Raw genomic sequence first — 230947 nt, 5'->3', positions numbered from 1 at the left:
GCTTTGTTTGTCCAACACAGGTCCTACTTTCAACAAAGCGTAGTAGAAAATGACACAGAGGGTTGAAATTCCCAAGTATTGCAGAAGGAGATTTGTGGAAGATCACAAATCAATTTGTAATTCAATAGAGTATTTAATGAAGCTAAAGCTTCAGTACAGAATTTGCTGAATGAGACAGTCAATGAGAAAATAGACTACAACAAAGAGTTGAAGATAAGACTACCAGGAGTGTCCAATCTTTTGGCTTCCCTGGGCCACATTGGAAGAAGAAGAATTGTCTTGGGCCACACATAAAATACACTAACACTAACGATAGCTGACAAGCTAAAAAAATAATAATAAGAGTAAGAAAGTCTCATAATGTTTAAGAAAGTTTACAAATTTGTACCGGGCCACTTTCAAAGCTGTCCTGGGCTGCATGTGGGCAGGTTCGACAAGCTTAGACTACAGCATCATTGATCCAAATTGGAATTTCTTCTCTCTGCCTTCCACCTATCTCAATCTATCCAATCTTCAGTACACAGTGTGAGTTTCATGGTTCCCATAGAAACTCCTTTTATTCTTCCAAATATATTGTTCTAATTGTTTTATATATGACTCTAGCCTCTCCCATTCAACTTAAAAGACACTTAAAAGCAGGAGACAAATACTATATCTTTCTTATCTTCTATTGCCCAGTCCATGGACCTATCAGGCACATAATAAATACTTTCAGATTTACTAATCAATCTAAAAAGATATAAGAAGAGAAAAAAAATTTTTTCCTACCGTTTGCTTATCTTTAAGAGAAGATTAGATGATTTCTATTAGTAAAAATGCTTAAGGATGTCAAAAACTCAAAAAGAGATGTGGGTTAAAATTTACTAACATACATGCATCACACTCCTTGTATCAAGGCATTTTTTATGGTAAATTATCACGCAGAAAATACAACAATGTAAGACCTGTGTTTTAGGCAAATGAACCTAGTGGCATTGTGAAAGGTAGATCAGAAGGGGGAGACAGTGACATCTAATATTAGTTACTGTTTGTCAAATGCCAAGTCTGTGCAAGCCACTTTATAGTCTTTAAGCTTCAGAAAACTTGCTTGGAGAGAGGTAAGCAACCCACTCAAAGGCCTGAAGGGAATGAATGACAGAGCTGAGAGTCAAGCCCTGATGTAGGTGAATCCAGAGATGTGGTCCTTGCACTACAGTGAGTTCTGTCTTCCGGGATAATGGCTGCGGGTCTGTTAAGCTGCAGACCAAGGAAGCACTCAGCCAGAGGTGGGATGCAATAGCAACCTGACAGGGCTCGGGTCCTCTTCCAGGTTAGCATTCGCGGGTGGTGTGAGCACCAGCCCCTTCTGTGGTGTGATCAGGGAAATGGGGGCCATGCTTTGAGGTGGCTGCTTGGTGACCAGCTTGGTGCTTGCCTCTCTCCCTATGGTCTCATCTCATTATTAGCTAACTGCCTTGGGGACTGGGGTTGTATTTGACTCCTTGCACTTCCAGCAGTGCCTTGCATATAACAGCTACTCAGGACTTGTGGAACTGAGTCTTGAGGAGCAAGTTAAGGGAAGTCTAACTACAGTTATGGCAGTAGAATTAGAAAGGAATTAGAAAAGATTAGATTCAAATGGCGATGAGGAAATAATCTTTAGAATGTATCAACTATTCTATATGGAGAGTAAGGAAGACTCATAGGATTCTAAAGAGCTATGTCCAGAAAAAAACAAGAAGAGAGTTGGTTAGGGTGGAAGTAGTGTTAGAGGGTGCTAGTTTGGGGCATGATAAAGTTGGAGCTCTGCAAAGCCATTCAGGCGGAGTGGTCCAGTAGTGGTTTAACACCATCAGGCTGGCCCTTGGGAGAGTGATCAACCGGAAATATTGATTTGGGAAGTTGTCCTACCCATCCTGTTTGCTGTGCCTTAAAAATAATCCAGAATCTGACTATTAACCCTGCTACCCTGGTCCAAGCCACCACTGTGTATTGTCCTGATTATGGTAGATGCCTCCTAACTGGTTTGGCTGTTTCTGTTTTTGCGACACCACCCTCTCCTCCAAATCTATTCTCAACACAGCAGGTAACATGATCTTTTTAAACATAATTCAGATCTCTATTCAGCTAAAACCCTGCCATCCACCGTCCCCACCCAAACCCCCCACCAAACACACACTCAGAGAAAAAGTCCTGATGAAGACTTGGACAGCCCATCCAGTGGGCACTGGCCCAACCTCTGCAACACACTCCTGTCAGAACTCTTCTTCCACCACTGTCTCTTCCCGGGCTCTCTGGGCTCCAGCAGCATCAGCCTCCTGGCTGCACTGAAACCTTCCAGCCTCACCCCGCCCAGTGTGAGGTGTAACCTACAAGCCCTCACTGTAACCTCTGCCTGGAAAGCTTCCTTCCCCTAATCTTCATGGTTCATCCTCTTCCCTACTCCAGGGTTTTGCTCAAATGTCATTTTCTCCTTGAAGGCTTCTCTAATCCTCTCTTTAAAATGACAGTGACCTCACCCCTCACTGGCTCTCCTTCCCCTGCTTTCCTTTCCTCCCCAGCTCTCCTCCCTTCTGACATTCTATGTATTTTGTTTACTTGTGTATAGTCCACCTCCTGCAACTAGAAGTTCCATGAGGACAGGAATGTATATGTTTTTTCAGCAAGCACTAAGAACAGCATCTGGCACACAGTGGGCAGTTAGTAAATATTTGTTGACTGAGTGTTGAATTATTGAGCCCGTGCAGACTAATAGCTGTAACTATAGCACTGCCAGTGGCAAGAACATAATGAGAGAAAGGGATAGGGCACCAACCTTGGGCACAGAGAGGCTGGGTGGGTGGTTCACCCAGGGTCACACAGCCAAGCTAGGGGATAAACCCATCCTCTGACTCCTGGGCCAGTCTTTGGCCAAGACACTAAGCAGCCTCATCTCCTAGCGACTGGCAGCCCCAGTGAGGGTGGCAGAGTTAGAAGGAGAAAGCAGCATGAACCATTAGTGAGCAAATGTCAGATCCTAGATGTCTTTGGAAAAAGGAGAGGATTATTTTTCAGTCTGTGGCAATGGGCACTGCTAAGGACCTCGTGATTTTGCTTGTGGATGCTGAATCACAGATTAGCATTTTATTATCATTGTAGCCCTGTTGTACCTCTTAGGGAAACAAAGGTTGCTTTAAAATAAGAATTCAACTAAGCCCTATATGTGAATTGTCAATAGAATACTAGGTAATTTCTTGGAACACGTTAACAACTTACTAAATTGTACCCTGGCGGCATCCAAAGCTCAATATATTTTCTCCAGGAACTTCAGCTGCAACCAGAGATGTCGAACAGGCCTTGGGTTAGTACTGCTTGATGATGCAGTGACTATCCTGTTTCACCTGACTTTCGCCTAAGACACTTCTGGTTATTTGCCTGGAATTATGACTGTACATTCAAGGTGGCCATGTGTCTTGAATCATGAGATGTGGCCCATTACCCTCTGTCCAAACCCACAAGATTATTTCACAAGATATCAGCCCACCATTGAGTCCCTGGAAAACTGGTTCATTGAAAGAGAGATGTGTGGTTAATTGCCTGTCGCACTCCAAATACAGCTTCAGACTCAGTGTTCAGCCAACTCGCGAGATTCCACTGCAAATATCTGCTGATTGGCTCTGTAGTCAGGCAGCAAATTGGAAAGCCAAAGAGTAGAGCCAGATGGGTGGAAAATAATTGTCCACTCCTCAGTGAATCTAGACATGAGAAGACCTCCCAAGAGCATCATCAGGAAAATGGCTGAATCCTTGCATTCCTCAACAGCCCTTTCATGCACTGACCTTCAAATGTGAGATGACCTTTGATGATGATCATCCTCTTCACTGCCATCGTCTGCATCCACAAAAGCAGAAAGTCTTCATGAAGTTTCCACTGTCTGTAGTGCTGTTCTGACCACCAACCAAGTACCTTGTCCAGCGGCCCCAGCCTTTGTGTGTTTACCTCCTAAGTTAAAATCATTGGCTACAGCTGAAGCTGCTTTTCACAGATATCAGCCTCCATCTGGCTGGTGTATTTTGTTGCAGTTGTTGTTTTAACCTTTTCAATATCATGATTCATGCTTGTATGAGACACAGGCTACTTTGGATTCTCTGACCAGAAAGAAAAATAAGATAAGTATTTGAATAGTATTTTCATGAATATAAATCACTTTATTCTTACAACAACTCTTTAAAAGGACAGGCGTATTTTTTCAGTTTATATATGATGAAACTGTATCTCAGATAAGGCATATGACTTACAGATTTGTAATCTTAGCTAAGTGGTAGGGTCCATGTTTGATAAGTTAAAAATATCTCAGAGAGCTTGAACATTTCTAGAAGCAGTCTCTAGTGGCTGGAAAAGAAAAAGAGAGTACAGGGCATGGTGTTCTTTGTTCCTCCATGAGCTTTCTACTTAAAAGATATTGTTGACACGTGTGTGTGTGTGTGTGTGTGTGTGTGTGTGTGTGTGTGTGTGTGTAAGAGAATCAGAGAGAGATGGAGAATGGGTCCCCCGTGTGCACTGATTCAAAAAGGAGACTGAACTCAGGGGAAATAAAAAAGCCACATACCCAGAAAAGAAAAGGCTGGTCACAGGACCCCTGGTTACAAAGCCCACAGGACCCTGACTGAATGGGAACATCAAGTACCCTGAGGAGCCCCGAGAATCAGAGCAGAATCTAGACTTGGAAGGGAAAGACTATTGGATTAGAAAGAAAGGAAACAACCACACAGCCATTTCAAACTCCTGAATAGGCCCTGATTCTGGAAGGAGAGAGAGAACAAGGAGTGCCTGGGAAGAGCTGCACAGCGCACCTGGCCTCTGGGAGACTGTGTGAGGCCATCTTACCTCAGCTCTGCAGAGCTGGGCCCCACTGCCTCAGGCCTGAGTGGAGATCTCTGCAGCTCTTCCCACTGCCTCTGTCTGACCCCCACCCCCCTCCACAGACCCTCTCACCTGGCTAAGCTCTAGTCCTCATCCAGCCTTAATCTAAAGTCTACTACCTCAGAGAAACCTTCCCATTTTTTGCTCCCTGTACCTCCCTTTTTATGACACTCACCATATCTGTAATTTCTTCTCTGGCTTCCCCCTAGAGTCTCAGATCCATTTGAGCAGGTCCTGTCTCTCAGCTCCTAGGAAAGTACCTGGCACAAAGAAGGGGCTCCATGACTATTTTTTAATTGCATTGAAATGACGATTTGGGATTTGCTTGAATGGAGTCAGCAAATGCCATCATCAGAGGATGTTATTTCAGAAGAGAAAAATGAAAAGGAGGTGTGCTCCTAACGGCTCCCTCCTTGGAGGTATTACTAGTACTGCAGCCCTTCTGAAATTTCTATTTGCTTTGGTTAGCTTTGCACTGTTGTCATTATTCTGGGGATTAATATCAAGAATATGGACCAGATTGTCTTCCCTTCAGAGGCTACTGGGGCATAACCCATGTTGTAGAAAGCTCTCTTGCTCTGTAACAGACCACCCAAAAACTCACTAGTTAAAACAATAATGATATATTCTTTCCCACAAGTCTGCAGGTCCGGTTTTGAGTTAAGACTTGGTTGAGCAATTCTGTTCTGCAAGGCATTGGCTGGAGTCACTGACTCAGCTGCCCTCTACTGCAGATGGGCTGGGCTAGAGGGTCTAAGAAGACTTCACTCCCATGTCTGGTCCCTCCATATGGACTCTTGCTTTCCATATAGTCACTCCTCCTACAGTAGTCTAACCTGTGCTTCTTTAAGAGCAGGGAGTCTGGCTTCCCAGAGGAAAGTAAAAGCTGCGCAACTTCTTAAAGCTAGGTTTCGAACTGGATAAGTGTCATTTCTGCCAATTCTGTTGGTCAGAGTAACTCACAAGTCCAGCCCAGATTCAAGAGGAAAGGAAATGGATTCCATCTCTTGATCGAGGGAGCAGCACACAGATACAGAGAGAGAAGAAAGTGATGGCCACCATATTTGGAGATTCCACCACACCTACCATATTCTACATTGTCACACAGTTCTAAGAAATTGCAAGTAAATGTTCCCCTTTCCTCATCTCTAAATTTAAGGCCCAATCTCAGTAACTTCTTTTTGTTGGTCTATTTGCCTTTATGTGTCCTGTAGGAAAATCAGTGTGATGCTCAAAAGGCCAAAGTCAAAACAAAAACAAAAAGAGAAACTTGTGTCAGATACTAAAGTCCAAATTCTTGCCTCTAGCTTCAAGTTACTCTGGCATAGTATAAAGACTCCCTGGACTAAATGTAAATTGATTGGCATTAATAAGCTGCCTTTAGCTTCTTTAACAACAACAGCAACAGCAAACGGCCCAAATCATGTTTGAATTAGGGATTGTATTCTATATGCAGTTCATTTCATTTTTCTAACCTGTTTGTGCTACTCAGTTAATGAAACTCTTCAGATAGACTTTGAGAACCAGGTGATATCCCCAGAGATGAAACACCATGGCCGCCCCCAAATAATGAGTGCCTAAACAGACAGAAGCAAAGCATGGTCCTGTGTGTCCCAAGATGCCACATCCCTGAGGTGCAGAGAATGATGCTTCATAGCACCTAGTAAGTCATTTCCTGAGAACTACTTCAAATCATAGACTGGAAAGGGCTGCATTATCCAGCAGCTCAAGCCACCTCTCTGACAATTCTACACAACTCAGGGAATCCTGGAAAGTTCTAAAATCCTGAGTTCAAGTTTTTTGTCACTGCTCTTCACTAGTTGTGTGATCTAGGGGTAGTTTTGCCTCTGTTTCCCCATCTGTAAATGGAGAAAATAATGTGACCTCCTGTAGGACTGGGGCAAGAAGCAAATGGGAAAATAGATGTAAAAAGTAGTTTGTGAACAGCAAAACACTTCTACTCCTGTTATTTCTTTCTATTACATCTCTCAGCATATACACATTCAGCCACAGGAGTAGACAGATGTCCCAGCTGGAGCAATGTTATACAAGTTCTTGCTCTCCTGTGAACCAGTCACTGTGCTAAACTCTGTACATATTAATGCATTTGTTAATATGTTAACTCTGGGCATATTAACTCATCTGCTCCTCATAATAATACCAGAATATCCTATTATTATTCCTATTTAACAGATGGAGAAACTGAAGCATAGAGAATTTAAGTAGCCAGTCCATTGTATTCCAGGTAGAATATAATAGCACCTGGATTCTAATCTAAGTAGTCTCGCTTCAGACTTTCTGCTCATAACCACTAAGTTATACCATTTCATCATTGTAAACACCATAATTGGTCCAAGAATAGGGCCATAGGACAATAATAATTAGAGCTGTTTTGACATTGACATGTGGACAGAGAGAAGGCAGTTCTCTCCCTGTTGGAAACAGGTCAGCCTGGAGCTTGTGGCAACCATTTTCAATAACCACATCCAAAAAATCTGTCTACAGAATGAAGACGCCAAACAGGGTGTATTGTTAGAGGACGTTCCTTATTATAACAAATAATGCAAATAAATTTCCTTTTGGCTCTCTCAGCAGTTCACCACTAGGAATCCTGATTGAGCAGCTTCCCTCCATGCAGCAACTTTATGACTTATTTTGCATCTTTTTGAATATTGAAAAGGTTGGATGGCTTTCTGTTGGGGCATACCACCTGACACCCCGAGACTTCATTCAGATGTGTAGTTGAATCAAAGACAAAGGCAGTGAATGGAGAATCTAAAATGAGGACTCAGAGTTCTCCATTGTCCTATTATTGCACAAAGGATGTCTAAAGAAATGCCTAACGTCAAGGGGCAGGGAGTGAACAGCTGGGCACTCCGTTTCTTTATAGCTCTTCTCCAGCTCTCCCCTTGCTGCCACGTGCAGGCCACCATCTTCTAGCCATGGATTGATTGCTAAGGGAGTCGGGTGGTGGGATAGGTATTTCTAAATTAAAAGCCTAGGGAGACTATTCTAGCTCTCTGGAAATAAAGGCACAAAAATTATTTTACTACTTCCATTTCATTTTAACAAACTGTGCTCATTCACCTCCTGCTCTGTAAGGTGATAAGATAGATACTATAAATAGACAACTAAATGTGATCAATCTACAGTAAAAGTCTAGGTAAACCGCTTGAGAAACCAAGAGGCAAATGAGATTGATGAGAGCCTCAGAAAGATGTTGCCACCAATAAGCCCTTTCATGGGTTTATAAAGGAAATCCATGGATAAAAAAGCCTCTGGGATAAGCTCCTCAATGTCTCACCATTCCACTGCTGAACAGCAAAAGTTTGTTCCTCCTTCAGATGCAACAGTAGCAGAGCTTAACTCAGATAATACAAAGAATCTAATATTATCTCAGACACATCATTAATATCAAAGTGTTTCCTGAGGAAAAGCACAAATCAGAGTCGGCATCCACTGGCTTTTGGGCTTTACCAAATGTCAAACACTTCTGGGACCATTTCCTTCTTTTTTCTCCTGTTTTACATCCCTGAAATGGACCAAGGGCACTTTTTTTTTCGCCTGTGATTCAGTGCTGGTTCGTTTTTTTCTCTATTTCATGCTATTACCTTTGCTATTCTCTTTGGCTAAAGTTGTCTACCTTGTCCTATAATTTTCTGAAGTTTAGACTTTCCCTACCAGATGACTTATTCAATACAAAATGGCAATTATAAGCAGTTCATTTTATTAATCGTAATCAAAGTATGGGATCAAGTTTGAAATATTGGCTGTATAAATGAAACTTCAGGGTCTATGAAAATGTGACTCACTCTAGCTGACGATTGTTTAGCCAGGGCACAGGGTCCATTACCTTCCCTCCTTCGTTCCTTTAACCTTATGCATATAAATAGATGCCATTAGAATGTTGTGTTGGTTGATGGAATAATTACTCACCACACTGGGATACTTTGAGAGAGAAAGGAAGCACTAAAATAATTAATAAGCATTAATTGAGCTCCAGCAGGTGTAAACTGGTACTGTCCTGGACAAATCAAGGTGTAAAGCTATTTAATTATTGTATATCCTGAAGCGTTCTTGTAATGGCCGTCATCTGGCCCAGTGAGCCAAGGCTGTGTCTGACCTGCTAAACCAGGTCAGACAAACTGTAGCACTGTACAGAGTATATTTTCATCTTTATGCACAGATAAGGCTTTCCAAGCAAAGGAAACTAAAACCTGGTTTAGAGGACAAACCTTAGAAGTTAAAGGGTGTTAGATCTGAAGCCATCTGTTCCCATTAACAGGACAAATAAAATTTATATCTCCAGGAGCCAAATATTTACATTCCAGGGTAGGAACTTTCCCCTTTCTCTTCCTGTAAGAATTTATTTACATTCAAAAGACTGTAAATGACTAGGGAGCACAGATTTTTCACTTTCTCTCAGAAAGAGGGAGGGAAAGACAGCCATCATGCTCCTACAGAAACTGACAGATTCATAATTTGGGGGTTCCTCTTCTGTGGTGCAAAAAGCCTCTTTTGTACATGCATGGGGATTTTGATGGGGATTATATTGAATCTGTAAGTCAATTTGGGAAGTATTTTCATCTTAACTATATTAAGTATTGCAATCCATGAACATGAGATGTCTTTCTATTTATTTAGGTCTTTAATTTATTTCAGCAATGTTTTCCAGTTTTCAGTGGAAAATGGCAGGGGTTGCAATCCTAGTCTCAGATAAAATAGACTTTAAATCAACAAAGATCAAAAGAGACAAAGAAGGCCATTACATAATGGTAAAGGGATCAATTCAACAAGAAGAGCTAACTATCCTAAATATATATGCACCCAACACAGGAGCACCCGGATTCATAAAGCAAGTCCTGAGTGAACTACAAAGGGACTTAAACTCCCACACAATAATAATGGGAGATTTTAACACCCCACTGTCAACATTAGACAGATCAATGAGACAGAAAGTTAACAAGGATATCCAGGAATTGAACTCAGCTCTGCACGAAGTGGACCTAATAGACATCTACAGAACTCTCCACCCCAAATCAACAGAATATACATTTTTTTCAGCACCACACCACACCTATTCCAAAATTGACCACATAGTTGGAAGTAAAGCTCTCCTCAGCAAACGTAAAAGAACAGAAATTATAACAAACTGTCTCTCAGACCACAATGCAATCAAACTAGAATTCAGGATTAAGAAACTCACTCAAAACCGCTCAACTACATGGAAACCGAACAACCTGCTCCTGAATGACTACTGGGTACATAATGAAATGAAGGCAGAAATAAAGATGTTCTTTGAAACCAACGGGAACAAAGACACAACATACCAGAATCTCTGGGACACATTCAAAGCAGTGTGTAGAGGGAAATTTATCGCACTAAATGCCCACAGGAGAAAACAGGAAAGATCCAAAATTGACACCCTAACATCACAATTAAAAGAACTAGAAAAGCAAGAGCAAACACATTCAAAAGCTAGCAGAAGGCAAGAAATAACTAAAATCAGAGCAGAAACTGAAGGAAATAGAGACAAAAAACCCTTCAAAAAATTAATGAATCAGGAGCTGGTTTTTTGAAAAGATCAACAAAATTGATAGAACGCTAGCAAGACTAATAAAGAAGAAAAGAGAGAAGAATCAAATAGATGCAATAAAAAATGAAAAAGGAGATATCACCACCCATCCCACAGAAATACAATCTACCATCAGAGAACACTACAAACACCTCTACACAAATAAACTAGAAAATCTAGAAGAAATGGATAAATTCCTCAACAAATACACCCTCCCAAGACTAAACCAGGAAGAAGTTGAATCTCTGAATAGACCAATAACAGGCTCTGAAATTGTGGCAATAATCAATAGCTTACCAACCAAAAAGAGTCCAGGACCTGATGGATTCACAGCCGAATTCTACCAGAGGTACAAGGAGAAACAGGTACCATTCCTTCTGAAACTATTCCAATCGATAGAAAAAGAGGGAATCCTCCCTAACACATTTTATGAGGTCAGCATCGTCCTGATACCAAAGCCTGGCAGAGACACAACCAAAAAAGAGAATTTCAGACCAATATCCTTGATGAACATTGATGCAAAAATCCTCAATAAAATACTGGCAAACCGAATCCAGGGGCACATCAAAAAGCTTATACACCATGATCAAGTGGGCTTCATCCCTGGGATGCAAGGCTGGTTCAACATACGCAAATCAATAAATGTAATCCAGCATATAAACAGAACCAAAGACAAAAACCACATAATTATCTCAATAGATGCAGAAAAGGCCTTTGACAAAATTCAACAACCCTTCATGCTAAAAACTCTCAATAAATTAGGTATTGATGGGACGTATCTCAAAATAATAAGAGCTATCTATGACAAACCCACAGCCAATATCATACTGAATGGGCAAAAACTGAAAGCATTCCCTTTGAAAACTGGCACAAGACAGGAATGCCCTCTCTCACCACTCCTATTCAACATAGTGTTGGAAGTTCTGGCCAGGGCAATCAGGCAGGAGAAGGAAATAAAGGGTATTCAATTAAGAAAAGAGGAAGTCAAATTGTCCCTGTTTGCAGATGACATGATTGTATATCTAGAAAACCCCATTGTCTCAGCCTAAAATCTCCTTAAGCTGATTAGCAACTTCAGCAAAGTCTCAGGATACAAAATCAATGTACAAAAATCACAAGCATTCTTGTACACCAATCACAGACAGAGAGCCAAATCATGAGTGAACTCCCATTCACAATTGCTTCAAAGAGAATAAAATACCTAAGAATCCAACTTACAAGGAACATGAAGGACCTCTTCAAGGAGAACTACAAACCACTGCTCAATGAAATAAAAGAGGATACAAACTAATAGAAGAACATTCCATGCTCATGGGTTGAAAGAATCAATATCGTGAAAATGGCCATACTGCCCAAGGTAATTTATAGATTCAATGCCATCCCCATCAAGCTACCAATGACTTTCTTCACAGAATTGGAAAAAACTACGTTAAAATTCATATGGAACCAAAAATGAGCCCTCATCGCCAAGTCAATCCTAAGCCAAAGGAACAAAGCTGGAGGCATCACGCTACCTGACTTCAAACTATACTACAAGGCTACAGTAACCAAAACAGCATGGTACTGGTACCACAACAGTGACGTAGATCAATGGAACAGAACAGAGCCCTCAGAAATAATGCTGCATATCTACAACTATCTGATCTTTGACAAACCTGACAAAAACAAGCAATGGGGAAAGGATTCCCTATTTAATAAATGGTGCTGGGAAAACTGGCTAGCCATATGTAGAAAGCTGAAACTGGATCCCTTCCTTACACCTTATACAAAAATTAATTCAAGATGGATTCAAGACTTACATGTTAGACCTAAAACCATAAAAACCCTATTAGAAAACCTAGGCAATACCATTCAGGAGAGAGGCATGGGCAAGGACTTCATGTCTAAAACACCAAAAGCAAGGCAACAAAAGCCAAAATTGACAAATGGGATCTAATTAAACTAAAGAGCTTCTGCACAGCAAAAGAAACTACCATCAGAGTAAACAGGCAACCTACAAAATGGGAGAAAATTTTCGCAACCTACTCATCTGACAAAGGGCTAATATCCAGAATCTACAATGAACTCAAACAAATTTACAAGAAAAAACAAACAACCCCAACAAAAAGTGGGTGAAAGACATGAACAGACACTTCTCAAAAGAAGACATTTATTCAGCCAAAAAACACATGAAGAAATGCTCATCATCACTGGCCATCAGAGAAATGCAAATCAAAACCACAATGAGATACCATCTCACACCAGTTAGAATGGCCATCATTAAAAAGTCAGGAAACAACAGGTGCTGGAGAGGATGTGGAGAAATAGGAACACTTTTACACTGTTGGTGGGACTGTAAACTAGTTCAACCATTGTGGCTATTCCTCAGGCATCTAGAACTAGAAATACCACTTGACCCAGCCATCCCATTACTGGGTATATACCCAAAGGACTATAAATCATGCTGCTATAAAGACACATGCACACGTACGTTTGTTGCGGCACTATTCACAATAGCAAAGACTTGGAACCAACCCAGATGTCCAACAACGATAGACTGGATTAAGAAAATGTGGCACACATACACCATGGAATACTATGCAGCCATAAAAAATGATGAGTTCATGTCATTTGTAGGGACATGGATGAAACTGGAAAACATCATTCTCAGTAAACTATCGCAAGGACAAAAAACCAAACAACACACGTTCTCACTCATAGGTGGGAATTGAACAATGAGAATTCATGGACACAGGAAGGGGAACATCACACTCCGGGGACTGTTGTGGGGTGGGGGGAGGGGCAAGGGACAGCATTAGGAGATATACCTAATGCTAAATGACGCGTTAATGGGTGCAGCAAACCAACATGGCACATGGATACACATGTAACAAACCTGCACATTGTGCACATGTAACAAACCTGCACATTGTGCACATGTACCCTAAAACCTAAAGTATAATAAAAAATAAAATAAAATAAAATAAAATAAAATAAAATAAAGTTTGTTGACCTTTTTGGGTGTATAGATGAATGTTTTTCATCAAATTTGGAAATTTTTCAGCCATTATTTCTTCAAATAGTTTTCTGCTCCTTTTTCTCTCTTCTCTTGTTCTAGGACCCCATTGAGCAAATATTGGTATGCAGAGTCTCACTAGTCTCTTAGGTCTGTTCATTTTTTTAAATTATTTTTTCTTTCTTATTTCTCAGACTGCATATTCTCAAAAGACCTATCTTCAAGTTCACTGATTCTTTCTTCTGCCTCCTGAATTCTGCTATTAAGTTCGTGTAAGTGAATTTTTTATTTTGGTTATTGTGCTTTTCAACTCTAGAGTTTCTATTTAATTTCTTCTTATAATTTCTATCTCTTTATTAATATTCTGTATTTGCTGAGACATTCTTCTCATGTTTTCCTTTAGTTCCTTGATATGGTTTCCTTTAGCTCTTTGAACATATTTTAAATACCTAATTTAAAGTCTTTGTCTACTAAGTCCAATGTCTAGAATTCTTAAGAATAGCTTCAATTGATTGATTTTTTGGTGTATGGATCATACATTCTTGTTTCTTTGTATGTCTCATAACTTTTGTTGCATTCTTAACATTTAAATAATATAATGTGGCAACTCTAGAAATCAGATTCTCCCTTCTCCTCAGGGTTTAAAATATAAACTTATTGTATATTGTCACAACTTATTGTAGTTGTTGTTTGTGACAACAAAATTATTTTAGAAAAATCAGTGACTTTTCTTAAATAAATTTGTAAAATCTGTATTGTCATGTGTTGCCACTGAAGTTTTTATTCAATTAGCTTTTTGATCAGCTAATGATTGAACAGAGATTTTATTAAATGGCTGGACTAATAAATCTCTCAATATTTGCTGAGGGGCTCTGTGTACATGTTAGGGCACACCTTCAACATTCAATCAAGCAGTTTATAATTCTGCCTTAGTTTTTATATCCTACTTATGCAGAGCCTCAAAGTGAGACAGAAGTGAGAACTGTGGGCCTTTTCAGGCCTCTTATGAGCATATACACAGCGCTATATATGCACATGGCCTTCTAAAGTCCCAGGAATATGTTGGGGCTTTTTAAAGCCCATATGGACAATTCATTCTTCAACATTTACTTTTAAGCTTTTGGTTTGTCTATTGCTTACCCTCATTGTTACCCATCACCTCAGGCAGACGTGAGTGCCTGCCTATATTTGCCTGTAAATGTTTTTGACAAATCACCCCAGAAAAAGCCTCTTAGCACTATGAAAACTTGAGTCAGGTCAAATAAAGGCAAACCTTTTGAGTGGGGCCTTCCAAGAAACAGCAGATGAGTCAAATAATAACTGTTCTTTGGAAATGAGGCTTTGAAATAACTCAAGCTTCATTCTACTTTCTCCAGTACCAGGCACGCAGGCTGTTATTTTTCAAGGCTACCACTGAGCTGGGAGCAGGGAATGAGAACAGAACATGTTAAAATGATACAAAACTCACTTGCCTTACTGGGAATCAGGCATTTTTCTCTACGAAATGCTCCCCAAGTTTCTGCAAGCCTTTGATTAATTCCCAAAGTTCTAAAAAAGTTGATTCAGATCTTTTTGCCAGTTTTTTCAAAGCCTTTATGGAGAGGCAAATTTTCCGAGGTCCTTACTCTGCCATTTTTGCAGACATTCCACCATTATATGGTTCTTACTGTAATAATAATCTGTTTCTGCTCCAGAAACTTCATATTTACTTTCAAGATAATATGAATAAATATAGCTACTAAAAATTTATCAATCATGCGTTATTCTGTGACAATATACCCCATATTGGCCTTATTAAGCTGGGGGTATCACTTTTGGTGTTCAAGTCACAGTGGGGTTTACACTCGCCCATTCCAATCAATGATGCATTTTACTACATTTGAATTTTATTGAGATCATGAGGTCTAAACCAAAGAATATAAACATACTCAATTGTTTTCAGAGATTAGAATAAGATACTCAAATTCTGTTATTTTTATACACTCTGTAGTGCTACTTCTTGCACTTTTACGGTAGATTAATCACCACATTCCCTCTGGGTAAATTACAATGACTCTATACAGAACTCCAAAAGAGAGCATAGTTCCTGGGAAAATTGGAAAAGAAAATATGGTCATAAGAAGAAAGTTAATATAATAATGGAGAACAAGTGTCTGGGAATCTAACAATTCTTTACTTTCTTTCTCTGTTTAGTGACAATCCGCCCCTTCCCCAATTCCCTTCTTCTCTTTCTCCAATCCCAAAATAGTTCTTAACATGGAACAAACACATGATAAGTGGGTTATTGGTTGAGATTATTGGATTATCTGTCCATGAGACCAAGATTATGGCTTTCATATCCTCCCAGGCATAAGAACACCAGCTCATTGTATGCAGTATCACCAGTGCTCCAGCAAATGAATACTTTTTTCTCCATAGGTTTTTGGGGAATAGGCGGTGTTTGGTTACGTGAGCAAGTTCTTTAGTGGTAATCTGTGAGCAATATACACTGAACCCAATTTGTAGTCTTTTATCCCTTACCCCCTTCCCACCCTGTCCCCTTGAGTCCCCAAAGTCCATTGTGTCTTTCTTATGCCTTTGCATCCTCATAGCTTAGCTCCTACTTATGAGTGAGAACATCCGATGTCTGGTTTTCCATTCCTGAGTTACTTCACTTAGTATATTAGTCTCCAATCCCATCCAGGTTGCTGTGAATGCCATTAATTCATTCCTTTTTATGGCTGAGTAGTATTCCATCATATATACATATACACACACACATATATCTACACACACATATACACGTATCTACACACACACACACACACATATATATATATCTCACGGTTTCTTTATCCACTTGCTGATTGATGTGCAGCAAATGAATACTTTTTAATTGGAGAATTCCACTAATATTATTAAATATTAAGACACAGTAGTAGGCACAATGTTAGATGCAAAAAATTAATTGCGTATAATTGTGTCACTCAAAGAACCATTTTTGTCAATTATATAATAGATGTCTTAGCCTGGGGGTTCGGAAATCAGACTTTAAAGCAAAGCCTTGTGTATTACTACATATTAAGGAGCACAATCCCAGAGAGCAGCAGCAAGGGGCATGGGTTGCTACGCAGGGAAGGAAGAGCCGACACATAATATAGGTTACCAAATTCGCTGCTACTGAATGTGACTGATGAGCAATCTCACAGAATTATCCTATGCAAACCCTAATAACCTCTCAAAACAGTTCATCCTGGAGGGGAAACGTAGCTGAAAAGTAGTTAATGGTCCACTGGCTCTCATGTCCCATTTGATAATGGTCCACTTTCCTCACTCCTGGGTTGTGCATGTGTCATTATTAGGCAGGGCTCATCAGCATTCCATGCTTAAGCAAATCCATATGTGAGAGTGATCAGGAGAACTTTCATGACTGAGGACATATTTGTGTTCTATTCTGAGGGACAGAAGGGACTGTGGACAGAAGGTTGCAGGGTAAGAGAAAGGAGGAGGACATTGTATCAGGGAAGAGGCTGATTGCTGGTTTTGCTCCAGTGTGGTAGCAGCATTCCTCCAGAAGCCAAACTTGAGACAAGGATTTGAGTACGATAGTTAATTTGAGAGGTGAGCCCAAGAAGCTCAGTAGAGGAGTGGGGAAGTGAGAGAGGAGAAGGAAAGAAGTCAGTTTAATATATGTCACATGAGGCTGGGCACAGTGGCTCGAGCCTGTAATCCCAGCACTTGGGAGTCCAAGGCAGGTGGATTGCTTGATGTCAGGAGTTTGAGACCAGCCTGGCCAACATGGCAAAACTCTGTCTCTACTAAAAATACAAAAATTAGTCAGACATGGTGGCACACACCTGTAATTCCAGCAACTTGGGAGACTGAGGCATGAGAATTGCTTCAACCCAGGAGGCAGAGTTTGCAGTGAGCCAAGATAGTGCCACTGCACTCCAGCTTGGGCGACAGAGTGAGACTCTGTCTCAAAATAAATTCATTAATTAATTAATAATTAATATACAAAATAATGTATGTTACACTAGCAGGTTACTGCTGTAGGCAGATGATGCTTGATCCCAGGGAAGACCTCTGGGAGGCTGCTTGTTCACTTGGGGGTGAACGAGTTGGAGTATTTGTCTATTTGCTTCCATTGTCATTGATTGTGGGCTGCCTTTAGGGTCATCAACTCTCTTGTATTCTGGTGTACCTGTTGTGTAAGACAGTCATGCTCCTGGGTAAAGAATTCCTCAGCAAAGTCACAGATGATTTTAATGGAAAGCCACTCATAGTTAAGGAAATGGTGAGTGCCCTGGGTATATAAGCTGGGCACTGACTGCATCTGCTAAAAAAATTAGGGCATATTTTCAGGACAATGAGCTATACAGTCGGGCATAAATTGGGGCATTTATATAAGTGGGCTGCAAGTGTCTTAAGGGTATTAGAAGGTTATGTAAATAACTGATGTGAGTGGGCAAGGGACCAGCATGCAGGTTCTCATGACAGTCTAGCCACTACTCATATTCAGTTGAGTGTGAATATGTGGACCCAGTGTCACCAGATCTCTCAATGTTTCAAAAGAAGCTGGAAATCCAAATTTGTGTGTGTGTGTGTGTGTGTAATGCCTCAGTGTTTAAATATGAGCAACTAATTAATAATTTAAGAAAAGAAGTCTGCTAACCAAAAAAAGTCTACAGATTGGGGATAAACAGCCCACAGGATAGTTGCAATAACTGATGTAATGTAACAGTGGGACATGGTGGGAAACATTTAAGAAGGTTGAGCTGGAGCCATAATATGAAGAAACTTGATTTCCAGGCTTGGGGATTTGTGTTTAAATTGGCTTGCACTGGAAAACCAATGAGTAATTTTGAGCAAGAAAATGGAGTGATATGAGCTCTGCTAGAAAAAAAATTAATCTGATGATGGCATAAAGAATAGATAGAAGAGGGAGGAATGAAGAAAGATGAAAGGCAGAGAGACTTAAGAAGCTACAGCTATATTTTAGGTAAGGATTCATGAAGGCTGGGTGGAATTTGTGTCAAACCTTAAAACAGGCATTCAGGAGAAAGGAGGGGCAAGGCACACTGAAAAGTAGATGTATCAGTATAAAGAAAACACTACACTTTTGTTGGAAAAAAAACATTCAACGGGCCCAAGTCATCCTGAAAGTTCAAGAGCTGGGTGAGAAAACATAAGTGGGGTATGAAGTGTTAACCAGCTTCGGTGCTGTGCCCCCCACCCAGTCATGGTATGGAAAGGTAGGTCTCATCCCCTTGACTCCACACCCACACAGACGTGCCAAAACAGCCCACCGGAGAGAGAGCTAAGGAACCAAGCAAGCTCAGGATGAGGGATGAATCAAGGGACTGGCCAAGGTGACCAATCAAAGAGAGAAATCCACCATGATAAGGTTGGGAGGGAGACTTCACAAAGCTCTGCATTACACACAATCCACTCTCCCATTATGTTCAAGGAATCTCCGAAGTTCAGGAAGACCAAAAGGGTCAGAGCAGGTACCAGACCACCTATGAAGTGTGTCCGCCACAGTTTCTTTCTATCTTCCAGGGGTCTCAGACTCAGAGCTTCCAACACTGACAGCTCACCTCGACTCTCTCTCTTCAAGGAAACTTATTCCAACCTTTGTTCACTTTTCTCTTCCTCATCCTGTCCCCTCTCCCTAAATCAACTCATAGTTGATCTCTGCTCTGGTCTTTCACACTTTTGCTCTAGATCGCAAGATAAACCAACTGATGCAGACACTGCTGATGCCCAAACTCCTATCCTTTCAACCCTCCTCAAGTTCACCCACAGCTGCACTGGTGAACAGTCCCACTCATTATGTCCATGTTGAGTACCCCCATCCTTTGTCCTCTGCCTGGGACTTTCTCCTTTGCCATAAGATCTTGCTCAGCCCATGCACATAGCATCTTGCCCCAAGGGCAACCCTTAACCAGTGAGAAGTGAATATCAGGTGATAAGTACCCAGCTTTCAATGGAATAGTCCTGAAGTGCATTTTTTACATTTTCTGAAGGATCTTCAGCTGGAGGAAGGCCCCGTTGCCAACAGCAGCAATTCTCCCTTTAGTACAACATTTATTGGCTTTTCTCCCTTCACTGTCTGACTTCCTCCTCTCCCCCCACCTCTTCCGTGGAATCTCTTCTTAAATAAAATGTCAGCATTAGAGCCCCCAAAGGGCCTGACTTTGGGGGAACCCGAAAGAGACATTGCCCAGTCTACCTGTTAACAGGTCATCGTATTATTTGTTTGCCCTTTTTGGATTATACTTGAGTGCTTACAGATACCCTTTCTAGAGGAAAAACAGCCTTTTAGTATAAAGGAATGACAGTAGAGTTGGTGATTTTGATTTGGGACACAACTGTAGACCAATAGAGGAGATACTTAGAGACACACAGCACCTATTTTAAAAAAATGAAATAAATAGAACTACTAACCAAACCCATACCTATGAGTTTTTTGCCCTGTGTAAAGGTGAGAACATGCCCTATCATACTTACATTCACAACCACAATGGAACAAATTGAAATTGAGGTTTCTTGCCTGGACAAGCTGCTTTGTTTGTTAGGGGAAAATATAAACTACTTTTTCTCTATGGGAATCAATTTCAACTGCAAACGATGAATGTGGTAAAGGCTGTGGAAAGCCAAAATTAGTACAACTAGATACAACCATTGACTGATGACCTGCTATGAACCAAAATAGTTAAGCAGCAAACAAATTATGTCCATGAGGCTTACAATTAAATTTAAATGGAAGAACTTTTAAAAGCCAAAACCATCTTCTAGTTTTCATTGCTCTCATATACATCAATGTCAAATTTAATGTGCGGATAAACCACATTTTTATTTAAAATACATTATAGGTAGGAAGAATGGTACAGAAATGGTCAGTGTATTGGCAAGTGTGTCATTTGTCTTTGCATAAATTTATTTTCCTACATTTCCCATCAGTTTTTTACCTTCTGAGTTTTTATACCCCATCAATCCTTTAGCCTACTGTGTTGTATTTATTTATTGAGCAGCTTCCATATTAAAGACACAGTGCCAGCCTCACATAACATAGAGATGAGTTGTGTAGAGTTCTGGCTCTCCAAGGGTTTAAGTTCTAGTAAGAGAGTGAGTTAACACAAAGGATTGAATCTTCAAACCAAATTTACACGAATCAGAGATCTTACCCAACATCAAGCTTTATTAATAATTCAAGGATATAAGGATTCAGAAAGCAAAGCCAAAAGAGATCTGAGGCATCCCTCATGGCTCCCTGGGTTCTCTTTCCACATTAGACACGTGCATTTTTGCCTAGCATAGACGACACCTGTGAGACGATGCCTGTGAGAGCCACAGGTTGCCTGACACAACAGAAAAAAGAGACGTGATATAGCTCCATTTTATAACCAAGAGAATTGTATAGCTTACAAGACAATCTCCAAGCAATGATGCTTCATAAAGCTATAGATCCTAGGTGTGTTTTCCTAAGCAAACCAAAGACATCCTGTTAAGAACAATCCAAAGAAAAAGACTCTCCTCCTAGGAAACAGCATTAGTCTATCATGTTGACAAGGAGATTCAGTGAGCTTCCTGCGTTCTTCTCTTTCCCTTGGGAGAATCCCCCAGCAATGGGGACAGAAAATGGATCACAGGCCAGCTGCTTCAACACTTTCCTCCCCAAGGAGATAGGACATACACCCAAACAAGTACAACACCAGACAGGTATCAATAACTATTTTAAAATGTCAGTTAGTAACTAGTGTGCAACTCAGGGGATGGTACAGCATAGAAAATTCCACTGTCTGTGCAAATTCATCATGAAGATTTTAAGTTATCTAAAATTATGGCTTCTATCTATGACCAGCACACTGAGAGAAGCCCTAGAGGATCAGTTGTGTCCATCATCTGAAGATCTGACCCAACCAAAGTCCAGATGAATATGAAAGCCCAAAGTGTTCAAGGACAGGGGATGAGGGAGAATAGTTATAAGGGTGGCAGATATGGTTTGAAAGGCAGATGCTATTAGATTGGACATTCCTTGAGTAATATCTTTAAGGGGTTGTTCTTCTTCTCTCTTCTACTCTTTCCTTCTCCCTGCTTTCTTCCTCCCCTTCTCCCCTCTCCCCTTCTCCTTCTCCCTCCTCATTCAGGGGAGGTTTTGGAATAGACATTTTATAAGTATATTTTATAACATGTATTACAAACATCTCTTTATAATCTGTATGCATTACAATATATTATAATTTATATACATACATATATGTGTGTTTTTCTATAACCCTTGATATTGATTTTGACAAATACTGATTGAGCACTCACTATGTGGTATCAGGCACTATTCTAGGTGCTTGTGATACATCCATGAACAAAATAAACAAAAATCCCTTCCATTGTGGAGATTACATTCTATCAGGAGGATAAAGACAATAATCAATAAATATAATTAATAAGTAAACTATATACTTTGTGAGAAAGTGATAAATGCTCATAGAAAAAGAAAGGGGAACAGGAGTGCTGAGAGCAGTCAGGCTGAAATTAACAGGACATTAACCCTGTGGTCAGGGGAGTAATGGGGTTGCAGCAGGGGGAAGGTAAATGATAGAACCTTATAGACCATGTTAAAGACTTCGGCTTTTATTCAGAGAGAAAAGAGGACCCATTGAAAGATTTGGGACAGAGTAGAGTCATAGTCTGATTTATGCTTGCCGTGGTAAGAAGGCTGTAGGAGTCAAGAAAAGCCAGGAGACCAGTTAAAAGGCTATTGCAACAATCCGGACAAAAGAAGAGGTTGGCTCAGCCAGGGTAGCAGCAGTGGAGGTGATGGGAAATGATCAGATTGGATCCATCAGAAGGGATATATTTCAAAGGTGTAACCATTAGGATTTCCTAATGGATTGGATATTGTGTGTTGGATAAAAAGAAGTCAAGAATATCACCAAAATCTTGGATGTGGGTAACTGGAAGGTTGGAATTACCCTCAACTGAGACAGGGAAGAATGAGAAGAAAGCAGGTTAGGAGAGTGAACTTGGTTATTAACCGTTGTCTCTCAGCCCCGCACTTGCCCTTCTATACTCTTGTCAGTACTTCTGGGGATAGGAGTCTGCAAACTGCATTTCCCAGGCTCCCTTGCAATTTGGCTTCATGTTAGGAGTCACTACTGGGAGATCAGAAGGTGAGAGGAAAAGAAAGTCTTCCTACTTCTGGCGTAATGTGGTAGTTGCTGGTAGTTGCTAACATGAAGGTGTGTAGGGGTAATTCCATAAGCCAACAGCCCAGGCAGGGGCGGCAGATTTCTGGCAGCTTCAGCACTGATCCTGAAGATCCAGACCTGACACAACAGCATCTCCAGCATGGCAAGCTTGTGAGCTCCAGTGTGGGGTTTCACGCAGCTTCTGACCTCTGGGTATTGTTCCTTCTTCCTGTATTGTTTCCAGACCTCCTCCATTTTCCCTTTTGCACTTCCAGCCCTTCCAACACCGATGAAACTTCCCGGTATTGAAATTCATAGTGTTGTCGTTGTTGTTGTTGTTGTTGTTGTTGTTGTTGTTGTTGTTGTTGTTGTTGCTGCTGTTGTTTCTGACCAGGCCTGACTGGCATGGGGGTGGAAAATCAGGACTTCAGTTTTGGACATGGTAATTTTGAGAAGTCTGTTAGAAATCCAGAAGTTAATATCAGGTGAGCAGTTGGATGCATGAGTCTGGAGGATGTGAGGTTATCCTCTTTCCTTGGGAAAGAAGTCTGGGCTGGAAATACACTTTGGTTGCATATAGATGGTATTTAAAGTCATGAGGTTAGGTGGAGTGACCAAGGGAGTTAGTGTGGGTCAAGGAGACATGCAAGGACAGAGCCAGGGATGCTCCAAGATTAAGAGAGGAGGAGAATCTGGCAAAAGAGCCTGAGAAGGAGAAAAAGTGAGGTAGGAGGAAACCATGGGAGTATAGTGCTCTGGAAGCCTGTGCTTCCTTACAAAATCTGGGTTTGGTTTTTTGCTTTTGCTTATGAACACTGAAAGAAGGTACAAAGACTCCCATACTACACCAAAGGATTCCATACTCTTCGAGGACTAGGAAACCCAGACTAGAAGTCATCATGATGATATCTATATTCCCATCTCTATCACACATTTCTTAGGCGATTATAGCAAATTCACTTGGCTTCTCTCTGCCTTACTTTTTCTCAGCTATAGAATGAAGATCACTTTGCTACTTATCTACCTGCCATGGATGTTTTGGAAATTTACAAAGTGATTATTTTTAATGCAAGTGTTACCTAAAAGAATTTCACGAACCAAGTTTTGCCACTTATCAACTGAGGTGGCCACTCACAGACAAAAGCACTGGAGCTAAACAGTTTCTGTCCAAAACCCAGTGTTATCATTACTATATAATGCCCTAATTCAAGTTGCTAACCTTCCTGAGTCTCATTCTCCCTACCTGTAACATCCAAACAATGACAGTAACAGCAGGATGGCCAGCCATGAGAAAAGAAAACAAAACAAAACAAACAAAAAAATATATGCATGCAAGGTCTCCAATACATAGTAAATAAGAAAAAAAAAAAGTTGATCCTGTCCTCCCACTCCAAATTTTAGAAATCTAGTAGGCAAATGATTATATTTTGACATCAGATAATTTCTAAATATAGAGATGATGGAAAGCCTGAATTGTTTTAACTAGATAAGGCAGTGAGCCATGAAATTGTCAACAATGTTCTCAGGAAGTGAACGCTAAAACAACCAGAACCTCAATTTGTCTGTTAAACTCAACCCAGCTCATGCCTAACAAGCAGGATCAAATGTTAGACAAAGCAGTGGAATGGGTTACTCCGCTCTTGTTTGTCTGATTGTTTGTGATTGTTTGCATATACTTATGTATACACCAAGAGATGTACGGTGCAGGACGACTGCATTCTTTTGCTAGGGCTGCCATAACAAAGCACCACAGACTGGGTGGCTTCAACAACAGAAATTTATTTCTCACAGTTTGGGAGGCTAAAAATCCAAGGTCAAGGTGTAGGCATGTTTGGTTCCTTCTGAGGACAATCTCCTTGACTTGCAGATGGTCACCTTTTGCTGTTCTTCACACAATCTTTCTTCTGTGCGTGCACATTCCTGATGTTTCTCTATGGTTCTAAATCTCCTTTTTTTATAAGGGCACTAGTTAGATAGAATTAGGCCCACCCAACTGACCTCTTTTAATGTCATCACCTCTTTAAAGGCCCTTTCTTCAAATACAGTCATATTCTGAGTTAGTGGGTGTTAGAGCTTCAATATATGAATGGAGGAGGGAAGACACAATTCAATTCCTAACAAGGGCTAAATTAGCGACTTAGGAGATAAGACTCCATCCAGATCCTTAAAATATTGGGTGGCTTGTAGGCACAGGCAAAAGAGGACTGCTCAAAAGGTAAGGCTCTAGGAGTCCAGGAGTGTGCTGCCATGTGAATCACAGAGAGTCTGTCCTAGAACAAGGTATTCTTGTGAAGGTAATATGAACTGATCCACACATAATCCTGTTCCTTCCTCCTGGGCTTATTGATAGCTATGCACTTTCAAGGCGAGGGCTTCTCCCTCGGGTGAAACCCACATCTCCCCATCCATGATCCTTTCACCTGGTCCATGAGCTATAGATTAATGGCAGGAGCTAACCTAAGGAAGCTGGGCATTCCCTTCTCATGTGATTGTCAGCAGCAACTAGATAGTGATTGCCACACTTTCAGTAGTGCATTCAGCAATTTCTATCAAATTAATGGACTAAAATATGCTGCACCCTTGAACTGATCTTGCAGTTGTCAGATGGAGGGCTGGAGAGAAAGAACAAGAGCAAGTGAGAGCAAGCCAGGGTCTTCGAAGCCATAACCAGAGTACTGAGGATAACTAAGAAAATGGCCTTTGTGTCTCTTGACCATCACACACTCCTCTCCCTGAGTTTTCTGTTTTAACCTGACTTGAACTGGGGAGAGAGGTGGTATTGTCATCAATACATGAAACGTCAACAGAGAAAACTTATGTATCACTTCAGCTTTGTTGTCTTCTCAGTCTCTTCCATTCTCAACTCCTTGGAAGAGGTTTCTCAACTTTTCCCCAAAAAAGGTGCCTCGTTCACTCAGGATGGAACTCTTTACAATAAGTAATGCTAGCTGCTGGACCAAATAAACTCCAAATATCAGGGGCTTAGCAGACCAGAAGTTCCTGGTCAGCAGGTGGCCTTCCACACAGTCCTTCAAAGATCCAGATGTCTCCCATCTTGTGGCGCTGTCCTCAAAGGTCTCATAGACATTTGCATTCACATGAGGAAAGAGAAAGAAGGTTTACAGGTAGCAGCAGGCTTTTCTGGGCCAGGCCTAGAAGTGGCACCCATCACTTCCAATCACATTAAATTGGCTAGAGCTCAGTCACATGGCCATACCTAAAAGTGAGGGAGGCTGGGAATGTAGTCAGCCATGTGCCAGGAAGAGAAGGAGAGCACGATATTCATGAACCGCTGTAGTCTCTGCCGCAAGGGTCCACCAGGAAATACCACTTGTTTTCTATTTTACACCGAAGAAGAATTGGGGCACATTCTGTATATGAAACAAATATCCACAAAAACTAAGAATCTCTCACTCTTAATGTAACTTTTTGGAAGTGATCAGACATCATCTCAGAACAAGATCTTTTGGAATGTATTTTAAAGATTCTTGTCACTGTGGATCAGGATTTTCCAAAAGACACGAGCCATGCCTTTCTCATTATGGATCCTTGGTTATTATTACTACTATTGTTATTAATACCTATAAGAATTCTTTTGATTCTTGGTAAAGTCCAGATGGGGATTTCACCAAGAATACAAATCAAATTCAAAGGTTAAAAAAAAAAAATCCTCTTGTGTATTGTTCTACTTGGTAATTTTTTAAAAATCGCAATGTCTTCTTCTCCAGTGGCTTTTGAACAATGATAAAGACCCCAAAATAGTGTCCTAGCACCCAGAAAGAGGCTCAGTTCTATGTGATTGCAACCTACAAAGGCCTCCATGTCCAGCCCTGGCTGTCTGAGTAGCCACTCCACAAACTGTTGGCCATCCCAGTTGTGTTACCACAACATGTGGTTGAGTTATCCAGCCCTTTAGTTCAACCCACTTGGAGGCTTTGGAGCAAAGAGCCTTTCAGCATGATAGGGGACACCGTGAAGTCAGTCTTGCCATGGGAAGGAAGAGTGCCTGCCATAATGCCCCTAGAAGAGCTTCCTGGGGAGGAGAAAAAAATTTCTGCCTGTCTCTGAGTATGGCCCTAAAGAAGTGGCCCTAATCCACAGATTTCCAGAATGGCCAAGCTGGAGAGGCCTTAGGGCACTATGCTGAGTATTTCACAAGCCTCTCATGTTATCAGAAAGGAAAGTGGGGCTCTGAAAGGAAAAATGGTTTGTCCAGGATCACTCCAGCACTACAACCTACTGCCTCCTCCAATTTTATGAGACTATGACCTTTGGATTACACAAGCTTAGATTCAACCTCTAGCTTCACCACTTTCTTTTTTTTTTTTCTTCGAGACAGTGTCTCGCTCTGTCGCCCAGGCTGGAGTGCAGTGGCGCGATCTCGGCTCACGGCAAGCTCCGCCTCCCGGGTTCACGCCTTTCTCCTGCCTCAGCCTCCGGAGTAGCTGGGACTACAGGCGCCCGCCACCACACACGGCTGATTTTTTTGTATTTTTAGTAGAAACGGGGTTTCACCGTGTTAGCCAGGATGGCCTCGATCTCCTGACCTCGTGATCCGCCCGTCTCGGCCTCCCAAAGCGCTGGGATTACAGGCCTGAGGCACTGCACCCGGCCAGCTTCACCACTTTCTAGTTGTGGGGCCTTGAGCTAAGTTCCTTTACTTCTCTAGACTTCAGTTTTTGCACCTGCAAAATCTCAAATGTATCAATGTAAAATTGACAATATTGGTACCCTTTTTCCAAGGTTATTGAAATGACTAAATGAGATTATCACTACGTGAAACACTCAGCCTAGTACCCGTAGGCAGTGTTAGGGAGCTATTACTATTAAAATAGGAAGCAGAGCCAGGGTTAGAACAGTTTGCCTGGTGCTTGGTGCAAGTCTCTTTCCGCTGTGATACTAGAAACAGAGCCAGCAGGGACTATAAGCAACAATTCTATCTTGCTCTCAAGGACTACACAGGCTCAGGCGATGGTGGGATCTTTTCTGTGCATCACTCCCTGACCCTTGACACCACTCCTGCTACTAAGTGTCTGTAACTCAACACTTCTTTTACATAAGTGTCATACTCCTGTTGCAAGGGATGCTGGCTGGGGGAGTCATTTTCAGCTGCATGTGAGTAGAAACTGAGACTCAAAGAATATGGAGGAAAGGAAGACGGAGGAGGCTTTGCCTCCCAGGTATCTACTCCAAGGAAATGTATTGTACTGTATTCAGATAGAGACAAAAATCAAACGTAATGTTAAAAATCAAAGAAAATAGACTACAGTTTTTACTGCCCTGGCAAAGGTGAAATGATCAATTTCATTTACATTGATCAAAGTCACATTCCCTGAACGTGAACACCCAAGAGAATATACAAAGGAGGTAGTCCCTTAACAAGGGGCCTCTCAATCTTAGCTGAACATTAGAATCATCTGGCAGCTTTTTAAATTTTTATTTATCTTGTCTCATTTTATTTGATTGATTGATTGATTGATTTTGAGACAGAGTCTCACTCTGTCACCCAGACTGGAGTGCAGTGGGGCAATCTCAGCTCACTGCCACCTCTAACTGCCGGGCTCAAGCAATCCTCCCACCTCAGCCTCCCAAGTAGCTGGGACTATAGGCGCACGCCACCACACCTGGCTAATTTTTGTATTTTTTGTGCAGACAGGATTTCACCATGTTGTCCAGGATGCTCTGGGCTCAAGCAATCCACCCATCTTGGCCTCCCAAAGTGTTTGGATTATAAGCATGAGCCACTGCACCAGGCAGCAGCTTTTTAGATACCAGTTCACTGTCTCTACCCCAGACCTACTATATCTAAATCACTGGGGTTGGAGCTCTGGCGTTGGTATTTTGTAAGCGCCCCAGATGACTCTAATGTGTAGCCTAATATTCTAATATTAGGACTATAAAATTGAGAAATAATTTGACAGATCTAACACTGCCATTTAACATAAAGGAGCATTTTGGATCGGTGTTAGTTTCCTACCACTGCTATAACAATTATCATGAACTTAGAGGTTTAAAACAACACAAGTTTATTATCTTATAGTTCTGATGTCAGAAGCCCAAAATGGGTCTTACTAGGCTAAAATCAGGGTGTGGTAATGCTCTCTTCCTTCTGGAGGCTCTAGGGAAGCACGGTTTACCTTTTCCAGCTTCTAGAGGCCACCTGACTTGGGCTCGTGATCCGTTTCTCCATCTTCAAAGCTGGCAGCATAACATCTTCACATCTCTTTCTCTGCTTCCATTTTCCTATTTCTTCTGTGATTATTATAAATATCCTTATGATTACACTGGGCCCATCCAGGTAATCTAGGACAATCTCAAGGTCCTTAATTTAATCACATCTGCAAAGTCCCCTTTGTCATGTAAGGTAACATATTCACAGCTTCCGGGATTAGGATGTGGACATTTTGGGGAGCCTATTATTCTTCCTACCACAGGATCTTTTAAGAACTGGAGAAATAACAGTAAGGACAAACAAACTGAGATCACTTTTGGCTGCATAAATGGGTAGATTTTTAAAAACTGCCTAGAACTCAAAAATGAGGCTTCCAGAGTTTTATCCCACCACCTTGAAAAAAAGCAGATTTCAGGTAAGAATTCTGGTTAACTTTCCCTGCTACCCTCTGTTTCCCTTCTCCAAACCCCCCACCCCAACCCCATTCCCAATAAAATGCAGCTGCCTAACAAAGTCCATAATGCTTTTTATAGTAAGTAAATTCTGGGGAAAATTAGAAATATGGTTTTCCAATTTTTGTCAAGAAAAACATCATTTATAATTTTTTAAAGAGGGGAAAAGGCCTTAAATATGTTGAAGCACTGCCACTCATTTCTTTTCTTAGTTGAGACATGCATATACCCATAGGCACACATTCACAAGGCTGACATTGCCCTCTAATTGGAAATCCTCTTAAAGAAGGAAAGAGAAACTTGTTCATCTCCCTTTCATTATCTTTGGGAATAAAATCCTGCAAACAGACAGGTGTCATGATGCAGAAACCTTTTCAGAAATTCCCCAGGACGAATATCCCATTTTCTCTACCATTTCTTTTTTTTTTTTTTTTTTTTTTTTTTTTGAGATGGAGTTTTACTCTTGTTGCCCAGGCTGGAGTGTGCAGTGGCGTGATCTCGGCTCACTGCAACCTTTGCCTCCTGGGTTCAAGCGATTCTCCTGCCTCAGCCTCCTGAGTAGCTGAGATTACAGGCATGTGCCACCACACCCGGCTAATTTTTGTATTTTTTTAGTGGAGACAGGTTTCACTATGTTGGCCAGGCTGGTCTTGAACTCCTGACCTCAGATGATCCGCCCGCCTCAGCCTCCCAAAGTGCTGGGATTAGAGGCGTGAGCCACAGCACCCGGTCCTTTCTCTACCATTTCTAATCACCCAATGGATGGGGGATTCTCTTCCTCCTAAGGTCCCACCTCCTGCTGCTTGCAATTGCAAAGGAGATACTTTGATAGATTACAAATTGTTTTCAGTAGCTGACCTAGACATAACATCACCACTTCCTGATTATATTGATATGTGTTTCTATTATTTGCTTATTTGCGCCTCCAGAAACAATTCTTTTTTGTTGTTTTACTATAAACAGCATTGCAAGGTCTCTGTATTAAATCATAATTATTTACCCATGCAGTTCACGCACCTTTGTCCCTAGGGAATCTGGTGACGTGAATTTACAGGAACGTCAGGGTATTTCTCACCAACAGTTTCCTGTTATTGATATGCTTTTGTTTAGTTGTGATCTTTTTTTTAAGCATTCAGTTTCTCAAGGGAAAAATAAACAGGCATGTGACAATTATCACAGTCATGGGATCTCATCTGGGGACCTCACGTATGTGTTTTCATCAGGGACTGGCCCCTCTGGCAAGGCCAAACACTGTGAAATTGTATAAGCAGACAATTGGTTATCATTCATTCGTTCTCTCAGTTTTCCCATATGCTTCAGATAGCTATCTTAGTGAATAAATACACATTACACTATGTAGAAGAAATTCCACAGTCTCAAAAGAGACTGTAGCAAAATAGGAAAAAAATTATAAGAGATGGATCGATAAGAAATCATTGATTTTTCTAAGCTCTGAAGTACAGAAATCCAAGGTTGGACTTTTCAATTATGAAGTAATTATGTTAGTTAACGCTGTCATGAGCCTAAGTGTTCTTGCCAACTAACGTAGAAAATTGTAGTACTTAATTACTGAATTGAGACTTTACAACACCTGGAAAGATATTAAATGTACCTAAGTTTTCAGTCTCTCTTTATTATTACTCAAATATACATTCATCATGATTTTCAATGTCTACTTTTAATTGAGAAATGAGAATCCTTATCCTCAAAAACATTCCAGAAAATGTAGTGGTTTTTCTAAATCCTGTCTTCTATATCAATGTGCTATAAAACGTGAGCTGAAAACTGACATTAGCAAACAACTTTCTAAAACTGTCCTGTCCTGGGTGGTAGCCACCAGCCACATGTGGCAATTTAAATTCAAATTAATTTAATTAATTTGCTAGAGGCCATCATATGGGACAGCACAGATTACTGAACATCTTCATCATTACACAAAGTTCTATTGGGCAGCCCTGTTCTAAGAAGCAGACTCAACATGCAATCAGTAGAAAGCTAATACCTTTTGAAGTACATTTACTGGCGGAAATTGCAGCTAAACTTTTCTTATGTTTGAAAATTTTTTACTTTCAATAAAGTGGCCCCCTGAAACCTAACACCTCCTCTCCTCAGGTTTTATTCCCTTCAGAAGTTTATAAAGTATATAGAGCTGGTAAGCCTGGAAAATGAATCAAGAATATAAAAAGGTATTGTGAAGCAACAGTGTATCCTGCAGGAATAGTGCTCATCGTGGCTGGCTGACAATTTGCCTGATGCAAATTGTCAAATGTATTTGTCATAATGTCGTTCTTCCTCCCTCCGTTAAAATGTCAAACAAGCACAGGCTTAGGTGAATACTATAGCATGTAAATATAGAAGTCAGTTGTCTGAAAATTCCCTTTATGATATGTTTACCCTTGGCATCAAACCCCGTCCTTCTATAGTCTCTGAGATTTTATTACCTTCATTCCCACTCCCAGACTTACCTCTAGCCTGGTGACTCCTTAAATACACTAAAGAGAAAACTGAGAAAAATTCTCCAGTTCAAATTTTCAGTCTTGGATCTGCCACTTACCTTGAGTCATATGACCTTGGGGAAGCTACTTCACCTTTCATAGCAACAGCTTCTCACTCCTACAACGTGTAGGGTGCTGCTAAGAATACCTACTCCACAAGGCCTTGCTTGTGAAGGCCTGATGGGGTGATAGGTGTGACAGAACCATGTGAGTCACAGAGCACAACACAAATGCAAGTGGCTATTATCGCCAGTTCAGTTACTTTTCTTTGTTGACCATGAGGTTCTGAGAGCCACAGCACCTGGGAGTCCCATAGAAGGACAAACTGAATCACTGATTTTCTCAATGTATGGAAAGCCCGAGGAAAACTGGACTCGTCAACTCATCAACTGTAGGATGCAATTTTCAGCTTAGAGATGAATAAAGTAACACTGAACATCAACAAATGCTTGATCGAGACCACACAAACCTTGGCCAGTAAGGGCCTCTGAACATTGCACACTGAAGCTCTTTATTAAAACTAATGTAATCTAATTACTTAAATCATCTAATCTGGGTACTTTTTTCAAAAGTCTGTGCACCTGAGTTGAAATGTTCTGTTTCGGCTGGGCGCAGGGGCTTACGCCTGTAATCCTGACAGTCTGAGAGGCTGAGGCGGGCGAATTGACTGAGTTCAACATGGTGAGCGTGGTGGGTGTGGTGGCATGCACCTGTGATCCCAGCTACTCAGGAGGCTGAGGCAGGAGGATCGCTTGAACCAGGAGGCAAAATGTTCTGTTTCAGTCCTTCATAGCATCATGACTTTTTGCCGTCCTTTAAATTAATTAATTTTTTTTCATCTTTTCTTCTCTACTAGCTCTGTAGTTAAATATTTTGAAATGCTTTAGTAGTTATCCTAGAGATTTGAATATGATTCTTACTTATTTCAGTCTACCCTAAATTGCTGCTTTATAGCTTAAGAATTTTATAAAAATTTATAGCTTTTTCTTCCTTTTTGCTACTGTTTTATATTTTGTACCTCTTTTATGTTATAAATGCTATAAGATATTATTATTGCTGCTATTTCAAACAGCCATTATTTCATTGTTCTGGCTTTATTGAGGCATAATTGCCATAAAGTGCCTATTTTTTTAAAAAACTCTGTTAAATAACTAGTAATATAAATAAATGTAAACATAACAGGATGAACAAAATCACGGTGTAGCAAGAAAGAACAGAGAGAACATTTATCCAACTAGAGCATTTCTCATTTATAGACATTGGTTCTGTTTTTCCACTCAAGCTTCACTAAAATATTCTTTTTCCAAGCAAAAAGAAAAATAACTTTCTTCTGTTCCTTTTGTGCTAGTCACCTCAGATTTGGTTCTAGGAAAAGGATTTCCCTGTTGATGAAAGAATGATTTATTTTCCAGTTCGTGAAATGAAACTCTTGCCAGGACTCTACCGGTATGGCAGTTCACACAGCAAAATCTCTGACCAGGCTTCCAGCAAGCCCCTGTTGCTCCCTCCCACTGTTGGGAGATTTACATGGTCAGGCTGAAATTCACAGAGCCAAGTTCTTAGTTAGACACCTGAACAGGGCACTGCTCTGCAGTTCCTTTTTTCCAGTGTGACATTTATCTCTTGGAGGTAATTACCTTGACTATTCCTCAATTTCTTCATCTGCACATTGTCTGTCTCAAAAGGGATATAGTGAAGACTGCACGCATTGTCTCATTTAGAGTGCCAGCATGGTGCTTGGCATGTGGTAGAGGTACAATAAATATCAATGACTTTCTTCTCCTTCTTGCATTTGCATAGTCAATTCAACTTAATAAGCATTGATTGAATGTGCAAGATCCAGCTAGCACAAGGAGGGGAGCAATGATAAATACACTGGTCTCTACTCTTGAGCCATTTACACTCTAACAAGGAGATAAAACAACCACACAACTATCACTTGAAGCGGAATGTGACAAGTGCCTAAGAGTGTAACAAGCAAACCTGTATGGAAGCACAGAGGAAAGAGAAAGTGTTTCAGGCTGGGGAGTTTCTGATGGTTTCATGCAGCGGGGGGCATCAGCCGTATCTTTTAGAGTCCTTAGATATCCGTGGTGCAGATGGGGAAGAAGGGCTTGAAACAGTGGATGAACAGAAGGAGTAAAACCATGGGAGGCAAAGTAAAGGGTTTTAGGAAATGGAGGTGGGGGTAGACCTGGAAGTTTGAAAAGGGCTGTGTATGAGGAGAGCTGCCAGAGCTCGGGCTGGAAGAGAAGAGCATGGATAAGCTTGAAAAGGCATTGAATGCTGTGCACACTTTAGACCTTATATCCAGAGCCAGGGCTTCTCGGCCTTTTCCTTGTCATGGCACACATAGAGAATAACCATGTCTGTATAGCACACTGGGGTGAATGGATGGGCTTGCCTTTGGCTGCACACATAGCTTGGAGCTGCCCCAAATGCCAAGGGGATCAACATCTCAGCACATCTGTAACCAATTTGTGGCACGCCTGGATCCCATGGCACACAGGGCAGAGGAGTAGAATCTCTGCTCGAAGCAATGGGGCCAAGGGAGGCTTTTTGAACACAGAAGTTACAATACCAGAACTTCCTACTAAATTGTCAACATTCCAAACCATGGGTATATATGTCATGGCTGAAGTCCAGAAAGTAATGGATATCTACAGGGAAAAAGATATCAGTGTGCAATGGACTTCTGTTTGGCCTTCTATTTGCAAAGCTAATTGTTTAAATAAGGGTGCCTGACTTAATAATATCTTAATACACAGAAATACCATTTATATCTAGCTTCCTGGTAGGAAACACACAACTTGTAAAATCAAAACATGTTTATATCTGAATGGCCTAAATCAAATTATCACTCTTCCAGAATAAGAAAGTTACAGAAATAAACTTGATAATAATTTTTCCTAACTGCAAAATCTTTACTTAAGTTTGATGTTTTGGCAGTAACATATATTCTCAATTTTTCTGACACTTCTCTTTAGAGAAATTTTAAATATATACACAAAACTGAAATTTATGAAGGAAAAAGCCTTGTATCAAGCCTGAAAGAAACATCCAAGTTTTGCTTTTCAAACCACTTAGGGGTTGAGGGACTCTGTGCTTAGCCAGGCTGTTCTAACCTTTTCCAAAATCCCTATCACTTTTCAGTCATTTTGCCTTTCTTTTTGTTAACTTCCATTGGTGCTTTACAGAAAGTCCTGTCATGCGTGAATCTAATAAGTAGGAGATAGAAAACAGAGGTGGACTCTAAACTAAAGCAGACAGTCATATTTTTTGTCTCTATGCCATCTTTAATGAAGATGATGAAAACTAAGTTAAAATATTTAATACAGAAAAAATCAAAAATAGACATGATAATTTCTCTTTTGGATTCTCTCTTATTCTCTCTCCTCTCTCTCATTCTCTCTCTCTATCTTTCTCTCTCTCCCCTGCCCTCTTATTTTGGTGGATGGAGTTTCAATTCCTATTTAGATAATGCCATCTTTCATTGTTTTATCTCAGAGGTTGAAGATATTTTTAAATAGGCCTGAACTGCTAGAAAAAAGAATTAAATATGAGTTGTCAAGTTTTTACAACAAAACTACTAGACGTACTTGATATAAATACAAAGACATGCTCGAGGAACGGGCAAAGATTTCATGACAAAGATGCCCAAAGCAATTGCAATAGGAGCACAAATTGACAAATGGGATCTGATTAAACTTCAGAGCTTCTGCACAGCAAAGTAAACTATCAACAGAGTAAACAGACAACCTACAGAATGGGAGAAAAATTTTGCAAACTATGCATCTGACAAAGCTCTAATATCTGGCATCTATAAGGAATTTAAACAAATTTACAAGAAAAAAACAACCCCCTTATAAGTAGGCAAAGGACATGAACAGACACCTTTCTAAAGAAGATATACAAATGGCAAAAAAGCATATGAAAAAAAGCTTAATATCAATCATTAGAGAAATGCAAATCAAAACCACAGTGAGATGCCTTCTCACACCAGTTAGAATGGCTATTACTAAAAAGTCCAAAAATAACAGATGCTGGCAAGGTTGAGGAGAAAAGGGAACACTTATACACTGTTGGTGGGAGTGTAAATTAGTTCAATCATTGTGGAAAGCAATATAGCAATTCCTCAAAGAGCTAAATACAGAAATACCATTTGACCCAGCAATCCCATTACTGGGTATATATCCAGAGGAATATAAATCATTCTATCATAATGACACAGGTGTATGTTCACTGCAGCACTATTCACAATAGCGAATACATGGAATCAAACTAAATGCCCATCAATGGTAGACTGGATAATGAAAATGTGGTACATATACACCATGGAATAGTATGCAGCCATAAAAAAGAAAGAGAGCATGTCTTTTGCAGGAACATGGATGGAGGTGGAGGCTACCATCCTTAGCAAACTAACGCAGAAACAGAAAACCAATTCACTTATACGTGGAAACTAAATGATAAGAACTTATGAACACAAAGAAGGATACAACAGACGCTAGGGTCTACTTGAGGGTGGAGGGTGAGAGGAAGGAAAGGAACAGAAAAGATAAGTATTCAATACTAGCTTTAGTACCTGTGTGATGAAATAATCCATCAACAAACCACTATTATATGAGTTTACCTACATAACAAACCTGCACATGTACCCCGGAAACTAAAATACACGTTAAAAAAAATAAAAATAACAAGAATTTAAAAGTTGAACTCAAAAGAAAGATGTGCTTGGATGTATATATGTACATATATGTCTATATAAATGTACGTAATAATGGTGTGCTGGATGCAGCTTCTACTGGCTCAAGAAGGCCAAGGTATGTGTCTCTTCCCAGCCCTAAGTCCAGTGGCATCAGGTTGGTAGCTGTAATCATCCATGGTAGAATATTTATACCACAGAAATCATCAAACAAAACTAGTTGGGGATTTTTTCCCCTGAGAACTTGTTGTTAGACATTTACCAGCACACACTGAGTGTATATGCATATGGGTATACCAGAGAATCTAGGTATGTGTGTGTGTATATATATATATATATATATTCATATTCATATATGTATATATGCAGATATATGTTTTGATGGCTAAGTAGAGTGAGAACAGATGAAGACTATGAGACTTCATCATCAAGGAAACAATGTGAGCAGTGACAAGGAGAGTGGTGATGTCCAGTGTGTACTTTAGGAACACAGAATCAGGTGTTGCAGCCAGGGTGAAAAGTGTGTGAGGAAGAGAGTAGGAGGTAGGTCTGGAAAGGCTTCTAGGGGACTGAACGTAAAAGATTTTTAGCTTCACTAATAATACTGGAAGTACTGGTGGTTCATTAGAGACTTTAGCAGCAGAAATGGCATAATCTGATGTGCGTTTTGTAAAAATGAAGAAGAAATGGAAAGGCTAGAGATGGGAAGCAGTAAAGCCAGTTAGGAAGTGACTTCCATTGTCTGTATCAGAAATGAGAGAATGGAACCATGGCAGCAGCAGCAGGGAAGAAGAAAGGTTGAAAGTTGAGAGTGATTTTAGACTTAGACTCAACAAGATTTGATAATTATTTGATGTGTTGAGGGAGAAAAAGAAGTAAGAAAAAAAGGGATGGAGAATGTAAGAGAGGCCTGGCTTAGGAAGTGAGATCAAAAAATTAGATCAGAGCCTGGCACGGTGGCTCACGCCTGCAATCTCAGCACTTCGGGAGGCCAAGGTGGGCGGATCATTTGAGATCAGGAGTTAGAGACCAGCCTGGCCAACATGGTGAAACTCTGCCTCTACTAAAAATTAGCCAGGGGTGGTGGCAGGTGCCTGTAGTCCCAGCTACTTGGGAGGCTGAGGCAAGAGAATCACTTGAACCCAGGAGGGGGAGGTTGCAGAGAGCCAAGATCATGCCACTGGACTCCAGCCGGGGTGACCGAGCAAGACTCCATCTCAAAACAACAACAAAAAAAATTCAGCTTGGATATAAATAATGACTGATATGTGTTGCGGTATTTAAACATCCACCCTGGATCACACAATTGTGTGACTCTATTTTCAACACTATATCAGTTAAAAGCAACACTTAAGTCCATGTACAAAAAGATCTCAAGTAGGAGTTATTCCTAAATTGACAGCCTGAAGGGCAGGACAATTGAGTGTTTCCTGTGTGAGGGTTTTGTCAGACGAATGAAGCAAAAAGCCAGAGGTCCAAACAAATTTGAGAAATTCGCAAGAGTTGTTTTGTTTTGCTTTGATGTGATTTTCAAAACTGATGTACCATGAAATCCCAGATGAATTAGGAAGGAAGTGGAGATGTGAAGAGGCCGGTGGATTGGAAACTGAAGGTCCCAATACGGCTTAAGAATATTCATGATATGATTAATAGGGCAGATTGAAGGGAGGACAGACTAGTCAGAGGGCAAATTATCTGAATTTGTGATTTGGAAGGTAACACAGTTATGAGCGATTTTGGTCCAAAGTAGACTGTGGATTTACTGGGTAAAAAGAAGAGAAGGCATTGTAGATAAGACGGTGGTGGCTCTGAGAGGTCCTAGTGTTGGATGGCTTGTCCACAAGGTTATAAAGTGACCCAGGGTGAAAATTTAACAGGATACCTATGAGCCAAGAGTCCAAGTCATCAGCAAGGGAGGGGAAGAGAGCTGGAGGCCGGTAGGTGACCAGTAAGGAGGAAGAAATGGTGGCATAGTTGAATGACAGGAACCTTGAAGGCCCAGGTTTTTTGCTCCCATTTTGCAAGCAGAAGAGGAATGTTTTCTGGCATCAGATTGCCAAGATTGGAGGTGCCTAGAACCCTTAAATTTCCCAACCTGTAGAATTTTAAATCAATCTCCGAGATGTCTGCCCTTTCAAAATCACATCTTTGCTTTTTAGGACACTGCTTCTGGTTGTACTGGGTTCACCCAGACATAATATTAGCTCCTTTTCTGAATTCCACCTAGTAAAACCTCACTCATCCTAGGGGCTTGAGAGCAAGGTAGACTTTGCTGAAGCTTTTGGGTTTGTTTGAAGGTGACGGAAAACACATTTGCAATGGAACAACACAAACAACTGCAAATTAAATCACAACCATCACTGTCTGAAATGTTCCCAGCTAACCCACCAGTGAGTGGTTTGAGCTTCATGACTGGTCACCTTACCTGAACCCAGCCTCGCTACATCTTGCTGGTTCCTCTCTTCCTCTGCTGTCTCATCTTTCCCACCTTATTCAGTCTAGGAAATGGAACATTATTTTAATTGCCTAGATAAACTTGCTAACATTTCCATTTCCAAAATGCTTAGATCTTGATGTATAACTGACCTAGGAAGTTCTAGCCTAGAGGTCATTATGTAAGTAGGAACTGTTCACATGAAGAACAGAACACCGGAAGTAACAGGCTGTATAGACAGCTGGAGAAGCAGCACTGTATCACTAGGCTGAGATCAAATGACCTTCTTTCTTCCCAAGAGAGAGACAAATTCCCTTCCTTCTTCATGCAGAATTCTTCTTCTCTCTTTCGTAAAGCCTTAGTTTCAGTACCTCTAGGCTGTGGGGATCCACTCTTTTTTGCTTCTTCCCTAAGGGAAATTCTGCTGTCAGCTGTTAAAATAGTAATAATGTGTTTTACACCAGTCCTCCTCTTTACTGTCTCTTACCACTTTTTCATCCAAGTCAGGTTTGCAGCAGATGTAGTGGGGGAAATCCTCCAGCGCAGGCAATCAGCATGCTCAGGCCATGCCATGGACTAGAGAGAAGCCAAGGTATACTAGAATGGTCACAAGGCCTTTGAAAGCCTGTCAGTCATTCTGCCTCTTTAAGGGAAAAAGGCTACAAATGGCATTTATCTGCCCAAGTTGCTATAACGTTTATGACTGCCACTGAGTGCAACCAAGCTAGCTGCTTTTGCCACAGCTGATTTGACCAGAGGCTTATGCTCAATGAAAGGCAAGAGTGAATGGGCTACAGGTAAGAGGCAAGCCAGTCTCCCAAGAAGGGATGTACATGAACTCTGCAGTGAGGGCCCTCCATAATGAGTGGTGGCACACTATCCCAATTGTCTTAGTCTGTTTGTGCTGCTTTAACAAAATACCTGAGACTGGGTCATTTGTAAACAACAGAAATGTATTATCTTACAGTACTGGAGGAAGTCCAAGATCAAGGCACCTGCAGATTTGGTGTCTGATGGGGGCTTCTCTCTGCTTCTAAGAGGGTGCCTTATTGCTGCATCTTTTCATGCAGAAAGGGCAAACACAGTGTCCTCAGTTGGCAAGAAAGATGGAAAGGCAAAAGGGCCTTGCTAGTTCCCTCAAGCCCTTTATAAAGATACTGATATTCATGAGGACAGAGCCCATATGACTTGCTCATCTCCTGAAAGTCCCACCTTTTAATACTATAACTTTCAGCCTTAGGTTCTAACATATGAATTTTGGGGAGACACATATATTCAAACTGTAGCACCAATCAAATCTTTTCTCAATCAAATGCTAAAATCAACCAAAAGACAGTGAATGTTCTGAAATGGTTTTAATTTAATTTTGGCAATATCGACCCACATTTATTGACTTCCTTTCCTACTCGCAACTTGAATCTCTTGTCCTCTTTCTAAAATGTTTCACTGTTTGCTTAAAAGGCATACATTACTGTAGGCTCTCACAATTCAAATAGGGGACAAGAAGGTGTAGGTTTATGAAGTAGGTGGATAATCCAATGATCAAAACCATCAAAGGGGTCCTCGGTTTCAACTTGGTTAATCTGCATCTGCTGTATGGTAAGTTGAAAATAACTTCTCTGAAAATGCAATGTCAAGATCTGTATCTAACACATCATGTGCACCATCTCAAATCGTCTCTGCTCTCTGTATTTCAGCCACTGCAGAGGCAACGGGGGCTTTTATAGACTTTGTGAGTCCACTTAACATTTCTCATAATTACTGATATATTTTAATTTATGTCTCCCACTATCTTTTAAAATTTTTTCTACTTACAAATTCAGTAGAAGGTAGAAACAATTAAAAAGGATGACAAAGCTTCTTTTATCCATTCTCTTTTTTATTTAGTAAGTTTTTTATTTCTTGTGGTTTAGTGTTTTTAAAACTAGCTGAATTATTCTAAGTGTAAAGTTACTCCATCCTCCTAAGTAAATGAAAGAACATAGTTTAACTACTCTTTGAACATTACCTCCTATTGTATATTGTCAAAATTTAGTTTTAGTTTTACCTTTTCTAAAACATATGTATACACACAAACATACAATTCATGATTATTTTATTTCAGTTTTTAATCAAATTTATAAACTTTAAAAGTTGATTTCTGTGTTTACAATTGTGTCTTTAATTCCATGAGTTTTCTTTTCCTTTGGTTGAAGTAAAGTAGCAGTTCTTTCATTGAGGATCTATGGATGGTAAACTCCTTTAGTCTTGTATGTCTGAAAAATGCCATGATTTTGCCCTCATTCTTGAATGATAGTTTGTCTGGGTATAAAAAGTCTTGTTGATAGTCATTTTCCCCATACATTGAAGATATTATTCCAGTTTTCCGCAGAATATATTGTTGTCAATAAGAAATCTGCTGCCAGACCAATAACTATTTCATATCAATGGCTATTTTTTTCAGTGTAATCTGTCTTTTCACTCTAGAAACTTAAAAATTCTTTTCTCCAATGTTCTGCAGTTTTATTACACTATATCTAAGTGTGGATATACATTTTTATTTTTACCCTTTAGAATACATTTTCCATCTGAGAACTCCTTTCCCTTTTGGTTCAGCCTTTAACTCTTTATTTACTTCTTCTCTACAATCCTCCTTTATCTCTTCTTCTTTTTTTTTTCTTTAGACGTAGTCTTACTCTGCTGCCAGACTGAAGTGCAGTGATGCAATCTCAGCTCACTGAAACCTCCACCTCCCAGGTTCAAGCAATTCTCCTGCCTCAGCCTCCCGAGTAGCTGGGACTACAAGCATGCGCCAGCACGCCCAGCTAATTTTCATATTTTCAGTAGAGATGGGGTGTCACCATGTTGGCCAGGATGATCTTGATCTCTTGACCTCATGACCTGCCCACCTTGGCCTCCCAAAGTGCTGGGATTACAGGCGTGAGCCACCACGCCCAGTATTTTTTTTTTTTTTCGAGACAGGGTCTTGCTCTGTCACCCAGGCTGGAGTGCAGTGGTGCAGTCTCAGCTCACTGCAATCTCTGCCTCCCAGATTCAAACAAGTCTCCTGCCTCAGCATCCTGGAGTAGCTGGAATTACAGGCACATGCCACCGTGCCTAGCTAATTTTTGTATTTTTAGTACAGATGGGGTTTCTCCATGTTGGCAGGTTGGTCTTGAACTCCTGACCTCAAGGGATCCACTTGTTTTGGCCTCCCAAAGTGCTGGCATTTCAGGCTTGAGACACAGCAGCCAGCCTGATCTCTTCTTCAGGAATATCAATGAAGAAGAGGCTGAGAACCTCCAATATGGCTCCTCACTGCTCATTAAGGTTTTTATCTGTCTGCGTATGCTTCATTACGGCTGAATTTCTCAGAACTATATACTATTTCATAATTCTATCTCTGTATCCAGTTGAGAGTTTAGCTCATCTACTGAATATTTTAATAGCTATATCTCTTATTTTCAAGATTTCTAACTGGTTTTCTCTCATAACCATCCATTCTTAACACATTTTTTCTTTTTTTTTCTGTTCTACTCACATGCATATACACATATTCCTGTGTAAAAATTTAAGTAAGTCTAATTAGGGTTCTCAGCTTCTATAAAATAAATTCCATATTTAGCAAATTTATATTTCAATTGTTGATTGTATTGGATGTCTTTCTTAGCATGTATTTTGAAAGTCTGGTGCACAGGCAATTTTTTTTTTTGAGATAGAGTCTTGCTTTGTTGCCCAGGCTGGAATGCAGTGGCACGACCTTGGCTCACTGCAGCCTCCACCTCCCAGGTTCAAGCGATTCCCCAGCCTCAGCCTCCCTAGTAGCTGGGACTACAAGCTTGTGCCACCATGCTCGGCTGATTTTTGCATTTTTAGTAGAGATGGGGTTTCACCATGTTGGCCAGGCTGTTCTCAAACTTCTGACCTCGAGTGATACACCCATCTCGGCCTCCCAAAGTGCTGGGATTACAGGCATGAGCCACCGTGCTTAGCCATAGACATATTTTTTAGTGGAAAGTTTTGGGATTTTGTTTGTGTGTTTTGTTTCCTCTTTCTCTCTCTTCCTTCTCTGTGCAATCTTCTCTATTAGTGGTTTTGTAATTGATTCCTTTAGGTGCCACTGGCCCTGCACAGAGCCTGGCAGGTCAGAAATCTAGCACAGGAACAATTTTTGGAGGAACTGAAAATCCAGCCAGCCAGCCAAAGGGCAGCTTGGCTCATAGGATTCCAAAGCTTTCTTGGACAATAGTCCCTGGCAGAGGTTTCAACCTTTTTTCACATGTGCAAAAGTCTTCCCTATTCTTTTATTTCAAATGAGTCTGACTTCTGTTCCCTGTCTTGCACCAATTCTTTTTGTCCCCCTTATCCTTGCAGAAGTCAAACCTCAAGCTCCACCCAGAACTCAGCAGACTTTAGCCCTGCTCATGACATTTAAGTGTTTTCCATTTCATGAGGATTGTTCATGGGGATATTTATCTTGTTTTTCAATCTGACAATATCTTTTTATTTTCTCAAAATATGTTGTTAACAGCTGGAATTACTTGAACGTGGATTTATTAAGCCATTTTGACAGGGGTCATTTACTACTTTTGTATTCAACAACATAAAGAAAAATCTACTTACATTTTTAAAAGTAACGTATTCCTTTTAAACGTAGCTCAATTGGAAAAAAACTAACATGAAATGAGAATTCATTTAAATTGTAAAAGATATCTTTGTAATTGAAATGTTTAATGTATTTTTCTTTGATTAAAGTTTTTGATATCTCTGGAGACATTTTTAAAATGTTGGTGGCAATGTTATTACACAGCAATTTTGGTTCTTGCCTATTAAGTTATAAATATATTCTATTTTCAGAAAAACAAACACTCAAACACAAAATTAAAAACTTCTTGCAATACACTGTTTATGGACTAAATACTAGACTGCACATAGTAAATATAAATTTAATGACTAGTTTAGAGAACCACAAAAATATATGCCAAGATTCTTCATTTAAACCATAGGATAGGAAATTCAAAATATGTCTATCTATGGATCTTTTCGTCAAGCTTTTTTCTAATGCAATCAGTCCTTTGGCAAAACTCATTTGAAAAAAGTAAAAAGCACTCAAAGTAATGTGCAAAGTTTTAATTTACCCTAATATTTGATCCCAAACACATGAAAAATATTTACTTCCATTTTTTGCAAAGTGCTAAAAAATAATAAAGTCTCTGAATCTAATAGTAGAATTAGGAGTCAATGGCACTGATTTCCTTTCTGATGAAGAATTTGATTCTTAACCAAGATAACTGCTTTCCTTGCTGTGGCTGGCTACACACACTCTCCTTCCTAATCTGAAATCTTGCTAAAGACGACTTTATGCTTCTTTGTCAAGATCTGATCAAATCTAATGTGGCCTGCAGAGGATGAACATGAGTATCAGTAACAGGCACAGCTGCAGTCATGAAGCACCCCCAGCTCACACTTCCTTGGTACTCCTAAATGGCAGGCCACCTAACCCCAGCACACCTCCTGTCTGGCCACTTCCTCAATGGCTAGCCCAGGGCCACATCTCCACAGATATTATTAACTAAGGCCCACCAGTAGATCTCTGCCTTCCCAGTAAATGGGTCACTTCTGGCAACTCTAAGTTTCTCCAGAGGGACAGAATAGGCCACAAATTGCCACATAGCTTCAGACATGCCGTTTAACTCCCCACTGGAGAGTCCAGATAAAGATCTGTGTCCCAGCCTATCTCACAGCCTTGTGTAAGGATACAAAAGGTATTATATTTAGAAGAGCTTTGAGGACTGTACTATTTTGTTATCTGTGGTTATCCATCTCTGGATATGAGGCCATCTCACCACATAATAAATAGCCTGACAGCTCAAATTTCCAGCCCTACTACTCATCATGCTCATTGTTTTAGTCCTGAATTATACGTACCTTGGCAAAGTGAAGAGAATTATTTTTCACCTGTCATTCTGAGTCTGTTACACTACTATACGCATATACAATTGAACTCATCATTATGCAATTATGTACAGAACTGGATTTTCCTTGTGTCTGCTGAAACAGAGCTACTGTGTAATGAAAGCCAAATGCAGTTTGAAGAAGGTCCACAGTAATTCAGAAAAGAGAATTCATGCTCTCTGGGTAAGGCAGCTCATCACCCAGACATATATCAACAGGATGACAACCTGTGGAGCAATCTCTGCTCCACGGGACTTAGTTCTTAGTTTTGAAGCCTTGGACATTTGATTTTGTTGTCACTCAGATGTGATCAGGTTTTAGGAGACTGAGATTACCCACTACCTAATGCAGAGCAAACCAATAATTCAGTTAGGATGATTTTCACTGCAATTAATACTAAAAACTATCCTTCTGATTGGGGCAAATGGAAAAAATAAAAATATAAAAAGAAATTTAAAAAAAGAAAATCCCAACTAAACTGGTTTAATCTATGATCTAGAATTACAATATAACCTTGTATGCTATACTGAGGATTAAAAGCCCAAAGGCAGAGCAGGCGCTGGCTCCCTTCTTCTACCTCCTCTGTGGCCCTACTCACCTCTGTGTGTTGCTTATCTTCAAGCTGGGAGCAAGATGGCTGCCAAGCCACCCAAGCACGACTATATCCAATAGAGAAGAAGGGCTTTTCTTTCTTCGTGAACATTTGCAGGATTCCACACCACCACACTTCTAGTAGGTCTCATTTGGTAGACTTGGGCAAGTTACACACCACCAACTAATCCTCAGCAAGTAGAACAACACAATCATCATGAGTGATGTGGGAGATGCATCAGGCTTTATCTCTGAACTGAGGGTAGGGCTGTCTTCCTTGAGGGTAGTTACTTGAACAATGCTGCACTTTTACTAGCAAATGATAAGAAGAAAATGGCTGCTGGGTAGACAGCTAAGGGTGTCTATTAAGTTGCCAACGTTTTCATCCATAAAACCAAGGAGAAATAAAACTATCAAGCATCGATCCCTAATTTCACTGATCAGTAGCAAATCCAGGTTTCTAGCCCCAATCTCTACTGAGTTACAGAGCTGTGTTTCTAAACATCTCTATTTGCACGGTCTGTAGGTTCTTATAATGTCTAAAATAGAATTTATATGATTCCATTCTCAGTCTCCAACTTACATCCTCCCCAAACATCCAAACATTTTCCTCCCACATCCTCCCAGACATCCAAAATCAAAGATAAAAACCCATCCTCAGCTTTTCCCCCCTCCTTTGACCCACATCCAATTGCTCACCAAATCCTGTTGATTCTATCTCCTAAATATCTTATAATCTTTTTTTTTTTTGAGACGGAGTCTCGCTCTGTCGCCCAGGCTGGAGTGCAGTGGCGCAATCTCGGCTCACTGCAAGCTCCGCCTCCCAGGTTCACGCCATTCTCCGGCCTCAGCCTCTCCGAGTAGCTGGGACCACAGGCGCCCGCCACCACGCCCGGCTAATTTTTTTGTATTTTTAGTAGAGACGGGGTTTCACCGTGGTCTCGATTTCCTGACCTCGTGACCCGCCCGCCTCGGCCTCCCAAAGTGCTGGGATTACAAGCGTGAGCCACGGCGCCCAGCCATAATCTTTTTTTTAAGGACCAAAGTCAGATCGGTGGTCTTCAAAACTGCTCATCTTGCTTCCTTTCTACCTCTTCTTCCTGTACATAGGCCATTATCACCACTGTTTCATTCTCAGCTTCTTCCTGCTTGCTATGGAAGAAAATTCACCTCCTTAATATAGCACCATAGACTTCCCACAGTCTGTCTTGAATCTGCCTCTGCAGCTTCATCTTAAATTTCCCTGCCCCCTAGACCCATGCATCATACAGATGACTTGAAATTCCCCACACGTGCCATAATCTCACAAATCTCCATGACTTTGCCTTTGCTGTTCCCTCTGCCTCATACTTCTTTGACCTACACAATTCCTTGTCAAACCCCTACAAATATCAGTTCACTTTCTCTAAGATGCTTCCCTGAGTCCCTGTTAGACCTGCACGCACCTCACTTCAGAGCTTATCCTACTCTATTATCCTCTCTCTATGACTGTCTGTCCTTATCCTGAACTGTGAGCTCCCCTTTTTTTCATTTTTGTAGATCCACTATTTGGTTCACAGAAGGCAATTAGTAAATTTGTTGAATGAATAAATCAGTGAAAAGCCATCTTGTAAAAAAAGTAGGGTTGATCAGGAGGGGCAGGACTCATTTGTTCATTCATTCATAACTAAACACTTACTTCTCTTCTAACATGGATGAAATGCTAGATCACGTTTATAAAAGATATAAAACAACCTCTCCTGCCTTCAAGAAGGTCATATTCTTTTCAGGGTGGTAACACATACGAGTAACCATTCAAGGTAAATTTTCAAACCTATCTCACCATCTTAAGTCCTCTTTACAAAGCAACTTTTCTATTTTTACTCTTTGGACACTTTGGATATTCCATCTAGAGTTTCTTTTACTCGGCCTAAAATTAAATTTAACTAGTCCCAATGGAATTGTGGTGCCTTTCTTGTTGCTGTCTATTGTTTGCCAAGAGCCCATGGGTATAGTGGTGAGCTATTACAATATCCAGGAGATGCTACACAACACTGAAAAATATTTTTTGATTGTGCCTAAATAGCAAACAGCAATGGATTCCTCAGCCATTTCCCTGCCATCTCAGGAACTGCCTTCAAATATGAAGAGTGATTTCCGTTTTGCCTTTTTTCTCTTCCAGATTAATAAAAACCCAAGGACCTGAGCTCTGATGAACTACCTATGGAATTTCCTTTGAGTTTATTTTTTTCTCTTAAATTCAAGACACTATTTTTTACTTCCTCCTTGATTTTTTTCCCAGAAATATTTTTATCTTTTTTTAAATAATTTATCCAAACTTAAGTAATAGGCCTGCTCCCTGGAGATAGGGAGCTTGAGATGGCAAGAGACACTTTCTAGTAGCTTAATGCAAATTGCAAGAGAATATCTGCTAAGCAGATAAATTACAAAGATGGTTCCTCCCAGCTGATGAATTACACAAAGGCGCCCCCTCCAGGCAGAGGAGCTGTAAAAAAGGTACCCACTCCAGGCAAATGATTACAAAAAGGGCAGCTGTTCATCCCCACTGGCATACACGTTTTCAAGCAAACCGGGGTTGTATCCAAACCCCCACCAGCCCCCCAGGCCAGTTCCCTGGTTCCTATTCTGAGATGGAGATTAGCATGCAGGTGGTTTATTAGGATGTGCTCCTGGAGTAACACCTGTGGAAGGAAAGGGACTGGAAAGGAAAGAAGCAGGATTGGGCGGGGGAAGAAGCTGAGCTGTGATACAGTTTCCACGGAGACCTCAGGGGACTCTACTGAGAGTTCTGAGATGAGAAAATCATTCAGAACTGTCCCAAGTTGGAACAAAGGGACTGGCCCTTTAGATCCCCATATTGGTTGGTCTTTGGACACAGTCAGCCCCAGCAGAAAGGCTCTCTTTAGCAGTGGCAATCCCACAAGGGACAACCGAGGGCATCTGCCTGCTGGAAGCTCTCCCAGCAAATAGGAAAGTAAGTCCTTCATTCCTAAAGGGGCCTCTGCGCAATGTGCCGGAGCTTTGGCTGCACACACCTGCACAACCGTATTCATCCTTTTTAGCTCTGGACAGCCCTCCAGTGCTGCCTTGGTGCTGTCCACATTAGCATGTTCTTCCCCTCCCAGAGCCATGACTTTAGATTTGTCAGCTCCACACCAAGCACAGAACAGCCTCAACACAAACCTGCTCGATGCTGTGAGAATACCAAGACCCACAACAGAAGCACCACTCAGAGAAACCATAGCTGGAATTTGGGGATCCTGACCTACGAACTCAAAACAAAGAAATCGCAACATAAGTGTCCAGGAAATTTTAAGGAGAAATGAAACACAAATCTCAAGTCCATTGGACAGCAGGAATTCTGAGGAAAAGTGGGACTTCTCAGTTTTCTGGGAAAGAGAAGGGAAGAGCCATTCCAAGGAAGAGGCAGGGCTGACTCAAGCAGCCAGAGGAAGGGGAGGGGCTTCGTCTGTTGCTGGCTGAATTGGGTGAGGCAAAGGACTAAACTGGTGCCAAGAAGGATGGCAGCTCAGGGACCAAAAGAAAGGGGCCCACATTAAGGCAGGCTCTGGGTAGTGTCAGTGCCAGGTTAATCCTGGAATCAAGAGGATTCCTAGACTAAGCAGGTAAAAAGAAGAAAAAAAGATGAAAGTCTACCTGGCCATTGAAAGGGGGATATCCTGGGTTCAATCCTTGTGCCTGACACAGAGAAATACCTCAGAGATAGTGTCTGGAATCGAGGGAGAGAGGCTCTGTCCATGTATGTGAACTGCAGCCCTGTGGCCAGAATAAGGCTTTGTGGCTCAGAAACTGAGTCTGTAGGCTGTGACACTGGACATGTGGGGCCACATTTGGAGCCCTGAGAAGCAGCTCAGGTGCTAAGAGGCACATGAGGGCCTGGAAGAAATAGTATTTTATGAATCATGGGCACCCCCTGAAAGTCACATTTAGTATAATTTACTATCCAAGCACATGGCCAGGCCTGGGGAAATATTTGTTCTTACCTCTCAGTTATAAAAACCTCAAATACAGAGCTGAGAACTCCAAGGGATAAAACCAGGATATGTAGACATGCTTTCACTGAAAGCATTCATGTGTGATTTCAGCAGGAGAAGCACAAAGCTTACACTGAGTACTGCATTCCAAAATAAAGGATGCATTCCGTGTAAGAAGAGAATTCCCTGGACTAACATTCCCACTTAACCTTCACCATTGGAGATCTGCAATCTCCCTGATATCCTCCTAGATCTGAGGATGGAAGGAAATGAGACAAACCCAAATGACATATATTCTCTGGTGTCTGTTCTTTAAGTGGCATGTCACAGGTTTCAAGAATCCACGGAGGATGCGATTCATCTTTGTGTAGTGCAAAGATGTGTGGATGAAAAGATGGCTCTGCTCTGCCTCCCATTGCCACTATTAGCAACAGCCAGTCTCTAGCTTTGATCATTGAGCACTAGCTAATTCGGAAGCATGCCCTGGTACTGTGAAAGTTAGCCTTCTCCAGAAGAGGCAGGTTGGTTTTCAGATCTTGCCGAAGGAAGGTTGGATATGGGGTCTCTTAATAAAGTCTTTGGGTCTTGCAATATGCTTACAGTTAGAGGTTTCTACTGAAGGGTGTATGGGGAAAAACTCTCTTTCTAACTGCATTTTCCCTGTACTCTCACATCATCACAATAACAATCATCAACACAGAAGACTTCCCAACACAGAATGTGTGGAGTTTTTCCCCACACACCAAGCAGCAGACTCCAGCTGGGTGTCCTCCAATTCAGTTCTGATGCTACCTACCCAGAGATAGTGTCATATCTGGCCGGTTGGGGGCTCAGTCCCCAAGATTGCTCCCCACACCCTCCAGACACCAGTCACAAGTCTGGGCCTCTGAAACTTCTGACAAACTGGCTTCAAGTTGAGGTTCCCAAAACTCCTTCTTGGAGTTCGATTAATTGGCTGAAAGGACTCACAGAACTCAAGGAAATAATTACTTACACTTACCACTTTATTATAAAGGGGATTACAAGGGATATAGATGAAGAGACATGTAGGGCAAGGTATGGGGAAAGGGGTGTGGAGCCTACCTGGTGCCCTGTGTCCAAGAACCTCCACACGTTCAGCTATCTGGAAGCTCATTGAACCCTGGTCTTCTTGGGTTTTTAAGAAGGCTTAATGACATCAGCATTCCTTCCCCTGAGGTATAAGGAAGGACCGTCTCTTGGGAGGGGCTTAAGGCCCACAATCAGAAAGGCAGGGAACATTAGAGTCCTGCCTTAGGGGAGGTGAAAGGAGGGCAAGAGAAGGTCCAGGGCTGCCCCTGACGCCTCACACACCCAACAGTGTAACAAAAGACTGGAACAAGGGCTATGGGAGTAATGAGCCAGGAACTGTGGATGTAAACCAATACGTGTGTGTGTGTGTGTGTGTGTGTGTAAGGAAGGGAGTGAAACTCAAGGAAGAAAAGCCTGATTACATCTGCTGGCTCTTGATTAAGTGGGAGTGAGTTCTGGGAACTTCTTCAATCACCTATCATTGCTCTTAGCCAGTCATAGAAAACACTTGTGAAATCTAAGTTGAGGAAAAACCCACAGAATGGAAACATTCCTATACAAAATTTTTTCCCTGATGTTTGAACTACCTTAAAACTAAATTCCATAGTGTTTAAGCCACCTTAAAACGAAAAATTAAACGAATATTTATTGAGTCTCTACTATATGCCAAGTACTGTGCCACTTCCTAGAGACAAGCAGTCAACAAAAACAGATGCAGTTTCTGTCTTCCTGGAGCTAATGCTGTCATGAGAAGACCTAGTGTGTGAGCAATTGATAAATAACAGCACCTCTCACAGATGCCTGCAGAGAAGCAACGTGGTGCTTGGAGCGCATAACAGGGGTTTAGCTGAGTCCATGAGACCAGGGAACAGTTTCTTTAAAAAGGAAGAATTGAACTGAAATGTAAAGAATGGCTAAGAGTGAACTCAGCAATGGATCACGGTCAGGATGATATAAGCAAAAGAACAAGCTTCACTAAAGCCAGTGAGATCAGAGAGAGCTAGACAAGTGTAGTGGGAAATAACTTGGATCAGTGACTCAAAACCTAAAAATGTATCAATGCTGGGGCTTCAGGCACTGTGATAGAGGGAGAAATTTTAAAGACAGGTGACAACTGTGCTACGTGTGAAGCCAACTACACAATATGCTCATGAGTCCACCCCACCCTACACGTCCTCCCTGGACTCAGCCTTTCAATCAGAATAATGAGATGATCACTGTAGCTCAGAGGAACTAAGTATAATTCAAGACCTACATGATAGAATAATAGAGTTTTGTAACTGAAGGGGTCCTCTGAGGTCAATTAACCATGCCCCTCATTTTACAGATAACCAAACTGAGGCCCAAAAAGATTGAGTTACTTGCCCAATGTCACACCCCTAGTTAGTTGTGCAACACAGACCAGATTTGTGCCTCTTGGTAACTGTATTTCTTCCTCCTAAGGTCAGGTGCCACAATGTACTTCCCAGCACTTGCCTATTTGGATACATCCATGCCAGCTGTGATAGGCATGTTTTCACACCTTTGCCCCACCCATACCCCCTTATCGTCGACTTTTCCTCCTGGCTATAGCCCTTCGTGTCCTAAATTTATTTGGTACCATGTGAACTGTGCCCTACCTCATACCTGGGTACAGCTGATTGTGTCACAGTGGGAGCTCTGGAATTAACAGGTATTGTCTCTGCCATGCTTCATTCTATCACTCTTTCCATGTTTCTTTGGAAGCTAAACTCCTCTTTCCCATGGACAATTCTTCATCCCCATTCCCAGTCCTGGCCTAGTCACTCAGACTATCCCACCAGAGCACTTTCTAGGACTTTTCTGCTGTAGCTATTGAGAAAGTTCTACAGTCACCAGAGTAGACCCACTTTCTCCTGAGAGATGGGGAATCAGACAAGGTAAATGAGGCCTGTGGATTCAGCCAAAGCTGAAGCCAGCTGTACCTATTTTAGTAATGTGAGCCAATACATTCCTTTTTTAAAGCTCAAGTGGTGTATTAATTCATTCTCACACCCCTATAAAGAACTGCCCAAGACTGGGTAATTTATAAAGAAAGGAGGTTCAATTGACTCACAGTTCCACATGGCTGGGAAGGTCTCAGGAAACTTACAATCACACCGGAAGGCACCTCTTCACGGGGTGGCAGGAAATAGAAGAAGCAATCAAGACAAGAACTACCAAACACTTATAAAACCATCAGCTCTCATGGGAACTCACTCACTATCGTGAGAAGAGCATGGGGGGAACTACCCCATGATCCAATCGCCTCCCACAAGGTCTCTCCCTCAACACCTGGGAACTGCAATTCAAGATGAGATTTGGGTGGGGACAGAGAACCTAACCATATCAAATGGTTTTTGTACTGGGTTCTGTCAGCATAGCACCAAAAAATAATTGGAATACACAGTGAAAGAGCTGCAATAGATGAATTATTTTTGAAAGATGAATTAGTTGACCTGCTACCAAGTATAATTTTTCTCTCAAAAATTTATAGTGATATACTCAGAGGTCATCCTTTAGTAAACAATGTGCAGGAAGTCTAGAAATATAAAGGTTATATGGAGTTGAGAAAGAAATTACTGCTGAAACAAGGCGACACCTGTCCAAGCTAAGGTAATGGGAAACCAAAACAGAGCCAACTTGCCTGGGTCTGAGACCCAACTCTGCTACACACTAACTACATGATCCTGGGTAAGCTTCTCTACCTCTACACGCTTCATTGTACTCATCTGAGAAATGGGTATAAAAATAGTACCTGCCTCATGGGGTGGTTGTGAGGACTAAACACATGAATACATGTGAAGCATTAGAACAGAGCTTGTGCAGATTAAATAGTAAGTGTTAGCTATTATTATAGGTATTATGTGATTATTGTTATTAATATTATGCTTAAGCAGAAAAGGCCAATGGACAGAAAGGAGAGTGGGCCTGGCATAAGGAAGCTAACAGTCATATGGTCATTGGGCCACAGAGGGAGAGACAGGAGTTGTAACATCTCCAGTTTCCATAGGACCAGCCATACTTCGTTAGCTTTCTATATCCTCAAAAATACCCATTGACCCACTTTTCTTTTTTTAACTTTGGCCCCTCTGAGTGGCTTTCTATTTCTTGCCATCACACAAGCCTAGACAAAAGCATGGCATTTGCAGAGCGCGATGACGGACCAACCAGATGGCACTGCCTTGCTCCGCACCATCAACTGTGCCCCAGCTTCTCTCTAATCTGTATTCTCTCCATCAAAATCCATCTTAGTTCTGCAAAAACAGCTCAAAAGCAAAGGCCTCTCAGCAAAGCCAACATCATCTCGGCCATGTGGAAGGCGTGTTATGCCAGCCATAACACAGTGGTTGCCATGGCTTGTAAGAGGACGAGAGGGGATCCTCTAAGTTTCCACCTTCGAAGGGCAGGTAGATCATTTCCTCTCTAGGGATCAGGCATCCAGGATTGCCATGTGAATCCAAAGTCTTTCTAACACTCTCTTTGCTAAGTTCTATTCATAGAAAACCTTGGCCTGCCTCCAGGTCCATGTCACATTGTTTGTGACAATGAGGAATGAGGATGTACTCAGCTTTTTCAGAAAAACAAGCTCATGTTTTCAAGACATTAAGGGCAAAACTTTTCCCACAGCACAGAGTGAAGTCCTCTTCATCATACCCAAGGTGCATCATTCCAAAACTCACAAACAAAACGCCCCCTACAAAGAAATCCCAAAGCCACACACATTCCAACTTCCTGGTCAGTAAACAATGTGTCTGAGAAGATTTACCCCGATGCCGGGCCCAATTCCTCCCCAGGAAATGGACTCCTTCTCGTACCTTTTCTCTCCTTACTTCAAAATACATAAAAGACTAAATAAGGGCAGCTGAGTCCACACTCAAGGACAAGAAAACAGCCTCTGGGAGAAGCGAAAACTCTGACCCAGTTTTTCCATCTGAATTTTCACCATCAAGCTGTCAAACTTCATTAAGTCAGGTCTAAACATTCTCACTCATCCTGAGATTCCAGAATTTCAGAATTACAATCTTGACATACCAGGACAGTCTCTGTAACTGCTACCAACCCACAAAGATGGAAACACAAATTCTCCTCTACATATGGTGGGGTTACACCTCAACAAACCCATTGTAAGTTGAAAATATCATAAGTTGAAAATGCATTTGGTGCATCTAACCTGCTGAACATCACAGCTTAGCCTGGCCTACCTTGAATGTGCTCACAACACTTACATTAGAGCAAAATCATCTATACAAAGCCCATTCCATAATAAAGTGTTGAATGTCTTATGCAATTTATTGGATACTATACTGAAGGCGAGAAACAGAATGGCTGTGTGGGTCTTCAAAGTATGGTTTCTACTGCATGGGTGTTGCTTTCACAAGTTTGTAAAGTCAAAAAATCATAAGTCGAACCATTGTCAAAGAACCATCTGTATAGAAATATAACAGTCTCCCTATCAACTACAGTATTCCTCTGAAAATGGATTACTAATCTTGCTTGAATAGGAACAAAATAGATAAACATAGCTAATTCCTTCTTTTTACTGCCTGGAAAGTAATTGCACATAAAAGAAGACAACTGTTGACTAGATGTGGTACTTTACAAGTGACAATGATCACAGGGTTTAAAAAGAGCTTTGCATCTACCCTGGGAACTCCTCCCCAGCATCCCTGACGTATTATCTCACTTGGGTGTGGACACCTGTAATCCTTGCCTTTACTTGCTGCAGGAGTCCGAGCCGGTCTTTTTTTTCTTTTTTTTTTAACACTGTAAGTTTTAGGGTACATGTGCACAACGTGCAGGTTTGTTACATATATATGCACCTGCCATGTTGGTGTGCTGCACCCATTAACTCGTCATTTAACATTAGGTATATCTCCTAATGCTATCCCTCCCCCCTCCCCCCACCCCACAACAGGCCCCGGTGTGTGATGTTCCCCTTCCTGTGTCCATGTGTTCTCATTATTCAATTCCCACCTATGAGTGAGAATATGCAGTGTTTGGTTTTTTGTCCTTGTGATAGTTTGCTGAGAATGATGGTTTCCAGTCTTGACATGGTCCTCCTAGGTGCTGCTTCACTTCCACCTGCAAAAGCAGGTGTTCTGGCACCTTAATGAGGCAGACCTCGGCCTTTCCTGCTGCTTCTGGGTGTCACTGCTCCCATGCAGACTCAGGGATGGGGCACAGCTTATGTAGGGCCTCCTTCAAACTACAGGGCATGGAGCAAAGGGGCAGCACCATTCCAAGCATATTTCCTAAGAGTAGCAGCTTTTCAAAGTTTTCACAGGTGTTATATTGACATACTTGTTGTAAAGACAAGGAGGAAAAGGAAGCAACACGGAATGGGTGAACAAAATATCAGCGATCATTTTCTAACATTTAGTTTGACTTAATTTCAGAAAGAGAGAAAAGCTTCAAAAATAGAAAGGAAAAAAAGACCCATATACCCTTTGTACGGATTCTTTAAATCTTAATGTTTTATCACCTTTATTTTATCAATCTCTTTCTCAATATGTATATATTTATATTACATGTTTTCTGTCCTGTTTGAGCATAAGTGGCAGCCATTTAGGTGGGTTTGACAGGAGGAGAGTTTTTAAAAATATACTTCAAGAGAAAGAAGAGAAAATCATAGATATTAAATAAGTCTTTTAAAAGACAATTTTGCCTTAAGGCAATTGTGAATAATAATGTTTTTGTCTTTGACACCAAATAAATCATTTCAGTTTAAAAAAATCACTGGTCAGATGCTGAGACAAGTAAAGGGGCAGCCGAAGGGTGACTGCTTCCCCCAACCATCCCCTGATGGCCCAGCCCTTCCTCCGACACTGGTTCCATCTATGCCCCTGCTCCATCCATTGAGGAGCTTCATCCAACTCCAAAGACACTTGAGGAACACACTGGTGCTTCTTCCAAAAGTGCCATTAACACAGGTGACTTCAGGTGGGCCCCTATTTCCTAACTCCGCAAAACCACAGGACAAGTTTCTTGGTCCCCCAAGGCACTCCTTCCTGCCTAAATTCTACTCCTAATTATCATCTTATATATACATGATGGGGTTCAGGGCATGCCACCCCAAAAGATTACTGTAGAAGACCAGAATATGTCACCCTCAATATGCCTCTTTGGCACAAGGATTATTTTGAGCTGGTTATTTTGGAAAACAGCCGACGCAGGAGTAGCTCTGAAAAGTTGCCCTATTTTTATAAGAGAAATTTACATCTATAAGGAAAGTCTGCATTTGTTAGGGTGTCTTTCTGTCTCTGTGCCAGGAAGAGAAATACAGCTAAATCACTAGAGATGCATAATCAACGGAGAAGGCGTCAACTTACATCTGCAAAATAGGCCCTCGTTTTACAGTGCTTTTCCTGGCATCTCATCTTCACCGGGTCTTTCCCCACACTCTTCTTTCCTTGTTTCAGCAAATGATGGTATTTCAGCCTGAAGTCTAAGACACCTCTTTGAGATCTACTCCAAAACTGTACTCATTTTTCTGGGTTATGTCCCATGTATACATGTTCTTAAACTGCTGTTTGTTTTTCTGTTATTGATCTGTCTTTTGTCACAGAGAGTCCCAGCCGAGAACTATACAGGGTAGACAAAAAATTATTTCTCCTCCCCTACATACATCTTGGTTTTCACCAAAACAGTACTGCCCAAGTTAATGAACATCTCATTGGCCAGACAGGACTCTAAGTGGTTTTGACTACATCCAAAAATGAAATCCATCTACAAGGAGGAATATTTGTCACAGTTGAGCTATTCACTAAAATGGGCCACCAGGCCTGAGGTTAACCCAAAGAGGAGCTTCAAAGAGCCTTGGAGCAATGGAGCAGCACTGGAACACAAATAAAGCAACTGTAGTTCTTTATCTCAGCGGCAACAACCTGGCAAAAATATCTATTAGCTCTGCCACCTGCACCTCCCATGCTGCCCTGTACTCACCAAAGCAGTTGATTCAACAGGTGGTTTTTTTGTTTGTTTTTGTTTTTGTTTTTGTTACCATTTTGGGAGACATTCTATACCTACCAATAAATTACATTGTAGTTGAAGTTAGTCAGAGTCTTTTCACTTTTTTGTTTTGTTTTACTTGCATCCAAAGAACCATAAACTACCACACATGATTAAACTATGCACCTTTGCCTTTCAGTATTCTTTGTTCCATCTCTACAGCTATTCCGGTTTTCTATGTTCCATCTCCACAGCTTCTCCACAGGGCTTCTTAAAGACGGAACCATAACCTTTCATATTCTCACTCTGCTTCTTTGACATAGTGCAGGATAAATGTTCCTCCACCAAGACCGTCTGACTAAGTGCTAATTGGTAAAAGATTAAATAGCCCTGAACTAGACTTACTCGATTTTCTCCTAATTTTTAAAACTGGATATTGCTTTTATATCAATCTATTGAAAAGAGTCCATTTTCAAATTCCTCTAGTTTCTATAAGCCATAAAACAATTTCATGAAATGGTATTCAAAATCTATGTCTCTCTGGTCTCAGATGTGTCAGCAGCTCTGATGCATTAAATCACTGGAAAGTCAACCACGATCCTGGATTTCCTAGGTTGTTTTCAAACCAAGAACTTTACTGGTGCCAAGACTAGCAGGAGTTCCTGAACTGGCCAACATTCCTTGAATTTCCTTTGAGAGGTGAAAAAAATAAAAATAAAAGGGTAGCTTAAAATGCATTATATAAGAAAGAAAGGTATGAGCAAGTTAAGGGGAAACTACAAAGGAAGCGGGCCAAGTCCCAAAATAAAAGGCAGGAATAGAAGACTAAAAATAACACACAGGGAAGTGTGCCACATCTGTAGGGGTCCCTTGCATTCTCCTGAGGCATTGTGCCTTTTTTTTTCTCAAGAGCATGCTAATAATTGTGTGGAGATTTAAATAGAACTCTATTATTTGTTCTTTAAAAATAGTCACTTCTTTTGTAGGATTGTGAGAGTTTCAGATGATACTAATTGAATTTCACTTCACTCATTGCAATTTTCTTTTTATGGATATCTTCAAGTTTGCTAAGAAGTTAGTAGGTTTTCTTCAATCTTTTTATCTAGTCTTCTTGAATAGAAAATGTAAAATATTTTAAATATTTCAGTCTTGTGGCAAATTATTGGACACTTAAAATACAAAAAAAATGAGGTTGGCTTTTATAATAACACAAATTATCTGCCATCTATTGGAAAGCTTAGGATATGGCAGACAGTGTTAGAAATCACTGGCATACCTAGAACATGTGCAAAGATTCTTACAACTTTGCACATGAGCCATTACCCACACTTCACACACAGCACACTGAGGGGCATCGTGGTTGAATAACCCATCTGAGGCCAATAGCTACTGAGTACTGTAGTGGGTGAATCCTGCCTCCCTCTGACTCAGAAACGCTAGAGCCCTTGTCCTTCCACAGTACTTTAAGATGTTCAAAAATATTTTTTAAATAGGCTAATTATGTATAGTTAGCTCAGAGCCATCAGTAGGATATCTGTTGCACGCTTAGTCAGTTTTGCTTACTTTGGAAAACTTACAACTGGATTTATATTTAAATTCCACACATCTCACAGCTAACATAGGTACCATTCCTCCTGGGTATAAGGTTCATCTTCCACCACTCAATCAACTATTCGATTATTATGACAATTATTTTTCTCCCTTAGGAGAAATATGTTATGATAGATTTTAAGAAAATGGGAACCTCATATAGTGGGAACTGTCTAGGAGAGGTCATTCATGATGTGTGTTTAATAATTGCTTCCAAGTTGTTAATTCCTGTTTTCTCTAGACACAACAGAAACAGGAAATATTTACCAACTTCACAGGTGTCAGGAAATACTTTTAAAACCCTGGTAGCCTGGGTCACCCGCTGAAGCAGATAGCTTTTCTGCGCATAGGTGCAGAAGGTACATTGTAATTTAAAAGGTGTACTTTGGTCCAGAGAATCTAAGGATTCACAGGCATTGCTTCTGTTGAACCAAGGATATTTTCCAGAAGAGAGTATATCATCATCTATATCATGATATATATCATTATATATACTATATATACACATTATATATCACATTTTATTTATCCATGCATTCATTGATGGACACTTAGGTTAATTCCATATCTTTGCTATTGTGAACAGTGCTGTAACAAACATTGGGATGCAGGTATCCCTTTGATATATTTTCCTTTGATTTCCTTTCATTTGGATAAATAAATACCCAGTAGTGGGATTGCTGGATCATATGGTAGTTCTATTTTCAGTTTTTTGAGAAATCTCCATGCTGTTTTCTGTAATGGCCATACAAATTTATATTCCTACCAACAGCTTATAAATTATATTAAGTGAAATAAACCAGGCACATAAAGAAAATATTGCATGTTCTGACTCAGAAGTGGGAGCAAAAAAAAAAAAGTTGATCTCATGGAAGTAGAGAGTAGAATGAGAGGCTGGGAATGGTTGGGAGCAAGTGGTAGGGACAAAGAGTGAGGTCAGTTAATGGGTACAAACATAGAGTTAGACAGAAGAAATAAGCCCTAATGTTGGATAGCAGAGTAGGGTGACTGCAGTTAACAATAATGTACTGTGTATTTCAAAATAGCTAGAAGAGAGGATTTGAAATGTTCCCAACATATAAATATGATAAACACTCGGGATGATGAATACCCTAAATACTCTGACTCGATCATTACACTTTCTATGCATGTAGCAAAGTATCACATGCACCCAACACTCAGGATGATGAATACCCTAAATTCCCTGACTTGATTATTGCACTTCCTACTCATGTAGCAAAATATCACATGCACCCCATAAAAATGTACAAATACTATGTATCCATTAAAAAAATTGTAAAAGCATACTGAATCTGCTGCATTTGTTCTCAAACCTGTTTGTGCAGTTATCACTGTTATATAACTTAATTAAATATTACATACATCAGTAAGCTAGCAATGCAAGAGAATTGTTATTTCCATGAATATTAAGGTGAATGTTTTAGGAAAATCTGATAAAAGTGTTACTTTAAAAAACAGCTGCTCTCAAATAAGGGAGAAGGGAGTCATGAAAATCCAGGCGTCCATACTCTGATTGTGGTGTAGTCAAGAAAGATGATGTGCACTCCTTCTGGCAGCCACACTACCTGACCAATGACCACAACTCAGTATATGGTCTCTCTCTGCTTTGGAATTAATACATTGTACATCATCAATCATGATATACGTACCTCATCATTTTCATTATCTAAATTATATTCAATTATGGGCTATACTGTCTTTTTTTAACCAATGCTGTATCAATGATCTTTTCAGATTATTTGCCATAGCAATTTTTCAATAGTATAAAAATGTTGTAACTTTTATTGTATATACATTTATGCACACTTTAACAAAGTATTTCCTTAGAATAAAATCATGGAAGTGGAATTTCTACACAAAAGAATGTATACTTTTTGGGCTGAGTGTAGTGGCTCATGCCTGTAATCCCAGCCCTCTGAAAAACCGAGACGGGCAGATCACTGGCGGTCAGGAGTTCAAGATCAGCCTGACCAACATGGCAAAACCCCATCTCTACAAAAATACAAAAATTAGCCAGACACGGTGGCACGTTCCTGTATTCCAGCTACTCGGGAGGCTGAGGCACGAGAATCGCTTGAACCCAGGAGACGGAGGTTGCAGTGAGCCAAGATCGTGCCACTACACTCCAGCCTGGGTGATGGAGAGTGACTCTGTCTTAAAAAAAATTATAGAATGTATACTTTTTAAAGCCTACATATATATGTATATTTTAAGATACAGAATACGTAAACTAAAAATTTTTAATATTTTCATTTTAAAAAAATTAAATGGCGAAATGTGGGATGATGTTAATTAGTAGAGTTTTCACCACCATGCACAAGATTTTATCACTGAATTTGTTTGGATCTAGGTATTTCACTGTAAAATAAAAGGTTTAGACAAGATTTCCCTGGGGCCTCCTTCTGGAGTCCAATAAGTCATTGCCGTGCATGCCTATGTTCCCTCAGGGGCTGGGAAGTGTATAAATGCATCTATTTTGTGAGTGTTATGTCTCAAAAGTCGATATGAGTGGAATTTTATAAACCAATTCAAGTAAGCAAATCAAACTATATCACCACTTACAGAAAGTCTCTATCTTCATTTCTGACTGATGGTCCTGACCTTAGAATGGTGTCTGTCTAACCATGTGGGTGGAGCTTTGGGGTGAACAGAAAGAAACTCCCTTTGTAACTCCGTTTTCTCTCTGATTGCAAACTAAACCTTTGTCCTTCCCAGACAACCTTCTGAAAAAGTGCTCACCTCCCATGCAGCATTCACACCCTTGTCTGGCTTTCACCCAATCTCCCCATGGACACTGCTCCACTGTGGTCACAAGGGACTACCTGAGGACTCTGGTTCTGCCTTTTCTCTCCATGGCACATGACACCATTCACTCTTCTTGAATGTCTTGTTTTCTATGAGACTATATTACTTCATTACTTCCCAAGTCTCTGGTTCTTCTACTTCCATTCTCCTTCGTGTTCTTCCTCTATTTGTCCCACAAAGTTCCCACAGTTTAGCTTAAAGTTTCTCTGACTTCTCAGCAGCTTAAACAGTTAAGAATCTTCAAACAGGCCAGACATAGTGGTTCATGCCTGCAATCCCAGTGATTTGGGAGATCGAGGCAAGAGGATCATTTGAAGCCAAGCATTCAAGACTAGCCTGGGCAACATAATAAGACCCCGTCTCTACAAAAAAAATTTTTTTTAATCAGCTGGGTGTGGTGGTGTGTGCCTGTAGTCCTAGCTACTCAGGAGGCTGACGGGGAAGGATCACTTGAACTCAGGAGTTTGAAGTTAGCATGAGCTATTATTGTGCCACTGCACTCCAGCCTGGGCAACAGAGCAAGACGCTGCCTCCTCCTCTAAAATAAGACTTGTCAAAAAAATTAAGTATACCAGCTAGTTATGATATATTGCAATGCATTCTTTCATAAGGCCAACAATGATTAGTTTTGATCACCCCTTAGTTTATCTCCTTTCTAGACAAATCTAGATTTTCTTATATCTCAAAATATAAATCCCTAGACCAGCAGCATCTGCACCACCTGAGAACTTGTTAAAATGGGAAATGCTTGGACCCCACCTCAAACCTACTGAATCAGCAATATGTGTTTCAACAGGGCTTTCAGGTGACTCTGATGCATGCTAAAGTTTGAGAACCACTACCCTATGTCAGGCACCCTTTTAATGCTAGCTCTTAGTTTAATGACTAGGATAACTGATGGGCAATCAGAAATAATCACTTCTCCCTCTAAATTTCTCTATGGTGTTGAATGACATCTATAGATTCATTACGCCTAAGGAGACCAGGATGAAAGAGGGAATAAAATGCAGGATGCAAAGGCAGTCCTCCCAAATTGCCTTTCACAGGAAATGACAACCTGGTCTGACTATGAGAATTACCTTGTCTTTTTGCTACCACTGGTGATATCCCCAATGCCTGAGGGAGAAGCACTTCCTGTCTTTGTTGCTTTGAACAGCCCTATTTGTCAGATTCACTAACTGTGTAGGCCCCCAACATTTTCAATCGCCTCACAACCCAACAGGTTGGATAAGTAGTTGGGCAGACGGGGATCTGACAGGTGAAAGGGAAGGAAAGGCTGTCTTCTTCTTGAGCAGCTGCTGCTCTGGTGAAGACACAGGGCCTGTTACATGCTTTATTTATTAATTCCTTCACCCATCTATCCTTTTATTCATTCACTCATCCATCCATCCATTCATTCATCCATCCTTCCACCAACCATCCCTTCAGTCATCCATTCATCCAATAGCCATCCATCCCTCTTCCCATCCATCTTTCCTACCTTCATCTATCTACCTATTCACCCATTCATTCATCCAATCATCCATTCATTCCAGAAATATTTATTATGCCTCTGCTTAGTTTCTCTCCAATATCAAATGAGATTAGGCCCATTGATCTATGGAATTTTCTTGTTTCCCAAGTGTTTTCTGGAATGGTACATTGAAGTGTGGGAAGAAAATTTCAAAACTTCTACTTATATCTCTTATCTCTTCATTTTAAAAATGTCTAGTTTGAGTGTATGTTTTATAATGAACACAATATATTAATATGATAGTGTGTATATAGTTTGAAATTACATTCTCAAAAAAATTTTGCACTAGCAAAGTATGCAGTCAGGGGTGTACAGATCCACAGATCCAAAGATTTTGGAGACCACTGCTATGAAGATTAGATGTAAGACTACAGAGCAATTTGGGATAGATAGGTACTAGCTTTTGGGGTGAAAACCATGAAGAGCCCCCAGTACCATAAAGCTGGGCAGCTAGAAAACATGCCTGCCACTCAGAGCAAATGGGCCCACTTTCATCTGATTTTATTGCCCGTGGTTGCACAGGTGGTTACTGCAGAGCCAGAAACAGAGGCCCGTCCTGCTCCAGTCTAGCTCTTTTTCCACACTTCCTCAAAGAAGCATTAGGACTGTGGCCCAGGCTTCAAACCAAGAGGGCAGATCTTTAAATAACCTCGCTCCCTGCCACAGTAGCCTCAAACTTTCTTGCCCACAGGTGAAAATAGAGATTTTCAGTTAATAAAAATGTAAATATCTGACATTCATGTAACTTTGTATCTCATTCACACCCAATTTCTACCATCTTACAAAATATATTAATTTGAGCAAACAGGATTTTTTCTTGTATAGACTTTTTTTTAGCATTTTTATCAATTCGCCTAAAATGTTTCCATAATTTGCCCACAAGGCTGAATGAACATAGACTGTTGTCGAATACAATACTCAAGCTTCAAAGCTGTAAAATACTCTCTTCTTTCATAGGTACTGAAAGGTTTGTCTTTGGCTATGTTTTCTAAAAGCAACCCCCTTCAAAAATATTAGAAAATATATGAAAATAAAAGGCAAGTATTAATTATGAATGAGAAACATAAACTGATAAAAGTAAAAATTGTTCGACACTTTTAGAGCTGTAATCTTCAGTAAAACAGCTAACAACTGATTGAGATTTAATTATAAGGGGTTTCCTCACAGAACACGGAAGAGTGCAAAGGAGCACTCAGTAGCTGTTTAACGGCAAAGTTTCTACCATTGAAAATGTCAAAATCCAGGAAGAGAACACAAAACAAAGAAGAAAAAATGCTCTAAGTCTAGGACCTCAAGAGCCATCCAGGTAGCAAAATAGAAATGGTTATTTCAGGCCTTAGCTCTGCATCTAACTAATGATGCCAACAGAAGAGTTTACCTTTTGTTGTTGTTTTGCAGAATGAGTTAATATATTGGGACCTACTTTTAGGAAGCCCTAAAAAATGAGTAGACCAAACATGTGAGGCAGAGAAGCAAATATCTTGACCCCCTGTTTTGATAGAAGAGGCTTATCCAGAGCAGAAAATTCTGTTGAAGAGCTTGTCCTTTAATATGAAGGAGGGTTCTTATTTATTGAATGAATTGTTAAAATAACATTTAGCAAGTTAACAAAATCACAAATCAACACAGAGAAGCTGTATCTTGTTCTTTTTTATTGAACAATAATAAACTTGTCCTTTTAAAACAAAACCTAACAGCTTATGCAGCTTTACATTCAAAGGCCTTCCCACACACATTCACAACTCTGTTGGCCAACTTCAAGAATAAAATACAGGTAAATACTGAAATAATTCTTAAATAAGTTCTTCACTTCAAATAAAATACTTCTGAGATATTTCCTAACAACATCTAGTACAACAGTCCTGTTTGTGCTAAGATTCTTTCAAATATACTCCTAATTCCACTTATCAACCAAGTTTAAAAGAAAAAAATATGAAAATAAACTATTTTAAAGTTGACATGTTTTCTGCTGAAAATTGATTCTTCTTTTCCAAACCTCCTAAAAACTTATTTTCTACTTTAAATTGAAAATTCACCTAAGTCACAGCACTTATGTTTAAATAAGGACCCTCTGTTGCTCATTTTTTGACATTTTTGAAATCCAGAGTGACTCTGTTTTTCTTATGCTTATTAAGGTTATTATTACTATAATTACTGATAATAAATTTATCATGCCTCAGATGTTTTGAAAACCTTATAGAGTCATAGCTTTATTCTAACCATTTTAAACAAATAACACTAGATTTCTTTCCTCAAGAGGATGATAAATATGGGTAGGGAGGATGACTTGCACTAACACATTTATTTATAAAAATATATAAATATTTACCTTCATACACACACAAACCACCAGTGGGTAAAATACTTCTTAGATTTATCTCTGAGGTGGCATACGTTAAAGTCATTTATGGAAGTGTATGTGTTTCCTCTGCCCCAGAACCGTCCTTCAGATACAGATAACCTGGGAACTACATCAGCAGCCTTTTGAAATTGCCCTCAGTTCAAAGCTGTTTGTTACTCAAATTTCCATAAGCTTCAAACATCTTACTTCCTTCAGGGGTTTTCTGGTTGTTCTATTTTGACTTTTCCCAAAGCCAAAAAAAAAAAAAAAAAAAAAAAAGCACAATTAAACTCTAGAGAAGCTACCTACCAAGGAAGGGCTAAATATTTTATTTCCCACTCCCACCCCCTCCCCATCTTCTCCTGCTCTTAACTCTTCATTCTGTATCCCAACATTAATGTACATCAAAGTCAAAGAACTAATTTGACTCACTGTGGTCTTCAGCTTTGCCTAGCTCCCTCTTTGGTTGACCTGTCTCCATGTAAGATTACCTAAATTGCATTTTTAGTTCTTCAGTGTTACTATACACACACATTTAACAAATCTATATGCATTCAAATATTTAACAAATACATACAAGTGTTCAGTCATATGGATGTTATGGATTGTAAGTAGCCTACTTTTTGTTTTCTGGGTCCACCATGCATCACATTTGGTCTTCAAAAATTACATGTCCTTATGCTATAATCTAGAAAGTTCCTAAAATGTTGGCTGTGTGTTGAACAATCACGAAAATAGAACCTTCTCTCAGAAATCGCAGCCGGGATCAGCGTGGATTTAACCATTTCCTCATTACAGGAGACCCGGCAGCATTGTCTTTCACAACTTCTTCTCTCACAACATTGCCATCTCCAGATGCCATGTCACGCTCTGAAAGCAGACGGAATACAAATCATGTCCAAACATCTATAGCTCAAAGACAACATAGTTTTGCTTTATTTTTGTTTTACATGGAATTTACAATGAAATCTTTAATCAATTTAAGATTCCATGCTAACTGTATTCACTGCTCTATATCAGTGAGCACCTCTATATACAATTGCACCCCTTGAATTACTTATCTTTGTATACCTATTATCACCTGACGTTATCTTCTACATGCATTTGTCTTTTTTTCCTCTTTATTATTTCACTCCACCACTAGAATTCCAGTTTCACAAAGGTAGGGACTTTATTTTGCTCACTGCTATATCTCCAGCACTAAGGACAGTGCTTGCCACATAGTAGGCACTTAATAAATACTTACGGAATAGGCAAATGTTGTACAAACAGGTCTCAAGTTAGATTCTTACACTAACTGGTATGAAAGACAGATTAACTTTTGCTGCGTCCAGAAGGCAAAAGGCAGACCAATGGGTAGAACGTTCATAAAGACACTTCTCACTCTACATATGAGAAAAGTTTGTAATATTTGAAATTTGCTAAAATGAAATTTTCTACTTCAAGGAGTAGTGAGGTGTGCTTGCCTTGGCAGTGCACATTCTGATATGGAATGCTTTAAGAAAATTAGCATGGCCCAGAAGATGAATGTGTGTAAGTCCATGAAACATTCCAGATCTTACTCCTCCAACACCCCTCCTCCACAAAAAGTTACTTGTGAATTCCCAACTTGGGAAGCTCACTGCCAAAAAAAGAACACCAAGCGGAACACTGGGGACAGGAAGCACATTTGACAAGAGTGCTGTAGCCAGCAGGTGGAAAGGTGGAAAGGTGGAGAAGACAAGCTCGTGCTCTGGGGGTCCTAGTGCTGGTGAAGCTTGCAGCCATTTAGCCTGCTCTCAAAGGCTGGGTCCAAACAGGTTTGTGCAGAGGTGATGTGAAGCCTGTGTCAGGAGTGAAACCCGAGCCTTCTCCTGTAAACTCCAGTGCATGAACCTGGAAGTCTCATGTAGTCTCAAAGATGCATGTATACTACAAAGGCCCCAGGCAGCCTCTCCAAGAGGTCCTTGGGGGTATTCTGCTCTCCATCCTGAATCTGACTAAGGTTTACCAAGATCACACTAAAAATCATCTTTTGCTGGTTGCACCTTTAGCTAATGAAAGGAAATACCCTAGGTCAGAAAAGAGAGAAACTGACTGCTTTTTTCAAATATTTCTGATAAGAATCTCAATGCCTAAATTTGATGTGGAAATATTTTTGTGTAACCTGTAATGTAAGTATTGTATGGGCATCACCATACTTAAAACTAATAATTCACTTAAAAGCATAATATTTCCACTTCATTTTAACATGTTTAGTTGACCCATACATAAGAAGGAGGTAAAATTAGAAAACAAGCACCTTTGCCAAATAGTTTATATTTTATTAACTTGAAATGCAAAAGACCAAAAACAAAAACTAAGTAAAATGGACTTGAATTGTTATTTATAGTTGTGGCAGGAAAAAAGTATATAGTTTGTTGATACCAGCCATCTCGTGACTATATGTTGGGCTTATTATATATTTATTTTTTATAATTTTAAATATAGTTTTTAATGGACAAATAATAACTGTATATATTTGGGGTACAATATGATACTTTGATGTATATCTCCACTGTGGAATGATGAAATCAAACTAAGTAGCATATCCATCACCTCACATACTTATTTTTTGTGATGGGAACATTTAAAATTTATTCTTTTACCAATTTTGAAATATATAAAAATTATTAATTACAGTCGCCACTCTGTGCAATGGAGGCCTAAGCTTTAGTGATGCATGTTGCTTTAAATGAGCTACTTTCAGTTTAATGGAACTCTCCTGTACTGGCCATCTATTCAACAAAATAAACAAATACGTACATAGCAACATCTCATAGGTTGTGTATTCCTCACATTCTAACAACTGTATAAGAAATACACACGGACTAACAAGCAGCACGTATTACCACAGTTTCATTCATTTCCAAAATTTCAATCACAGGTACTATTTCTTATCCTCTCCAAAATCCATAAAAACACACACTTGGAATTATTCCATTTAAATGCTTTCATTTGGTTAAAAATAAGAAATGTTCTATATTTTCTATCTTGACTCTTAAAACTTATCCAATAAATTCCTCACAGTACTTTTTCTAAGTGAAGTTGGGAGATAAATGGTTTTGTCCAGTAAATATATAAAACAGATCACTGAAGAATTTAAAGAACTTTATATATCTCAGTTGGTTATTTTTTATTACAGATTTTTGGTAATCAGTCATATTTATCCTCCTATAAATCATATTTAAACAAGGTAAACTTTATGAGAAATTATATATAAACCTCAAAATTATTGATGGGCTCTTGGTAGGAAACAGCAACAGCAACCAAACTCAGCTACCACCCACTGTTCCCCTGAGTAAAGCAAAGGAAATAAAATCATTCCAATCCACATCTTATTCTACTCACAGATATTTTCTAAGTTATTCACACTGAAATGAGACTATTCTTCCAATGTTATACCAGAATCAGTGCTTACCTGTGAGAGAAACAAATCTGTTGGAAGACTTGGTTACTGAATATTGGAAGAAGGGGAATTTCAGGCATTTTCCCGTCCCCCTGTCACAGATGCCCGACTGGCAGTTGCAGGTCTCTCTGCAATCCATCCCGAAGGTGCCGTAGGGACAGTCTGGGGACAAAGGAAAGGTTAGAGAGGACGCTGCTTGTTGTAAATACGTCTCCATCCTAACAGCCCTGTGTGCATAGCCTTGTGATTTGAACCAACCTCGTGAATCTTGACTGTAAAATAAAATCCAATTCTCCAAACCCAGGATTTGAAAGTTGAAACTTTGAGTCATAAATATGAAATCACACATTAAGACCAGTTAATGGATGCCTCGGGCTTAGTGTCGTGATGTAAAGTTAAGTTGAAGACAGCTACACACAGCCAGTCTCCTTGGACCAGTCTTCATTCTGGTGATGTTCTGCTTATATACCAATAAATTCTCACAGATGACCTCTGTAACAGCTCAGCAAAGGTGGGAAATTGAACAGACATATATGCATCAGCTCCTCAAAGAGTTTTTAAAATGTGATGCTATCTTTGAATCTACTGTATTCACAGATAATTTACTATTTTAAGTGTATAGGAAAGGGCTTCAAACTAACCAGGGAGAGAGCTAGCATCCTAGCTCACCATGAAGCAATCAATCTTCCATCTGCTCCAACCCTTATCAAGTTCCTTATTTGTCGAAATGGCATGTCATACAACTTGCCCGACTCCCTCAGTAGTTAAGAGGTCTCACTAGTAAAATCCTCTGCAAGGCTAACATGCAAGATGCTAAATGAGCAAGAAAGCTCAGGGCTTATACACCCTGAGGGTTTGTACACCAACCAAGAACTAGAAGCTTTTGGAGCTCCAGTGCTTACACTTATGCCAAAACATCCTACATTGAAATAAAGAGGACAAAGTCATTTATTTAAAATGCATAAAATTATTTAAAATGCTGTTTTTAGGATAAACAGCATTTCAGTAGACTAACCAACCTTTAAAAGCCAGCAGAATAGATATAGAATATTCTCTTGTTGTGAAAATACCTTGTAAATGTACAATCACAGGTGGGGAAAGAACAAATTGTGAGCCATCTGAGTCTCTAGCAGTCTAATACTCCACTGACTGACCAAGTAGATCATCAATGAGATATCTTTTTTTAAAGAGATCTATGAGTGCTCTTTTCAATATGGTTCAGATCACAGAGGAACCTGGTTTTGAACACGGTTCTCTTTGCTGGGAAGAAGAGATCTTAAAAAGGAATCCTGAAAAGGCCTCTTCCAGAAAAGCACACAGGATTAGGATTTGACTGTGCCTGCAGTGATATTGAAAACTAAAACTTTAGCCAAATTCCCAGAGATACTTCTAGTGTATCCCCTGATGCACTGAACAGTGCTGGGCAGATAGTAAGTGTTCATTAAATATGTGTTGGCTGCTGATTGTTAATCCGGGCAAGATGTTCACAGACATCTGAATATTTAGAAGACATTTGGATACGCAGCTGAAGTTTACAGTTTTCTTGTGGATGTTCTTTTAAAAAGCTGAAGAAGGGAGATGATTGCAAAATGCATTATTTCTATCTCGAGTTGCTAAGGCTCACAAAGCCCCCTATTTCCAGCAGAGAGAAAAATGCTTAAAACTAGATTCATCAGCAACCTGAAGAAAGCCAAAAAGAGCAATCTCAAATATCTTTTTAGTATCTTGATCATTCAGTAGAATACTACAGTGCTAAAGACTCCAGATGCCACACAGCTTGTTTCTCTGCCCATATGTAATGTACATTTACAATCACATGTACAAAGGCATATTATGCCAAGAGAAAAAGCCATTCACTGCATATACATGGTATCTCGTAAGTATGATTGTGTTAACCACTTCCTCCCTAATTTCCTTATGTGAAGTACTGTTTTCTTAGTCAATAAGCCCCATAATTTACAAAATATACAGATCCTATTCAGTTGAAAGAAACATGCCTATGTGTTCACCAAACAAAATATTTTCTCAATATTCTATTTCTTATTGTATATAAACAAAAATAAACTAAGCAAAAAAAAAAAAACTCTCCTAATACTTTAAGAATTTGTTTTTTTAATTTTGTATGTCTTGCCAATTAAAAGATGATTAATTTATACATTATATGTCTAAGAAGTAGGAGAATTAATGAGATTAGCACAATACTGGATAAATATCATTCATAAAAAATGCATTAAATACATAAAACATAAGAATTATTTAGAAATTTCTCAGTCCTTTTTACAATTTTGAAAGCTTCCTTGTATTATACAACTGATGGATGGGGTTATAGCATGTGTTGCTTCTTAATAATAGCTCTTCATAATAAGATCATGAGATATCTATATGTAGAGTATTTTTAAATCATCATTCTTTTTATTGTAAATATTTTTAAAATGTTAAATATTTTAAACTAGTTACTATGTTTAAAATAAATTCTACAAATACACTATTTTATTTAACTTATTTATTTAACTATTTTATTTAACTTATACACTATTTTATTTAATACTTAACTACATTATTTAGCTAAAATTTCAACCTGACAAAGTTTTTCTTTAAGTGTACAAGTGGTCAACCTCATTCTTTACAGACTTCCAGTTTTTATTTTTCTCTATTGTTATTTTTCCTTGTCTTAACACCATCTGCTATTTTTCCAGATGACCAAAACCTTTATAAAGTCAGATGAGGTTTGTTTTATGCTTCAGGGGACCCTCTTTGAAGAATGAGTTATTTTGTTAGATGACTTAAGCTCACTCTATTCCATAAAGTGCATTTGTGTTTATCAGAAATAGTTGATCTTGAGAGTGGCCCTCCATCCTGTGGACCCTTTCAAGATCAAAGAATCACTAAATCTGGGGGCTAGAAACCATTCCAAGAGGTTATCTAGTGCAGACCTTTGTAACTGCTGCCTCGCAGAGGAGAGAGCACCTAAGCCATCCTTAACAGATTACCTGTCAAGTTTCTAAAGTTTTCCAGAAAAGGAGCCAACACAATCTTCCATTGCAACTTTCTTTTTGCGATCTCCTAAGGCAACGAGTAAAATGCCACACTTCTTTCTGTGCCTTCCTGCACACTGGTTTCAGTTGCTACTTGCAGCTATCCTTCTGTCTCTACCCATGACAATACCTGTGTGGTGCCTTGTCAAGAATCCACCTGCCTTTTTCCCTCTTACTCTTGAGGAGCAAAGCCACCTCACCTCCCAAGCTGGCTAAAAGCTCTCAGCATGCCCCGGGAGGGGAGAGGTAAGGGGGTCACTCTTTACCTTTGCAGATACCAAACTCTTCACCAAAAGGATCCTCCCCATTAGAGGGCTGACACCTCAGCCCCGGGCCACACTTCATGCCATCCATGCCTGAGACTGTGCGGTAGCAAGTTTCTCCCCGCCCTGCAGCACACACCCGGCAGCAGCCACAGTCGTCGAGCACTGTCCTCTTGCAGCGCGGGCTGCTTTTGCACTCACTGCTGTCACAGTGTTGAGGGCAATCCACCGCATAATTGTTGCTCCAGGCGGCCACCAGGTGTGCAGGCACAAGGAGCGTGGTCAGCAGGAAGACGCTCTTCATGTTTCCCAGCTGCCTCCGGCTGGGCTCCCCAGTCTTGGTCTTTGCTGGTGGGAAGCAGCCGTCCAAACTGGTAGCTGAGCCTCTGCCTACACGTTTATGAGTTTTATACACTGGGTTGCCCGCATGCTTTCCCGTCATCAATTTCCTCAACCCAGCAGCAGCGCTGTCCTCCTGCCAGGCTCTCTTGTTTTGGTTTATGAAATCCAGGATGAAGGCTGGATTAACACGCTGCTGCCATCCAGGAATTGAAAAGCCCAAGCTGATGTCATCTGTTATGTTTAGATGGATGTTTTGCCTGAGGACTGAAAAACTCACTCACATCCGTCTCAAGGGCTCAAGGACGTCTGTGAAGGAGGGATAAAGAAGGTCGCACACCCTCCTTCAGGACGGGAATTGTTCTGACCCTGGCATATCACTTGAGGTGTAGCTTTGTCTCAGAGCCTCTGTAGTCAAGAGGAAAATGATATCAACATGAATCATCAGGACTGAAGAAGCTTCTTCAAAAAAAAATAATAAACATTTGGTATTTCCCCTAAACAAATAGCTATGAGATCATTTGAAAGAAGAAAGGGTTATACTGTGTCTTTTCAATACTTAGAAGAAAGAAAATATTTTGATAGGGATGTTTTTTAAGACCCTCTCTTCCTTCCTCTCACCCCTCTCCTCAAATGTTATTTCTAAAGCAATTCATGTCACATATCTCTAAGTCTATTGTGGATGTAGCTGTGCTTCCAGTACAATGCGGAACTGCCTCTGAGAATTTCTTTTAAAATCAATACAAAATGCCACAAGAGAGGTAAGATCCTTTCGGCACTGCTTCTGGGTTACTCAATTCTGGAAAAACTTATCAGTTGGACTTCTGATCCAAAACTTCCCCAGGGGAAGGCTCATCCATCACTAAGTCTGCTTGTCCAATGATGGAGTCCACCCAGAGCCCTTCCCCTCACCTCCTGGCATCTATCAGAGCCCTCACTAAAAACTGCCAAGTACGGCAGCCAGCCCAAGGCAACAAGTGGCTCAGCAGGAAAATCAGAACACAGCCCCCAAGAGGCAAGTCACAGGGAAGGGAAACATTACCCCTCAGGAAACATGGTCTGCATGCTACAGAGGGTCACCGTGCCTAGGTCCCTCTGGGAAAACAGAGTAGCCCTCTTAAAATATCAACCGTGCCAGGGTCTTATTAAGTAAGGTTAAAGAGGAGAGAGGGGCATTCTTACACCAACCATATGCCGAATTCCATGCCCCCACCTCACTTGTCAAAAGAGATATAGACTCACCGTCACTTAGTAAATAACAACCCAGTAAAGTGGGTAATTCTTGGTCTGTCACAAATGAGCTGTGAGAAATTCACAGGACTTCTCTTGGCCTCAGCTTCCTCTTTTGAGAATTGATGGTGTTAGGCTACCTGACCTCTAAAATTCTTGTTTCCCATAGAAGATGAGGCAGAGCGGGCATTGGATGTAACTTGAAGATCGGCTTTTGCAAATGCAATTTTAGGGGGATACAGGGAGCAAATTCAGAATACAGAGAATTGAGGCAGTAGGAAATGAAAGCAAGAGTTTTAGCTTTCAAATTTTCCAAATTTTTCATGACAATCCAATTTGAAATACTCTAATTTTATCTCCCCAAAAACACTTACTTAGCAGGTGGCACACTCTGATGTTTTCAGTAATGGGTAATATTTGTTGAGTTAATAGCTTAAACACTTTACATGCATTAACTCATTTGCTCCTCATCACAATATTATGAAGTGGCTGCTATTATCATGCTTATTTTTTAAAAGAAGAAACTGAGTCAGAAAGAGGTTAATTTGCCAAGGTCCCTATATTGAAGGGATGTTAGTCTAATGTCAGAGCCACATATTCTATTGCTTATTACAATACATAATTGTGCTTTCATGGCCAATAGTTCCAACGGCCTAGGTCGCAACTTAGGCTGACCCTAGAAAATGTTCCTTGTTACTGAACACCACTTTCTGAGGAGTAGTTAACTGGAATAGTGGTGAAGAATAATATCTAAACTTTACAGAGATCTGACTGTGTGCCAGATGCCATGCTAAGCAGTTTATGTAGATTACCACGTTTAACTTTCAAAACAACCTCAAGAGCTAGGTGCTATTCTTATCCCCATCTTAGATATGAGAAAACTGAGGCCTAGAGAGGGTAAGTAACTTGTCCATCATCACACAGTTAGCAAATGGTGAAGCCAGGACTCCAGCCCTGAGACCAACAAGCTCTGGAGACTGGATTAAGGATTGTAAAATCAAATACATACAGGTGCCAAACAGGTGCCCAAGGTGAGTGACATGGTAAGCTATACTAGATGTAATACAGAAGGAATGGAGTGGACTTTGTCCTCCTGAATAGCACATAAAGACATGAAACTCTTCCACTATGGAAGATAAAGAGAAACCAAATTGATAATACCTTCGGTAAATGACAACTAAACGAATGTCAGTTGAGAGTACCAAATCCAAATAGTAAACCAAACTACAATGCACAGGAAAGTGCAGAAAATATGCCCAATAGAGTTCACCAGTGGTGGAACTATCTCAATACACAGTGCCTAACAACTCATTTTAGGGGAACCTTCAATCCCTCCAAGACCCAACAAAAACCATTTGTCCCAGCACAATCCCTGTAAGATTTTTATCTAGTGATTTCTGTCTTCCCCAGCCTTGAGCCCAGATCAACGAATTCCATTAGGAAAGTTAGCCATGACCACAAAGGGTTAGGAAATGGGAGCATGAGCAACCAAGGAGCCAACTCTAAGCTGCATTAAAAAGCAATAAGAAGATAGTGAGTACACGAGGTCCACCCATTTCACTTGCTTTGTGCTGGGGACTGGAACATCTCTCATCTTGCTCTGCCTGTATATCAGTTGTCAAGTCAAAGAGTGAGAAAGGGCAAGAGGAATTGCACAAGATTTTCACAACTCCTAAAATGTAAGTTCAAACTAAGGTGGGTCAAACCATACCATCTGTGGATCCAAATGTTACAGCATATGGTGCTTTGCAATGGGGGCAGCGAAATGATAAAACCAAATATCTATTTAACCCAGTATACCCTGTATACTTAAAATGCCACTTTGATTTTTTTCTTAAAGCTGGTATTGTGTTAGGAAAATAAGCTTTGCTAATGTGCATTAATATTTTGTGTTTATTTTGTACATTATGATTGCTTCTAACCAAATAACAAGGATTTTTTTCTGGATAGGTAAAAGTAGTCCAATGGAAAGGCCTGTGAAGGTCCCAGACTCTCAGAAGGTGGTTTATGGTAAAGCGAATTATACCGTACTTACTGTGCCTTCCTAACAAACCAGCTCTACCAGAGAAGTCTGGTTTAAATTGAACTACAAAGGCAGACTTGAGGGCATAAGTTTTGGAGGAGCAAGTCGAGACATTTACACGTAGATTTTAGGTGACTTGGTTTTTAGGTTAGTTTTGGTTGTGGTTTTTGATACTATCTGAAAGTCTTCCTGCTTTGACACTAGCTGATAGCAATTTTGCATGTGCCTACTGCAAGGTCTAGCCCACAGTAGGAGATTGATACTTAATAAACACATAAAAGGAACCAACTGTTTCCCAGAATCATCTTCAGATGGTAGTTAAGTTAAATGGGCATCAATGTGTTCCCTTTCTTTCTCTTTCCACCAGGAGAAGCAGTGAGGCCCAGATTCTAGGGCAGGCTGGGTTAAGCTGCAGAATGTGTTTACTTGTGGGAATGAGGTAGAGGTGTCCAGAAACAGCAGAAGACATTGAGGATTGGATGGAGCCTGAGCAAAGACTGTAGTCCCATTGCGGCCGTTCCTTCACAGCTAACCAAATTTGTCCTGTTGACCTTGGGCTTGGCAATATCACATCCACCCTGGGAAGTTCATGGGAGCCCCTCATAGCCAATAGAACTTGATGAAATACTTCTGCCAAACTGGCTGGGATTCATGGCAGTCACAGGTCAGCTGTCAAAGCCCAGGGCCTGAGGAATCTTCCCAGAGCCTCCTACCCTGAGTACAGTTTGCCTAGAATCAGCTTTACCACTGCCAAGGTATGTGATCTTAGGCAAGTCACATGCCACATACCTTAGACCTCTCCTTTCTCCTCAGTACCTCAATAATAAGAGGACCAAGCAGGGCAACAGATACGAAACCATCTTGACTATTATTATCAAGAGTCTGATTTCTGAAGATTGGCTTCATTCTTTAAATGTGATCTTATGTCTTGGAGCAAATATTTTCCCAAAAGAAATCTCTCTAATTCTTTAAGTTTCTATTTTTAATAAAGACAATTTTAATAGCAAAGTGGAATTCAATGTACCAATATATGATTTACAGGCAATTTTCAAAAACTACACCTGCTTAGAAGAGCAAAGTGAAATGCATCTGCTTTAATTAGGCTTCTTGCCCATATGGGGGCTCTCTGATTTGTCTTGATGAGCAGGTCAACCTCATAGGCAGCTGGGGTACCATCACACACAGCCCTGCAGGAGCCCTGAGTGTGAGGGTGTGTGAGTGACTGCAAGAAGATAAGGACAAGACACCCGCAGTGTCTGCTACAAACCCAGAATGTCTGGGCACCCCTCAGAGAACTTGGCAACTACATCCAGCTTTTTCACTCCAATGGAGCCTCTGAGGAAGCAGCCACGGAGTCGGGTTGTTTTTTAACCCTGTTCAAATCTAGAAACTTCAACTCTGGGTTCACGCTGCTAGGAACTTTTTTAGAGCCAGGAAGTCTGGCTTGGAAACATGAGGAATTCTTACTCACTGAGGTGCCTTCTTCTCCTCTTTGCCCCCAGTTCTGGCAGGTTCTAATGTGGGGCATCGAGACAGGCTTTCCTTTCTAACAGCTAGCTCCTTCTCAAATCAGGTTCTGAATCTCAGACTCCATCAGCAAGAGATTCCTGTTTCACACACAGTGTCCCTCTAGCCACAAATATGAACCCACATCCAGAAGCACCATGTGCCACCCTGACATGAGAAGCAATGTGAGTAGCAAAAGTAGCTCTGAACTCGGGACCAGAAGACGTAGGTTGGCATCCCAGTTTCATAATCAGCCATGGGTAAGGCACCAACCAGCCTCCTCATTAAGTCATTTTCTTTTAATAAAATATAAGGGAGAGAAATGCCTTCCCTTTCTCAAAGAGATGTTGAGATCAAAGGAGAATGTGGATTAAAAACATGGTGCCAACTAAATTACTGTACAGGTGTAAAACATTATTACTTACTCTATAAGACAAATTAAACCATGAGAGAAAATAAACCAGTGGCTCTCTCAGGTCTCACCCATTCCTCCATTCCTCTCACATTCTGCAAGACGGTCTAGTTTTTCATTCACTTAATTCACAGCAAAGCATGACGACTGAGTTTCAACATTCTTCCTTAGGAAAACTCCAGCACCCCTCCTAGCAGCCTGCCTCGCCCCATCCAAGCATGGGATGACTAAACAGCTCACTAAACTTCTCTGCTAAAAGAGTTTTTTAAAGTGTCACCAGTTTCCTACATGACTAAAGAATTTCTGTACGCATTGAAAGTCATTTAGACACTAGAACTAGAGAACATAGATTTTTAAAGTCATGTTAGAAGTGATTGCTAAGATATTTGGAATTTCCACTAGGAATTTTAGAAAGATAGAATTTCTGATTAACACAAGAATCATAGGAAATGATTCTGCTACTTTGCTTCTCTAATGACATGAAATTTCCTTTGCCTAACCTTAAACTGACCCCTTTTATAATGTAATAAAATGTTAATCAGGACCACCCTCACCAAACTCATCAGTTTGTCCAGTGTTAAATGGCCTTAGCCTTTTATATGACATGTGAGTTGAATAAATGATTGAATGTTCAAAAAAAAAGTTAACCACTAGATGAAGAGAAAAAAGAAACATAACTTCCAAGCCCCTTATTTAGGACATTTTGAGGATTTGGCAGTTTCAGACTCACTCTAATTTGGCGTCAAAATATTTTGGTTTCTTTCTTCCTAGGCAGTTTCTGATGAAGCCTTTTTTTTTTTTTTTGGCTGCCATGGACTTCATGAAGTCTCCAAGCCTATGATCTGAGAGCTTAGTGCAGCACAGCTGAGGGTGCCTGTGATGGGTCTCAGCAAGTGTGTCTCAAAACAATTCTCCACACCACCTGCATGACAGTGTCCTGGGAAGTTTGTCAGAAATGCCACAGCCAGGGATTCCAATCTGATGGGTTGGGGTAGACCTGGGAGTTAACATTCTTAACAAATAAGCCAGTTGATTCTGATAAACCCAAAAATTTGAGGAACCTCTAAACTAACGGTTTTTCCCAGTCACATCTCTTCAGGTTAGTGAATTAGTACTTAACATTACTCTGAAGACTTCTGACAGAAAAATCTGTCTCTGAGGGATTGACCTAGGATTTTTATTTATATTACGCTCATGAATTTTTAGCTTATTTCACTAATACACATCTTCACATGTTAACATCAATGACGATGAGATATAATCATCGTGATGTAATTGTCACTGACTACATGTGCACATTAAAATTTGCAGGATGGGTGCCAGTCTCTGGGAAGAGAATCTTAAAGACAATCGTGGAGTTCTCTTTTTAAAAATGTTGTATTATCAATGATTTTGATGACCCAGAGGACAATACTATGTGAAAGAAAACATGGATGGCATTTACACGTGATTTAGGAGGATCAGCTACGAATGTGGAGACACTTTAGGAATATTTTAACCAATTTGTTGAGTTTATATTTTTCTTTCTTTTGAAGGTACAAAAGTTCTAAATGATAAAAATCTATGTCCAGATAAGCCCTAAAGGGTACTTTCAATAAGTATGAGTAAAAATTCTACTGCTACACACATGTTTACAGCTGCACATTTTGCAATTGCACAAATAAGGAATCAGCCCAAATGCCCATCAATCAATGAGTGGATAAAGAAACTATGGTAGATACATAGAGATAGATAGATAGATAGATAGACAGACAGACAGACAGACAGACAATGGAATACTACTCAGCCAGAAAAAGGAATGAATTAACAGTATTCGCAGCAACCTGGATGGGATTGAAGACTATTATTCTAAGTGAAGTAATTCAGGAATGGAAAACCAAATATCATAGGTTCTCACTCATAAGTGAGAGCTAAGCTATGAGGATGCAAAGGCATAAGAACGATACAATGGACTTTGGGGACTCAGGGGAAAGGGTGGGAAGGGGGTGAGGGATAAAAAGCTACAAATTGGGTACAATGTATACTGCTCGGGTGATGGGTGCACCAAAATCTCACATATCACCGCTAAAGAACTTACTCATGTAACCAAACACCGCCTGTTCCCCAAAAATCCATGGAAATAAAAAATTAAAATAAAAAAATTCTAGTGCTACGAAAGTATTATATCCGAGATTAATTGGAAGAACTTTTTTCCTTAATGATACACTCAAAATAATGATACATATCACACTGATGGAATCTTAGATGCAATGAAATGTGATAGTTGCCTAAATAAATAGATCTGTTTTTATTTTTGTTGACCCATCATCAATTTACCTAGTAGTAGAATGTATTCTGTTTTATCAATCTTTAATCTCCTACTAGGACTTTACATGATGAAATCTAAGACCTTACTCTTACAAGCTGCCTAACAAACATCACATCCTAACTTGATCTGACTAGAGGTATTTTGGGGTAAGATATATGTGCTGTAGAAACCCAAGTTTAATATTCTACTCTCATTTTCAAATTGCACAAACACATACCCCCTTCAGCTAACATTTCTAACAGCATATCATGAGTCTGAGCGTACACCACCGCTTACAGATAACATGCTGAGCCTGTCTTCCTCTGTAAACATATTTAGGAAGTACTCATTGAATAAAACACCAAACAATGACCCAAAGAATGAAAGGAATCCAAGGTGCTTTGAGCTTTCTCTATTCAAAGTGTTCTCCAGACAGCAAATCAAAATTTCAACCTTCATGTGGCCTAGTCTAGAAAGCTGGTCTATGAGAGATCGATAGTTATTATAAATGGATAATTTGATGACCCAGGCTATTTTTTAAAGTATTAATGTCTTCATTTTACTAATTTAAAATAACAAAACTTTAAATGAGGCCATAAACTTTCAAGTATCCCATATTTGGACAAGAACCTATGCTAAAAACAAGAAAATGCAGGGCATCTGATCCTACCAGGGAATATTGAAGGACATTTTGAAGGGGCCTGAGAAAAAAAATCACTGAGTAATGCTACTTGGAAGAGGGGGTAACATGTGTGGCATGCTTCCCATGGTAACCTCTTCCTAATTGCTTCAAATACATACATATACATACACACACACACACACACAAACACACACCCATAGAAACAACAGCAGCAACAACAACAACAATAACAGAACTTTGAGGGATTCACTTGATCAAATAATCCTACATGGAGAGCCTTCAAAACCGTTCACTTGCAATTTGAAAGCCACACAAGCCTGCTGAAGGAGAGCGCCTTTCCCCTTTGAGGGACAGGATATATGCCAGAGCATTTCACATTCAATTAGGAGAGTTCAAGACTTCAAAACACAAAATAATGCTTCCTTCCACATACAGTCCCACTGCTAGGACAATTATAACATGCAGCTGATCAGAAACCTTCAATACCTGAAAAGAAGAGGTAGAAAGGAGAAGCAGGCCCAATAAATGTGGCCCCAGAAAACTCCCCAAGCCCTAAATACACCAGAACTCTGAGCTTAGAGCTAGAAAACATCTAATTTAAGAAGTGGTTCAGGGAGAATTGTTTATTCAACTGCCAAAAAAAAAAAAAAAAAAAAAAAAACAGAGTTTTTAAATATTTGATTACTTAGAATTTTATAATTTATTTTCAAGTAAATATTTTTTAAACTTTTTTGTTCTTTTAAAATCTCTCTACAGTAGTATACTGTATTATATTAACATTAGTATTTACAGTCTAATAACTTGCTAAGGATTTCTTTTCATAGGAAAGAAAATGGACCAGAATGTAGGCAAATGTATCCATTCCTTGGTCAGTTTGGACTGCTATACTAAAGTACCACAAACTGGGTGGCTTATAAACAACAGAAACTTATGTTTCAGTTTCAGAGGCTCAAAGTGTGAGATAAAGGTGTCAACATGGTCAGGGTCTAGTAAGAAACCTCTTCTGGGCTACAGATTGCCAACTTATCCTTGTATCCTCACATGGTAGAAAGGGAGCAAGAGAGGTCTCTGGGGCCCCTTTTATAAGGGCACTAATTCCATTCATAAGGGTTCCAACTTCATGCCCTAATTACCTCCCAAAGACCCCATCTTGTAATACGATCATTTTGGGAATTACGACTTCAACATGTAGATTTGGGAGAGACACAAACATTCCATTCACTGTCATCCATAATTATGATAAATGTGGCCTGGGCCTGGGCCTGCTCCCCTTCATCCACCTGCTTAATCTTCTATACCCATCAGAACACCTCACCCTTCAAGGGGCAAGGCTGGCATGCCAGTGTCTCTTTGATGCCCTCACCAACTTCCTCCAGGCCCAAACTAATCCCTTGTCCAACCCAAATTTTGCATTTCTGGACTCCTTGCACAGTCTTCTACATGCAGGGGCCCTCTAGTTCGCAATGAGCAGAACCGTTTTATGATCATTGTGTGGTTTTCACAATGCCTGGCTTAGGTCTTACACGTACTAGATGCTCAATAAATGACATAGTCTCTAGAAAAAATATAAGCAAACTTCAAAGACCAGCCTCATAGAGCCCAGCCCTCCATGGGAAAGCGAATGGGATAGTCCTCACCCCCTTCCTTCAGCTTCCTCCCACCTGCCCAAGGTCTCAAGAAGTGGTGTTTAAGGAGGGCTCTCTCTCTTCAACAATTTTTTTTTTTTTTTTTGAGACAGACTCTCACTATGTCACCTAGGCTGGAAGCCAGTGGCACAATCTCGGCTCACTGCAACCTCCACCTTCCGGGTTCAAGCGATTCTCCTGCCTCAGCCTCCCGAGTTGCTGGAATTACAGGCGCCCACCACCATGACTGGCTAATTTTTTTGTATTTCTAGTAGAGGCAGGATTTCACCATGTTGGCCAGGCTGGTCTTGAACTCCTGGCCTCAGGCAATCCGCCCGCCTTGGCCTCCCAAAATGCTGGGATTACAGGCATGAGCCACCATGCCTGGCCTCTTCAACCTCTTTTAAAATTAAAATGCCAGAGGTCACTGTAACATTGCATCACTAACACATTAGTGGGTGGGAGTTTATCAAGTCACCTTCCTGTCTACCCTTGTCCTCCCTCTCTACCCCCCTCTCTTGTACCAAGTGCACCACTCCCTGTGACCCCTGCCTCCTCCATCAGGAATTAAAGGGAGGTAGAAGCAGCAAATCGATTTCACAATATAGAGCATACACTCTGAAGGCAGACCATCCGAGTGTGAATCCTGAGTACACAACTTACTAACAGTACAAACTGAGCACAATGTTTAAATCTCTAGGCTTCTATTTCCCAAGATGCAAAAAGAGACATACGAGAATACTTACTTCAATGCCTGGTAAGTAGTGAGCACTCAAAATATGTTGATGACAACATGGCCTTTGGCAGGGCCTCCAAGAGACATCCCTGCTGCCCCAGCTCCCCATGACCCCATGATTCCTGGTCTCCTTAGAGCACCCAAGCGGATACACAATGGTCCCTGGGAAGTGACAGAAGTTCAAGCTGTCTTTCCACCCACCAAACCCTTTGATTCAATTTACTTGGGAGCAAGGGAGGGAATGAAGCTTGATTCTTCCCATTAAAAAATCAATTTAATACCAAACAAAGTGGTTTGTTTTTACAGACACGGCCTTACATATTTGGAAAGAGACCTCAGCATTCGTCCAGCGTTCTAGGGGCTTTGAGGTCTGCAGAATCCAGTTGAGAGGCTGAAGTTCAAGGCAGCTAGGAGTGGGCTTTATTTATAACAGTCCAACAGTTTCCAAGGGAGTGAAACAACAAAACTTTGTATGAGATGAGTCACACGGACTTGCAGGATCAGAGAAGTCATGGAGGATCAAAGAATGGATGAGCCTTCCAGCTCACTGCCCCTCTGAAACCAAAAGACGCATTTCACAGAGCCCTCTCTAATCTGTTCCAACTAATTTTCAGGGATTGACTCTAGAGGAAGATTCAACAGGAGACTTAGTTGCTATAGCCACTTGGATCCCTGACAAAGTGGGCTTCAGTGCAATAGAAAAGCCACATTTTCCCCACAATACCTTCCCCCCAAACAAAATGAATGGAAGTCAAAGCCTTATTTCCAATGGAGGGATGAAAGACAAAATTGAGCCACTTGCAAAGCAGTCAGAAATAAATACAGACATCATTGAGCAACTTACAGTGCACCACAAATAAATATTACTAATTTATTCAAGGACAATTATGTAACTGTTTTTCATGGGCACGTCTGTTTTGCTTTTCCTTTTTAATTTGTCAACCTATTGTGAAGTCTGCCCACAGAGCCACAGGTGAGGGATTAATGCCAAACATGCTGGGTCACAACATTCAGTATTCATCCCACTGATCATCTCACTTTGCAAAACATCATAGCTGAGTGGTGTGCAGTCGTCTTGGCCCCATGAGCTGGCATGCAGTTGATTAAAGGAGGTGCTACCTAGAGGTCTGAGGAACAGGAGAACTGTCTATGTCAGCTGTGGGAGCCCTGCTGCCACCCATGCTATCCTGAGCTTCAGCCCTAGCATCTTGCAAACAAGAGCAAATGGCAAAGTAGTCCACACACACAAGATCTGACAAAGCAGTTCCCAGGGGAGACAGGATCAGTTTCCCTGTGACCCTTATAGAGCAGTGCACAGGGTGTCAAACAAAACTAGACTTTGGTCTGTACAGCTTTCCAGCTCCTTCCCTGGTGTGTTCAGAAATGGGACACAAGACTAACATGACTTGTCAGTACCTAACTCCAGCCCTGTACCATCACTCAGCATGCATGCTTAGGAGAGGCTGCTCTTTCCCAGCACAGTGGGGGCTGAAACTGAGGCTTGCGGCTCCAGGACGTGTAAGCTAGCTGAAGAATACCCCAAGGCAGCATTCGTGGTGGGAGAAGCACCAGCCCCTCTCCTGGCTTGATCATAGGCTGACCAGGATTGTTTGTCATAAGCACTGGTGCATCTAGCCTTAAATGGAGAGGCCCATCTTTTCCGGGGAGAACAGCCAATCACATTTAACAAGCTAACCATTACCTCTACCAGGTGAGGGCCGCTCCATACGGTCACATACCTACCACCCACATTGCCCACTTAGGCCCTGCCTTATGCCCTCCATGGACAATATCACCCAGGTACCCCTACCCTCGGCATCTGGCTGGGTTTGGCCTTTAGGAGACACCCACAGAGGATCAGAGGAAGAGACCAAGGCCATGGTATCTCTTCCCTATGCTCTGGCCTTCATTTCTGGCAGGGCCTGTATCCCTCACTGCTTACAGATCCTGCTGAGCAGCCCCTCCTCCACAGCTCAGCTCTTGCTGGGCTATCCGGAGCAGCTTCCTGCCTTTGCATATCGCTGGGTGCCTCAAGTCCCTCAGCCCTGCCCGACCCTCTGTGAATTGTCCCCTTATTAAATCTCTTATCTGAACCACCTGAGTGAGATTCAGTTTCCTGACAGGGGCCGGGCATGGTGGCACATGCCTATAATCCCAGCACTTTGGGAGACTGAGGCAGAAGGATCACTTGAGCCCAGCAGTTTGAGACCAGACTGGGCAATATGGCAAAACTCCATCTCTACCAGAAATACAAAAATTAATGGGGCATGGTGGTACATCCCTGTAATCTCAGCTGCTCAGAAGGCTGATGTGGGAGGACTGCTTGAGCCCTGAAGGTGGAGGTTGCAGTGAGCTGAGATCTCACCACTGTACTCCAGGCAACACAACGAGACCTTGTCTCAAAAAAAATAATAATAATTCTGACAGGATCTGATTGAAAGAAGAATCACAGTGGTTCTAACACTTGTGATCCATCCAGACATATTTATGTGCTTTGTTAAAACAACATCCTGAAAGAAGTGCTGTAATGGATTTCCACGCTTAGGAAAAGAAGTGCTGTAATTTGCTTCCGTACTCAGGTGGCCTTTGATCTGCCTGCAGAGTCATCCTACATGAGCTATTTCTTTAAATCAAGATGTGAAACAGTAAAAGGACCTGTTAATAATAATTTAATCCATTTATATCAAGTTTACTAAACAATTACCTTGAAAAACACATATATAAACCTACCCATATGTGTATATATATACATACTCCAAAATAGTATAATGGTGCAGGTTCAGATATATACTTTGTATTCACTAACGAATTCGAGAAAACAGAATTGATATGGGTTGGCTGTGTCCCCACCCAAATCTCATCTTGAATTGTAGCTCCCATAATTCCCACGTGTTGTGGGAGGGATTCAGTGGAAGACAATTGAATCATGGGGGCAGTTTCCCCCATACTGTTCTCATGGTAGTGAATAAGTCTCACAATGTCTGATGTTTGTATAAGGGATTTCGTCCTTCCCTTGGCTCTCATTCTCTCTTGCCTGCCACCATGTAAGACATGCCTTTCACCTTCTGCCATGATTGCGAGGCCTCCCCAGCCACGTGGATCTGTGAGTCCATTAAACCTCTTTTTCTTAATAAATTACCCAGTCTTGTGTATGTCTTTATCAGCAGTGTGAAAAAGAACTAACACCAGAATAATCCCGGTTGACTTGAACTCAGCTCTGCACCAAGCAGACCTAACAGACATCTACAGAACTCTCCACCCCAAATCAACAGAACATACATTCTTCTCAACACATCACACTTATTCCAAAATTGACCACATAGTTGGAAGTAAAGAACTCCTCAGCAAATGTTAAAAAACAGAAATCACAACAAACTGTCTCTCAGACCACAGTGCAATCAAACTAGAATTCAGGATTAAGAAACTCACTCAAAACCAAACAACTACATGGAAACTGAACAACCTGCTCTTGAATGACTACTGGGTAAATAACGAAATGAAGGCAGAAATAAAGATGTTCTTTGAAACCAACAAGAACAAAGATACAACATATCAGAATCTCTGGGACACATTTAAATCAGTGTGTAGAGGGAAATTTATAGCATTAAATGCCCACAAGAGAAATCAGAAAGATCTAAAATTGACACCCTAACATCACAATTAAAAGAACTAGAGAAGCAAGAGCAAACACATTCAGAAGCTAGCAGAAGGCAAGAAATAACTAATGTCAGAGCAGAACTGAAGGAGATAGAGACACAAAAAACCCTTCAAAACATCAATGAATCCAGGAGGTGGTTTTTTGAAAAAATCAGCAAAATAGATAGACCACTAGCAAGACTAACAAAGAAGAAAAGAGAGAAGAAGCAAATAGATGCAATAAAAAGTGATAAAGGGGATATCACCACCGATCCCACAGAAATACAAACTACCATCAGAGAATACTATAAACACCTCTATGCAGATAAACTAGAAAATCTAGAATAAATGGATAAATTCCTGGACACATACACCCTCCCAAGACTAAACCAGGAAGAAGTTGAATCCTGAATAGACCAATAACAGGCTCTGAAATTGAGGCAATAATTAATAGCCTACCAACCAAAAAGATTCCAGGACCAGACGGATTCACAGTCTAATTCTGCCAGAGATACAAGGAGGAACTGATGCCATTCCTTCTGAAACTATTGCAATCAATAGAAAAAGAGGGAATCCTCCCTAACCCATTTTATGAGGCCAGCATCATACTGATACCAAAGCCTGGCAGAGACACAACAAAAAAAAGAGAATTTTAGACCAATATCCCTGACGAACATCAAAGCAAAAATCCTCAATAAAATACTGGCAAACCGACTCCAGCAGCACATCAAAAAGCTTATCCACCATGATCAAGTAGGCTTCATCCCTGGGATGCAAGGCTGGTTCAACATATGAAAATCAATAAAGTAATTCATCACATAAACAGAACCAAAGACAAAAACCACATGATTATCTCAATAGACACAGAAAAGGCATTCGACAGCCCATCGTGCTAAAAACTCTCAATAAACTAGGTATTGATGGGACATATCTCAAAATAATAAGAGCTATTTATGACAAACCCACAGCCAATATCATACTGAATGGACAAAAACTGGAAGCATTCCCCTTGAAAACTGGCACAAGACAGGGATGCCCTCTCTCACCACTCCTATTCAACATAGTGTTGGAAGTTCTGGCCAGGGCAATCAGGCAGGAGAAAGAAATAAAGGGTATTCAATTAGGAAAAGAGGAAGTCAAATTGTCTCTGTTTGCAGATGACATGATTGTATATTTAGAAAACCCCATTGTCTCAGCCCAAAATCTCCTTCAGCTGATGAGCAACGTCAGCAAAGTGTCAGGATACAAAATCAATGTGCAAAAATCACAAGCATTCTTATACACAAATAACAGACAAACAGAGAGCCAAATCATGAGTGAACTCCCATTCACAATTGCTTCAAAGAGAATAAAATACCTAGGAATCAAACTTACAAGGGATGTGAAGGATCTCTTCAATGAGAACTACAAACCACTGCTCAATGAAATAAAAGAGGACACAAACAAATGGAAGAACATTCTATGCTCATGGGTAGGAAGAATCAATATCGTGAAAATGGCCATACTGCCCAAGGTAATTTATAGATTCAATGCCATTCCTATCAAGCTACCAATGACTTTCTTCACAGAATTGGAAAAAACTACTTTAAAGTTCATATGGAACCAAAAAAGAGCCTGCATTGCCAAGACAGTCCTAAGCCAAAAAAACAAAGCTGGAGGCATCATGCTACCTGACTTCAAACTATACTACAAGGCTACAGTAACCAAAACAGCATGGTACTGGTACCAAAACAGAGATATAGACTAATGGAACAGAACAGAGCCCTCAGAAATAATACCACACATCTACAACCATCTCATCTTTGACGAAAGTGACAAAAACAAGAAATGGGGAAAGGATTCCCTATTTAATAAATGGTGCTGGGAAAACTGGCTAGCCATATGTAGAAAGCTGAAACTGCATCCCTTCCTTACACCTTATACAAAAATTAATTCAAGATGGAGTAAAGACTTAAATGTTAGACCTAAAACCATGAAAACTCTAGAAGAAAACCTAGGCAATACCATTCAGGACATAGGCGTGGGCAAGGACTTCATGTCTAAAACACCAAAAGCAATGGCAACAAAAGCAAAAATTGACAAATGGGATCTAATTAAACTAAAGAGCTTCTGCACAGCAAAGGAAACTAACATCAGAGTGAACAGGTAACCTACAGAATGGGAGAAAATTCTTGCAACCTACTCATCTGACAAAGGGCTAATATCCAGAATCTACAATGAACTCAAACAAATTTACAAGAAAAAAACAACCCCATCAAAAAGTGGGCAAAGGATATGAACAGACACTTCTCAAAAGAAGACATTTATGCAGCCAACAGACACATGAAAAAATGCTCATCATCATTGGCCATCAGAGAAATGCAAATCAAAACCACAATGAGATACCATCTCACACCAGTTAGAATGGCCATCATTACAAAGTCAGGAAACAACAGATGCTGGAGAGGATGTGGAGAAATAGGAACACTTTTACACTGTTGGTGGGACTGTAAACTAGTTCAACCATTGTGGAAGACAGTGTGGCGATTCCCCAAGGATCTAGAATTAGAAATACCATTTGACCCAGCCATCCCATTACTATGTGTATACCCAAAGGATTATAAATCATGCTGCTATAAAGGCACATGCACACGTATGTTTATTGCGGCACTATTCACAATAGCAAAGACCTGGAACCAACCCAAATGTCCATCAATGATAGACTGTATTAAGAAAATGTGGCACATATACACCATGGAATACTATGCAGCCATAAAAAAGGATGAGTTCAGGTCATTTGTAGGGACATGGATGAAGCTGGAAACCATCATTCTCAGCAAACTATCGCAAGAACAAAAAACCAAACACCACATGTTCTCACTCATAGGTGGGAATTGAACAATGAGAACACTTGGACACAGGAAGGGGAACATCACATACTGGGGCCTGTTGTGGGGTAGGGGGAGGGGGGAGGGAAAGCATTAGGAGATATACCTAATATAAATGACAAGTTAATGGGTGCAGCACACCAACATGGCACATGTATACATATGTAACAAACCTGAACGTTGTACACATGTACCCTAGAACTTAAAGTATAACAAAAAAAAATTTTTAAAAAAAAGAAAATAGTTTGGGATTATCTAGTGTAACTAGCAATTCAAATGTATGATTGTATTTTCTATAATATTTACATCAAAACCTTAATTTTAAACTTATTTGCACATATTTCTGTAACATAACTAATGCACTGAACATGCCCATTCATATTGTCCTTATGTTAGTATTATGGTTAACAACTTAAGTCCTTCATATTTCCTACTGGAGTATATGTAGTCTGTGAAGGATCTATGCATCTGGAATTTTTGTAATTCTCAATGTGACTTGCTTATACTTGGTAGAATAAGTTGAATGTGGTATAAATTTATAAACTAATTAATTAATTAATTAAAAATAATAAAGAAGATACTTGGTAACTTCTCAAAAACAAAATTTAGAAGATTATGCTTTTGTTGATAATCTCTTCTCAGCCTGCAGCCTTTTTATCAAATACTTGCTGTAGCAGTTGTGTCCTTAGCATATCAAACCTTATATTTATTAAGCCTTGCAAAAATGTAAAATGTGCTTCATTACTTATCCTGTAATAGTCATCAAAATTATTTCTAAATATTATTTATATACCAGGTCCCTAGTGAGGTAGTTTAACTAAAATACTGTTTTATTTTATTTATATTGATTTGCTCACATTGAGCCTACTTATTGTTACTCTTATTTATAAGGACCCTTCGCATATTAAAGATATTGTCTTTGGGGGGAAATGTTTTCAACGTAAGTGACAAGCATTTTGTCATGTGTCTTTGGATATTGCCTATGGTATTTTCTACCTTACAAAAGTCTTCTACGCTCTAACTTATTGACAGTTTCCTTTATGCCTTCCCCTCTTAAATATTATTTATAATTTACCATCTCATTTAGTGTTTATAATGATTTCATTTCCTCATAGAAAAAAGGGTGGGAGGGGAAGGTTGTGTGTGTGTGTGTGTGTGCGTGTTGTTTGGTCACTTTTTGGAAAAAGTATTTATATCATATCTAGATTTCTACTTGAATTGATTCTCAATGGAAAATTGGTGAATACTAAATCAATCGATAATACTTGCTGTGTTCCAGCTTGACCATAGCAATTACTGTGTTTCCCTCATTAATGAATGTGGTCGTTCATTTTGAAATTCCTACTACTTTGCCTGATGTGACTTCATTTATTTTGTAAAATCATCCTGACTAGTTTAAACAATGTAATTGCTTTCAGCATGATGAGATTATTTCTTGTAATGTATCTGTTTCTATTGTAAAACAATGATAACATATTTGGCTTTGGGGCACAGTACTGCATCACAGTACTGTATCTGAGATGTTCAAATATAAATGGAAGTGTTCCATTATAAGGCCTCCCATCCTCAATTGATCATTTTTCCTTCTTTATTCAACAGTATTTCTTTATTTCCTTCCCTCCCTTTCTGCCTCCACCTTTCCTCTGGTCTTTATTACCTGGTTCTTCTCTGATATTTTTCCCTTAACTTGGCCTACATATTTACCCCAGTTTTCTCCCTAAAATACTGGTAGGCTCATATAGTTCTCACCTTCCTCTGTGCAAGGCCAGGGTACCCACGAGCCTGGAGCTGAAAACCTTCCTTTGGCAGTCATTACTGTTGAAAGGATTTCCACATGTGCAAATCTTTCAGGACAAGTATTGCAGACAATGCGAGTGATCTGTCTTGAGTCCAGCGACATCACAGGAACCACTCCATGTGGCACTTTCCTCATCCCACCCACAACATTTGAACCTAGTTAAAATGAACATCAAAGGCTGCTCTAAGGAAGAAAAGAAAAAGAAGAGGAGTCATAAAAGGGCAGTGTAAGGCCTGGAGACAAAGTTGAGATAGGGACAGTGTATGACCAGGCAGCCAGCACCAGCAGTGCTGGGACATCCCTATTTGCCAAGTCCTCAAGGTGTTTTCCTATGATTACTCCGTACGTGAGGATCCTGCACTGAAGGCAATTCTCATCCATTCCAGTCATTTCATAGCTGACTTGGAGAGGAGTAAAGGAAAAGGAAGTTGAAGTACTATTGTGTGACTTAACTCAATAATGATGGTTTAGAAAACGTATCTTCATATTTATGAAAGGAAGATTTAACATGCAAAATATATTCTGATTCAAAGTTGAGGTAGAGGAAGACAAAACAAATTTCCCTCAGTCTCACCTTTGCCACCACCATCATTCCACCAAGAAGAGGCCCTAGAGCAGCCCTCTAAAGTATTTACATTTAAGTTGCTTAGGAAAAGGCAGTGTTCCATGTGCCCCAACCCATGTTACAGCCCCAGCTCTGAGCTGAGAGGTACTTTGCTTTCCTTGCCAACTGCCCTTAAGCTCATTCATTTTAAGGACCTAGTAGGAGGGATGGCTGTAATCTGAGGTGAGATTTATATTTTCTTGAGAACTTTGGACTTAATATCATTACATAGCACCCCAATATCCTTCCCAAGCCCAATTTTCAAAGCTGCCATAGTTTCACTATGAGTGTTAGCAGATTCATTTACCAAATTAGCTAAGCCATTACTGGACAGAAGTCAAGGCCTGGAGGATGGTGGGCTACAAGGGAGGGATCCAGCGAAATTCTGCCAAATCCTGATGTCAAGTACCAAGGGCTGGGGATGGTTGGATAGCCTGGGAAAACTTGAGATTGAGAACATTTTTCAAAGGAATGTAAAAGGGAATAAATGGGAAGGGCTTGAAACAAATCTGCTTTGCACTTATGTCTACAGAGCAGTGTTTCTCAGACTACCTGTGGGAAAGACCAGCGTGTTTGGAGTTTTAGTTTGTTAATTTGTTTGTTTTTAGTTTCAGCCCATTGTGAACTGATCCGTTTATACAACACAAATAAATAGAAAAAAGTAATTAAATAAAAAACAGACGCATACAAAATACACACCCAATTTTTATTAAATTGGACAAATTATATTTCATGAATAAAATAAATTAATACAGTGCCATGTTAAGTAGCTGTTAGAGTTTCTAAACTCTGGCTCTCAATTTCTGTCCCCATCTTGCTCCAAATCAGTAACAAACAGGTTCGGAGGCTGGCACAGGTCTGCGGGCCATGCTTTGATTGGCATGGCTCTAGGGGTTGTGGCTTATAAATCTGACGGAGCAGGTGTCTGGGCTGTTGAAGAAAGGCAGTCCAAGGGATAGAACCACACGAGGCCTTTGGAGCAGTGGAACAGCTGTTCTATAAGGGTCTCCTGAAACACAGGAGAGGCAGAAACAACATCTCTAAGAGCAGCAAGAAAGACAGCTAAACACAGCAAAGAAGAGCCACAAGGCTATGACGTGTGAAGCCAGCCCTGCTCTGAGCACAGTCTTGCACTTGCTCAGTCTGGTACAGCTGCTGTAAAGCCATCCAAAGCAAACACGGCCCTCCCTGCAGCAGACTCAACAGAACAAAAACCAACACCCAGAAATAAATTAGATCGCCGAGCTCATCATGTTACACAGCCCACTGTTCTCAAATCCAGAATCCTGAATATAATAACAAATGATACTATTAACTGGCAAATCGGTCTAAAGCCAAAACCAAATAACTCATTACTATTAACCAACATGATTCTCAGAATTTTCTAGGTCAGCTACAAGAAAGAGTTATGAGACTCTTCCCAACTGAACTAAATCTCACCCATGTCTAATTGCACACAGTGTGTATGGCTAAATCCTTTTTCTCTTCTGCACAGCCAGCTTGTCTCTCAGAGCACCTAAGCCCCCAGGGACTTCTCAAAGGAGGCAGGCATGTAGTCAGGTTGAAAGGAACATAGAGCCGGGAGCCAGCACACAGGAGCTTAAGGGCCACCTGCTAGTTTGGTAATCTCAAGCAAGTCCCTGAATTTCAGTTTATTTATCCATAAAACAAGACTAATGACAACCACTTCCCTGGAAATACAGCTAAAAACGTTCAGCAATTTGTACAACGCTATGTGGACATTAATCCTTACTACTCAGAAATAAGCAGCTGAGAGATGTTTGTAACTATTCCCATTTCCCCCGCCACACACACACACACACACACACACACACAGCTTTGTCCTTTACAATTTATTTCTTCCTTAGAGTTTGGATCACTTCTACCTGTCACACACCATCTTCCTTATGATCCCAGCATCACTGGGATGTAGCAGGGAACTGACGCCATCCTGTCTGCCTTCCAATGTGGAACAATGCCACACAGTAGAGCATCCAAGGCACATCAACAGTGACAAAGATGACTTGAAAATTCACAGGGACATTTGAGTGGGAGTAGTAAGTTTGGTTTATTAAGCTTGTGGCTTTTCTTAACTTGGCTCCTCCTTATCTCACCTTCTGCTCTCTCTGGCAGGAAGTCACTGCTCTGCGTTGGTTTTGTTCATTCTGTTTAACATGTAGAAAGCTTTACTGTTGCCACACCCCTGTACAAGGAAAGCAGGCTTTTTATAAAATTCTGTGTTCTGGGAGGGTACTCATTCACATACAACTTAACATACAGGGAGGTCAGGCAGGTGATTTGGTCTAGGTCGTAAGCTGTGTTGCCTTGGGTAAATTACGTAGCCTCTTGGAACTTATTTCTCCCATTGTAACATAAATATAATAGTTGTCCTGCTTTCCTCAAAGACATAGACATGAAACCATAAATGATCATATAAAAAGAATTTTGGAAATAACTTAAGGTATTTTACTTATATATTATTAAGTTATAAAGTATAATATATAATTATAGTATTATTTATTATTATTCCTACTCTTTGTGCTAGAAAACAATTTGATAGGAGTCTCTTGAAATCTGCCGAGCATGATAGCTCTGGATTTTAATTCTCTTTTCTAAAATGAATGGAAGATAAAATGCATACATCTTAAAAGAAAGATCTGTTGATTTAATGCAAATTTTGATCAGTGTTTCTAGGAAGTGATTGGCATTCTGATGCGTGATCTATTTGTATTCATTTTATATTTGCACTGCTGATCAGTGTCTGGCACAAACAGAATCTTGTAGAATCTTGAGTCTAATACCTTTTGTATTGAAGGCCTGGCAATGCATTGTCATCTGTTCCTGGGGAGAATTACAAAATGCAGTCCTTTATTTTTAAAAGACATTATTATTAAGTCCCTGGAAAAACGCATGGCCATTTTCAATTAAAAATGAGTATAAGAGAGACTCTGAATCAAAAATAGTTGCCAATGTTCACTTTTAATAACATTATGAAATCTCACAAAAATGTAACTAAAATTTAACCAAATTTGGGCAAACTTAGAGAAACGACATGAGTAGGGATGTTTGCTGCAAAACATATGGCTTTCTCTGGATGGTGCTCAGGCTTTAGCTAAGCCACATTGTGAAGTAACCATAATCTGTGCAAGGTCCATGTCTCTCTTCATCATAAATCTATGTCCAAATGAAAAAGAGAGAAGAATGAAATATGATAGGCACCATTTTGTGCCAGGAAAAATGGTAAGTATTGCTTGAGAGCAATGGACATCTTTGAACTCTGTCTGCAACTTCATTACATCATGGGTATTTTTCATTTATAAATATTATATACACATATAGTATAAATTTTATTTATAGCATAAGTACTCTGATATAGGTATTAGAGATGGTATCTCCAGACATGGGTTCTTTATGGCACACATACCTCTCCCAAAAAAGTGTTAAAGCAATTAGCCAGACGTGGTGGCAGGCGCCTGTAGTCCCAGCTACTCAGGAGGCTGAGGCAGGAGAATGGCGTGGACCCGGGAGGCAGAGCTTGCAGTGAGCTGCGATCTCGCCACTGCACTCCAGCCTGGGTGACAGAGGGAGACTCCATCTCAAAACAAAACAAAACAAAAAAGTGCTAAAAGCACAGAACTGAAAGTCCCCAAACTGATACATAATGTTTACACCCAGGTGTGAAAAAAATCTTACCCCTAGAGCACCTGTGGTGAGAAGGTCAAAACTTACAAGAACAAAACTCAGTCTTCAGAACCTTCTTCCTTCATCACAGGATAAAAGCATTTTATCCGGGCTTCTTAAATCTAAGTCTTTAAAATGACTAAGTTTTCTTCCTTTTCTCTGTTTTTCCTAATAGTTGCGGCTTATATGACTCCTGTGTGTAAGTATCTCCTATATCTACATGTAAACATTAAATGAATTTCTACTGACTATATTGTTATACTGTAGATGAAAATTATTTTCACAATCATTCCTATCTTTCTGAACTGTAATGTATTATACAAATTTTTCATCAGTAAAATTATTGTAGCTTTTAGGTAGGGTTATTGCTGTTTTTTAAGCTTTGAAAATAATATAGTGACTGTCATTGGAAGAATTACATGAAACAGTATGTTTAGGTCTTTTGTGTGAAATCTTTTGGTCTACTTTTGTAGGTTTCAATATGGAAATTATTGGAGGGAAAGAAGTGTCACCTCATTCCAGGCCATTTATGGCCTCCATCCAGTATGGCGGACATCACGTTTGTGGAGGTGTTCTGATTGATCCACAGTGGGTGCTGACAGCAGCCCACTGCCAGTATCGGTGAGTCCTCCACACTTTTCCAGGCATGTGTTTTTTCTGCAAGTTATTATAGCTACAAGAGAAGCTTACCTCTCCTGAATGAGAATTTGATCTACTGTTAGCTTCTGCGGTTACTGACCAACTGGTGGCGTTTGCTTACCTTCTTCCACGCTTTCTGTTCTGGATTTTCCTTTTCAGAGAGAACTGAGCTGCAAGACATTAGACAAATTCAAGTCCTCTGTATAATGCAGGGAACACAGCAACAGTAATACTTGAAGCAGCAGTACTGTAGACCTTGTTAGACCACACTGCTCAAGAGGAAATCAGACAACCTGAGCTTGCTCTGTGCTCTGAGCTTCCCCATTTTACAAAGGGGTAATAATCATATCATACCTGCTTTGTGGGGTTTCAGAATTAAATAGTATCTGTTTAAGTATTTTAGCATGCTTGGCACATTTAGCAAACACAAAAAAATTGCAGCTATTATCATTAGTATTATACGCATAAGAAGCCTACTTTGCCACTCCTAACAGTAGCTACTCACCACTTACAACTTTCCTAGGTGGAAAAAAACAAGTTATTGATGACTTCTAGAAAGAGGAAGATAATGAGAGAGTTATTTTCTAGGATACTTAGAATGAAAGCTTTTCTGAAGACAGAGTAAAACCTTCCAAAGTCCATTTCAGCCTAGGATTCTCTTACTTCAGCTAATAAAGCACAAAACCCCTCTTGGGATGCTGCAACCATCACAAAAGAAATGCCAGTAGAAAACTAATTTGGTATTTGTTGTTTTGTTTGTTTGCTTGGGTTTTTTGGTTTTGTTTTTTGTTTGTATATATGTTTCCTTATGTCTCTTGCCTAATAAGCTGAGATGGAGCCTTCTCCTTTTCTTTCACTTAAAGATCTCTCTTAGCTGTAACGGTTTGCTCTCTCCAGGCATTGTCTATATCTAAACAGAACAACTGAATTGACTTGCTTTTCTATGCTTTGGGGGTTTTGTCTGATTGTCCCATTTAAATGAAACTGTTTGATCACAAATTGGAAGTTTTGAAGCCTGCAGACTGGGAGATCTTCTGCTATCTCTAAATAGCAAGCCACTGATTTCCAATTTAATATGGTTACTTCATTTACACGGGGTTCTTGCCCTCATAGAAATCACACTCTCATCCCCATCACTTCTCTCTTCCCCAGGGTATTTGCCCCCTAGAGATCAGAGAGACAGAGTGGGGAACTGTCAGTAAATGTTCATTTGATGCAAAATATGCACATCTTCAAATATGCTCATAATACACATTCAAATGGTCTATAACCTCCCCAGACACAGAGCTTGACTTCTAAATGTTCAACAAACGTTGGATGGAAAGAAAGAAATACACTGAAAGATCTTCCTTTCTTTCTTTCTTTCTTTCTTTCTTTCTTTCTTTCTTTCTTTCTTTCTTTCTTTCTTCTTTCTTTCTTTCTTTCTCTGGCTAGGCCTGAAACATGGTGTATGAAAAAGTGATTCACTAGCCATAAAGTGTTATAGGAAGTTAAATAATATCACTAAGTTGAATTTTAAATTTTGTCAAGTGGATTTAACTCACGAGAAGTGGATTCCCAAATTGGGGAAAGAGATTATAAAAAAAGAGAGAGGTCTTGGAGTTTTTTTTTTTTTTTTTTCTTAAAACAAACTATTGCTAAATATCATTTTAAATGGCTGGGGTATAAAGAACTCCAAATATGTAGATCAAATTTCCTCTACAGGACACTTGGGTGTAAAAAGTAGGCAGATTGGTGGTTGGAAAAATATTAAGCTTTATGAAATTCAAAATATTTACAAAATAGCTCAATGGTGGCTTCCCAAAAATGTACTCCCCAGTATCCTGTGGGAATAGTTTGCCCCAAGCCTCTCTCTCAGCAAAATTGTGAAGAGGGCCAAACCTGGGAGTGCTTCCTTCTCACCAGCCATCCACACGGCTCCTCCCTCAATATTCTGGCCCCTTTATTAGTTGCCATGTCAAATATAAAAGCAAATTAATAAAAAATGTCCTGTACAAACTTATCTTCAGCATTTTAACTTACCAGAAGCAAAACTCTCACCAGCTGTTGTACCCTGTTCTCCTGATTCTCTCCCAGGCCCCCCTCACAGAGCACTTCCCCCTGCCCCAACCTGCCTAGCAAGTTGTTAGATGGAACCTTCCACAGCCCCTTCCACACGGCCTCACTCCATCTCAAATGCTCAAGGCTCCTGGAACAAAATGGTTCAATGTTCAGGCTCTAGATTCAAGCCAACTGAGCTTTTAATCCTGCCCGAATTTGCCTCCTGGAGGCAAAGGTCCTCAAGTTTGTTCGTTTACCTGAACCTCAATTTCTTCGTCTATAAAATGGGGATTGTCATAATACCTATCTCACCACGCTGTTGTGAGGTTTAAATGAGGGAAGCTTTGTAAAATGCTTAGCACAGAACACAAAGAACTTAATAGATGTTATCGAGTATTGTTATACAATTATCTGTGCCTTCCAATGGTAATAACCAAGGAACTAATCTGATGTTGACGAGGTAAGACTGGGAAGACCTCCCTCTCTGACAGCCAAGTTCTTCTCCCTCTCTCTTAGGCAAGAGAAATCTCCAAGACATAGGGACCCTGCCTTTGCTGCCAGACCTCAAGGGGTGGGTCTAAGCAGAAGCACTGCTGAGCATCCGGGCAGGCTGGCAGAGAAAAGAAGAGGCTTGAAGGGGGTTGGCAAGGGGTTCAAAGAGGGATTGAGGAAAGAGCACTGGACTGGGAGTCACCAAAAGCCAAATTTGGGTCTTGATTCCCCTATTTATGAGGTATGTCACCTTGGACGAGTCAGAGAACAATCTTTTACTGGTAAGGAATACACAGCCCGTCAGCTTTACCAACCTTGAGAAATGTTGTTGTTAGGCTCAACTGAGACAACGTTTACAGATGTCTTCAGCAGACCTACTGTAAGCCGCACTGTAGTTCTACTCCATATATGATTCTCTTCCAGGAAAGCTCAGGGTGGGACTCAGGAAACCACATTTTAAACCAACACCTCCAGGTGATTCTGAAGCAAGTCTGAAGACTGCACTTGGGGAAATCCTGTGCTGTGCAACCGAAAAACACTGGCATTATTACTTCCTCTTTGTGTGAATTCAGACTTCAGTTTAGCTAAGGGGGTGGGATCCCAGAACTCAAGTAATTCCAGATATCCCGTAGGCAGAAAATTTGACCTCAGTAGCACAGATTACAGTTGAAGGATATCTAGAAATTGAAAGTTCAGAAGGAATAATGGTCTGCTTGGGTTGTTTTTGGTCTTAACGTGTCCCAGTGGAGACAAAAATAACCAAAACATTTCAAAGGCAATAACTAGCCGAGGAAATTAGTAAAAGATGAAAGAAACCCAGACATTTTTTCAGTATCCCTCCTTTAGTGAGAATCCACCCTCCACACCTCTCATTTGTACCTCACAGCCTTCTTTGTGTGAGTCATTTAGGCACGTGCCCACCTTTCTGTTACAGCATTCATCCTGAAGATTTTTATGTCATCCTTCTCCTACAAAGTTTTGGGTTTAGTGGGTATGTTGAATTTGAATTCAAATCAATCCTAGGAAATCCAGTCCACATTCTATGAGACATTTCCACCCCATCCTGATTTTGCAATAGGCAAACTTTTCAACAAATAGAGCTGGAATTCCCAAAATAAATAAAAATAAACTCTTTTGGCAGAAACCAAAAAGTGGTCATTCCAGGCAGTCACAGCTCTGCCATAAGCAAACCCACTCTACCACAGGCATTTGCTCATTTTCAAATCTAAAACAATCATGTCTTCCCCTTTCTGTAGGTTTCTGTGCTCTTTGTAACTTTTATTAATCTTTATTAATCTATATGCGTGAGTATGTGTGTTTTTACTGCAATCTACTTTGGTAGCTTTTTCAAGTAGCAAAGAAATAGTTACACGTAAACAAACGAATACAATTAAAAGATCTGAGGTGGACTTCATAAAGATAGACACTGTAATGGAATATATCTGTAGTATACAAATGGCTCTACGGTACTGCCAAAATCTCCAAAAAATTATTTCTACTTTATCACTGCTGTAAATGTAATTTTATCCAACAAAGAGTAAATCAGATCAATTGTGGCACTGTTGAAACACTGGTACTAGAACTGTGTATGACCAGAGATTTAAAAAACAAACCTGGCCGGGCACGGAGACTCACGCCTGTAATCCCAGCACTTTGGGAGGCTGAGGCCAGTAGATCACCTGAGGTCAGGAGATCGAGACCACCCTGGCCAACATGGTGAAATTCTGTCTTTACTAAAAATACAAAAATTAGCTGGGTGTGGTGGCACAAGCCTGTAGTCCCAGCCTCTCGGGAGGCTGAGGCAGGAGAATCACTTGATCCTGGGAGGCAGAGGTTGCTGTGAGCCAAGATGGTGCCACTGAACTCCAGCCTGGGCAACAGAGCAAGACTCCGTCTCAAAAAAAAGGTTAAAAAAAAAAAGCCAAAAAACAAACCTATTTCTTCACCTGACTCACCAGTTCGTATTCTCTAAATCTCCCCGATGGAATGGCTACTAAACTTAAAGTATCTTCATTTCAAATTAGCATTGTTTTCTTACCTTGAGGAAAGTTTTCCTTTCTTATCCAAATCTTTGTTCTAATCGAGGGGACAGGACATGTGGACATATCTGACTGTCATGTAATGGGCCTTACTTCCCCATATTGACCTGAGATGAGGTCTAGGCATGTAGGTGAGCAAGTGTAGGGTGGGGATCTTTGTGGTGTTTGTTTGTTTGTTTGTTTGTTTGTTTGTTTGTTTTTAAGAGATGGGGCCTTGTTCTGTCACCCAGGCTGTGACACTTCAGCCTCCAGCTCTGGGGCTCAAGCAATCCCTCCTGCTTCAGCCTCTCAAACAGCTGGGACTATAGGCATGCACCACCATGCCTAGCATGCACCACTGTACCCCTTAATTTTTTTTTAGAGATGGGGGTCTCACTATATTGCCCAGACTTCTCTCAAACTCCTGGCCTCAAATGATCCTCCCACCTCAGTCTCCCAAGTGGCTGGGATTACAGGCATGAGCCACTGCACCTGGCTACCTTAATTATTAAAACACTTAACGTTGGGAAGATTAAAAAGTTCTCGGGTTCTGGAGATGATAGTGGTGGATGAACAACAATATAAATGTCCTTCATACCACCAAACTATACATTTAAGAATGGTTAAAATGGCAAATTTTGTTATGTATACTTTACCACAGTAAAAACATTTTAATGGTAGTTGGTGTAAATCTCAAACTACAAACTCAAGAAATACAATTTGCTTTATTTTTACATAAATGAACACAATTTTGTTTTAAGCTTGATCTAAGTCAATTAGGATTTCACTTCTTTTTCTTCCCCCAGTTGGATACAAGTTCTGATATTCTTTTGCAATGCCAGGGAATTGGTTTAGGGTGGGATTAAGGGCAAGTCATTTGGCCCTTAATATCAATTCATGCTGGGGTCCACTAAGACCTTTGTCACTCCACCTAATCTTAAGCAGGTTACCTTGGAGATAGCCCTTGTTTCTCTATGTATACAACCCTCTCCACCATCACCACTCCCCACTGGGGGATTTGGAAATCATTCTGCTGCTTTCATTCTCTTTGCTTTTTTTAGGTTTACCAAAGGCCAGTCTCCCACTGTGGTTTTAGGCGCACACTCTCTCTCAAAGAATGAGGCCTCCAAACAAAGATTGGAGATCAAAAAATTTATACCATTCTCAAGAGTTACATCAGATCCTCAATCAAATGATATCATGCTGGTTAAGGTAGGTAGTAGCATTGTCTTCCTTCTATTTTGCCAACATTTTTATACAGGATGGCTCAATTAGTTAAATCACCTACAAAAAGCATTTTGCTAGCACCCTCCCCATGTTTGAGGTGATCATGATATATTTTATAAGGACCCATGTTATTCCATATACTGCCTTGAAAGAAACAAGAATTTATCACAAATGCACCAGGGCTGTGTTTATACAAGGAAAAGCAACTCTGATACTCACATATGTAGGAGGGGAACATCTTAACAGGCCCAAGGATCCACACTGAAAGCTTTTCTCCCAAATGCTTTTCTCATTAGCAAGTAAAAAATACAACAGTTGTTTATACAACAGAGCCAACCAAGTGACTTCAGGGGCTCAGCAGTGAGTTACAACTTAGTCTAGACCACATTTAGTTTAGTCCAAACTTGGTCTAGACCATACTCAAGGATCCTATCCAGCAGGAAGCAGCCCAGCCCTCAAAGTCATGACCTATGGATGTTATTCCACACAAAACCATCCAATGGAGGGCAAAGGCCAGTTTGCTCGAGACTGGACAAAATTCCTGCTCTCCATAAGCTCCCTCCCCAAGCCTCAGTGAGCTCCTCGGGGAACAGAGAGCATGGTCAGAAAAGCAATAACCACAAATGCAGTTGCAGGCCACCACCAAAGTAGATCCCAGAACAGGGACGCCCGCCTAAGACAGAGGGACCACACATACAATGCACAGGCTAACATCAGAATACTACTGGGAAAGAAATAACTCAATCTTTTTTCAATCTGTCAGCTTCAAACAGCCGCAAAACTCAATAAACATGTCAAGGTGCTCCACATAAGATCCAAAGCCTATCTTAGATCTGGAACCAAATGCGAGGTTACTGGCTGGGGAGCCACCGACCCAAATTTATTAAGACCTTCTGATACCCTGCGAGAAGTCACCGTTACTGTCCTAAGTCGAAAACTTTGCAACAGCCAAAGTTACTACAACCACGACCCTTTAATCACCAAAGACATGGTCTGTGCAGGAGATGCCAAAGGCCAGAAGGATTCCTGTAAGGTAAGAATCTCTCTTTCAAACAGGCATCTCGGAGCGCTGTACAGTAGCCAAGCCTCTATTGCTCACTGACACTGAAGAGGAGGGAGGGGCATGGAGAATACAAAACCACAATTCTAAACATTTTCTCTTCATTCCTGCACAGCATTCTCTATTCGTTTTCATCTACCAATGTGGATGGATTGTAAAAACTTCCCCAATGCTTCATAAGCACCCACTAAATGTTTGTTAATCAGGATAATGGACCATATCTGACAACTTTTACAGGCTTCCTATGAGAGGTGTTATCCTCCTTACAAAGTCTACCAACCCTGAAGTCACTAGTGGTGATTAGAAGATAACTTATTTAAAGAACCACCTTGCAGATTAATCAATAAGGAGGTCTTATAAGACTCAAATGCAAAAAGCTCAAATATATAGTATGTGTTTCATAAGTAATGTTGACTGACTGTCTTCATCTGTTTGGGCTGCTACCACAAAACACCATAAACTCGGTGGCTTATAAATAACAGAACTTTATTCTGTTCAAGATCAAGATCAAGGCACCAGCACATTTGGTGTCTGGGGAGGGCCTATTTTCTGGCTCATAAACAGCTTCTTTTCACTCTAACCTCACATGGTAGATGGGGCGAGGGGGTCTCTCTTAGGCCTCTTTAATAAGGGAACTAATCTCATTCATGAAGGCTTCACCTCCACCTCCTAATACCCTCACCTTGGGAGTGAGGATTGCAACATATGAATTCGGAGGAATCAAACATTCAGACCATACCACTGACTAACAAAAAGGAACAAAAGGCCGGGCATGGTGGCTCACACCTGTAATCCCAGAACTTTGGGTGGCCAAGGTGGGTGGATCTGTTGAACTCAGGAGTTCGAGACCAGCCTGGGCAATATGGTGAAAACCTGTCTCTACAAAAAATACAAAAATTAGCCGGGTGTGGTGGCACACACCTGTAGTCCCACCTACTCAGGAGGCTGAGGGGGGAGGATCACCTGAGCCCAGGAGGTTGAGGCTGAAGTGAGCCAAGATCTTGCCACTGCATTCCAGTCTGGGTGACAAAATGAGATCCTGTCTTAAAAGAGAAAAAGGAACAAGAGTCATTATATTTTTCAAAATCTTTTGTTTATTGAGATGGTAAGGAAAAAAATAGACGTTCATATGAACTATATTAATATATAGCACAAGTGAATTATTAATTTTTTAAAAATTAGAATACAGTATTCATCTCATACTATGTTAAGTATAACTGGGGGAGAGGATATGATGACTTCAAATGTCTTGTGCATCTGCAGTACCCAAGACCATCACCCTCCTAAACATCTGTTATCATGGTTGACCAAAGTATAAGGCGCTGCAGTTTGCAATGTGAACATTAGCAAAGAGAAAGACTGGTCTTCAAATGTAGAAGCCAGCTCTTCATCAAAAGGCCATGCCATCCCCTCTATAGCTCTTTCCCTTCACTTGATAGAATTTAGTTACATGTTTTGCTGTTAGAGTGAGTCTTCAAAAATCATTTCATTCACTAAGTATTTACTAAGTATGGCACATATACATAGCACTATGTCCAACCATGTGAGGATGCAAAAAATAAATAAATAACAGAGAACATATAGTTCCTGCCATGAAGACATTTTCTACAATACATTGCTCTTTTCTGCTAGTCTCAATAACAACTTGATTTTAGGTCTGTGAGCATGAAAATGAAATATACAATTTTAAAAGATTATTTTATTTCAGTGGATTATTTAAAACTTTATCCATTCTTTAATAAATAATCTATAGTCATTGATTCCCAGAGGAATGTAGACATAGATAGGGACAAAAGAGAGACATAGACATGGACACTGAGACAGAGGCAGAGGCATGGTCATAGTCATAGATAGAGACATAAACAGAGAAGCAAGTAGGCAGAAACATAGTCCCTGACAGAGACAGGCACATAGAGAACCTATAACGAGTAAGAGGCAGTGTCAGACACTCTTCGGGACATAAAGAAAGCAAGGACCCAGATAATAATCCCTTGAGCAATCAACAGTTGGTGGTTAAAAAACAAAAAGAATCCCAACAGCTTCTTACCACGTATTTGCCCTTTTTCTTCCTTCCAGGGTGACTCAGGGGGCCCCTTGATCTGTAAAGGTGTCTTCCATGCCATAGTCTCTGGAGGTCATGAATGTGGTGTTGCCAAAAAGCCTGGAATCTACACGCTGTTAACCAAGAAATACCAGACTTGGATCAAAAGCAACCTTGTCCCGTCTCATACAAATTAAGTTACAAATAATTTTATTGGATGCACTTGCTTCTTTTTTCCTAATATACTCGCAGGTTAGAGTTGGGTGTAAGTAAAGCAGAGCACATATGGGGTCCATTTTTGTATTTGTAAGTCATTTTATTAAGGAATCAAGTTCTTTTTCACTTGTATCACTGATGCATTTCTACCATGCTGGTTTTATTCTAAATAAAATTTAGAAGGCTCTCTGTTTCTCTTGTATCACATGAAGTAATATCTGCCCCCATTCCACCCACACTCCCCAAAGGGCAATAAGGTCACTGAATAAAACAGTAATGGTACCACCTTCAACCAGGTGTAACTTCTGCTGGATCATCCTAAGTTGTTGGGTTGTTTTCTTTTCATTGTTGTGATAACATTAAACATGAGATAGGCCCTTTCAACAAATGTTTAAGGGTACGATACATTATTGTTAACTATGGGCATGATCTTGCAGTGCAGATCTCTAGAACTGCTTCATCTCGTATAAATGAAACTTTATGCCAGTTGAATAGCAGCTCTCTATTTCCCCACCACCCCCATGCTCTCGCAACCCCATTCTACTCTAAGCTTCTAAGAGTTTGTATTTTTTAAATATAAATCATAAATATAAATATCCTAATTCAAGCAAGCAGCTTATACAAATATTTGGACAGTATTTCTTATTTATATATGTCATATTTTGTTCCAGAAAGGATTTAAAGCAATGTACAACAACGCCTGCAATAAAACAAAATGCAGAATTAAAAATAAATTGATGAAGGTATTGGGACAATGGGGAAATGAGAGTAAGAAAGAGAAGAGGAAGGCCGGAGTGGTCACATGGTACTGATAGTGCCACAAGTTTCTTTCTATACATTTGCTAGAAGGATTCACATTTGGCTCTATGCTTTGGCCAATGCAAGAAAGAGCAACACAATCAATTATATCAATTACAGTGTCCAGGAAATAAAAATAAATTGTTTACCCAGAAGTAGGAGCCCTGATGCTGGAACTAAAACTAGAGAGAACTTTTTTCCATGGTCCTCATAAGAAAGACGCTGTGACGGCCGGGCGCAGTGGCTCACTCCTGTAATCCTAGTGCGGTGGAAGGCCAAGGTGGGCAGATCACGAGGTCAGGAGATCGAGACCATCCTGGCTAACACAGTGAAACCCTGTCTCTACTAAAAAATACAAAAACTTATCCAGGTGTGGTGGCGAGCCCCTGTAGTCCCAGCTACTCGGGAGGCTGAGGGAGGAGAATGGCATGAATCTGGGAGGCGGAGCTTGCAGTGAGCCGAGATCGCGCCACTGCACTCCAGCCCAGGCGACAGAGCGAGGCTCCGTCTCAAAAAAAAAAAAAAAGAAGAAGAAGAAGAAGAAGGACACTGTGCCATATGTCCCATATCCCCACCAACTGCATCAGAACCACCTAAGATTATTTGTAATACAGGTTCCCTTGACCTCTTGCCTAGAAATTCAGATTGAATAGGCTTGGAGTGGGCCTGAAAATCTGCGTTATTTTCAAAGCAACTCAGTTGATGCTGATAGATGGGCAAATCTGAAAGCCACTGATAATGAACATCCTTAGTGACTTCTTATAATAAAGACAACAATTGATGTGAAGGGATTATTACAAATCTTTCATTGTGAACTGATGGCTTCAGACCAAAGTGCAATTCAGTAAGATCACTGGAGGATCTCAGCTGTCTTGGACTGTGGTCGTCCAGTGATTAGAGAAGTAACGGTTTCTAATTCGGGCGGAGGAGCATGGTGGGAGATTGGTGGGGGATGGCGTCAACAGTCAGAAGCCAAAAGATTAATCTCAGCCTCTATATTTAATTTGAGTTTGGGGGGATAAATAGTTCTCGTTTCCAGGCAACATCAAGTTCTCTTACATGCATATAGAAATAGATGGTTTTGGTAGTTTGTTTATTTGCTTAGCTTTTGTCATGTTTCTTAGAAACCATTAAGCAGCACTACCCCGCACTATGAATACTTAGAGAAATGGAAGCACTGGGTTAAAAAGGCAACCTAACTAAAATTATTGAGAATAATAATTTTTAAATTATTGAGAAAATAGTAAAAGAAGGTTCTTCAAATATCTCATCTTGTGTCATTTTGATTTATTAAAAATATACTGATTGTGAGACTATATTTTACAACAAAAGGAAAAAAATTGTAGATTCTCTGGACTTACCATTAAAAAATAATCCTGTGTCTATTTTCTCTAAATTTCAAATCCATGAAACATATCATTATAAATCTTTTTAACCAAAAGGACTATTGCCATTGTCCCTAATTCCAGCTAATGAGTTATCCTGAAAAGTTGTCACTAAAACTTGAGAGCTGTGTTTTGATTTTAGACTCCCTGCTGTTAATATCCAATAGTCGAACCTGATCAGATTGCCAGAGAACGTTCTTTCAACAGCTGTGGCAGACCTGGCAACTCTGAAATTGGAAGATAAACAGTTTATTTTGACAAGCAGCTAATGACAGAAACTGCAAATGAAATGCATTCCTTATCCTTCAGGGAAGTAGTATTTTGTTAAATGTACCAGTATCTCCCAAACATACCCTAAAATAATATAGTATTTTATTTGGAAACTTCTGTCTTTGAGAGCCTATTTGATTCTATCTATGGCCTCAAAATGAAGTTGAGAGTCAAACTGAAGCAAATATCCAAATTTTAAAACTGCTCAAAGGTTTTAGAGCAAAGTGGTTTGCTGTTGTCATTCCAATCATTCCATTTCCTCCCTTCTTTGTGGTTGTGGACAGAGTATATTTGCCTTCAACACAGATACAAAAGAAGGCTTTATGCTTTATTTTATGTCCACCCTGTTATAATAGAAAGTGACAGCACTGAGTCCAGATATAATGCATGAAATACATCAATATTGATTCAAATAAGCAATTAAACCAGTCTAGAACCAGGTAGCAGAACTAGTCCTACCTTCTGACTCTCTTAGTTCTTGCACATATTAAATCTCAACTCACTCTAAAATGGTATGAAGAGCAGTGCTTCAAGCTTGGTTGTTTTTAGAAAACTATCTGATTAAAGGAAGGTGCTGTTGGTCAATGAAAGAAGTGCTTCTTTTTTTACTAAGCTCTTAGTTTGGGGAAGAACACTGCTGTAGACTGAATCACGTCTGCTCCAAATTCATATGATGAAGGCCTAACCCTCAGTGTGACTGTTTGGAGGTGGGGCCTATAAAGAGGTAAATAAGGTAAAATAAGATCATAAGGGCAGGGCCCTGCTTCAATGAGATCCCAGTGTCCTTACAAGAAAAGAACTAGAGAGCTCAATTGCTCCCTCTCTCTGCTATGTGAGGACACGGTGAGACAGTAGCCATCTATAAGCCAGGAAATGGGCCCTCCCCAAAAAATGAATTGGCCAGCACCATGAACTCGGGCTTCCAAGCCTCCGGAATCATGAGAAATAAATTGCCATTGTTTAAGCCACTTAATCTGCAGTATTTTGTTATAGCATCCCAAGCTGACTAAGCCAGACACACCTGTGGTGAGGGAGAAAGGACACTGTGTGCAACCTGCTCGAGGGCAGTGCAGCTGATGTCTCAAAAGCCCTACAATTTCAAAAGATTACTGAGACGTGCCTGAAAAGCTATCTGTATGTTGTCTGATGAGTTATTTGAGGACCAAGCGCATTCTGGCTGAACGGCTGGGCTCCTGTGTCAACTGATTCAGCCCCGCTTTCACGCTTTCACACACTGACTTCCTGTTGACTTCTCCAGTCTTTTTGCTGAATCTTATCGGTCAACTCCAGATTAACAAAATCTCCTCATCACTTCTTATGTTCTACCATGAAAGGATCGCATTCTTTTTCTGGTTTTAGCCATAAATGTCTGGGTGACAGCCTGTTAGAGTCAGCATATGGGTTTATACTGAGGCTTTCCCTGAGAACTTACAAATAAGTTGAATAAAATTGCTCTCTGAAAGTTAAAATTTAAACTCTATACATATTAGGTCAGAGCAGAGATACATAAAATCACTCTGAAGAGACATGGGACGTTCCCAGAACTGCAAGACTACCTGTAATCTGCTTGAAGGTTAGAGAGGACCAATTTGCTACTCAGTCATCTCTTCTTTTTTTCTGGCATCAAAACTCAAATATTATTTGGTACTACACATGTGCACAGCCAAAACATGGCATTTTCCAACCTCTCTCCTTGCCAGTAGTGGTCAATGAGAAATAAGTGAAAGTAATTGGCTGAGGGCTTCTAGGAAGTGCCTATAAAAGGAGCTGATTCAGCTGGAAGGAGTGCCCTTTTCCCCTTCTTCCTTCCTACTGCCTGGATTGCAGATGTGATGGCTAGAGCTCCAGCAATAATGCTGAACCACGAGGCAAACTTAAATAGAAGCCAAGTGCTAGTGACAGTGAAGTGGAAAGAAGCAGCTGATGACCAAGGAGCCTCCATGCCAATCCTGTACTTTTTCTTTTACACAAACTAAAAATAAAAAATATTTAACCCACTATTATTTGGAGCTTTCTATTGTATACATCCCACCTAATCCTAGTAATAAAATTGGGAACCTAAAACTTCTGTGCCTGATATATGCTCCAAATAATGACAAGCATGTGCCTTTATCCCCTCATACCCAGACCCTCTCAAATCCTAAATGGCTTTAGCTTTCCACCTTCCCTTATTCATACAAGAATCGATTAAGAAAAACTAACATTTAAATGTTATAATCAATAAACTATTTCCCCCTCACTGTTCCACCTATAGCTTACTATGGAGAAACTTCCCCTGGCCTACCTGACAAGCTATTTTTATCTTAACCACATATTGCTATACGGCAAACATTCTTGTTTCTATTATAAAAATGATACATAGCACTCAGTAGTATGTAATACATTTTACTCCGTTGGTGGTTTTTTTTTGGGGGGGGGGCACAGAGTCTAGCTCTGTCACCCAGGCTGGAGTGCAGTGGTGCGATCTCGGCTCACTGCAAGCACCGTCTCCCAGGTTCACGCCATTCTCCTGCCTCAGCCTCCGGAGTAGCTGGGACTGCAGGTGCCCACCACCATGCCTGGCTAATTTTTTGTATTTTTAGTACAGATAGGGTTTCACCATGTCAGCCAGGATGTTCTCGATCTCCTGACCTTGTGATCCACCCGCCTCGGCCTCACAAAGTGCTGGGATTATAGGCGTGAGCCACCGCACCCAGCCCCGTCCATATATATTTTGTAAATGGACCTTGTAGAACTGTTTTTTGAAAAGTCGCCATGAAAATAATGTTTTCTGGCATTTCAGGTTATTGTTTGTTTTATTATTTCACAATCATTTGAAGTAATACAGCACTGTTTCCAAATCAAACTACAAAAGCAACTCTATTGGAAGACAGTTGGATACAGTAATATCCTGAATATTAGCAGTGTTGTAGGAAATCAAAGCAGTCTCATATGTGGTCAGTCAACAGCACATGGGATGGCCATGTTAACAACCAATCCAATAGACTCCAGAATCCCCACCATTTAGCATCTAGAGAGAGAGATATTTATTCATTTATTCATTCACTCACTCACTCACTCAACAAACACATCAAGCACTTCTATTTGCCAGACACTGACCTGGTCACTGGAGCAAGAGGAAAAGATACAATTCCTGCCCTGCAAGAACTCATAGTCTAGACATGTCCATGTTTACATGCAAATAAACATACATATGAAAATAAACAAATATACTATGCTCCAAAATTGGTTACAATGCAGACATGCACAAAAATTATTATAATGCCGATATGCACGAGACAGAAAACCGACTTACCTCAGGCGTAAGTCAGTCATTCAGAATTCCTGGAGGACAAATAATTGGCCCCACCTGGCTAGACCTATGCAGATGAGACCTGATTCAAAAATTTCCTGAGGGAAAGATCTAGATCACCAGATTTGTACAACCCACTCCAACCAGATAAAAGGAAACACAAGCTACAGCAATTCCTATCTTAAAACCATGTCAATAAAGGTGAGCACATTTATTCCTTTTAAGAACTCAGCTCTCTCCCACACCTCTGTGGTCTTCCATAGAGACATCCAAGGCAAAACACATGACCAGCAGAGATGTCTCAGGAGGAACTGTTCTACTTCCCTCAGCAACAGATGATTCAGCTTTTTCCATGAATTCAAGAACGATTATTGCCGTGCACTGTGGCTCACACTTGTAATCCCAGCACTTTGGGAGGCTGAGACAGGAGGATTACCTGAGGTCAGGAGTTTAAGACCAGCCTGACCAACATGGAGAAACCCTATCTTTACTAAAAATGCAAAAATTAGCCAGGTGTGGTGGCACATGCCTGTAGTCCCAGTTACTCGGGAGGCTGAGACATGAGAATTGCTTGAACCCGGGAGGTGGAGGTTGCAGTGAGCCAAACTCGCATCACTGCACTCCAGCCTGGGCCACAGAGCAAGACTCTCTCTCTCAAAAAAAAAAAATTCATCTGACCTTTGAGAAGCTTTGGAGATTTGGGGAATGAGAAGAATTTGTGAACTCCATAAAGCATGGAAACTCTAAAACATACCTATCCCAAACTTTGCCTACCTGTCACCTCTGTTCTCTTAATTTTTGTTTTTTTCAAATAAAGGCAACTCAGCAATATTAAAACAGAAGTGGGCTGATGTACTGGTTTCCATGGGCTGCTGTCCTGCCTTACCATACTGGAGGACTGGTGCTGGAGAGTTTCCCACCTTATAGAGTGATCAAACCACAGTAATCTGCACAGACTACAGATTAGGGTTTGTCAGATTCAGCCATATTTACACAAGACCTGTGTTCTCTATCCAAGTGCTCTCACTTTCGAATCTGTGTCCTTAAAAATATTATATCTCAAATTAACTGTTTGAGTTTTAAATAGGAAAAGCATATTTCACAAAACATTTTAGGCTGGTCTGAGTGCAATGGTGTTTAAACTAATTGATCACAGTGTTATGGATTTCTTTGTTCCTCCTCCACCCCTATTGCTTCACTTGACTAGCCTAAAAAAATTTTTAGATAGAAATAGTATAATCACAGAAATGTTACTAGAATTTGTGCTGTAGAATTCACTATGCTATTAGCTCCATGAGAGCCGGGGCCCACATCTGTTTTGATCAACACTGTACAGGCAGAACTTAGCAGAGGACCTCATATGCAGTGACTACTTAATAAATATTTGTAAACTGATAGACGGGGGGGAAGGGATGAATGGATGGATGAATGAATTTATTGTATCAATTAATGATTGATTTATGATTGAATGAGTGAATGATCAATTAATAACTCTCTGCTTCTGGAACCATTTAAGGACATATATAATAATTAAAACATCATAACTACTTCATAAAGGGAAGGATTGTGTTGGGCACAAAATAGAAATAATCTCATAATTATTTGATAATGCTTTGAGCTCCATGGTAGGAAAAAAGCACTATATAAACATTGAATATTATTATTATTTATTTGAAGTTTTCAATGAGCCATCTTTTATATAAGACTTAGTAAGTACTGTCATTGCTTTCCAAGGAGGAAAAAAAAGGTTAAGAAAATGATTAGTATGTTTGCTCTGAAAGAGATTACTTTCAAAGTTACTTGTTTTGGCCTTGTCATCGTTGTCTAGATACTACAGTAGTTTAGTCAGCTTTTAGCAATATTGAACTTTAAGCTGTAAATTACCTTATTGATTTTCCTAAAATGTTCGTCCTTTTCAGTTCATTGCATACTTAAAGGATTTAGAAATGTTAACATTTTCCAATTCTGTATAAAATTATACTTTCAAAGGAGTTTGGTGAATTTGCAGTGATTATAATAATACCATCAGATTCAGTAAATCTGAAGACAAGTATAAACCGCAAATCTTATAGACGGTAGTATTGATACAAGAGATGTCAGATAACTTACCTCTAGCCCAAATGGAACTCCCTGATGTTGTTTAGGAATTGGTTGTCAAGGGGATTGAAGTCTTGAACTCTGCAGAGAAATGGTGTTTTGACAGTTTTTCCCCTTCCTAAATGTCATTCTATATGGCACTGATAATCATTAGTTCTCAATACCCACTTCCTTGCTACCCCAAGTAGAATGCAATAGAAATATTTGAGGACAACAAGGTGTCTGTTTCACACTGAAGTAGTAGCCAAATAATCCCTAAAATAGAAAAATAATATTAAAAAAATAATCTCTAAATTTGAGGATTGGAATTGTGGTTGGAGATGTGGGAAATTCAGAGACGCCGAAGAAACAAGAGTCTGGGAGACCCCAGCCAAACACTTGGATGAGGCTATCTTGGTTTGGGCTCCCCCAAAAGCAGGTCCTGAGGTACAGATTTGGTGCAAAGAGTCTCATTGGAAGGCAACACCAGGAAACTGATAGGAAAGTAGGGAAGTGAGAAGGGAGAGAACAAAAAGCCAATAGAGAGTACATTTTCATGCATTTATCACTAGGGGCAACAGGAGCACAATCCCACTGGGAACTCCAGGAGACAGTGTGGAACGCTCCTCAGAGCTATTCCAAATGAGGGACTAGGAAGCTGGGATCCATACCCACCAAGACCCCACCATCACTGCTTGAGAACCACTCCAGGGTCATTAACTTTCCAGCCCTTCCAGCTTGTCCTGCTCATGGGCTGTCATATGGTTTGTCTGTGTCACCACCCAAATCTCATCTAGAATTTTAGCTTCCATAATTCCCACAGGTTGTGGTACGGACCCAGTGGGAGATGATTGAATCATACTGTTCTTGTGGTAGTGAACAAGTCTCACGAGATCTGATGGTTTTATAAGGGGAAATCGCTTTTGCATGGTTCTCTTTTCTCTCTTGTCTGCCACCAGGTAAGACGTGCCTTTCACCTTCCACCATTATTGTGAGGCCTCCCCAGCCATGTGGAACTGTGAGTCCATTAAACCTCTTTTCCTTTATAAATTACCCAGTCTCAGGTATGTCTTCATTAGCAGCATGAAAATGGACTAATACAGGCTGAATGTACTCCCACAGCTAGGAAAAAAAAACAAAACATTCTCAGACAGCGCTGCAGGTTTGTTTTTGGTTTTTTGTAGCAAGGAGTTTTTGTTGTGTAGGCAAGTGCTGGAGCCACCAATGGTATCTGCTACAGCTGCATTGGAGGCACTCACTACTCCTTGACCATGTTTTCTGCCAGAAAGGCTTGACTGCATGACTAGCTCCCTCAGATGATAAGCAAGTTGGCTATGAGACGTGAGTGACTTACATGATTACATTTGCTACTTTCAGATAACACACTGGATTGTAACACAGTCAATCCAGGGCTGAGACTTTCAGGCACCGAACTGGCTCTGGAAAGGAGATTTTTAACACCCTGAAATCCTACCCTACACGTAGGTTCAGCAAGTAGGCCCTATTTGAAATTCCAAGATACCTACCAGTCTCATGTGTGTGTTCTATTGGTCATGCCTGTTGACAGCTGTTTGCATACAGTTTCCCCTCTGAGATCACACACATTTCCTGCATGGTGCCAGATATTGGTTTAAGAATTTTACCTATATTAACCCATTAAATCTACACAATGAGACCATGATGTAGGTGCTATTATTATCTTCGCTTCATAGATGAGGTACAGAGAGATTGCTAACTTGTCCAAGGTCACACCGTGAGTAAATAGCAGAAGAGCATGGGTTCACACTCAGGTAATCTGACTCTACAGCCTGCTTGTCCCATAACTTCCTTCATGGGGTCTGGCAGGCACAAACTCATGCAGCTTTCCTCCTATGAAGCATGAGCCACAATTTACCCTAAGGAGATTCTTTCAGCCAATTATACCAACTATTTTAAAACCACTCCACTCCCCCACACCCCAACACATGCCTCAATAGCCCCTGTCTCCCCTTGTACTGAAAGAACAGAAAATTCTACGTCGCAGTAGCACATTGCTCCAGAGAATTCATGGAATAAATTCTAGAGACTTCATACTAAAAACAAAGAAACAAATCAAGGTGCGCCACCCCAGATGTAATGTGCAGAAAAGAGCACTGAACTCTGGAAATCAGTAAAATATGGGTTCTGGCCCCAACAATGCTCTTAGCTTTGCAACCTTGACCAAGCCACTTCATTTCTCTGAGCTTCCATTTCTTCACCTGCCACTTAAGTGATTTGGACTAGACAAAATATAAAGTTCCTAAGAGCCCTAAAAATCCATGATCCTGGATTCAAAAATGTTTCTCATTAATTACGCTGCTGGATGGAGACAACATCTTCCATTCCCCTTTTTTGAGCAATTGACATAGCCCTGCCTTTGGAGTTCCCTCCTTTTCTGACGCCACATCATTTCCAAGCCACGGCCACAGATGGCTGTTGGATATAAGTACCAGAGACCAAATGCAAGAAGCAGAGCTCTAAAGAGCTACTCAGCAACCACAGGAGGCTCCTTGTCCCGGTCTCAGTTTCACAGGTTTGGCATCCCCCAATTTTTCTTATATGAGGGGAGCACATGGTAAAAGTATCTCAGCAAAGTCATTTTTCTTTTTATAATAATATTTGTCGGTATCTAAGCAAACAGGAACCACTTGACAGGTCCTAAACAGACTCAGACCAAGCCTAAGTGAAATCAGAGTATAAACCTTATATTAAACAGGCTGCCTCTTTTTGTAATTAACCTTTTATTATGAAAAATTTTTAACATATGCTAAAGAGCTTACTCTCATGAGTCCCATGAACCTATCACCTAGCTTCAACAACTTTCAATTCATGGCCAATCTTGTTTCATCTCTACCCCATCCAGTCCCCTCAACTCTAGATTATTTTGAAGCAAATCCCCACCGTTATGTCTTGTCACCTGTAAATATTTACTATGTAGCTCTAAAAGACAAGGACTCTTTTTGAAAGCATAACCGTGATATCATTACTGTGATTTTTCAATCTTATTTAGCATCTTTTCTAACATTAACATTAGTTATTTGATATCAAACAACATTCAATGTCCAAGTTTCTCCAGTTGTCTCATTTTCTAAACAAGTAATGTATTCAACTCAGTATCCAAATGTGGCCCATATATTGAAATTTATTAATGTGTCCCTTAAATCTCTTTGAATGTATAGGATTTTTCTGACATCATTTTGTTTCCTTGTAATTTAGTTGTTGAAGAAACTGGCCATTTTTCCTGAAGGGTTTGCCAGAGTGGATTCTGAGTATTACATCTCCATGGTGTCATTTAAAATGTTACTCTCTCCATTCAATTTTCTGATAATTGGTAGTAAGTTCTACAGGCTTGAACAGATTAAGGTTCAATTTGGGGACAAGGTAAGGTTTGTATTTCTGTTAGGAGTACATAACATCAGTGTCCTTTGGTGTGATGTTAGCAGCATTGATCACTGCCTAGATCCCTTAATTAATTCATTAGAATGGTCCTACTTATTGGGTCAGTCATTGTTTCTAGGCCTCTTTGGGGGGTATAGCTAGGAAAGAAATTTTGGTTTTTTGTTTGTTTTTGTTTTGGGGAGAAGGTTGTTTGTTTTTTAAGAAAACATGTAAGTTCATACTGATTCTTCTTGTTTGAAATCGGGTCCACAGAATATTTGTCTAATTTCATTCTCACATTTGTATCTCCTTTCTCTCATGTTGAAATCCCAGCTTTTAAGGACAAAAAGCAGAATTACTCATTTGTTTTTTCAGAAATAATACATAATGGTCTCACAATGATGATATCAATACTATCGTATCAAAATACGATTACCGAAAATAGTTTAAGGGCATTTTATTATTTGGGGAAGTTTGGTTTGTCTTTCAAGAAATTTTTTTTCCTTTAGGGTATGTCCCATTAAGGATTTACAGACAAATTCCTGTGTCACTTAAGTTTCAAATCAAAAATCAAATCTACAAAACAAGAGCTATTCAGAGAACTATAGCTTTGATTAGTCTTTTTCCTTTCCACTAGATAATTATGTTTTTACTTTATTAAAATTTAATTTTATCCTTCTTTTTAAAAATGTTTTTAACATTTGTTTTTAATTTAGCTTTCTTATATGATAGCATATTTAACATACTTTACCATCTTACTTTTTGTTCTTTTTCCTTTTTTTTTCTTTTTGTTAATAGTGTATTCTGAAGATATAATTGCATAGCAGCACAGTTGGCCTTTGAACAACACGGGTTTGAACTGAGCAGGTCCACTTATATGAAGATTTGTTTAAGCAGATGTGGATCAAAAATACAGTATTCATGGGATGTACACCCTGACTTTTGGTATAGGTGGATTCCACAAGGGTGACTACAGAGGTAGGAAGAGGCAGGGTCCTGGAACCAATCCCCCATGTATATGGAGAGATGACTGTTCCTCATCCCTTTTTATGGCTACATGGTATGCAATGTATGGATGTATCAATAATTTATTCAACCAGTCCTCTAGTTGGATGGACAATTGGATTCATTCCAGTGTTTTTCAATCCCAGATAATGCTACAACAAATATGATGTCTCATTTTTCTTCTTTTTTTAAGTTTCACACATAAAGAATTGGAAAAATTCTCCTTGCTTCAATTTTCATCACTGTGTGTCTTCCATATCTTTGTGTCTCTAAGTCTTGTTACAGATTCCGACAAAGAATAGATGCTCAATACATGTTTGCTGAATAAAGAACTCAACCATTTATGTGTGCAATCTACAAGTAGACCAGTTAATTACATGAATGAAAATTGGAAAATGTTGGTGAGGTTAATGCAAATCTTATAAGTTAGTGAATATTTTCTACACTCAAAGACTCATTTATCTATAAGGAAGGTAGCCTAATGTACTGTGAGTCCAAAAACTTCTCTGAGATAATGCATTATGAAAATGCATTTTTAAAAGAAGCTCTCAGTGAAGCACAGGGTCTTGGGCTCCCTTTCTTGGCCAATTTTTTTACCAAGAGGTTGGAAGTGGTGGTAACCAGTATAAAAGAGAATAGAGTCTAGGTCTTAAGGGTTTGTTTCTCCATAAGAACGTGGTAGGCACCACTGAAGGGTTAGTGATGATGTGGTTCTCTTACGGAAGTCTGTACTACTTAGTGGCACTGTGATTGTTTCATTGTGCTATAATTCATTCGTTTCTGTGAAGTCTATCTCCCCTGCTAGGATGTAAGCTTCATGGGCAGAGACCATGTCTATCTGTGTCTGATGTCCAAATGTCCCACACTGAACCTGGCACATGGTAGATACTCAATAAACATTTGCTGAATAAATTGATGAATCCAGGGTTTTCACAGGCAACACTTCTTTCCAGTGCAAACGAAAAAGTTACTGTGCAGCAAATCTGACTTTAAACCTGTTTTAACTGGAATCCCCTGACACCACTCCAGCAAGGGAAAAGGGGACACCACCTACCTCATTACTGCCCGGTGGAAGCCAAAGTCCAGGTTTCCCACTCAGCCTCCATCAGCACCCACAGGGAGAAAGTCCTTCATTACTTCTGGGAAGGTGGGACAGTTCTGGCTCCCACTAGGCCCCCATGGGTACCTCCCAGAGTGGGAGGTTAGAAGTGCCTCATGACTGCTCCCCCACGCCCTCCACCAGCACCAACTGGGGACAGGCAGCTCACTACCACTCAGTGGGAATGAAGGTCCTAGCCCCCAGAAGAGAGATTGAGAAAGACTTATTACAGGCTGGATAGAAGTCTGGGATCCCCCACATGGTTTGTGCTGGTATGGTGAGGAGGAGGGTACACAGCTTTACGGTATTTGGCTGGAGTAGAGTTGTTATTGTCTAAAAGTTTTCTGCCTTGCGAGGCTTCTCCTTTCCTGGCCCTTTGAGTACAAAGATCAGGCTTTCATTGAGGTGTATTTTCTTTGTCCATGAACATTCCTTTTTCCAGGTTGCCAGCTTCTGCAGCAATAAGTCTGGGATCCATGCAGAAAGAAGAAAACCTGCAGAACTCACCACTGAGTTCCTTAGGCCTCAAGGTCCTATCTAGTCTGCCTTCTTCTCTCCAACTTTCAGAGTCTTTTTATGTTTGTTTTTTATATAATGTCCAGGGAAGGAATAGAGAAAAGTATATCCTACTCCAGAAGAAATGAGGAAAAGTATATTTTCTCCAAAAGGAATAGGGAAAGCATCACTCCATCTTCCCGGAAATTAAAGCTTGACATTTCATTTTTTAATCCCTCTTTTCTAACAGTGATGTGTTAGGCAATGTTTTGTCATTATGACATTGGGTATATCCTCATTCAGTTGTTTGTTAATTCAGTGAGAATTTATGGAGTTCTTCCCACATCCCCAACTCTGAGCCAGTCCCCAAAGGTACAAGGATGCACAAGATCCCACTTTCACAGTCACGTATAGGAGACAGTACAAAGTGATACAGACTATAGTAGAGATCCATACAAAGAGCTGTAGGGGACAGAGGAGAAGGCAATTCGCAGGGATGGGGTGGAGGTGAAGGTGGAGTAAATATAGAAAAGTCTCCCCAGAGGAAGAGGTATTTAAGCCAGGTTTAAAAATAAGGAGTTTTCCAAGCATAAAGCAGAATGTCATTGTAAGCAAAATGAACAGCATGAACAAAGGCACAGAGGCATTGAAGAGAAGGGAACAGTAAGTAACTGTGGCTGGAGCATGGGATGGGAGAAAACATGATGAGAGATGAGAATGTAAAGTGATTATGAGACAGATCACATAAGGTCCCTATCACAAAAGGCCACAGTCACAGTTTTCCCTAAGCAAAACTCATGCAGGCTATACTGAATCAATGACAAGCACTGCACACTTCCCCTTGGGTTGTGCCAGAAATGAATCTCCTCCCATACCTGGTTGTTAAGAATTACTCTCTTTATCTGGGTAGCTAAAATAGTCAAATGCATAGAATTAAAGAGTAGAATGGTGGTTGCCAGGGGCCAGAGGAAGGAGTAAATGGGGATTTACTAATCAACAAGCACAAAATTTCAGTCAAGCAAAATGAATAAGCTCCAAAGATCTGCTATACAACATGTACCTGTAGTCAACAATAACGTATTATATGCTTAATTTGTTAAGATGGTACATCTCATCTTAAGTGTTTTTACCACAATAGGATTTTTACAATAAAAAAATTACCCTCTTTATCCAGCCAAAGCACATTTCACTCAACAGTTTGTCAATTCCAGGCTCCCCCAGGCATTGTCACAGTCATACCCCCCCAAAAAAGGGACTGCTGCACTTCTCTTAACCAATTAGTGGTCCATTTGGGTCTGTCAGCAATTTAAAGTTCCAGAAACAGTTTGCCATTATGTTTATTTACATTTCTGCTGCCGTGAAAATGAAAATGATAGAAAAAAAGAGTGAGAAAGTAAGAAAATAAAGTTAATAAGGCTGGCAGAAATGCCTTAAACTAAAGCTCCATACTAAATCTTATCACAGATGGGAGGCCCACATATGAAAGATGCAGGCCTGAAATTGACGGGCCTTGGCCAGAACAGCGTGTTCCTCTGACAGGCCACAGAAGCAACACCTATAATCGCAGGGAGAATCTGGCCCTCCAAAGTCAAACAACATTGCTTTTGGGAATTCTCTTGGACTGGCTGTCCCCCTATTGTGGACAGTTTGAAGACCCTTTGACCCTAAGCAGGACCACAAACTCAGCTCCTATTCGATCTACTTTATCGCCCATGCTTTGAGGGAGGGGGAAGGGGAAATAACAACAGGGCCTAGAGAATGTTTTCCCAGAGCTATAGGCTATACCTCTAACTTATAATGATAGTCATGTAATATCTGTTGAGTGTCCAAATCATTTAGAAGACTCAAGAGAAGGAAAATCTATTGTACTTAGGCATATTTTGTGTTGCTATGTTCTTTCTTCCTGCCTGATGTTCCAAGATACCTTCTTTCATCATTTTCTTTCTGTTTAGAGAACTGCATTTAGCCATTGTTTTAGGGTTGGTCTGCTGAAAACAAACTCTCTTAGTTCTCCTTCATCTGAAAATGTCTTGATTTCCTCTTTATCCTTAAAGATTTACTGGATATAGGATTCTGAGCTGACAGTTTTTTCTTTCAGCACTTGAAAAATATTGCACACTTCCAGCTGGCCTCCATGATTTCTGGTGAAAATCAGCTGTAATTTGAATTATTTCTCCCCTAAAAGTAAGGTGTTATTTCTCTCATATGGCTTGCAAGCTATTCCTTTGTCTTGAGTTTTAGAGGTTTGACTACGATGTATCTTAGTATGGGTTTCTCTGAGTGGGAATTTCTCAACTTCTTGAATTTGACCAAATTTGGGGAGTTTTCAGCTATTATTTCTTTGAGTACTTCTTCAGGCCCAACCTCTTCCTTCACTCCTTTTGAAATTCTGATGATACAAATATTTGATCTTTTGCTATAGTTTAACAGGTTCCTGAGGCTCTGTTCAAATTTTCTCATCTATTTCTCTCTGTTGTTCAGGTCATAAAATTTCCAGTTCACAGATTGTTCCTCTGTTCCCTCCCTTCTTCTAGTAAGCCCATCTGTTGAGGTATTTATTTGTTTATTGTATTTTCCAGTTCAAACATTTTCATTTGGTTCTTCTTTATATCTTCTATTTATTTGCTGAGGCTTTCTATTTATTAATTTGTTTCAAGCATTTTGTAATTGCTCGAAGAATTTTATGATGGCTGCTTTAAAATTTTTGTCAGATAATTCTAATATCCATCATCTCAGTGTTGACATTTTTGTAATTTTTTCATTCAGTTTGAGCTCTTCCCACTTTTTAGTATAACGAGTTATTTTGGATTGAAACCTGGATATTTTGGGTACAGATGGTGTTTTAGTACATTCTCATACTGCTATGGAGAAATACCCAAGACTGGGTAATTTATAAAGAAAAAGAGGTTTAACGGACTCACAGTTCCACCTGGCTGGCGAGGCCTCACAATCATGGCGGAAGGCAAAGGAGGAGCAAAGACATGTCTTGCATGGTGGCAGGCAAGAGAGCATGTGCAGGGAAACTGCCCTTTATAAAACCATCAGATTTTGTGAGACTTATTCACTATCATAAGAACAGCACAGGAAACACCTGTCCCTATGATTCAATTACTTCCCACTGGTTCCCTCCTATGACACATGGGGATTATGAGAGCTACAATTCAAGATGAGATTCAGGTGGGGACACAGCCAAATCATATCAGGTGAATTTCTCAAGATTGCATTTGGTTCCCACTCATAATTGAGACATGAGTACAGGACACATTTCATAATCCATTAATTCAACTATAAGGAAAACAACAGTATAAGCACAATAATAAATGGTAAGTAGAGATCTCATTATGGAGGGACAACAGAGAGTGGTGGGGACTGTGGCAAACTGGAGGGTAATTGCTCGGTATAAGGTGGTAGCTGCTACTTACTTCTTCCTGGTTGTTGATGAAGGAGATTATAAGTCTAATGTTATTAGATATTCTTACCTTTTAGGAGAAGGCAGCCATCCAGATTTTTATATGTAATTTCTGTATTTTAAAATGATGAAAATGAATTTAAATTATTTAAAACAATGTATTGGTACACATCATGAAGACCAAACTAAACACAACAGTGATCAGAATATACTCTAGGTGTAGCCAGTCGACAATCTCTGCTTTAGAAAAATGTATTTTCCTAAGCAAAGATATAGTGCCTGAAATTCATTTTCTGTTTTAGAGAAAGATATATGGCCTCATGTGAATTGCTCACAGAAAACAGCAAGTCAAGATATGAATCCTCACTATAGCTGGAACTGGAACTGAACCAATCTAGAGAAAGCTTAGTACTTTTGTCTTATTTGTGGAATTACTTAAGAATAAATTATCTAACTTTGGCAAAATGAACTGATTAAGGACTCATAAACCGATAAGAGTGTCCTTTGGGGGCCTAAAGGTAAGACCACCCAGTATGGGTAGGGGATGGGGTTTTCCCTGAAAGGGGTGTACATTCCCACTGTCAACCATCCTAGGAATGAAAGAGCCCATAAAAAACAAATAAGAAGTTGGAGAATGCACCCTAGACTGAGAATGGGAAAATGTTGCAAACTGACCTAAGCCAATGTGTGCTTTTCACATACATCAGGTTTTAATTGCTAAAAATCTAGTTTTGGAGCCTCTAGTTTTGAGGTGAATGGGAGCTGCATGTCTTCTTTCCTAGAACTTCCTACCAGACAGAATTCTGCCACATCTTTTTCAGCAAGCAGGAACAAAAATATTCAATGTGACTTGGGGGCTCAGAAAATCTCTAGCTGTCCTTTAGAAATTTGGACAAGCCCATTGCATGAAATATTACCTCATAGGATGATACAACAAAATTTCTGAGAGCAGTATTAGGACAAACTCCTGCCATTAAGTGGTACCACATAAGACCACCCAGTTTTAGCCCTGCAGTTCTTTCCTGAAGGTATTAGACTCTCTTGATTCTTACATGCCATTCATTCAAGGGTTAAGGTGTCTACATAATCTTTCTAAACAGTCCTATTACAATCGTGTGCCACATAGACAATGTTGTAGTTAATGCCAGAATGCATATACAACAATGGTGCGATAAGATTACACAGTAGTACCATAATTTTACTGTACTTTTCTATGTTTAGATGCGCAAATACTTACTGTGTTACAACTGCCTACAGTAACATGCTCTACAGGTTTGTCACCTAAGGTCAATAGGATATACAATGTAGCCTACGTTTGTAGTAGACTACACCATCTTAGTTTGTGTAAATACACCTGTGACATTCACACAACAACACAATTGCCTAATAACGCATTTCTCAGAATATATCTTCATGATTAAGCAATGCATGACTGTATTTTGACATGACTCATTTCATCAATGAAAATGCATTCCCATTATCCTTTCTGCTACCTAACCAGTACATTGATACAGATTTACATAATGAACTTTGAAGCACGTCTGAGTGGTGACAACTCCTCATTAGAGACCTTCAAAATCTAACTCTCCCTTGAGTGTGAATCATCCCCAACCAGGATGTGGATGAATGTTAATGCAAACATGCATACCCACATACATATGCACATGTACACACACACACATACATATTCACACACATATACAATATTGCACACACATACATATATGCATGCATGCACTCACACACACAAAAAAATACACATGCACATACACTCTCGTGCATCACATGGCTTCTAGAGCCTACTTTTGAATCTAGATGCACCCTTTAGTCAATGTTTGGCCTTAAATCAGTTACCTACCTTTTCTGTATTTCAGTTTCATCCTCTGTAAAATTGGTATGATAATAGTACCAATCTTACAGGATTGTTGTAAGGCTTAAATGAGTTAATATATGGAATGCTTTATATAGTAAACTCTATAGAAGTATAAACTGTGGTTGTCATTATTATTAATGTTAATATTGTTAGTGATCGATTTTAAAGTAAATGAATGATAATGTAGCAATAGAGAACGTCTTCGTCTCTGTTGAGGTTGAATGGGCGACACAGGTCACAGAGAACCTGATACTGAGGAGTAGAAATAAGTTTGTGGGGAGGGAGACGTTGGCTCTTCTCCAGAACAGCAGGCTGGGTCTGACAAGGGACCAAGATAGAGGCTCCTGGGCTTGTGGGCCCCAAGGGCAGCCACATCCGGTAGTCAGTTGATAGTCACTCTTCATAATATAATTCCATTTGTTTACCCCTGAGTTATTAAAAAATACAACACAGGTGAACAGTTCTATAGGTAATTTAGGAGAAAGGATATGTATACACTCGCACTAGAGAAATGAAAGAGGCAGCATTAGCTGAGGAGTTGGCAGGGGGAGGAAGGAGAGGCATCCAGAGCTATAGACACAGTGGCCTGTGGCTGAGCAGGGAGAGGCAGTCCACATCTAAGTGACTGCAAAGGCTCAGATGCAGTGGGAACTGATGAGGCAACATCTGCCCGACCATCCCCCAGAACAGCTGGATAGGGGAGAAACTTGCAAAGAGGGAGTGGGGTCCTGCTCTCACTGAGTGGGAACATTTGCACAGCAGCAGATTTTCAGTTTACCTGCTAATGTAATCCCCTTTATATACTCAAATAAGTGAGAATGTAATTCCCTTTATATACTCAAATAAGTGAGACTTAAGGGCTATTTGCTTCACATCCATTACATAGACAAGTAATATTAGCCCACAGGTGATAACAGTAATAGCAGCCAGTAAATAACAGAGCTGGCATTTGCACCAAGTTGGACTGACCTCAGATTCTATATTGTGTTTACTAAGGGAGAGGGAAAGTGCTGAAAAAAAATACATGGAGGACTAGGCAGATTTAATTAAACTCTATGAACAGTATGAGAGGAAACTTTAGAAAGTGGACACTCTAATGATGCTACCTAGGAAGAAGACACTAGAAGCCTGCAATTGGAGACCGAGAAGATTAGAAGAGACAGAAATGTTTCTAGCCAGGGAGTGAATGGCCAACCAATCCAGACAGAGCTAAGTCCTATGATTACATAATGAAGCCACGTATGTTGCTTCAAAAACAATGATAGTCTATTAGGCAGCATCCATTGAATGCAGGCAGAGTTCATGAAGTTAGAGGAAAAACAGAAAATTAAAAGCACACTGTACAGATGTTACCAGTGGAGGGTGTCCAGATTCTTGGCATTTTAAACAAAGAATTGAGGGAAATTGTATTTTCCCAACAGAAGTTACGTCTTCAGGGTCTAACATTTCTCCCTCAGTAAGACCTCTTTCCCTAAGCTCCTGGCTATACATTTCATCCGACGTAAATATTTGTATTGAATCTTCTGTGAAATTTTTAGACTGCCAACAACACTAAAAACTCTATAACAACTCCTTGCCCACATACTTTTCATATTCCACATAAATATTCGCTTAAGAGATACAGAGTATACAACATATGGTGAGTCCTGGTCTCAAATAACCAGACATAACTTGAATAGGATCATTAAACTATCTTCCTTTCAGACACTAGTGAAAGTAACATTTGGGAATAGGAAATTCAAAAGAATGGTCTATCACAAGAAAACTAAAAATATTTCCTGTTACAATGGCATAGATTTGATTGGGTGAGATTTCCTGAAGTTTTGCAAATGAGATCTATTGGCACAAAAGGAAAAGGAAATAAATATTTGTCTACATTTGTAAAGCTAAGAGAGTAGGACTTAAAACCCTATTTACCTTTTAAAATTAAGCATAGCTGGAAATAATAATAAACCCAGGAGTGAGCAGGAAGCCGTCTTTCCAAAGTAAGGCACTGTATGAACCAGAAACATGCCATGTAACTTGAACCATCTGGGAAGGACATGGATTGTACTCTAAGGATAACAGAGACGTGACATTTTCAAATGTATATACAACGATGATCAGAGCCTTGAAATCCTCGAGGAAACTCATTTCTGTTATAATACGTAAATAACTTCACCAGGAAAACACACATAAAATGCCTCCACTGAAAATTAAACCAGTTTACATAAATGTATAGTCAGTTCTGAAGCTTATTTTCAAATAAACATAATTTTAATCTAGATGTAGTCTTTTTTAAATTTAGCATTCTTTTATAAACTCTTTACCATGTAACAAAAAAGTTCACATAGTCACCATCATAACAACTGTCTTGGGTTGGGTCCCTCCAAAAACCAGGTGCTGAGACATGGATGTGAGTACAAATAGCTCTTTTAGGAGGTAATCCCAAGAAATACTTGCAGAAAACTAGGAAAATGAGGAAACCAGTGAAGGATATGTTATTGGGCAAGTTACCACTGTGAGTCACCAGGGCTCAATCCCCACTGGGGACCCCTGGGAGACAGTGTGGAACACACCTTAGAGTTAACCCAACCAAGGGGTGAAGCAGCTGGGGTATTTATTCACTAACTCTCATTGGCAAATGGCTGAGAGATGCTTCCAGGAGGTGTTAATCCTCAGCACTTTAAGGCTGCTCTGCTAAGGGGCTCAGAGGGCTTTGGCACTCAGAGAAAGCTCATTGGCAAAGATTTGCAGGTGCTTACAGTTGGAAGTGACTGGATAGCAAGCATATGAATGGGAAGTCCTGAGATTGTGTGGTCATGGCACAAGAGAATCAGGTGAAAAAACTGTATAATATTTCATCATATTACTATACTACCGTTTTTCTATTTGCTTTGAGAACAGACTTTAATCGTCCAAGTTTTAGAAAGAAGTCAGTTAGTATAACACTCATATGAAACTTAGAATAGGTACCTAAGAGATGTATTAAATTGTTTTATAATTAACATTGTAGAAAGATGAATGCATTGTTTTTGTTCAAAAGTTGTTCATTCACTCTACATCATTAAGACAGCTATAATTAAAAGAAAGAAAGTGACGAGTATTGGGGAAGATGTAGACAGATCAGAACCCTTGCCCACTGTTGAGTGGGAATGTAAATTGTGCAGCCACTGTGGAAAACAGTATGGTAGTTCAGCAAAAAAATTTAAATTGAATTAGCATATGACCCAGCAATTCCCCTCCCGGGTGTATACTCAAGAGAATTAAAAGCAGGGACTTAAACAGATAAATATTCGTATTCCCCTGCTAAGAGTAGCTTTATGCACAGTAAACAAAAGATGGAAGCAACCCAAATGTCTATCAATGTGTGAATGGATAAAGTGTGGTATGTACCTATAATGGAATATTATTCAGCCATAAAAAGGAAACATGGCATATTCTACTACATAGGTGAGCCTTGAGGATATTATGCTAAGTGAAATAAGCTAGTCTCAAAAGAACAAATACTGTCTGTATAATTCTACTTATATGAGGTACCTAGAGTAGTCAAATTTATAGAGACAGAAAGAAGAAGGGTAGTTTCCAGGGGCTGAGAAGGTGGGGAATGGAGAGTTATTGTTTAATGAGTATAGAGTTTCAATTTTGGAAGATGAAGAAAGCTCTGGAGATGGCTGGTAGCAATGGTTGCCCAACAATGTAAATGGACTTAATGCCATTAAACTGTACACTTAAAAATGGTTAAAAGGGTAAATTCCATTTGTATAAGTCTTACTTTAATAAAAAGAATCCTGCAAAAAATTTAAAAATAAAAATAAGCAGATGAACTATTACAGGCCACAACATGAAGTTTTTTAAGCAAAAAAGAAGATGTACATTAATTTCCTCAATATCTGCCATGCTATACATACTTAGCTTTTTGAAATAGCATCTAGAGCCTGTGAAAATAGCAATAGCCATTTTGGGGCTCTCTGATGTTCTTGCCATCCTTACTCTAAATTCATTCACACCCAAAGTCTTCCTCGTGCTAGAATAAAGCCAGCATTTGAACCAAAAATACAACAGTTTGACCTGAGCTCTTCTGCCAAGATACAGTTCACTTGCCATTGTGTGTTTCTAGTGTTGGTGAAGAAAAGCCAGGAGCCTTCAATGTCCATAAAGAGTTGGCAACACGGGTTGGCCAGTGGTGTCTTATGTTGAGAGCTGGTTCACCTGCCCTCTTCAGAATGGCTGTCAAAATCTGTTCAGGAAGCCCTCAAGGAAGGCAGTTTTCAGGCTAGCCTATTGGTGGCCTCCCCCAGAGTATGTTAGTTCAGCATCTTTCTAGAACAAGAACTCAGTAAATATCTCACAAATTAATGAATAAATAATTAAACCAATGAATAAATAAATGAAATTCTACAAGAAAAGTCCAGCAAGCCCGGAAAAAAGCTGTGCCACCATTAGTTATTCTAATACCCCTGCTCCCGCATCACTGAAGGAAATAGATGCTGCACTGGGAGGACATGTCATCTTCATCAAACCCCTGTCCGGTGGAAACACCAGGCAGGCAATAAGCCCCACAGAGCCCTCTCTCTGCACACTCCCATCCCTGTGCCTCACAGTCCCTTCCAACATGGGAGCCTGAGGATAGATCACGAACTTCCCACCTGTTCCCTGGAGCCCTATCACCCAAGAAGGAGAAGGAGCTATGAGGAGGAGGCTGGGGTGGCAAGACTTGGGACCCCCACACGTATACACACATACTCAGTCAGAGCAGCTCTGACTTTCGTCTATTTTATATTTTAGTTTTCCACAGAAGATTCAATGAGGGGGGCAAGTTTCCCCTCTAAAAAAAAAAAAAAAAAAAAAAAGATATTTGAAAACACTGGTCTAGCCACATGTTACATGACTATAATCTCCCAGAGGGCAAGAGACTGGAATTTTACCACCATCCCCTAATACCTGGTACAATGCCATGAACTTGATCAGGAAGTGTCTTGGGGCATCAGGCAAGAAGTGCCAGTTACCTGGGTCCTAGTCCCAGCTCCAACATAAACCAGCTGGGCAAGCTACATGATAAATACTGTTCCATCTTTACTCTTTAAAATAGTGCCACTCTGGAGATTTTTCTACACTAACATCTCCTCATGCATACCTCATTCATGATTTTATCAGCTTAGTTGAAATGTTTTATTTTAGCTGAAGACATCTGAATCGAGCCTTCACTTTCACATTGGGTCAGCATCCTGCACACATGCATATGCACATGCTCTCACCCACTCCATTCCCCAACACCGCACTCCACATCCCACCGCACCCCGCATTCCCATCCTGGCGCCCAGGGCACCCTGGGACTCCACTGCATCCCTCTCTAGATGCCAATTAAGAAAATAAATAGTTCTCATTATCCACTTACCCTTAAATACCTTCCTTGAGAAGTACTTACATCTTTTTTAATAAAGTGATCTGGTGGACAAAGCGAAAACTATAACCCAAATTGCCAAGTGCCCCCAGAAGTCCCAATAATTAGTTCTATTCTATTCTCCCATAATGTAAGATATGGTTTTTAGCCTCTAAATATTTGCTATTTATTACAGTAAGATGTGGTGTATCTAACTCAAACAGCTAGGGAGCTGCCACTCTGCCCAACAGCTGTGCTTTCAAGTGGTTCAGTACATAACCACAAACACTGTGGCTGTATTGCTCTCTGTAAACACAACTAAAGAGCTTCTGCACAGCAAAAGAAACTATCATCAGAGTGAACAGACAACCTACAGAATGGGAGAAAATTTTTGCAACCTACTCATCTGACAAAGGGCTAATATCCAGAATCTACAATGAACTCAAACAAGTTTACAAGAAAAAAACAAACAACCCCATCAAAAAGTGGGCAGAGGACATGAACAGACACTTCTCAAAAGAAGACATTTATGCAGCCAAAAAACACATGAAGAAATGCTCATCATCACTGGCCATCAGAGAAATGCAAATCAAAACCACAGTGAGATACCACCTCACACCAGTTAGAATGGCCATCATTAAAAAATCAGGAAACAACAGGTGCTGGAGAGGATGTGGAGAAATAGGAACACTTTTACACTGTTGGTGGGACTGTAAACTAGTTCAACCATTGTGGAAGTCAGTGTGGCGATTCCTCAGGGATCTAGAACTAGAAATACCATTTGACCCAGCCATCCCATTACTGGGTATATACCCAAAGGACTATAAATCATGCTGCTATAAAGACACATGCACACGTATGTTTATTGCGGCACTATTCACAATAGCAAAGAGTTGGAACCAACCCAAATGTCCAACAACGATAGACTGGATTAAGAAAATGTGGCACATATACACTATGGAATACTATGCAGCCATAAAAAATGATGAGTTCGTGTCCTTTGTAGGGACATGGATGAAACTGGAAAACATCATTCTCAGTAAACTATCGCAAGGACAAAAAACCAAACACCGCATGTTCTCACTCATAGGTGGGAATTGAACAATGAGAACTCATGGACACAGAAAGGGGAACATCACACTCCAGGGACTGTTGTGGGGTGGGGGGAGGGGGGAGGGACAGCATTAGGAGATACACCTAATGCTAAATGACGAGTTAATGGGTGCAGGAAATCAACATGGCACATGGATACATATGTAACAAACCTGCACATTGTGCACATGTACCCTAAAACCCTAAAGTATAATTAAAAAAAAAAAAAAAAAAGTCAGATGTGCCTATATGTTTCTCAAGTTCACTCGGACCAAAAAAAAACTCACCTGTCCCGTAGACTATCAATAAAATAACCCCAGAAAGTCCAAATAAACACAGAATAAACATTTAAAATACTCTAGGCTGGATATTTTTTTACATTGTAATTCACTGTAATTAGTCAAATCCTGTCAGAACATTGATACAGGATATTTGGTGAACTGGTCAAGTTTAATCATCTCTCTAAATATGAATGGCAAGAATATATTAATATATTATAAGGTCACTCTCCCGTCAAAGGTACAATTAATATAGACAGCACAGGTAAGCCACCAAGGACTCAGTTTTTTAACATCCAAAAGTACAGAGAATAATGTAGAAACCTTTCCATATCTATCAGCCCCTATCACCAGTTAACTATCAAATTTTGCCAATTCAACTACTTTTGAAAGGTCAATTTATAAATGTCTTATAGTATAATCTTTTGTATGTGTGTTTACAAAAATCAAACAGGCATGTGGCTGTTTGGGGGCAGAGAAATCAGAAGAGAGCACTGTCCCCTCTGACGGGGCAGGTGCTGCCTCATATGTTGCCTTGGGCTAAAACCCTGGGTCTCTAGGAGCTGAGAGAAGCTAGAAGGAAGGATGACAAAGTCTTAACCCCCTGTAATTCCTGGGAAATGAGACAGGGAGCATAGCCCATCCAGGCTCTGACTCACTTGGAGACCTTCTCTCTTCTGACTCCATCCATCCCCCACGTCAATCATAACAAAGAGGAAATTAGCTTTGCCCTCGGGGATGGATCTGGCAACGATTATGATTTGGGGGTGAGTCCAGGTTTAGTTAGGGTATAGGAGATGCACTGACATTTGCTGAGTGCCAACTATGTGCCATGCAACACTTTACCTTAGTACTTCTCTACGCTGACAACCAGTTCATCATCACCTGGAAAACAGGAAGGAAACGTGGGAAGGCCTGGGACCACTCCAAACCAAGTATTTCACAGTCAGAACAATTACTTTACTGTAATCCTCTCAACAGCCTCATAAACTAGGTACTGCTGTGCTCAGATATGACATAGACATTAAACAGCAGGGCCAGAATTTAGAGCCATGGCTATCTTCTTTCTAAAGTCCTACTCTTTTCCCTGACCACAGCACTAGAGACTAGCTACTCTGGTCTTCATTTAGACCGTAAAATCAATTCAGAAAGTAACTCCCAGTTCCGGCCCACAGTAGATACTTCATAGGTATTTTAAATGGAATAAATGAATATATCATGTTCTAAAACTTGAATTAGAAAGGTAAGTTTGTCCAAGTAGATCAGATTAATGAAACAAAGAATCAGACTGCAAATGTAGGCCCAGGTTAACAAAGAAGAGTGCAAAGCCTTTCATTCCTTCACTATGGATAAAATGTTCACTCTATTCATCATGTCTTCAAATATTCTTCAGTCTCCTTGCCTGTTTTCTGACTGGGATTCCAATTACATGACTATTAGTTTGATATTGTCCCACAGCTCTTGGGTAGTCTGCTCTGAGTTTTTTTTTTTTTTTTTTTTGTCTTGGTTTTCACTTTTTTTCCTTTGTGCTTCAGTTGGGGCAATTTCTACTGACTTGTCTTCAAGTACCCTACTTCCTCAGCACAGTCACGTCTACTACTGAGAATAACAAAGTTATTAGTCTTTCATTATGTTTTTCATCTCCAGCATTTCCATTTGGTCCCTTTTTATGGTCTCCATCTCTCTGCCAATACCCTTATATGTTCATCCATGCTATCCCCCTTTTCCACTGGACACTTTAATATATTAATCATTATTACTTAAATTTTCTTTCTGATAATTCTAACATCAGAGTCATATCTGAGTCTGATTCTGTTGGTGCAGGACAGGGGCAGCCCTACCCCCTGCATCTGGTGAAGGATGTGTAGGAACAGGATTTCCCTGAAGTGGGGTGGGTGGGAGAAAGGTAATTGCAACTTGCTTGATTTTCTGACCTGTGGACTTAGAATGAACTTTGTCATGAGAACAGACTTTTATGGGGTTCCCACCGCATCTTTCTGGTTGCAATTTGGTCAGTTAGATGTGGTCTAGGACTGGAGGTTTCTATGTGGTGGGTTTTCTACGTAACGAAGCTGCTAGACCATTCTGCCCACCCCTGCTCCCCAGCCCAATGGAAGGTCTGCATCTCATGTCACCCCACGAGGCCACTCACTACCTCTCACTATTCTGCGCCTCTCGTGATCACTTGCACAGTCCCCTCATTTCTTTTTTATTAGCCACTTTATTGAGATATAATTTCCATACCATTGAATTTACCATTTAAAATGTACAGTTCAATGATTTGGGGTATATTACATTATTAATTTGAAAAATTGTTGTAAATGTAGATAGCAAACTTTGCCATTTTAACCATTTTTAATTGTATAATTCAGTGGCATTAATCATATTCACAATGTTGTGCAACCATCACTACTATGTATTTCTAAAACTTTTTCATCACCCTAAACAGAAACTCTGTAATCATTAGGCAACAACTCCTCATTCCCCTCTCTAGCCCCTGATAATTTCTAATCTACCTTCTGTCTCCATAGATTTGCCTATTCTAGATATATTAAGTAACTAGAATCATACAATATTTGTCCTTTGATTTGGCTTATTTCACTTAGCACAATGTCTTCAAGGTTTATCACATTGTAGCATGGATCAAATCTTCATCCTTTCCTATGACTGGGTAATATTCCATTGTTTATCCACTCATCTGTTGAAGGACATTTGGGTTATATCCACCTTTTGGTTATTGAGGATAATGCTTTACAAGAGTCTGTTCTAGTCCTGGCTTTCAGTCTCTTTAGGTATGTTCCTAGGAGTGAAATTGCTGGGTCATATGGTAATTCTATGCTTAGCTTTTTGAGGAACCCTCTCCTTTCTTGATAATTTAAACCTTAGCTTATTGTTACTTTTTCTATCACTATTTTTGCCTTAATAATTGGTGATTTCAATATCCTTGCAGCATCCTGGCCTTTCAATTCCTTAAACTCTTCTCCTTCACCTCAATAGCTTGTCCTTCACACTGTTTCACTTATCTCCTATTCCCTTCCACCCACTTTGGTCATTCCCTAGACCTGTCATCAGCATTAAGGGCATCTCCGTAATCTTCATTTCAATCGTCTCTCCAGTACCATGTAGTGCAAATCCTTCAACTCTGCAGGAACTCCAATTCTTTGACCCTACCACCTTTTCACACTTCCTTGGTCTTTTCATGTCTTAACTTCCCCCCACTCACCAAGCTTGAATTCCATAATCACTTATTTTCTTCTTTATTTATTTATTTATTTAGAGATGGAGCCTTGTTCTGTCACCCAGGCTGGAGTGCAGTGGCGCAATGTTGGCTCACGGCAACCTCCACCTTCCAGGTTCAAGTGATTCTCCTGCCTCAGCCTCCCAAGTAGCTGGGATTACAGGCGCCTGCCACCACGCCCAGCTAATTTTTGTACATAATCACTTATTTTCAATCACTGCTGTGCCTACACTTTCAACTCCAGTGTCCCTTTATCACTTGGTTGTGTTTGCTTAGCAAAACTACCACCCTAGTTAAAATAAACTCTTCACCTGTAACTCATCATAGGCATCTAAGAAAAATCACACAACTCCTTGGCCTTATCTTAATTAATGACCATGAACCTCAAATGGGTCTTGAATGCCCCCTGGCAATCAGTATTACATTTCCTTAGTTCTTTCATTTTCTCTGTTCTTCTAAATGACTGTTTCATACTTTCTCCTCTCTGCACAAACCTGCAATATCCACTCCGCATTCTTACTTTGAGCTGATGACCTGGCTCCCTATGCACTGCGGAAATTGAAGTTGTCAGAATGGGACTTTTGCAGACTCCCTCCACCACATCCACCCGCCTACCACGTCTGCACTTGCACACTCCACTTCCCATCTATAACTGTAGACAGACTCAGCGCTCCCATCCAGGACCCGCTCCTCCACTTTGCACAGGACCCATCCCCCTCACTTACTTAAGAACATTACACCACCAATTCTTCCTTTTTGTAAACCTACCTCAGTCAAATTTCCCATTCTACAGAATCAGTCCCTCTAGCATCAAATACACTGTTGTTCATCTCACCTTAAAAATAGCCTCCCCTTGCACTCCAGCCTGGGCGACAGAGCAAGACTCCATCTCAGAAAAAAAAAAAAAAAAAAAGCCTCCCTTGGCCTCACTTTTGTTTCCAATTACTTCCTGCACCATGAGGCAAGACAAGTAGAGAAGCCCATTGCCAGCCCCACACTCCAATCCAGCCCACTCTTTCCTGGCCCTGCCCCCATATTCCTCTTATCTCTTTGTGGAAACTCATTATCACTGAACAAACTAATTTTAACCCTTCTTATCTGTTCCTTCCCTTCCACCCCCACAGCCTCTGTTAATTCAGATCTGTTCTATAATTTCCTAACTAATCACCCTACTCTAGCCTCACTTCCTCCTCCTTCACTGGAAACTTTCAGCCTCCCCCTGCTAATGTGAGTGTCTGTCATTCCCTCCCATTAAACACTTCCATCCTTAGTAAGCATTCACTCTAGGTTAAAATTGGGTATTGCTATGAAAACACTGCTTCAAGATAATTTCCAAATTCCCCCTTCCAACAGACTGCTGCTCCTTAAACCTCCTAGATACAGACATTCCAGAGCTGCCACTGCCTCCACATTGGTGTCAGAGTGGTCTCCCTAACGAAGACAGAATCCTGTGCCTGCTTCAAACTCTTCACTGGCTCCCCATTGTCCTGTGAGAGTCTATCTACCTTACTTACCATGGTGCTGAAAGTTCTCCATAATGTTCCTCTCTCTCTAACCTCATCTCTTACTTCTTCCACACGTAGGCTCCTGAAACACTGAGCTAGGTATAGTTCCCAGGTCCTGTATATAATCCAGGTCCTTAGGCCCAGATTTATCTATTCATCCAGCACCATACCAGCACATAAGAAGCACCTGAGCAAACACATGCTGAGTGAATACACTTACTGAAATCATACTCTATACCAATTCCATATGTTAGGAAAATTATTCCACATCAGCTTCAAGTGCCCAAGATTCATTGTGATAAGGCAACATCTACTTTTCATGCCTTTTGCAGTTTGGAACAAAATAGACCCTCATTAAAGACTGAGTGAGTGAGTAGATGGATGGATGGATGGATGGATGGATGGATGGATGGATGGATGGATGGAGAACTGTGAGAGAAGATAAATAACATTAGGAGAACTTCCCCTCTCAATGGTGAGTTCTTGAGTACAGAGAACATGTCTTAATTCTTTGCATTTTCAATGCTCAAAACACAGTCTAACACAAAAAGTTATTAACAAATATGAGAATAAATGAATGTGAAATTACATGAATTATATATATATTATTTCAATTGTAAACCTTGATTTAACAGATATAGTGTTCGATTAACTATCTTACGTGAAATCATGTTTCAGATATAAAAAGTCAAAATATAGAAATTTCTACTAACTAGAAAAAAGTTTCAATCATTAAAAGAAATCTTCACATCTGAAACAACATGTAAATATTATAACTGCTACTGTCACCTATCTTTAGGGGTATCAATACTCTAAAAAAATGGCAAAGTAAAGCATATAGTAGATCATATGTAGGAAAAAATTTCATCATTAATATTTCTTAAAAATAAAGTTCTATTATTTTATTAACAATTTTTGTCCTTTAACACATTCATTGTACAATGTTAATGCTATAGAACTATAATTAAATAAAAGGAAGAAAACAAACAATCACCCATAATCACCAGGGATAACTCTTGTTAACATTTGGTATTAAAATATGTTCTGGCGTGGACACAGGGAAGGGAAAAAAACACACTGGGGCCTGTCAGCGGGGGCGAGGGGAGGGAAAGCATCAGGATAAGTAGCTAATGCATGCTGGGCTTAGTACCTAGGTGATGGGTTGATAGGTGCAGCAAACCACCATAGCACACTTTTACCTATGTAACAAACCCGCACGTCCTGCACGTTGCACACATATCCCAGAATTTAAAATAAAATAGATTTTTTTAAAAAGAAAATAAATATGTTCCAGTATTCTTCCTCCTGTGTGTTTAAATGTGTATGTGCATGTACATAATATAAACAAAATGAGAATATTATATAACCTGCTTTTTTTAGCAATTGTTTCTGAAAAGCAAAGCCTGAAGAACAAGCTGAGATGCTACTATTTTATTATGCACTATGATAGCAGAGAAGCAGGACAAAGAAGGAGAGAGGCAGGGAAGAAGTCTCTAGAGGGTGCACTGCCATGATGGCTGCCTCTGGTATGAGGTGCAGCGGATGCCTGAACTCATGGAACCACCCTCTGAACCGAACTGCCCTGTCTCAGTCTAGTCCACCTAGGCAGGCAAAGGGGAAGGTTTACACTAGCTTCTGTCTCTCATTGGTCAGCTTTTACCCTGAAGGGCATTTACTGTCCCATCTCCACTTCTGAATTATGTGTGGGCGCTAGGAAGACCTTTGGCATCTGACACTCCAGTGGCCATGAGGAAAAGAGGTGGAATATGAGACATACGTTGTTAGGGCATAAGCTAAGGTGACATTGGGTGGTGTCTATGTGAAGTTGGTTGTAGCCTATGCAGCCCAAGGATTAAGTGGCCTAAGAACAGATGAGGCAGAGATCATCTGGTGTATACTTAAAGATGTGGGATATAGATTCATTAGTGCTGTCCCATTACGACTGGCCTGCATAGTAAAATATGACATCTCCATTTTCATAATAGCCCTGTCCTCACTTCTTCCCCACAGAGGTTAGGTTGAGGGTGGAGTCAGCGTCCCCTCCAAGTTGGTGGCCAGCCACAATTTCTAAAAAAGCTTAAGGCAAGAGAGTTAATGAAAAAAAGCTACGGTCTCTTCTACCACAGTTATTCCCACATTGAAATATGTCATCTCCTTTCTCTGCCTCTCATTGCAGAATTTTCTCAACTTTGGCCAGGAATTTGACTGCTCTTGGTTTCTCTCCCGGTATAATCGCCCACACTTTCATCCCCAGGGAGCCCAAGCACTTCATTGCCTTGCCTTTATCAGGTCATGATAGCTGCAACTGCTCATTTACCATTGTCCTTGGGCACAGAAAGTCCAGGCGATACCCAGTGAAGCCTCTGGGTTCCATATATACTCCTCCCTGTTCACAGTGTGTGACAACACCCCTAGCTATCCTCTGCTTTCCTTTTGTTAAACAGGGTCAATTATAATCACCCCATCCCAGTATAATAAGTCTGTTCTTTGCTTTCTGGTCCACTGACATGAGGGGCCCAAATTGGCCATATTAGTCCCATCTTCCAGTTGGATGGAGCTCTTACTGTCTTACTTTGTCCTGGGAAGAAGCGGTTCCCCACCCTCCCTGATCCTGAACCGAGGCCTCTGTACCCATCAGAACCTAACACTACAGAGATGAAAAGGACAAATTGTACAAAAGAGGCACAGGGAATCTTTGTAAGAGGGACCATTCCAGCTCCTTTGCCCCTGTAGATTTGCATAATCTGGTTTCAGGAGACACAGCCCCATAGTATTGGCCATTGCTTCAACATCTCAAACCACCAGTTTTTTCTCAACTGCCACCTTTCCTAAGCCTCTGTTAGGCTACTCTGCCCTTCCATTAGGTTGGCTATTTTTTCGGATAATGGATTACATGAGACCCAATGGTCATTATCCCTGGTTTCACTTCCTCTGGGATAAAATATGTCCCTTGGTCTGAAGCTATGTTGTGTAAACATCATGTCAATGGGTCAATCAATGTGTTCCTAGATGCACTGCTAGCAAGGAAGGTAAACCCACATCTGGAGTAGAAATCAATTACAAGAAATGAGGCCTGGTGTGGTGGCTCACGCCTGTAATCTTTGCCCTTTGGGAGGCCGAGGCAGGAGGATCACTTGTGGCCAGGAGTTAGAGACCAGACAGGGCAACATAGCAAGACTCCATCTCTACAAAAAATAAATTTTTAAAAAATTAGCTGGGCACAGTGACAGGTGCCTGTAGTACCAGCTACTCGGGAGGCTGAGGTGGGAGGATCGCTGGAGCCCAGGAGTTGGAGGCTGCAGTGAGCTATCATCATACCACTGGAACTCAGCCTGAGCTACAGAGCAAGACCCCATCTCTAATATATATACATACAATTTTTAATTTTAGAAAAAAAATAATTGTTGCCCCTGTCAGGGTGTAATTGAAATGGTGCCATACTAAGAGCTGAGCATGAGTCTCTGCTGCTGGCAAGGGGGCACTCAGCAGTGGTGGTAGCTGGATTGCCTTGGTGATGAGGAGCCCCTACCACCAGGCACCTTGGTCTGAGGACAGGCTGTGTAAATATCATTTCAATAGATCAATCCCTCTCTCGAAGCCTCCAGCCCTACTACATGGCCACTTTGGCCATAGCTCACTGTGTCAGCACCAGAATGGCAAGGAAAGCCTGAATGATACCCACTTTATGAGTTTCTCTATTCATACATTGGACAGTGGAGTTTTAAGTTGTGTAAATAAAGAAGAGAGGAGAGAGTGGGAAAGAGTGAAAGGGAGGTATGAGCAATGGTTTGGGTGTCCCGGTGGGATCAAAGGATCAGTAGTTGAGGCTACGAAAGAGAGTGAGCTGGAAATAGGGACAGTAATATAGAAGGATCCATGAAAGCGAGATGAAGGAGGGGGTGCAAATGCTGGAGATATCAAGGTCTGGGGTATGACCACAGGAATGAGTGGCTGAGGGAGGTTGGAGCACCTTGGTCTCAAGGCTAGCACCTTCACGACGCAATTGCACATGTGTTCTCTCAGTTTGGGCTGGTACAAACCCATCAGGTCCTGTGATTCCTTTGGCATATAAGCTAGTTTCTCCCAGAGCAAAAACCATAGTTCTCTACTCAGGTTATGCTGAGATTTGACTCTAGTTGTCAGTCTGGAGTCAATATGGGTGGCAAGGGCAGAGCCTTTCAAAAAGAAAACTCCTTCTGCAGATGCATGCACTGCATTGTCTCCAAGCCAAGGAATGCGTATAGCCTCTGGGATCTGGAAAGGGCAAGGAAATGGACTCTCCCCAGAGCCCCTAGGAAGGAACACAGCCTTGCCAAGTCCTTCATTTTAGCCCAGTGACACCCATGTCAGATTCCTGACCTACTGAACTGTAAAATAATAAATTTGTGTTTTTTAAGCCACTAAGTTTGTGGTGATTAACAACGGCAGCCATAGGAAACTAATACTCTTAACTAAGTCCTTGTTTGGGGGCATTTTGATTATTTTCAACTTTTTTCTCATTATGAACAATAATACAATGAAACTTCTTATAGCTTAATTCTTTCGCATGTCCACAATTTTTCTTAGTTCATAGGTATAACTTGTTGGGTCAAAGACTCTATAAAATTTAATAGCCCTTTATATGTATCGCCTTCCAGAAAGACAATAGCAGTCTGAAATACCATCAGCACATGAGAGTTTCCAACAACAGAAAGTGTCCTTCTTTTTGGTTTTTTTTCTTAGCAATTCGAAAGGCAAAAATAGTACCTAAGTGTTTTAAATTGCATTTTCATTACTGATAAGCTTGTGCTACATGTTTAAGCATTCTTTTATAGAACAGGCACATAGCAGCCATTTTAATTTCTTCTTTTGTAAATTATTTCAAATCCTCCATTCATTTTCTTTTCAGGTGTTCATCTTTTCTTACTGCTTTGTAAAAATATCCATTTATGTCACACATATTGAAAATAGCTTCAATTTGATTTTAATGTTTGATATTTTAAGATACAGAAGTTTTAACTTTTTATAATCAAATCTATCAATCTTTTCCTTTATAATTTCTGCTTTTAATATCACATTTAGAAGTACTTTTCTCATTTCTACATTTGTATAAATATTCATCCATATCTTCATTTAGTGCTTTTATGGTTGAATGTTGTGAGTTAAGAATCTAACTTCAGTTTTTCCTCAATGATTACCAGTCTCAATAAAGAATGCATCAAATGTCTATCCTTTCTCTACTATAATAAATTTGAAGATGATATTTCAAAACCAATTGATACAGACTTGAATTCTCGGCTTTTAAATAAACTCCTACTTGAAAGTGAAAAAGTTGTCAAAGTAGAGCAATTTAATTTTTTAGATTCTCAGTCTCACAACTTCACATTTACATTTATGTAGCAGACCTCTAACCCCTAAGGAAATGATCTCACTTGTGAAACAAGTAACCACACCACAGACAAAATAGGGTTATATTTTCCAGTAATAAAACACCCAAATCTTCAGCAGCACAGCAGAGAAAGAAAAATCCCACATCCTTTGTGTTTCATTGTATATTACTAATGTCATACCTGAAACTGAAAGGTCTCCATATGTGGATCACAGAAGCCAGGAAAATTTTTTTTCCCTTCTCTTTCCCTACTACCATGCTTCTCCTTCTAATTCCTGGAGATCAGACATGTTTTCATAGCTCTTCAGTATTGCTCATGAGAAAGTAGAATTCTATATTGGCTTAAATAATGTTTCACATCATGTAAAAAGGAAAAAGTAATCATAACTTAATTTCCAATCATTTTTAATGTTACCATTTGTCTTTCTAAAAGGAACATTGGCTTTTTAAGAAGAAAATATGTCCTATGTGTCTACAGCAAAAATATGAAAGCATCGACTCTATCTGGTGGCTCTCATAAATTCATGTCAGATCTACAGAGCAAAACCTTTAAGTGAAAAACTGACAAAGCCATTAAATCAGGGATGTATAAATTACTCACTAACTGGATCTTCCAGTCATACAAATCCAACTGAATGGTCATAGTCCTCTATAAATCTTTCAACTTTTGGTTTCATGGCTGGGAGCGGTGGCTCACACCTGTAATCCCAGTACTTTGGGAGCCTGAGGAGGGTGGGTCACTTGAGATCAGGAGTTCAAGATCAGCATGGCCAAAATGGTGAAACCCCATCTCTACTACAAATACAAAAGTTAGCCAGGCATGGTAGCACACATCTGTAATCCTAGCTACTCAGGAGGCTGAGGCAGGAGAGTCGCTTGAACCCAGGAGGCAGAGGTTGCAGTGAGCAAAGACCACACCACTGTACTCCAGCCTGGGCGACAGAGATTCTGTCTAAAAAAAAAAAAAAAAAACTTTTGGTTTCAGAATTTGTTTTTGACTATTTCCAATGGTGAAGATGATAAAGAAAATAATATCAATGTGCACATGTACCCTAAAACTTAAAGTATAATAATAATAATAATAATCTAATGAACCATATGTACTGTATACCTATATATATTTGCCAACACTTAATAAAACTTTAAAATAGAAGTATTCTAAGTACTTCATATATATTAATTCATTTAATCTTCTTAAGTATCATTGTTATCAGCCCCATTTCACATGTGAGGAAACTAAGACACAGAGAGGTCAAGTCAATGTAATAAGGTTTATCATCCAGTAAGTAGCAGGATTGGTATCTGAGCCCAGAGCTCATATTCTTAACCACACACTGTGATATAATTCAGTGATACCTTCAGAGCCAGGGTCGTTCACATGAGATCCATGAGCTAATTCACAGCCATGGGTGGGCATCAGGAAGTCTGTGAATCTCACAAAACTGTATGTAAATATTTACATGCACATGTATATCTATACTTCATCAGATTCTCAAAAGGCTCTGTAATTAAAAAAAAAAAATGTAAAGAGCTACTACTTTAGGAGTCAGTGCTTCATAATGGAAACAGTAAGGGTTTTGCCTGATATGAAACTGGTTAGAACACCACTTTGCCATTTATTAGCTGTGTGAACTAGGACAAGTTAATTGCCCTGTCTAAACTTCATCTTCCTTATCTCTACATGGAAATAATAACACCTACCTTGCATTGTAATAATTAGAGCCAGTGTCTGACACTAACAGGTGCCTGGTAAGTCATAGATGCTTTCATTAGTGTTGTTCCTGTAGTTGTTGATTTTTTCCTTTGATTTTAATATAGCTTACTAAACTATCATCCCACATAGTACTCTTGCCATGAAATATTATGAGATTTTTTTTTTTTTTAGACGGAGCTCAGTCTGTCGCCCATGGTGGAGTGTAGTGGCACACTCGCAGCTCACTGCAACCTCCACCTCCCAGGTTTGAGCAATTCTCCTGCCTCAGCTTCCCAACTAGCTGGGATTACAGGTATGCATCACCATGCCCGTCTCTACTAAAAATACAAATATTATAAGATTTTTAAGGCCCATAACATAGTGTCCAACTGAGACTGAGACAATCCAGTCTAAAGTAGGAAGTGAATGGCAAGGAGTTAGGAGGAGGGGTCCCTTCCCACTCTACCCTGTGATGGTGGGTCTCTAATCTTTTTCTTTCTTGAGCTTTAAGAAATTTCCTGACATTCCCTAATTCCAAAGGATAAGAAGGAGATATATATTAGAGAGATACATTACGTTAAAAGTGCTTTGAACTCTTAGGGAAGAGAAGTACTATTTAAATTCAAAATACTATTATCCAGACAGATTATGGAAAATTGTAGAAGCTCGAATAAACTTAACCTGAACAATTAAAGAATGACAGCAAATCAAGTTGGAGCTTAAAAAAATCACTTTGCTAACAGTTAAATTTTATAGACTGGCTGTGGGATACATGTCAAGTCTGCAATTCGAAAGCTTTAAACATAATGAATCATTAAGCTCAATTTAATATTCCTCTGTGGATGATCCGTTTCATTCCCATAACCCTTGACCATATTGCCTTTTTTTATTATACTTTAAGTTTTAGGGTACATGTGCACAGCTTGCAGGTTTGTTACATATGTATACATGTGCCATGTTGGTGTGCTGCACCCATTAACTCGTCATTTAGCATTAGGTATATCTCCTAATGCTATCCCTCCCCCCTCCCCCCATCCCACAACAGTCCCCGGTGTGTGATGTTCCCCTTCCTGTGTCCATGTGTTCTCATTGTTCAATTCCCACCTATGAGTGAGAACATGCGGTGTTTGGTTTTTTGTCCTCGCGATAGTTTGCTGAGAATGATGGTTTCCAGCTTCATCCATGTCCCTACGAAGGACATGAACTCATCATTTTTATGGCTGCATAGTATTCCATGGTGTATATGTGCCACATTTTCTTCATCCAGACTATCATTGTTGGACATTTAGGTTGGTTCCAAGTCTTTGCTATTGTGAATAGTGCCACAATAAACATACGTGTGCATGTGTCTTTATAGCAGCATGATTTATAATCCTTTGGGTATATACCCAGTAATGGGATGGCTGGGTCAAATGGTATTTCTAGTTCTAGATCCCTGAGGAATCGCCACACTGACTTCCACAATGGTTGAACTAGTTTACAGTCCCACCAACAGTGTAAAAGTGTTCCTATTTCTCCACATCCTCTCCAGCACCTGTTGTTTCCTGACTTTTTAATGATGGCCATTCTAACTGGTGTGAGATGGTATCTCACTGTGGTTTTGATTTGCATTTCTCTGATGGCCAGTGATGATGAGCATTTTTTCACGTGTTTTTTGGCTGCATAAATGTCTTCTTTTGAGAAGTGTCTGTTCATATCCTTCACCCACTTTTTCATGGGGTTGTTTGTTTTTTGCTTGTAAATTTGTTTGAGTTCATTGTAGATTCTGGATATTAGCCCTTTGTCAGATGACTAGGTTGCAAAAATTTTCTCCCATTCTGTAGGTTGCTTGTTCATGCTGATGGTGGTTTCTTTTGCTGTGCAGAAGCTCTTTAGTTTAATTAGATCCCATTTGTCAATTTTGGCTTTTGTTGTCATTGCTTTCGGTGTTTTAGACATGAAGTCCTTGCCCATGCCTATGTCCTGAATGGTATTGCCTAGGTTTTCTTCTAGGGATTTTATGGTTTTAGGTCTAACATGTAAGTCTTTAATCCATCTTGAATTAATTTTTGTATAAGGTGTAAGGAAGGGATCCAGTTTCAGCTTTCTGCATATGGCTGGCCAGTTTTCCCAGCACCATTTATTAAACAGGGAATCCTTTCCCCATTGCTTGTTTTTGTCAGGTTTGTCAAAGATCAGATAGTTGTAGATATGCGGCATTATTTCTGAGGGCTCTGTTCTGTTCCATTGGTCTGTATCTCTGTTTTGGTAGCAGTACCATGCTTCTGAAGCAAGTATATATTTCAATCAGGGCTATATTGCTTTTTGTTACTGTCATACCTGCCTAAAACTCCATTTCCTGTCTGTTTTCCAGCTGGAAGTTAAAGCAACCATGAGCAAAGCTGTAGGAAACTTCATCTACCACAAACAGGACAGGATGTAAAACTTCACACCAAGTGTCATGTGGCAGGATGGGGAAGCACAAAAAGAGACTCATGCAAAGTTTTGAACACACCTTCAGAGAAGTGAACAAACATCACTATGATGGACCAAAAAACACGCAATGATGCAGAGCACTATAATTTCAAGCTGGTTATTGAAAACTGCATGATCTGTGCTAGTGGTAGAAAAGGTGAAGATGCCGGGAGGCTTCCAAGATGGCCAAATAGGAACAGCTCCAGACTGCAGCTCCCAGCGAGATCAATGCAGAAGACAAGTGATTTCTTCATTTCCAACTGAGGTACCTTGTTCATCTCATTGGGACTGGTTGGACAGTGTGTGCAGCCCAGGGAGGGCGAACCAAAGCAGGACAGGGTGTCGCCTCACTGGGGAAGTGCAAGGGGTCAGGGGATTTCCCTTTCCTAGCCAAGGGAAGCTGTGACAGTCTGTACCTGGAGGAACGGTACACTCCTGCCCAAATACTGCACTTTTCCCATTGCCTTTGCAACCAGTAGACCAGCAAATTCCCTCCCATACCTGGCTCGGTGGGTCCCATGCCCATGGAGCCTTGCTCACTGCTAGAGCAGCAGTCTGAGATCAACCTGCAACGCTACAGCTTAGCAGGGTGAGGGACGTCTGCCATTGCAGAGGCTGGAGTAGGTGGTTTTGTGCTCACAGTGTAAACAAAGAGGCCAGGAAACTTGAACTGGGTGGAGCCCACTGCAAATCAGCAAGGCCTACTGCCTCTCCAGATTCCACTTCTGTGGGCAGGGCATATCAGAACAAAAGGCAGCAGACAGCTTCAGCAGACCTAAATGTCCCTGTCTGACAGCTCTAAAGAGAGCAGTAGTTCTCTCAGCATGGAGTTCAAGCTCTGAGAATGGGCAGACTGCTTCCTCAAGTGGGTCCCTGACACCCATGTAGCCTGACTGGGAGACACCTCCCAGTAGGGCCTGACAGACACCTCATACAGGCAGGGGGCCCCTCTAGGATGAAGCTTCCAGAGGAAGGATCAGGCAGCAATATTTGCTGTTCTGCAGCCTCCACTAGTGATACCCAGGCAAACAGGGTCTGGAGTGGACCTCCAGCAAACTCCAACAGACCTGCAGCTGAGGGCCCAACAGTTAGAACGAAAACTAACAAACAGAAGAAATAGCATCAACATCAACAAAAAGCACGTCCACACCAAATCCCCATCTGTCGGTCACCAACATCAAAGACCAAAGGTAAATAAAACCACAAAGATGGGGAGAAACCAGAGAACCTCTTCTCCTCCAAAGGATCGCAGCTCCTCACCAGCAACAGAGCAAAACTGGACAGAGAACGAGTCTCACAAGTTGACAGAAGTAGGCATGAGAAGGTCAGTAATAAACTTCTCTGAGCTAAAGAAGCATGTTCTAACCCATTGCAAGGAAGCTAAAAACCTTGAAAAAAGATTAGATGAATGGCTAACTAGAATAAATAGTGTAGAGAAGATCTTAAATGACCTGATGGAGCTGAAAACCATACCATGAGAACTTCATGACACATGCACAAGCTTCAATAGCCAATTCGATCAAGTGGAAGAAAGGATATCAGTGATTGAAGATCAAATTAATGAAATCAAGCAAGAAGACAAGATTAGAGAAAAAAGAGTGAAAAGAAATGAACAAAGCCTCCAAGAAATATGGGACTATGTGAAAAGACCACTTTGATTTGTGTTCCTGAAAGTGATAGGTGAATGGATCCAAGTTAGGAAACCTTCAGGATATTATCCAGGAGAATTTCTCCAACCTAGCAAGGCAGGCCAATATTCAAATTCAGGAAATACAGAAAACACCACAAAGATACTCCTTGAGAAGAGCAACCCCAAGACACATAATTGTCAGATTCACCAAGGTTGAAATGAAGGAAAAAATGTTAAGGGCAGCCAGATAGAAAGGTCGGGTTACCCACAAAGGGAAGCCCATCAGACTAACAGCAGATCTCTCAGCAGAAAGCCTACAAGCCAGAAGAGAGTGGGGGCCAATATTCAACATTCTTAAAGCAAAGAATTTTCAACCCAGAATTTCATATCCAGCCAAACTAAGCTTCACAAGTGAAGGAGAAATAAAATCCTTTACAGAAAAGCAAATGCTGAGAAATTTTGTCATCACCAGGCCTGTCTTACAAGAGCTCCTGAAGGAAGTACTAAACATGGAAAGGAACAACCAGTACCAGCCACTGCAAAAATATGCCAAATTGTAAAGACCATCAATGCTAGGAAGAAACTGCATCAAATAACAAGCAAAATAACCAGCTAGCATCATAATGACAGGACCAAATTCACACATAACAATATTAATCTTAAGTGTAAATGGGCTAAATGCCCCAATTAAAAGACACAGACTGGAAAATGGGATAAAGAGTCAAGACCGATCAGTGTGCTGTATTCAGGAGACCAATCTCACGTGCAAAGACACACATAGGCTCAAAACAAAGGGATGGAGGAAGATCTACCAAGCAAATGGAAAGCAAAAAAAGCAAGGGTTGCAATCCTAGTCTCTGATAAAACAGAGACTTTAAGCCTACTACTTTAAGCCAACAAAGACCAAAAAAGACAAAGAAGGCCATTACATAATGGTAAAGGGATCAATGCAACAAGGAGAGCTAACTATCCTAAATATATATGCACACAATTCAGGAGGACCTAGCTTCATAAAACAAGTCCTTAAAGACGTACAAAGAGACTTAGACTCCCACACAATAATAATGGAAGACTTTAACACCCCACTGTCAATATTAGACAGATCAACGAGACAGAAGGTTAACAAGGATATCCAGGACTTGAACTCAGTTCTGCACCAAGCAGATCTAATAGACACCTACAAAACTCTCCACCACAAATCAACAGAATATACATTCTTCTCAGCAACACATCACACTTAATCTAAAATTGACCACATAATTGGAAGTAAAGCATTCCTCAGCAAATATAAAAGAACAGAAATCACAACAAACTGTCTCTCAGACCACAGTACAATCAAATTAGAACTCAGGATTAAGAAACTCACTGAAAACCGCACAACTACATGCAAATTGAACAACCTGCTCCTGAATGACTACTGGATAAATAACGAAATGAAGGCAAAAATAAAGATGTTCTTTGAAACCAATGAGAACAAAGACACAATGTACCAGAATCTCTGGGACACATTTAAAGGAGTGTGTAGAGAGAAATTTATAGCACTAAATGCCCACAAGAGAAAGCAGGAAAGATCTAAAATCAACAACCTAACATCACAATGCAAAAAACTAGAGAAGCAAGAGCAAACAAATTCAAAAGCTAGCAGAAGGCAAGAAATAACTAAGATCAGAGCAGAACTGAAGGAGATAGAGACACAAAAAACCCTTCAAAACATCAATGAATCCAGGAGGTAGTTTTTTGAAAAGGTCAACAAAAATGATAGACTACTAGCAAGACTAATAAAGAAAAAAAGAGAGAAGAATCAAATAGATGCAATAAAAAATGATAAAGGGGATATCACCACTGACCCCACAGAAATACAAACTACCATCAGAGAATACTATAAACACCGTTATGCAAATAAACTAGAAAATCTAGAAGAAATGGATAAACTACTGGACACATCCACCCTCCCAAGACTAAACCAGGAAGAAGTTGAATCTCTGAATAGACCAGTAACTGGTTCTGAAATTGAGGCAATAATTAATAGCCTACCAACCAAAAAAAGTCCAGAACCAGATGGATTCACAGCCAAATTCTACCATATGTATAAAAAGGAGCTGGTACCATTCCTTCTGAAACTATTGCAATCACTAGAAAAAGAGGGAATCCTTCCTAACTCATTTTATGAGGCCAGTATCATCCTGATACAAAAACCTGGCAGAGACACAACAAAAAAACGAGAATTTTAGACTAATATCCCTGATGAACATCGATGCGAAAATCCTCAATAAAATATTGGCAAACCGAATTGAGCAGCACATCAAAAAGCTTATTCGCCATGATCAAGTTGGCTTCATCCCTGGAATGCAAGGCTGGTGCAACATATGCAAATCAATAAACATAATCCATCACATAAACAGAACCAACAACAAAAACCACATGATTATCTCAATACATGCAGAAAGGGCCTTCAACAAAATTCAACAACCCTTCATGCTAAAAACTCTCAATAAACTAGGTATTGATGGGACATATCTCAAAATAATAAGAGCTATTTATGACAAACCCACAGCTAATATCATACTGAATGGACAAAAACTGGAAGCATTCCCTTTGAAAACTGGCACAAGACAAGGATGCCCTCTCTCACCACTCTTATTCAACATAGTGTTGGAAGTTCTGGCTAGAGCAATCAGGCAAGAAACAGAAATAAAGCATATTCAGTTAGGAAAAGAGGAAGTAAAATTGTCTCTGTTTGCAGATGACATGATTGTATATTTAGAAAACCCCATCGTCGCAGCCCAAAATCTCCTTAAGCTGATGAGCAACTTCAGCAAAGTCTCAGGATACAAAATCCATGTGCAAAAATCACAAGCATTCCTATACACCAATAACAGACAGAGATCCAAATCATGAGTGAACTCTCATTCACAATTGCTTCAAAGAGAGTAAAATACCTAGGAATCCAACTTACAAGGGATGTGAAGGACCTCTTCAATGAGAGCTACAAACCACTGCTCAATGAAATAAAAGAAGACACAAACAAATGGAAAAACATTCCATGCTCATGGATAGGAAGAATCAATATCGTGAAAATGGCCATACTGCCCAAAGTTATTTATGGATTCAATGCCATCCCCATCAAGCTTCCAATGACTTTCTTCACAGAATTGGAAAAAACTACTTTAAAGTTCATATGGAACCAAAAAAGAGCCCACATTGCCAAGACAATCCTAAACCAAAAGAACAAAGCTGGAAGCATCATGCTACCTGACTTCAAACTATACTACAAGGCTACAGTAACCAAAACAGCATGGTACTGGTGATGGCTGCACAACTGTGCAAATATACTAAAATCCATTGATTCGTACACTCTAAATGGGTGACCTTTATGGTGTGTGAATTATGTCTCATAAAGTTGTTAGAAGTCAACATAATGGAAGAGCAACCATTCACATAAAAATAAACAAATTGTCAATGTTTTCTTTAAGAATTTTTCAGTAGGTGTAGTTAATTACAATTTGACTTTTTTAAGTCTGCACTAAAATTATTCACCAAAACTAATAGCAGGGTCCTCATTGCTATTACTGAAAATGATTAACCTTTGATACACTTGTAATATCTGAGAAAAAGAAACACAGGGGTCTCAGCAGGGCTCCCTTCTAAGGTCACTTGATTTCTAAAGAAGTAACCACTAGGTTTGAAGTCATCAGGGTGTTAACTATGGGGATGGTTGGTTCAGCACCCAACATCCTGACAGCACATCTGACCATGTGTATTGTATTGGAGACCACATCCTCAGGTCAGAAAAAGAGCTGAACTCATTTCAAATAGAAAGCACACTGCATACTGTTCCTCCGGGGACTGAGGTTGATTCTTCTTAGAGTGAGACATTCCCCAACATTGGAACAAAAATGACTCCCACTTCTTTTCTCAGCTAAACCTGTTCAGAAGAAAGTAAGGAAGAAAGGCAGGAAGCAGGGGTGGGGGGGCAGAGGGAGGGAAACCCAGATATAATTTCAGTATCTAAAGCTGTGAAACTAGATAAACAGGAACGCACAATCAGAGGGCTGGAAAGGGCCAAGAACCCCTACCCTCCTCCAGCCCATGTCCCCACACCTGCCACAGACCAGGCAGGAGCACAATAAACACTCACCACAAAGTGGGGAAAGAAAATCCAGGCACGAGCCTCTATGTAAATAAATCTCCCTCCTGTCCCCAGCTTGCACTTGGCCTACTAATTCTTATATAACCCAAGGAGACAGCTAGAAAGAAGTTTGATTGGTGACCAATTTTGAGGACTTTTATTAAAATTCTAATTTAAGTCTTCGAGAGTTTCCAGTCATGGATACTGCAGATAATATTGCAGATGATGAAAGCGTCTTCAAAATCGTAGCTGAGACATTTTACAGTCTTCCCTGGTGTACTCTGATGGCAACAAGGTCCCTTGCCCCTCTCCCACCCTGTAGAATTCCAGCGCCCCTCTCAGCAGTCCTAGCAAAGGAAAGCATGCCTGCTGGCAGTGAGCCATCATCCACCATTCTCACTTATTTGGATTTGGTTTCCTAATGCTAAACTTTGAAACTTGAAAAAAAAAATGAAAGGAAACCACATCCTTTTTACTCTCAGTATATAGATAGGGGCAGTTAAGAACTGAAAACAGATTTTCAGGTTGATTGATGTGGGACAGCAGCCACAATGGGGAACTCCTATAGATTTCTGGCATCCTCTCTCTCAGTTGTCGTTTTTCTCCTGCTAATTCCTGAAGGTAAGACTGATTCTTCTCATTTCCATTATGACCATGAAGCAAAATGGAGCAGACTTTCAATGAACTTTTGGTAATATTACCTTCCTATACAGAAAGAAGATGTTTTCCCCCAAGCCTTATAATGTTTAGCCAGGCACAATGGCACATGCCTGTAGTCCCAGCTACTAGGAAGGCTGAGGTGGAAGGATCACTTGAAAGCAGGAATTTGAGTCCAGGCTGGGTGACATAGTGAGACTCTGTCTCTATTTTTTTTTTAAATAGCATTCTTTATTGGATTTTAAATATTTCTGTATTTTAGAAGAAAAAAATATCTTTTCTTCTCATAATTATTTTGCAAAAGATAGCAGAACCACCAGTGCTTATTGCTGCCAATTTGTAGCTTGAAAATTGCCAAAAAGGACAATGTAAAAATAAGCGAACAAAACTCTCTTGTTAGTAAAACAAATGCTACATTCCAGGAAAGGAATAGTGGCAACTTAGTCAGCTCAGCCTTTCCTGCTGCAGAAAATGCATAAAGACAATTAAGACAAATCTGACCTAAACACCAAAAGTGAATCAGGAATTATTCGAATTTTTATACTTATTTCTCTGGTCTAGAGACTCTTTGGCAATAAATTAAGATATGAGGCCAGTTCCCTCATTAACCCTTTGGGAGTGCTATAGTATTTTTTATTAAGCTAAATTTTTGTCTACCAAATGGTAACCAATATTTCTGCTTTTGTGTGAGTTGCACATACATGGGTTAAAATGCTGTATAATTCATGGTATTACCACTGAAAGGGTGACAGCTCTTGGGGAGCTCTAGATTTCCCTTGAAGAACCTGCTAGGAAGTGAGGACTACTCTCAAGCTGTGGCAATATGGAGCCAGTCACGGTTTTTCCCAGGATTCATCAGCTTTTGGAGGCAGGGACTTATGTAATAACCTGCCTTGCCAGGAATTCCCAAAGAACTCTGGTTTATCATGCACCTAAATATGAGAAGACTTTGGGAGGCTGAGGCGGGTGGTTTACAAGGTCAAGAGATCGAGACCATCTTGGCCAACATGGTGAAACCTTGCCTCCACTAAAAATACAAAAATTAGCTGGGTGTGGTGGCACGTGCCTGTAATCCCAGCTACTCAGGAGGCTGAGGCAGGAGAATCGCTTGAACCAGAGAGTTGGAGGCTGCAGTGAGCTGAGATCATGCCACTGCACTCCAGCCTGGTGACAGAGCGAGATTCTGTCTCAAAAAAAAAAAAAAAAAGAGAGAGAGAGAGAAGAAATATAAAAATAAGAAGGCTGCAGGACATTTGGGACAAAGGTTGGCTATGTTATAAGCAGAGCATTGTATGACTATATTCAGGCATGTTAAATCCTCCATAACAGAAAAATACAGGGCAGATAAATCCAGCCATATCTTTTCTTCAAAGGAAAACAACAAAAGCAACCTGCTGTGCTCCTCTTTGTTTCCTGTGTTCAGAGAGGGAAGTGTGGGCCCATATAAGGAACAGACACAGCAAAGCAAGGCACAGTTGAAATCTATCTGTACATGAACCACCCTAGGAAAACTGGGATTGGGTGAAGGTCTTTTGTTTCTATAAGCTCTTTACCCTTTTGTTTCTAGAGCCTAGAATTTCTTCCTCCTAGTTCCCTTTTTAAAAGCAGAGACCTCTGCTTTTTCAAATCACACTAGCCACATTTCATGTGGTCACTCTCCTCCTTGCTCTTACCCTCATCAAATCTTCAAAAGGCTTCTAGAGCTGTCATTAATACTTGCCTGTGAATTTGGCAATGACTTAGTCCTAATTATGGAACAAAAGGCACTGTGCCCTATTCAAGAAACCATGAGTCCCAGCAGAAGTATTTTGGGAGAATCCAAGAACATCTGGTGCAGGAGGTGGAGAGCTCAGGGTGTATCACTAAGACATAAGGTTCTCTCTATCAGCATGTATGGTTTGCCTCGTGTTTAGTTCTCACTGTTCCTTAACAATGGGTCTCCACGTCTAGACTATCATCAAGGGAATGTCACTTAGGCAGAATTCTCCGCATACAGTATCTTCTCTCCTCTCTTCCCTATCTCATTGGAAAAGACCTTAGATTAAACCACATGGTTTGGTCTAGAGATTGAAGGGGAGGTGCAATTGATGTTATTTTCTTAACTTATGAGTGAGAACAGTGCAGTTTAATAACCAAAAGTCTCATAATGACCAAAGGACTGAGGGGTAGGGTAACAGCTAAACGATGCTAATATTGGTTCATAAGCTGTATTTTTGCAATGGCTTGGGGATAAAATGGAAGTTATGAGGCTTCTAAAAGTCTTATCTATTTCCCCCAAATTAATACTTAGCCAAAAAGGGTGGGAACACTTGAGGTTGTCACTACCACTGGCATCTCCTGCAGCAACTGTTGATGGTAAAGACCAAGGCAGAGCTTTCTGCCCTGGGGCCTGAGGTTGCTGGTTTGTGACATCCAGCCTAATGATCCTGGAACAGTCAATGGCCTCGCTTCTGTGGGTGGAAGAGCAGGACCCTAGAGTCCAACAGGAATAGGATTTGCATCAGATGTCTGCAGGTCTACATAGAGTAAAAGCAGAGGTAATGCTCTCATCCAGACTTTCTCTCTGAGTGCAAAAAGCATGACTGGTCTTAGAAACATGACTTTGTGTAGAGCTCTTTGGGGGTGAGCACCAATCTGATTTGTCTTTTTCCATTGAACAGATGTCTGTGAAAAAATTATTGGAGGAAATGAAGTAACTCCTCATTCAAGACCCTACATGGTCCTACTTAGTCTTGACAAAAAAACCATCTGTGCTGGGGCTTTGATTGCAAAAGACTGGGTGTTGACTGCAGCTCACTGTAACTTGTAAGTGCCTGAGTTTTTAAAAAAAAATTTATAAAGATACTCCAATTTGGGGAAACATTAATAAAAAGAGTAGGCCGGGCACAGTGGCTCACGCCTGTAATCCCAGCACTTTGGGAGGCCAAGGCAGGTGGATCACATGAGGTCAGGAGTTTGAGACTAGCCTGGCCAACTTGGTGAAACCCCATCTCTACTAAAAATACAAAATTAGCCAGGCATGGTGGTGCATGCCTGTAATCCCAGCTACTTTGGAGGCTGAGGCAGGAGAATTGCTTGAACCTAGGAGGCGGAGGTTGCAGTGAGCCGAGATCGCACCATTGCACTCCAGCCTGGGCAACAAGAGTGAGACTCCATCTCAAAATAAATAAAATAAAATAAAATAATAGAGTAGATCCCACTAAAGCCATGGGAGGTTCACATGTATCTTCACATCGCTTAAGTCTTTGGGCACTTGCTTGAGCCTAAAAGGAAGTTAAGCCCAGACTTCCCACAAAGAATCAGGCAATGGGGAAGCAGCATCCACAAGCTCTTTCTGTACATCTCCACTGAGCCATTGGGTACAGGTGCTGCAGAGCTTTGCTTCTGTCATGACGGTGTGACCAGGTAGAATTAGCCTCAGCATGGAAGGGTGAAACTTTCAGTGCCCCCTCAGAGCCCTGGGTGCAACCATCAAGTACAGAAAGCTTGTGTCCAATGCCTTCCTGTATGCCTCCATGAATTCCTCTCACATCTTTGGCTATCTCTTCACTCCTGTCGACCACTACATTCAAACCTCTTCCCAGGCCTGGTCTTTTCCTGCTCTCTAAATCAAGCCTCTAAACCTAGGCCATTCAATATGATAGCCACTAGCTACATGTAGCTATGTAAATTTCAATCAATTAAAGTTAAATAAAATCTCAAATTAGTTCCTCAATTGCACTAGCCACATTTCAAGTCCTCAGTAGCTACATGTGGCTAGTGCAGATTCATAGAACATTTCATCATAAAAATATGCTCTACTGGAAAGCACTGTTCTAAGGTCTTTTTCTTTTATTTTTTAATTATTTACTTTTTATTGACATATAATAGTTGCACATATGTTGGGGATACATGTGATCGTTTAAGTGAGACTAATCTCAGCTGATGTAATGGAAAAGAGGCAGTGTACATAATCTGGTTGGTGTAGTTTATACTGGGTTGTGAATGATGATAGCCTTAATCATCAGTACATCAGAAAGCATTTTGATTTTGATAACCAAAATGAACCTTTAAGAGAAAAAAAGACTCCTGGACCCCTCCTTCAGACCACCATCCCTTCAACACACTCAATGCCAAGCAAATAGGGTCCTCCACGGGGCAATCTGTTTCTGAAAGTTTTCCCATTTGAGTTTGTTGTTTTCTTGAAAAGATCCCTTCAGTGCATTACTTTACAACTATTGGCTGCTTTTTGCTTCTGTCTGTGGACTACTGAGATCTTTGCTTCTCATCACAGCTAATAAGTAATTCTCCATCACAGCTAAATAAGGCAGGGGTAGAGGGGCAGACAAGCACAAGACTTGGCTTTGCTGCCATGGAATTCTCTTGTTTTTCAATGAACCTAGTTTAGCTTTTTATAAATAAGCTGGTGATGATGATGATGATGATGAATTCATAAACATTCTTTTATTCATAAACATTATTTTATTCTCTAAAGCACACATTTTCTTTCTGAGCCACAAAGAAATCTCCCCACCTCCATATTTACAAATGGGACAATGAAACTGATCAGCATATATGCTCAATTGCTAATACAAAGAATAAATCCAGTAAACAATGTTGTGTCTGTTCTCAGGAACAAAAGGTCCCAGGTCATTCTTGGGGCTCACTCAATAACCAGGGAAGAGCCACAAAAACAGATAATGCTTGTTAAGAAAGAGTTTCCCTATCCATGCTATGACCCAGCCACACACGAAGGTGATCTTAAACTTTTACAGGTACGTATCTTTGATTGTCTTCTCAAAAGTCATAGAACCTTCTACAATCTGGCCACCAATGTGAGAATCTTTCCTTGGTGCCCCTGTTGTAAAAACTCACATAAAGAGGATCCTGAAAATTTGGACTATAATTTAAAATGTAAATATCTTATCCCATTAACACTTTATGTTTTTCTTCCAACAGCTGACGGAAAAAGCAAAAATTAACAAATATGTGACTATCCTTCATCTACCTAAAAAGGGGGATGATGTGAAACCAGGAACCATGTGCCAAGTTGCAGGGTGGGGGAGGAGTCACAATAGTGCATCTTGGTCCGATACTCTGAGAGAAGTCAATATCACCATCATAGACAGAAAAGTCTGCAATGATCGAAATCACTATAATTTTAACCCTGTAATTGGAATGAATATGGTTTGTGCCGGAAGCCTCCAAGGTGGAAAAGACTCGTGCAACGTAAGTAAAATAAGATCCCACATTTCAGCTATTGAATTAAGTCATGCAGACAGAGAAAATGTAATGTCATGCTTTGTTTTGTCATGGCACTGGCTCCTACAGGATCCTAGAACTTTTTGAAATAAGTTTAATAAAACCCCAGTTAAATAAATGAATGTTCTCAGCTCAAGTGAGTCATTAATCAAAAATAAGAAGTTCACTGCTAGTGCATGGGGTGACCTACTACATATTTTTGATTTTTTACAAAAATTACTAAGAAGCAATGTTTGGTCTCATTTTTCATATTAACATATGTAGATCTAAACTTGAAGATATACAACACTTATGAGAGCTGAAGTCAGGGTTCCTCAAGGCCATTCAGTACTCTTTCCCCATTTCAGTACATTCCCTCTCCTTCCCCACTACGTTCCTCTGCCATTTAACGTCGGCATGTCTGAAACGTCTGTCAAGCCTGGCTGAATATTTCCAGCCAGACCCCATAGCTTCCTAGAGCTTAGTTTAATCCGCAGCAAACTTCAAAGCATGACTCATACCAGAAAATGTGTAAGCTTCCATCCTAGAACCCCCTGAGAAGGGGTGGGATAGGGCCATGCTTAAAGATGAGAATAGAAGAAACATTTTACAGATTTTTAAACTGAGTACTACCTTGCATTTCTCATTTGTCCCAAAGACCCTACAGAGTCTTACCCGAAGAAGGGTGTGCAGTATGCATGGTTTGGGAGTTACCAGAGATTGAGAAATCCAAAGGTCTCTGTCCTTCCCTAGATCTATGTCTTGCCTTCAGAACCAAAGCCAGCCAAATCCCAGGAAAAGAAAACATTTGTCTTTAGTACCTGTCCACTTTCTTTTCTCTGCCCTAGTTCCTCCATTCCCTCCCTTGTCCACTACCCTGGGCTCCCAGGAACCCAGAACCTTCATGCTTTTGGAACCCACATGCAGCATCCTAGGGCCACGGCAGCACCCCAAGACACTAGTCCCCATCCCACCAGCCACCTGCCACCACCGAAGCTTGGCAATTCTTGCCTGTTCTCTCAATACCCTGGAATTGGTTATTGATGAATTAAACCTAAAGGACTAATTCTGCAACTGCCAATTACTGTAACAGGCAGGGGAAATAAACCTGTCCAGGAGGATCCCGGGTTCCAACATGGTTCTTTATTTCATATCTTTATAAGGCCAACTTTTGCCTGAAAGGGACTGATTTGGTTTTGTTTCTTTTGGAAGGCAATTATCTGCTAGAAGAACCAGAAAACATAGTTTTTATTCTTTGCTTCAGTGTACCATCTGCATTTGACTATTTTGCCCCTTGAGTTATTAAGCATTTTGAGAAGATGACAAACGGGAGACTTTCCTTTCCAAAAGCAGAGCAACAGTCTCAAAATTAGCTGATAACATGTACAAGTTTCACTTCGATTTTCACTGGCTCATAAATAAACCAAGTGAACCAATTCAAAAATATTAAAATATTTCCAAACATTTTAATTTTTAAGCACTAGCTTCAATTAAGTCAAGATTGGTCTTAACTCCATATTAAGTGCTGCAGAATTTCTTCCATTTCACTGGTGGTAATGCTGAACACTGACCCCACACCCCACCCCTCTTGTTTTCCTCCAGGGAGATTCTGGAAGCCCTTTGTTGTGCAAGGGTGTTTTCCGAGGGGTCACTTCCTTTGGCCTTGAAAATAAATGCGGAGACCCTCATTGGCCTGGTGTCTATATTCTTCTCTCAAAGAAACACCTCAACTGGATAATTATGACTATCAAGGGAGCAGTTTAAATAACTGTTTCATTTCATTTACTGTAGCTTCTTAATCTTTTCACAAATAAAATCAATTTGCATGACTGTACCTGTTTCTCTCTGGTAACCTTAGTGGGCAGATCTGCACCAGCAAAGTGAAGCAGAGTTACATGGCAGCCTTGTAGATAATGCAAGGATTATGTGATCAATGTCACCAGAGTCATTTGTGTGTCAAGTGACATGGGAACGCTTCCTGAATTATTCATCTCTCTGTCTCAGTGAAATCCAGCAAGAACGACCCTAAGATCAGGTCTAATAACAAATGCAGTAAAGGGCTCCACAATTCCACAGGAAACAGAAACAGCCAGTCTGGAACATTTGTGTTAAAAGGAAATATAGGGCATTGTTCCACATTAACACCTGCTTTTCATGTTATACACAAGAACCTGAGTCTATGGGAGAAAAAGAAACAAGCAATGCCTTACAGTATTTTCCAAATTCTAGGGCATACAAATAAAGTGCTTGGGCAGCCAAGAAAATGATACAATAGAGAGTCAGCCTTCTTTCTCAGTGGCTTGCATTTAAGCCTTGGATTACCTAGGTGATTTCTCAGTTCTCTTTGTTCTTGAGACAGCGTAGATCCAATCAACATGGTGGTTACGGTGGCTGCCAACCCATAGTAGGGAGTGAGTGTTGACTTGTATCCAGAAAGTTTTCTTTGGAAAAAGCCCTCATAATATTTTTTCAACATAGTGAATTTAGTAGGTAGTCATCAGCCTGCAGTCATTTCAGGATGTGATTATGTGAACAGATTCTTTCAATTCCTATAGTCCCTTTAGTAATATAAATTTTATATATGTATATTATATATATTATGTAATACAAATTTCAATATATACATATATTATATATGTATGTATATACACATACACACATATATACACATATACACACACATATATACATGCATAATACATATTCAAACCAATAACATACAGCAACACTAAGAGACAGGCTCTTAAAATAAAAGAAAGTGCAAAAAAAAAAAACCAACAACAAAGGAAGGAGCATAGCTCAAAGACTGGCTAAAATAATAGTACTTTGGTTTTCAACCATGGTAGTTCATTGGACTCACCAAGCTCTTTAAAATGACCAGTGCCCAGGTCCCACCTCTAGAGATTCTGATTTAATTGGTATTTGGTGGGACCCAGGATGTAGTATTCTTTGTATGAGCTCTCCAGTGATTCTAATATGCAGCCAGGGATAAGAACCCTTCTACTAGAAAAGGAGACCTGGTGCTACTATATAAAAGAGAGGCTCTGAGAGAGTAACTATGATGATATTTTAAATACTTGCTACAATCCCTCATTGCTAGTTAGTATTTTAACTGCAAAAAGAGGATGGAATATTCCCTACTGTCAATATGTATTACAGATTTTGAACTCTGTTTAAAAAGTGGTTGTATGGAACCCTTGTTAATTGCTGGTAGAAGTGTAAATTAGTACAACTTCATATGAAAATTAGCAGTGTCTACTAAAACTCAACATATATATAAACCTATGATCTAGCAATTCCACTCCTGGGTAGATCCCAAACAGACATGAGTGCTTTTATCCACCAAAGATGTGTTCTGGAATATACATAGCAGCTTTATTCTTGGAAGTCAAAACTAGAAATAACTCAAATATCCACACACAATAAAATGGATAAACAACGTTACACAGGAATACAATAAAATATTACACAGCAATAAAAAAGAACAAACTTGTTTTATGCAACACAAATTTAATGTTGAGGAAAAGTGAGATAAAAAAGAATATGCATGATGAGATTCCATTTATCTGAAAGTCGGCATAAGGAAAAACTAATCCATGGTGACAGCAGTCAGAAAAATGTAGAGCTGCTAACTAGGAGTGGGTATGAGGGATCCCTTTAGGGTACTAGGGATGTTCATATCTTGATCTAGATGTTGGTTACACAGTTATTTATTCATAAATTTAAAACTCATCAAGCTATAAACTTAAGATGTATGTGCTTTACTATATGTGAATTATTATTCCATGAAAAATTTTTAATTACGAAATTTAAAAATAAGTGGTAGCCCAGGTTTTTGTGTGCCATCTGAAAGCTTACCTTTTTCTTTATGAAAACCATATTCCAAACTTCCCAACAAAACTAATCGTAGTAACAGATATATCAATATTTTTCTTAAATGAGAGCCTCTTGTTCACATGCCAGTATTAATTGAGAGAAGTGCCCTTTGGTCATGACATAGTGTCATGAGAGTATTAAAACAGAAGTATCCAGAACAGAATGGCAGGAGACACTGGAAATGGTCTAATCATTTTGCTCATTTTCTTCTAAATATTTTCTTACAGTTTATACCTGGCATATTAGGAAGATCAAATTAAAACCATTAAAGAAGAGTGTGCATTTCAGAAAACTATCATATCTGTGGCTTTCAGTGGCCTAAAATTTTCTAAGGCAAGAATTACTAACATTACCAAACAGATCTAAATTTAAAAAACAGGGAAAATAAAAATATATATTGACAAATTAACACTAATTTAACAGAAGAGTCCTAAACTCCCCTGGTATACACTATTCTACTTTTGAATTCTTAAAGTTTTTGTTTTGTTGTGTCGATTTTGGGGACATAGGGAATAGGTATGTATTAGTAAAAAAAATCCATGTCAAAGCAAAAAAAAATAATCAACCAATATTTGTTATCTGGCACATGTAGAACATATGAAGGAGCACCAAAAAATATAACGCATGCTCCCTCAAGCCCTCAATTTAAACTCCTCAGGATGTTAAAACCAAAACAACCAATGATTCAAACAGTAATAAAAGATTTTTTTGAACAGCTATAATAGTATAATAATACCAAATAGATGATACAGGCTAATGCCAAGAACTCAAACCCAGGTAACATCATTTCAAAACACTTCCTGGAGAGGTTAGGACTTGTGTGGGCGTGTAAAGGAAAAGGAGAGAGAAGCAAGAATTCAGATTAGAAGAAAAGCTCCAACAAGGCAAGAAATCACAAGACTTAGCCAAAGTCTTAATATAGGAGATGAATGGGAATTAACATTCAAAAGACAGAACCGCGAACTGATAAAGTTTGAAGGAACCTTAGCAGTGATCAAATCCAAATTCCTATCCTGGCAGATGTTGCAACACGTCCAAGGTTACAGGGTGTATTTATGGCAGAGCCAAGGCAAGAACAGATCTCCTAACTTCAAGTCCTGGGCTCAGGACTCCTGAGGTTGAGGTCAAAGGTGTTTGGTAAGAGGGTGTCCTTGAGAGTTGATGAGCAGGGGACCGAGAGGATTAGCACAGGACTTTTAGATGTTCAACCTAGCAGTGGTGTGGAGTCAAGAGGATCAGTTCTAACACGATTACAGCAGACCGGCTGTCAGGCACACAGGATGTGACTAGGTGAAGCAAAAGAAAAGAGAGCAAAGGGTGAACCGAGGAAGCACAGAGCAGAATAATCAGGAGGTTCCCTGAGTAGGAGTCCAGGATAAGGATGAGACCATTAGGAGGGGAAAGGGATTCCTACAGAACTGATTTTTAGAGAGAGTAATATGCATGCTTAACATACTGCCTAGCATATAGTGAGATTTTAATAAGTGTTTTTCAAGTGAATGAGTTGTGTTTTCAATGTGTTGAGATTGAGCTAAAGACAGGAAAGTATCTCAAAAGGGAACTATCCTGAGGCAATCAGAAATATGAGGTTTGGAGCTGGGGAGAAAAGTCATACGGGAAAGAAGCAGAAACCTTTGCTGTAGATGTTATTCTGAATAAAGTAGTGAAAATGAGTCTCTGGAAAGGGGTAAGAATGGGAGGAAGAAGAGGAGGGGGAGGAAGGGGACAGAAAGAAGAAAGCAGAGAAGAAAAGAAGTCGATCTCTGGGAAGCAGAGCAAGTAAAGCAATCTGCGAAAGAAGAACAGGAGAACAGGCATTCACACCAAGAAGAGTATTTCAACTTGTTTGATACTCATAAAAACCCCATGGAGAAGACACAGCCAACATCATCATCTTCACTTAGAAATAAGGAAACTGAAACCTAGAGGGGCTGGGTACTAGTAGCAATTCCATACAGAGGCTGTCCCATCAGCTGCAGCAGAAAACACCCGGGTCTGGTCTGGACTCAAAGCCAGGTGCAGCACTCTGCCCCTGTGGCCTGGGGGAAGAAGGAAAGACAGCTCATACTCCTCCATGTTACATGGGCTGCTGCTCAGGATTGTAGGCAATGTAAGTTGGGGCCATAAGTCCCATCCCAGGATAAAGGACTTTCCCACACCCACCAGGTTCAGAGCTGCCACCAACTGAGCCATGCTGGGAGACAGCAGTCAGGGCCGACTGGGACAGTTTTCTCCCTCAGTGCTCTTGCCCCTGTATCAGTGTCCTGTGGCTGCCATAACAAATTACCACCCATTGGGTGGCTTAAAACAACAGAAATTGATTCTCACAGTTCTGGAGATGGGAAGTCTGAAATCATGGGGTCACAGGGGCTGTGCTCCCTAGGGAGGCTCTCGAGGGGATTCCGTGCCTTGCAGCTATTGGCAGTCATTGATTTCTGGCCACATCACTCCAGGCTCTGCCTCTGAGACCACGTCTCCTCCTCTTCTGTGTGTCTGTTCTCCTCTGTGTGTCTCTCACAAGGATTCTTGTCATTGGATTTAGGGCCACCTGGATAATCCAGGATGATTTTATTTCAAGATCCTTAATGATATCTCCAAATGCAATATTTCTAAATAGGTCCCATTCTGAGGTTCCAGAGATTTAGCATGGGTATCCTTTAGGAGACCACTTATCAGCCTACCACACCCTTCATGCCCTATACTGTTGTTAGTTCTGTCTTCTCTGATCCACCCATTCCTGCGAATGACAGTGCCATGCTCCTGCCACATACCCCAGCCCTCGCCCAGAAGTATCCCACTGGGCCCCAGGTTTCAATAAACTAATCAGATAAATTGAAGCAGCTTAATGAAAAAGCACCCAAAAAGCTCTCCCACAGAGCATGAATGAGCCGCACTTAGGAAATTCTGGAGACAATACTTCTCCTTCTGTTAAATGATTATTTGCCAAAGAACATTCTATGGCACATAACCCATGGGAGGTTAATAGGTATTAAAAATGAAAAGACTGTTTAATATTCATACTAATTTGGAAGCTTTGAGTTAAGAAAATTCAACATTTCCTTATTTCAGGATTTCTTTATTTTAGGACTACTAGAAGCATTACAAATGTTTTGGAGATGAGGCTATAATAGGCAGTACTTCTCAGACTTGTCTGACCACAGAGTTCTTTTAATTTGAGCATCTCAAGGGACTAGTGCTCCTTGGAAAATGCTTTGCAGTGATGATGAGCATTTTTTCATGTGTTTTTTGGCTGCATAAATGTCTTCTTTTGAGAAGTGTCTGTTCATGTCCTTTGCCCACTTTTTGATGGGGTTGTTTGCTTTTTTCTTGTAAATTTGTTTGAGTTCATTGTAGATTCTGGATATTAGCCCTTTGTCAGATGAGTAGGTTGCAAAAATTTTCTCCCAATCTGTAGGTTGCCTGTTCACTCTGATGGTAGTTTCTTTTGCTGTGCAGAAGCTCTTTAGTTTAATTAGATCTCATTTGTCAATTTTGGCTTTTGTTGCCATTACTTTTGGTGTTTTAGACATGAAGTCCTTGCCCATGCCTATGTCCTGAATGGTATTGCCTAGGTTTTCTTGTAGGGTTTTAATGGTTTTAGGTCTAACACATAAGTCTTGAATCCATCTTGAATTAATTTTTGTATAAGGTATAAGGAAGGGATCTCACACCAGTTAGAATGGCCATCATTAAAAAGTCAGGAAACAACAGGTGCTGGAGAGGATGTGGAGAAATAGGAACACTTTTACACTGTTGGTGGGACTGTAAACTAGTTCAACCACTGTGGAAGTCAGTGTGGCAATTCCTCAGGGATCTAGAACTAGAAATACCATTTGACCCAGCCATCCCATTACTGGGTATATACCCAAAGGACTATAAATCATGCTGCTATAAAGACACATGCACACGTATGTTTATTGCGGCACTATTCACAATAGCAAAGAGTTGGAACCAACCCAAATGTCCAACAACGATAGACTGGATTAAGCAAATGTGGCACATATACACCATGGAATACTATGCAGCCATAAAAAGTGATGAGTTCATGTCCTTTGTAGGGACATGGATGAAACTGGAAAACATCATTCTCAGTAAACTATCACAAGGACAAAAAACCAAACACCACATGTTCTCACTCATAGGTGGGAATTGAACAATGAGAACTCATGGACACAGGAAGGGGAACATCACACTCCGGGGACTGTTGTGGGGTGGGATGAGGGGGGAGGGACAGCATTAGGAGATATACCTAATGCTAAATGACGCGTTAATGGGTGCAGCAAAACAACATGGCACATGGATACATATGTGACAAACCTGCACATTGTGCACATGTACCCTAAAACCTAAAGTATAATAATAAAAAAAAAAAAAAAAAAAGAAAATGCTTTGCAAAATCTGGCCCAATCCAACAGTGACTTTAATGATCAAAACTTTAGGCCAAAATAGGTGATGCTGACTCTATGAAAGGAGCCTGAGGCTAGGCGAATGAGGGAGGAAAGGAGGTCAGATATGATTTTGAGTGCGTAGGTATTTGTGGGCACAGCTGAAATCAAACTAGATGGGTGGTCACTGCTCAAAGGACCAGTACTGCCTACGACTCAATGGAGAGCTGGAATTTCGGAAATGATCACATACTCTGATACAAGGTTCTCAGCAGAAAGGAGTGTGAAAACACTATTCCGCTCCCAAGAGAGACATATTTAAGACACTTATTTTTCTACACACATCACTCCCAACACTCTCCTTTGTGCCTGTGCACATGCGTGCGCATGCACACACACACACGCATACACACATACCACACACACACGCACCAGTAAAGGGTGCCTCCAAGGGGACATGGGATTGGCCCTGGGTGTGTTGTGACATAAAGAAGTTTACATTTATAAAGACAATGCAGGCCCCTTACTTTATAGGTGAGGGAAAAGATTTGGGGATACCAAATGTGTTGCCCAAGGTCACACAGCTAATTAATGACAGAGCCAGAACTAGGATCCAATTCAATGCTGTGACTATTCAGACCACACTCCAAACCCTGACGAAAGAATCTCTTTTTTTATGGAAGACCACTGTCTATTATCTAAAAAATAATAAAACCATATAAACGAAAAGCAACTTGATTTAGTTGTTTTAAAAGGATAAATATAGGAGGCAGACACAGTGGCACACACCTGCAGTCCCAGATACTCAGGAGGGTCACTTGAAGCAAGGTGTTTGAGGCTACAATGCACTGTGATCAAGCTTGTGAATAGCCACTGCACTCCAGCCTGGGCAACATAGCAAGATCCAGCCTCTTAAAAAGAAGAGGATAAATATATAATAGAACATTACTCTAATATTTTTATTTATTTATTTATTTATTTTGAGACAGGGTCTCACTCTGTCACCCAGACTGGAGTGCAGTGTTGCAAACACAGCTCACTGCAGCCTCAACCTCCTGGACTCAAGTGATCCTTCTACCTCAGCCTCTCAAATAGCTGGGACTATAGGAGTGTGCCACCACGTCTGGCTAATTTTTGTAATTTTTCTAGAAATGGAGTCTCACCATGTTGCCCAGGCTGCACTAATGCTTTTAAATTATTAAGAAAGAAAAGTCTATTCAATAAATGTAATAGGTAATAAATATGCCTTCACTCTTTTGTGTTATGATGAAGAGAAAAAGGGAAAAGGAATAACGTTGGGGGGAAATCCCAATCTTTTCTAAAGCATGTACTGAAAACTATCTTGACTTAAAAATTGGAAAGCTACTTCTAGAATTGGTTAGGAAAATGGCATTTGGATTGGATGCAAAGGCATTCTTGAAGTTTTTCTCTCACATCAGTGACAATCTTAATTTACCAGACAGTGGGAAATGTCGTCTTATCTCGGACAAAGGTCCTTTTTAGGGTTTATTTTATCAAGTTCTAAGAATACAGACACTGAAAGCATGAAAATGTTGTCTTCTTTCTGCAACTATAGTCATAAATGAGACCACATATTGATACATGGAATGATGAAACCAGCCAAAAGCCAGATCTCACTCTATAAGCTAAAAAGCTACCTACTCCAACATCATTCTCAGTAAACTATCGCAAGGACAAAAAACCAAACGCCGCATGTTCTCACTCATAGGTGGGAATTGAACAATGAGAACTCATGGACACAGGAAGGGGAACATCACACTCCAGGAACTGTTGTGGGGGGGGAGGGGGGAGGGACAGCATTAAGAGATATACCTAATGCTAAATGACGAGTTAATGGGTGCAGCAAACCAACATGGCACATGGATACATATGTAACAAACCTGCACATTGTGCACATGTACCCTAAAACCTAAAGTATAATAATAATAAAAAAATTACAACTCTTGAGTAGGTGGGAATAATCATAAGTTACCTTTCTTCTGTGGTCAGATGGATGAGGTCTCTTTAACTGAAATTTTCCCCCAAAAAAAAATCATGACTATGGTTAACAGGGTAACGCTTAGTAAAGGTGTGATCAGAATCTAGAATAGTTTTGTTCCAAACTTTGTGACCACAACCCACAGCCAAAACTACATTTTATGTAGCAACCCCTTACATAGGCATGTACGTGTACTACATAACTATAACAAAAGTTTCATAAAATACTATCTAATTTTCCATTTTCCCATCTACACTATTCTATTTTACTTTTTATTGCTGATCTTGGCTCACTACATTCATAATCCAATGGTCATGACCCCCACTTTGAAGACCCTGATCCAGATCTCAATCATCAGGTGTATGTCAAGAGTGCTGTTCTTGACCCACAATGGAAACACAGCCTCACAACGAAAGCCATAAAAATTAAATACCTAGGCCAGGGGACACAGCAGTGCTCCCTCAGTGTGTTCATGGAACAAATACTTCAAGGTGCCCCCCACTACAGATTTCCCAAATGTGTTTGGGAAACAACAAATGCTATCATCTTCTCTTGGTGATGCACAATACACATAATTTATCCAAGCCTTTGGAAGGTCCCTAAGAAAGAAAACACTGGCCAGGCATGGTGGCTCATACCTGTAATCCCAGCACTTTGGGAGGCCGAGGTGGGTGGATCACCTAAGGTCAGGAGTTCGAGACCAGCCTGGCCAACATGGAGAAACCCTGTCTCTACTAAAAATACACAGAAATTAGCCAGGTGTGGTAGTTGGCGCCTGTAGTCCCAGCTACTCGGGAGGCTGAGGCAGGAGAATCGCTTGAACTTGGGAGGCAGAGGTTGCAGTGGGCCGAGATGATGCCACTGAACTTCAGCCTGGGCAACAGAGTGAGATTCTGTCTCAAAAAAAAAAAAAAAAGAAAGAAAAAGAAAAAACCGTTCTAGCTTAACCCCAAATTTCCAAACTTACTGACCACATGGCATGTTTTTGTATTAACAACTTCGTATGCATGTTTTGCATAACTGCTAAACACTTTTGAGAAATACTGTACGTAGAAGAAACTAATGGGTTAGAGATGAAAATGAGTGTCTAAGAGCTCAAAAGTAACCTCATCTCCAACTATAAGCATTTTAAGAGAAAACGTTAAATGCACTCTTGGAAATTCTGTCTAATATTAATGAAAAAATTCACAAGGAGTTAAAACTAAAGTACTTATAGCTTGTAAGGACCAGAGAAACAAGGAAATACACCTGATAAGTACATTCTTTATTCTAAGCATCAGCAAATTGATTTGAATATCCTATCACATGCCCCCACCTAGCTGAAGGCCCAACCTAGCTGCTGGAATTAGTTTTGTAAAGAACCAGATTTTAAGGCTTGATTTACAATACTTCTCTAATCTGAAAAGGTCCAGGGAATTGCATGTCTTTTGATTAAAAATATGAGGATTGACTCATGCTCTTCCTACACTTGCACCTGATCACCAAAATGGCTCTACAAAAGTTGCCTGTATTCTGATCCAGGCCACAGAGTGTGACAGCTGAAGAATACAAAGGTCATTCTGAGGCTGAGGTCCAGTCGGGCTCATCATCAGAGGCAGAAAGTCTATCTGATAAGGCTGTTTCATTATTGCCCATTAACATTCTCAGAATCTCCAAAGAGAGTCATGGTATTATTACCACCTAACATTGTATATATTTGTTTTCTGCATGTCTCCTCTCACAAAAGTGTAGGCTCCCTGAAGGCAAGGATATTGTCTCTCTTGTTCATCTGTGTATCCCCAGCACCCCAAAAAGTACCTCCCACATAATAGATGCTTCATAAATAAATAATCAATAAGTAAATCCCAGGGATTGGCCAGGAGGCCAGGTGAGTGGAGAGAGGAAAAAGATGGGATATACAATCAGAGTTCTACAAGAGATTGGATGCCGGTGCCCTGTTCTTGCATCGACCACCAGTTTTGTCTTTCTGTTTCCCTGGGCTGGGTAGAGGAGATATTCTACTCACCCTTGAGCCCCCTTTAACATTCTAGATTGCACAAAAGGGGATTTAAGGCCCAGAGGACAGGGCCTGGGTCTTGCTCCCCATCATGGGGTCTTTCTCTCAAGAAGTACCCAGTAAAAGTTTGTAGAACTAAGCTGAGAAGAATAGTGGTCTACCTTGAAAGGGCAGATGTTCACAGAGGAAGCTCATGATCATCAGTGGCCTCCTGACACATAATAATGTCTTGCCCTTTCAGATCGCCTTATCTTCCACCCATTCTACACTGCTGGTTTTTCTTCAAAATAAGATGATTTGTGATGCTAACTCGAGTTCACAAGCTGCCCAAGATCACCACTCCATCATTCATATACATATGCAAGGAGGAGATGACTTAATTTAAAGTGATGAACAATCTTAGTCAAATTCAGAAACATTCAACTATACGTTCTCTGAGGTAGGGTGGGTGTAGGACTTTTTCCTCTGACGAAATATGTACTTAGAAAAACCAGAAGGAGAAAATCTTTCATTCAGGGCTTTTCTCCCAAACAACAGCTCACTTTGCTATAGGTGCATGACATTTTGCTCACCCATTTGCTTACCAAAAAACCCACCTGACCTGGACACAGTGGGACAGGTCCACACAGTCACATCATTCTTGGGAGTACCTTGGCCAGTTGCAATCTCCTTTGTCTTAGGTAGCCAGATTAAGGAACAAATCTGTAATAATGATCAAAAATAGATAATTATTGCAATTTCTGACTCCTTATGAATATAGTTAAACTGTTTTTAGGCAGTATGCACTGTCCATGACCCAACCTCCAGTACAGCTGGGGTAGAATGTTAAAGAAATTACAACCATTCTAGGAAAGTTTATCCCAAGGCAACAAAGGACCAAATATACAAATAGGCTTAGGTGCAATAAATGGAAGAATTTAAGTGAACTGTGATCATTGGCCAGGAAGAGCCAGACTACTCTCAAAGTTCATGTTCAAAGCAGTGATGGGAAAGAAAGGAAATGTGAAAAAAAGAAAACACAAATTACATTAACTTTGAACTCACAAATGAAGAGGTTTTTACAATAAAAAGAAACTCTTGAGAACTCAAATTCCTTATGGACTCAATAGAGAAAGAGAGCTTGTTGGGGGCATAGGCTCTGTCATAAACTATTTTCACAAGATTCCAGAAGATCAAAATGAAGATGAAGCCCAGAGGAGATATTAACCTGTGAGTTTGTGCTTGGGGTCTGGATGCTCTTCCCAGCATTTATATCCAAGATGTGTAAGCGTCCATCCTTCATTCCTCCTCCAATGGCAAGGACCCCAGACTGCCAGGGACACCAATCCATGGCCTTTAAGGTTTCACATAATAGCACAGACAGGTCAGCTTCAAAGAAGGTGCACTCATGAATGTGATGCACTTAGGTAAGCAGCAAGTCCCCAGGTCTGCACCTGTCACAGCTGTCCTGGGCCTGCTATCTAAAGGCAGGAGCAAATGCACCCTCCAGAGATTACTCCTCAGGGACTAGCAGTCACTTCTGGAAGGGAAGGTACCTAATACAACTCAAATGATGATAACAGTTGCGGATTTTTTAACATAGACTATGCAATAACAGTTGAAAAACTACATGCAATACATCCCATGGGGCAAAAATCTGCTGCTGGAGTAATTTACATGTGCCCTTGCAAATTGGCTCTGAAAATGCAGGCTTTCTCTGATTTGTCTACCTGTGTCCTTATGTTCTAGGTAGTGGTCAGATAAGAGAAAAGAGAACTATATGTTATTGCTCACAACTCAACAGTCTCAAGCACTTCAAATCTTAAGGCAGTTCAGAAAATAAAATTGCCTTCTATTTATTTATAATTATAGTTAATTCTAAAAAATAGGATTTAATATCACATATTTATATCGATAATTGAAATTACTAATAATAATCACTTTAAAGGACATTTTAACAAATACTACAGTTATATGTATCTGTGTATCCTTATCAATCATCTTGGTAACTACCTTCATTTTTGCATCTTCTTTTCTACACATAAAAATATTTCATAAAGTAGCAAACATAGTGTTTATACTATTTGATTTTTTCTGTTATTTTCACCTATCATATAAAGAGTTTTCCATGTTTTAATATACTTTTCACAATTATAATTTTTAACAATCCCATAATATTCCATCATGTTATTGTATCCTGATTAATTTTTGTTCTGCTTATGCTGGATCTGTTTTGGTTTTTTGTTGTATTGTGGTTTGATTTGTATTGGGTTGGGTTGATTTTTTTTGGAAAGGAGTATTTTTTTTGTTTTTGTGCATGTGTTTTATTTGTTGTTTGCTCTCGTAAAGTACACTGTAATGAATATATTCCACATGTCTTTTTTTTCTGACAAATTTTTAAGTAAATTCCAAGGTTCAAAAGAGTTGACATAAAGTTTTCCAAGCAGTTATAACTTTTTACAGCACCAGCATCCAATGAATATACTAATTTCACCCTGGCTAAAGGTTATATGAAGTTAAAAATGTTATTTTACATCTAGTGAAATTAAAATAATTATAAAACAGATTATAAGGGTAATTTATTTTCTTCTTAGCAAGAATGAACCTTTTTCTGTGTATTTATGTTCCTCTAGCACTTCCCACCATGTGAATTTTTTGCCATTTAAGCACCTACATCTTAATGCTTTTCTTACAAGTTTGAGTCCATTTTTTGAAAACACACATCTGAATACACAATAGTTCCTCTCATTCTTCATTTAACCAACTTGCTAAATTTACCAAAGTTCTCCACTCCTTCTGTAAAAGATATTTACTCCTACTCATAGCATGCTAATCTTCTGCTCTCTAGAATTCTCCACACTTCTGCTCCCACTAATTAAGCTGTAGGTTTATAGAGCCCACTGTGTTTTGCCAAACCTGTTTATGACAGGTGAACTTGTTATTATAACTGTGATTTCATCAAATTACATGTAAATGTTTAATTAAATCACCTACTTTATTTGGACTAAAGATGATTGTTACTTCTATGAACTAAATTAAACAATTTGGAAGCTTTTTTTTTTTTTAAGACACAGTCTCACCCTGTTGCCCAGGATGGAGTGCATGCAGTGTTACCACAGGGGTCACTGAAGCCTCGATCTCCCTGGGGCTCAAGTGATCCACCTACCTCAGCCTCCCAAAGTGCTGGGATTACAGGCATGAGCCACTGCACCTGGCCTCACTCTATTTTAAAGATTCTGTGGCAGATTGTATTTTCCAAAGATAGCTACAACACTATCTTTCATCCAACAAGTCCTTCTAAGCCTTGCCCATTCCCTCCATCAATAGGTACAATCTAATTCCTCTACCTTTGAATCTGGGAGGACTTGTGACTAACCTGGAACCAATAAATGTGACAAAAGTGACACTGCATGAATTACAAAATTGGGTTATATTAATAAAAGGTGTTACCGCTTTCACCTTGCTCTCTGAAGCACTGGACCTATTGCCCTGGAGCACAAACTCCAACTGGCTTGAGGCAACCATGTTGTGAGGAAACCCAAATCAGCCCACACAACATGAAGATGCTCTGGAATTACAAGAAGGAGCATGCGCAGCCAGCCGGCAAACAACTGGTCCAGCCCCCCACACTTTTAGCTTCCAATGCAACCTCATGAGTGATTCTGAGCCAGAACTGCTCAGATGACATTTTCCCAGAATCCTTACCCAGGAAACCATAAAAGATAATGAAATGATTATTGTTTTAAGCCACTAAGTTTTTGAGTAATTTGTTGCACAGCAACAGATAACCAGACAGATACTATAAATAGAAACCTTGAACAATGAAATATGGTTATAGTTCATACAAGAAAGACAATGATGAATTCTTATCAGCCTACCTACACTCAAAGTAAAGGCCTTGGTCTCATATGGTGAATTAATGTACAGTTTAATAAATCTGGTGAATGTAATGTTTTCAGTCAAAATAAAATATCTACAATATATATCATAAGTTAAAGTTTCCTGCTTTAATTGTCTTTTTCAAATAACCATTCTCCACCTCTGATTAGGCTGGAGAAGAGGGCTATTTCACAGAACACCAAATTTTGCAATTTCAAGAGGCTCAGAAACTCCCCTGAGCCCATGGACCCCAGTTTTACCATATGATGGATAACAATTTTTTATATTTATTAATAATCATTTTCTTAAATACCCTACACTTCCAGATAGCTTTTATAACAAATATTTTGGCAAAACTAGAAGCTACACCATGAGAGGAATCACGCAGATGTCAACCTGCAAAGTCTACTCCTGCTCCACCAGTTGGTTAGCTGTTGACTGAAGAGACATGACTGGTGACTGTTCAGTGATTCCCCAGGTGCTGACTCCCAGGAGGCTTGGCTTTCTCTGGTTTCCGGAGACTTAGTGAAAAGGACTCCCATTTAGTAGTTTAGTGCATCAGATTTTTGACAAGGCATTTAAAAATGTAACTTGTCTTGTTTGGCTTGGGTTTTCAACTATTTTTTTGTTTGGTTTTGTATGTTGTTTTCAGACAGAATATTTTACATATATTTTGCCTACTTTTTTTCAAGTCATGAATACTGGGAATTTGGACCGATCATCATTCTCAATATCCTGTAGACATGAAAAACCACAAGCCAGGAATATTGGGCCAGCACAATGTAGTGGCAGCAGTCACTATATATTTCATCCTATATTAGGAAGGCCTGTAATAACTTTTAAATCCTCTTGTAATAAATTTGCTTACTGTTAATAAGGTAGAATCATTTCTTTGCTCTGTGAGTGACATATATTCTGGCACTATGTTGAGGTCAAGACATACATCTGTGTCACCAAGTCCTCAAGAAGGAAAGTATGGATTTTTTTTACTAGAAATAAGAATTTAAAAGTCAGAGAAATAAATAATTATGCAGAACATGGTGGAGCATTGATCTAACTCCACAGCACCCTACCATCTTCTGACAGTGGGTCTCCTTTCTTACGTGTGAGCTTGTGACCCAGGCCTGTCAGTGTGCCCATCTCTCTGGCCACAATTATTAACTGAGAGATGACAATGTGACCAAAGGCAGATTAGAGTCCTCCCTGGCACATTTCCACCAGAGTTATAAGGAAAGATGGCTTCTTATCCAGCGCCCATCTGGAAGAATCTGAATCTGAATCTGAAGCTGCCAAGAGCCATCTTGCCCAGAAAATGAAGTCTGAAGGAAGAATGAAACCAGAGATATGCAGAGCCAAGAGCTAAAAAGATGGGCCCAAATGACATTACTCAAAGCCTTAGATCCAGCTGATATTTAAAACCAGCTGTAAGTACCCAGGACTCCACAGTTACATGAAAAAAATAGATTTACTTTTATGCTTAAGCTTAAGTTTGACTTTGGTTTCAGTCACCTACAACTAAAAGATCTGACCAGTGGAAAGTATAAATAGGGTTGTCTTTCAGGAGAGTGATTACAAACTCCAAAGCAAATTCTAGAGAAAGAAAAATCTCAAAATATTGGCTTAATGATTTTCTTCTTATATGTGAAGGATACCCAGTGGCCTCTGAGAAACAGGAAACCTAGAAATCTATTGGGTTTCTTACCTTGACTGCTGTAGCCTGGGGTATGACTTTCAGCGGCTGGCTCTGTGCACTGGCACCTGGATCGTGGGGCCATATTGTCAGCAGTCCATCACTGCAGCCGCTGGAAAGCAGCCTGCCATCCGGTGACCACTTCAGAGCACACACAGCTTGCTTGTGGTGAAGTGTTCCAACATGATGCTGGGCTACCCGAACATCGTGATGATAAACACGCCCCAGTCTTGACCCACTGCAAGTTTACGTAACAAAAAAATTAAGCCCTGTTGCTACATAAACATTTGAAAACATGGAGGAAAGCATAGTTCAAAGTAAAACTTCTGAAAGACCCCTAGGACAGATTCAAAACACAGGTGGAGATTCCTTGGGTTAATAAGGATGGAGTGTTCTGCCTGGAGGATTCTTTTCACAAGTGAAATTGATTTGTCTGGCAGAGTTTGAAGTCTAGATTTAAAAATATCCTTTGATAGATGTTTCTAATGACTTTAATCTGATGTAGGCAGCGATGGAAAAATAAGCTGAGAAGATTACCAGATTTTCCCAAATAGTAGTTTATATACGGGACCTAGGAAATATTAATACTTTTCTGCAACTTTGAATATTTCAGATTATCTCAATTAAATGGTTTCAGTATATATTTATAGTAAAATGTTAGACATAGAAAAAGGAAATAAATTTCTAACAGGTAGATTCCTATTAACCTATAGATCCATTCTTAGTTTTGCTAAAGGTACTAATATGTAAAAGAAGTTTAAAACCAATTGAATGTCACAGCAAACTGCAATATAATGTCTCCATTCATGCTCAGTGGTGTGAATCTAAACAACTAAAGATCACATCACTTTTTCAAAGATAATGAACTCTTTCTGGATTAATTTAATTTTCTCTAAGGAGTAAGTAAATGATGTTCCACAATTATTTCAGACATTTCTCAAAGTCCAGTGTCACACTGTTTAAAACTATGCAATGCTGAACAGCATTGTGATTAACAATATGGGTTCTGGAGCCAGACCAGCTGGGTTATTCCAACTCTGTCACTTACTATCCATGTGACTTCAGGCTAGTGTCTTAGTTTACTCATTTGAAAAAACAAAATTGAGGGTAAGAGACCACCTTATCACGTTACTGCAGTGATTAAAATGAAATTACACACATAAAAAGTATAGCACAGTGCCTGGCACAGAGTAGTCTGAAAATGTTAGCTGCTATTATTATAAGAAAGGATCTGTTCATTTTCCTCGTGGATAATAAAACTAAACTTTAACAATGCAGATTAGAAAAGGAGCTTGAGTACATAATTGACTGCAATAACTAAGTTGTTTTAAGTCTGGCCAAAAACAAGATATTCAAGTCTCAAGTTTACATCAAATTACTTAAATACATTTTAAAAGTCTTTGGGATGGCCAGGCACGGTGGCTCACACCTGTAATCCCTGCACTTTGGCAGGCCAAGGCAGGCGGATCACAAGGTCAGCAGTTCGAGACCATCCTGGCCACCATAGTGAAACCCCCATCTCTACTAAAAATACAAAAATTACCCAGGCATGGTGGTGGGCGCCTGTAATCCCAGCTACTCAGGAGGCGGAGGTTGCAGTGAGCCGAGATCATGCCACTGAACTCCAGCCTAGGTGACACAGCGAGATTCCATCTCAAAAAAAAAAAAAAAAAGTCTTTGGGATTTATCTAACTTAAGTCTACCTTAACCTTAAGAACTACAATATGAAAATGAATGGCTATGGTTAAAAGCAATATATATTTAAACCAGTTATGTGGCTCATAGGAAAGTCACTTAATTTTTCTGGTTAAAAAGAAGCAGTTAAACTAAATCACTAGTTCTCAAAGGGATGTATCATCAGCATCACTTGGGAAATGAGAAATGCCAATCATCAGCCCCTCAAGACCTAATGAACCTGAACCCCCTCAAGTGAAGCCAGCAATCTGCGTTTTGAGAGTGCTCCAGGTGATTCTGATGCATGTTCAAGTTTGAGAACTACTGAACAGGATAATCTGTAAGGTTCCTTCTGCTCTAATTTCTGTGGGTCTATGAATTGGAAATGTGCCCCAGAGAGCTTAACGTATCCCATAGTATAGATACTGATAGCAATAAATACTTGATTTCAGCAAAATATCCCTTTAGTACCTATTACTTAGCACAGAGAAACCTTTTGCTTGAAGGGAGTTTCACATTTTACCTGAACAATTTAGTGAATCCCATGCAGAAGGCACACATGGTACATGTGGCCACCAAGACACTTACATCACCAGCAGATCTGAATATCTGAGAGGGTGGGATCATACCTGATATTAAGTCCAATGGCCTATTTTATTTTTGATTGGTTTAGGTTTTGAATATTATAATTGTTTACTCAGGCCCCATCATCAATTGTTAATACAAACATAACTGTCTCCAACAAGACGCTTCTTACCTGCTGAGGATAAAGTGATTCCAGCTCAGAGCTCCAACTACTGACAAATGACCAAGCATATTTCTCAGCCGCTGTTTAGTTACCACATCCCATAACTGAAAAAATGAACAAGGAGAGTTATGTAGCATTGGAGTTTTCACAGCCCATTATCTTCTCAAAGGCCTGAGAGCCAATTACTGTTGATATTGTTAGTTTTTGTACTAAGTGAAAACCCAGCACCTCTAGCCAGCAGTTCTCAATTCTGACTGTGTATTAGAATCAGCTGGGGAGTCTATAACACTATAGATGCTGATTTAGTTGGTAGAGTAGAGCCTGGGGATATGTGGCAGTTGTTTTAAAGCTTCCCAGGTGAATTCACTGTGCAGCCAAGGGTTGAGAATTATTACCACATTTCTAGTTCCTTCTAAATTGTGAGAATTCCAAATCTGGAAATCTACCCACAGTTACCAACAAATGTATTAATAAGATGTGGGTACCCGGACACTTCCTAGAATCAGTAATTCCACTTACTGCTAAGCTACACATAATATTCTGATCCACATGGGGCATGACAACTTTGGTGTAAGAAGAAATCATGACATAGACTTCACAGCATTCATTATCACTGCAGAGATGAGAAAGCAGTGAGAGAGCTATCTGTGGCCCTCCTAAATCATTTGCACATGAGTGATATTGTTTATTCTATTGGTAATAAACAATAATAATGAGAAATTAGATTTATGGAAATTTGATAAATCCCTATCTCAAGGAGCCTATCAGAAAAAAAAAATTTACTCATTTTCTATAACTGTACTCCTAATCACGGCTTCAGGTGAAAAGGAGAACTGAAAGTATCTTCCTCTCTCCAAAGCTCCAAAAGTGGAGATTATACAAGCCCAACTTTAGTTTCAGAGAAAATATATTTTTAAATATGACAGAAAGATTGTAGTGGAAACTAACCAGAGTATCCTTAAGTTTTCATTAGAAACCATTCAGTAAAAAAAAAAAAAAAAAAAAAGCAGAATGTCATCTCCTTTTATTCCCCATACTTCAAGAGCCACACCTAGTTCCTCTATTTTACACTAACTTGTTATTAAAAGTCAATTACAGTGTAATAATACACAGAGAACATGATGAGAAAAAAAAAAAACTGGCCAGTACTTGCACTTCTCCCTCGCTGGTGCCAACCGCCAGGCAAGTTCCCTCTTTTATCCAGGACACAGAAGATATATAGTTACAAGTGAGACTTAAGTCTATATTTTCAATCCCATTGCGGTTCTCCCGATTCCAGATGTATACAGCAGAGCCCAGGGCTATGGCAACAAGATTCTGAAAACTCCAGTCTAGGATATTCAGATCTATAAGAAAAGCACTTCAAATTAGTATAATTATACAGCCAAATGAAAACATGTTCAAATAAACAACTTTATAGGTAGGGGGAAAAGACTAATACCGTCCCCATGGTTAGCTGGAAAACGGAAACATGGAACCAAGAAAATCCTTAAAAGTTCAAAAATGAAAACTGGAATAGAATCTGGTGTCAACACTCACAGTCTAATAAGCAATAATGCTTATTATTTACACTGAAATATGCTTATTTAGAGCCAATTAAAGAACTTGGCAGATTCATCTACCATTATTAGTACATGTAGACTTTGTTTAACAGATCAGTAAAAATTAAAAGCACATAATTCTTATGGAGACACCCTTGGACCTAGGATATCTATATGGGAGATGCCACCATCATTTCTACCCAAAAACACCACCCAGCTAGAAGAGGCGGTGGTTCATGTATGATACCTACACGTTCTCAACAGTATTCTATAGCTTATACTAATAAGAAATCTTTGACTGCTAAAAGAAAACATATTTGTATGACCATTTATTAAAATATATCCTATCTTATTTCTTATCAGTCAGAAACTCCTGACTGACACGTATCAGTATAAAACTAAGTAGCACACCAGTTCCCCTACAGTAGTTAAAACCCCTACAATACATTCCCTCCCCATGATAAATATGAACTCTAAATGAAATATAAAAAACAAACACCTGGAGACCCTGGAAAGTAAGGAAAAGCAGTAAACTAAGTAAGGGAGTCAAAATTTGGAGAAGCCAGCTGGCCGGGGGGTGAGTTTCCCACTTTTCATCTTTCACACCTTTGCCCGGAGGACAGACCCCAGTCATGGAGTGCCAGCGAAGACTCTGACAAAAAGGCCACCATCTTTCTTGTCAGAGAAACCATAGAAAAGAGCCTGAGGCATAGAACTGATACCAGTATGAGGGGAAAGTCCTAGACATGGGAAAGCCAAAAGAAAGAGATCCTCTGAGTGTGAGTATATTAATTCACACACATCTCAGCCTTACCGCTAAATCATCTACATGCAGAAAAGACTCAAATCAGCTTAGCAAAGGCTTTAAGAAATGAACTGAGATTTGAAACATCCATACAAGTCTCAGCCTAGGCTCTGATCCACATATATGAGATACAGACCCAAACCAGCATGGTCAAAGTCTAAGAAACTGATCTAAGATTTGAAACACCACCCACAAGTGGCAAGACAAAATTTAAAATGTGAACCTAACTAGAACAAAAACATCAACCAGAACAAAACATCAACATTCTCCACAGGACCCAGTGACTATAACATAACATCTACAATATCCAGACACAATTCAAAATTACTGGATAAATGTAAAGACAAAACATAACCAATAGATGAAAACTCCAAGGTGACCTAGGTAGCATTGGAGTTTTCACAGCCCATTGTCTTCTCAAAGGCCTGAGAGCCAATTACTGTTGATATTGTTAGTTTTTGTACTAAGTGAAAACCCAGCACCTCTAGCCAGCAGTTCTCAATTCTGACTGTGTATTAGGATCAGCTAGGGAGTCTATAACACTATGGATGCTCATTTAGTTGGTAGAGTAGAGCCTGGGGATATATGGCAGTTGTTTTAAAGCTCCCCAGGTGAATTCACTGTGCAGCCAAGGGTTGAGAATTATTACCACATTTCTAGCTCCTTCTAAATTGTGAGAATTCCAAATCTGGAAATCTACCCACAGTTAGATTAGAAATTATCAAAGACTTTAAAGCAGCCATTATATTCTCCATGAAGTGAAGAAAAACACACATGAAATGAATGAAAATTCATATGAATCTTTATACGAAGCTTTAACAGATAAACAGAAAAATCAAAAGCATTTTCTAAGTAAAGAAAATAGAAACCATAAAACAAAGCTCTAAAATGGAAATCAAATATACAAAAACCATAAAATACAAACTTTAAAATGGAAAAATATCTGAAAAATTCCTTGGACATGCTGAATAGCAGGATAGAGGTGATAGAAGAAAGAGTAAACTTGAATATAGATAACAGAAATTATTCAATCTAAAGAATGTGGAGAAAAAATTTGTTAAAAAATGAAGCCTCAGTGAATTGTGGAATAATATCCAAAAATCTAACATATGTGTAAGCAGAGCCAGGTCTTAGAAGCAAGATAACAAGATGACCATGGGGTTCTCACCAGATACCATGCAGGCCACAGTCAATGGAACAACATCTTTTAAATGCTGGGGGTAGGGAGTAGTGGTGGATCTTTCAACCCAGAATTCTACATCCAGCAAAAATCTCATAAACCGGAAGATGGAAAATCTAACAGAAGTCTGTGCCAACAGACCTGATCTGCAAGAACTGCTAAAGGAAGCTCTTCAGGCTAAAGGGACATTATATGAAAGAGAAACTTGGATCTTCAGAAATGAAGGAGAACACTGAAATTGGTAAATATTTAGGTAAACATAAGAGCCATTTTTTCCTCTTAAGCTATTTAAATACTTTTTAAATTTTAAAACGTTTACAATTGGATGGTTTTCAGTGTATGTAAATATAAAATGCATGACAGGCCAGACACAGTGGCTCACACCTATAATCCCAGCACTTTGGGAGGCCAAGGTGGGAGGATCACTTGAGCCCAAGGAGTTCAAGACTAGCCTGGGGAGTAAAGTAAGAGCCCATCTCTACAAAAAATCAGAAAATTACCTGGGCATGGTGGTATGTGCCTGTGGTCCCAGCTACTTTGGAGGCTAAGGCAGAAGGATCACTTGAGCCCAGGAGGTAGAGGCTACAGTAAGCCTCTACAGCCTCCAGCCTGAACCACTGCACTCCAGTCTGGGTGAGAGAGTGAAACCCCCCCTCAAAAAACAGTAACAAACAAACACATGACAACTACAGTAACCTAAAAAGCAGTGGGGAGTTTGAGAGACCTATGTGATTGCAAGATGTTTATATATTGTGTGAAGTGTACAATAGTAACTCTATATAGACTAAGAAAGTTTAAATTACATTGTAATCCCTAGAACAATGACGACAAAACACAATACAAAGAGATATAGCCAAAAAGCTAAGATCAATTAAAATAGAACAGAAGTAAAAAAAGAAAAGATGTCCAAGGAATAGGCCTTGGGTTCTTCAACATTTAGTGGTCAGGGAAATGGAAGAGAAACACAAATCAGCAAAAAAGGATGAGAAAGAGTGAACAAAAAGACACTCTTGGACAAAACCCAAAAGAGTGGGATATCAAGAAGGAGGGATTGATCAGCTGTCTCAAATATAGTTGTTAGGGTTCAGTATGAAGTCTAAGAAGTAACTGTTGGATTTAACAATGAGGAGTTCTTTGGTAATGTTTGCAAGAGTAGTTTCAATTGAATGATGAAACTTAAAACTTGACTAGAGTGGATTTGAGACAATATGGGGAGAGAAATAGAAAATTATAAGTATAAAGATCTTTCGAAAGTTTTACTGTCAAAGGAGGAAAGAAAGAGGGCTGTGCGTCTGGGCATGGTGGCTCATGCCTGTAATCCCAGCACTTTGGGAGGCCAAGGCAGGCGGATCACTTGAGGTCAGGAGTTCAAGACCAGCCTGGCCAATATGGTGAAACCCCCTCTCTACTAAAAATACAAAAATTAGCCAGGCATGGTGGCACATGCCTGTAGCTACACGCCCAGCTACTCAAAAGGCTGAGGCACGAGAATCGCTTAAAACCAGGAGGCAGAGGCTGCAGAGAGCCACTGCACTCCAGCCTGGGTGACAAAGCAAGACTCTGTTTCAAAAAAAAAAGAAAGAAAAAAAAAGGGCTGTGGCTTAAAGGAAAAATGGGAACAAAAGTTGTTACTTTTTAATATGAGTATAACGGTTTTTTAACATTTTTTGAAAATGCATCCTTCTTAGTTGGTCATGACAATACATTCTCTTGGAGAAGGAGCTGAAGGAATAGGGAGATAGAGAACTGTTCCCTTTACGGATTTTGCTTTTTCCAGCTCATGCCTCTTTGTAGATATTCCATGGAGCCCAGGCCCCTTCCCTCTGCTCCTCTCTCCCTCACCTAGGGAGCTTACACTGGCTCCTGGCTTCAATCATAATCATCTGACCAATGGGCTAGTCCATCCTCTTTCAACTACCAGCATTCGTTTCAAATAATCTGCCAAGCTTCTTCTATGTCTGATTGTCTCCTTTAAAATAATATTCAAGCATAGTCTTTCCTCTCCAAATCACCTCCTCTGCCAATCTGTCTTCTCAGTGATACCAACCTTCTCCTGCTTCAAAAACTTTGAATAATCATGAATTCATTTCTCATCCCATTTCTTTTCTTCACAGAGGAAAAATAAGCCTTTACTCTTTGGCAGCTCTTTCCTACTAAGTGCATTCTGCATACTCTGCCATGAATTTTCCTTTGATGTTTCTCTTAATCAACAACTCCCAAAACAAATCTAAATTTCTGAATTTGAATTTTTCTCCATAATCTGTACCCACCTATTCACCAGTCCCCAATGTATTTTCTTCATTGCCATTAAATATCATTAATTACCAACATCCTGCCTTCTTCATGCTGTTAACAATACCAAAAATGGTCCTTCTCCTCTATACCTTTCCAAGTTCTAACAATCTTTCAAGACCCAGCTTAAGTATAAATATCTCCACAATGTCTTTCTGGACAACACCGAAGCTCACTAAGCTCCTTCTAGTCTTTATAGCTCCTTATATCCCATGATTTATTATTTATAATCTACCTGGGCATATGGTATCAGTTCCATGTCACTTAGTCCTGTCCTCCAAACTAGATTACAAGCTGGGCACATAACAAGTAGACTCAATGCAGTTGTTTGACTGATTCAATTTACATACAATATATATACATATACATATACATAAATGTATATACAATATACATAAAATGTATATTTCCCACACCATGCCAATATTAACAATACCCATCCCTGAATATGAAAGTTGCACCAGGAAAAGCTAAGTATATTAGCCATATTTGGATGTTACACTATTTGGATATGAGGCATAAAGTCCATCTGGTTTAATCAAATTTCAAGTTTATACCAGAGCACAGGATGCATTTTGTCATTTCAACTTTTAATTCCCAATCTAAATGATAACTTACAGTAGTCATTTCGAAGACCAGTAAGGTGAATCTTCACCTCTGGTTGGATTATGGAATCGTTTATATCACCGGACCTTTTAAGATGGAAGGATTCATCTCTGACTCCATCTTTGCAGCCTACAAGAAACAAACACTTCTACACAGCTCTATGATCCTGAAAATATAATATTTATTCTTGTGGATATTAAGAAATAACATTAAGTGGAAAAGCTTAATTAAGTGGAAAATAAGTAGTCATCATGATAAAACTACAGTACAACGAGCCAGGGAGGGAAGGAAATGAAGAGCACTTCAGTATTAATTTAAACAAGATTAAAATTTTTTTCAATGACACTTTCTACTAAAAAGCACATGCATACAGACCTGAATGTAGAAGATAGATTTTGTGAGGAGTACACAGAGATACTACATCATGCTTTGAATATTTATTCTGTTATTTGGGATTTTAAAACCAAAGTGAATTTTGCTTTTCCACACCGAGACTTACCTGGTACATCTATGCCCTACTCTGAGACTTCATCAATAAATATTTATTGATTCATTGATTTTAGCTCTTTCTCTCAATATTTCAGTATCGGAGCACACAGACTTACTACTTTTGGTTAATTTTACCCATGACTATCTAAGGTCAGTATTCTATCTTTTGTTCAGTTCTCATCAAAAGACCATACTAAGTTCAAACCACAGGCCGCTATCTTTTCATCTCCGACCACTCAGCTTGTGATCAAACTGAGAATGATAAAATCAAAAGAAACCAAGACCACCCAGGTGACTTGTGGTGTCTATGACCAGATGGCTTCTGATAAAAGCATGAGAGCTTCACAATGCTACACCAAGAAACCAACTTGTTACTCATAAATTCCTGCTTCCGTGTTACCTATGAAAACCTGTAGTTGAGGGCAAAACTGCAAGATTACTAAAAATACTTAGGCTTGCTGATAAAGTATCAATAAGGTTAAAAAAAAATCAATACCCAAAGAATGAACAAAAAAACTCCTGGGGCTGGGCACAGTGGCTGACGCCTGTAATCCCAGCACTTTAGGAGTGGGGGCAGGCAGATTGCCTGAGCCCAGGAGTTTGAGACCCAGCTGGGCAACACGGCGAAACCCTGTCTCTACAAAAAATACAGAAATTAGCCAGGCATGCTGGTACATGCCTGTAGTCCCAGCTACTTGGGTGGCTTAGGTGGGAGAATCGCTTGAGCCAGGAGGTAGCTGCAGCTACCATGGCTGCACCACTCCACATCAGCCTGGGCAACAGAGTGAGGCTCTGTCTCTAAAAAAAATAAAAAATAAGACATGAAGAAACCTTAAATGCATATTACTAAGTGAAAGAAGACAATCTGAAAAAACTAAATATTGTATGATTCCAACTATATGACATTCTGGAAAAGGAAAAACTATAGATACAGTAAAAAGGTTTCTATGGGAAGGGGAGAGACAGATGAATAGACAAAGCAGTGAGCATTTTTAGGGAAATGAAACTATTCTGTATACTATAACAGTGATACATGTCATTATACATTGGTCAAACCCATAGAATACATAACATCAAGAATGAACTCTAACGTAAACTATGGACTTTGGGTGACAATGATGTGTCAATGTAGGTTCATTGATTGTAACAAATGTACCACTCTGGTGGGAGATGTTGATAACGGGGGAGGCTGTGCATGTGTGGTGACAAGGGATATAAGGGAACCTGCACCTTCTGCCTAATTTTGCTGTGAACCTAAAAGAAATCTAAATAATGAAGTGTATGTGTGTGTGTGTGTGTGTGTGTGTCTCTCTATATATATATATATATAGAGAGAGAGAGAGAGAGAGAGAGACTCCTAAAGTATCAGAATAATATAAGTACATTATCTCTGGCTTCATAGAACATATATTTTTTATTCTAAGCCAAATATTCAGCACCTTACAGAAACAAAAACTTGTTGCTGTTTAGGACAAAAGAGGATGAGAGAGCTGCGGAAAGACATGTCCCCACATATTTTATTTTGCTTTTAAGAAAATATCATTCTAAGGAAAAGACAAGGTTCACACTCTCATCCCAACCATATATTCCCAAACCCCCAAAAGAGCATTTAGAAGGCTTGAAATTTTGTGCCTATTTTTATGCATCTAACTCAATTTTTTTCCCCTTTTTACTGCTGGGAAACAGACGCTTGAGGAATAAACACACACAAAGTTCTAGATAGAAGCTTGTCCAATCTACAGCCCGCAGGGCACATGCAGCCCAGGAGGGCTTTGAATGCAGCCCAACACAAATCTGTAAACTTCGTAAAAACACTATGAGTTTTTTTGTGATTTTTTTTTTTTTTTTAGTTCATCAGCTATCTTTAGTATTAGTGTATTCTATGTGTGGCCCAAGACAATCCTTCTTCCAATGTGGCCCAGGGAAGCCAAAAGATTGGACACCACTGTATTTAGAAGTTAAAAGTGTGTATCTCTGTGTTATCTACATAATTTTTAAAAGAAAATTTCCAAAAAGAAAAAAAATTTTTTTTTTTTTGAGACAGAGTCTCACTCTGTCACCCAAGCTAGAGAGCAGTGGCATGGTCTCAGCTCACTGCAACCTCCGCCTCCTAGGTTCAAGCAATTCTCCTGCCTCAGCCTCCTGAGTAGCTGGGACTACAGGCACCTGCCACCACGTCTGGCTAATTTTTGTGTGTATTTTTAGTAGAGACAAGTTTTCACTATGTTGGCCAGGCTGGTCTCGAACTTCTGACCTCGTGATCCACCTGCCTCGGCCTCCCAAAGTACTGGGATTATAGGCGTGAACCACCACGCCCAGCCCCAAAAAATATTTTTAATAAAAAATTGGGACACGACAGGTGCAGTGGCTCACACCTGTAATCCCAGCACTTGGGAGGCCAAGGTGGGCGGATCATTTGTGGCCGGAGTTCAAGACCAGCCTGGGCAACATGGTGAAACCCTGTCTCTACTAAAAGTACAAAAATTAGCCAGGTGTGGTAGCACAGGCCTGTAATCCCCACTATTCAGGAGGCTGAGGCAGGAGAATTGCTTCAGCTCGGGAGGTGGAGGTTGCCATGAGCCAAGATCACACTACTGCACTCCAGCCTGGACGATAGAGTAAGACTTCATCTCAAAAAAAAAAAAAATAAAAAAAAAAAATTAGGACAAGCCATAAAAACAGAAGTCTACTTTACCATTGAGGATTTCTGTCTCCTTGTTCACATTTATATTTCAGACCTTGCCAAAGCACCCCATGGATATGCTTACCAGAACTCATTCCAGAGGGAAATGTAGCAGGCAAGTTTCCTCGGCATTTATGAAATGAACCACACTAGTTCTCTCAAGAGGATTCTCACACAGAATTCTGGCTCCCAAACAATTATTTTCCAGCCATGACAATAATCTCATGAATAACACAAAAATGTCCATGATGGCAACAGAAAGTAGGAATGAAAACACATGGGGCTCAGGGTCAAAAGACTTTGGGAGGCCAAGCACGGTGGCTCACGCCTATAATCTCAGCATTTTGGAAGGCTGAGGCGGGTGGAGCATCTGAGGTCAGGAGTTGGAGACCAGTCTGGCCAACATGGTGAAACCTCTTCTCTACTAGAAGTACAAAAATTAGCTGGGCATGGCGATGTGTGCCTGTAATCCCAAGCTGAAACAGGAGAATCGCTTGAACCCGGGAGACAGAGGTTGCAGTGAACTGAGATCGCGCTACTGCACTCCAACTTAGGCAACAGAGCAAGACTCCGTCTCAAAAAAAAAAAGAAAGAAAGAAAGCACTGAGAGCTCCACATATAGCATGGAACAGGACCTTCTAGAAATTGCCACAGGCAATTATCTCCCCACTGCACGGCTACAGAGCTTCCCTGACACACTCACAACACCACCATCCAAAGTTTCCTACCAGCTTTGGGCAAAGAGGTACACCTGAAAGTTTACAGGGGCTGCCTGCTGTAAGGTTTCAGAGTCATTAGATACGGACAAGGCATAAAGAATTGCCTTATATACACAGCACCTGGATAACATTTGTCCCCGGGATCCACTGATGAGCAATCACTTGGTGTATGTGGGATCTATTTCATAGTTTAAGTTCCCTTAAAAGAATCAATAACAGAGCCTTGCATAGGATATTCAGAGGGCCTCTCAATTAGTCTTTGCTACCAACATCCTCCTGTTCAAATCGTTTCTTCATGCTGCCACTAAAGTGATCTACGGGAAGCGGAGAGACATAGGCAAGTCAAGTTGGAGGGATGGCCGTGTAAGTTTATTTCCTCTGCCTCCTATTTTCAACCTAAGTACAGCAAATGACTTTTTTAAGGGGTGAAGACACAAGAACAAACACTATGGGAGTGAATATAGGAGGGGGCAAGAGAGCACAATAATTTTCTAGAAAGCGGATAAAGGATTAATAACTGACCAAGAAGAGCATAAGGAACTACCCCTCAAGTGCCTGCAAAGGGAGACAGTGAAGAGAAACAAGCTGATTTGCCCTGCAAAATCCCACAAGGGCTCTGAGGCACAGAGAAGACTGAGAGGTGGGTTAGTTGAAAGCCTGTCAAGTTCCCACACATACACACACACCCTGAGCAACCAAGTAAATACATATACACATATATGCATATACCAGAAGAAACCAGATGTTTATTCTCTGGATAAATAAAAATGACAATTTTTTAATTCAATAGCACCAGGCACCATGGAGATGTATGAAACAAAAAAAATAGATTTTGAGTTAAAAAAAAAAAAAAAGCTCACTCTGTTGCCCAGGCTGGAGTGCGCTGGCATGATTTCGGCTCACTGCAACCTCCGCCTCCCAGGTTCAAGTGATTCTCCTGCCTCAATCTCCCAAGTAGCTGGGATTACAGGTGTGAGCCACTATGCTCAGCTAATTTTTGTGTTTTTAGTAGAGATGGGGTCTCACCATGTTGGCCAGGCTGGTCTCGAACTCCTGGCTTCAAGTGATCCACCGCCTCGGCCTCCCAAAGTGCTAGGATTGCAGGCTTGACCCACCGCGCCTATACTAAAATCTTTATACTGAATTTACCCTGGTACTCTTTAACCTAGGAAAGGAGAACTAAGCTCTTTACCCTAGTACTATTTTTAAAACAGCACACCTTTCAGGAAAGTTTTTACTCTGAAAGAGAGAAGCCAAAGTAAATGGGGGGTTGGAGGGAGAGAAAACCAAAGCAAAGGAAAACAACGCAGAGAGCACAGAAGTACTTCCAAAAATCTATAAAATAATATTGTCAGAGATATAGGAGAAGATAGTATATCTATGAAGCATGAACAGGATGCTGTAAAAAAAAAAAAAAAAAAAAGGAACAGAGTACAGAGATTGCTTTTAAAAAATTAAAAGTAGGATAGCCAAAATAAAAAGTTTCATAGCGAGGTTGGTGAACAGAGTTAAGGAAATCACCCAAAAGGTTAAAAAATAAAAAAGTGAGATGAAAAACAGAAGATAAAAGATAAGAGAATTGGAGAGTCAATCCAGGATATTTCATAAAGAAAGAAAAAATAAATGACAATGAAAAAAATTATTAAAAAATAATTCAAGCAACTTTCCAAGAACTATAGGATATGGATCAGATCTCCAAGAATGAAAATATCCACCAATGGACTTTTGATTTACAATGAGTTTTTTTTTTAATGCCAAGTTTTATCATCATGAAATCTTAGAACACTGGTGATAAAAGACTTTTCTAAGAGCATCAAGAAAGAAAAAGCAAAGTTGAAGTCAAATTAACACATGACTTCTGAACAGCAACAGTGGATGCTAGAAAACCATAAAGCAGTATTGTCAAAACTCTGAGTGAGACTAGAATTTATAGCCAGCCAAACTATGAATCAAGCATAAAAGAAGAATAAGGACATTTTCAGACCAGCAAACCCAGAAAGAGCACAACATAGCTGCCCAAAAATAGTGGATCTAATATTGATGAAAAGTCCCAGAAGACAACTGTGCAACTGGCCATGAAAGCAGCCTGTTCAGCAGGCTCTGAGAGGGAGGACATCAAGGAAAAGAAGAAACGGGAGTGAGTGAGTGCATGGAAAATGTTATTGACAGCTATGGAATAAAACATTGGAGCATTTAGAGGAAATATTAATAGTGTCATAGTATCTAGTAAATGAAAAATAAGGCCACTTTTAATACTCAGCAAAACAGTTATACTAGAAAAGAAGCATAATTATACTATTTGGCTTGATAGTGAATAATAGTTGTGTAGTAATATGATGTAAACATTAACTACTAATTTTACTTTTTTAAAGTGTGATATAAGCATGTCGAGAAACTGATGAAACCGAATGAGGCAGGAAGAGAACTAAATTCTTATCTACTATGCCTGTAATCCCAGCACTTTGGGAGACTGAGGCAGGAGGATCACTTGCAGCCAGGAGTTCGAGACCAGCCATGGCCAACATGGTGAAACCCTACTCTACTAAAAATACAAAAAAATTAACCAGGCATGGTGGTGCATGCCTATAATCCCAGCTACTCAGGAAGCTGAGGCATGAGAATCCTTTGAACCCGGGAGGCAAAGGTTGCAGTAAGCCAAGATCGCACCACTGCACTCCAGCCTGAGCAACACCAAAAACAAAAAAGTCATGATCGAGTCTAAAATCACAAGAAATAGCAGTTTACCAATATTATTGAGAAAATAGATGTAAATACCAGGAGGACAGCTGGAAGAGCTAAAGGTGGTCACCTATAGAGAATGGGACTTGGAGGTAGGGGTAGTTAGAACAGAGGATTATGAGAATTATTCAAATTTTACAATTAGGTTGACTTAGTCTAGTAAACATTAAAAATAATATATTTTAAGATTAGGAAGAAATGAAGGAGGCAGAGAGAGAGCAGTGCAGGAAAGAGGGACAATGTCTTGACCCTGTACCTTTCCAAACACATTGGGATTGCTCACAGAGCTGCATTTTTCCATTAGCCTGCTGAACCACCTTCTGGGTTACAAAGAGTTGTTTTAGGCATTTCTGAAAATAAACACACATAAGGAGAATACTTCTTTAGAAACATATATGTACAACTAAAATGTAATGTATAATATCGAATTACAACTGGTAATTCACTAAGGAGTTCAAAGATTCCACATTGTCAAAGCCAACACCACAATAATCGCTATTATTTATTAATTAAACAATATATTATGAGCAGTGCTGAGCATTTTACATATATTATTTATCCTGCTCTATGGAGTTGCTGAACTCCATAAAAATTTTATTCTAGCCAAAAAATACCTGCTCTATGGAGTTCAGCAACTCCATAGAGCAGGTATTTTTTGGCTAGAATAAAATTTTTTTTATTTTTCTAGCCTAAAAATCTGTTTAGCCTATACACCACAGCCCAGTGATATCAGCAAAGCCTGCCACAGCTGAACGGCCATCTTAAGGTCCTTTTTTGTTAACACCTTCACAGAGCTCTTAAGTAACTTTACTAAAATTCCATATGCACAAAAATCTGGGTCCTATCCCTTTGGGCCAATATATAAAAAGCACTTCTGACACTCTTACATCCAACTTCAATCAAAAACACCTGTGAAAATTAGTAATAAGTGGAAAGAAAAATAACTGTTGGAATTTCCTAAAAACATACTGATAAATGATTAAAGCAGAGAAGATTCTGTTTTTCTTCTTCACAACAAAATATTTGCTCTCCCAAATATGACAAACAGTGTGTCAGGTTCACAACTACACCAAAGGTCATGTTGAGGTCTGGAGGGAGTGGGTGGATGAGCAGAAAGAACACTTGGGGGGGCCGTAGGCAGGTGAATGATTTTATTTAGCAGCAGCTCTCATCAACAGCTTTCTTACCCTAGCTCTCTACACTGTTCACCTTTATCTCAGCTGCTTAGTTGACGACCCACACACACAGCTGCAGGGCTGGCTCTCCCTTGCCTTCAGGGTCAGCAGCTTAACACTTTCTTTCTCTGGGCACAAGCAAGCCAAGCTGTGTCCTGGCTCCCTTCATCCATCTGCAAAGACGGACAGCTCTGGCTTTCTCTTTCGCCAGGTGCCAGCTCCTGCACAGTGTCAACAGGGCAATTATACAAGTGATGGCCTTCCCCGTATTATAACTATAGTGGTGAGCTTCTCTATGTTATGTCTACATGGCTATGATAACAAGTGGAGTTATACGCCTGTGCTCTAGACTCACTGAGTCATGAAGAATGTAAACATCCTACCTCGGCCTATCCTTGACCAAAGCATAGCCATGTTCCTTACACTGTGGGTCCCCACGGTTCAGACAGAAGTCTCTCTGACAGACAACATTTTGGTATTTTGTTTTTCTTCCTTGATGTTATGTCACATAATTGGCATTGCTGTCAATGAATCGTGGTTTTTAGTTATTCAAGGTAGAACAACTAACTAGAAAGCAGGGTTTCCCAATCTTGGCACTATGGGCATTTGGCGGCCAAAAATTCATTGTTGTGGGAGCTGTTCTGTGCATTGTAGGATGTTTAGCAGTAACCCAGGCCTTCACCCACAAGATGCTCTCCCCCTGAGTTGTAACAATGAAATGTCTTTAGATATTGCCAAATGCCCCTTGATGAGTAAAATCACCCTGAGTTGAGAACCGTTAGTATAAAATAATATTCCTAAAATGGCCTGCTCATCAGTAGTTCAATGAACTCCTCACAGACTCACTTCTTCAGAATCCCACAGTTAACACAAAGCTGATCACAGCAAGGTTTAGCAGGCGCTTCTGTTCTGTGGGTGCAGGGGTGCTCTTTCCTAGATGAGATCTACTTACTACTTTAATCAGCAACTTAATATGGAGCTCCTGGAAGATGAATTCTGAAAGTCTCCACGGCTATGCAGGCCCTCGTTGTGGAAACACCCTCCAGATGATCAGTGAGGACCACATGAAGACACACGTTTACTCTACAGGGGAAAGACCTCGCTTTGGCTTTGTGTCTTCACCACTCTCGACGCTATTTGACTGCTAACTAATCACGACAAAAAATGCTCTCCTTAACACCATAGAACAGCTTCCATTATCCCCTGCCCAGGTTCTTCAGTGATGCTGGGGTGATGTTCCAGCTGGTATAACAATTGCGAAGGAGTATCTTGCCAACACCATCACGAGCCCACAGATGGAGCCACTAACCTTGCTGCCACCAGTTACCAGAAAGGATAAGAGGAAGGAAAAGGAAGTCCTAAGGGGTAGGGCAGCAAAAACTCCAATCAGCAGTAGAGGGCGGAAAAGACAGGAGTATTAATAATCTGGCCCAGGTTTGAGGCCACCAGTGCCCCCTAATTATCTCAATAGGACTCCCCGGCCATTCCCTATACCCCAAACCCATATCCAACAATAAAGCACACATCAAAATACCTGCTCTAAAACATTCACTTCCAATTGCATATGAGTTCAGATAACTAAAATTTATATGTACAATATTTTATTATTCTTCTAGCAAAATAGCCAAGCACAGAAAAAGGCATACACTGAATAAGAAATTTTGCCTAAATTGAGAATTTATGACTTTTCTAGTTCAAAGCTTTCGAACTGATTCCTTCAATCAGTTTCAATCCTTTGAAGGATTCCTTCAAAGACTTCATTGGATTTGATAAATTCAAAAACATGCTACTGATATTTAATGTGCCCAAAAGATTTATGTCAGACTCCTAAGATCTTAAAACTATAATAAATAAGAGATACCTAAATGTAATAAATGTACTTAACCAAGAAAAAAACAAACAACAAGAAAGGCTTAAGGGAAATATTTAAAAGACCATCACATAGAGCAATAATTCAACTTTTCCTAAGAGACCCCAAAGGACAGATCACATCATGAAATAGTCGGAAATGATGACAGCAAGATATCCTTAGGCTAAGAGGAAGCATACCGTAATAAGTATAACTTCATTATATTTTTAACCTTTACCTGTTTGTAAAGATAAAATAGTTATTCTCATTTTCACTTTTTTAATTAATCCCAACTCAACATTTTCTCATATATTTGGGGGATATCTTCTTTCTTTTACAAAGTGTCTCTATTCATATCCTTCAATTATTCATTTTTTATCAGGAATGCATCATTTTCTTATTCATTGGTAAGAGAACTAAGCAGCTCTTTCCTTACATTTGTGACTAAGTTGTCTGAGCTTCTCTAGATGTAGGATCTTCAGTTTTTTTCTCTTTGCCTACCTGCCCTTTTGAGGCAACATTTTCTTTCCAGTATCTGTCCATTGCATGAGGTGCCTTGCAAAAATGGAGAGCAGAGCTACTTGTTTCAGAAATTCCTTTGCTGGGGGTCTTCAGTGGTTCTTTGCAGGATCCTACAAAAAAGACATTTATCTTTGAATCTGGTTTTTAAAACAAGATAATCACTTTGATTGTAGGTCTGGCTGTGGCATCTTTCACAGTAGGACAGAGTGAAAAAGCCCAGGCTCTCGTCACTCCAAAGTCCATTGCAGAGAGCAGGACAGAATCTTATCCAGACTGCTGACTTCGCCGGGCGCGGTGGCTCACGCCTGTAATCCCAGCACTTTGGGAGGCCAAGGCGGGTGGATCACGAGGTCAGGAGATCGAGACCACGGTGAAACCCTGTCTCTACTAAAAATACAAAAAATTAGCTGAGCGCAGTGGTGGACGCCTGTAGTCCCAGCTACTCGGGAGGCTAAGGCGGGAGAATGGCGTGAACCCGGAAGGCAGAGCTTGTAGTGAGCTGAGATCGCGCCACTGCACTCCAGCCTGGGCGACAGAGGGAGACTCCATCTCAAAAAAAAAAAAACCAGATTTGCACATTTGAAGAATGGATAAAAACAGTTCCACAGTTTTAAATGATAGTGGAAAGAGTATCTGGTTTGCCCAAGCTATGGTCATCCTTCAAGGAAAACATTATGGGATGCTTGCTTTGCCAGCATTGACATTCACTACATAATCATGAGCAAATCACTTTGCCTCTCTCCCCCTTTCTATTGCAGAAAGACGTTTTAAAGATAGTTTAAGATGGTGTCAGTGAAATACTTTCTAAGTTAAAGTAATAGAAGAGTCAGTGTTACTTGCATCAATATTATTCCTATCTACTCTCTTCTCAAGATTGAGAAAGCCCTTTACCAGACTTTCAACTGCCCTGGAAACCTGTCAAGTCATTCTCTAAAACTAATTATCTGCCATATCACTTGTTCATCACAGGAGCCAAGGGACCATTGGAAAATCTTGGCCTTTTGCCATGTGACAATCTCTTCTTCATTTGGACAACCATGGGCTTGATAGATTCTCACTAATGTTCCTAGAGCCTAGTACCTCAAGTACTGGGACATTCAAAATTTAAGCAATATATATTACATTTAGGGAGAAGAAGGATAAAAATATGAAATGTTGGTCAAAGTTTTAGATCTTGCTCTTTGTCCTGAGAAATTATGCATGCTTGCTTTCTCATGCTATTTGTAAAAGAGTACAGGGAAGAAAAAGCCAGCTCTCAGAACTTCAAATGAGAAAGAAAAAGTTGCAGTCAGAGGCTAGTACTGACAATCATCCCAGTTATATACAAAGAGGTCAGGTCCATCAGCCTAAGAAAGAAGGGACCTCTCAGGTTCTGTCCACAGAGCATGACTGAAAATGAACCTCTCTGTAACTGTCCCTTTGGGATGGGAGGATCTTCAGTATCTGCTCTTCTAAAACAAAAAGAAAGAAACCCCACTAGCAAAGCACTGAGAAACCAATAGATCTGATTAATCCCTAGTATTAACTTCAGTAGAAAATAAAATGGCCTTTCTTGTAAAATCCTTTTGGTTAATATCTGATTTCTGAATTTCTCACACAATGTCATACTTTTTTAAAAAATCAATAAATTAATTTAGAGCCTAGAAAGTAAAAGGGAGCTCCTAATTTTAGCCAGAAATTCTTCCAAAAACAATCAGCATCAAAACTGTCCCTCAATTGCAATGAGATACAAAAGATTTCTTTCAGAAGATAGTCATAACAATGACGTTTTTCACAACCCCTTATCTCCTACTGCTTCCCTCCTTGGTTATTAAATACTTTCAGTATTAACGCTTGTCATTACATGGGAATTTCATTGATTTGAAAAACATCTGGGCTCCCTTTCAATCTGCAGAACTGCAATGCATCATCGTGTCTGATGTCATTGAAAAGAGTTGGCACTTCTATTAACATTTGTCTTAATAAATAGGCTGATACTCAAAAGAATTATGTTGCCTGGGATTCTCAAAAGAAAGAATGGGAATTACATCAGCTGATGATAGGTGGCAAATTTTGCTTCTGAAGGATGGGAATGAAAATGGCTGTGCCCAAATGAGAATTACATATTTCAGAGAGTTTGTGTTTTGGGGCTCTGGCAGGTTCATCATGGATCTTGTCCATCACACTGGTGGTTTGGAGCCTACTCCCCCATCTCTGCCCCATCATAGGCATCAGACTGTCTCTCACTCTCCTTTCCTTCCCTCTTCTTCTTCCCTACTACTCTTGGAGGTTCCTCTTTCTTCTTTCTTCCTCCTCTTCCTCCTCTGTCTCCTTCTCCTCTCTTCTCTCTTTCTCTTTGTCTCTCTCCCCCCATCCATCTCCTCATCCCTCTCTCTTGTTTCCTTCCTCTTACTTTCTCTTCCTCTCATTCTCTCCTGCTTCTGTCTTTTTCTTCTATTTCACATCTGATTATTCCATTACTAACGCATAATTTTTTCTGACTGTATACCGGTAACCTTACCAGTCACTAAAATTCTATACCTTGCAAAACAAAAGCACATACATGTGTGTGTATACATATACATATATACATATACATTCATACATACAATCTTTACAAAAGTAATCATCTAACCAATGCAAGTCTCAAAAACATATTAAAATTAAGCTAAATTTGGCCTGAGGATGTGGGATGAGTCCCTACATCTTAAAGTGCAACCTAACTTGGGATGTAAACTAACTGAAAGCCTAACTTAGCTGAGTCTCCACCAATCACAGAAGCTGAGCTTCAGTCAATCACAGGCGGCCAACCAATCAGACCACGTGCAAATAAGGTGAACTGAGCTGTAGCCAATCAGGCCGGCTTCTACGCACTTCCAACTCCTGTCCATAAATGCTGCCCACCCCCACATGGAGTGGCTCTCTGGTTGCCCATTGGCCAACGGTTCTTTGCACAATTAACTTTGTTAAATTTAATTTGTCTAAAGTTTTGTTTTTGTTTTTTTTTTAAACACATACAGTAACTTTCCTTTGTTTTTGTGTCATTTCTCCCCACCTTGGAAATTTCTTATTCAAAGGGAGAAAAAGAGAAAAGAGTTGACTCAATGTGACACTCCTTAGTTCTACAAGACAAAGATTCTCTCAGGAATATATCTTTAATTCACGATGCAAAACGGGGCTGTGGCACCTCACCTCCGGGGCACCTCACCTAGAGTCAAGGTCTCTTTCTCAGGCGTTGTCTTCAGCGCTGCTCCTGAAGCTTCTGGGAGGTAGGTGGTTGATTCCCCAAAGGAATCGGAGGACAGAGCCCTAGTTTGACTTTGCTGCCACCTTGTGGTAATGGGGCTACTCGCAACAGGAACCTCTGCGGACAGCCTCTTCGCAAAGTTGCTCTTAAAGTCAGAATACGTAGCATTAACTGAATCAAGTACCTGTTTAAAAACAAAAACAGCTGTAGCTCCACTGGCCTCAGTGATGCAAAAGTAAAAATTCCCTATAAGAGAATTACAAATGACTCATCTAGTACAACACCAATAAAATATATATAATGAGTTTTTTTTAATTTTTGTAACCTGGATGTTATTTTATATATTTATATATATTTTTGTATATAGTTATACATAAAATGTTATATTTTATAGTTATATATTATATAAACAGAAATATGTTATGTTTTATATATTTATAGTTATATATAAAATATGTTATATTTTATATATTTTATATTGATATTTATATACAAAAGTTATATTTTATATTTATAAAACATGTTACTTTACATGTATTTATATATAAAAATGTTACATATTTTTTATATATTTATGTGTAAACTGTTACATTTTTATGTGTATTTATGTGTAAAATTTTTTTATGTTTATATGTGAAATATATTATTTTATATGTAAAATAGAGATATATTTTTTCTATCTAAAAAACATCAAAATGCCACTACTTACTTAGAGCCTCTGCTCAAGGGTCTGTAGGTATACCCATGTAGTTTAGGGAGTAATTACATTTATAAATATTACCATTACATATCAGTGTAAAATATGACATATGATATAACACTATGTACTGAACATGCAAGATGTTTGTATGAAATGATACAATTTCAAATCTGTATATAAACAGCAATTTTCTAGTCCAAACCCTTCATTTCACAGATGGGGAAGCTGAGGCCTGGAGAAAGTAAGTGATTTGCTCAATATCTGTCCATCCTCTCTAAGAAACACCAGGAGTTTGATATTTATAGAGCCTGTAGTAGTGAACCATCCCATGTAGCCATGTGAAATTAAAATGCAAGTGACAAACTGGAATTGTCTTTTAATAAAATGACAGACAAGTTAGGTTAAAATCCTAGTCATAAAGAGCTCTTATAGAAATTGACAAGTTTACCAACTCAACAGAAAAACTGGGCCATAGGACATTAAAAAGGCAATTCATAAAAGAGATATATAAATGCCCAAAAGATATTTAACCTCACTAGCAATCAAAGAAATGCAAATTTAAACCAGCAATGAGATGTTAGCAATAATTTTTTTGTGACAATCCCTGGTGTTGAAGGTGCCAAAAACAAACACGGGCACACACTGCTGTGGAGGTTAAATTAGTATCTGGAAAGGACTTTCGGACAATGTGCGTCAAAAGCCTTCAAATATGTGCATAACTTCTACTGACCCAGCAATATCACCTCTAAGAATTTAAAAAAGAAATCAGCCGGCCGTGGCTGCCCATGCTTGAAATCGTAGCTCTTTGTGAGTCTGAGGCAGTCAGATTGCTTGAGCCCAGGTGTTTGGGACCAGCCTGGGCAACAAGGCAAAACCCTGTCTCTACAAAAAATACAACAATGAGTCGAGCGTGGTGGTGTGTACTTGTAGTCCTAGCTACTTGACGGGGCTGAGGCAAGAGGATTGCTTGCTGCAGTGAGCCGCGTTGTCGCTGCTGCATTCCAGCCTGGGCGACAAAGTGAGACCCTGTCTCAAAATAAAAACAAAAAAAGAAAAAAGAAATCTAAGATATGAGCCAAGATGGAGAAAACATCCAGCATTTATTGAGTGGTTACCATGTATGAACCCATATGTACAGGGTTTTACACATGTTTGTATTTAATCCTAAGAAACATCTGTGAAGCAGATCTTATTTATACCCATTTTATCAGTGAAGAAACTGAGGCTTAGAAGTCAAGTGAATTGCCCAAGACTACACAGTAAGTGGAGATGCCACACCTGAGGCTCAGCTGTCTGACTCCAGAGTCCAGGCTCTCAACTGAGAACATGAGGGTGTGTACTGCATTTTACATGTTTGTAAGTACAAAAAGATGTGAGACAGAGACTAAATGTTTACCAGTGGAGCACTGACTAGGCAAACTAACAGGACATCTCTAAGAGGGGCTGCTCTGCTGCCATCAGAAATGACATACATTAGGGAAATGTAAACTAAACCACACCAAAGCACCACCTCACACCCACGAGGATGGCCAGAATTTTTTTAATGGAAACTAATAAGCATTGGTAAGGATGCGAAGAAACTGGAAGCTTTGTACATTGCAAGTGTACAGAATGTGAAAGGATGCAGTCACTGTGGAAGATTAGTTTGGTGATCCCTCAAAAAGATAAACCTAGAATTACCACATGACCGAGCAAGTCTACTCGTAGGTATATGTACTCAAACTCAAATTCATGTGCACTTATATAAGTTCATAGTAGCACTAATCACAATAAGAAGGTGCAGACAGCCCAAACGCTCATCAACAGATGAATGCATAAACAAATCATGGGACGTATCTACATATGCAAGTGATCTACATATCACTCCCAAGAGGAATGAGTTGCTGATACATGTCATAATGTGCATAAGCCTTGAAAGCATTATGCTAAGTGAAAGAATCCAGACAGGAAAGGTCATGTATTGTATTATTCCATCTATATGAAATAGTCAGCATAGGAAAATCCATAGGCAGAGAACACAGATTCATCATTGTCAGGGATTAGGGGAGGAGGGCATGGGGAGCAGCTGCTTAGTGGGTATGGAGTTTTCTTTTGAGGCGATGAAAACATTTTGAAACAAGAGAGAAGTGGTGGTTCCAGAACATTGGGAATACACTAAAGACCACTGAATTGGTGACTTAAAAGGTTATTTTTGGCCAGGTGCAGTGGCTCACACCTGTAATCCCAACACTTTGGGAGACTGAGGTGGGTGAATCACCTGAGGTCAGGAGTTCGAGACTAGCCTGACCAATATGATGAAACCCCATCTCTACTAAAAATACAAAAATTAGCCAGGCATGGTGGCATGTGCCTGTAATCCCAGCTACTTGGGAGGCTGAGACAAGAGAATCGCTTGAACCCAGGAGGCAGAGGTTGCAGTGAGCCGAGATCACACCATTGCACTCCAGCCTGGGCAACAAGAGTGAAACTCTGTCTCAAAAAAATAAATAAAAAATAAAAAAGGTTATTTTTAATATGTGCATTTCACTTCAATAAAAGAAATCTTTTTAAAAATGGTAACATAGGATAATAGTGAATAAAACATGCAAATGCTTACAATATATTGCTAGCTGTAAAACAGGGACTATAAAACAGTATTCCAATACAGTCCCACTTCCTATATCTAAATGAAAGATAGGAAGGGAATATGCTAGAATGTTGAAGCAGTAAGCATTGGTTCAGTTTGGGTTTTTTACTAAGCGTGTGCGAGGGTGCTGGCCCACCCTGCCTGCAGCCCCCAGGGGGCGAGGCCGGCTCTCTCTCCACTGCTGCTCTGTGCTCTCCCCACCAACTGACCGAAGAGAACGTCTTTCGCAGGAGACAGGAGTCAAGAGGCTGAGGCCACAGCTGTTGTAAAGTGTTGTTGGGGGTCAGTTGTTCTGTCTTGTAGTTCTTGGTTTTTCAGTAGGAATGGGAAAGATGAAAAGAGGCTGTACATGTCAATCAGCCTTCTCAATCTCAGAAACCTTGACTAGAAGGCAGCAGGTAAGGTGATGAGTAATGCCAGCCTGGATGAGAAGCATGGCCTACTCCAGCCTTCTTTTTTGTTTTGCTTTGTTATTGTGAGGCAGTCTCACTCTGTCACCTAGGCTGGAGTGCAGCGGCACGATCATGGCTCACCGTAGTCTCGACCTCCCAGAGCTCAAGCAATCCTCCTGCCTCAAGCTCACCAGTAGCTGGGACTACAGGTGTGCACCACCACACCTGGCTAATTTTTGTATTTTTTGGAGAGACGGGGTTTCACCATGTTGCCCAGGCTGGTCTTTAACTCCTAGGCTCAAGCAATCCTCCCACCTAAGTCCCCCAAAGTGCTAGGATTACAAGCATTAGCCCCCTCACAGGGTCACTCGGACTTTCATTTCCCCACTTTTTTTATTTCTCTCCACTAAGAAAACAACCACAGTACCAGCTCAGAGGCTACGGGGTCTCAGCCCCAGAAACTGAGGGAATCTCTCAAACTTTAATGCTTGTGTTTTAGCCACAGCAAGAACACATTGAGACACATTGTCTTATTTCATAAAAGATGTTAGAAATTTAGATTTTTCATATGAATTTTACCACTTTTTAAAGTGTTCAACTGACTCTAATTTTTCAAAAAGACTGGAGGAGTGAACATAGCGTGTCTGTGGACCACATTCAGCGGGCTACGCTTGCAACGGCTCCACCATGTCCAGGTAGCCCTCGCCTCACAGGTACCAAGAAAGGGAGGAGACACCGCACTGGAAGATAAACTTAGTTTGCAGAAAATGTGGCAGAGGACAGAGACACTTGCTCAAAAGTTTCCTTGGAGCAAAATTCCAAGGAAATTCTAAACTTTAAATATACATTTTTAAAATTCTGGGTTTAAAAGAGGAAATTAAAGAATAATAATTTGATGCTATGTCAGCTATGTCCGCGGAAACGACTGAGAAGTTGCACATTGACAATGTCCTATTGCCTTAGCAGGTCTGAGTTTCTGTGATTCATCTACCGTCACTCTGTCCACCCCGAATGTTTCCCACTTGGGATGTTCATCCCCAGTTTTCTGCCAGGGTAACTCCCAGCCACCTTCACTTCTGGGTTCAGCCATCAACTCCTTCAGGAAGGTGTCTCTGACATTCCCTTCCTCCCGATTCCAAACTAGGTTAGGCAGCCAATGGTAGCTAAATAACGGTCCCCAGAGATATCCAGATCCTAACCCCTGGAACCTATAAATGTTACTTCATATGGCAAAGGGGCTATGCAGATGTAAGTGCAGGATGAAGTTAAGCTGAGGTGAGGAGACTATCGTGAATTGTCAGGATGAGCCCTAAATGCAATCACATGTATCCCTGTAAGAGGAAGGCAGAGGAAGATGTGACTGCACACAGAAAAGGAGAAGCAATGTGACCAAAGAGGCAGTGACCAGAGTGATAGGGCCACAGGCCAAGAAATGCTGGCAGTCACCAGAAACCAGAAGAGGCAAGGAATGGATTCTCCACTAGAGCCTCTGGAGGAGGCCAGGCCCTGCTGACACCCCGGCTTCTGCTGAGTTTGGACCTCTGGCCTCCGTAACTAGGAGAGAATATGTGTGTCTAAGCCACAAAGTTTGTGGTAATTTGTTGCAGCAGCCCTAGGGAACAAATACTCAGCCCTGTGCTTCCACACTCCCCGTGCGTGCTCCAGCATGACCACCTTGTGTTCATAACATTTACCAAACACTTAATCCGTGCCAAGCCCTGGGATATGAATTAGAGGGAGTGTTTATCTTAGTTTCATCACAACCCTCTGAAATAGGTACTAGTATTATTTCAGAATACAGAGTCGGAAGACAAATCTTAATGGGGTTAAGTAATTTGAGCAAGGATATAGAGCTAATAGACAGCTGTATACTACATACAGCTGTATAGATCATTGTCTCTATGAATGGCACCCTCTGGAATATGCAGTGCACAACCCTCACAACCAACCAGAGCAACCCTGCCACGGTTTGAACTCTGACAAATCAATCTAGTCTAATCCCTATGCTAAAAAGCAGGTCTGCTCATATTCCACTTTTTTACTTTCTCTTCTGCTATATCATACACTCAAGACCAGGGACTTTGACTTTTATCTTACTATCCTCGGGATATTGGTATCTAGGAACCCCATAATGAATAAATAGATGAATCTCTTCCCCTAGAGGCAGTTAGTACTAAAAAGGCACAAGGGATTTGAGAAAGAATCCAGAGGCAAGGAAATAAGCTGTTTTCATCCTTCTCCATTAAGGAGAACAATTCTCAGGCCAGGCATGGTGGCTCACGCCTATAATCCCAGCACTTGGGGAGGCCAAGGCAGGTGGATGGCTTGAGCTCAGGAGTTCAAGACCAGCCTCGACAATGTGGCGAAAGCCCATCTGAACAAAAAGTACAAAAATTAGCCGGGAATGGTGGTGTGTGCCTATAGTCCCAGCTGCTCAGGAGGCTGAGGTGGGAGGATGGCTTGAGCCCAGGAGGCAGAGGTTGCAGTGAGCCAAGATCATGCCACTGCACTCCAACCTGGGCAATACAGCCTGACCTTGTCTCATAAAAAAAAAGAGAGAACAATTTTCAAATTATACAGAGTAAAATAAACATTTCTGCAGAAATTAGAGAATGAGATAAATGAAACAACAAAAGTTCATCTGGACTTTTAAAACAAGTTCAAGTCTGTAGGGCCAAATAAATAAAACCCAGAGTAATGACAGCACTTTCAGAACCAATACTTGTTAGTGATCTATGAGCAAAACATGACAAATAAGAAAAATACATGCCCCTGATAGATACATGTATTATTTTTCATGGTTCTCCAATACGAGGAGCAAGTAACTAGTAATAAATTTGCTGCCAGTGTCCTAGATGGCACAAGTCAGCAGATCCACACGCAGTGAAAAAGATTGGCAGTGTTAGGCAGACCCCACTACAATATGAGTGAACAGTATGGTGAAATTATTGTAAAAAATCAGTACGATTTTAGGTCCCATTAACAGAAAAAATAGTGTCCAGAACAGGAGCAATCTGAACGCTGTGTCTCTGCACCGCTCAGAACGCATCTGGAGAACCACATCCAGTCCCAGAACTGTTCTTCAAGAAGGGAGATGGACAAGTCAGGATTCAAACCCTGAGTTCATCTGAAGGAAAGAGACCACAGTGACAGGGGTCAGGGTAAACACCATAAGCGGGGGCAACACCCCGGCACATCCAAGGGTGGAAACCTGGGGTGCTTAGTCTAGAAGAAAGAAGACTCAAAAGGGTCTGGCACAGGGGCTTCCACCTGTACTCCAAGCACTTTGAGGAGCCAGTGCAGAGGGGGAATCACTTGAGGCCAGGAGTTCCAGACCAGCCTGGGCAAGTGAGACCCCATCTCTAAAATAAAAATCAAAAAACTAGCTGGGCATGGTGGCACGCACCTGTGGCCCAGCTACTTGGGAGGCTAAGGTGGGAGGATCGCTTGATCCTGGGAGGTCGAGGCTGCAGTGAGCCATGATCATACCACTGCACTGCAGCCTGGGTGACAGAGTGAGACCCTGTGTCAAATTACAAAAAATAATAATAATAAAGAAAAAAGAGGAAAACCCAAAAGGAACTGTCTTCAAATATTTAAAGGGACGCAATTTATGAATAAAAGAAAAACTTACTTTATATTGCTCCCTGTGATACAACCAGGACCCATGAAAGGGTAGATTCAATTCAGAGAACTTTGAAAGAGAGCACAGTTTGAATATAAAGTAAAATTCTGTCAGTCCCTGCACTAGGGACATATGGTTCACAGTGGTATAGATGAACACTAATAATTATGTATTTAATGTCATTTTACAATTTTTCAGTTTTGATGTAAAGTTTTCCTTATAAAAAATTAATTTTAGAAAAATAAATTGTATTTAAATACTCATTTGTTAGTATGAGTATTAAAATGTTAAGCAAATAACGATGTACAGATATGGCAAAATCACAGAGGTGGTATTCCTTCAATGACTGCAGTGAAGGAAACACTGCTGCAGTTTGTGCTATTTCATCTTCAGTATTTTTAAACTTCTGTTCCAGGATCTATCTCCTGCTGAGGAAATGCCTGTCGCATAGTTTTGAATGACTCAAGTATTTATTAATAGAAAGGAAGAGGAAGATAAGAAAAGTAAGACAAAGAAGGGAAAAGGGATGAATGACTCGGTACTCCAAGCACATCAGTTCAGCTTGTTTACCTGTAGAGTTCACATCATAGTGACATTAAACCAGGAGGAATTCAGAGCACCAGTGCCAAAAATAATTAGAAAAGAACCTAGAGGGGTTAAAAATAAGGTCAGGAAGTAGCAGAATGAAACAACTGAGAAAATAGAAACAAATATGTCTACTGACAAATAATTTGACACACAAATATCCAGTCGGTGGGAAAAACCTAGACATGCCAGAAAAGACCTGCGGGTGATGCCAGTCTTGCTAGAACCTCAAGACAAAGATAAAAGTAGCAAAGACAGCCCAGGTAGCTCTGAAGCATACCCCAACCCCATTCCCTAACCTCTGAGTGTGTGCCGCTTCCACCCACCACCAGCCCAACGCAGCAGCATTCTGTCCACAAGATGTTTCAAATGTAATGTCTCAATACTATTTCAAATTAGTCATGAAGACCAAAATGTTCATCTTCTCATGTCTGAACCTTCAATGCCCCCCCATCCTAGTAGGCAATATGATCCACACACTGTCAAGGTCATTTTCAGGTAAACATCATCCTTTATCTCCATCGCCAGCAGCTGCCCATGGGGTCTACAGAGCATCCTTAGCACCCACCCCTTTCCTTCCATCGTGCTGGCCAAGGCTACCGCCACTAAGACTCTTCATCTATCATCTGGACCTGCTGCTCTGCAGACCTCCCGTGGCCCCTTCCAGATAACTTCAGTACACACAGACAAGCCTTTTGGTGGTGTTCTCCACGCCCTCTCCTTTTGGGGCACTTATACAGTGATTTTTTATAAAACAAAATGCCTCCTGATGAATGAAACCCCTTGTATTAGTCTGTTCTCATGCTAGTAATAAAGACATATCTGAGACTGGGTAATTTATAAAGGAAAGAGATTTAATGGACTCACAGTTCCACATGGCTGGGGAGTCCTCACAATCATGGCAGAAGGTGAATGAGGAGAAAAGTCATGTCTTACATGGCAGCAGGCAAAAGCTTGTGCAGGAGAACTCCCATTTACAAAACCATCAGATCTCCTGAGACTTACTACCACAAGAACAGTATCGGGGAAACCACCCCCATGATTTAGTTATCTCCATCTGGCCCCACCCTTCACATGTGGGGATTATTACAATTCAAGGTGAGATTTGGGTGGGGACACAGCCAAACCACGTGACCCCTCCACCAGAGTACTACAGCCATCTCACCTACAATGTTTTCTTCTAAATAAATTTATTTACCTATTACACAGAAACAGTTTCATGAAGCTGAAATAATTTTGGTTATGAAGTCGAAAGTTTAAAACTCTATTATTCATTGTTCCATTCACTAATTCTGTGATCTTGGCTGAGTTAACAGCTCCCTATTTCAAAGAATTATTGTGCAGAAAATAATGTGTATACTAAAGAAGATTGTGTGCAGTATAAAGCTCTCTAAAAACATAAGTCATTGGCCAGGCGTGGTGGCTCACACCTGTAATCCCAGCACTTTGGGAGGCCGAGGCGGGCAGCTCACAAGGTCAGGAGTTCATGACAAGCCTGACTAATATGGTGAAGCCCCATCACTACTAAAAATACAAAAATTAGCCAGGTGTTTTGGCGCGTGCCTGTAGTCCCAGCTGCTCGGGAGGCTGAGGCCGGAGAATCACTCGAACCCAGGAGATGGAGGTTGCAGTGAGCCAAGGTTGCACGACTGCACTCCAGTCTAGCAGAGTGAGATTCTGTCTCAAAAAAAAAAAAGTCATTTATTTAGCACTCAGTTATTTGCAGCCTTGTAATCCTTCGTTTCATGTGTGTTCTCATATTTCCAAAATTGATTTTACATTTGGTAGGCTGGCTCCTTCTCTTGCACCTTTCCAGTGCTTGAGTTGGTTGATAACTGAGTCAGCTGCTTTATCCCCTTCTTGACCCAGTAGCTTCCTCCTGCCTTCATCATGAACTCATCAATCTCTTCCCCTCCTGTAGAAGCCTTCCTTCATTTACTGAAAGAGTGCTGGTGGTTTTTCTAACATACTACCCCTTACGCAAAGAAATGTGCCATTTTGATATATCTATAGTCTGAGAATAGAGTTAGTATAGACAGAACATGGAAACAATGATGGCAGATCCCCAGAAGGCTGAGAGATGATGACATCAAAATGTGTGCAGAGAAAGACTGCCAAAACAACAAAGAAGAGGTGTGCCAGGGCCAAAGTATGTGTTCATCCAATGCTGTCCAGCGCACGAGTTCTCCAAAGTGCTGTCTGAATGTTTGGTTAGTGGGCCAGTATGAAAATTTTTATATCATGCTTCATTATTTGAAGCTCTTAAGCCTTAGGAACATTAAATTAACAAACTGGCTCTGATTTCATCCTTGACAGGAGACATACACGTAAGTTTTCAAAGTTGTATTCATATAATATGGACTTTTATGGTCAAACCAACCTCAACATCAGGCCTGCATAATGTTTTATTTCTGGTGTAAAAACTGGCTTATTCAGCAATCACATGCAAGTTTGTAGCAGCATAATTTTGGCCTTTTCAAATCCATTCATCTCTGGATCACTTGATAAGAGTTTCTGTACTTACAATGGACTAGAAACTATCACAGTGATTTTATCAAAATAATATCACCCTATGGGGCCCTGCCTAAGCGGTGGTCAGTCAACATCCCTGCCAAAGATAAATCACTCTCTTTCCACCTCAAAACACAGTCATAATGAGTTAAGTTTACACGGCTCAAATTATAGCAGGTATTCTACGAATTAATTTTAACATACATGTTCCTGATCCATTTGCTTGTACAGCCTGAGGAGTTAAAATATCTCGTGTATTCATAGAGACATGAAACACATCCACTGTGGAAAACAAAGGCAGACCAAAGACTCTTGTTGCTCTGAAACCAAAAAAAGGTTGAGGTCTAAAGGTTCTCAAACTTAAATGTGTGTCTGTGTCATGAGGAGATCTTGTAAAAGTAGATTCTGACTCGGGAAGTCTGGGGTGGGGCCCAAGATGCTGTGTTTCTAACAAATGCCCAGGTGATGGTACTATGGAAGGTCCCAGATCCCACTTAGAGAGCAAGGCCAGAGAGCTTAAATAACGTAGCAGTGTCCATGTCATATAAACACAGGGACTTTGACTTTTTAAACAATTCAGCCAGAGAACACCAAAGTAAAATTATCAGGAAGTGATACAACACATCTTACGTACATTTTTGTTCTTTACTAGGAATTATGTTTAAAAGGGAAACTTCCTGCATAATCATTGCTTTTTCTACTGCATCCATTCTTACTGGGCCATAAGAGTAGCAGTCGAGTGGTTCCTCTCACAAGTTTTACACAGTAGGCTATGGGCTTTGCTCAGCCACCCGAAAACACACATGCCACAGAGCAGGCACCAGAAGAGCAGGCAGCACCCTGAGCACCCTCTCTGAAGCTCCACAAGCTAACAGTGACAGGAAGGGCACTCCATAAGCATCTCAGCTCATTCCCTGCACTTTCTGGAAACACATCATGATCAAATGGCATAATGCCCCTTCATCCAGATCTTGCTGTGAGTCTTAAACAGAGCAGAACTAAAAGTGAACGGCTTTTAGGATATACAGCCCTCAATTGCCTCCCCATACCCACCCCTAAAATTCAAGACCGTTAGCAACAGCAAAGTTAGGCCCCCTGTGCCAGGCAACAGCCAGTGGAGGGAAATAAAGAGAAAAAACAAAGCAATTAGATGATGTGCCCAAGTAGAGTTTTGTAGGGTTTGTTTGTTTTCAGGGTTTTTTTGGTAGAATTGCCTTATTTAACTGTTAAATTACTACTTTATTATGGAGTTCAATTTTTTCTTTTTTCCCTCTTCTTCTTTTGTTCTGATTTTAAGACAGTCTCACTCTGTCGCCCAGGCTGCAGTCTACAAACACGACTCACTGCAGCCTCAACCCCCTGGGATCAAGCGATCCTCCCACCTTAGCCACCTGTATAACTAGGACCACAGGCATGCACCACCACAACCAGCTAATTAAAAAAAAAAATTTTTTTAGAGACAGGGGTATCGCTTTCTTGCCCAAGTTGGTCTTGAACTCATGGGCTCAAGTGATCCTCCCATCTAGGCCTCCCAAAGTGCTGGGATTACAGGCGTGAGCCACCATGCCCAGCCTCAGTTTTTTCCATCTACAGGTTGTAGTGCATTGGAGAATGATGAAATCATTTTGATAGGTCAGAACTGGGTTGTTTAAAAATGCAACAGGTGGGAGTACATCAAGTTCAAAGGAGAAGTGTTGTTTCTCAGTTGTGTGTTGTTTGTACCCAGTTACGTTGTAAAGTGCACTGCTGACTGGGGGTCATGATTAGAGATTTGAAAAACACTGGACTATAGTTTGCTTTATGATAGAGAAGGGTTTAACACCTTCACTGTTTTTAACATATTTATTTTGACTGTATTCACCTGGTATTTGATTGCCTTAGCTAGATGAATCAGGAGGGTAAATAGCCTTTTCAGATATTTCACTGCTCTTTCCACTACAAATTTCCTGAACTCATATAGCATGTTTAATCCATACATGTAATAGTAACATCCTTCAGGCTATACATCATATGAATAGGTCACATTTAATCTACATTCTAAACTATTGCTGAGCATTGTACTCCATCCTCTGCATCCAAACAGTTGCTCAATAAATACACAGGATGCTTAGCATGGGGATGAGCCCTCCATATCTTTCAAGTTACAAGAGCACCATCTTCTGGCGAAATATTTTCTTTGTAGGGAGAATGTCAAAGACCTACCAAAAATGTCCTGATTTTTCTAGCAAAAATTATCATTACATCACAAATACTTTGAAATTCTGTAGAGCTCCTTGCTTCATTCAGGAGTTTCGCTTCATTTCCCCTCTGAGAAGGGGTCTTTCTGTTCCTTAGCAGTGAAAGCAGTCAGTCTGTCCTTCCTGGTTTTCCGTTCAACTAAGCCGGTTTCAAGTTTCAGCTCCTCCTTGAATTCCAGGCTGCTGAGACTTCCCTCTAGAATCCTCCAACATGGAGCCTCTTGCAGCTTACCCGCTAAAATGTTCCGGGCCCAGAGCAAAGGTATTTGCAGTTTTGCTGTCTATGGTTCTATGCACAGTAACGCTATTTCTTCTACAACTAAAATTCCTCAAACCTAAAATCAACAGCTTTTATGCCTTTGAAGTGAAGGATGCAAAAGGAAGAACTGTTTCTCTGGAAAAGTATAAAGGCAAAGTAAGTTGCATCATCTGATTTTTATTGTTATCGTTTTTCCTTGTCTCTGTTTACTCCTCTTAATAAAATCATTTTTTTGCTGTTACATGGTCATAAGTTGGAATTTAGTCTTCAGAGTAATGGTATTAGTACATCACTTTAGTTATTAGAGTTCTGATAGTTTGCTTCTAAATAATAAATACCAATTATCTCGTTTTCTTTAAAATGCTTTAATTTTGTGCTGAATTGATATGTAAAGTTGTTTGGAAAATAATTATAGTTAGCAATGTGAACATGATGACATTTATTAATAAAAGTATTGGTTCTATAATCTAATAACTTTAAAAAGCACTTATCAAGGATCATAGTTTTATCTTTAATTTAAAAATAAACTTTCATGAGTACCTAATGCTTTTTTAATGGCAGTACTATTTCAGGGCCTGAACCCAGGCGTCTAGGTTACAGTTTTCAATAGAACTGCGTATGTCCAAAAATAGGAAAAAAATATCAATCAGAGGTTATAGTCCCCCCAAATTGTTTAGGATTTTAACTACTTGCAGAATTTTTTAAAATCTTTTGCTTCACTTTCCGGTTGGATTTTTTTCTTTTTCCGGGAGGTTTCACTAGTTGTAAACGTGGCCAGTGACTGCCAACTCACAGACAGAAATTACTTAGCGCTGAAGGAACTGCACAAAGAGTTTGGACCATCCCACTTCAGCGTGTTGGCTTTTCCCTGCAATCAGTTTGGAGAATCGGAGCCCCGCCCAAGCAAGGAAGTAGAATCTTTTGCAAGAAAAAACTACGGAGTAACATTCCCCATCTTCCACAAGATTAAGATTCTAGGATCTGAAGGAGAACCTGCATTTAGATTTCTTGTTGGTAAATATCTGCCTTGCATATATTGTTTTAAATTGCTTCTCATTTTTAAACAATTATACCAGGACAGTACTTTCCTATTTCATTTGAAACGTTGTATTGGGAAAGCTTCATAAAACTAACAAAGAGCCAGAATCTCATCCTTTGTAACTTCTAGGAGTTATGCTCCCCTGAAATCAATGTTTTAGTTTCTTAGATGGTAAAAGAATTCTATTCCAATGTATTTTATTCCTTATTACCATCTTCCTGAAGAATTTAAAGTGTGCCCATGGCTATTTTCACAAAATATCTTAATTCTCCTGTCGTGTAACTAGCATCTGGAGAAATGTCCCTTCCCGTCATTATAGCCACACAGCTCTCATGAATAGTGCTGGGCATTATTAGTTAACGTATGTTTGTGGCTAATTTTATGTTGCCTTTCTTATCTGAAACAATATTCTCAAGGATGAATATGTCAGCTTACCAGATTTTTGCTAAAATCCAAAAACATATAACTTGATTTTTTCAGAGGTCAATAGTGCTAGGCTGTTTCTCCAATTAAGCTAGCTACAGAAATCTGTTTAAAGACTTGCCAGGGTCACTTAGCACAAAGGTCATGAGGCATAGTGACAGCATAGGCTTTGGCCTCAGCCTACCTGGGTTCAAACCCCTGCTCTTTTGTTTTTGCTATGTGGCTTCTTAACTTCTCTGTGCCTGTTTCTCATTTGTAAAATGGGCTATCAATAGTACCGACTTCTTAAGATTGTTTGGAATTAAGTGTGTTAATAGTAAAAATAAAGTACTTATACACTGCTTGCTCTGTGCCAGACACTGTTCTAAACGACATTAGTCAAAAAAAAAAAAAAAAAAAAAAAGGCCAGACGCAGTGGCTCACGCCTTTAATCCCAGCATTTTGGGAGGCCGAGACAGGCAGATCACTTGAGGTCAGGAGTTAGAGACTAGCCTGGCCAATATGGTGAAACCCCGTCTCTATTAATAATACAAAAATTAGCCAGGCGTGGTGGTGGGTGCCTGTAATCCTAGCTATTCAGGAGGCTGAGGCAGGAGAATCGCTTGAACCCAGAGGCAGAGGTTGCAGTGAGCTGAAATCACACCACTGCACTCCAGCCTGGGTGACAGAGCAAGCCTGCATCTTAAATAAATAAATAAATAAATAAATAAATACAGGACATTAGCTAATGTTCTCTTATCTAACTTATTCTGATGACATCTTCAGTCCTATTTTCACTGTAAATAAGTTGAGTTTTGATAAAACTATTACCTCACTCAGGCAATCAAGCTTCTAATCCAACAAACCAAATAGTGATCTATAATATTTCACATAAATGTGAAGTCAGAATCTTCTAAAAACATTATATTTAATTTCTAGGGAGAGTCGACATAATGCTTAACGCCATAAATGGCAACCACAGTGAGGTCTTTATTCCTCTTATTTTGAGGGTCCACTGAGGAAAGAAAAGCCCAAGTACATGCCATTGACTTAATCATTCTTCAGTTACAGCAGCCAGATACATGGGTGCAATAGCTCATAGATTATTTCTCTTTATCACTACAAACCTTCTAAAACCCTTCTCAGCCTGTGTAACTGAAAAGATAACAGTGAGTTAAGGTTTCATTCCACTTAGATAGGGAGGATCATAGAGCCCAAAGGTTAAGAGCATGAGCTCTGAAGTAAAAAGGCCCGTATATCAATCCTGGCTCGACCACTCACTAGCCACGTGACCCTGTGTCTAGGCCTCCATTTATCTCATCTGCAAAACGGGGATGATAATAATACCCACTTCATAGGGTCCCTGTAAGATTAAATGAGAGGATCAATTTGAAGCACGGAGCGTACATTACTAGGCACATAGTAAGCACTCATAAATTTTAGTTATAATTATTATATTTTTTCTCATGTTAGTCAACAAAATGAACATAAATCTTGAGTGGTATAAATAGAAAAAACATCTACATTTCTTGCATAAATTAAGATTTATCAAAAGGATATCATGGCTGGGCATGGTGGCTCATGCCTGTAATCCCAGCACTTTGGGAGGCCAAGACAGGAGGATCACTTTAGTGCCCAGGAGTTCAAGCCCAGCCTGGGCAACACAGAGAGACCCTGCCAAAAAAAAAGTTATTGCTTTTCAAAATAAGGTGATTATTCACTTTGGGAGGCCAAAACCGTATCTCTACTCAAAATACAAAAATTTGCCTGCTGTGGTGGCACACACACTTTCCAATTTTGCTTCATTTTTTTTGGCTTTTAATTTTATTTGACACAGAGTTTCGCTCTTGTCCCCCAGGCTGGAGGGCAGTGGCGTGGTCTTAGCTCACTGCAACCTCTGCCTCCAGGTTTCAAGTGATTGTACTGTCTCAGCCTCCCAAGTAGCTGGGATTACAGGTGCACACCACCACACCCGGCTAATTTTTTGTATTTTTAGTAAAGACGGGGTTTCACCATGTTGGGCAGGCTGGTCTTGAACTCCTGACCTTAGGAGATCCACCCGCCTCAGCCTCCCAAAGTGCTGGGATTACAGGCTGAGCCACCGCTCCCAGCCTACTTTGCTTCATTTCATGATACTAAGATCACATACTAGATGAGTAGACTCATAGGTGAAGTCATCAAGTATATTGAAATCTGGTTACTCTAACCTTGAGTTTCACTTTGTTTGAGTGTTTTGTTTTTGATATTATGACGATCCTAGAACTTGATACTAAAGTTGTCATTTATGCAGATACTAATAGAAGTGAAAATCTTGACAAAATAAAATTATGCTCATGAAAATATGTTCTGGATATTTTAGATTCTTCAAAGAAGGAACCAAGGTGGAATTTTTGGAAGTATCTTGTCAACCCTGAGGGTCAAGTTGTGAAGTTCTGGAGGCCAGAGGAGCCCATTGAAGTCATCAGGCCTGACATAGCAGCTCTGGTTAGACAAGTGATCATAAAAAAGAAAGAGGATCTATGAGAATGCCATTGCATTTCTAATAGAACAGAGAAATGTCTCCGAGAGGGTTTGGTCTCATTTTAAACACTTTTTTTTGGAGACGGTGTCTCACTCTGTTGCCCAGGCTGGAGTGCAGTGGTGCGTTCTCAGCTCATTGCAACCTCTGCCTCTTTAAACATGCTGTTAAATGTGGCAATGAAGGATTTTTTTTTAATGTTATGTTGCTATTAAGTGGTAATGAATGTTCCCAGGATGAGGATGTTACCCAAAGCAAAAATCAAGAGTAGCCAAAGAATCAACATGAAATATATTAACTGCTTCCTCTGACCATACTAAAGAATTCAGAATACACAGTGACCAGTGTGCCTCAATATCTTATTGTTCAACTTGACATTTTCTAGGACTGTACTTGATGAAAATGCCAACACACTAGACCACTCTTTGGATTCAAGAGCACTGTGTATGACTGAAATTTCTAGAATAACTGTAAATGGTTATGTTAATGTAATAAAACACAAATGTTGAAAAATGTAAAATATATATACATAGATTCAAATCCTTATATATGTGTGCTTGTTTTGTGTACAGGATTTTGTTTTTTCTTTTTAAGTACAGGTTCCTAGTGTTTTACTATAACTGTCACTATGTATGTAACTGACAAATATAAATAGTCATTTATAAATGACCGTATTATAACATTTGAAAAAGTCTTCATCATTTTCAGTATTTCTCTCTGCATTATTTTTTAGAAGCAACTCAAATTCTGTAATCATAATATTACCAAGTAAGTCAGTCTTTATTTTTGCGTGAAAATCTCAAGTGTAGAAAAAAGGACATGAGTATAAGATCATTTAGCTTGATTCCTTATAGGCTGATTTGGGTTGCTAATGTATTCATACTAGATTAGGCACTTGGAAGGAATTCAGTGCTGCATCATTCTGATAGCTGAAATAGTAAAAATCAACTCCAAACAGCCTAAACTCTAGTATAAACAGGGGGTGATCATACAAGTCCTAAAGTGTAGATCAGCAGTCACTGAACCTCTTAGAGTCACAAAGGCATTTTTTCTCCCAAAGTCATGGCCTTTATATTTTGTTAACCTTATAATTGACTAACAAAGCAACCTGCCAAGTTGGTGAAGGTTAATTATTGCCTCATGAAATATACATTCATCGCATAAAAGAATTAAATAGGAAGATGGCCAAAAATGTAAAAAAGTTATATAAATTTGTCTAAGAAGAAAAAGACCCAATTTAAGTAGTCTGTGACTTGACTCCCAAATTCTGACCTGATGGATGAAAGTGAAGATGTTTCTTATGGTGAATTCAGTAATGCTACCTCAGTATATAGTTCTGTATACGTATTTGGACCAAAGTTCTTAGATAAACCAAAAATATTTCATGAAGCATCTTCTGCTTCAGAGTACATATCCAGCCACCCAGCTATGAATGTATTTAGAAAGATACTTGGTGGAGGTGGAATTTCTACCAGAGGTCAAGAGGATTTGTAGAGATAGCCTCAAGAATGCCAGATGAGTGTGTCAGCAAGCCTGCTCCTACCTCTCGCCAGCTGCGTGACTTTAGGCAAGTCACTTAAGTACCTTATTTCAGTTTCCTCACCTGTAAGTTGAACAGGGGTTGAATGGAATAAAAAGCCCTTTGCAACTCTAAAAGTCAATTAACACACAACAACCTGGATTGACTCTAAAAGTCAATTAACACATAACAACCTGGATTGTTAGCAAAGAAAACAGAAGCCACCAAGTCTATCTGTCCTTTGCAATTTTGCCTCAAGAGCCTATTAGCAATTTGCATTCTAAGCCTCTAAGAAAACTTTTGTTCAGGTGGCCCCTCCAAGCGTTGCTGCCAGAGCACTCTTGCCTTGTATCACCACCTATGCCTTCCATGAGCTCATAGCAGTGCTGTGGCACTGCAGGGTTGTTTAATGCGTTCACGTTAGGGGCATGAGCAGAACTACATATGCCAGCACCACATGGGCAGCAGAGACTCCCCACTGCCAGATGGATGATAATGGAGCTGCACTGGGAACAACCAGGACTGCCCCAGTCAACATGATACAGATGAACGTCCTGCCTTAAGTCACTAGTTCTCTCCAAAGCCAGATAAAGTGGGTTTCTTCACTTACATCTCTCTAATCTTGGTTGCCTTATTCAACCTACAGACTCTATGTCAGAGCTGGATTTTCTCCCCTTGCCCTTTAGGTTAGCAGAGTAGGCAGGAGGAGATTTGAAAGCGTGTCATACGTATTACCTTGAAAGAAAGGACATTCAGGTGTCCCTTCGGGGTTCTGTAACAATTAGGCTATGTGTGCTGAGACAGGGAGTGGAGTCATTTGCGGATGTGCTGCTACCTGTAACTCAAATGCCTCATAGGAATACCAGCGGACAAACACACAGAGGAAAAGCTGAATCTTTCCTATATTGGACAATCTTCCTTCAGTCTTGTTTCTGCATCAAAAATTCTGGGACACAGAGTGCTACAGGATGCCTGGGCTAAGGACTGTAACAGAAAAATATCAACATCAGAGCCTGGCGCGGTGGCTCACGCCGGTAATCCCAGCACTTTGGGAGGCCAAGGTGGGCGGATCACTTGAGGTCAGGAGTTCAAGACCATCCTGGCCAACATGGTGAAACCCCATCTCTACTAAAAATACAAATATTAGCCGGGCATGGTGGCACGTGCCTGTAATCCCAGCTACTTGGGAGGGTGAGGCAGAAGAATCACTTGAAAACAGGAGGCTGAGGTTGCAATGAGCCAAGATCGCACCACTGCACTCCAACCTGGGCAACAGACCGAGACCCCATCTCAAAGACCCTGTCTCAAAAAAAAGAGAAAAAGAAAAAGAAAAATATCAGGCATCACATGAAAGAGTATTCAGCTGTTGTCCTTGTGAAAAAGGAAAAGGACAAAATCAAATGCATTTTCACTGTGGTAACTAATTCACTGACTTGAAGTTTGCTTTGTTTGTTTTCTTTGGTACATAGAGAAGAATACTTCATACTAACTCCTGATCATCTTACAGCAGACATAACAACAGAGTGTTAGAGATTCGAATAAATATGAATTTGCCTGAAATGTGCCCTGAAAGTTGTATTTCATTTTTTTAAATGTTTAACAATTACACTGTATCAATAGTATATACACATGTACATATATATAATTCTTAATAACTGCAGTGTATCTAGCATATATATAATGGTGGCTGGTACATGTTTAATAGCAGACTGTGGAGGAGGAATCCTGACATACAGCATTTGCCAGCTCAATGTAAATGCTCATGCTCCCTCATGGTCAATTTCAATCTACCAATGGTTTAGTAACTAGGATGCATAATTTCTAAAAATGTGACAATTGGCGATGGGCATGATGGCTCAGGCCTGTAATATCAGCACTTTAAGCAGCTGAGGTGTGAGGATCACTTGAGCCCAGGAGTTAGAGACCAGCCTGGGGCAACATGGCAAAACCCTGTCTCCACAAAAAAATCAAAAAATTAGCTGCGTGTAGTGGCACATGCCTCAGGTCCCAGCTACATAGGAGGCTGAAGTGGAAGGACTGCTTGAGCCCAAAGAGGTCAAGCCTGCAGTGAGCCGACATGGCTCCACTAAACTCCAGGCTGGGCAACAGAGCAAGACCCCGTCTCTACAAAAAAAATTTAAAAATTAGCCAGGTGCGATAGCACACACCTGTGGTTCCAGCTACTCAGGAGGCTGAGGTGAGAGGATTGCTTAAGCCCAGGAGGTAGAGGCTGCAGTGAGCCATGATTGCACCACATTGATTAGTGGTGTTCCTTTGAAAGAAAAATGACATGTTTGGGTGGAGCTGATATGAGGACACTCTATCCATATTTAGTCCTCTGCTTGATTTTATCTTTCTCATCAAATAAAATTCTAATAATTGTTATGCCTAGAAACTAATCCATCACACTCCTTCCCACTCTTCCCTTCCCTCGTCCAGCTGAACTGTTAGGGTGTCTCTTGCAGAGCAGTGCAGGGGAATAAAAAGCAGCAGAGAGAGAGAAATTAGGAAGCTATCACTATAATAGTGACAGGTTCAGAGGGCAGTGATGGGAAGTAGTGACATTCCCAGCCCCAGTGAACAGCCAAGAGACTGCCCCAAGAGAAAACACCTGGGAGAAAACACTTTGCCATCAGCAGAGCCTCCCTCCTCTTTTTACGATCCCTTTTCCCTCTGCTTGACCCTTGACATCCCAGTGTGTATCCCTTTCTTTCCCTCTGCCACCTATGGAAACGTTTTCTCTTTTAATTTATATCTTCACTTTCCTCCTAACCCATTCATCTCTTTAACATATTTTTTTATTTCTTTAACATATTTTTATTTCATTCCATTCCTTCCCTCTTTTCTCATCATCTCAATAATATGAGACTAAACCACAACTTTAAATGTCTTCTGTTTAGTGAATATAAAGTTGCTTTCCCTACAGAATCAACAGTTCTAAAAAAGAAAACTTAAAAAAAAATTAAGTTGGCATTTTCAGAAACAGAAAATCAATTACAGCATGTTCTCACTTCCAAGTGGGAGCTAAACAATGGGTATACATGGACATGAAGATGGAAACAGTAGACACTGGGGACTCCAGAAGGGGTAGAAGAAAGGAACACAGGGACCGAAAAACTACCTATTGGGTACAATGTTCACTATTTGGGTGATAGGTTCACTAGAAGCCCAAACCCCAGCATCACCTATTACATTCATGTAACAAACCTGCACATGTACCCCCTGGATCTAAAATAAAATAAAGTTGGCACTTTATGTCTTGCTCTTTAATTTAAAAAAACTAAAACACAAAATCCAAGCCTTCTAAATTTAGTAGGTTTTATTTTTATCACCAGGTCAGTGATTCTCTATAGAAAATAACATGTTGAAATTTAACCTTAAAAAAAGACAAGATGAAAACAGTATTTACATGGAATATACACTTAAACATAAATCTCCTGAAAGTGAATAACCCTGGGCAACATCAAAAATAGGATGTGATTTGAAAGTAGTAAAATGCATAAGAATCAAATTATAGATATCTATTTAACCCATGTTCTAGAAATATGTTTAAATAAGGAAAGCATAAAAATTATTTTACCAATAACTTATAATCCAGTACAGTAGAGAATGCGAAATATTTCTTGCTATGGCTTAACTAACTGATGGCACCACCAAAGTCAGTTCCACTAACTGGCTGCATATGTCCACACAAGAATACTGCATGTTTGGAAGCCAGCACATGTCTATGCTGTTTCATGGGTCAAAATGTCTCCAAGGGAATGAGAATATATTTAAGGTCATATTGTATGGTCAGTTCTTCCCACTTCACAAGTTGTTAGATCTCATGCTCTCTTCCAAATATTTCATGAACCTGTGATTTTACAGAAAATGAAGTGAAAGGATTGAGGTAGATCTTCCAAAAAAATTTAAACCATCCCCCACCCAAAAAAATTCCCCAATATTCTTGATATTTCAAGTGAAAAATGTTTTAGTTGACTGACTCATCTGGAAAATTACAACTTTCCCTTCAGCTGGTACACATACAGTCACTGCTATAGAAACCAATTCTAATGCTGTATTCAGAAACTCATGATGCAGAGGCTGGGCGCGGTGGCTCACGCCTGTAATCCCAGCACTTTGGGAGGCCGAGGCGGGTGGATCATGAGGTCAGGAGATCGAGACCATCCCAGCTAACACGGTGAAACCCCGTCTCTACTAAAAATACAAAAAAATTAGCCGGGCGTGGTCGCACGCGCCTGTAGTCCCAGCTACTCGGAGAGGCTGAGGCAGGAGAATGGCGTGAACCCGGGAGGCGGAGCTTGCAGTGAGCGGAGATCTCGCCACTGCACTCCAGCCTGGGCGACAGAGCGAGACTCCGCCTCAAAAAAAAAAGAAAGAAAGAAAGAAAGAAACTAATGATGCAGAAAGAATCCTAAAGACATCACTGAAAATTTGGGGACACATTGTAGGTCCATTCCACATTGTTATTACATTCTAAACCTTATAGTTAAAAACATATAATTTCACAAATACTTAAACACTGTCTACTCCGAAAGACTCCAAAGACTCCAAAAATATTTCTTAAAAATTTTTAGTTACGGAAAAGCAGGCATAAGTAAATTTTTCTTAAAAGGAAAAAAATTTAAGTAATTGTAGTACTTTCCTTACCATTATAAAGCTGTCCATTGTATTATAAGTATTACTGTACTATAAGTTAATGGCAATAATATAGTAAATAGTGGCTTGCTTCATAGCAGAAAGTACACATAAACACACCCTAATTACAGATTTAGCTACACTCTGATGTTCATTGTATATGCAATAAGACAGCAGTTGCATGTTAGCTGATGCCATTCACATATTCAACCAGCTAACAATACACTGCCAGCTCATCACACACAGGTATCCAGAGCACTTCGTTGACAAGAAGAACTTATCCAGAAGCAAGTGGCAGGGTAGTTGTGGCTGCTGACTTGACCCAAGCAGCCAGCTAACAATACACTGCCTACCTGATTCAGGTCACCGCCGATTCTTGTGGCCCAGGCAGTCACTGAGGCTAAATTTGTAACATGAAACACAGTGGCCGAACTCTAATCTTAACAGTCACATTAAAGAAAACTTATAGACAAAATGTATTACTTCAAGACTATAAGAGATAAAATCAATATTTGTTTGAATCTAGTCAAAAACATAAAAGTTAAACAAAAACTTTAAAACTTTCAGAATACTTACACTTAGGTTTTCCAAATTAAATGCTTGGATAAAGATATGTTACTACAGTACAAATGAATTTTAAAAGTTACTTAACTGTAGGCTGGGCGCAGTGGCTTACGCCTGTAATCCCAGCACTTTGGGAGGCCAAGGTTGGCTGATCCCCTAAGGTCACAAGTTCGAGACCAGCCTGGCCAACATGGTGAAACCCCATCTCTATTAAAAATACAAAAATTATCCCAGCGTGGTGGTGCTGCCTGTAATCCCAGCTACTCAAGAGGCTGAGGCACGAGAATCACTTGAACCCAGGAGCTAGAGTTTGCAGTGAGCCAAGATTGCACCACTGCACTCCAACCTGGGCAACAAAGTGAGACTCTGTCTCAAAAAAATAAATAAAAACTTACTTAACTATAGCTTTTCAAATCACTTCTATTTACTGATCCAAAGATTACTTGTCTGTATTAGACAGTAAAATATCTAGGAGTCCTGATAATACGTAAGCTGTGCACGACACAAAACTGCAGCAGTGTTTGGGGGAAAAAAATCAACATTAAAGTATTTAAGAAATGTAAGGGCTTAAATGTAATTAGTTTTCTCCTACTAGAAATGACATTAGTAATCGAGTTCTGAAAATCCAATTATGTATTCAATATAGGATGTTACCACTTGAATATCGAATTTTTTTTTTTAAGAGGCAGGGTCTGGCTCTGTCCTCCAGGCTGGAGTGCAGTGGTGCAATCATAGCTCACTGCAGCCTTGAACTCCTGGGCTCAAGCGATCCTCCTGCCTCAGGCTCCCAAGTAGCCGGGACTACAGGCACATGTCATCATGCCCAGCTAATTTTTGCAGTTTTTTTGTAAAGACAAGGTCTCCCCGTGTTGTCCAGGCTGGTCTTGAAGTCTTGGCCTCAAGTGATCCTCCTGCTTCAGCATCCCAAAATGCTGAGATTACAGGCATGAGCCACAGTGCCTAGTTGCAAAATTTATATAAGATCTAGAAAAATCTATTAAAATGGTGGTGGATTTGGCACCACAATCTATGAGTACAGGTCAAAGGAAGATGAAGTATTGAGCCTAGAGAGAAGCATGGTAAATGGTGACAGAGATTTAAAGCAGATGAAGGCTGTTTATGAAACACGTTTATAAAACCATTTAAATTTGTTTCCTTTTACACTGATTACAAGAGACACTAAAGACCTTTGGGTTTGGTCTTTCAAGGAGAACAGGTACTACATTGGATCAACTTTAACTTGCTCACGTTAAGAACCATGGTTTATGCCACTTCTCCACATTGTCCACAAGATGGCACCATTTCCATTTCTTTGGGGGGCGTGCTTCTGAATGCTGCAGAGAGGAGTGCAACTAGCAACTGTTAAAATTATTAACAGCCGCTAGCAATACACTGCCTACCTGACACATCCCAGCTTTATCCTTTGCTGTGGAGGCAAAAACTAGAAAGTACGATTCAGATGCAAACGATTGCATTATTTGTCTGGGATCTTCAGTTTCATAAAGAAATTTTTTTCAGTATGTAATAAGATACTGTAAATTCTTGTATTTTCAGACCAGCTCATACTTCCTACAAATACATTATTTACCAAGAATTCGTTTATTCAAGATCAGAATTAAAACAAAGAACAAGAACAAGCCCTGGACACTCACCTTGGCGGAGTCTTGACTTCTCTTCTGCTTCAAGTCTTTGGAGAGCACACGCATGATACTTTCCTTTGAAAACACAGATAACATATTGAGAGAGAAACTATTTAGGAAAATCATAATTTCAGGTGTGGAATTTTTCTAGATCCTGTGCTTGTCAGATTACACTTTTTTTTTTCTTTTTTTGGCAACTAGGCACCTTCAGAATATAACTAAATTACATCACTCAAATTTATGACCAGGGCTTAGAGTTTCGTAGCACCTCTTGGTCCTAAACAGATATTACGAACGGGGCCTTTGGCCCCGCATTAGAGAGTTAGGGAGAATGCAGAAAAGGGCGTTACTCACCCACAGCATCTCCTCTTCCGTGCGGACCCTCCGAGGCGCGATGCGCTCCAGTTTCCACTCCATCTCCAGCTGACTTCGCCCTGCCTGGCGTTTGGCCTCTCTGCTCGACTGCCTCTGGTTTTCTTCCCAGGTCTAAGTCAGTCTTGACGCCTAATCGTCGAACCCCTGGAGTCCCGTCCCCCAGGACCATTCTATTTCACCACCTCCCTCCAGGTCCCCCACTCCTCCCACCGCTGCTGCAAGGTGTTCCCCAGGGTACCACTTAAAAAGCCTGCGGGGCGGCAGTTGGCGCGGGAATCCCCTTCGCCGGCTTCTTATTGGCCGGCGCTGAGGTGACGTCAGAGCCCTAGTGGGATTCCCCGGCGCGCGCCGCGGCCCCGCCCTTGTCGGCCCTCTCTGGGCCCCGCCCCGCCACCGCCTCCGGCGGAGGCGCGCACCCGGGCGCCAAGCTTTGCCGCGAGCCGTGGCGGGCCTGCGGCTGGGCCTGGCGCCTGGGGCTGCCACCGCGGCAGGAGGCGGAGGGGTTGGCGGGCGAAGAAGCGGGTTCTGGGAGTTCACGATCTTTCCATTTTCAGAAACAAGAATGTTTCCTTATAACGGCCCTGATCCCTGTTCCTCGGCTCCCACTTCTCTTTCTCCAACCACACCCTGCCTTTGCAGGATAGGAGCGTGCAGGGCTCTCTGGCCTCTGTCCGTTGGTAATCGCTGTGTCAGCTATTGATGTGATGCGTGTTTGTCAGCTCTTCGTTTTCAGACGGGCAAGAAAACGTGGCAAGATTTCTATGCCGATCAAAAGGGAGAGAGTTGACATATTCATGCAATAAATTATTCCCTGCTCTATACATTGGGAAGTGGTCAGGTCCTCTCACTCGGGCTTCTGAGCCCTGTTCCTTAGCGGGAGGTAGGTGAGAGAGGTGAAGAGGTAGTGAAAGAACCAGTGACAGGCAGGACCTTATAAGGCGTGAAGAGGGGGCCAGAAAGCTGAGCACACTGGGGACTCCGTGATAAAGGGGGAGAGGAAGATATTGAGGGTTGAGGAAGAGGTCTGGCGGGAAATGACAGGGAACCAGATGGGCTGTGCAGCCTTAGCTGCCCATCTGAGCTGCCAAGAGAGCCGAGTTGTGCCATATGGCAGGAGGGGACACTGCATCTGGGAAGCCTCTGACAGCCTGGCAGCCTGTTTGTCCCTCCCTTGCTAATCCCCCAACCATTTTTGACATTGGATTGTATTTTGCTCTAAGGCAATGTGAGTTTGTGTGTTTTTCTGGGGAAACAGTTCACAGATAGCAGATACTCAAAAGGGTCAGTGATCCAAAAAAAAAAAACCTAAAACTCACTCCCCTGCTTTCCTTCATACTGAAAGCAAGAAAAAATGGTATTAGAACTAAGACCCAATCTTAGACCTGTTTTCTGTGTACAATAATAATGCTGCATAGGGTAACTTAATCTTCAAATGACATATATCAAAATGTTTGATAGTTGAATAACTAGTGGATTAAAAGATCTCTAAGTTTCACCCACAAGAAGTCTATTTTCCTTGCAGTGGAGTACTCATTCCAAATTCCAGTAAATCCTTTCAGCAAACATTAAGACTAAATAAAAGTAAACTATTATTGGATGAGAGTCAGATGCATTATTAATTTAAATGATCAGTTTTGCAAATGCCAACTAAAACTCAAAGTATATTGGAAATAATACGAAGGACATTTTATCTTTGTTCTATTTTTAAATATAGTTTACATTTAACCATTTTGTATAAACACAGAATAAAAGCAATTCAACTAATAAGCTCATAAATCCATGTAAATTGGGATTTTTAGAATCCAGTTTCTTACAAGTACTAAGAATAGTGAATTACTCATTTAGAATGCAATTATCTGTAAAAAATACATTTATAAATTCCATTCTAGCCATTAATTCCATAGCATACATATACACAGCCTCCAAATGCCTTTTTTTCCCCTAGTGTGAAGTCGAAAAGTATTAGTCAAATATCTTTAGAAAGTTATTATGCAGTTGAATATTCAGATTAAAACTTAACTTCAGAATGATGGAAACAGAAACTCGCCACTTGGCAAATATTACAGTAATAACTGTCAAGAATACTAAAATTACCTTGCATATGATGAGAATACTTCCTCCTATAATTAAACACAAAAATTAAAATCACAACTTTTCACTGGCCAAAACTGGCAGAGACCACCTTAACCAATTGATCAAAATTAACATCACCATTAGTGAGACATGTTGACATACTGTGCCTCATGAGAAGGACACATCAGTTCTGTGATATTTTTGCCCCACAAAATGCATAACCTTAATAGTGAGAAAATACTAGACAAACCCAAATTAAAAGACATTCCACAAAATTGGCCAGTACTTTTCAAAAGTATCATGGGCATCAATAAAGAAAGACTAAGAAACTGTCACAGATCGAAAGAAACAAGACTTACCAACCAAATGCATTGCGAGGTCCTGGATTGAATCCTGGACCACAAAAAAGAAGATATTGTTTAGATAACTGTAGAAATTTGAATTGATCCATATCTGCAGATTAGTTAATAAAGTAGTAGTAATGCTGATTTCCTAGTTATGATTATTGTACTATGGCTATGTAAAATGTTAAGATTTATGAACGGTGAGTGAAGGATATAATGGAATTATTTGTACTATTTTTGTAACTTTTTTCTAAGCCTGAAATTATTTCAAAATAAAAAAATATTTAACATCATGTGGTCATTCTAATAAAAAGCACTTTGGTAAGACTGTTTGGGGAAAACAGAAACATCCTGTAAACATATTATCTTAATTTTTATCAAATACGGTTTAGGAACAATGTCTAATTCAAATATTTATGCGCCTGAGAGTAGCTTTACTATCTTTCAAATGTTTCCTCTTTGAGAATGAGTTTTGCAGGGAGGATGTGACAATGAGAAAGGCTGTGAAGAAGACTCCTCGACAAAGGCCAATAAGAAGGATTTTGAGAAAAGAAAGGCGACGGGAGCGAGCGGAGGTTGAGTAGTGGAGGAAGGGAGAGAAAGAATTTGGAAAAGCTTCCCTTAACTCTCAAAGTCGCCGGTGCTCTGAGAATCTGAGTAGGGCCCTATCAATGGGAAGCAAGAGGATATTCAAGCTTCCCAAATGCGATCTCTTTTTTTTTTAATTACACTTTCATTCTAAACATCAAGAATGTTAAATATCTCAGAAATATGCCATATACATGGGCTCGCTTCAGCGGCATATGCACTGAATGTGCAATATACCAAGTACACTCCCTTCAATCCCCTCTCCCAACCTCCTCCTTCCCCCAGCTTCGTCAGACCCTTTTCAATGTATTTGCACGTGCACACATAGAGTCTGGCCCTGTGGATCTTCCCCCACAAATGAGATCTCATTATACTTATCATTTTTCAACTTGTTTTCTCTAATTCACTGTATTCAACTGATTTCCGAGCAGTGCAAACCGGAGAGCTCCCCATCCCCAGCGCCAACGGCAGATTTGCGCGCCCCTCAGGCCCGCGGTTCCTCCCCGCCCGGCTCCTGGCTGGTGCAGCGCCCTCAGCCCGCTGGCGCCTGGCTACGCCCGCGCCCGCTCCCGCCCCTAGCTTCTGCGCGCCGCCCGGCAGCCCCTGCGCGCGCCTACTGGGCCAAAGGGACGGTTGGGAGTTTGCTCCAACTGTCCCTGGGGCACGCATTCCCCGCCCGGCAGGGGTTGGGGAGCGCGAGCTGGGAGTGTGAGGGAAAGCGCCACGCCAGTGGGGGCTGATACAGCTCCAGCCTGTGCGGGGCAGGCGTTAGACTGCAGAAGGGGAGAGCTTAGGATAACCGCACTCAGGTGGCGCAAGGAAGTCAGCCACGAAGAAAAAGGGAAGGAAAACATCGTCCCAGACTGATAAACTCTCTGCTTCCCGGTGTAACGTGGCTCAGTATAGCGCATGGATGGAGAATGAAGCCCTCATGATGCAGACTATCCAAAAATTTAATTTACAAAGGGGTCCAAAAATTTAAATTGCAAAGGTTCCAGCAGTGTAAAAGCCTCAGTCAGAAGAGTGGTCAATAAAGTAGCACATCACCTCTGGTTACATGGATTATTACTTATTTTTTCGATTACAAGTGGTTCGTGTATATGCATATTTTTCTATTACTGCCTGATTTCTAAGTACAGTACAGGGTCTGTCCTTGAAAATTATTTCTCCATTCATACCCCAATTAACAAGGATAGAGGGAAAGGTTTGCCCAGCTTGACTGCATGAAAATCTTAAGATCACCTGCAACCACTTATTTCCTTTAAGGCATTTTTTCTTTCACTTTCTCCTTAGGGTCGTTCTTGCATAGGGTCACTGCCTAAATAGGGTAGTTCCCTACCATTTTAAGGCAATGCAACGAAAATTTTAAAAAGAAATTAATTCAAATCTGCATAAAACAATGGATGAAATCAGGCATATAAAAATGATCCCCTCTCAAAGAAAAGCTGGTTCATGAACGCTCTAGACCTGAAAATCTGTTTTCACTAGATATTCTTCCAGAACTTCAAATGCAACATAATCCAAAACAGAATTGAGAGTCTTTCCTTATTCCCATTCTGCCCAGACCATCTATCTATTCCTCCCTCTGTGTGCCCTGTTGCCAGTATCACCATCTTCCTGGTGGAGCAGAGGCAAAGTCAGCTTTCCTTAACTCTTTCCCTTCCCCATATGCCCAAATCCAGCTGTCAAAGACAGTCATTTCCCCCTCTGCTGTGTTGATTACACCTGCCCTCTTCTTAAACAATAATGATTATCTGATAACCTCCATCTATTCCTTCTCCAGTCCGTTCATTTAACATATGTCTTTGCACCCAGCAAGTGTCATGCACTATGCAAAGAAGTAGAGATCCAATAATAAAGCCATAAAAGGCAATAAGCATTATCTTAAGCTGATCATATTTCTCCCCTGCCCCAAGTTCCTTGAAAGACCTTCTTAACACATAGAATTAAGTTCTAAGTTCTCTAATTCACATAAAACCCCTTTAGGACTTAACTTCTCTCTGCCTTTCTTTCATAATCTGCCACAACACCACCAACACCTCCTATCTTCAGACGTACTTGATACTAGCACTCTCTTGCCTTCAGGTCTTTGTTGAGGCTGCCTTACTTTTGGATTGTCTTTTTTCTTATCTCTTCCTGGCAAATTCTTACTCTCAAATTTCAGCCACCTTTTCCAAAGAGTCTTCTCAAATCAAATCATGCTAGTTAGAATTTCTTTATATTGCCTCTGTTCCCATACCATATTGTTTGTACTTCTAGTCTGCTTACTTCCAGATTTTGTGTGTGTGTTATATACCTTCTCCAGTGTATTGTAAGCTCCAAGAATACAAGAATCTTGTGTTTTTCATCTTGGTTTATTCTTCAGAGATTGGCTCCGTGCTTTGCACATAGTAAGCTTTGCACTTGGTTGATGATCAATAATTTGTTCACTGAACCAATTTGTAGATGAGATTAGAACCTTTTCCAAATCATGGAAGTGGCAATACAGAATCATAAAAGAAAGACTTTCACATGCCACATTTGGAATGTGATAAACTCAGTTTTAAGAAATATGTGAGTTAAAAAGTATACAGGACCTAGGCCTGACACCTGCTAATTGTGTAACTTGAAACATGTTATTCTACCCCTTTAAGTCTCAGGTTCCTCAACTGTAAAACAGGATAATTATTATCTACGGATTTATGATGAGGATCAAGAGAGAAAATACAAAGCTTCTAAAAGTATACATTTCTTTCTTTGAGAATGCAGTGGTGGAACGTAGATGACTAAGTAAAATGAGTATTTGGATAATAAATATGTCTTTATAAAGCCCTTGTCCAGAAGACAATATCCTTAGGTCCAGAGCCATATACTAGGTATGTGGCACATAGTAGGTAGTCAATAAATATAACATGAGTGAATTCTAAATCTCCAACTCAGTTCCTTAACTAGTAATATACTAAATCAAGAGAAATCCATATGGCTAGTTAGATGGTTATGTCACCAGAGAATAAACATTTGCATTCAAATGTATTCCAATTCTGTGCCCACCAGGCAACCACTTGATTTATGACTTAAGGTTAAGTCTGGGAAGACTTGCTTCTGAAAGGTCCTGATTCTAGGTAGCTACATGCCTCCAATTGTAAGTGAATTGGATTCTGGCTTACCTACCAGACTTGAGCTTAGTTAACATAAGTCAGTATCCCATGATTGTTATGTCTTGATAATAGTTCTGGAGAAGTAGATTTGAACCAGAGTTGTGAATTAAACAATGGGGTTCGCTCCGGACCAGATATTCTTGCTCTGCCATTAACTTGCAGTATAATTTTGGTCAAGTTACTCTTCCCCAGAAGTCTGGTTACTTATAAAATGAAGACATTGAAGAAAGGAAGCTCTAATATTCTTTCTACCTCTGTATCATTATAGTTCACGAATTACCAACCAGGGTGACCTCAGCACGGAACTTCCCGACTGGGAAGCTATCTGTATTCACAGCCAATCAGCCTCTCAACATGTCTGATCATGGCAACACTAAAGCCCACAGAAACAGTACCCACCAACACATGAGAAGTTAGTTTTCTAGAACTTAACATGCAGTGAAGCAGAGCAACACCAAGGGGCAATTTGGAGTTTTAAGCCCTAAAACCAGGGCTCCTTTCCAGAGGGTGAAATGTTGAAGAAAGAGTTTAGATAAACTCATACACAAAAAAAAGTTGACTAATTTAAAGATCAATACTTGTCCTTTTTTAACTTATTTTATGATTGCTCTTATGCCTTCTTTTCCAAGTTTTCCAGGGACTACTGATACTTTAGATATAAACTTTTGGATCTGGGATTTCATTTTATTCTATCTACAATCTAATAAGTTAGCCTATTACTGTTTTGTGGATGCTATTAGTAGCAGAAGACACAAGACTCCTGGATCAAAGGACTTTATTACAACACAGCAACTTGAATGGGCAAATTTACATCAATTCGCCTTGCCCCCAAATCTCGTGGGGTGACAGAGGGAGCCCAAATTGATCCCTGCACCTGTAATGGGTTGCGTTAGAGGAGAGAAAGCCTTAGCTTGAAGAACCTTCTGCTTTTATAGTAAGCAAAAGCAAGGTTGCTCTTTGTCCCAGATTACCTCAACCTGTAAAATGGCATGCTGCAAACCAATTCTGAGCCCAGATGGAGTCACCAAGATCTCACATTCTTAGCATGTCCAGCAAGACATGTAGGAACATGAGAGACCGTGGAGGAGTGTCTTCCAAAACAAATGTTAGGGCTGCTGCCCCCAGTGAATTTTACTTTTAGTGATTTTTATCTCCTCTAAACTCAGAATGACATAAAATATGCACCCTCTTGCCCCTTTGCTTCTTTGTAACATAGAGCTGTGGGAAGAACACAGGCTTTAGAGTCAGAGAACCTGTTGGAATCCTAGCTTTTCCATGTACTAGCTGTGTGAACTTGGCCAAGTCATCAACACTCCCTTCCAGAGCCTCAGCTTCCTCATCTGCAAAATACTAATAATATCTATTTCATATGTTGCTGTGAAGACCAGATGAAAAAGAAATTGGGGCCAGGGGCGGTGTCTCACGCCTGTAATCTCAGCGCTTTGGGAGGCCAAGGCCAGCAGATCACCTGAGGTCAGGAATTCGAAACCAGCCTATCCAACATGGCAAAATCCCTCCTCTACTGAAAATACAAAAAGTAGCCAGGCATGGTGGTGCGCACCTATACTCCCAGCTACTCGGGAGGCTGAGGCACAAGAATCACTTGAACCCAGGAGGTGGAGGTTGCAGTGAGCCGAGATTGCGCCACTGCACTCCGTCCTAGGTAAGAGCAAGGCTCCATCTCAAAAAAATAAAAAATAAAAAGAAATTGAGAGAAAACTTTGTAAAAGGCAAGAAGCAATCACTAAAAACTGGAAACAACCCGAATCCACCAAAATGCCTTTCATCTGGTGAATGAATAAGCAAACTATAGTAAATCCACACAATGGATTCGACAATACAAAAGAATGAACTATTCATACAAGCAACATCATGGATGTAACT

At 40.2% G+C, this 230947-nt stretch overlaps 5 protein-coding genes and 1 long non-coding RNA gene across 12 annotated transcripts; 3 read left to right on the top strand and 3 right to left on the bottom strand.

The window, feature by feature from the left end:
- Window positions 1-64964: 64964 nt before the first annotated feature.
- ESM1 (endothelial cell specific molecule 1) lies at window positions 64965-72775 on the bottom strand. Of its 2 annotated transcripts, XM_055252680.2 has the most exons (3): window positions 72399-72775; window positions 69110-69259; window positions 64965-66540 (listed from the first exon to the last, which is right to left on the bottom strand). In XM_055252680.2, the coding sequence occupies exons 1-3, from the start codon at window positions 72697-72699 to the stop codon at window positions 66437-66439; spliced, it is 555 nt and encodes a 184-aa protein (XP_055108655.1). In that variant the 5' UTR covers window positions 72700-72775; the 3' UTR covers window positions 64965-66436. The 2 variants fall into 2 exon arrangements, with proteins under 2 accessions (XP_055108655.1, XP_055108656.1); XM_055252681.2 differs by lacking the exon at window positions 69110-69259.
- A 20111-nt stretch (window positions 72776-92886) lies between these two features.
- Window positions 92887-95672, bottom strand: LOC129468110 (uncharacterized). Its single transcript, XR_008652539.2, has 3 exons — window positions 95526-95672; window positions 94216-94304; window positions 92887-93110 (listed from the first exon to the last, which is right to left on the bottom strand). It is a non-coding gene; the product is annotated as an uncharacterized lncRNA (long non-coding RNA).
- Window positions 95673-95850: 178 nt separating this feature from the next.
- Window positions 95851-106140, top strand: GZMK (granzyme K). Its single transcript, XM_055253225.2, has 5 exons — window positions 95851-95981; window positions 96256-96403; window positions 102033-102183; window positions 102962-103231; window positions 105335-106140. The coding sequence occupies exons 1-5, from the start codon at window positions 95918-95920 to the stop codon at window positions 105494-105496; spliced, it is 795 nt and encodes a 264-aa protein (XP_055109200.2). The 5' UTR covers window positions 95851-95917; the 3' UTR covers window positions 105497-106140.
- On the bottom strand, window positions 105315-225388 carry CDC20B (cell division cycle 20B). Of its 3 annotated transcripts, XR_010116910.1 has the most exons (15): window positions 225354-225388; window positions 225016-225041; window positions 222901-223680; window positions 222559-222621; window positions 197253-197475; window positions 194045-194175; window positions 190776-190869; window positions 183902-184018; window positions 178615-178811; window positions 177475-177569; window positions 175056-175281; window positions 170703-170828; window positions 170092-170197; window positions 142813-142958; window positions 105334-105433 (listed from the first exon to the last, which is right to left on the bottom strand). XR_010116910.1 is itself a non-coding variant. In XM_063622650.1 (14 exons), the coding sequence occupies exons 3-14, from the start codon at window positions 222961-222963 to the stop codon at window positions 105427-105429; spliced, it is 1443 nt and encodes a 480-aa protein (XP_063478720.1). In that variant the 5' UTR covers window positions 222964-223680; window positions 225016-225041; window positions 225354-225388; the 3' UTR covers window positions 105315-105426. The 3 variants fall into 3 exon arrangements, 2 of the variants coding, with proteins under 2 accessions (XP_063478720.1, XP_063478719.1); XM_063622650.1 differs by lacking the exon at window positions 142813-142958 and having other exon boundaries at window positions 105315-105433; window positions 170097-170197; XM_063622649.1 differs by lacking the exons at window positions 105334-105433; window positions 142813-142958 and adding an exon at window positions 161802-163154.
- On the top strand, window positions 151877-159073 carry GZMA (granzyme A). Its single transcript, XM_055253226.1, has 5 exons — window positions 151877-151983; window positions 154680-154824; window positions 156632-156773; window positions 156958-157227; window positions 158842-159073. Exons 1-5 carry the CDS (start codon window positions 151914-151916, stop codon window positions 159001-159003), a joined length of 789 nt encoding a protein of 262 aa, XP_055109201.1. The 5' UTR covers window positions 151877-151913; the 3' UTR covers window positions 159004-159073.
- On the top strand, window positions 210157-217264 carry GPX8 (glutathione peroxidase 8 (putative)). 4 transcript variants are annotated; one of them, XM_055253229.2, is made up of 3 exons: window positions 210157-210229; window positions 211105-211240; window positions 214027-217264. In XM_055253229.2, exons 1-3 carry the CDS (start codon window positions 210179-210181, stop codon window positions 214188-214190), a joined length of 351 nt encoding a protein of 116 aa, XP_055109204.1. In that variant the 5' UTR covers window positions 210157-210178; the 3' UTR covers window positions 214191-217264. The 4 variants fall into 4 exon arrangements, with proteins under 4 accessions (XP_055109204.1, XP_055109203.1, XP_055109202.1 ...); XM_055253228.2 differs by having other exon boundaries at window positions 210979-211240; XM_055253227.2 differs by having other exon boundaries at window positions 210157-210382; window positions 210979-211240.
- Window positions 225389-230947: the final 5559 nt, after the last annotated feature.

Source organism: Symphalangus syndactylus, chromosome 18, assembly GCF_028878055.3.
Source record: "Symphalangus syndactylus isolate Jambi chromosome 18, NHGRI_mSymSyn1-v2.1_pri, whole genome shotgun sequence".
NCBI lineage: Eukaryota > Metazoa > Chordata > Mammalia > Primates > Hylobatidae > Symphalangus > Symphalangus syndactylus.
This window is presented reverse-complemented; position numbering and strand designations above follow the sequence as displayed.

Bases quoted from the DNA above. Each gene is read 5' to 3' on its own strand.
- GZMK (XM_055253225.2), top strand. From the start codon at position 95,918: ATGACTAAGTTTTCTTCCTTTTCTCTGTTTTTCCTAATAGTTGCGGCT. The intron at 96,404-102,032 runs GTGAGTCCTCCA...TGCTTTTTTTAG, and splicing joins GCAGCCCACTGCCAGTATCG to GTTTACCAAAGGCCAGTCTC. The intron at 102,184-102,961 runs GTAGGTAGTAGC...TCAATCTGTCAG, and splicing joins ATGATATCATGCTGGTTAAG to CTTCAAACAGCCGCAAAACT.
- CDC20B (XM_063622649.1), bottom strand. From the start codon at position 222,963: ATGGAGTGGAAACTGGAGCGCATCGCGCCTCGGAGGGTCCGCACGGAA. The intron at 178,812-183,901 runs GTAAGTTATCAT...CTTTTCTTATAG, and splicing joins TGGTCTTCGAAATGACTACT to ATCTGAATATCCTAGACTGG. The intron at 163,155-170,091 runs GTGGGTTTTTTG...TTCTTCCCCCAG, and splicing joins TCCCACTGTGTCCAGGTCAG to GCCACAGGGGCAGAGTGCTG.
- GZMA (XM_055253226.1), top strand. From the start codon at position 151,914: ATGGGGAACTCCTATAGATTTCTGGCATCCTCTCTCTCAGTTGTCGTT. The intron at 151,984-154,679 runs GTAAGACTGATT...TCCATTGAACAG, and splicing joins TCTCCTGCTAATTCCTGAAG to ATGTCTGTGAAAAAATTATT. The intron at 154,825-156,631 runs GTAAGTGCCTGA...GTCTGTTCTCAG, and splicing joins ACTGCAGCTCACTGTAACTT to GAACAAAAGGTCCCAGGTCA.
- ESM1 (XM_055252680.2), bottom strand. From the start codon at position 72,699: ATGAAGAGCGTCTTCCTGCTGACCACGCTCCTTGTGCCTGCACACCTG. The intron at 69,260-72,398 runs GTAAAGAGTGAC...CTTTGTCCCCAG, and splicing joins AGAGTTTGGTATCTGCAAAG to ACTGTCCCTACGGCACCTTC. The intron at 66,541-69,109 runs GTAAGCACTGAT...GTCTGCTTTCAG, and splicing joins CAGATTTGTTTCTCTCACAG to AGCGTGACATGGCATCTGGA.
- GPX8 (XM_055253227.2), top strand. From the start codon at position 210,179: ATGGAGCCTCTTGCAGCTTACCCGCTAAAATGTTCCGGGCCCAGAGCA. The intron at 210,383-210,978 runs GTAAGTTGCATC...TTTTTCCGGGAG, and splicing joins TGGAAAAGTATAAAGGCAAA to GTTTCACTAGTTGTAAACGT. The intron at 211,241-214,026 runs GTAAATATCTGC...TGGATATTTTAG, and splicing joins TGCATTTAGATTTCTTGTTG to ATTCTTCAAAGAAGGAACCA.